General features: G+C 52.7%; 4 protein-coding genes and 1 pseudogene across 11 annotated transcripts; 3 read left to right on the plus strand and 2 right to left on the minus strand.

The window, feature by feature from the left end:
* The first annotated feature begins 14935 nt into the window (after positions 1–14935).
* CUNH1orf198 (chromosome unknown C1orf198 homolog) lies at positions 14936–43826 on the plus strand. 2 transcript variants are annotated; one of them, XM_037136751.2, is made up of 4 exons: positions 14936–15298; positions 28098–28148; positions 39067–39615; positions 41246–43826. In XM_037136751.2, the coding sequence occupies exons 1-4, from the start codon at positions 14966–14968 to the stop codon at positions 41300–41302; spliced, it is 990 nt and encodes a 329-aa protein (XP_036992646.2). In that variant the 5' UTR covers positions 14936–14965; the 3' UTR covers positions 41303–43826. The 2 variants fall into 2 exon arrangements, with proteins under 2 accessions (XP_036992646.2, XP_036992647.2); XM_037136752.2 differs by having other exon boundaries at positions 39106–39615.
* Positions 43827–53598: 9772 nt separating this feature from the next.
* Positions 53599–87248, minus strand: CAPN9 (calpain 9). 6 transcript variants are annotated; one of them, XM_053667323.1, is made up of 20 exons: positions 87036–87248; positions 80731–80800; positions 79797–79915; positions 78685–78818; positions 75881–76049; positions 74859–74942; positions 72372–72457; positions 71362–71439; positions 69135–69295; positions 68085–68242; positions 67756–67964; positions 65473–65509; positions 64397–64477; positions 62804–62861; positions 61127–61191; positions 60600–60668; positions 60229–60307; positions 59585–59627; positions 57145–57203; positions 53599–54356 (listed from the first exon to the last, which is right to left on the minus strand). In XM_053667323.1, the coding sequence occupies exons 1-19, from the start codon at positions 87246–87248 to the stop codon at positions 57146–57148; spliced, it is 1971 nt and encodes a 656-aa protein (XP_053523298.1). In that variant the 3' UTR covers positions 53599–54356; position 57145. The 6 variants fall into 6 exon arrangements, 4 of the variants coding, with proteins under 4 accessions (XP_053523298.1, XP_053523297.1, XP_053523300.1 ...); XM_053667322.1 differs by having other exon boundaries at positions 59511–59627; XR_008392066.1 differs by lacking the exons at positions 53599–54356; positions 57145–57203; positions 59585–59627 and adding an exon at positions 62151–62239 and having other exon boundaries at positions 60284–60307.
* Positions 87249–98856: 11608 nt separating this feature from the next.
* Positions 98857–106780, plus strand: AGT (angiotensinogen). Its single transcript, XM_037136755.2, has 5 exons — positions 98857–98952; positions 100821–101676; positions 104758–105025; positions 105685–105829; positions 106220–106780. The coding sequence occupies exons 2-5, from the start codon at positions 100848–100850 to the stop codon at positions 106409–106411; spliced, it is 1434 nt and encodes a 477-aa protein (XP_036992650.2). The 5' UTR covers positions 98857–98952; positions 100821–100847; the 3' UTR covers positions 106412–106780.
* A 5700-nt stretch (positions 106781–112480) lies between these two features.
* COG2 (component of oligomeric golgi complex 2) lies at positions 112481–150494 on the minus strand. Of its 2 annotated transcripts, XM_053667310.1 has the most exons (18): positions 150338–150494; positions 143185–143346; positions 141953–142018; positions 139807–139887; positions 138092–138195; positions 135539–135647; positions 134786–134965; positions 133093–133217; positions 128866–128992; positions 125405–125544; positions 122054–122115; positions 120687–120838; positions 118592–118789; positions 117705–117777; positions 117306–117448; positions 116100–116239; positions 114713–114899; positions 112481–113138 (listed from the first exon to the last, which is right to left on the minus strand). In XM_053667310.1, the coding sequence occupies exons 1-18, from the start codon at positions 150407–150409 to the stop codon at positions 113037–113039; spliced, it is 2223 nt and encodes a 740-aa protein (XP_053523285.1). In that variant the 5' UTR covers positions 150410–150494; the 3' UTR covers positions 112481–113036. The 2 variants fall into 2 exon arrangements, with proteins under 2 accessions (XP_053523285.1, XP_036992652.2); XM_037136757.2 differs by lacking the exon at positions 112481–113138 and having other exon boundaries at positions 114886–114967.
* On the plus strand, positions 119351–119451 carry LOC119042954 (uncharacterized; annotated as a pseudogene).
* Positions 150495–224924: the final 74430 nt, after the last annotated feature.

Raw genomic sequence — 224924 nt, forward strand, 5'->3', positions numbered from 1 at the left:
CAGTGCTGTACACCATTACCTCATTCAGTCCTCTCTGGAGCCCTGGTAGGTGGGCACTAGGACCCACTTCGATGGCTCCATTGGGTGGGGAGTGACTTACCCATCACAGCCTTGAACGCTGCACACGAGCTTCCACGCAGGTGTTGGCACGCAGTGGACAGCGGAGGCGGAGGGCCAGTGGGGGGTCACTCCAGCACCCAGGCCTTAACCCCAGAATCCCCCACTTGCTAGGTCAGTCTGACAGACAGTGTGTTGTCCAGTGGGCCAATGGCTTCTGGTCACCTACCAGGCGGAAAAGCCACCCCGGCATTAGAGGGTCTCCCGGTCACCATCCGTCAGGGGCCAGGAAAGTGGTTTGTTCTTCAGCGTAGCTCTGGGGGCCTCATAAGAAGGAACACATTCGTCAAGGTTTACGATAATCTCAGCTGAGACTAAGACCTGTTGCTTCTTAGGCTCAGAGTTTAAAATAGTACCTCTGTCAAAATGTAGATTCCAAATCAGCCTTCCATTTAGTAGGCTCCGTGGGTCTAGAACAATCTGGACACGACCCAACTCCTAAATCACTGCTTCGGTGTAGAAGTAACTTTTGAGGTGAACGCAGCACCTTCTGCTTCAGGTAAAGACAGCTTCTGGCACAGATAACGCCCCCTTTTTATTACAAAATCTTTTATTACAAAATCATAAGCATGTAATTCTGTAACATGAGTATCACACTCATGCACACCACAGGACACCTTAGATGAAAATGTTCAAATTAAAGCTATAAATGATCACACCCATATCATTGCCCTACCGACCACACTGAGGCAGGCCTGCCGCACCCTGTATGTTTGTGCTAACTATCCATCCCATTTCACAGGTGTGAAGTAACACATACGTGCAGCACAAGAGGCTAACATGAGTGGGGGGACCAGTTAACGTGTTTGAAATACATTCTTAAACATGTTTTTTACAAGTGCCTTTCAGTGCTTACAGCATGAGAACTTACAGCGTTCTCAGGCCACCCAGGGGAGCTCCTGCGATTTGTCCTGGGGGAACCGGGACAGGAGGAAATGAGTGGCCGCCCGAGGTCACATGGGTGGGCCTCAGTAAACAGCACAGTCGCCCGTCTTGCACAGAAACTCCTGACAACACCCCCCGCGGGCCTGCCTTTTCTTGGCTGAACAGCCCCTTCACTGCGCTCTGGCTTCCTCTTCATATCTGCCGCCTCCTACTGCTCCTCAGAATGAAGCGCCCGCACGTGGACACCGCAGTCCAGAGGTGGTCTGGCCACTGCGGGCGTATCGTACGTATGAAAATGCACACCTGGATGTGTGCACATTGTGGGTGAACTGTCACAAACCCAACACTGTTACAACTCGCACCCAGCACCCAGAAGCTCCCATAAATGTACATACGTGTGCCTGCATCAGTATTTATCCAGTGTTACGTAGAGCAGTTTTTCCCAAAAATTGGTCCAAACAATTTTTTTTTCAAAAATTCTTCTATCACAACAATGGACATCATATTTCCATTTGTGATTTGAAAAGTGTATTGTCTGTGAACACCTGCATCTTACGTGCCTTTACGTACCAGTAAAATCACGGCTTGTGCCGACAATCCTCACCCCTCTGTCCCCATGGTATTTGCCCAGCTGATTGCTCTGTGTCTCCTCCCGGGCTCCCCCGCCCCGATCCAGGTGGCTGATGCCCTCACGTGGCTAACACGTGTGTGGTAGCACGGCTGTAACACACTCCCCATCAGGCCTGAGCTTGTCGCATGATGGGACCAGGAGGTATTGGGATTATTCCCGTACCTTTCTAAAAGTGTCTGAGCAGTCACAGTGCCCCAGATGGAAGAGGACAGCCATCTTGTCGGATTCTCCCCCCGCCACAGGGTTAAGGCACAGCCTCTCTTACAGAGCAAGGTGGCTCTTCCCAGTAGCCCGAGTGTCCTTCCCATTGTGTCCCAACTCCACAGGTCCTCCTGACCGGTGGGTGTGGGTGACGGCTGCCCACGGCCACTGTTAAGATAGGTAAGTCTCTGCTTTACTTGTATTTCTGTCACATTTTGCTTTGTAGACTTTGAGATAACGTACACATAAAGTTGGAGTTATCTTACTAGTAAATTCAATGTTTTTCGATATAAAGTATCCCTGTATCTCCTAATGGTTTTTGCCTTAATGTCTGTCTATTCCATCCGACATGCCCTAGCTATACCACCTTATTTTTGTACTCTTGATTTTTTCCTGTTTATTCCAGTTTTTTTCTCTTTTTTCCCCCTCTCTATTCTTTTGGGCTAGTGGTTTCTGTAATTTTTTTTTTCTCACCAGGATTTTGGAAACTATATACGTTTTTCCTATTCTTTGAGCAGTTACCCAAGAAATTGTAACAACATACAGTTCTTCACACTGGCAACTGGATGGACATGAATGCTAGAATTGCAAACTTTCATATTTAAAAATTGAAATTATATTTTAAAAGGAAATTAAAAATTCGACTTTATTGAAAAGAGTTTTGTTTTAAGTTTGATATTTATAAATTATAATTTGTATATTGTCTTTGATTTTATTAGATAATGTCACTCAGAATAAAAAGTTTTCAGAAACCATTTAAGTTTACAGCATTTTTACATTCGCTTTATATTTTGTGAAAATATATTCAAATGTTGTATATGTTCACTATAATTACATCTTACTTTTTAATCCTTTGGATCATTAGTAGAGCACAGACGAAGTGAAAACCCCAACTATAACAACATTAGTGCTTTTAATGAAGTCAAGAAGGATAATTTTATGGAATTAACGACGTGTGAGTCATGTATTTCTTTATTACTCAGGCAGACTTCAAAGCCCATGAGAACGCCCAGATGCGTGAGAATGATTAAATCCAGTTGTCATTCCTTTTTGCCAACTTTGCAAAACATAAAACCTATGGCCTTACATGTACTTAAGCTACTTTTTTTGTTGTGAAATGTGTTAAGAAAGGAGGAAGGACAGAACATACCATGTTGGACGATGGATTTATAACTTCCCAGTGTTTGAACTTAGTGTGTCGGCTTCTCTCTGTGTCCTTGCTCCAGGCCCTCGGAATGTCGGGGCTGGGCCAGCGGGGCCTGCCTCTGTGGCTCACTTCTGCTGCTCTCACTGTGGGTGCAGGACCACCACGAGCCCTAGACCATCATGAGGCCTAAGCCTGCCTCTGGCACCGGAAGCCAGGCCACTGCTATCAGTTCTAGCCCCAGAGTCACCGGGAAAGAATGCTGATTGGGCTACCTTAGGTCAGGTGACCACTAGGCCCACCAATCGTAGCCCTAGGGGTAGAGTCACATGATAACCTGTAGCAACAACAAAATGGGGATGGGCAACCTGGACTCATGATCCCTGGCTTGCCCAGTACATTTTGATAGAATATACTTGCTTTGTTCAGCAGACCTCTCTCACTGGTTTGGCCTCATACATTTACTAAAAGAACTTTTTTTCTTCTTGAGCATAATTTTCAGAAGCAAACTAGGTTACAGGAAGGATGGACATACACCGCAGTTTGCTCAGAACAGTCTCGATTGATGCCAGCTGTCCCACTGCAATTGCTAACAGGGCCCCTTTTCATTCAAAGGTACTGAAAGATGACAGTTCACACAGTGTCCCTGACTACAAGCGGTCTTTTGTTTGGTGAGTGTGAAAGTTCATTGGCCTGCCTGTTTGGCCAACACGGTCGTGTCTTCTGGGACCCAGCTGGCCATCATTTGGGTCCAGCAACTACTAGAGGCCAAGCAGCGTTCTACATGCTGGAGGTTCCTGGACTAAGAAATCCTGTCCTGGAGTTGCTCGCAGTTCCTCAGTCCTATGGGGAGAGAGCATACAAGTTAGGTCATTGTTACAGAGCCTAAGAAATGTGGTAGGAACAGCAGACGGGGAACAGAGGAAGGGAGAGGAGCTCTCCCTGAGGAAGACCCAAAGGCGGATAAAAATCCATGTTAGACCAGGTGACAGGAACCTCAGAATCGTTGACTTCGGCATATTGGAACATACCTCTTACTTTTATTAGCTACGTAATCCGACACTCAGAAGGTCGTTATTGCAGAGATGACTGCTGAGGAGGGTGAATCAGATCCAGGGTGCTTTTCCAACGACGACCTTGGCCACCTCACCCCCAGGGTCTGTCTCGGAGTAGGTGTGTCAGGTGCACGCAGCCAGGAGAAGGAAGTGGGACGTGGTTGTGCCCCACGTGGGGACGCCACAGTGCCCTCAGGTCCCTGGCAGAGGTACCTGCGAGACTCCGCAGATGGGAAGCCTCTGAGGAAGGGCCACGGAAGGTTGTGAAGTGTCCAGTCAGGAGACCCGGGTCCCCAAAGCAGCCCTGCCACCTCCCACTGAGCAGGCCACTTAACCTCTCTGGCCTTAACTTACCTGGAGGATGGAAGTGTGAACCTGCGCAACCCTGTGTTTCTCCAGCTTCAACATTTTTATTTCTTGTGTAGTGAGCCAGCTACTAATTTTTAAATCATCTCTAATTAGCCAATTTGACTTCTCAAATTCAGGGGAAAAATGAGAATTTAAAATAGTTTCTCTTTTCTATGTGCACCTGGTGTAAGCTCAGAGACTTTTTCACTGACATACACCTTCTCAAATGGCCTCTGCGTTTTAAAGCCTGTGTAGCAGATGCGGGGGAACCAACCCCAGAAAAACTGGGTGGTAGGATAATACAGTATGGCCTGACTTCCCGCAGACCGGACTGTGTTGGGCCTGGGGCCAGAAATAATTTCACAGCCAAAACTTTGCTTCCCCCCCCACCCCCTCTCCTTCAGAGAAGATCAGAAGCACCCTTTGGAAAGCCCTTTTAATCCCCTACTCCATCTTCAGTGTCAGGAGTGAGAGGCCAAGTGTGTGGCTCTGACTCATTGCCTGCACGCTTGTCCCTCCAGAAGAGCGAGGAAAGGGCCAGCTGGCCCTGAAGAGCTGGCTCCTCGTGTTGGCGGAGCTGTTATCTGCCTGGTCCAGGGTTTCTTCCTGCTCGATCGCTCTCTCCCTCTCCCTGTCTCCATGTCCACCTCTGCCTCTGGCTCTCTCTCCCCACCCCCAACTTCAACATCTCGTCTGTGCTGATTGGCCATTTGTGTTTCTTCTCCGAACTGCCTTCATGATCTCCAGCTATCGCTTCTGATGTATTAAATATCTGAAACACAGTGAGTATAAAAATGATACACAAACCCTTAGGTGACCCCACCCGGCTTAAGAAAACATCACCGATGCAGTGGGTGCCCTCCACATACTCTCACCAGTACCCCTCGTCCTCCCCGGGAGGTAACCTTGACCCAGAGTCTTGAGGTCATATGGCCCATGCATCTCTTTATATTTTTTGTATCAGGGAAAGGAAGGAGAGAGGGAGAGAAACACATTACTTCATACCCCTCAGTAAGTGCATCTCTTTATATTTTTACTACACGTATATGTTTCTCCACTCCTTTTTGTTATGGCTGTATCTGCAGCAATTAGCACTATTAGAACACAGGTCCCGTAGAACCATGCTTTTCATGAAAGAGCATCAACCTTAGAGCAAACTACTTAGTCCGCTTTCTCGATCATAAGTGGAGACAATTTTTAGCTAGGGGAAAACGTTCATGACTGTGGCCAAAAGATGGTTCTCAGACAATCACAGAGTGGACAAGAGACATGATGTCTACCTAATAGGGATGAGGGAGACCTGGGGCTATGAGCCCTTTCTTCACCCTCCTTTCTCCGCGTTGCCCATGGCTTTGCAACGCAAGGGCCAAGGTGCTTACAGAAGCCTGTCTGTCTGTAGCTCATTCACTCGCCCCATCCACCCACCAGCAAATGTGGACAGAGCGCTCCCTACAGGTGACCAGCACTGAGCTGAGTGCTGGGGAACAAAACTGAGGTAGACTTGGGATCGACTGCCCACTCATAGCCACGTGCAGGAGACAGACGCAGAAACAATGATGACGGTTCGCTGTAGTGGGACATTTCCCTGTGCCGGCGCTGCACTGAGCACCCCGTGTTATATCATTCAGTGCTCACGGGAGACAGAGATGCGCAGAGTAGGAAAGACAATAGCACCTCTGGGCGAATGGAGGCGCAGAAACAAGAAACTGAGCTACACGATCGCACAAGCAGCAGCGCTGGGGCAGGGATTGGAGCCTCGGCTTCCCGTCCAGAGGCGGTGCCTTCACGACCTCCCACAGCTGTCCCTGGAGGAGATGGGTCAGAAATCGGTCATAACCGTCGGGGAGAGAGGGCCCGAGACAGGGTGCCAGGTGCCGGGCAGGTGCCGGCTTCTCCGAAACGGGTTCCGCTGCAAGGCTCCACGGGACGCCCCGCAGAGCACGGGGCACCTCTTCTCTCCTGTGCAGACAGACAGACAGACGTGTCAGGCCCTGCCTGATGGAAACGTCCAGTCTCAATTTCCTTTCATTAATTTGGCGTGGGAGCATTATAAATAAGCTATTTTTAACGCTTCCACCTACCTGATAATCCCAGGCAATAGAGAGCTCCCAGGTTTGTGAAATGGGGCGGCTCTGGCTCTGTGTCACTTTGCAGATTCCTGAGGGGCCGACGGCTGCAGAGGGACTTCTTCTAAAAGGGATGTGATGAGCCCTGGCCAGGTGGCTCAGTTGGTTGGAGCGTGCCCTGTGCACCAGAAGGTTTTGGGTTCCAACCCTGGCGGGGGCATGTACAGGAGGCAGCTGATCAATGTTTCTCTGTCTCTTTCTCTCTCTCCCCTGCCCCCTTCCTCTCTCTAAAATCAATTTAAAAACATATCCTCCAGTGAGGATCAAACAAAGAAAAAGGAACGTGAAGAAGCAGCCTGCATTGTACGGTCCAGCCAGACCCTTTTAAAGTCACGGGGCTCTTCCCCTCGTCTGGCTTTACTTGTGAGCAGCCAGGCACTGTGTCCATAAAAGAGCACGTCCTGGAAGGTCTGAGTGTGAGGGCCGGTGCCCAGTGGGGCAGTAACTCCGGTGGCCCCTGCTCTGGGGCAGCTGCCACACGCTCAGAAGCCCCGCAGGACCCCGTCTGGGCCTTCCGGTTTCTCTGGAGCAATCCTGGGCCAGGAAATGAGGGCTTAACATTCAGTGCTCAAGCGAGCTTAGGTGACAGCCACAGACCCCTGGGTCGTCCGCCTCTGCAAAGGGACTTGAATCACTGCAATTTACAGGAACAGCTCTGTTTTAAATTAGTCGGGAAAATTACCCTCGCCTCTGCCTGCTCACAGGAAAATTCCACTTGTACTCTGAGTCCCAGGCTACACGCAGCAACTCTGAGGACAGCACGTGCCTGGTACATGCAGGCTGAGGCTCTATTAATACCCTGCAAATGGATGTGCTTGCCTCTTCCCCTTTGGTAGCTCTTAATATTAAATGTGGGCCTGCTTCCTAGCAAGAGCTCTGCCCTGTGAAGAGCCTTCGTACCAAAATTCAAGAAACTTCCAAGGCAGATGTGATTTTTCTGGAGGAAAGCTTAATAATACGTAGCAAATCCCTTAAAACTTTCACTCCTTTATCATTAGGTAGAACCCTCTGGGTGGCAAGAAGCAGAACCCTAGACCAGTTGACTGAGGCGGAGGGGAGTTTCCCACAAAGCCACAGGCCGGTCCTGCCTCGGGCAGCCGGGCTCTGGAAAGGACCGGAAGCCAGGGGCGGCTGTGAAGAAGCTGGTACGACTGTGGTCTCTCCCTCACGGTCATGTTTTGAAAGAAGAGGAGTCTCTCTTTCAGCCCCTGCTGCTCAGAGGTTGGCTGACCCCGGTCTCAGCCAGTTTTGGATTCCTGAGCAGAGGCCTCTGAGTGGCCCAGCCCGTTGCCAGGGCGATGGTGCCCCAGGTACCAAACCAGGCCCAGCCACTGGGGCAGAGGCAGGAACAGTTCTAAGGGAAATGAGTTTTTCTGAGAACCTTATTTGTGCCATTTATAAAAGTCCCCACAGACAGACTTGGTTGAATAAACTATGAACTCCCTGGCTTTGGAATACTACTATACCACTATTAAAATCATGGTTCGGAGTGTTTCACAAAATTAGAAAAATGTTCATAAGACAGTTAAGTGAAAAGGCTCTTTTGTGGTTGCATATAAGTTTCAGGGTTAGTTCTCATTCTGAGAAGAATGCCTTTGGTGTTTTAACAGGGACCGCATTGAACCTGTATATTGCTTTAGGCAGTAAGGACGTTTGAACGTATTGATCCTTCCAGTCCATGAACGAGCTCTACCTTTCCATCCGTGAGTGATGACGCACAGAAGGCTTGGCGTTTGCTCTTTCTGACTCTAGTTCAGGGTCGTGCCGAGGTTATACAACAGTTGAGTCCATCTACCTGTTGGTTATTGATACAGGAACATAACGCATATTCCTGAAATGTAGCTTTTTTGACCCCTCTGGTCTTTTACAATGTTTCCAAATCAGCTTGATCAGAGTTCTCCGTATTTTGGGGGTTTTAGCCCAATAATGCTTCCAGGGCCAGAGGGAGGTCACCTGGGCTTTGTGGGGGGTGACAGCCTGCAGGTGACAGGCCAGCAGAGAGAGGACGAGGGTCGGGGAGGCCCCCTGGGGGAGCTCGCCTGCAGGGAGCACGTAGCCATGCTGTGACCCTATGGCCTCCGTGAAGTCACTCAGCTGTTGTTGGGGCCCCTTAACTGTTGTCCCTAGGCCACAGTCAACACCTGTGTGTGCTGGTGTCTCCACCGTGCTGGTGGCCTGGGCGCTCCAGCCACTGCAGTTTAGAGAAGAGGAGACGCAGTGAAGGTCAGCAGATGGCGTTTAAACTAACCAGGATCGGTCAAGTTCGGATAGGGGGACACACGGAAGACAGGCTTTCTAACCCAGTGGACAGACAGATGGGCACAGAGCGAGCAACGAGGACCAGCACACCTGTGTGAACCTTTGGTGATGTGTCCGTGGGAGGAGGCCGGTGAGGGCCAGAGGCAGCGCAGGCCTCCAGTGGTAGCATGAAGGGAGGGGCCCACCTGGAGGACTTGTGAAGGAGGAGGAGGCCCACAGAGGTATGGGGGGCCATTTGCAGGGAGCGGCTTGAGGCAGACAGGGGTCAAGTTCACTGACCCTAGCACACATATTTCACATTTTCATTGTTCAGTAACATCTGCCTGTTTGAAAATGGGAATGAGTCACAGTGTTTGGCAATTCTTATGTATCTGCTACACAAACAATATTTTCACAGAAATTAAAAACATGAAATAACAGTCCATGAAACTTAACAGACAACTGTTTTCATAATTTTTTTCATTCTTTATAGCATCTTGGTATTTCAATGGTTTTCAGGTAAAAAAGAATTCAAGGACATAGATCCAATCCAAGCAGGGAGAGGACGGTGAAAATACTAAGATCCCCAAAAGTCGGTCTTTATAACTGACTGCCCAGTTTTACCCAAGTCCCTGAGCTGGGCCGAGGACAGGTAATGGAGCAGGCGCGTGTCTCCTGTCAAGCACAGGGCTCCGGTGAGGCCACGGAACTCCCCAGGGGGCCGAACGACCATCTCACGGTGGGACATTCACTTGTCCGCACTGCCTAACTCAGCTGCCAGGAGCCCGTTGGACGGATGTCGGGGCGGAGGGCGGAAACCTGCACTCCACATCTGGGAGTGTTTAGAAGTCCAGAACAGATTGTGTAGAGGGGGAAGGAGAGCAATTCCCTTCACTCACTTTTCAATCAATGAATCATTGCCACGTACTTTTAGACCGTCCCCTCCCAGACACTTTTATCTCTCTGTCTCCGATTTTATATGACTTGGAAGCCACTTCTACGTTGGCTTAGTCCATTTGGGCTGCTATAGCAATAGTACCACAGACGGGGTGACTTGAAACAACAAACATTCATTTCTGACAGTTCTGGAAACCAGGAAGTTCAAGACCAAGGTGCAGGCAGACCTGGTGTGTGGGGAGGGCCCACTTCCTGGTTTGCAGGTAGACAAGTCCTTCCAGGGAGAAGAGCAAAGCGAGAGGCGAGCTGCTGGGAGTCGGGCTTCAACTATCGATTTGGGGGCACACAACACGCAGTCCCTGACACACGTACACCGTCAAAAATGCTGGCCTCGCTCTTCCCGGGACATCAGAGTCTACCTGAGACCAAACTCTAGAGGAGACAAACCGTCTCATTTGTGCCCCCCCTCCCTGCTTTCAGGTGCCCGTGACCGTGAAGCCTTCGTGGAGGGGGTCCCTGGGAGCTAGGTGTTTCTGCACTCGGGGATCGCGGGGTGGGGGTTTCAAGTGAAGGGAAAAGAGAATGAGCCATCACTTCTACAGTTTTTTTTGGTAGAAGATGCAAAGTGTCAGAGGCCTCCCTAAATGTAAACCCTCGGGCAGCAGGCAGTGAGCAGGTGTTCCCTGTCGTTTGCAAGGGGCGTTTTAGCATTTTCATAGAGCAGCTAAGGCGATTATCTGTGCTTCTTACACTCACGCCTGCCCGGACTTGGTCACATACCATCACTGTCTCAGAGTTCTCCCTGCAGCTGGAAAAATAACCCGGCTCCTCGAACTATTCAGAGCACACATTTCCTGCCAATAGTACATCTGTGAAGTGGTCCTGTCTTTCCACCCTTTCTCCTTATCTCGGTCCTGCTTCCAATCACACCGTGTGCCGGCCGGCCTCCAGCAGCCAGGTTTGCTCTCGTCCCCTGCCCATCCCCTCTGGACGGGGGAGTGAGCAGCAGCGGCGGGCAGGGCGGCATCTGGAATAACCAGTAACAGCTGTGGGAATGAATCATCCTCCTCAGGGAGGCGTCTGCCTGCATCCAAGCAGAGAGGCCTGTCAGGAAGGCGGCCCTCTGCCCTGCCAGGACACCACGAGTCGGAGCTTCCCCACGCTGCCGTCTGTTTGCCACAGTGCCTGGAATTCCACCATTAGTTTCAGCAACCGGCTGGCAAAGTGTTAGAGAGACGGCCACCGGGGTCCCAGAGGCAGGGCCGGGGCGCCTGTCCTGCGGTTCTCCGTCACCTCACAGGGTGTCTCCGTCGGGGACCGGGCTCACAAACTCTTTGGGAAGACAGATTCGTTCCGCAGACACGTGACATTCTGCCGTGTCACAGGCACTTTGGGAGGGGCAGCAGAAAGAGAAGGAGCCCTGTGCTGATCTTCAACTAAAAGCCATTCACAAACTCGGGGACTTGTGCGTAGGTAACAAACTCAGCCCCTGCAGAGCCAGGGGGGCACGAAGTTGCAAAGTCACGTCACGAAGTCCGAGGGGCTGTGCTGAGGCAGGGGCTTCCCCAGGTGCCGTCTCTCTCTCCTTCGACGCATCGCCGTAGAAGGCCGGTGCAGTCATCCCCATCTTAGAGATGGAGAAATTGAGGCTCAGACAGGTATTTGGCAGAGGCTTTGTGTGAGCCCCGTGGTCCACCTCGGGGTGAGTGGGTGCATGGTGACAGCGCCCCACTTCAGGTGCACCCCACTCCATTGCCTCTGGGCTTTTTTCCGAAGCTATTGAATCTGTCACCCCCAGGTCTGCAGAGGTGCCCCAGGGCAACCTTCTGCCATGGGGGACGGCCTTGCTGTTTGCCAAACTCTCTCAGTAGATTTTTTAAAAATGGGGCAGAGCTACGGAGAGGGCAGCAGCTGTTAGCTGAGGTGTCTGATGGGTAATGGAGGGGTTGGTCACCATCTTGGATTTTTGGGGATTATACTGAAAAAAATAGAGCCCTGTTTCACCAACGAGTGACCTGAGGCTTTAATGAACATAGCCATAAACCCAGTTTATTAATAATAATCCAGTAATTAACATTAGACACACAAATTAATGATAGAGACTTAACAAAAGGCAAACAATCTTGGTTGTCTGAATCTCAAGTCCATCTCAGACAATGGGGGCTGGTAGCGGATAATCTCAGGTGAGTTTTTTTCTTTTGATACCCAGTTTCTCTATCTGTAAAAAGGGGATAATAATGCGGGCCCTATAACATTCATTCATTCACCATTCATCCAACCAATAGCCATTGAGCCCTTACTCGAAACCAGACGTGATTGCTTCCAACGGTGAACAAGATGGGTAGGATTCTCTCTGTTGTGTTTTCATTCTGCTGGGGATGTGAGACAACTTTTGAGAAGAAGAACTGAAACGGCACTTGCAGAGGGAGAACTCCACAGCTCAGGACACTGGAGACCGTGTAATCCTTACCCCAAGCACTTATTGTGGTGTCTCTGTGATTCCTCAGAAAAGCATTTCGGGAGCCCACACCTCCTTCCAGAAGCACTGACCTGGCACGGAACGCCCATCGCCCATCACTGACATCTCTAGTGAACATAACCTCGCGTTCGTCTCACGCCTTTCTTCCTCTCCCCTATGCCTCCGTGAAATGTTGATGAAGACAGGAATGTGTTTTGGACCACTGCAAAACTCTGACACATTTGCGAGGGTCAGGGACCACGTGCCCATCTCTTTGCTTTGTGAACAGCATCCACGGATCCATCACATCCCCAAAGAAGGACAAGGAGACTGACTCCATCCAAATCCTTGCTTAAGAAGAAACTGAACCTACAACGAAAAGGCCAGAGAGGGAGGTAACGAGCATTTATTTGAGATCCAAAAGAGCAGCTATTCAGGCAGCACAGATTCAGGCAGAAATTCGGGGAAGTACCCCAAAATGGTGCTCCAATTAGGAGGCCAAGGCCAGGGGGACCCAGGAGAAATGGAAGGGAAACAGTTATATTAATAGAGGAACGGCATTTCTATTGGTGCAGATAAGCTAATATGATGGCGGTCATTCTACAGAATGTTCTTCATTTCCAGTCTGGTAATCGTGGTATTTTCTCTCTCGTTACCCTTGCAAACTGTTGTTAGGGATAAATGCTGCTCCAGGTCCAGTCTGAAGCCATTCTGCCCTGTTTTAACCTCCAAAGGCTTGAGGACTAGAGTGTGCAGGGCAGTGCTCCAGGATGGCAGCCCCAACTCCATTTTAAAGCGGATCCGTTCACATCAGTGTTGCCAGTTCTTACACTAGAACCATCCCATTGTTTTACCTCATCGCATGGACGGAATTTGTCTGTTTTTATTTCTTCCCTGGAGTGCATCAATATGTATTTTCATTTCCCCCCAATTTCAGCTGAGTTATCTGTCAGGGCCCCCAGCCTCTCATAATCTGGAAGTAATTGTCTTTTAGTTACCCCCTTATCTTCCAGATCGTGGACTTTAACATACTTTGGCTGATGTCCTTAAATTATATCATATCACATGTAATATTATAACTTCTCTGGTAATAAATTATCTTTGATCTGAAAAAACAATCGGGTTGTGCTTTTTTGGAATGCAGCATTTGTTGTGTGCAACTGTTTTGAAAAACCACATGGGACCAAGTTTCCAATAGCCCAGAATCTTTCTGCTGTGAATATCAAAGCAAGTTCAAAGATGCTAATTAAATGTCAAGAATGCATGTTTAAATACCGCTCACTACTCCACAAGCATGGGAGGCGGAAATCCATGGGACTCAGGACAGTGTACTGGACCTATATATACAGTAACTTCAGCGGGGAATCATAATACCCAGAAGCCCTTCCCACCCTGTGGCTTCATCCTCACTTACTGCGAGTCCTTCACATACTGTGCAATCCAGGCTTTTTTTATCTGGTGGCTTTTCCCACTCCTTCCCTCTAACATGCTGATAACACTGTTGATAGCAATGTCTCTTATTATAGAGCTCCTCACATTCATGACATTCCGCAAATATTTTCTTACAATCTCTGGGCCAGAAGATGATAAGACCATTCCACATTTAAAACTGAGCTTCGTGAGTTATGTCCGCAAATGAGTTCAGACTTATCCAAGTGTTATTTTGAAGGCAAAGAAACAACTGAAATGAGGTTTTTTTTCTTGTTTTAAGAGCGGATATTCAAATCTCCCCTGAGACCTGTTACAGTCTTGTTCAAATCAGCCAGATGGTAAAGCGGGCGAGGGGGTGTGCAATTTTAGCGGCCTGGGGCGCCCTTCAGAAGGACCAGCCCGGCCCCACAGTTGGGACGGCGCTCTTTTCTGCCTGTGAAAACTTGCCGCCCCTCCTCGGCTTGCTTTGCAAACATCCAGCTGCTGAGAGTTCTGATTTCTGAGATTCCGAAACAAACCTTGTCCCTTTACTTGTGTCCCCAGAGAAAGGAAAGGCCACGCGGCGTCTTGGGGACAACCTCTTCACCAGAGGTAGCAAAACGCAGCGCCGGTGCGTGGCCCTGCGCCTCGGCACCGCCTTCTCCACCGACGGCATTTGGGGCTGCCGGGCAGTTCATTTCCCTCGTGTCCCTTTAGGACCGGGGACTAATTTTCTTTTCACCCCCTGTCAGGAGTCCAGGCTCCCCGGGTCGTCCCCTCGGCCTCCTCTGTCACCTCGCGGACGCTGGCCCGGCGTCCGGGCGGCTCAGAGAAAGGACGCGGGTGGTTCCTCGGGAGAAGGGGCAGGGGGAGCACGGGGCGTCGGGCGCCTGGTCCTGGGAGGCCCGGCTCTCGAAGGCACATCAGCCGGGGAAAGAGTTTCCTTTGTCAAACCAGTGACCACGTGGCGCCATGGCGGTCACCGCCAACAATCCGGTCCGACCGCCGGGCGCGGACTTGGGGACGCGCCAGCCACCTCCCGAGCTGGCCGAGGGCAGCCTCGAGAGGTCGGGAGGGCGGATCCCGACGACCAGCTGGAGCCGCGGGGGTGTAGCCGGCGAGAGTCGGTGGGCGGGGTTCCCGGGACGCGGAAGGTGGTGGGCGGGGCAGCGAGAGGCCGGGGGAGGGGAGCAGGAGGCGGGGCTCCGGGGAAGGGGGCGGGGCGCGGGGCGGAGCTCCGGGGAAGGGGCGCACCGAGGTTGGGGCCTGCCGGGTAGGGGGCACGGGGGACGGACTTTCGGGGGTGGAGGACGCGGGGGGCGGGGCTCCCCGGACGTTCCTCGGGTGGGGTCGGGGCGGAGCGAGGGCGGGACGGCCGCGGGGCGGTGCGCGGGGCCGCGGGGGCGGGGGGCGCGGGGAGGGAGGGGCGGGCAGGGAGCGGCGGGCCGGCCGGGCATGGCGTCCATGGCGGCGGCGATCGCAGCCTCGCGCTCGGTCGTCATGAGCGGGAACCGGCCTCTGGACGAGCGGGAGCGAAAACGCTTCACCTACTTCTCGTCGCTGAGCCCCATGGCCAGGAAGATCATGCAGGACAAGGAGAAGATCCGCGAGAAGTACGGGCCCGAGTGGGCGCGGCTGCCGCCCGCGCAGCAGGACGAGATCATCGACCGGTGCCTGGTGGGGCCGAGCGCCCCGCCGCCCCGCGGCCCCGGGGACCCCGAGGAGCTCGCGCGCTTTCCCGGCCTGCGCGGGCCCACAGGCCAGAAAGTGGTGCGCTTCGGGGACGAGGTAGGCGCGGGCCGGGCCGGGTCCCTCGCCCCTCCCCGAGCCCCAGGCGCCCGTGTCCGGCGGGCACCTGCGGGCTGGGAGCCTCCCCTTCGGTCGCGGTAGTGTAGTGGGGGCTGGAGAGGAGAGGACGCGAGATGGGAGGGGGTGCCCCGGAGCCGAAGGTCGGGGTGGGGGCTTTCCGGGAGTTTGGGAGAATTCCGAGAGGAGGAGGTCCTGCTCCGCCGGGCGCCACCGGATCTGGAGACCCCCGGGAGCTGAAGGCAGCTGCGCTTAGGCGAGGCCGACCGAAGTGGAAGGAGCAGAAACTGTAAGCCAGACCAGTGGGTTCTAATCCACTCTGCCACTTAGTGTGTGGCCGCGAGTGAGTTAACCCCTTAGAGGCTGGGTTCCCCGCGGTGTAGCCCGGGGCTAATAATATCCACCCGTGCATGCACTCAGGAAATTATATATACATATCAATATTCGTGAGCTGTCTGGGGACAGTGAAATTGCCAAGCAAGATAACAAGAAGGAAGAGGTGGCTTCCAAGATAAGGAGGCGAAACCCAGAGCTCTAAGATGTTTCCTGAGTGAGCATGATGTACCAGCTTTGTTTTGAGGTAAACGTGGTGGCCCGTTTTCCCACCGAAAAACTAAGGGGTGAGTTTCAGTGAGCTCCAGCAAGACTTGGTCCAATAACTTGCTCTTTCTGTCGGAAATATGTTTAACTAAAAGCTGCTTAGTGCCATTAGATTTTGCTCTGTTCCTATTTGGCCTTTCAAACTCAACTTTTGCCGTGAGGGACAAAGTCAGAAGGAGCAAGAAGTGTAGGAGAGAAATCCCCACTCTGTTAATTGAGGCTGTGAGGTGGCAGGGAGGAGGGGCTGGGCTTGGAGCGTTTTTCCAAGGAAGTTTGGACTGTGGAAGGAATTCCCGGGGAGAATGAAGTTTGAATCTGATTTTCAGGCCTGGGTGTCCTGAGACATTTATTAATACAAAATGTTTCTGGTCATAAACCCACGTTAATGGGAGGGAGGTATGAAGGACAGAAATATGCTGCCAATATTGATTTATTCCTGCAAAATCAAAAGGAGAGTCTCCATTACACTTTCAACTCTGAAGGCTTTGCCAGGAAAAAGAAGGTGTGGTGAGCTGGAGAGATGGCAGTAGAGGTTTCAGATGTATTCCTAGAGATGAAATATTTCCAGTGTGGAAATACACATTTCTCTAAAGACCAGGCAGCCCTGGCCCGTGTGGCTTGGTTGGGGGTTGTCCCACAAAATGAAAGGTCCCCCGTGCAGTTTCTGGTTGTGGCTTTGGTCCCCACTTGGGGCATGGATGAGAGGCAACCGATTGATGTTTCTCAACCCTTTCTCCCTCCCTTCCCCTCTCTCTAAAAATAAATAAATACAATCTTTTAAAAAGAAAGATGTTTGCAGGGTTTGAGCTCAGATCGGGGGGATGGAAATGCAGGCAGCCCCTCTTTGGAAAAGTCATGAAGAGACAACTCTGAGAGGAAATAGACCTGGAAGTGCTGCGCTTACAGATGTTGGTGGGCGAGCGTCAGTTTTCCCTAGTTCCATGTCTGGCTAAGAATGCCCATAGGCCTGCTCACCACCAAAAAGCCCAGGCCATGTATGGGCCCACTGCCACTGATAACGGTGATCATTTAGTACTCTTTTTTTAAAATTGATTTTAGAGAGAGAGAGAGAGAGGAAGGGGAAGAGAGAAGGAAAGAGAGGGAAACATTGATTTGTTGTTCCACTTATTTATGCACGCATTGGTTGCTTGTATGTGCCCTGACTGTGGATCAAACCCATTACCTTGGTGTATCAGGATGATGCTCTAGCCAGCTGAGCTACTCGGCCAGGGCTCATTGAGTGCTCTTACTTTCCTTCATTAGGTGCCAGGTGCCAGACTGAGCTGTTTGTGAATTTGTATATCCAGTATGATTTAAATGCGAACTGCACTGTTCTCTGTGGTGCCTGCGTGCCTTTCCAGAGCAGACCAGCCCTGTTTTCCAGAGTTGAGGTCAGCTTTGCAAAACGAGCTGAGAGCACACTTATTAATGCCTCTGCCCACCCTCAGCACAGATGCAGAGAGACTGAGGTGCTGAATCTGAGGAGCGGTACATGGGACACTGTCCGGGTGTTTTGTCTGCACTGGCTGTGTGGTTTAATGGCACCAGGGAGTTTTTTAATGCATCCCCTGGCCCTGGCTGTTGTGGCTCAGTGGATCGAATGGCAGCCTGTGAAGGAAAGGGTTGCCGGTTCGATTCCGAATCAGAGCACATGCCTGGGTTGCAGGCCAGGTCCCCAGTAGGGGGCGCATGTGAGGCAACCACATATTGATGTTTCTCTTCCTCTTTTTCTCCCTTCCTCTCTAAAAATAAATAAATAAAATCTTAAAAAAAAATAAATAAAATGCATCCACTGGACCTGTCAAAACGTTGGTACCAAAGGGGAGTTGGTGGTCTTTGCCCAAGTTGGAGGACCATCCATGGAGGACAATTGGTCCCCGGACACAAAAGGTGATGGATAAGGACAAGGTGGGGGCGATCCCTGGGTGGGATGCTGGACAGAGTGACCCTCATAGGTGGCCCCAAGCTCATCCAAAAGGGCCCTGTGTCAGATTGACTAGGGCACTCTGTCCCTTCCCACTTGATCTGTCATCTGATGTGGTCCCCGGGGCCTCCACAGCCAACCACAGAGTGGAGAGCGCTCCCCTGGGTGCTCCGGGTGAGCCACATCTCTTGCTCTAGCCACTGTCTGGCCTTCCATGACAGTATCAGATGGAAGGCCGGACGGCATGCAGAGTTGCCGGACCTTTCCCAAAGCTGTAATAGAAAGAGCCTGGACTTGGTGGCCCCCATCGACCACCATCAAGATGCTGGTGGTACATGTCTAACTCCTCTGAGCTTCAGTTTCCTCACCTCTATAATGGGGACCATGTTGAATAGTAGAGATAATGTACATGAAAGGGCTGTGGGCTTAAAAAATGGTTGTTGCTGCTGATGGTGAGAATATTAATAGTATTAGCTAATCTCTCCCTTTCCGCTTGCAGCAAGCACGGACTGACGTGAGATAAATCAATCCCTGCCGTGGCTCGGCCTCGGAAAGGAGCTCTGCCGGGGTGGGCTCGGCTGACGTGCCTGGCGGCACATCGTTGAAGCCTCGGCGTGCTCTGTCCAGTGCGGCGTGGCCTGCCTCCCGGTCCCCAGCCACGCAGGCCTCAGCGTGTGCCCCCTGTCAGCTGCCCTGAGGACAAGGACATTGCCTGTTTCTCTGAATGTCCCCCTCCCCCATCACCAGTCACGATGTGTTTCATGTGGCAGCTTTTAAGTGAAATTGCAAATACAGCTTCTGATGGGACCATCACCTAATCATTTGTAGGTTTGGCAGGACCAATAGTATAAATTGATTGTATGTGGATGGTCATAGCCCTTGGTTGCTGTGAGTGTGGTCAGGGCGCAGTTCACACACTGAAGTTGCCTCTTCGTCGGCCAGGTGCGTCTGCGGGCTGGGGTTTGCCTGGCGGCTGTAGAGGCGGAAGATCAGGGCCCAGACCACCCTTGCTGGACCACTAGCCCAGTGCGGAGGGAGGCTGGCTGCCTTGGGGCACTGAGGCCATGAGGGGACCTGTCGATTTTTCAGTTTTCACGTCCTTGGGAATCCAGTGAGCAAATGTTTCTCGCAGCCTATTCCAGTGGAAACTAGACGTGGTCTAGCTTTCACCAGCTCCTGTAAAAATCCCCCATAGGAACGTAGGATCTCAACAGAGCTTCCGGGTGGGGCCACCAGCCCCTCTGCCCTGATCCTCTCTGCTGTGCGGAGAATCTGGCACTGCTGCCCTCAGGGGGCCCCTGGCAGCCAAAGAAGCATTGCAGCTGGAGCCCCACCCCCGGAACCCAGTCCAGGCCACGCAGACAGCCAGCGGGGCAGCAAGCACTGCCTTCGAGGGGCGTCTGTCCCCCTGAGGGATGAGCGGTTGGTTCCAAGGTTTCTCAGGCTCTCGGGGCTGCCCTGGAGTGGAAACAGACCTCGGTCAGGTGTCTGGTAGAACAGGAAGGCACGTTTGCACGCAGATGCTCACAGTGGTCTGTCCTGACCTTGGCTTCTCCTTGCCACCCTCTTCTTCCAGTGTGAAAGTGTCAGGCACGGTTTGCTCAGAGGTGGGAGGTTCACATTTTAGAAGGGTTTAGTGGTCATCCCATTCTGCTTCTGCTGCCTCGTGGGATCCCGTAGGGAGGAAGAAAACAACCCTGAATTTTTAGGAATGTGTGGCTCTCTACTCCCTGCCCTCCTCCCCCAAACTCCTTGCTACTACAGGATCTGGTGAGACTTAGTTACAGGGCTCTGAGCTCTGGCCACGTTCTTGGTGCCACACAGGCCACAAGCAGGTGACCCGGCAGTTTGGGCTGTTGGTGCAAATGCTTCTCGTGGACTGACTTGCCTCTTCCGAGCTTGCTGTCATGCAGCGGGGTCTGCGCGCCGTGATCTGGATTTTGCATGCGGGGGACACTGTGTCAAGGCTCCGGCCCGAGAGCTCTGCCCTCTCCTCTTCGGCAGCTTAGCGTGGCCTTGTTTGTTTCTTGAAATAAACTGAGTTAATATAAAATGTATAAAATGATGTTCCTGTATGTTCCTGAGGAAAGGCTCAGACAGTGCAGAAGCAGCCTGAGGAAGCAGTTGCTAGTGTCCTTCCAGAACTTTCCTTCCTCAGTAAGTCTTTGTTCCATCCGAGTTTGGTGGCTTCCTGATGTGCAGGACCTGTATTTTGGAACCTGCGAGGTCGTGCCCCCCCCCCCCCCCAGCCCGCGGCTCCACCTTTTCCTTTTTCAGCCCTTGGCAGAAACACAGAAGAGAAATTTGAGAGTTACTTTTCAGGATTCTAGAATTGTGTGGTTTTTTTTTAAAGGAAGGTGGACTGTATAATTATGGTCCCCACCTCTGTCTGGCAGATTGGTGTGTTTGTTAGAAAAGATGACAGGGTGGATGTGGCCTTTCGTGTCCCTGCAGCTGGGGTTCCGAGCCCTGGCTCTGGGCAGGAATGGAGAACTTGGCCGTGAGGCCAGATCCATCAGCACAGGCTACTCAGGGGAGGCCACTGGGCCGACCCCGTAGGTTGCCCTGGCCCCACAGGCTGCCCTTCTGACTGATGGGTCTCTGCCCAGAGTGGCACCTGGGCTCCTGGGAGAAACCTGTTGAACAGCCGAGCTCCAGGAGCGAACACAGCAGCAGGGGCCCCCTCCCTGGCTGCTGTGGCTGCTGTGGCTGCCGGGGAACAGGTTGGGCGGAGAAGTTAAAAGGACTAGTTCACTGTCAGCAGGGAGGGAGGGGACGGAGCTGAAAGCCTGTTGGCTGGTCTGGAGTCACCATTTAAAGGACAAGCGTCCCTTCGATACTCTAAGCAAGAGATTCATTCCCTCAGTACCAGAGAGAGTAAATAAAGACCAGACCTGTTGAAACTCCCTACTCGTTTTCCCGTTCCTTTCCTCGGAGCTCTCGTGTTTTGCTTCTGCCACGGCCTGTGCAGGCCTGAGTTCAGACTCTGTGTCCCTGCAGAGGCTGCCTGGCAGGCAGTTCGGCCCCAGCTGCTTCTCGGGTGCTGGAAGTGCAGTTCTGCCATCTGCTTGTGGAAGCCCTCTTATCAGCAGAGTTTAAAAAATCGCAAGTCAAAGGGAAAGCCATCGATTTCATCAATATGTAAACAGTATGAGTCCCTAAGGATGAGCAGTGGTAAAAAAAATAGCATATTTTCATGATTCTTCTTCATCGCTCACCCCCCTTTCCTCTTTGTTAATAGACTGGATTTTATAGAGCAGTTTCAGGTTCACAGCGCAACTGAGCAGAAAGCAGAGAGTCCCCACACACCCCGTCTGTGCACAGCCGCCCCCCCCCACAGGGGTGCATCAGTTACAGTCGATGAACCTCACTGAGGCCTCATCATCACCCGAGTCCCTAGTTGACATCAGGGCTCATCGTGGTGTGGTGCATTCTGTGGGTGTGGACGAGTGTCTAATGACATGTCCCCACCAGTGTGGTGTCACACAGAGCATTGCACTGCCCTGGACACCTCTGTGCTCTGCCTGCTCATCTGCCCTTCCCCCAGCTCTGAGCAGCCACTGACCTTTTTACTGTCTCCATAGTGTTGCCTTTTCCTGAACGTCGTATCATTGGAATCAGACAGTATGTAGCCTTTTCACATTGGCCTCTTTCACTTACTCATAGGCATTTAAGATTCCTTCAGCTCTTTTCCTGGCTTGATAGCCCATTTCTTTTTAGCGCTATATAGTATCCCTTTGTCTGACATATCACAGTTTCTCCGTTCACTTACCAAAGGGTGTTGATTGTTCCCACGTTATGGCAGTGGCGAGTAAAGCCACTATAAACATCGGCACGCAGGGTTTTTGTGTGGACACTGGTTTTCCCCTCATCCGACTAAATGCCAAGGAATACGATGGCCTCACCCATCCTCTGTCAGCTTTGAGGGGCAGATGGACACTGAACGGCACCTCCCCGCCAGTGTAGGTGGGCCGCATGCTGGATGTGCCAAGGGGCCCAGGCCACCTGGCAGCCCTCAAGGGTGACACCGCCAGCACACTGCGGACAGTGGGGTGGGGTGGCCCATTCCTGCAGACTGTGCTTTTTTCTCATTTCTCCGGCTTACAGCATTTTACAATCGAAATTCTTACCTTTAAGCCGAGATGCTACCATCTGTCAACCAGAAGCAGGAGCACAGTACAGTTCGTAATTCCAGGATCCTGGTGCTGTTTCCGAATCAGTCCAGAAAAAGCAAATATACTTCGTGCTCGGGATTGTGACTTTTGGAGGAAACCCAGCCTCCCTGGTAGATTTCACAGACGGAGCAGACACTGCGAGTCTAGCGAGTCTGGCACATGTGCGGGTTTTGCGGGTTTACTGTTTGTGGTTACATACTTACTGTATCGTTATTGGAAGTGCAGTTGTTGCAGTTCTTCAATCTTTGAATACCTGGGAGAGTACTCGGGACTGTTAACTGTGGTTCTCACTATGCTGGAGCCTTGAGGCCCGCTAGGAGACTGATCATTTGCAACGTTGGGCATACTCGGGGGAGGGGGGGCGCAGACAGGATCTCCCCTGCTCCAAGGCAGGGAGTGTGAGCACTACCCAGAGTGTGTGGGCCCCTCGAGAGAGCGGCCTGGACTGGGCCTGGCTGAGGAGACGTCCCTGTTTGGGGATGACGAGAGCCACACTGATGGAGGGCGCCTCTGATGGGGGGTGGCCTGGGCGCACAGAGGTGGACCCTGAGCCCTGGGGGTCTGCAAGCGCAGCCTGCCTGGCCGTGTGGCCAGGTGTTCCCAACACAAAGAGGAGTCAGCGTCCCATGAAGGACTGAGCTGGGTAAGCTGCTCAGTGGAGCGGCTGCCCAGGAATTAGTTAGTTACCTAGGGAGTTGTGCTTTCGTGAAAGTGAGTTAGGTGGGCCCCGCAGAGCCGGCCTGTTGAAATAGCACCTTGCATGGTTCTGACGTGCGGCCAGGCCTGGGGACTACCAGACTGGGGGACCTCTTCAGAGACTCTGAGTCTGCTGCGGGTGGACCGTTCCGGTGTGAGTCCAAGTCCGGATACCTGTGACAGGTGTGTCGTAGAGAGGGCAGCCACAGGAAGGTGCCGTTCGTTCAGGCTGAGGATTCAGGAGGGCCCCCGCCAGCCCTTCAGAGGGGCCCAAAGTGCAGGCTCGACTTTCTTGGGGCTGCTTCCTGTCTGCTGGCTGCGAGTGGCCTGGCCCTCTGCAGTGGGAGCCCACAGGGGACTCCAGAAAGCCCACACTCCCCCCTTTCTTCCTCAGACCAATCTGGGGGGACCTGGGGTTCCGCCACGCAGACGGAGCCTTCCACAGGTGCTGTGTGTTCCACACGGAACAGTCAGGTTCACTGGCCCTAAACCGGGAAAAAAGGTATAAAAGAAGAAGTGCCCAGTAGTCTCTGATCAAGTTCATCAAACTTGATTAGGTGAATATTCATAAAATGTCACCACATTTGAAATGAGTTTTTAGTCCAGGGTTTCTCCTTTTAGAATACTTCTGGAATAGTCCATCTTGACTTCTACAGAGAAAGCTTAGTCAATTATAGTTACTTGTAACCAAATAATTTCAAAAGCAAACGTACAAAGATCCTTTAAAAATTGAATTGCAGAAATGACAGTTAACATAGACTGTGGTGAATGGGCCTCAGCGGAGTGTGTTCCGGGACGTGGGGTGAGGCGGGGGGCAAGGGGGCCTGGCAGTGTGGCTCTTGCTGGATTGCGGGATCCAAGCCCCCAGGGGACGCGCTGAGTGAGAGCCGCCGGAGGAGCAGCCACACCGCCCTGCGGTGTCACCGATGCCCCTTCCTCCCTGCAGAAGCAGCAGCTGGCAGCAGCCTCCCCAGGGCACAGATCGTTGCAAAATGTACCGGTTTGGAAATGATGACCTTTGACTGTGTCTGACCTCTGTGGGCTTTTTTTTCCCCGGGACACACACTTTTTTTGAAACTAGATTTTATGTTTTAGAGCAGTTTTAGGTTCTCAGCAAAATCGAGTGGAAAGTAGGTGGCTAACCTTTGGGCATCTCTGGGCCACACATTAAATCCACTGTGACACGGAATCACAAGAAAAATCTCATCATGTTCTAAGTAAATTGACAGTTTTGTGTTGGGTGCATCCAGAGCCATCCTGGGCTGCATGTGGCCTGGCCGGCTGCAGGGTGGACACCCCTGGAGGAATTCCGACCAACCCCCCACTCCACACAGGCACTGCCCCCCCCCCCACGGTCGGCATCCCCGGCAGAGCAGGGCCTCTGTCGCGGTGCACGGGCCAGCACTGGCCCAGCATCACAGCCCAGAGTCTGTGGCTTGCACAGGGTTTCCTCGTGCTGGTGAACGTCCCACAGGTTTTGAGAGAGGCGTCCATGATGACAGCATGGGACAGAGTGTTCGCCGCCCTCAACGTCCAGTGCGCCGCCTGCTCCTCCCTCCCGCCCTCTAACCCCTGGCGACCCCAGAACTTTTCACTGACGCCGGAATTTTGCCTTTTTCAGAAGGCGGTGGAGTTGGATGCATACAGTATGTAGCCTTTTCAGATTTATTTTTATTGTGGTAGAATATTCACAACACAATACACCATTCTAACCATTTTTATATGTGAATTTAGCATGTGGCCAGCAACGCCACAGTCACTGCATCACTGCAGAGCGGGTGGGCCGCTCCAGTCCGCTGCGGGTTGCTGCCTCCGAATGCAGAGCTCTCTGGGCCACAGAGGTCCCCCGGCTCCCCGGCACCTGCTCTCCCAAGTGGGAAAGTAGTAAATGCTGGAGCTTCCCTGCGAACACGCATTCCAGGACCATGGGCAGGGAGTGCATATTTTTATTTAAAAAAACCGACTATTTCCGTTAGGAGGTGACATTGTGTTGGGTGAACATGTCCCCGACAAGAGCAAAAGGCCAGGCCTCTGGACCGTTAGGAAACATACTTGGTGTGTGTCCGTCCTGAGTCCTCGGGGTCACACGGGGACCCCCAGAGCCCGCCACGTGTGCACTGGCCTTGGCTGGACATCCGCAGCCGTGTGCCCCGGGGCCCCTCTGTGGCTCCCCCTCTGCCCTTTGTCCCGGGCCGTGCTCCAGAGCAGCAGCCGTTCCCAGAGATTCGGTGCCTTCTCTGGCCTGCGCATCTCTCCTGGAGCGGAATTCAACACGGAGGAGAACTCTCGGCCGAAAGGAAGGCCGCCCCGCCGTCCTGTGGTCTCCGCAGCAGCTGTTTCGGTGCTTGGTTTCAGATCTCGGGCGCCAGGGAGGCAGGTGGGGGAGCCTTCCAAGCCGCCCTGCCGGAGACGTGTGTGATTGTCCACAGGCATGTGGCCACTGGCCACGTTTGGTTTGCCTGCTGGTCATCGTGGGGTTAGAAGAAAGAGAGCTGTGTGTGCGAGTGTGTTTGTACACACGTGTGTCTGCCGCCGCTTTGCACCCCGCCGCCTGGGGAGCCTGTTCTCGCTGCCAGCGCTGTTCGGGGTGGGCTGTGCAGCTGGTGCCCGGCATCAGAGCCTCGACCGTGTTTTCGTTTGGCATGTTTTTTTTTTCTTGAGCACTTTATTATTTTTTATGAGCTCAGGATTGCAGAAATCTAAGGAATTTGCCCCTCGACTCAGTTTCTCGCTGGAGCAAACAACCACGGTTGACTTGAGACCAAACTGGGGAGAAACCACAGAGTGACCCCCCTGGGCCCTGACCCCCTTGGAACTGGAGCTCCTGTGGGCTGTGCCCCCAGGGGGCTGCTGGCCCACCACATTCCGGGCGGAGTCTGTGTGGCTTAGAGTCTTGAACTCACTCACCTTCCAAAGCTAAAACCTTATTTTCACCTTTGCAGATTCAAAGAGACTCAAGCTGCATAATTAATATTTAGAAGTGAGATCGTATCACATGATAAGGGGGGCCAGCCGCAGTGTGCCCTGCCCTTGGCCAGGGGCCCCGTCCCTTCCCTGCCTGCACACACTGCCCCCGGCCACCGAGGCGGCTGCGGGCTGCCCTTCCCCTGGACACAGAAGCACACTTGTTCATAGGAATCCCTTTACTTCCTTGTACAGAGCCAAACCTAGATGAAATGATATTTACATTCCATCGGCTGCCTTTATTCTTCCCATCTGAAAACGAAGTCCTTCTCTTATTACTTCTGAGAGGACCTTCTGGGGTCCTGAGATCATAGAACTGCAGGGACCCCCCCCCGGGGTCATTTAGCTCGGCTGCACCCCTCTGCCACCCCCTGTCACACACACACAGGATGGGCCGCAGGGGCCGTAGCAACTGCTGGGAGACTCCTGCCCCAAGGCTCCTTAACCCACATTCCTCCGGCAGTGCATTTCCTTGTTTGGAGAGACAGGGTTTGTCAATTGAAAATAACTTGGGTTTAACTGAAGTTCCAGGCGGGAGGGAGGCAGCCCAAACTCCCTCTCATTTTGAAAGTTTTTCCTGACAGCCCATGTGGTGGCCGGCACACAGCCGACGCGGGGTCGGGTCAGGCGGGGGCGCGTCTGCTGGACTGGTTTGCCTCGTCAGTGAGGAGGGGGGAGCCAGCGAACCCAGCTGGGGATCGGGGGGTGCCCCGGGGAAGAAGAAGAGGACATGATGTACCTGGGGTGACTTATGGGGGGACAGTCTCAACTTAAAAAACTTCATCCTGGAGCACCCAATATGTCCCAATTTCTGGTTTAGAACGTCTGATCCCCAGTATGAGACAGAGTAGCGAGAAGCTAGGAAAGTGCCTTGGCCAGTGGAATAGGGAAACTGAGACAGCCCGACACAGTGCTGAGCAGTCTACCCCAGGTGCACATGGGCACCAGACCTGGCAGACCTGGGAAGACAGAGGTCTCGCCCCCAGGGTCACCTCTCCGCCCCTGCCTTTCCTCCCTGGAGGTGACATCTAGGCCTCGGCCGTGTTTCCAGGCCCAGAAAAGCAGCAAAGCCAGGTGGGCGGCCCAGGACCAGCTGCAGTGACTGCAGACCCCCTGCCCTGGCACTGACCCATCAGTGGAGACCTTGACCCCCACAGGGCACACCTGGGGAACTGATGAGTATCCTGCTGAGACCCTCCTCTGACCTCCGCTATGGTTCCTGCCTGCAAGAGAGGAAAAAAAACAACACTCAAGACAAAGGGCCCAGCCCTTCGGGGACCATAGGACACCATCCCCTTTCCCTTCTTCCCCCCACCACTCCTTCCCCACCACCACTTCTTCCCCCAGACACGTGTCTCCTAAACCCTAAGGTAATGGGCAGGGCAGCTTCTCCCAGGCTAATGTCCCCTGACCCTGTCCCCAAGGCCCCTTTTCTCTGACTTCCCAGGGAGCTATGGTGGCCCAGCCTCGGCTCTCCTGTTGCTTCCTCTACACGAAGCCCTTCCTTGTTGCCCCGTCCCCGGCTTTAGTGAATGTACCCTCACCGTCCCCTGCACTCGTGCTGTGAAATCTTTCCTACACGAGGTCAAGCACCCGCACTCCTCAGCTGGCCCCGGGCAGGCCCATCCGGGACCAGATAGAAGCGGGACACAGGTGAGACTTTTGCCAGCACAGGAAGAGAGCCGTGGGTCAGAGGGTCACCAAGGAAAGGCCGTTTCCCTGTCATTGTTTAAGCCAGTGAGCAGACATAATGGGTCCAAGGCCGAATTCTCAGCGGCTGTTTGGAAGGACTCTTTCTACCATGTTCTGTGTGGTGAGGGTGAGGGGGTGATGTCGGTTCTCCTTATGTTTAGGTCCTTGCATTGAGTTGGCATTTTCTTCATTGATTTTGCCGATCGGTGCCGTTCAGATCTCTGGTAGACATGTAGGGGGCAGTGGGGACTCAGATGTCTCAGCGTTAACCAGATCATTGCCCGTGTTCTTTCCTTACGTTATCCATTTAATCCTCACGGCGTCCCTTGGAGGGAAGAATGGTTCTCCTCTGACGGATGAGGAAACTGGGGCTCAAAGGCTAAGCATCTTCCTCTGGCCACTTGGCTCATCGCTGTAGGGCTGAGCCCTGCGCCCCAGGGCCCCCCTTTCTACCCAGCACCCCCATCATCGAATCTGGCCTGGGGCCTCCCAGGGGCTCCTCAGTGTCTGTCGGGCCGGGAGGAGTGTGCTGGGCAGCCCCAGCCAGAAAGGTCGGCTGCGGCCAGACTGGGAAGGTCAGCACATTCTCTGCAGAGCATCAAAACAGCAGGCTCGTTTCAAGCCAGGCGTTGGGATTACTCTTAAATCCGATTCCCCCGTGGCTGTGGGGGATGCTTGCTCAGGGTGTTTGGGTTTGCATTTCAGATTTCTTCTTGAATTTTCGTTTCAGGACATAACTTGGCAAGATGAGCACTCTGCCCCTTTCTCCTGGGAAACGAGGGTAAGTTGGATTAAATTTAGATGTGCTTGTGCGTTTAAAAAGAATTGCATCGTTGTGTATTTTTTTTTTCAGCCTCTGGACTGGGAAGGCAGCTGCCCCACTGCTGGTGGGGCCAGAGAGGAGGCGGGAGGGGCTGGCGACGACTTAGCCCCTGGTGCAGGAGGCCTGGGGCAGCCTTGCTGGAAGCCGGGCCTCTCAGGGACCCTCCTGTGCTCCTGCCTCGCCCACCAGCACTCAGGCCTTGACAGCTGCCAGCGGAGCTTTAAAAAAAATGGTTTTGGGGGGGTGGGCCAGGGTAACAGCTGCTGTCATTCAAATGAAATCAGCAGGGCAGGAGGGACAGGAAGTAGGTATGGGTAGGTGTGGGGACAAGAGAGACAGTGGCAGACAAGTCTGTGTGTCCAACAGAATTGCCTGGAAGGGTCAGGGCTCAGGCGCAGGAGCCCTGAGGGTGAGAGAGAAGAGGGCTTTGTACTGCCTGCAGCTGAAATCTCTAGGAGGGTGTGTGTGTGTGTGTGTGTGAGCTAAGGAAGCCCGACTTGGGTCACCAGTGCTGAGTCTGGTCTCCTAGGCAGTCACTATTTACCATTTATTATTATTATTGCCAGAGTTGCTTAAGAGTATCAGGCTTAGCCGCTTTTAATTTGTTACCACACCCTCCCTAGTTGCCCCATAGAAGTGTATTAATAAGCAGCAAAATGGCCAGAAGGGAGGTGTCTCTCACCCACCTAAAAGGAGGGAAAAGCCCAGGGATGCTCTGCATTCTAGGACATTCGGTGCTGTGTGCCTGAGGGTTCTGTCCATAATGGGGGTGGTGAGGCTTAGACCTGAGGTCAGGTAGGGGCTCTCAAGTGCGTCACTTGCAGGGGATGGTTCTTGGTTTCTCTCTTGTTCCCACAGTTGCTCATCTCAGTAGAAGCAGGCCCCCAGGGGGCATTTGAGGAGGGTGGGGGTGGGTCAGTGAAAGCTCCCATGGGGGCCTTCCAGTGAAATATTGGACACGGGTTCAGCTGGATGAGGACAGCCGGCATGGTTGCATGAAGTTAACATTTGTATTACAAGAATGATCTAAGTATTATAAATCATAGTGAATGACCGACGACCGCCCCGACCAAAGGCCGCGGAGGCGCGTGAGAACGGAGGCGGTCCTCACGTCAGACTGAGGCGAGGTTTGGGCCCACGTGGTGGGCGTGTAGAAGGGCGGCGTGGTCTCCCCGAGAGCACAGATGCCTCTGCCTTCGGGGGACCACCGTGCTGGCTCCCAGACCCCGCAGAGACAGGGCTGCAGACGTCCGCATCCTGCACGTGTCGCTTCTGTTTCCACCGCAGGTCCAAACCCTGGGTCTGTGCAGCGAGCGGGATGAGGGGCAGTGGTGTGGCTGGAAGCCGGAGTCCCCCTAGGGACCCGGACACTGGTGGAAGGGGCAGCTGAGGGCAGGGTGGGAGGGAGCGAAGAAAGGTGTCCCAGAGCAGGCTGGAATGGCCACAGCTCCTCAGTCCAGCAGTAAAACCTCGTCTGGTGCCTCGGAGAGGAAGCTGTGGGCGACCCCACTGGCGTTCAGCCAGTGAACTCAATTTCTTTGTGTGTGTGTGTACATATATATATGTGTGTGTGTGTATGTATATATATGTGTGTGTGTGTGTATATATATATATCTATATATAGATATATATATATATATATATATAGGCTCCCCGACAGGGTGACCAAGAAGCACGAGTCCTGTAGGTGAGACCTAGGGGCAGCAGTCAGACGGCGCTTGGCCGGCCGTGGGAGCGACAGCCCGGGCGCGGTGACCTGGGGGCCGCAGGGATGTTCCCTGACTGGGTGGGCCCTCCTCTGATGACACTGCAGCGACGGAGACACCGAGAGGTCACAATTCCTACCGAAGGTGTCCCAAGGCCTGAGTGCATCCTGTGCCCCATGCGACTGTCTGCTCTCTCCAGAATTTACTTGTGCAGTGTTCCCAGATCAGCTCTTGGGGGAACGGGCCATTTCCTCTTTGTTAATTCCCCTGTGCAGATGGCATTCCAGGACAGGGGCGGGGCCCGGGGTGGCTGCTGACCCGGGGCTCAGCTTCCCCGGCCAGCGTGGGACACAGGTGCCCGGAGGAGGCCCGGACAGCAGGATGCTAATACGGGCTGCTGTGGATCACGCTCCTGCTGGTGGGCATTGTCCACGGACACCAGCGGGTCCCTTGGGAAGCTGGTGAATTGAGAAGGCGAGATAAAATCAAGTTAGTGTGCCACCTGTTTTCACTTGTGTCCTTGTCGCAAGAAGCACAGCCTTTGTGAGTCAGAGTTCTCATTCCATTTCCTGGTCCCCCTCAACGAGCAGCAGCTCATTTCATGGATGGGGGGCTCACGGTGTGTTCTCACCTTTTGGTTTGGTCTTCTCAAGGACAGACTTGGATTGTTCAGGGTTCGTGCCTTATGGGCAGCATTCCAAGAGAGCCGAGAAGTGTCCCCACCTCTGTCCCCAGGAGTCAACGTTGAGTTTTCCAAAGTCCCCACCCCACCCCACCTCTCTCAGCCTCAGGCCTGGAGCGCCCTGTCCCCTGCGTCCTGGACTTTGTCACTCTCTGCCCCAGGACTTGCAGACTGATCAGAACCCTGTGGAGGGCTGCAAACAGGAGGTGGCTTTAGCCAGTGTGGGGGCCCGAGCTCTGAGTGCAGGATGGAGACTCTAGCCTGTGGCTTGCTCTCCCTGAGCAGATTCCTCCTCAGTGGTCTGTTTTCATAACAGACTGGCTGCCCCAGGTTTCGGGATTCTGTGGTCCGCCACCTGAGCAGTGGGCAGGGCTCAGCGGGCTCTGAGGTCTGCTGGCCACCCCTGCCTGCCTGCTGTGTCATCTGACAGCCTGAGGGGGGCTGAGAAAGCCTCACTTCCGTGTGTGCGTCTATGGGCCTGGCTGTCAGCTGGACCCCCGGTGTGGTGGGCGAAGAGCTCATCGGGCCCCTCGACACTCGGGCGTGTTAGCCACACAGCGTCGCCTCCGCCGCCTTCTGCTGGTCAGATCGAGGGACAACCCGCCTGGATTCAGGGAGTGGGGGACAGAGCACAGCCCTTGGTGGAGAGTAGCGGGAATCCGTGGCGGTCCTCCACCTGTGGTTCTGTGGCCTGGCAGCTGCGACACCGGCTGTTTCCTTCCGCTGTTTACCCATCGTCCACTGGTTTCTTTTTCAAATTTTAGTTTTCAGCTGGGCAAGATACTTACAACATAAATGTACCATTTCGGCCACTGTCTGCGTACAGCTCAGTGGCGTTCAGTACATTCTCGAGCCTGCACAACCGTCCCCGCCATCCATCCGGAGAACTCCCTTCACCTCCCCAAACTGAAGCTCTGTCCCATCAAACTCTAACTCTCCGTCCCCTCCCCCAGCCCCTGGCAACACCCATTCTACCGTCTGTCCCTGTGACCTCACCCACTGATTTAAAAATTCAGTGGTCATTTATTGACCATCCTCCGTGTCAGCCATTGTGCTTACGACTGAGATGAGTACACCCTTCTGTTCTCAAAAAACTGCCCCGGGGAGGGAGCTCCATGTGGTGGCAGAACCTCTGCAGGACGAAGATGTTAGACTCCCCGCCACCCCGCAGCCATTTCCCCGTTCACTGGCCGAGTTTATGGCCACGCTGGAGGCGTGACCTCAGCCTTCCTCAGCTCCTCTGGCCAACAGGCTCCGTGAGCGGCAGCTTGGTGCCCCGCTCTTCCTCAGCTCTGCTTTGCAGCCCCTGACGGCTGCACCTCTGGGTGGGCTCCACCCTTTAGGCCAGACCATCGTCACATGGTTCCACCCAAGGAGCGTGGGCTGGTGCAGTGCTGGGCGGTGACCCCCAGCACCAGGGACCGGTCACCGCCCAGCACTGGGGACCAGGGTCACCGCCCAGTGGAGCACAGCCCTTGCTGGCGAGCAGGCGCACCTCGGCCTCGGCCTGACACCCGCTCCTTGGAATCCCTCTCTGCCTTCCAGCCTGCCCTCCCCGCCTGGGCCCCTCCTTCCTCCCTGGTGACCCAGCCGCTGCCTCTGCTGCTCTGACCTCTTCGTCACAGAAGGGAGGCTCAGAGAGGGCGCTGCTTGTCCCAGCTGGGGTGGGGGTGGGGGGTCGTCGTAGGCCTCTTTCCACCCACTCATCTGTCAGCTTGGCGGGCAGGCAGGGGGTGGGGAGGGTGCCCCTGGGACCCCACGCTGGATTCCTCTCTCATGCTACTGATATTTCAAGAGGAAAGAAACCCAGCCCTTGGAATGCTCCAGGGAGGGGAGGCAGGGAGCCGAGAAGATTCCTGGCATTGCCAGTCGCTCTGGGCTGGGAGTTTCGAGGAACGCCAGCAGAGGACCCCCTGCCCCCACCCGTACTTTCCTCCCCCGAGTTGTCTGGACTTTTCCCTTCCGTCTCCCCCAACTGCCCATCCTTCACCTGAGGGTCGGCTGCCTACTCGGGGTCCGTAAGGGGGCTTCATGGGCATCAGTTTCTTGGTTTCTGTGACATGCAGAGCTCTCTGAGGGCCAGTGCAGACCGTCCCCAGTGGGGCAGCTCCAGCCCCTTCCTCGGGAAGAGAAAGTGCAGGAGCACCCGGAATTGCACACAGGTCGAGCTCTTTCCCTGCTGAGACCAAGGCGGCTGTCCTGCCCCTGGCCAGGACGCCCGGGTTCAAGGAAGGCGGGGACTGGCGGGCTGAACGGACGAGGAGAGGCTGGTACCGGGTCTGTCCGTGGCTCCCCGGGGTCTCCTGCTCACTGGGGGAGGGCATTCTGCTGGGTTGTCCTGTACCCAGAGGAACCTCTGGGCCCCCGGCTCCACTCGGCCTCGGCTGTCGCTCCTCACTGCCAGCTGGACGTTTCCGAGGCTCCGTCACGTGGGGCCACGCTGCCCCCCATCACAGCTCAGCTCCTGTGCTGTGTGGGGTTCTCCAGGCCCTCTTCAGCCAGACCCCCATCTCTGCTCAGCAGTCAGGTGCCCTGCCCATCCTCAGCGGCCGGCCCTGCCCTTTCGACCTCAGAGCCCCCCCCCCCCCCCGTCTGTCACCACCATCTGAAGGTCCACCCCGCAAATCCGGCTCCTGTGATTCTGCCGAGCGTGGCAGCGGCTGCGTGGCTCACCTCCTGCCTGTTCGTGCCGGGCATCTGTGGGGCGCTTCCTCGTTCAACCCTCACAAGCACCCATTTTACAGATGAGAACACACGTAGAGTGGAGCAGATGTCTGAGCCTGGGACCCTGTGTGGCGGTCCCAAGGGCCTTGCCCTCTTCCCTGCCACCTTTGGGAAGGGCTGGGGTGGATGGGAACATGACATGAGGTGACAAGCCCCCGGAGGGCAGAGGCTATCATTTGTCCCTTAACCTCATAAGCACGGGACCGGGGCTCCTTCATCCCCACCACCTGCTGGGTCTCTGTTGCGTTTTGGGGGCTCACATTGCTGGGCGCCTGACAGATGGGCAGTGGGGTCCAGCTCTCCAGGCCCCTGTGCCCCCAAGTGAACGTGCAGGAGGGGGGTGTTCAGCCCCTGGTAGTGACCGGTGCTCGGGGTGAGGGCAGGCAGCCACCCGGACAGCCACTGCCTGCCCGCCCGGTGGTCTGACACCCCCAGTCTCCAGGGCTGGGTCGGGCCGCCTCTTCCTCATCAAGATGTCGCTTCTGGTGATTTTAAGATTCTGACGGTTTTTAGTGTTTCCCCCGCTCCGTCGTCCTCTTCCCTCCATGGACAGAGTAGACGGTTTGTGAATTTGTCTGGATTTGCTCCAGAAAACCAGTGTCTCTCCCGACAGTGGCTGCACAGCCTGTATGCCGTGATTTAGATCTGCCGGAGGCGGCCAAGCCAAACAGTTAGTTTTGGTGGCTCCAGCTCCCCCTTCACTGAAATTTTACACATTCCTCTCCAGTGAGCGGGACGTAAAAATAGATTCGGGGCTCAGCTGTGGTCTTTCTGTTTTTAGAACGGACGTGGCCAGCTGAGCCCCAGTTCCCCACACAGGGTGACCGACGCCCAGTCCTGGGGTGGCTGGACTGACTCCCCGGCACACGCTCCCCTGGCTTTTCAGCTGGTGCTGGGGCCGTGGCGGGCGGGCAGCCGACGTTGCCACAGGGGAGTGGGCTCCCTGTTTGCTCCTCCTCTCTCGTCCCCAGGCTCTAAGGCCCCCTGAAACCTGCATCCAAGTCCTGCCCGCCCTTGCGTGGGAGGTGACAGTCTGTCCCCCCATCAGTGTTCACAGGCAGTGTCCTGCTGGGGCCCCGCTCAGTGTGCCTCTGTGCCCTGGGACAGGGCTGGCGTTACTTCTTCTCTCAAGAGCTCGTTCTCCACCAACTGGTCCCCTCCTGGAGGCAGGGTCCTCCCTCTCCCATTCACTGACCTGTCCCCGTGTCAGAACGGCCCCGTCTCTCAGAACCCGCGGCCTGGCATGGCCTTCAAAGGCCTGTTGGGAGGTGAGGAGGTCACAGTGCCTGTCTATCCCAGACTTCACGGCCCGCTCCTGGGTTCCCAGAGAGGGGGACTCCAGGGTAGCATTGAACCCAGCACCAGTCACCACCTTCTCTGCCCTGGTGACCAGAGGAAGTGCACGAGGAGCCGTCGTAGCTGGGGGTCATGGAGGTGGACTTCTGCTGACCTCAGACCATGCAGAGCCAGGAGAGCAGAGTCGAGTGCATTTCCCCAGCACTTACTACGTGCTGGGCCCTGATCTGAAACCCTGAGGGGCGCCCCCCTGCTCATGGGGTCTCACAATAGTCTAATGGGGTAAAGGGTGATTGTTACTCCCTTCTTGCCAAAGAAAAAAGCCCACGTTCAGGGTCGAGTAGCTGGTGGTGGGTCTGCCATCACTGAGGAGGGGCACGTTAGAGGGGAGGAAGGGGACGGGCAAGTGAGTGGTGTCTGGAAGCCCCTTGGGTGGGGGTCGTCTGGGGCCCCAGGAGGAGCTGGGGGGCATCTCCAGGGAGAAACTGCGCTAGCAGAGGCTGCCCAGGGTAAGCCCGGTCTGGGAGAGAAGGGCGAGAGTCAGTGGCCACCAGAGAGGGGAGCCCTGCTGGAGTTGGGTCACCGAAGCGAGAAGCAATCAAGCCTCCTTTGAAACAGCAGAGGCCGACCTGGCCCGGCGGCTCAGTTGTCAGAGCGTCATCCCAACACACCAAGGTTTTGGTCTCAATCCCTGGTCAGGACTCGTGCGAGAATCAGCATAAAAACAGCAAGTAGCTCTCTCTCTCTCAAATCGGTTTTTAAAAACAAAATGGCAAAGGCTGCCCGAGGGAAAGGTGCCCCTTCCTTATGGCCTGCAAGTGTGACTGCACGGGGTTGCAGGTGAGTTTGGGCCTTTTTCCTTTGCCCTGTTGCTGTGTGTAGGCACCTTTACAGACTGGGATCCCCAGGCCGCCCTTCCAGGTTGGATGGGTGGCTCCCCCAGACGCGGCCTCGTCTGCCCCTGCAGGAGTCTGGGGCAGGGAGGACGGGGTCGACACAGGGAGACAGACGCTGGGCCCCTTCTGCCCATTCCTCCCGGCCCCGTCCCAAGGGTGTGACCTTTAAGTACAAGCAACAAACCCTTTTCGTCCAGGGCGAGCAGTGGGGAGGAAACTTTTAAAGGAGATTGTAGTCTTTTTTATTTATTTTACTTTTTAGACAAGAAGGGAGGGAGAAAGAGGGAGAGAAACATCCATGTGTGAGCAGTGCATTGATTGGTTGCCCCTCACACGCCCCCAACTGGGGACCCGGCCCACAACCCAGGCATTGGCCCTGCTGGCAATCTGGACCTTTCTGGTTCACAGGCTGGCACTCAGTCCACTGCACCACACCAGTCAGGAGAGTATAGTCTTATTTGAGAAATACAAAACAGCATATGCTCAGGAGAACAACTGGGAATCAGATATGCCGGGGTGGTTTTCTTCTGTAAGTTCTTGTTTGCCTCATTTTTGCCCTAAAGCCTCCAAGCCAGGTAACTAGTTCTGTCAGCAGAGCCTGTCCCCCAACCAGGTGACGCCCTCCTCGAGGAGCTGTGACACGTCCAAGAGCCATGGGAACAGTCTCTGTCCTTCTGCTTGAGAATGTCACATCCAGCTCAGTGCTGCCCCGGTGCCCTTTCGACATGCCTGGAGCAGTCTTGGAAGCGCTGTGAGCGCCCTCTCTCCCCAGCGTCCCTGGCTCCGCCCGTGGCTGCCTTCCTTGTAGACAAATGTCCGGCCTAGCTTTCCAGAGGCCCCTAGGCAGGCCTCCACTCCCACCCCCACCGGAGAAATTGCTGATCCTAAAAAAGCCTGGGGCTCGACAGAGGGCTCACTTCGAAGAGCCGTCTGACACTACAATTTCCAGATCAAAGTCAGCTCCGTTCTGGAGTCTTAGTCCCCACTTCCGAGCTATTTTTAATTTGCTTATTTAAAGAAACCATCATCTCGGTGCTCAACAGCATCTATTCTGTTGTGGGATTTGGAAGAATGCCGAGGGCACGGGGTTTACTCAGAAACAGACCTTTAAAAACCAAACCAGGTCCTTGACATAGTTGCACAGCAATCCTGCCAGGTACCGGGCTCTCTGCCCTGCCCGTGGGTGGCTCCCTGCTGGTCCCTGGCTTCGGATCGGTGCCCTGGTGCCCAGCATGGCTTCACGCCCTGGACGGGCCTGATCCAGGTTGAAGCCTCAGCTGCATGACTCTTAATGGACTGGCTCCAAACCTCCCGTCTCTCATCTGCAGAAAGAAAATTCGGAAAACAAAAAGCACCCCCCGCAAAGGGTGCCCGTGGCATTGGCCGCTTTCAGAAACCTACACCTGGTGAACCTGGCTGGGGCAGGAGCTCTGGTGTCTTTATTTCTTACAACGCCGAGCTTTATGGCGGCCTGTGCTTGTGACTGGATCTCGAGTTCTTCGTGGCCTCGTCATCTCCTCTGGGCCTTGACCTCTGGTCTTCGGAATGCAGGCTTTGGAGTCTCAGACGGAGGGAACGGGTGGCTTCCAGGTTCAGGGCCTGCAGTTTGCACAGGAAGACCAGCGCTTTCATTCTCTTCTTAACATTCCGCGCCCGATGGGGGGAGGGCTGTTCGTCAAAAGGAAAATACCTGCGCCGACCATTTATTAAGTGAAGGCTGGGCATTAAGGTCACAAAGGGCCATGGTTCGTGTATAAGTGAACATGGTTTTACATGATGTCACTCAGTGGTGACAAGGGAGCCGCTGACTCCAAGAAAGGGGGTGGGTCCTGGGAAACAAATGGGGTAGTTTGTATGCGTCTAGAACCATGTAGGAAACCCCTTTGTATGTCCATGTTTTGCTTCTGGAAGTCTGTCTGAAGAGATGAACTCCACATGGGGCGCAGCTGTGTGCATGAAGCCATCCGCGGTGACCTTAATCATAACCACAGATTAGAAGCAGAGAGTTGTCCCGGAGTAAGGAAGTGGCTACGTAGGTGGAGGGACAGTCACTCTATGAAACATCTTGTGCCCATTAGAATTATAAAGACCATGTGGCACCATGGAGGACGCTTTTATTAAGTGAGAAAACAATGCTCCAAATTATAGGCATTATAGGACAGCAGCCTCATAAAATACGCATATGAATGAGATTAAACAAACATCCAAAAAGGAGTAATGATTATGGGAGAGGTAAGGGTAGTCAGTTATTTTCTTCTTCTTTTTTCTAGTTCGCAAAGTGTCTCTATTGTAGTGTAATTACTTTTGTTTGCAAGCGTTTGCAAGCGTGCGGAAGAGGGGGAGCAGAAGTGGTGAGGAAGAGAGGCATCGTCCAGACCGACATTAGGAGGGTCGAGACGGCCGGTCACGTATTCTGCCGGGCGTGGGAGACGGCGTCCTCCTGCGGGTTCAGATCCAGAGAGGCTTTCGTTTTTCCGTGTCGCGATTTGTCGGTCAGAACAGCTCAGCACTATCGTTTTTAGAGATCGAGCAGCATCGGGTTGCAGAAAGCATTTCTGGGGCTCTCAGGTGTGGGGCGTGGCCGTGCTGGGTGCCAGGCCTCCAGCGTCCACGATCTCAGGTGGGGGGGGGTGGCGTCCTGGCTTACAGGACCTGCAATGGTGAGCCCAGCACAGCCGTGCCGGTGGGGCCGTCTCGGGAGGACGCCTCTGGAGTGACGTGCCACCCTGCTTGGCTCAGGCCGCTGGAACAAATGCCACAGACGGGGCGGCTTGAACTGCAGGCATTGACTTCTAGCAGTTCTGCAGGATGAAGGCAGAGCAGAGGGGGCCCGTGTGGTTGGGTCCCGGTGAGGGCCCTGTTCTGGGTTCCCAGGCGGCTGCCTTCTTGCTGTGCCCTCCCATGGTGGAGAGAAATCTCTCCAGTGTTCCTCACAAGGGTGCTAGCTCCGTCGTGGGACCCCCCCCTCTCTTGACCTCACCTAAGCCTCATCCCCTCCCACAAGCCCCACCTCCTAACACCCTCACTTTGGGCGTTAGGGCTTCAATGTGTGAATTGAGAGACACCTTTCAGTTCAGAGCAGGTGTGAGGGGCCGGAGGAGGAGGTTGGGTCCCTGCAGTGCTCTCAGGCCTGCCCTGGACATCATTGCTTTGGACCAGGAAGGCAACGTCTGGCTCTGTTGGTTTCTTTGACTCCTGCTCGCTGATGCAGGTCCCCGGGGGAAGAGGCCGGGGCAGGGGCTGGGTTTTGACCCTCGTCACCCTCCCAGGGAGGGTGGCCGCCCACCAGCAGCTCCTCCGGAAGGCCGTGGAATTGTTCCGGAGGAGGCCAGTTAGTGCTCTGCCTGCCCAGCAGAGAGGGCCCTAATAGGCAGAAGGAGTTGGGAGTCTCTGAGCTGTTTGTAGCGTGGGCTGTGGCGAGGCCTTGGCATCAGAGCAAGAAAGTTCCAGAAAACGGACCCAAGGGGCTCACACTGCTGCTGGTGGCGGGGGTGGGCTGCGTGAGCAGGCGCACCTGTTCCGGTTGGTTCCAAAGGTTACTTTCTGCTCTCTCCCCCCTGTGCCCGGCGCAGAGTCAGATGGAGTTCAGCATCTCTGCCTTATCCATCCAGGAGCCGAGCGGCGGCCCCGCCAGCGAGCCTAGGCATCCACCCAAAGCCACTCAGGGCTCGCAGGCCCTCCGGCCCCCCCAGGGCAGCAAGTCCTCCAGCCTGGATGCCCTGGGTCCTGCCCGGAAGGAGGAGGAAGCGTCCTTCTGGAAGATCAACGCGGAGCGGTCGCGCGGGGAGGGGCCCGAGGCCGAGTTCCAGTCGCTGACTCCCAGCCAGATCAAGTCCATGGAGAAAGGTGAAAAGGTCCTGCCGGCCTGTTACAGGCAGGACCCTGCCCCGAAGGACAGGGAAGCCGAGGCGGAGAGGCCCGGCCCCCTGCGCCCGGAGCCGCGTGTTCTTTCCAGTGCCGCTGTGGAGCGCGAGGGGCCACAGCCGGTGCAGGCCAGCGCCAGCCCAGTGGAGGAGGCAGTCCCCTCCGAGCCCGTGGGCAAGCAGCCCTGCTCCGTGGCTGGCCCGGGGGACAGGGACGACGTGGAGGATGAGCTGTTCTCAGAACCCGCACCTGTGCAGGTGGGTGGCCCCTTCCTCCAGGAGGGACATGGGCGTTTCCACCTCTTGGCCGTTGTGAACTACGTTGCCGTGAACACGGATGTGCGGGTAGCTGTTTGAGGTCCTGCTTCCGTCCTGCGGGGTGTACCCGAGAGGAGGAGTTGCCGGCCCCGTGGTCATTCCAGAGTGGTTGCATCAATTCCTGTGAGCAGGAGGCCCAGCGAGACAGATCGCAGCCATGCTAATACGGTCTGTCTCGCTGTGGGTTTGATTGGCACGTCTCGGATGACTGGTGATGCTGAGTGTCTTTCCCTGTTGCTCAGTGACCACTTGAATATCTCCTTTGGAGAAACGTCTCTTCAAGTCCCTTGCCCAGTTTTTATGGGTGGGTGTTCTGTGGTTGGGCCCTGGTCATCCTCTGGGTGCTTCCCAAATGCAGTGGTGGGTGCCCTGCCCACCTCCTCCCATCAGCTGCAGGTCCACCCTCCAGCTGGTGGGTTTGGGTTTGCCCTCCTTTGGGTGTACCCCGGTCTTTAGCCAGGGCTTTGGGTCCTCCCTTCCCTGCCCATCTCCTCCCTCTGTGTGTCTAGTCTTCCTGCCCTCAGCTCCTCTCAGACGGGCTCCACTTGCCTCTCTGCCCGACTGGGCATCTTTCTCTGACCCTCAGCAGTCGGCTCTTCCTCCAGAGGAAGTTCTTGCCTAGCTCAGTGGAGAGTCTCCATCGTAAGAGATGCAGGACCGCATTTGGGGAAAGGGGACTCAGGAGTCCGAGATCCTCTGAAAGGACAGCTCTCTGAGCGCAAAGCCCAGAGTGAGATGCTCCTAGGTTGAAGAAACTGCTAGGCAACCAGAAAAAGGAGAACTCGATTGAGCCCCTTAGTTTTTTCCACTTTGGCTCGCTCACTCTCCAATGCGGATGCGGCAGAACTGGGCTGGAGCCAGGCTGCCAGGGAAGTTGCGTGGCCCATTGCTGCCACGGACGCACTTTGCGTTTGCCAGCTGCGTGGAGGGTGGGTTGTCAAAGTGTCCTTGCCCAGGAAGGCTGCTGGCCACCCAGGGATATCTGCTGTGCTGGATCAGAACAAAGGGGCACCTTAGTCACAGGGCTGGCGGGAGCCTGTCGAGACGTGTCTGAATATGGCCGCAGCCTGGGACAGCCCGAACTTACCCTTGTCATTCACGTAGTAGGTCCTTGACATGAAAAATGTCCCTGGGTTAGGGAAACCACAGAACCTTCCACGTAATCTGAAAGAAGCTTTACATCCCCTCCCCATTTTTTTTAGTCCCTCAACTTTGCAAGTTGTGTGTTGTGTGTAACATTAGAAAGGCTCCATTTGTACCATGTTCTCTGATTCCACGACGACTAAATGTAAACGTGCCTGTCTTCCAGGAAGAGAAAAGATACGCTTTTGTCCTTTTCTCTGTGGGTGGGTCCGGAAGCTGCTCACAGACATGGCTAGGGATAGGAGCCTGCATTGAATTCTATTTAATTTTCTGGTTCCAGGCTCCGAGGCAAATTGAGGGCAGGGAGCTTCTGAGACAGAGGCAGTCTGTTTCATTTGGGTCATTTTAAACGAGATGCTGTTTTTAGATTACGCAAAACTAAAAAAAACCCTCCTGCCTTACTTTGATGTTTTTGTCTTCCCGGCAGGTCAGCTCAAGCAGTGCCATCTTGAAGACGGGGTTCGATTTTCTGGACAACTGGTAAACTGTGGTAGACCAGAAAAAAAAACCTCCACCAAAAAACGAGAACCCCCCAAATGTTTTCCAGAATGGTGTGGCGGAGGACGCAAAGTGTGGCATTTCCTGGGTCGTTTTCTGGTTCCTGTACGCAAATTTCTTAGTCTTTTGGAAACTGGTAGATATTGCCTTGTCCAGAGTTCCAGTGTCCCCTTTTTTGGTAAGACCAGAGATACACACTATTTTCAGTGATTTGATAACACGTTTTACATCCGGAATTTTTTAAGACTGTTGGAGTTCAGTCAACCTTGCAAATGAATCTTCCGTTCCAGCTGCACCCAGTTCCCCCCTCCTCGGAGAAAGGGTTTTCTCCACCATGTCACCAACATTGTAAAAGTGATTTCCGCCCCCTCCCCCTTTATCCCCTCCCGGTTTTTGAACGTGTGGGGTCACCTTTGATGGGTGATGGTTAGTGATGTGCCGGGGGACGGTGACATCAGCATGCTGGCTGTGACCACGGAAAGGTTTGCCCCCCCCCACACACCCTGCCCCACCCCATGCTCCCAGCTGTCCCGGGCTTCTATCCCTGAAGCCCTGTTTCTCGAATCGCGTGCCACCCTCCGCCCTGTGTCGTTTGCAGGGGACAGGCTTGACATGAGGCAGAGGGCGTCTTTAAGCGGCCCCGATACTTATTCAAACTGTCCTTGTTGAAGAGTTGCATGTTTCAAAGTTTTGTATTAACTTTGCATTATTTTGTATCTAGATTTAGCGGTTGTAGGGCTACCACTTTTAGAAGTTCTCTGCCGCTCCTGTGGCCTGTGGGTGTCCCCTGTCCTGGGCACCCGCGGGAGGAAGGGCTGATGGCAGGTGTCGCTGGCGGACAGGGCTCTCCCGACTAGTTGTGTTAGACCTCCCCGCGTGGGCGCGGCAGGGGCGCCTTCATCCCAAGGACTGGTCCGGCTGCGTCACCGCGGACCCTCCCCCAACCCTGTGCCCCCGGAAGTGGAAGAGTCCGGCTCCTGCTGGGGCCCAGCAGCGCCTCCTGGAGACCTTTGTGGTCATAGCAACGGCATCTCCCGGAGTTGGACCTCCCCCCACTGCTGCTCTGAGGGGGGCGGCGCCTGGCCCCTGAGCTGCAGGAACCTGCAGGACACGCCCAAGTGTGGTCTGCACGGCACCTCTCACTGTGTTCTCCTCACCTGACGCCTTAATCCCAGGGAGTCCTGCCAGCCTACGCCTGGTCTCAATATCAAAGTGAGTCTTTTTAAAAAATGCCTCCTTGTTTCATAGGACAAATCTGAAATGATTTCCAGAATATTTTATCTGGCTTCAAGGGGAAGCACGTGGCAACGTTCTTATTTTTTCCAGGAAAGTTTCTGCCAAAGCTGTGGCTTAGCCAACGTGTGGTTTGGTTCCTGCCAATTCTTAATGTTCCGAAACCTCATTTGGCTCCTCGGGGCACTGGAGCTGACCTTCCTCCTCTGGTGACTCTGTTATGGCAAATGCAGGTTTTTTTTCCCTGTACCACTTAAGTATAGTTGAACTATAAAAGGGAACACAGGTTTCTAGAGCGGCGGTGAGGGAAAGGAGCCTAGAAATCCCATCTGGGGCACCACAGCAGGGTGCCGGCCCCTCGGGCCAGCCGCGGAGGCTGGCGCCCGGCATACCCCGGCCTCAGTGGGGGCATTGAGCTGTCTTAGAACGCAGGTCTGAAAGCGGGGTCCCTTCAAAATGAGATGCGCAGATGTGAGTTGGTGCTCCTTCGCGTTGAGAGCAGAGAAGATCTGGGCCCTGGGATGCTTAGGCCAACGTGATCCGTCTGTTCTTCTGGGAGACACTTGTGATTTCTTTCCCACTTTCCCATTAAGCCCAGTATCCCCTTTGAACCCAGAAATCCTAGAGGGAGTCCTGAAGTCGAGTTGTTTTGCTCCATACTTTCAGAAGTATGGAGATGGGAGGGAGAGAAGTGAAGCTTGGAAGAATCCGACTCCTAGTCAGTATCCTGCCTGACCTTGGGGGGGGGGGTGCTTGTAACCATGGCAGCCTAGATACAAAGATGGTTCCTTTCCCGTTCTCCTGGGAATCTACCTTCAGTGCATCCAAATAAGGGAAAATTAAGCTCTTATGTCCACCACCTTCCCCCCCCGCCGCTGTGTATCAGGAGTTTCCATTTATTATTTTAAAAATACTTTTCAGCTGCAGCCTCTGTGTTTTTGGATTTCCCCCACCTCCACCCCCTGTACCTGGGATTCAGCTCAAGCAGTCAGTGTCTCGCTTTGGGTGATTGTATTTTGCAAAATCTCTCCCAAGAAGCCAGAAACTAGTCTCAGTTCTTTCCCCTGGGGGGTCCGTCCCCCTCCCCCAAGCCCCCGGGCCTGCTGCCAACTTTGGGAACAGTGGGGGTCGCAGCCCCTGCGTGGACGGAGCGGCCTCCCTTTCTTTGCGCTTCTCTTTCTTTGATACACGTTTTCAGAAATGAAAATTCCTACTGGCTACTTGTAACTTGGTTGTATTTTATATTAATAACCTTTAATAAAGCCATTTAAAATATCCTAGGCATGTCTGTTTGGGCCTCTGCTGGGGCAGGGATGGACGGAGAGAAGAAATGGATTCTTACTGGTTAAACCAGTGCTAAACCGCTTCAGGAGGCCCCCCCCCCCCCGGGTCTCCTGAAGGTCGGTGGGAAACAGTGTCGAGGTGCACAGGCCCCCGGGAGATATGGTGGGCTGTGTCCTAGAGGGCTCGAGAACACCCTTGGGTGACATGCTTCTCACAGCCAGTGACCGACGAGGCAGGGCAGGTGCTGTCTCCCCAGAGACCCTTCACACTGAGCCTGGCTGAGCTGGTCTTCCTCGGAAGAAACTCATCAAGCCTGGCCAGATGATCTGGTTCATCAATGTGCAGGCGAATGCACTTCTAAAACGGATACCCATCAGGAAAACGGTGACTCAGGTGGCCAGTGGGGCCTCGCCGCCTTGCGAGCAGGAATTTCTGGGTGAGCAGGTGACTGTACCTGCTGACTTGTGCTGTACAGTGACCGTGGGGAGGTGGGTGGGCCCGCAGGCCTTGCATTGGTGCGTCTGCCCATGAGGAGAGGAGGTGTGATAGCTCCCGAGCCTGTGTGTTTGGCAGCTTGGATGGTAGCTCAGCATGTGGTCCTAATATATCTTTTTTTTTTAAAGAAGTGTTTCTTTGCAAGGGGGAGCCATCCACATAAAGACAAGATATGCCCAGGCCTGTTTACACTTTGCAGCCAGGAGGGAAGACAGGGAATCTGGGGGCAAGAGAGCGCTCTGCCGGGGGTGGGGTATTTATAGGGCCCTTCCCGCCATCGGGGAGGCCTGATTCCATGCTCATATGCAGTCTTCTATCGAACTTAACAGCCTTCCGGGCGCGTCAATATGAAGATGGGGGGCCCCAGAAGGGAAACCAGTGAGGCTGAATTCCCCCAACGCAGGCAGTTCTGGATGTAAGAACAACTTAAAAATCAAGGGCGGTGGTTCCAACTGGAAACGTGAATCAAAAGGTACCAACTCCTCACAGCAGCCAGAGACGTAAAGTGTCCAGGACTCGGCTTCGACCAGTATGTGAGGACTTCTTTAAAGAAAACTACAAAAATGAAATAGAATGACTGGAGGAAGACGCGATGATCCCGGGTGGGGTAACGATATTCTAAAAACGTCATTTCCCCCAAGTCGTTTTATAAAGTCAGTGCAACCTCGGCAAAAATTGCAGTTGGCTGTTCTGAGAAATTTGACAAATTTACATGAACCTGCAGGCTCATCGTTCACCGAAGGATAGGGGTGTGGCCCTCAGTTATGGAAGCACGTCACGGAGCCGCAGAAGCACATCTGTGGGCATTGCTGCAGGGCCGCGGGTTCCACCAGAGCAGACCGAGAGCCCGAGTGCACGCCCCCGCACGTGGGAGCTTAGTTTACAATCGAGTGGCACCGCCGGAATCAAGTGGCTGGGTCCACTGCATGGAGACGGAAATACCCACCACTGGGCACTAGGGAGCTGCGCATGGAGTCCAGACCAAATGAAAGAAGGCGAAGGTGGGAAGCTCGGAGGGCCTAGCTCGTGACCAAGGGCAAGGAAGGGCTTCTTTCATGAAAGTTCAAAAGTGCAAACCACAAAGCAGCCTGCTGCATCTTGTATGTGGACATGAAGGGTTGTTGTCCGTGGAGTGAGCATGGGTAGAACTAATGAGCTGGAAGGATGGGAGAGCACATTGGCTACGTCCTCGGCAGTGAAGGACCGGCATCGGGGATTCAGAGGGCGCTCCTGCAGAGCAGCGGGAGGCCAGCAACCGCAGCAGAGAGGGAACAGTAGGGAAAACCCTTAAAAACTGGAAAGCATGTGAAAAGGTGCATCAGGTAGCCGGTTATCGGAGAGAAAAGTAGAGAGAATTGGGTGATGGCAGAAATGGGCTAGGGCAGCGGCTCTCGACCAGTGGCAGTTTCACCCCCACCCCGGCCGGACACTTGGGTGGGGAGAGCCTGGTGTCTGGTGGGCAGAGGCCAGGGACACTGCCAAACGTCCCCCAGTGCCCGGTTCAGGCCCCATGGCGAAGGGTTTGGTCCCAGACGTCGGTAGTGCTGGGGTTCAAAACCCCGGGATAGACGAACTGTGCAGACACGGTCTCGGGAGCAATGTGGCAGTGTTTCACCATGTGTCCTGCGACCCCACAGTTCCACTCTGTGACGAAAGTCTGAAAGGAAGTCTTAGCGCAGGCGCTGACAGGGTGGGCACAGGGCTGTTCACTGCGGTGCCGTTTGTGAGAACGGGGGCAAGGTGACACCCGTCCGTCACGGGAAGGTTGTTGGATGAAATGGGACGCCCTCACCAGGGGTCATTCTGTGGCACCTAAAAGCAGCATATGAGCTGTCCACGTGGCAGCCTGGGTGGGTCTGCACAAATGTATTACTCAGTGAATCAAAGCAGCAAACAAAAATGGAATACAGAACAATACGCCATCTGCATCAATTAAAAACATGCGCGTAACACAAGACAGACTCAACCGTAGAATGCCGGCCCCCATGGAGGTGGCAGAGGCGGGAATCAGGGAGGCGGGAAAGAAGAGCAGAGATCTGCATGGACCCATGGTGATGTGCCAGCGGGCGCCTGCCTGCAAAGGAAGTTGGTGTTTTTCACAACCTGCGTCTGCTACTTATCTCTCATGTCGGACAGGAGGCTCATAGGTTTCTCTAGTGTGTCGGGTTGGCGGTGGCCGGTGGCCAAGCACTGCTCGGATCTTCCGAGGCTCATCTCTGGTTGTAATCTGTGTAGATGCAATCACACCAGCTGTTTTGGGCGGGGCCAGGGAGCCGATTTCGTCAGTTGGCCAGTTCGTCAGTTACCCAGCAAACCGAAGTTTGCCCCACCTGAGAACCCGTCACGTGACAAACTCATGCACCGTAACACATGTGAAGGTCTTTCAGAGTTTTCTACAGTTTTCTAACCGTATCACCGAAGTGTGGGAAACACCGTCTACTGCTTTGACCCAATACCGGCGTTTTGAAGCATTTACTGCCAGTCTTTGGGGCGTGTGTGTGGGACAGTGTCCAGGTCCAAGTGCAGAGCGTGTGTCGCAGGGACAGTGCAGACTGGAAGTGAGACCCACAGGAAACCCTGGCAACACCTGTGCCGTGGCCGTGTGCTCGGTGCCAGGTGCCCCTTCTCGGCCCACCACCCCCTGAGCTGGTCTCTGTCCATCGATCCAGGATCGACGTGGCCTCAGGATCACAGCGCCCCATTTTTCTTCCGAGTTCTTACTGTGTCGCAGCCTGGTGCCGGGCCCGGGGATTCAGTAGCGTTTGATACACACAGATGCTGCCCTCATGGGCTCACACTGCAGAGGAGGAGGAGGCAGGCTGAGCACAGGGCCGTGCAAACAAATTTGTACTTAAAAATTGCTCAACGTGAACGAGATTGCTGGCTCTGGCCATGGCAGAGTAATTGCGAGAAGACCTACCCTCATGTCGTAAACGACCATAAAATGAGAGAAAATACAGGGAGAGGCGAAAGTCAGGTTTACAGTTGTGAGTGTGGGAAACAGTTTCTTCTTTTATTACTTACTGATTATTGTATTGTTTTTGATACAAAAAACCGTACGTGTGTTTTTGCTACACCTTGTACAGGAGCTGCAGGAGTGTATGTGCCGTAAGACTGCCCTGGCTTCCTGACATAGGCACTGTCTGGACCGTGGGGCAGGTCTTCCTGAGCTGAGAAGAATGAGTTTGGGGAGGAAAAGGGAGCTGGGGTCTGTAGGAGGGAAGTGTGCAGAGAAGGAGCTCCAGAAGTATGCACTGAATGCTCCTTGAGTCTCTCGGAGGCAGTTTCTGGACTGCAGTGCGGGAAAGGGGGGGGGGGAAGTCCAGATGGAGCCTGGCAGTCTTGCTGAGGCGAGGAGAATGCATTTGGAGTTGGAAAGGCCACAGGGGCTAGAATTGAAAGGGCAGAGCTCCAGAGAGGAAGAGCTCCAGAAATCTGCATAGAGGTTCCCTTAAGTCTTTGGCCAAAGACCAGACTGGTGCAAGTGTCAGGTGAAACCCTGATGGGCTGGGCAGGAACAGCCTCCAGGGAGAAGGCAGTAATCAGGGAGCTGTCAGATAAACACGTCCCAGAGTTCAAACAAGGCCAGGGTTCGCTCAGATCGCCCCCAGGTGGAGCGCAGATCATGTTGAACACGTGGGGCTCCCACCAGAGATCCTGGGGACCATGCGCTGGAAGTGGGGCTGTTAGCCTTAGAATAACGGGTACTTTAGATCTGTTGTAAAAGAGCTTTAAAAGAAGACATAAAGGAATCAAACCAATTCACAAGGAACTTAGCTGCCTGCCAGAATTCGTCCTGCATTCTTTATACAAACATCACAAAATTAGCAAGAAACCTAAACTTCATGATGGTCAGCAGCTAATCAAAATGACTAGACATGAGCAGGCAGGGAACTGTGATTCACAAACAGGAGAACAGTCAATCAGGAGACCAGCCCAGAAATGAGGGAGATGATGGAAATCAGATTTTAGAACAGCTCTTATTCATATGATCCATCTGCCCAAATATGTAAAGTAAAATGTTTCAAAGAAAGAAGTGGAACTTTTAAAAATAAATATCTGAAATGAGAATTTCACTGGAATATATTAAAGTTAGATGATATACTTCAGAAACAAGTAAATGTGGAGACAGCAGTAGAATTATTCAGAATGAAGCAAAAATAAGGGGGGTGGGGCAGGGGTGAACAGGGCCTCAGTGTCGTGTGGGAAAACACTAAGTGATCCAGTATGTGAGTAATCAGTCCCAGAAGGAGGAGAGAGGGAGGCTGATGCAACAAGTATTTGAAGAAATAATGACCAACCTTCCCCAAATTTGATAACAATAAATGTACAGATTCCAGAAGTTCAATGAATTTCCAGCAGGATGAACTCACACACACACACAATGCTATAAGTGGCTGAAAGTAATAAACAGAAACTTTATAAAAACAGCCGGAGATAAAAAAGACATGTTAGAAAGTAGGGTGGGTCAGGGGGGTGGAGAGAATGACCACATGACGGCAGACTTCTCATCTCAAGATATGCAAGCTTGAAGCAAATGGAATGACATCTCTCAAGTACTGGGAAAAATGAAACTGTCAACCTCAAGTTCAAAATCCAACAACAACAATCCTTAAAAACTGAAGACTAAATAAAAGCTTTGTATACATACACAAAAGCTGAGAAAATGTGTCCCCAGTTGACCTGCGTTACAAGAAATATTAAACAAAGTTCTTCAGGCAAGAGGGAAATGATACCAGACGGACGCTTGCATCTGCACAAAGGAGGGAAGAGGGCAGAAAATGGTAACTATGGGAGTAAATATAAATGCCATTTTTCAGCTTTAAAAACATTTAGGAGGATAATTGTTTAAAGCAAAAAATAATAACGCTGTGTGTGGCCCATGTCTCTTGCAGAAATAAAATGCATGACACCTGAAAAGATGGGAGGAAGAAATGGATGCATTCTCTTGTCGAGTTCCTGTGTTACACATGAAGTGATACAGTATCGAAAGGCAGACTCTGTGATGAGTCAAACATACCAATCGTGAATGGTGTAGCAACCATTAAAAATTAAAACAAAGATGTATGAATAATAATTTAACTGTGGAAATAAGATGGAATGCTAAAGATTACTCAGCAAGAAAGCAGGAAGAGAGGAAAACAGGAAAAAAAGGGATAAATAGAAAACAAAGATCAAGATGGTGGGTTCACGCACAACTAATTTGCTAGTTATGTTAAATGCAAGTGGCTTAAATGCTCCGAGTAGAAAGCATAAACTGTCAAACTAGATTTATAAAGGGCCCCTGCTGTAAGGAGTCTGTAAGAAATGCACCTTAAATATAAAATAAAGAGACGAGCCAGCTCGGGCCAGCCGCCTTCAAGCTTCCCCGAATCCACGGGGCTGGGGGACACGGTGATGTGCGAGTTTATGACGCCCAGGGTGTTCCTCTGGTCTGTGCAGCTTCCCCATCCGTCTCTACTTTCAGCAGGAGAGTCTTCAGGGACAGAATGTTCCAGCAGCTCCAGGGATGGAGCCGAGTCAGAGCGAGACCCCTGAGGAAGCAATCGCAGGTCCTTTGCAAAGTAACATTTGAATGGTTTCCAGTTGCTTCAGGCATACAGGTTCGCTCACCTTGAACCACAGCCACCAATCGGGATAGAGTTTATTCTACATTCTCAGTCCTGTCTGCAGGGTTTCCACACTGACAGGGGGGTTGTCCAACTCCAGCCCCGGGCAGTATGCCTCTGAGGGCACCTGGGGGTGGCACCTGAGGGGACCCAGGTAACAGTGACTCTGTGGCTCTGAGGGGAAGCTGGGCCTGGCGGGTTGGTTGAATCACGCTTGTATTTCTTCCCTGCATGAGCACCTCCAGGGTGCTGTGCTTTTCCCGGGTAATCGGACACAGATGCTCCCGTTAGGACTGGCTCCTGCTGTTCTCCTGGCTCTGGGGTGTCTCCTGGGGCCTCTTCCGGGGCAGACAGCAGGCCCCAGTGCCCAGCCCCGCCCTCCGGTTCTCTGGACCTGAGCCGGTGCGGCGGTGGCAGCAGATGTGGGGAGGAGGACTCCAGGGCCCCTGGCCGGAGGAAGGAAATGCTCCCTGTGGCTTCTCGCAGCCCTTGAAGTCACTCCAGCTTCCAGACACACCGAAGCTGGGTTGTCAGTTTTCTCTACAAAACGCTTTTTTTCCCCCCTGATGTCTTTAGAACAGAGAAGAAGCCTGTAAACGCAGTTTGGGGCCTGGGGGGTTTAGTGCACAAAGCAGGTGAGGGGGACCAGCAGTCTCCAAGGACATGATGCTTCTCAGGCCCCCACCCCGCACCTCCATCCCCTCCGTGGGGAGAGCCCTCGCCAAGCTCAGCACCCGGGCAGCCACCTGAACGTGGAGGCAAAAAAAGAAAGACCTGAATCTCTAGAAGCAAATGATCCGAGCTGTGATTTCCTCAGGCTACTCGGGAGAAAGAGTCCCCCTCACGGGCCTCACCACAGCCTGTTTCTGGAAATCCAGGCCTGACGGGCCCTGAGCACCGGGCTGGCTGCGGGCTGGCCCCCCGGACCTGCTGCGCTCCCTGCCGTAGTCCACGGCTTGCCTTTGGTGTGCACGCCGCCCTCACAGCCCCTCCCCTCCCTTTCTCCCCTTCCCACCCCTGCAAATTTGGAAGCAGGTTTGAAGAGTCTGCCAATTTGAACATCCTTTTGGCAGGAGAGGTGGGGATTTTTACTTTTCCACTGAAGGGCCTGCCAGCGAACACTTCGCCAGCCGGAACCTGGCTCTCAGGGAGAACAGAGGCAATATTTTCCTGGGACGGGATGAGCAAGAAGAGCTTTTCCAGTGAGGTCCCGGCTCCTGAACTCTGTGCCACCAACGCCCCGCACATCATTGACACTGACCTCTCCGTCAGCCCCACCTGGCCTGGCCATGTCCCGGGGAGTGAGGGGGACCAGCCAAGCTTCGGGGGCACAGCAGTAGCAGGACTTCTTCCCGACCACGTGGACACCGTTAGATTTGCGGGGATGGTCGCATCTCCCCCACCGCAAGACACCTCACACAGATGCTGGAGAGACACATTGCTAGTGACCCGGTGCCTCATCGCTAGTGACCCGGTGCCTCGAGTCACCCCACCAGGGGAGGTCCCCGAGGGAGTGTGCCGGGCAGTGTCTGCTGTCACCCGGGCAGGGACTGACGGTGGCCCTGTCCCCTGGCTCACACCCACTCTGCTCTGTGTGGGACCACTGGCTAAGGGTGGGACTCAGGGCTCACAGAAGCCCTCGTTCAGAGAGTTTTCCCCTTCGTATTGTCCTTCATTGAGGACTGCGGTGCTACAATGTGTCAAATGCCACCTTGGGGTATGTACAGGAGTTTCAGCTTGTCGCCCACCGTGCAGTTTGCGCCCAGGTCAGTTAGGCCACAGGGAAGCTGGGACACATGGATGCTCAATGGCCACCTTCGGGGCTAAGCTGGCCAGGTGAGCAGGCAGCAGCCGCTGGCAGCAGGAAGGGCCACACCCACAATATTTATCTGAGCTCCTCTCAGAACCTGGGATCCTACCCGGGGAACACCATCCCTCAGGTGTAAAGCTTTCCTCTCCCTTTGAAATGTGTACAGGGGTGTTTTTTTAAGCGACAGTAGTGCCCTGGCTGGTGTGGCTCGGTTAGTTGGAGCACCATCCCATAAACCGAACGGTCGCGGATTCGTTTCCGGGTCGGGGGGCATGTACCTGAGCCATGGGTTCGGTTCCAGTTACGGTAGGAGAGGCAGCCCATCAGCGTTTCTCTCTCACATCGAAGTTTCTGTCCTCCCCTCCCTTCCTTTCTCTCTAAAATCAATAAGCATATCCTTGGGTGAGGATAAAAACAGTAGGTGTCATTGGTCACACTGAGAACATTTTCCGGTCATCCTGCAGCATCTTGGACTCTCCAGTCGGGAAGGATGCAGCCGCCTCCTCCGGCGGGGGCTCAGGCGTCTCCGTGCAGCCGTTGCTTGAGCAGGAAGCACACGGCGATTTTTCCAAGTTGCTCCTCGGCTGGCTGGTGAGCCCTCTGAGCCTCAGATGAGGTTGTTTTAAGACCTGTTTTACAGGAACGAGAAAACCAACCTTCTCGGATGGTCTGATATGAAGCAAGCTCTTTGTAAAGCGTGACCGATATTTTGAACAAACACAATGAAGTCAGAAGGCGAGCTAGTGTTTGTCATCCACTGCAGTCACCGAGGAGTCCTTCCCTGGCCCTGGAGAGGTCGGGCAGACCCCCACCTGCCTGGGCTTCCCCAGGGCAAGAGGGCTGCGGGGGCTGGAGCTCCTGGAACACACTCCCCATTCAGCAATTAAAATGTCCCGTCCGAGGTCCGGGTGGGCGGTCAAGGCCAAATCCACTGAACATGGCAGCCCCACTGTGTGTCCGTGTGGCTGTTCAATGCCTGAACCTCACCCAACCAAGCCGACATCTTTACTAAAAAGTTGGAGATGAATAGACAGATGAACCAAGCCAAGGTCTCCGTGACTGAAAAGCTGGGAGTGAACAGACGAACCCCTTAGGCACGGTCCCGCGGAGCCCCGACTGCTTTGGAGAGCTGACGGCCAGCGCCCTGGGAGAGCCCCTGTCCCGCGGAAGATGGGCGACGACTGCACTTCACCTTGAAACTAGGAAACGCGGACGTGGGCATCATTTTGACCCATTTAACAAGCCTGTTGCTGAGGTCGACATTAATTTAGTACCATTTACCTACTTTCTGTCTGCTCTCTGTACGTCTGTCTTACCTCATAGATCAGTTACTTTTCATTAATGGCTTTATTAAGGGATCATTTAAATTCTCAAAACCCTCCCCCGTAAGTGTTCAAACAAACGCTTTTCATGCGTTTTCGTCACCATGAGCTACTTCTAGGACTTTTCCATCGACCCAGGAAGTTCCCTCGGCTGTTTGCCGTTAACACCCCCCTCCACTTCAGCCCAAGGGACTCCCACCTGCTTTCTGCTCCATAGATTTGCCTTGTCTAGGCGTTGGCTGTAAATGGCAGATGGAATGAGCACCTATCAGTGGCTGATCGTGTATTATTTACAATAACCGTTGTCCGTTACTGGGGAGCTCGGGGAAGCGTCGGCAAGTGACGGGGAGGCGGCTGCTCCCGCACCCTTAGCCGAGTTGGCAGACAGGATTCTGATGAAGCTCCGCTTCGAACTTGATCTTCATGCCATCCACCCTGCCTCCTTCCCTCTCTGCACGCCCCTGCAGGCCCCCTCCTCTGCCACAAGGATGCTCATAAGAACCCGAGGCCTGGAATTTAGTGAGCCAGTATCTCATCCTTTATTTCGAATTCCTCCAGCTGGGTGGGGTTTGCGGTTCGGGGTTGGGACTGGGACCCAGAGTGAGCCCCCTCCCTGCTTCTCCCCCCCCCCCAGGAGGGGAGGGATGAAGTCCAGTCTGACCTGGAACTGGACTCCCTGGGGAGAAGCAGCACTGCTCGGGCTTTTCTGTCCCAGGAGCTCTGGGGACAGACTGTCTGGAGCAGAGACTGTCCGGCTCTCAGGGGACGGGCGGAGAGTTTCACACTGTTCACTCCTGCCAGTCAGCACCAGGACCCCCTGATGTCGGCCCCGGGGAGCAAACGCCCCCATGGTGGAGAAAATGCTCACTCGGGGCCCCACGCAGACCCTTCTTGCGTCAGGCCACCCAGGGACCGAGCTGATGAAAGCCAGGGCTCTGTGCGCTGGACCTTTGGGTACTTAGTCATGGGAGGAGGTCAGAGAAGTGCAGGAGGGGCTGGCAGAGACACCCGGGCCAGGACATGGGGCACGGTGGGTGGCCTCGGCCATCTCGGGGCGGCGGCCTCAGGAACAGGCAGCACAGATTCCACACCGCGGAGTCCACTTCAGTCTTCGAGGTCAGGACGGAGAGAGGTGTCCCAGGGGAGGAAGGGGGTCGACAACGGAAGAGGGCGTGAGGGCTCTGCACCAGGAGACATACTGAAGTTCATGGCCCAAAAGTCAAATCCCAGCTGGACGGGCTGCTTCTCACCAGGCAGGCCTCAGATGTTCATTGTCAGGGTGATGAACTGGCAGCAAAAAGAAACAGAGAGAAGGGGACAGAGAAGGGGGTAAGCCTCCATCTCCCGCCCAGGTCAGAAATGGCCCTGGTTCTTCCCGCCACAGGAGTGCCTCGCTGAACACTCGGCCTGCAGACATGCACTTCGGCCTCAACGGGAAACATTTAAACAGTAGATTCTCAGCCCTTTGCATTTCCCAGAGCTTCTGAGCCCTTTCTGAGCAAGCTCAGGTCAAATGCAGACGGTGAGACGGAGAGTGAACCATGCTTTCTCCCCGTGGGTCCAGTGGCCTCCCCAAGGTGTGGAGCAGGGTCGCCTAAAGAGCGTTTTCCTCCTGGTGAGGGGTCCCCTCACCTTGAGAGAGAGGCGGCCCCCATCACAGAGGGGCTGCGGGAGAGGGGAGCTATTCTTTACCTCCTCCACCCTGAGTCCCTCATGCCCCCCTTTCTCATCACCAGGTGGTCCCTGGGGGGAACAAGTTTCCAGTAAATGTGTTTTTTCTCTCCTCTCTGCTGCCCCTCCCACCTCCGTGCTGTCCTGGGCACAGCATGAGCCAAGGCCAAGGGCATGGGAGGCAGCCACCCAGACTCTTTCAGCAGGGAAGGTGCTGGTGAGGCCGACTCAGGCAGAGTCTCTACGCCCTGGGTGGAAGGAAGAGGCATTCGGAACGGTGGCTCTCGAGCATGACCACACACGGGACTCCACGGGGAATTTAAAACACACCAGTGCTGGGGTCCCAGCACCTAAGGTCTGGATTGAACGGGTCTGGGGTGTGGCCAAGGCACAGTGGTTCGAAATCTCCCCAGGAGATGCTAACACGCAGCTGGAGTGGAGCAGGTTGAAACAGGGGAGGGAGAGGAGGAACATTTGTCTTGGAGGGTTGTTAACGCCGGGCCAGGGGCAAGAACGCACACTGAACAACTCGGGTCCCCTGAGCCAGGGGGACAGGAGAGAGCTCGTTCCAGCCCCCACACCAGGGGAGACTTGGATAAGAAATGACACCTTGAACCTGAAGCGATGGAACGCTTCCTCGGTGCTTCTGGCCCTTTGGGTCCTTGGCCACGGGGCCACTGACTACCAAGCCCACCCGCTCCCCTTGCACTGTGGACAGGCGGCAACTGTCACACTTGCTTCACGCTTATTGGTGGCAAAGCCTTGAGGTAAAGGAGAAATGAAGGTGGGCCCAGCAGTTCCTCTTGTTTCCATCGGAGACCAGTGTGGGTTTGCACACCTGTCTTGGGAATCCTGGGTGTTTTTTATAGTCATCAATCAGAGGAGTTTTGTGTATGAATGTGTTGTCCATGCGAAAGGTGAGAGAGAATAGCAGAAAAATGCCCAGTTTCTAGTCCTAGTGTACTTAAAATGTACCCAGGGGTGTGGGCTAGGCACACGGGAACATTAGTGATGAATCGACACGATAAATTGCTAAATTATACAATATGGCATTTACCAAGTTTGGGTATAAGTTTTAGGCCTAGATCTCTTTCCACAAATGGTGAGACCGAGGCACAGAGCAGGCTGATCGACCAAAATCAGAGCTCAGGGAGCGGGGAGACCCCACCCCCTGTCTTTCAGCAGGGGGTTGCTGTCTCAGAAGAGTCAGTAAGTGGTGCCCGAATCCATAGTCGCTAGTGAATTTGGAAGGGAGCCGAGCAGGGGGTGTGGGCACAGGATCTAGAGCTCGGAGATGGACAGAGAGGCACGGGCTGGCTCCACGCCATTAGGTCCCGGGAAAGCAGAGCTGGACAGAACGACACACAGACAGAGAAGGGAAAGCCTGGGACGCGGGAATCACGGGGGCCGTTGAAGGAAAGCGTCCAGTAGTCTGTCCCCGGCCTGTGGGCAGGAGAAGGATTCAGCAGAGTTCTCCAACTTCACTGTGTTGAGGAGTCCCTGGGGGCCCCGCCCAGCCAGACCTGGTTCAGCAGGCCCAGGGTGGGGCTGGTGCCCTGCTCTTGTTTTTGTTTGTTTCATTGCGATATAATGGACACATAACAATTGCAAAGATTCAAGGTGTGCATGTGTTCATATGAAACATTTATATACGGCAATATGATTGCCACTGTAGGGTAAGCTCACACTTCCATGGTGATGATACTTATCATGTCTATTTTGTACCGAAAACAATGAAGGTCAAGTCTGAGCAACTCTGAAGTTCATGACAAAGCATTGCTGCCTGTAGTCACTCTGTGTTCCTACTCGCTCCCCTAGGTGGACCCCAGGTGGCTGGTGCTGGGACTGCAGGGGCCTGGGGAGAAGGCAAGCCACACCTCGGATGCCTCTTCCCTGCTGCCTCTGAAACGCCATCAGGCTCCTCCTCCACCACTGTGGCTGTCATTAGCCCCTGTAACTGGTAGCAGCTGTATATTTCTGGGGGTTTTGAGGAGCCTGCACGTATGTATACATTCAATGAGCACACACATGTCAAGAATCCTGCAGGATTAAGGGAGCAAGGGGAGTGAACAAATCAGAACTCAGAAGGCAGGCAGGCAGAGGAGCCCATCTGGTAGAAGGAGGAGGAGGAGGAGAAAGGGTTTGCTAGCTCACTCGGCTCCAGGTGGCTAATCTCTCCATGCCTCAGTTTCCAGGTCTGCAAAATGGGGATACTACTAGTTCTTAGCTCATAGGACTATTGTAACAATTATAATGCATAATACCTTTAAAACATTAGCAATAGTTTTGTTGTTTTACCCCCAAAGTCAAATGTTCACCCACACACGCATTCAGCAAAGGTTTATGGAACATGGACTCGGGACCTGGCCCTGGCTGCACCCCTGAGCGGAAGTCTTGGTCATACCTCATTTATGTTCAGATGAATGAAGTCCTTGTTCTTCGTACTGAGTGCCTGGAACACCCCTGATGGGAAAGACACGACAAAGGCATCGTTGCAGGGACTGGTCCTTCCACACACAGGCTGTTTTTCCCCAGTACCAGGAGCCTTCCGTGAAGCCTACGGAGGAGCTGCGCCACCTGGTGGTGGTCTTCCACAGCACAGGCCCGACTCAGGCGGGCTGCGGGATTTCTCTGGGGGGTGCAGAGGAAGACCTGGCCTTGGCATTGGGTGGGATGGGTTGTCATTTACATATCCAGCTAGTGCCTGGATCCAAAACATCTCCCTGTCTTAACTTTTTTGAGGTTAAGGTCCCTTGCAGTATGTGGTCTTTGCTTCCAGAATAAAAGCCCATGTACATGAAATTTTGCGTGAGTCTTGAAAGTTTACAACAAGGGGAGCTCAGGGAGTGCTCCTACAGGTAGGAGCAGCCCCTCTGAGTCGGATGCTCTGTCTACTGTGATAACGAAGACAGTGGCTTTGCTCTCTCAGCCTCAGGCTCCTGTTTAGTCTAAGCGGTCAAGCCAGCCAACCCTGGCTTCACCTGACAGTCACCTGAGACCGTTAGACATACAACAGACTGGGGGAAGAGGCTGTCATAGAACCAAAGAGACAGAACCCAACAGCCAGACGGGGTGAGTGGATCCTGAGACAGCCAGGCAAATGTAAAAAGCAGACTGGGGGAATTTCAGCATGGACCTGGTCTTGGGTGATGCGGAGAACTTCACGGGAAGGAAAAAAAAACACTCGTCTACCAATTGCCCTAAATATCGATTGTCAAGGCTTTTAAAGGTGTGCAAATTGCATGGTGATGATGCTAAACACAAGTCTATCTGCTAGAGATAACTACAGACGAAAGGACCGCATTTCTGGGACGTTATTAATTCAGAAAAAGAAGTCCGTGTTGGGGAATGTACAGAAAAGGTTACCAGGTGGTAATGATCGAGGCTGGGTACAGGGTGCTGGGACCACCTGTAGAATTTTTACAAACACTGATGCTGTGTGCCACCGCCACCCCAGATTCTCCTAATTTAGCTGCCTACAGAGCCGCCCGGCCATCGAAATGTTGGAGCTCCCCTGGGGATTGTGACGTGTGGCAAAGTTTGAGAAGCACAGGTGGGGGGCTGGTGGGAACCAAGATTGTTCTTTATACTGAAGTGTTTGATTAAAACTTTGAAGAATAAAAAGTTAAAGTAACCCTGGGTAAAGCCCTTGCCTTGGTTCTTTTAAACATTCCTCAGGCGATGAAACTAACCAGCAGATCCCAGCAGGTGACGTGAAACCCGAAGCCCCTGATGTCTAATATTCCTCCATGATAGGAACAAGCTGAGCACCCCCAGGGGATTTAGGGAGGAAAAGTGCAGTTGAGGGAGAGAAACCATCAAGTTGCATCATCTCGAGGTCGTTTGTGACCGCCCTGTAGGTCTAATAAGTGACCTTTACAAAGACCTTTCTCAGGAAGGTCTTTGTAAAGCCGGCCTCTCACTAACTGCTGGTCTGCCCAGAGAAAGCCCCGCCTCCTGATGGATGTTCGAGGCCCACTGGCCTCTCTCAAATCAGCAACATCAGTTGCTGTACTGCCCACTATGGGCGGCCCTCCTGGACCTTACAGTCCATGAAGACAGGTCCCAACCAGTCACACGTGTGTTCCAATGACATGGAAGAACCAGAGGGAGCTCCAGCCCGTGGATGCGAGGAGCATAGAGCCTTGGCTTAGCACATGACCTGAGGGCACCAGGCAGACACACCTTAGGAAGTGCCAACAGGACCGGCCTCATCATTCGAGGCCCCCAGCCCAAACCGGAAGTACAGGCTCTTTGTGCAAACATGATGAAGAGTCAAGGTGGTGACTGCGGAGGGTTAAACCAGGCGAGGATGCCGGCTGGGGCGCGACGGGGCCCTCTGCACCTGCGCAGAAGACACCCCCTGGGGGGTGTTACCCTGGTGAGGAGTTAACCGGTCCCAGGATGCACTTCATTCAGCTTCAACTCGGTGACCACATGACAGTAAACTGCTAGCTCCAAGGAGTTCCCTCTCCTTCACTGGAGTAACACAGCCTTGCTGCAGGTACTGGGTCAGCGCAGGGGTTTCCAAAACGCAAAGGCAGGTGGAAACGGGGGGAGAGAGACTCCTCGGACTCTGTGGGCCAGGGTGGGAGGGGACCTGAAATCGTACACGCGGCAGGACCACCCCGTCACCCTCCACAAAGACACTGCACGGCCTGTCTTCACTGACTATTGGCAGGCTGTTCCCTGCCCGCTCCTGGAAGGGGGCTGAGGGGAGGTGGACTCCCCTCTCCGGGGCTGAGGACACACACTCCCCCGTGCACTCACGGCTGGCGTTCTCCAGCCGGACCAGGCAGTTGAGGAAGTCATCGAAGCCCAGCTGCAGCCCCTCGTCCGCGTACCTGAGGACGATCAGCTGCAGGAGGTGACCGCTCAGCTGAAAGCCTGTGGAGCACAGACAGGGGACAACCTGGCTGAGTCCTGTGGGTGCAGCGTTGGGGAGCGCCAAGGGTCAGCTGAGTGGTGGGCTAAGGAAAGGGAGCCCCAGGTGTGGTCTGGCTGCAGTGTGACCGCATTGTTGGGGGGGGGTCACAGCTGCACCTTCTGAGTTTGATGAGTTCAGGGTCTTGGCTTTGACGCCAACGTCGCCCATCGTGCCTTGCTGACTGTCTAGGAGGCCCCATTTGGGGGAACTGAACCCGGGGCAGCGTCTGAGCCCCGCCCCCACCCTTGCCAGCCTTCCCTCCAGTTCTGCGTCTGAGCCCACGCCCAGCTGCACGTGGGTTCCTGCTGTGACACCTGCAGTCAGTGGCAATGTCTCCAGGGAAATTTAGCTCACAGGGGTTGGGGGGGCTCTAGAAATAACATTTCTCAAAGAACGCAACAGCTCGGGTGGACCTAGGGCGCATTAGGCTCCATGAAATGAGTCAGATAGAGAAAAACAAATACCATGTGATCGCACTCATATGCGGGAACTAAGGAATGGAATATGTGGACAAACAAAATGGAACAGACTCGCGGACACAGAGCAGGGGTGTTGCTTCACCTGCAGCTCTCAGGGCGGTGCGCAGCTCGTAGGAGGACATGGTGCCGGACTTGTCCGCGTCGAACTGGAGGAAAAGGTCCTGCGGGAGCGCAGCAGAGGCAGTGAGGCCCCCCGGAGTCCCAGAAGGTGCCCCATGGTGGCTGCAGGGGTGGGGGGAGGACGGCCAGGGCAGGAGGGGAGGCAGTGGTTGGGGAGGCCCCCCGTGAGGAAGGTGGGCCCTTTGGTTTTCCTTTCACTGGGGCAGTTGCACTGAGATACTTCCGTGATAGTAGAAGCGAGTGCTGGAATCCCACCCTGGCGTCCTCCCTTTGACCCCCTCTGCTCTGGGCTTGCACAGGCCCTAGAGGCCGCGCGCTCACCAGGCTACGTACCGTCCACGTCTTCAGTTTGTCCCAGAACACCTTGAATTCATCGAAGTCTAGCTTCCCGTTGCCACTGGTCTGTGCCGAGTGCATTAAGGAAAACATGAGCGCGTTTCAGCCTGAGGCTCCTCCTGGGACCTGCGGCTGCCACTGCAGGGGGGAGGGGCAGAGGGCTGGCGAGGGGGACGAGGGGACACAGGTTGAGGGCTTTGAGGGGGTGGTTTAGTGATTACACCTCGAGTCGCTGAAGGGGGGCCCGGCAGGGGTGAGATGGCAATAGCATCAAAAGGTTCGAAAAAAACCACAAAACCCCCTTCATTCCCTTGCACGGGACCCCAAAATAACAGCAAGACCCCCAAGTCCCCTCAGACACACTCCCACCCTTGGACAGTCCGTGTCTTTGACTCTGTCCCGGGTTCTGGCCAGGGGTTTCCCCGCCTTGGTGGCTCCGGTGAAGGAGACCGCCCTGTGGGGGGAGGTGCCACCCTCTAGGACACACTCGGCAGCTACTTCTGCCCAGGCGTCGGGAAGGATACGTCCGTTAGCGAAATGATGTTTTTACAGGAAACCAGGCTGAGCTGCTCGAATCTGATGCCCTTTTCTGAAATGACACGTGAACACAAAGTGCGGATCACCCCTGAAAACGTACCTGTTTCCATCTGTGGCAAGTCCGACAGTGCAGTTAGATCTGGGGCCCTGGGGGGGGGCAGGTGCTGACATGCTCACACCCTCGGGGGTCCCTTAGGAGTGGCAGTGGACGTGGCCTTTTCGGGGGAAAATACGCAAAATATGAAAAACCCCTTATATGGGAATATCCTTCCATCCATTATTTAGTCTTAAGAATCCCAAGCAAAGAACTACCAGTTAAAATTTTCTCCTGAGATTATTTATAAAGGCAAAGACTTAGAAATGATATAAGTGACCAGTGGAAGGACAATCAGTTATGCCCACACGATACATTAGCACAGTGTCACCCAGTTCTGAAGAATCGCGTTTGTGAGGCACATTTAATGACCCGGGAAACGAGAAATTCGAACACCCATTCGCAGCTGGTGTGGAATGTGGAAGTGCCGTGGGAAATAGTCCAGCATGTCCTCGAAACATTAAGTATACAGTTGCCACGTGAGCCAGCAGTCCCCTCGGCTGTCTTATCACCCAGAGAAAGGAGAACGCACTCCCACAGGATAACCTGTTCACGGGTGTTCGCGGCAGCAACGCGGCCCCCACCTGCGCATTCATCCACGGGCGGAGGGACGCGAGAGCAGAACGCAGTCCACTCGGGGCCCTGCTCCCCGGCTGTCGTCATAAAAACAGCGCGGGCCACCCTGGCACACGTTCCGCCAGGGGTGTCAAACTCACTTTCACCGGGGGCCGCAGCAGCCTCGCACTGGCCTTCCAAGGGCCGGATGGAATTTTAGGACTGGGGACATGTAACTGCTCCTTCACTAGGGCCAAGGAGCTCGGCGCTGCCGCCGGGTAGCAACAAGGTGCCGGGACGTGCCGGGACGGATAAAACAAGGTGGAGGGCGGGATTCGGCCCGCAGGCCTTGTGTCTGCCACCTGTGTGCCATGTGGAGTGGAAGGAGCCGGTCGTAATATTTCACGTATCATGTCAGTCCTTTCGGAGCCAAAGCCCAGAAGAGGCAGATCTGTAGAAGCAGGCAGGAGACGAGTGTGTGCCAGGGGCTGGGGGTAGGGGCAGCCCGTGCGGGGTCTCTTTCTGGAGTGGGACGAAAAGTCCTAGACTGGTCGTGGTGACGGCAGCACAGCTCCGTGAGCAAGGCAGAAACCGTCGGACTGGATACTGTGAGTGGGGGAAGCTCGCAGCCTGGGATTCCCATCTGGAAGCCGACATGTTAAAATACCAACTGTGTCTGTAATCGAATACTGTGTGTGTGCATGGACACACGTACTACATATATGATGCACACACATGTTGTCATCGATGACGGGTGGCGAGATTATGGGCAATTTTATCTTTGTCATTAGGCTTTTCTGCACTTTTTAGGATTTGCTGACATAAACCCACGTCACTTTTGTAATCGAGAAATAAGCAATGGAAGCTCTTCAAAGTCTGTCCAATGTCAGCCCTGAAAAGCCGGTCAGGGCTGGGGGAGCAGGGAGCCCGGGGAGATGGGACCCAGGCGGGTGCTGTCCCAGGGCCCCTCCCAGGCGCCCGGCCCCGATGGGGGTGCGGGGTGGGGGGCACTCACTCTTCCGCAGCACGGCGTTTAAAACGTGTTCCAGCTCTTCCGCGGTCACCTCCAGGTCCTGTTGTTAAAGTGAGACAGTTGCTTTCCATGGCCCTCAGCAGTGAGTTTTTTTTAAATCCCGACCTTGATTTGGCTCAAGTGACAGACCGGCTCCCAGGAGCCTGCGGCAGGCCCGGATGAGTGTCCCCTGTGGCTGCAGCCAACTCATTTTCAGGGACCTGAGACCCAACCCAGAGAAGGCGGAGAAAACTGGGCCGGGGCCAGGCCAGGCCAGGCTGCTTCCCGGGCACCGAGGTGAAGCTCCCACGAGATTCTGACGCCAAAGGCCGTGTGGGTCTGAGCCCCCAGCTCCCTAAGTGCAGCAGCGCCCCGGGAACCCTGAACCGCCCACACTGGGGGGCCACCCCGGCCCCAGTTTGGTCGGGAGGAACTGGCAGTATGGCTCTTATTTTCAAATCCTCTAGGGTTGAACTTCAGAACCATGGACCTCGGGCGCTCCTTTAAATCCTGCTACATCTCAGCACCCACAGCCCTGAGGAGCTGGTTAGAAATGCAGAGTCCTAGGCCTGCCCCCAGGGAAGAACCTCAGATCCAGCCCAACGCCCTACCGAACTGAGGAGCCAAGCATCCCGTGTCCACCTGGCTGGTGGGAAGAGGAGAAAGGTGAGAGTTTGAATTCTCAGTCCCCCTTGCCATCCAAACCTGGATCTCTACTTATGGTACCTCTGTCCCTCCCCACAACCCCCCTCCCCTCCCGGGAGCTGGGCACTCGCTCACCAGGCCTGTCCTCCAGATGGGCCCGAGGCTGGGGCTTCCCCCACCCTGCCACCCTCACCTGCTGCCCGTCCCCCGCCCCCCTGCCTGCCTTGGTTTAGACAAAGCCCCACGGGTCCCCACATTTCTCCACCCCAGACCCTGGCCCCCAGGGCTGCCTGACTTGTCACGCCAGGCCGTGTCCCCCAGGTTTAGGTGTCTCTCTCTGACAATCCAGGTGCCCGGTCAGGGATGGGGAGCCAACGGAGTCATTAGCTTGTTGCCATGAACAGGCCCCCAGGCTACATGTATTTGTGGCCCCAATGGGGAGGCTTGACGGGGACGTGGAGGGGCAGTTGCTCGGAGGACGGAGGCCTGAGCAGGGACAGGGAAAACCCAGCAGGCCAGCTGAGTGACAGAGAGGTAGGGAATGGGGCTGAGAGCAAAGGACAGACTTTCTTCCTCCCTGGAGGCCCCTGCAGCCCTGGGGTTAAGGGACAAAACTCTGGATGCGTTTGTAATTTACCAGTGGCCAGAGCACCACCGTGAAGTGAAGCCGAGGGGAGAGAGGGCTGTGATTCCTGGGCAGAGTTCAGAGGAGCCGCCTCGGGAAGGCCCCCTGCACTGGTCCTCGTCCTGCGGGCGCCCCTGCTCCCTCCCCCGGCCGGGATGGGCGTGAGGGTGTGGCGGGAGGCTGTCTCTCGGGCTAGTCTCACCGTGTGACTAGCTCCCTCCCACACCTGGACACTCAGCCTCTGGGACGTGCTGCTGACTAACACCCCTGTCGCCAGGACCCTGGGCTGGGGGCACCGCGGCCTGGGCAGCCCCCGTGCACCTCACCTCCCCAGCGATGCGTTCGAACAGGGCCCTGAACTGCCGGTGCTCCTCGGTCTCCTGGTCCGGGGGAGTCGGCTTCGGGGGCTGCGAAGGACACAGAGGAGCTGGAGTGGAGCCACGGAACAGGCCCTGGCACCTGCGCTGTCGTAGAAAGAGACAGAAGGAAGAGGCCCGGGTGGGCGGGCAAGGAGAGGGGACCTCCCAGCCGGGTGACAAGGAGCTCGGAGTGGCCCTGTGGGCACACTAGCAGCACCCCACGATTCCTCGTGGGGGCTCCTTGGAAGGGCCTTTGGAAGGACTTGTCAGTGACTGCACAGAGGACAGCGCTGAAGGCAGCGGACACCTGACCGAGTTAGGACCCAGCCAGGGCTGTCTCTGCTCCCTGCGCTTGCTCTGTCTGCCGCCTCAACACCCTCGTCTGAATTGGCTGCCCAGTCACTGGCGCTGAGGGGCGCGTCTGAGAGGGGCAGGAGTCTGTTGCTAGCACCGGGCACGCAGCCGGGTGCATGGAAGGAGGAAAAAGCTCAGCAAGTCTTTGGGAAGTTTGTCTTGTTTTGTTTTGGGGGGCCCATGAGTAAGCCACAACCCAGAGAGGACAGCAAGGGCAGCAGGTGTCCCCCTAAGACCAGATGACTGCTACTTGGGGGGTGTCGGGCTGTTCCGGCTACACCAGCCCCTGCCCCCCAACACGCAACGCAGGGAAGGAGTAACATGTTCCCCCACATCCACAGCCATCCCATCGGCTGGCCTCTCTCATTTCCTTCTTATCAACTGCTTCTCTTTAATTGACTACATTTTAAAGTGTCCCCGTCCCCTCCGGAAACAGCAGCTGCCTCTCAGGGAGCAAGCAGCACCCAGCTCACCCCCAGCAGCTTCCTGCCGGGTGCCGCCCGGTCCTGCTGGGCAATGTGAAGGCAGGAGGGGTCTTGTTTTGCAGGAGGGGAGGATCGAGGGGCTTACCTGATCCCAGGTAACCACTCCCTGAACTTCTGAGTTTTGTGTGACGCTTTGGCTGCAAGGACAGGCTGCAGGACAGCCACCGAGCACCGCCCCCCCCAGAGTATCAAGAGAAGACTCACCTCAGGGAGCTCAAGGAGCACGTCCCCGTCCAGGTCCCTGCGGAGCAGAAAACAGGCTGACTCAGGGTGCATCAGCTTCCCCGTTAGGATCTGTGGCGCCAGAGGGTCCGGAGGTGCTGGCCGGTTCCGTCCCACCTGAGCCCCGCTTTGCAGTGTGTTGACTTTTCCCAGGGTCCGAGGAGCCCAGGCACCAGCCCTGCCCTCGGCACTCGGGGCCTTCCGCAGGAAAACAGGGCGGCGGCCTGGCCTCCCCTGCAGGAACACGCACGTTCTGGATTTCCGGGGGGAAAAGCTGAGCTGCAGCCATTCTGGTTTCCCGGGTGTGCTTTAACGGGGCATTTATGAAGAGTTATGTAGGACAGCAGCGTCCCAAAGTTCCCGGGAGCTGAGCAGTGTCACTGAGCTCCCCATACGCTCTCCGTTGCCAAAGGAGACCCGTGGTCATAGGAGACAGTCGTGGAGCCACTGAGGGTTAAACATTTGTGGGGGGATTTTAAAGATTATAGAGCAAACTGGGTGGAGATAAAACAGAGCGTGTCTGAAATGCCCCTTTCCAGGCAATAGATCCGTGACCCCACCGCGGGGTGGGCTGGGGCGTGTGTGTGGACGTGCTCTGCCTGCGGAAATTGCTGAAAACGCCTTTGTTCGCTGCTCACATGTTCAGGGGAACACAGTTATGGAAGGCAGGGATGCTGAGAGGATGAACAGGCTTCAGCCTTTGTCGATCCTGAAAACGTTTGGAGAATTCCAGTCTTGCAGAGCAAAACCTGGAGCATGCCCGGAGAAAGTCTGCTAGAAACTCGGAAGCAAGACCTGGCTGGTGCAGCTCAGTGGACTGAGTGCCGGCCTGCAAACCAAAGGGTCGCCGGCTCAATTCTCAGTCAAGGCACAGGTCTGGGTTGCAGGCCAGGTCCTGGGTGCCACGAGAGCGAGGGGGAACCACACACTGATGTTTCTCTCCCTCTCTTTCTCCCTCCCTCCCTCTCTAAAAATAAATAAATAAAATCTTAAAAAAAGAAACTCGAAGGGAGCACAAATAAGCAAACACTGGGACGGAGGTAGGGGGACCCTCCCGTGCTCCTCATCCCTTGAGCGCATGACAGCGCCAGCCAGAACGCTTTTATTGTGGGACGAGCTGATTCCGGGCTCAGTATCACAGCAGGTGAAAGTGCTTGTCCGTGAAGCGTGAGCGGGGAGTTAGCTCCGTCACGTGTCAGCTGCCTGCAGGGGCCGAGGACGGTGCGGGACCCACTGACCGGACAGGGAACACGGAGTGCAGGATTGCACAGCCTAGCGCTCTCTCTCTGGTTCTTGCCACCCACGGAAGTCGCCAATCTGCACGGACCCCCTCTGGGGTGCTTTCGTGGGCACAGATCCTGGGAAACGTGCTCAGCTTGTGCTAGTGTCTGGGAGAGGCTGGAGGACAATTTTCCAGCAGAGTTTGTAAAAATTAAAGACGCCATTGCTTCCATTTAGCTGATGAGAACATGCCACGCCTTTTGTGCTCAGCCTGGGAAACCCAACCAGACTTTGTAATCAGAAGTGTTCTGCATGCGCCGTCCATCCAGTTCCATCCCACCCAACGGAGGCTGACGCGCCCTGAGTCACCCAGGGCAGGCTGTGCAGCCACGGCCGTCTCTGTCGTGGTGGCTGAGGTTGTCCTTTGCTGGGCAGTGATCTGGCTCAAACACAGAATTAGTCGACTTCGCCATGCTCTGTGATCCCTGCAATGTCTGCCTGGGAAAAAGAAGCGGATTCTCCTATCTCGAACCATTTTGCCCCCTCCGCTACGAAGCAACCAATGGAGAATGGGCAGTAACGGGAATTCCTTTTTCCATAGAAGTACATGATACAAAGTAACTCTGTTAAGACACCCCCCAGGAGATGGAGTTGCCAGGTGTGTCCAATAGGAGGCAGAGTTGCTCCAAGTGGGGCTGCAAGAACATGTCATTCTCGAAACCTGCGACAGCTACCCCGTCACTGTGCACAGAACCCAGCCCAGCATCCCTACCTGTGGGGCCCCTTCCAGAAGCATCTGGGTAAAACGATCTGGAAAGTGAAGGGCCCAACCCGAGAGGACTTTGGTTTAATGACATTTAGGAGCTCCGAGAGCCCCCTCCTGGGAGCGGCTGGAGAGAGGAACTTTTCAATGGTTTGTTTGAAGGGAGGAGGTGTAGAACCAAGTGGAAATGGGCAGGGTGGGCTCACGGCCCCAGCGGTCTCCTCGTGGCCTCTCCAGGAATGAGCCATGGAGCGAGACGGATTCTTGCACCCGTTACTCACCGGGTGATGGCTTTCTTCTCCGAAAAGATCCTCAGGCAGAAATCGGCTTCCTGATGGGGCTCGAAGGTGCTGGGAATCAGGATGTACTCCCCAGGGGGCAGCTTGAACCTGTCCGAGACTTCTCTCAGGTTCACGAAGGTTTTGCTTCTGGCCTGGGAAGCGTGGTACCGGAAGAAGTCTTTGCTCAGGTGCTCCTCTTTGTCCGGGCACTGCAATGGGAAAGGTGCGGGCTGGGGCCGGGCCGCGGGCTCTGGGGTGTGGACCCGTGGAGGGTCTGAGAATTTCGAACCCAGAGGGCAAGCTCTGAGAGGCAGCTGGCCCCCGCCCACCTGGTAAATGGCGTAGCCGATGGTCAGCACGTCGGCGCCGAACCTCTTGAGCTTCCTTCGGTCCTTCTGCATCAGAGCCACAAGTATCGTGCACCCCTCCTGCCCCTCATCCTCCTCGGTCAGGGACAGCTTTATTTGTGGGTTGGTCCAAAAGGTATCTGCCGCGAGAAAAAGGCAGATCACTCTCCCCCCTTTTAGAGCGACGTGAAGGCCACACACACACAGACACAGACACCCCCCCCCCCCCACCAAGCAGCTCACCCCATCCTCCCAAACTGGGGCAGATAGTTTCTTCTCTCCCTGTTCCAGTCGCCCTCGTGCCCTACTTTCTGGACCCCACTGTGAGCGAGCAGCGTTTTTCTGCTCATTTCCACCTTCTTTGGAACCATGTGCCTTCTTGGGGGTCTGGTTGGTATGTTTGTGCCACCTGACTTTTCCCTTTGAGCATGTCAGGGGGGAGAGCGGGGCACCCGAAGCTGTGCCCGGTGCCTGCCCTGGGGCTTGTGCAGGTCGAGCAGAATCGGCCTCCCTCCCGGCTCCGAGGGCAAGTCCCGCTCTTGCCCCGGGAACTGGGACAAAGTGAGCCAGCCAGTCTCCAGGCAGGGTTGGTTCGAGGAATTCCCAACTAGAAGGACGTTGAGGACTTTGGTTTAATGACATTTAGGAGCTCTTGCTGTGACTATGAAGAAAGCCAGGCGCAGGAGGAAGTGAACAGAGGAAAGAGCGTGGAGCGGAGAATCACACACAGGCCGAAGGCTGCCCTGCTCCTCTGAACTTTGCGGTGACGCAGGACAACGGCCCTTTTCACGGCAGGACAAGCGTGCACTGTGTTTTCCACCACTTGTGGAAAATGACCCCAGTGGTAAAACTACGGTGTTTCCCGAGCCATTCCCACCCAGCTTGCTCCCAGGTCTCCTCAGCCCTCTGTCCGGCTCACGCCTGACATCCTACTACCCAACCCCGCCCGCAGCCAGGGTTTCTCTGGGGTCCTGGCCCTGACCCACTGCCGTCCCCAGGTTGGACAGGGAGAGTGGCGGGCAGGCTACCCACCCAGGAAGTTGCGGCAGCCCCCGGCCGTGGAGCCCCGCACCCAGCTTCCTTGGTGGACGGTGACCTCCCACCGGTGCGCAGCCCCGTCCTCCAGGGCGTTGGGCGTGAGGTTGCAGACCTCCACTTTGTCAAAATGGGCCGCGAAGTCGTCGAAAGCCATCCTGCAGGAAGCAGAGGGACTCGATGCAGCGGTGACGGCGATGGCGTGACGCCGTCACCAACACGCTCATCTGGCTACGGTGTCCGCCCCGTCCTCCCGGAGTGGAGACCGCAGGTGTGGGGAGACCAAAAATGCACCAAAAAAGTTAGGAAAAGGATTAGAAAAGTAATTTTTAAAAAGGTAAAAATGTAGGTTGATTATCTAAGTGCTACAGAGTCAGGGAAGTTCGGTGAAGCAGGAGGGTGCAGGGCGGGTGCCAACAGGGAGTCAGTGCATTAGGGGGAGGCCTCGCTGACCAGGTGTGGAGACCGAGGACGTTCGTCTGCACGGGGCCTCCCGCAGCGGGTTCCTCCTTTCGGCCAGGTTCGAGGGACACAGGTGGGCTTTCTTCTGCAAGTCTGGCTCTTTTCATGTAACTCACTCACCCAGAGCCTCTGTACCCCAAATTTAAGGTCAGTTTGTCTCTAATGTCCAATTTCACAGCTTGTCCATCTCTCAAATACTCTGCTGGGTTTCCACAATTTTTTCTACTTTCCACTCATGGTTCCTGAGGCAGAGATGGCAAAGCCTGCCCCCCAGAACAGGGCTGGGGACGGCACCCCGCCCCCTCCGCCTAAGGGGAGAGGTGAGCAGTGATGTGTCACCTCTGGGTCAAGGCTTTTAGGAAGTGGAGATGTCTTCTCCAATCTCCCCCTTTCCCCCCCTGCTGCTGGCTTCCTGTGGATGACACTGTGACCCCAGGGACAGCAGAGCCACACAGTGAGAAGAGCTTGGGTCCCTGAATCACCGCCTGGAGGCGGCTACCACAGAATAAGAGTGGCCTCCTGGACCGTGACAACCAGTGAGAGGCCAGCTGGATTGCATTTGTGTCTTCATACATTTTGAGCCTATTTGTTACAGCAGCTGGTGTTACCCTAGGTCCTTGAGGTATGGAGCCACCGTAGCAGTTCTAAATAGGTGATACCCGCTTAGCCATTGGGCAGGAGGTAGGAAGGAAATATTGGAGCTGGAGAACAGACATCCATGCTGTGGATGGTGAAATAATTGCTAAATCTGTTATCTGTAAACACATGAAGACAGAGCAGGTAAGTGCCCCCAGGGCTGTGCTCTGGGGATAGAATGGAAAAAGCTGAAATATTCAGGCTGCCGGTTTTCGCTACTTGTATTTAATATGGTGTCACAAGAAAGAGACAATCTTAGGCAGAAATAGGCTGGTGTAAGCATGTGACGGTAAAGACAGCCAGAGGTCGGAGAGTGCGGCCCGGCAGGGTCGGAAGAGCCCGCGGTTTCTGGACCCCACGGGAAGAAAGAACTAAGATTAAAAAACACCTTCTGGAACAAAGGCCCACTAACCATTTCTTGTTTAACTTGAGCAAAATAGTATCAGAGGTGTAGAAACACGGAACAGACTGACAGCTGTCGGGGGTGGGGCGAAGGTTGGGCTCGGCTGAAAGAAGGGGAAGGGGGCAGAGGAAGAACATCTCTGCACTTGACCCAGAGCTCGAAGAAGTGGGGGCCACTGGGACAACTGTAAAACAATACAGTGTAATCTTTTGGAAACAATAAATTTAAAAAATGTTCTCATTGAACGAAGAGTTTCAGTCTAGATTAGGCATAGTTCCTTCTCACTCAGGTCTCTGTTTTTGGACTGTCTCCAGGAAACCGCTCTCCAGGGTCCCTGTCCCCAAGGTGGGTGTGCAGGGAGAAGCCTGTGAACCCCGGGCCACGGGCCTTCACACTCCCCGTGCAAAGTCGGAGGGCTCAGGGAGGGGTGCTGGAGGCCCTGCCCCTCATCCTCTGGATCACTGCAGGTCCCTGAGACCCCAATAAGCCTGGAGGTGGGGTGAGCTCCCCAAAGCATAACAGATTACGTTCTCTGCCAACCTGGGTGCATAGAAGGAGTTTGAGACAGAATTGTTTGATTTACACTGGTAAATAACAGGAAGGAAGGAAGGAAGGAAGGAAGGGAGGGAGGGAGGGAGGGAAGGCTCCTTGTACCCGAGGGCCATGGGACGCACTCACTCAGGGGGGGTCAACATGGAAATGGACACAGAGGCAGCACTGTACCAGAACTCTCCGTCGTCAAGAGCGGTGTGATGCAGGCGCTGTTGCTCAGCTGGGCTGACTGCACGCCACTCGGGGGAGCTGGGAGCAAACACAGTCAGTGTCAGGGTCAAGTGCAGCAGCCAAACCTCAGCAGCTTCAGGTGGAGGAGTGGCCCCACCCTGGGAGCCACGTGTGTGTTTGGAGGGAACAGATCCGGGTCAGTGGCTACTAACTGGGCCCCAGAGATGTGCTGGGGACCCTCAGGCTGGCCGGCCGCTGATGGGGAAAGGCCCTTAAGACCACTGTCCCCCCCCCCCCCCCCCCGCATGGACCACGATCACAGGACCGTCACAGTGCAGCACAGAGAGCCCGACTGGACCTGCCCAGGGGGTTGAAAGGCGTGGCCTGGAGCACGGGTCTGACCCCTCCTCTTTGTTCATAAGCTGACCCTTTGAGAAGTGATAATAATGCCTTATGCTCACCCACACTGGGGGTTTAGTGTGCCAAGTACCCCCTTTGCCTGGCTCTCTAGGCAGCCAGCGAGGGTTCACACCCGCCCTGTGGACTAGAGGGCTCAGGCGAGCAGCCCCCAAGTCCACTGTGTCTCTGCGACCCCACGATGGCCCCCACACGGGTCAGACCGAGTCATTGGCACTGTGGTGCCGTAGCCACTGTGGCTGCCTCACCCCGCTCCCCCCAACCCGCAGATCTTGACCTGAGGTGGGGCTGCTGGGGAGGAACATCTTTCCGGGGTGTGGAAGGCCCCCACCGGGGCGAGTGCCCTCACTGACAGCAACTTCGTCACAGCAAATTAAAGGGAAGCACTAAGAATCGTCCTTGAGAACCAAGTCGGACAGCCAGGGGGACCTGAGGGCCGAGGTCAGGTGCCGGGAGGCAGGACAGGGCCCTGGATAAGAGGGCTGTGGGCAAACGAACGGCTCCTTCTTCGACCCCTACCCAGGCCAGCCTGGCCCCAGGACCCGTGAACACCCAGAGGGGCGATCCGCCAGAGGGAGGGGACGGGGACCGACCTGTCGCTCCAGGACCCACTCCACTCCACCTGGCCCCACGGGTTCCGCACTCGGATGAGCTTGGTTCTCCGGCCTCGAAAGTTTACCTGGAAGAGAAAGCACCGGACTACTGTGGAATGGAAAGTTGGTCTCCGAGCTCCAGCAGGGCCTGGCGCTGCCGAGAGCCCCGTGACTACGGCAACATGCCGGAGACATGTCCAAACTCATCACTTCTTCACGGGCCCTGGGAACTTTCTAATTCCTGTTGAACCGAATGGCTTGTGTTACCAGCGATGTTATATTGATCCCCCCGGGCTGACGATGCTGAATCCGGGAAACAAAGTAGAATTGTGGTTAGTGAGGAATTAGTCCACACGAATCTTCAAACGAATGAGTTTTCTCTCTAGACTCGTCTCTCCCTAGAGATGGGGCCAGGTCTTACTGGTCTGTGTGTCCTCAGCACCCAGCACAGTGACTGGAGAGCTTGCAGGAACTGTTAGTCACGTGCACACAATGGCATTTCAGTCACTGACGAACCGAGCACAGCAGGTGGCCCACCGGAGGGCCGAGGTGTGCAGCAGCCCGTCCCACCCAGGTTGCTGTGAGGGCGCTCGCTCTGCGCTGTTCGTCCAGCAGTGACAGTGCCGCACCGCACACCCCTCAGAACGGCTCTCGCTGAGAACGCAGCGGAGTGCTCAGAAGGTCGGCGTCTCAGGGCTGTACTGCATTTCCTCCAGCCTCAGCACCTCACTCACAGACCAGGGACCAGAACATGAACGCACACTGGGAATTCACGCAGCAATAAGCAAAAGTCACTTCCCAGCTCTCTAACTCCCATTAGGCCCCCCAATCAGGGGTGACGGGGGTCTCTGCTGTGCAGAAGGAGAACCCTTGAGCTGGAGAAAGAAGACGCGTCTGCTGTGACTTCTGCCCTGCTCTGCAGCAGCGAAGGGACGGGTGCCCTGTGCAGAGATTCTGGAGGGAGGAGGGTGGACGAAATGCACCAGCTGCCGGACACCCGACTCTCAGAATGCGTGGCCTCGTGTGCGTGGTGCCAGTTGTATTTTCACGAGAAAGCATCCTTTGTCAGTGCGCCCTCTCGGGTGCACCGTTCCGGGGGGTCACGAAGGAAGACAAGCAGGGTGGGTGACATCCTTGCAGGTGGAGAGAAAAAAAGTGCACTTGGACAGAGCGTCGCAGGAGATGGAGAGTTTCTTTGGTTACTTGGAAGAGTATTTAGGTCTAATGTTAAAAATCACAGCCTCCTCCAATGAGTGACCAGCGAGGCCTGGGGAGAAGGTGGAGGAGAGGAGCCGACGCTAAATCCTAAATGCCCCGGTGGGGGGGGGGGCATCACCCACCTCGACCGCTCTGCTCAGGGTCCCGGTGCGGTGATGAGGGTGCTTCCTGCTGCACGCTTCATTCCCACTCACGTGGAGAGTGATCGAAGCGTGGGCAGCGACAGGCAGAGGCCGCAGTGCCTGTGCCCGCCACACACTGGTCTGAGACTTGTCTGCAGACTGAGTGCACCACCACCGGCCCTGGGACTCGCTGGACTGGAGCCCGAGGGGGTGCAGCGGCGGCTTCTTGTCTTCCTCCCTGTCCTGCGCCCTGCTCGTTCCCACGTGTCCCACAAGGGGCTCCCTTCCAAACCTGAGCCCTCACCAGGTGGGCCCCACCCCAGACAATAGCTGTGGGGAAGAGTCCCCGTGATGACTGGTTGCACGTGTCCACCTGACTGGGTCGAGGGGACCCCGGTGTTTGGTCATACACGATTCCGGGTGCATCTGTGAGGGCGTTTTAGGGTGAGGTTAGCATTTGGTTCGGTGCAGCGGACGGCCGTCCCACTGTCGCTGGGGCCTGTGCCACCAGCTGAAGGTCAGAATGGAAGAAAAAAGTGGAGAAAGGAAGAATTTGTGCTCTCTACCTGAGGGCAGGCTGGGACTTTGGTGCCCTTCTACCGTTGCACTTGGCCTTACAGCGTCGCTTCTCCTGGTTCTCGGGCCTTTCTTTGCACTTGGACTAGAACTACACTACCAGCTTGCCAGCTAACAGATGGCAGGTCACAGGACTTCTCAGCCTCCATGAGCACGGGAGCCAACTCCTCATGATAAATCTCAATCTCTAGGTCCATTTCTCGGTCTCTCTGTTTCTCTGTCTGTCTGTCTCTCTCTACCTCTGTCTGTCCGTTTCTCTGTCTGTCTGTCTCTCTCTACCTCTAGCCCTGTCTCCTATTGGTCCTGACTCTTACAGGACTGGGACTGGGGAAGGACATACAAATCCAAGACCAGGCTCTCACACAGGTGAAGCGAGTCTGGCGCTGTGATGGAGGCGCACGCTTCTCTCCTGCCCGCCTCGCTGTTCTGCGCCCCGGCCTGGCTCTTTCAATGGGCCCTGCTCTGCAACACCTAGAAGTGGGCTTGAGCCGTCTGTCACTAAGTGAGCACAGGGGACAGGCATTGCTGAGTCCGTCCTTGTGCCCTGTCCACAGGGGTTCACGTCACCTACCTGGTCAATTCCCGTCACAGTGTAGGCGTGGCCCTTAATAAGACCAAAAGGCGTTCGGGCTTCTGATTCTGCGGAGTTTCTGATCTAAAACACACAAGAGCAGCGTTGGTCCCATCGGGTAAGTCAGGCCCGTGCTTCCCCACCAGATGGCGCTCCAGGCCCACCGGGCCTCTCCGGTGCCCCGAGGGGAGGGCCCTGTGCCCAGGGCATGTGCACTGGGCACACGGGACACGCCGAGGTGGTCAGCAGTGACATCCGGCAACGCCCTTCCAGGTGAGGAGACCCCCAGCAATCAGTTTCCTCTTCCGCCTCCAAACACAACGACTTGGCCGGCCCGTCACGGGGCAGCACGCGAGAGAAGCGCCATCGCACACACCAGGGGGCGGCAGGAAGCCCAGGACGGCGTTCTGTGCGGCTCCATGTCACACGCGCGCAGGGAGGAAACAAACTGTTTACCAGCAGGAACGAAGGCCCAAGAGGAAACAGAAAACTCGCGTAGGTTTCAGAAACACACGAGGTAAAATCATCCATGTGCGTGTACCTATAAAAACTCTTAAAAGGCTGTTAGGTTTCTCTCTGCCGACGTGTTTTTTCATGATAGAGGAAGCAAAATAAACAGGTTCCTAGGAAGTATACAGGAAGGTCCAGTGTAGTGACGCCAAGCCGACCCGCCCCTGTTTGTGCCTGTGTGTGCACGTGCCCATTTGTGGGAGCCAGGGGGAGGGCGAGGGCCTGGGTCAGGCCGCGTGGGGCGGGGGTGGGGGAGAGGCGGCGATGTGCCCACAGGGCAATCTCAGGGTCGTTCCCCCTGATACAGCGAGTACACCTTACCTTCGCAATGTGAAAAACGTCACAGAAAAGCTTTTGTCTTAATTAAATAAACATTTACTTAAAATGAATACCCCCTCCCCCCATTGAAAGTCATGCCCCCCCCCCCCCCCCCCGGCATGCGGCCAGGGCACCTGGCTCAGACCGCTGGCCCTGGCCGCACGCAGCCCAGTGCCCGAGCAGGAGGCACTTACATCAATGGAGCAGCCCACCAGGGAGCCCCTCTTCAAGGCCTTCTCCAGAATCTCACAGAAGTTCTCCGGAGCCTCTCTAGTTGCGAAGGTCTCTGCCACGCCCCCGGTGAAGTCCTCCATGGCCTCGATGGTGCTGCCTCCCTTCAGAGCCTCGTAGCTCCCGTTCAGCCTGCAGGGACGCGGGAGAGCGTGGGAACTGCGGCCGGGAACAGCGCGGCCACCAGGTGGCGCCCCCAGCCAGTCTTTCCCCAACTCTCCGCCGCAAAGCCCAGGCCGCGGGCTGCGGAGGGAGGGTGGGATGGGAAGTGGGGATAGGGATCGAGTTCGCTCGGAGCTCCACAGAAACAAGACGCCCCGAGCGCGCCTCGAAGACAGCAGCGCGGTGTGTTGGTGAAGAGCATGGACTCTGGCCCCCGACTGGATGCAGGTTCGAGTTCCAGCCCCACCACTTAAAAGCGCAGTAATCTTGGGCAACTCGCTTCCCTAATTTACAGAACAACCGGACGGCTGTATTCTCCCTCCCAGGGCTGCTGTGAGGTTTAAATGAGAGTCTCTCTCTCTGCTCACAGACACCAGGGCTCAACCGCGCAGACAGAATGGACGAATGTTCTCTGTACGACCTTACTAGGCCAGCACCTCTCTCCTCTCGCTTCAGTGAGCCGGCCTCATAGACTGGGAACACGGCTAGGTGCTGTCAGGCTGCGTCTCCTCCCCGTACCCCTCCTGCCCCCAGATGCCTGTTCTGTGCTGTGGGGTCCGTGGGTCTGAGAAATGCATGGTGTCGGGCGCTCCCAATTCCAGTATCTGGCAGAATAGTTTCCCTGCCCTAAAGGAATCTCCCGGGCTCCCCCTGCTCACCCCTCCCTCCCTCCCCGGAGCTCCTGGCAACCGCTGATCATGGTTTCCAGAGTTGTCTCCATGGTTTCCATTCTGTCTCCATAGTTTTCCTTTCCAGATGTCACAGAGTTGGAATCATACAGTAGGTGGCCTTCTCAGTTGGCGTCTGTCACTTAGTAAATGTGCATTTAAGATTCTTATCTGTCTTTTCATGGCTCGATAGCTCATTTCTTGGTATCACTGAATAGTATTTCGTTGTCTGGATGGGCCACGGTTTGTCTATCCCTTTGTTTACTGAAGGACCTCTTGCTGACTTCTAATTCTGGATGATGACGAATAAATCTGCTCTAAACGTCTGTGTGACGGCTGTTATGTGGACACAACTCTTAACCTGACTCATTTGCCAAGGAGTGCAGTGGCTGGATGATTTGGGAAGACTGTATTTAGCTTTCGAAGAAACCATCAAGGTGTCTGCCAAGATGGCAGAGCCATTCTGCACCCTCGGCAGCAATGAATGGGGGCTCCCATTATCCCACACCCTTGTCCACTCCGTGCTGCAGGCGTGTGTTGATGTTTGCTTTAATTTGCAGTTTCCCAATGACATCGAATACCTTTCCACGATCTCATTGGCCGTTTGTCCATCCCTTTGGGTGAGGTGTCCTCCCCGCCATGTTGACCACTTTTAATGATTGAAAAATAAACACAGATTTTTCTCTGTAGGAAAGCGGTTCTCTTCTCTCTGAGGCCTTACCCTTCACATCCCGCTGACTCCCACTAGCTGGAGTCCCTGGCCCACCTTTCCCACAACGATTTCCCAGTATTAGCCTCACTGAGAAGGAAGCTGGGCCGACCCAGCCCCGGGCACCACCAGAGCAGCCCTTGGAGAGGATCCTGTGGAAGAGAGTCCTCCCCGAGGGCAGAGCCAAAGCTGGGAGCCTCCCTCTGTGGCCGGAAGGAGTGCCCCCTTGGCCCGCCTCAAGCCTGTCCTGTGTCACTGAGGGCACCACAGAGCCAGGAGAGGCAGGGGGCAAAGGAGCCCCTCTGGGGCTTCTCCAAGGCCTCACATTCTGTCCTGTCGACTTCAGGGTGAGCAGAACCCAGCGAGCAGAACCTCATTTCATTTTAGGCACTGCGTGCCCCACCCGGAGGCAGAGGCCTGGAGCTCTTCCTCGTTCCTGTCTCTGAAGACGGGACTCCCCAGTTTGAACATCTCGGGGAGCTGAGAGGGACCCTCCCCCACCACGGGCAGGGGGAGCCCTGCTGCCGTCTGAGCACAGAACTCCGGCTGCTGTGGCTTTCCCCTGACCTCCAGCCACCGAGGGTAATGAGGCCAAGAATGGGGGGCCTTGTTTGCATTTCTGCAAGGCACCTGGGCTGTCAGATCTGTAGAGACAGAAAGTGGAAGGGCCGGCTGGGGCCGGGGGTGAGGCATGAGCGTGTAAGGGGTGCAGACTGGTAGCTCTGCCGCCTGAAACCATTGCAGAGACGGAAGGCGGTGACGGTCGCACGGCAGTGTGAATGCACCTAACAATGGTCAAAAGGGTGCATTTTAGCACAATTTTTTAATGGAAAGAAAGGAGCATTCTGAGAGGAAAATGATGTGATGCCTGTCCACGGGGTAGCAGCCCGGAGGACTGAGCCGCGGTGGCGGGGTCTGGCAGGGGGCCGGGAGGACCAGGTGTTCTCAGCCCACCCGCATTCCCCTCTGCTCGCCTCCCAGCTCTGCCCACGGCCGCATTTGTGACCCAGGAGAGGAGGGGACCGTGTGGCACCGCTGTGCAGGAGGCTGGGCACACCGATGCCTCGACAGGAAAGTCGCTCGTTCCCCACCTCCAGCCCCGAGGGAGCCACACCTGTAACCCCCAGCTCGGTCTTCCCTCCACAGAAAGCGCATGAGAGGCACAAGGGGGGGGGGTGCAGAGCGGTTCGCGCTGGCACCCGCGCTCACGGGGCGGGGCGGTACTCACTTGGCGTAGGCTTTCTCCAGCAAGGCGCTCCAGAACTCGTTGTGGTCGGCGGAGTGGAGGAAGATCAGGCGGTCCCTGAAGGTGGGCAGTCGGTCATCCACCACCACGTCCAGCCACTCACTGTGCTGCCAGAACTGGGGCGGGGGGAAATTAGGGGGAGTCACACGCAGGCCCCGCCCTATTTGCAAATGCGCATCACTTTGCTTTTCCTCCGAGGGACCAAACCGCCCTGAGGGTCCCGAGGGGACGTCACATGTGGGCTCTGTGGGCTCCGTGATGGGACCCCCTGGATGGGGTGAGGGCATCTGCCCCTGCCCCTGACATTGGCTCAAAGACTTGGTGCGGACCCCTCACAGCCAGCGGAAGCAGGACGGCGGCACGTGGACACTGCACGGCGTCCTGATGGGCCCTTTCTTTATCAAACCCGGACCGGCAGGGCTTGGTCCGGTCCCCCCGCGCACGCACACACAGGCCCCGTCTCAGCCGCCCCTGCATCTGCGTTCCCTCCTTGCTCGGAGGTGGAGCCTCCATCCTGGTGTTCTGCCCGTTCTCCTTCAGAGAGAGGCCGTGCTGAGACAGACGGGCCCTCGCGCCAGGCTCAGACTGGAGGGGAGTGTGTGCACACACGGGTGCGTGTGCATGTGTGCTGACGTGCTACACACGTGCGTTTGTACAGGGGACAGGCAGGGCTCTGCCCTCTACAGGGCCCAGCAGATGACGTCTCTGCTCCTCTGTGTTCAGTCTCTAAGCTCACTCAGGTCTCCACGTCTGCATTTCCTCCAGAAGGAGACTCTCAGTTTATGAGAAAGAATCTGGTGCCCAACAGGTAGCGGAGTTTTAGGCCACATATGCCTGAAGCACAAGGACCCCTGATCCTCCCTTAACATCGGACCTCCAGGTTTGCCAAAACGTCAGTGTCAGCTTTGCTGCCGGCTTCTGAGAGGACTGGCCTTGTCCAGCACGTGCGGAGGTCGCCCATGACAAGTGTGCCCTTTGGGATGCCGCTGTCACCCAGCCAGGGTGGCTTTCCTTCAGGGCTTCCCAGCAGCCAAGGACGTCCCTGGCGTCACGCTGGACCCCGAGAGGCACGGCCACGGCCAGGCCCCACTTACCTGGAAGTGGAATATGCCGGCATAGCCGGGGCCAAAGCTCTGATCTTGGGGGACGACTCTCGCCAGCGCTTTTTCGTTAAGTGTGAGGGAGGCGACGGCGGCCAGCAGCCAGCAGTCACCTGCAAGACACAAGTTGGAAACCGTGGTTTTGGCTGCTCACCCCTAGGGAATGGGGAAGACGGGGGCGTGCTGGGAGGGGCCGCGTCTGTAGCGCGGGAAGAGAGCGGACAGGTGCCAGCAGATACCTGGGGCCTCCCCTCTGCCCCCCTTCCTGCTCTCCTGCCCCAGTCCTCGGGCACAGCTGTCCCTGCCACGGCGGTGTCGTGGCCCATGCTGACTCGGCTGTCAGACTATGCTCCATAAGCATCGTCTGTGTGACGTTCTGTGACGCCCGGTCCAGAGGACCAAGGCTCAGACTTCAGTGTCAGCGTGGCCTGGTGGTAGGTATCGCAGCCCCCGGGCCCCTCAGAAACAGCCCCTGCGGTGCCTGGGGACACGTTTCCGGGACCGCCCCCCCGCCCAGGCTCGGTCATAGGTAATGGTAGCTCCGGGATCCACTGGCTTTCAGTGACTGTGGGGTTTCGAGACTTGTGGATTAGTCATGCACTGATTTCTTCAGTTGTCTGTTTGTGTTAGCACACAATGACAGGGCAAGGCAAACGCGAGTCAGATCTCAGACAGTATCTTGTGTGTGTCATTCCCGGCTCCCACAGGAAGGCCCGGGCCACTCCAGGGTCACTGGGCTCCAATCCTGGAGCAGCTGAGCCCCTGGTGGGGTGGGGAAGGAGGAGCTGAAGTGGTGGCCGAGCGGGTCCCCCAGCCCCACTCCCGGTGCTGCTCCCGCTGTGGCCACAGCTCAGAGGCCGGGCCCCACTGGCCCCCGCGGGGCCCTCTGCCCAGACTGTCACCAGGTGCTCCCTCTGCTCCCACTTACCGAGCTCCCCCTGGCAGATGTCCGTCCTGGTGGCCCCTCCAAGAATGAATTCTGGATTTTTCACTATTTCCTGGAAGAATGGGATTATTATTCAAGGAGGGCCCACCATGGGGAGGCGCAGGGTCCCTCTTCTTTCTCAGAGCAGAGGGCTGTTTCCTGGTATTGGGTTTTCTTGCCTGCGGGTGGGGGGCCACGAGGAGGTGAAAGGTGGCCGCAGCTCTGTACCCCACAATCCCAGGCCTTCTGCGGTAGATCACCTCCCTGGGGAGAGGTCCTGCCTTCTGAGCCCCTCAGCTCAGTCCTGCGGCCAAAGCAGGATGTCACCAGGCCCTGAGGCTTCCCTGGCCACTCAGGCCCTGGGTCAGGTGTCAGGTGCCCCGGGTTCAAATCCCAGCTCCCCATTTATGTGCCTCTGTGGGCTCCAAACGCATGTCAGAGGGAGTCACACATACAGCTTGGTGCCCGGGCTTAAACACAAGTCCCCACTCAGGCTACCCAGCTTCCTCCTTTTTCAAAATATGCATTTAACTATAGTTTTTTAAGTATAGTTTTTAAGTATATCTATACCGTAGTGACAGATATGTACATATATGCCTCATATAATTTACCAAATGCATTAGGTACATTTTATTATATATTATACACAATCAGTCATGTCTATTATGTGTATATAATAAAATCATTCGTCTACATGAATACATAGATTAGATAGAAGGATAAGTATAAAACATCAACATGAAAGCATTTAAAAGCAATTGTACAAAATTACATATTCTCTCCACCGTTCGAGACACCAGGCTCCGTCCCTGGCACAGACCATAGCGAAGAACAAGAGAGAAAGTCCCTGCCAAGTGGGACTTAGGGGATCAGGCCCTAGGCCAGCGGAGGGACACGCAGGTTCCGGAGGGGTGAGGGCCAGGTCAGAGAAGGGCGGAGTGGGCGGGGCTGGTATAGTGGGCGTGGTCAGGGGCCCGGGGAGGCGGCCTAAGGGGAGGCGGCCAGTTGTTTGGGGAGTCCCGCGAAGGTCCAGCAAGAGGCCGTCTGGCCATGGTGGGTGCCCGATCATTTCAACTGGGTCGGAATGCAGAGTGAGGAAAGGACTTTCCTACCCATTTCCAGAAACTGGGGACGGAAGCTGCACCCCCCAATCCCCCCGCCACTCCGTGTATGTGGACGAGGCCTGGGGAGGGTTCTGCCCTGAACTGCTGCTTCCCCTGTGGTCTGCGCCCAGAGAATCAGGAGTAGGGTGGTGGTGGCGAGTTCTCTGGAGGACAGGGGCTTCCCCAGGACCAGGCTCCAGTGTGCAACGACGCGCCCCCTTTGCAGGCTGCAGGGCGTTCAGCCACATGGAGGTGGGCTCCTGGGCATCTGTCTGCAAGGGGAGCACTGAGGTGGGGCTGTCGGTTCTTAACAGGTCCCAGTAGACTCAGCCAGGAGAGTTTACGGAGAACGCCAGTGCTCCGGGCACCACGGAGCCAGGTCTGGCAGAGGTCCCCCGAGATCCCAGTACGCAGCCCCTTGCCTTCCAGCCAGGGAATCTGGGGTCCTGTTACTACCTCACCCAGTCTCCAGCACTGTGGGGCGGGTGGCAGGGGGTCGGGGGGGCAGCTCTTTCTCAGGGAGCCTGTGCAGAGCTCTCCCACCAATGCAGTGCAGAAAGGGGGTGCTCTCTCCTTGCTGACCTCGGCTCCCAGGGGTGCTGCGGAGGCTTCGACCGGCCCAGGGGACGGTGCGAGGCAGGCATGTGTGAGGTCCCAGCAGCGGCCCCTGGGCGGGCAGAGGCTCTGGGTAGGTCACCCACCTCCTCCAGGTTTTGCTCTCCTCTCTCATGTGATGCACAGGCCACCCTCCTCCAACTTGGACTTCCTGGGCCCCTCCCAGAATCTGTACGGGAGCCTCTGCCCCAAAGGGCACCCAGAGGTCCCCACAGCCCCCCAGCCCACTCCAGGGCCTGAACAAGTGATACTCGCACTGCCGTGGCTACTCAGCCGGGATGTAAACCGGGCTCTGGGGCTGGTGACCACCACCCCCCACAAGCCCATGCCAGGCTCAGCCTCCCCAGCTGTGGACGAAGCAGACCCCCCTCCTTCTGCCTCACTGCCCTCCCCCCCCACCTTCTGCGGGCCTGGCTGGCCACCTGCACTGCAGTGGTCACGGCCTCCCAGCTCCCAGCTCCCAGTGGGCTGTCTTTATCCCGGAGAGTTTTATCACACAGCATCCAACGGTGGGTGGGCGGGGGAAAATGGGAAAGGAGAGGACTAGCAACTCTTGCCCGGCGAACACAGATTACCTGTCAGGTGTCCACCGGCAAGGCCCTGGACGTGTGGGGACGCCCTGTCTGCCCGGCATTTGCATGACACAGAGCATGCGTGTGCCCATCGGGCATTCTGTGCTCGTGTGTGCTGGAGGCGGCTGTGCTGTGTGCTAGGCATGTGTGACCTGTGTAGGCCTGTGGGACCCCTGTGCCCACCCGTGTGTCCCATGAGGTTGCCTGTGTGCCCAGGCCCTGCATACATGTGCAGGCCCATGAGAATGTCTGATCATGTGAAATGCTATGCTGGGGCTTGAGGTCAGGGGTCACCTGAAACGGCAGCCCCGGGACGGGAAGATCAGAGGGGTCTTGACAAACCCAACGGGAGCCCAGCCTGCAGCTGGGTACCTGGAGCGGGGCGGGCCTGGGCGCCACCAAGCGGTGCTCCTGGGGACCGAGGACCCAGCAGCGTCCAGGTCCTGGAAAGGGGGCTTTCAGGGCCTGCTCTGTTCAGGTTTCGCACCGTCCTCCAGGGCTGAGCCCAGCACAGACGTCTCTCCCAGTGATTTATTCCACAGGGGAAAAGGCGCGTTTCCAAAGCGATGGGGCAGCTGCTCCCAGCTGCTGACAGCTGTGCGCTGGTCCTGGCGGGGACTCGGGGGTGTCTCAGGGCGGCCGACAGCCTCTGGGGGCGAGCCTGCCATGCTGGGAGGTCACGGCCACGCGCTGTGGTGCACGCAGGAGGCTGGCGGGGGGCCACAGGAGCATGACTGGGTGTGTGGGGCTGAGGCTGAGAAGTGAGGGAGGGGTTGCAGGGAAGACAGCAGATGGTTTCAGGCAGACAGCACGGTTGGGAGAAAACCAAGGCCAAGGCACTGTGAGCGGAGCAAGTCAGCCTGCTGGCCCAGGAGGGCAGGCCATGGGTGGACTGCCCCTCCCCCACCTGTCTGTTGACCCTCCATCAGGCTGGGAAAGACACTGGTCCCAGACCAGCTCCACTCACTCAGACCCAAGGCCTCACTATGAGGCTTGACGGAGACCACGCCCACTGGGGGTGGACCTCACCTTTCCCAGCGAGCCGGTCACCACACCCCTGCGGCAGGTTGCCGGGCACCCACCGCAGTGACTCCTGGCCCTCCTGGCTGCCCCTTGCCCTGTGATGTGCCCCTGAGCTTTCTGGTTCCGGGTGCTCTTGCATGCCACCGCCCTGACGCCAAGCACAGCTGTGTTTGACAAGAAGGTGGTGCTGGGCGGGCACCGTGCCCGCGTCTCACTGGGCGGCCCACAGCTGCTGCGGGAACTCACCGCAGACACGTGTTGAACCGCAAAGCAGACAGCGCTCCAGCCACAGGCCTGGGGGCGGTGGGGAGGGCCCTGTGTCCCCCAGCCAGCGACCTGGAGGTCCATCCTGCAAGTGGAGCCTCAGTCCCCAGGCCCACACCTTGCTCCCAGACCCCAGCAGTCTGTGAGGTACAATGCAAAGCCCCCACATGCCCCCGACTCCCTCAACAAGAAACAGAGCTGAGTGCCTGGGAAGCAGCTGAGGCTGTCCGGCCGCGGTCTTGGAGAAACTCCAGTTTTGGCAAAGACAGGGAACTGCAGGCTGCGGGCTGGTCCTCGGAGCCAGGGACCGGCGGTGTGGAAGGCAAGGGTGGGGGCCCCTGGACCGGAGGGGGCTGGGGTTGGTTTACGGACACAGGTGGGCCTGTCGGCCCTCTGCAGAGTACTCGAGGGGCCCTCCCAGCTGCAGAGCGACTGTGTGCTCGGCTGAGCCTTCCTGGGGCCACCCCACACCCCGTGGCTCTTTCTGCCTGATCCTGGCCCTTCCCTGCCCCAGGCGTTGATCCTAAGAGCTCCCTGACAGATGAAAAGAGCATCGGGTGCCCCACAGGCTAATTTTGTCTGGGGTCGGAGAGATGCTCATCTCACTGTAAGAGGTGCTGCGTCTTGGGGGCAGAGGTGGCTTTTGTCGGCCTGGAAGAACATAAGCAGGAGGCTGGGAATGGCTGCCCAGGTGGGGCACACCCCTGCCTGCTCTGCCACAGTCACATTGTGCGTCCGGCCAACGCGGTGGCGTCCCCACTCCATCAGGAAGCTGTGTGTTAGTGACTGAGGTGACCAGCACCCCTGGGCTGCCACGTCCCAGCCCCATGTGCTCCTCCGAGTCCGGTCTGCTCTCGGGGACATAACGGTGCCCAGTTCTCAGGGTTGTTTGAATTAAGGGAGATAATCCTGGTCAACAGCAGATGTTCCCCTGGCTGTAGTGACTGTTGGCTGTTGCCTTGGTGACTGTAGGCTGTTACCAGCCTTTTGAAAGAGCTGGATGGTGCACACAGCTGAGGGCGCAGTGGGGCTCACAGAACGGGACTGAGAGGAGGAAGAGCACAGGCGGCTGCACAGACTTTCCCGCTAAAACAGCATCGGTGCTGAGACAGGGACCACAGGGCACTGGCCGTGCAGGGAGGCCACTGAGCAGGGGTCCAAGGTTCCCAGCAGAGAAAGGCCTTCCAGGCCAAGGTGGCATGCCAGCCGAACAGGACCGGCTGCCGTGAGAGCGGAGACCAGGGGGACGCGGCACCGGCCCAGGCCAGCCGGCAGCAGGGGGAGCCCCGCCTTATTGCTAGGCAACGCCAAGCCCCGTGGGCGTGCTGGGGAGGGGGCATGAGCCCCGGAGGCAGGTAGAGAAGACTGGAGGCAGGGAGACCAGGCAGCAGGGAAGAAGCTACTGGGACTTCTCAGAAGGAAGGCTTAGCCGTCCTGAGATAGCCTTGGCAGACAGGAAAGCACCAGAGAACCCGCAGCAGCTTACGTGTGGACCAGGGCGGGACGGCATGCAGGTGAGCACACGTACACAGACGCATGCGCAAAATGCATGCACACACGTGCTCACACACGCACACACAGCTGCCAACAGGAACTAGCAATAAAACGCTCATGAGGCATCGATAACTGTGTGTCCTCTGGGCCGGGCCTGAGAGCCCAGAGGTGTTTGTGTCCAATGTTGGTGGTATTTGAATGTAGGGAGACAGGGAGGAGACAGACATGACGAACCCTGGTCTCACATGTAAGATGAGACCCGGGGTTGATGACGATGAAGAAAATGATGATGATGGCGGCACCAGTGAGAGGAGTAGAGTAATAGCCATGATTTACTAAGAACACCCGTGAACTGGACTTTGGGCCCACCTTGGCCATCGCTGACCCACTCGGCAGGTGAGGAGACTGAGGCTCGGGCAGTGCAGTGACGTGACCGCAGTCACGGGCACCTCGGTGGCAGGGCGGGAGCACACGCAGCCTCACCTCTGGGTCCCGAACTCTCAGCGCTCTCCTATCCCCACGGGACGGCTCCCAGGCCGGCCCCCACCCCGAAGGAATGCGAGCCCTCGCGCCAGGCAGAGGCTGGGCCCTGACTAAGCCAGCGCGACAAAGATCGACTCCTCGTCCCGGGCACCAGCTGGTGTCCCTTGGGACCTCCAGACTGTCCGGTGGGGCGGCGTGACGATGGCTCCCTCCCAGGAAGGGGGACTCGTGGTTTGGGGAAAGAACCCCCTCCCTGGTTTTCTCCCCATCACACCTGTGCTGGGCACCTGCTGACTGAGCGTCTGCTCCACAGAGCACGCAAGTGGGGCCAGAGGCTCCGAGTACCTTGCATGGGTCACCCCAGCCTTAGCACCCATGGGGAGGTGGGGGTGGTTCTGAAATGCCCCCCCCCCCCCGCCATCTCTGCAAGTCTCCTGAGACCTGCCCTGGAGGAAGCTTTGACCCTGGCTCCCTTACCGCTCCCACAGCACCCTCTCTGACTCTGGTCCAGCTTCTGTGGGACTCAGAGAGCTGGGGGAGGGACTCAGGCAGAGGCCCTGGGTGCCATCCCCGCCCCCCTATTGCTGGTGTGTGTCCCCTGCACCTTATTCCTGCCGCAAACTGCACAGCATCTCCATAGTAGCCTCAGCAGGTGAGCTCAAATCAGGTGTGCACAGTCGCCCTCCAGCCCCTCCCCTCCTTGCTGCCCTCTCCCCAGATCCACACCCTACCCCACCCCTCACCCTGCACTCACCCCTGGTCGTTTCCACACGAAGGGGATCTGGGGCCTCTCGCTGTAGAACAGAGAGGAGCTGTTGGCTGGGAAGTCAGCATCCTCAAACAGGATGCCCTTCCGCAGGCACTCCTGCCTCAGCTGCTCGAAGGTCTGCCTGGAGGAGTGGGTGCTGCGGGCGTCCCTGGGAGCCGGGGGCTCCTGGGGCCCCGCGGCCCGGTAGAGGTAAGGCATGGCTGCTACCCGGCCAGCGAGCTCGGGTCGGCGATGAATGGGAAGGAGGGAGATGCCAGTGCCAGTCAGGGGCACCTGGGCTGAGCGGCGCTCGGCTGGACCTATTTGCCCGGGAACCTCCCTGTAGACAGAGATGGGACACGCCCTGAAGGCAAACTGTAGAGAGAGCCTGGTGCCCTCCCAGGGCGCCTGCAGACCCACAGGGGCTGGGAGGCTGGGCCGTCCCCAGCAGAGGCAGACTCAGCAGGAGAGAGGGTTGCTTCCAGGGAAAGAGGGCAAGGGCAAGGGCAAGAACCAACCCCTCCCCACACACACCCTGCACCAGGTCCGGGAGGTGGTAGCCACGACCGGCTTCGCCCTGGGGAGAGTGCACGTCTTCAGTCGAGTTTGGCAGTTTGGTAGTTGGAGGGGAGTTTATCGACGGTATACATCGTGGGGACGCAGACTTCTCCTGTAAAGAACCTGGTAGTAAATGTATTCGGCTTTTGTGGGCCCTGCAGCCCATGTTGCCACCACTCGGCTGTCTGCTGGTGGTGTCCAAGTGGCCCCGAGTGCCATGCACATGAACTCCTGTGGCTGCGTGCCCACAGGGCTGGGATTGGTCCCACTGAACTTTGGTGGCTCTGACCCCTGATGTGGGGAACTGATGGCCCCTGGGTCTGCAATGCCAGGTTGTCCCTCTGCTCCAGGAATAAGATACAGCGCTGTGCCTCAAAGCCAGTGAGGGAGGGTCCCCATCCTGGGGCGGGCAGGCAGGAGCATTCAGAGAAGTCTCTGTCACTTGTTTAAGGAGGGAGTCCTGCAGGCCAGCAGTGACATTGTCAACCTCTCCCACAGAGTGGCGGGAGGCCCCCAGGTCCGCGGGTCCCCTGCCCTCTGCAAGCAGCTCTCCAAGGGCAGGCGTTATTGATCCCCTGTCTGATCACCGACCCTCCGCCCCAGAGTGCCTCTGGCTCTGGGTTTTGTTGAGATGATAAGCACACGGCCCATTATCCAAGGGGTTTTAAGTTAAATTCTTCTCTGGAAGTCTCAGAGAGGACTTCAGGGTTTTCCATCTCGGGGACCCACAGGGTTCTGCCCAGACATAGGGATGGTTCATATTCATGAAATGTTATAAAATACACGCAGTATAAAAGTTACCACCTTGATTTTTAAGTGTGGCACTCAGTGGATCCGGGTCCGTTCAGAATGGAGCGCATCCATCACCACCCCTCTCCGGAACGCTTCGCCTTTGCAAACTGAGCTCTGTCCCCATTAAACACCAACTCCCCTGGCCGCCCCTCACCCCCGGTCCCGGCCCACCAGCCCTCCTCCAGGGACCTCCTGGAAGTGGAGTCGCGTACTGCGTGTGCCCTTTGTGACTGGCACATCTCACTCAGCACAAGGTCCTGAAGGTCCAGTCCTGTTGTAGCGTGTGTCGGAATTCCCTTCCCTTTTTTTGTAGCTGGAAGGGTGATAATAGTATATATTACAGGAACAGCGTTTCTTGTATATTTTATAAGGCTTTATTTATTTATTTTTACAGAGCAGGGAGGGAGGAAGAAAGGGAGAAAAACATCAATCACCTGCCCCGACTGGAGATCGACCCCGCAACATTTTGGCGCACAGGACGATGTTCCAGCCAACTCAGCCACCCAGTCCGGGCTGAAGTCGCTTACTTTTCATTTAAATTGGTCCGTGTGGGGCCCATAGAGAGTCGGAGACATGGCCTGTGAGCGCAGAGCAGCAGTCACAGCTGGAGACTATTTGGGTGCCATCAGGCTCCTGTGACTCAGGGAGGGAGGGAGAGAGAGGGAGGGAGAGAGAGGAGGCCAAAGGGCCTCGGGGAACCCGGGGGGGGGTGCAGCCAGTGAGGAAACTGCAGTAGGCAGAGGCCCAGGCTCCGGGTCAGGCCAGAGGGTCAGGGCGCCTTTGCATTTCTGTCACCAGGCCTTTCTGGAAGTGACCTCAGCTGGTGTCTGCATGAAGCTCACAGCACCCAAAGCTCCATTCCAAACACAGCAGGTGAAGTCACTGAACCCTCACAACAACTGGGAGAAAGGAGATTTTCTACTGGCGATGGCAGGGAATATAAAAACGCACCAGCTATGTTCCCTGACCCCGATGAAAGAGCATGTGACGGATAAATAATGCCTGTGCTGACGGTGATGCCGGGCAAACAGCGCCCGCTGCCCTCCCTCTGATGGCCTCGCACCCCGAGAGGGAGAAGGAACACAGAGCAGCAGGCACGAAGTGGTGGGAAGGTGTTGAAAGGGCTCAGTACGCAGCAGCATCTCCGAGCTGCTGCTGGTTCTGCCTTCGTGTGGGTAATTGATTGCGCCTCCAGCCGGGTGTAACGCCCCCGAAGGCTGGAGAACTGCCTGCACCGCGTGTCTCCCAGCACACCTAGGCCAGGGCCTTACACGGAGTAGGTGCTCAATAATTATCCAGAAAGATGAGAATGATGGGGGGTCCCTGAGGAGGAGCTAGACTCGTCATTTTTTCACGCAGACATCGTGCCTTTGGGGGATAGATCTTTGGACTTCAGACATTCTCCTTAGTTGTTTACTTAGGGTTTCTACTTCATCTCGAGCCTGTATTGGTTATTCACATTTTTCTAGGGAATTGCCACGTCACTTAAATTTTCACACTTCGTGGCACAGAGCTGTGTGCGGTCCACTCCCTCCGTTCTCTCATGTCCTCTGTGACTGTAGTCTGTTTACATACGCTTGATAAATATTTGTTGACAGCCGATGGACAGTTTTAGGTCACAGGCGGGGACTCACCCAGCAAATGCGGGGGACTCACCTGGCCATTTGCCTCCTGGGGAAGCATCTGGGTTCACAACCGGATGCTCGGTGTTTGAGACGGTCTCTCTGCCCTGGGCCCAGAGGCCCCCCACATGGGTTCAGGGCTGAGAAGCAGTTCCCAGCACAAAGGCTCACGGACTGGACCTTCAGATCCAGATGCTGAGTGAGGGGTGTTGCATTTTTCTCCTGCCTCGAATCTTTAGGGGGAGAGAGTCCTCTGGGATGAAAGATCACGCCTGAACACCACTGGTGGGATCTCAGGGCTCTCCAAGGCCCACTGGGGTGTTAGTTCATGGGAAAGTCCTCATGAGAAAGTCCCACAATTTGTTACCCTCAGTGTAGACAACGGAGGTAGGAATCTTGACCCGGAAGGTCACCACTGACAGGACCATTTAGGAGAGAGTGAGGAGGGAGGACCTCAGGTTGTCTACCAAAATTCCTTATTCCTTCCTCAGGTAGTCCAGGGTCTTCTGGAAAATGCTTCGAGATGCAAAGGAACGGTGTGAGTTGGACAGGTGAGGCTGGGTAGGCATGGGGCCTGGGTTCCCTCCGTGAGGCCCCGGTGAAAGGGGTGGGGTTGGGACAAACCCGAGGATGGGAGGAAGAGCGATGACTCACCCTGGGGGTCATCTGGAACTTTGTGGTCCTTTCAGTTTGAAGAACACACATGGGTGACTTTGGAGCGAATTATCACACAGGGCTGTTTGCCAAGGGTGCTGGGAGAGACTCCTTCCCCGTCAGACCCCCAGCTGCTGGCTAAGGACACAGTAAAGTAATGCACGAGGTCCATCAAGCACCGTGTCTGTGCTTTGGTTTGCTTTTGTGAAACGTTGTAAATGCAAACCAAATAGAGCCTCTCCCACCTTGGCTCGTAATGTCACGTCGAAGGTCAAGTCCTTATGTTCGGTTAATTTGACTATTTGCCATTGAACCAGTTTTAGGGCAGCTGGTCACTCCCTTCATTAAAACGAGCAAAGCCACTGTCTCAGACCCCTCTCACACGATGCTCACACAGCAGGAGGCATTTAACTGTGTACACAGAGGCTCCAGCCCCCACGGTGCGGCGGCTCTGATGGCTGGCAGGCAGCCTTTCCCGGGCTCCCCCTGCTGCCCTCCGAAATCTCCACTCCTCCTGGTTTGCAGCAGGGAGGCACTAACTAATATTTCTTTCTCTAAATTTCTTTGCAATATTTTCCACAGGAGAAGAACTGGTCATTGAACAAATATTTTTTTCTGGAACTGGGATTTTGCAAGAGCTAGCACCTCAGGTGCCCGGGGGACAGCAGTCCTATCCTCTCAGCGTCAGGGCTCCGGCGCGGAAGGCTGACGACATTTTCCATCCGGACAGCCGGCCCTTATCTGAGCTTGCTTGCTGACTGGTGAGCTGACTGCTCCCCTCTAGACTTCTCCCGGCTACACAGAGCGCCAGAGCAAACATGGAGTTTGGCCCCTTTGCTGCAGAGGTGTAAATGCAAGAAAGTCTGAATGGAGAAATAGATTTGGAAATGGTGCTTTCTGTGTATGACTTACCAACACAGAAATGGGTCGCAGGCCTGCCCACGGTCATGCCTGCACTGGGGAAGAACCACAGAACAAGCTGGGGACAGCTGGGAATGTCCTGTTTCATTTTATTTTTATTACTATTTTACAATTTACTTTATATTTATCATTTTATTATTTTTAGTCCTCACCCGAGGAGGGTGTGTTTATTGATTTTGGAGAGCGAGGAAGGGGAAAAGACAGGGGGCAACACTGAGTGAGAGAAACATCCATCAGCTGCCTCCCTTACCAGGGACAGAACCCCCAGCCCAGCCATTCGCCCTGAGCACGAACGGAAACCCCGATGCTCTGGCCTGTGGGACGCTGCCCCAACCCACCGAGCCACCCCGCCAGGGTGAGAATGTGTCACGTTAAATAAGGACACTGTATTCAGATTTACATGAGTACTGATGAATTTCCGTTGACAAAGCCTTTTCTGGAATAAAATCCCTTAAGCCAACTTAATTTCTCGATCAATTTCTATGTAGTGATGTTAAATCATTTGTATTTTTCTAAAGGTTAATTGCTGCAACATTTTCCATTTTTAGAAGCTCTTTTCATCAGGATAAATTCTCCCACTTCACGTTTATAACGAGGAGCTGATCTATCAATTAGGTTTTGTTTGTATCAAGTGTTGCTGATTGGAGCATCTGCTCCTGAGAAGTTTTTTTTTAAGTGGCGAGATCCAAAGTTTTCCTTTTTCTTTCTTTCTTATGGCCTATAGTCAAGTCCAATGTCCCCGGTTAAATTTTGCAGATCTAAATTTTGCCAAAGCATTTTTTAAAATCGAGTTTCCATCAGTGACCAAGTTTGTGATGGGCAGTTCTAGCCACTGGCTACATAGGTGGTGTGGACTATTTCAATGTGCTTTATTCATTATGGATCAGATAAAATATATCTAATTTTTAGTGTGTCATTATCTTCAGAGCTGCCTGGAAAATCTCCTCTTCATGTAGGAATAAAATAATATTATTACACTGAAATAAGTGCAAAATACAGCAGATGTTCCCAAAGCCGATTCTTACATAAAAGGACAATATACAAATGTAGCCTTATTGCCTCTCTCATTGGCCGAATAGACCCAGGGTCAGCAAGCTTTTTCTGGAAAGAGCCAGGTAAGGACTATTTGAGGCTTCTCGGGACCCGTGTGCTCTGGGGCAACCCCCAGCTCCGCTCCTGCAGCCTGGAAAGAGCTGCAGACGCAAAGCAAACTGACAAGAGCGGCCCATGCGCCGTCGTTTGCCAATCCCTGAAACAGCCAAAGGCTCATTTTGCTCTGTTTTATTAGTGTTTCCTTCACTGGCCAGGATTGGCCATGGACCCCTGCAGATACAGGGCTTCTGGGATGCACGTTATATGCTTTCTTCCACCCGTCTTTCGGATCACGGTGTCAGGAAAAGCTCTCTGCACCGGCAACGTGTCTATCATCAGGGTCACACAGTTTTCTTAGATGAACTCACCACCCTGCACACGTCAGTGAGGAACCATAAACTCTCCCAGGAATGGGGAAAGGGAGGGTGACCTATTTTCATCTCTTTGGAAACAGAGGCAGACCCATCACCCAGAGCCTCATCACAGGGTTAGTTTGGGAGGGAGCACAGCAACTAGCAGCAAGGCCGGCACTAACCTGTCCACTCACTCCAGGCTTAGAACCGTGAACTTAACTGGGAAATTGCTAAACTCCATGCTTTGACTGCTCACTTGAAAACAAAACCAACTGCAATAGATGTAAAATGGGAAACCCACTACAAAGAGGCTGCCATTTGTCAGGAAATAGACTCTACTCAAAGGAATTACATTTTTGAAGAACACTCTTCTGGCCTCTGGGTGGGAATAAAGTTGCATTATTTTGCAATGTTTTCAGGTGCATGTAATTGTCTGAAAATGTTACTAATTATGCTCAAATAGGTAAAAGTCCAGAGATATGCAATTGCTGGTCCCTTGCAATCAAAAGTCCAGTTTTTTAAAAAATCATTCTACGTTTTCATTTATTATCTCATGCTTACAAAGTGGCTGCTCTATCTCCAGATATTGCATCAACATTTAAGGGTGGAAGAACATGTAAAAGCTGAGCCACTGACTTTATAAAAGGAAAGTGAAAACACTCTGAGAACCCTCAACAGATTGCTATTTCTGTCTCATTGGCCAGAACCAGCTTACCTGACCACTAATGCTTACAGAGGAGGGTAGGAAAGTGAATATTACTTTTCTTCATTTCTATGTGGCCAAGGACAAAGGAAAAAAGTATAGGGAGAGCTGAGGGGTCAGCACCCCAACAGTGTTCAGCATAAAGTTTATTATCACTCATCATAAGAACCTGAAATTAGATTCCCTAATCCTACCATCTAATGTAGAAATCAATACAAACACACACATCACTTCTTATTTGCACAATTGTAACTGGTGACCAAGAAACTTCTTCAGTTTGACTATAACGTCTGAAACATGCTTCAATCACAACATTTCCTAGAACTTGGTTATTTCAAATCACCAACTCCCCAAGCCCACGGTTTGCTTGGTCTGAATGGGCAACCATACCTTCTTCAGGCAAAGTTCACATACAGCAGTCCGCAGGGCTCTTCCCGGGGCATCTGTGATGTTCAAAAGGGCTAAAGTCGGGGGGCAGATTCTTCCTAGGCACATGGGGCAGGTGGAGCTATTTCGTTTTATTTACCAGGAGTCTGAAGCCCAGGTGACCCAACAGAGAGTATTTTTTTTAAGATTTTATTTATTTATTTTTAGAGAGAGGGGGATGGAGGGAGAGAGGAAGAGAAACATCAGTGTGTGGTTGCCTCTTGTGCGCCCCCTACTGGGGCCCTGGACTGCAACCTAGGCATGCGCCCTGACTGGGAATGGAACCTGCAACCCTTTGGTTTGCAGGCCCGCACTCAATCTACTGAGCCACACCGGCCAGGGAGAGAGTGATTTTTATTAGAAAGAAATGGGCCCTGGCTGGGTGGCTCAGTTGGTCAGAGTGTTTTCCTGTACACCAAAAGGTGGTGGGTTTGATTCCCGATCAGGGCACAAGCTTATGCTGCTGCAGGTTCAATCTCTGGTTGGGCACATACGGAAGGCAATCAATTGATATTCCTCTCTCATTTCAATGTTTCCGTCTCTTTCCAATCAATAAGCATATCCTTAGTGAGGATTAAAATAAAGAGAGAAACTGACTTGTTTCAGGAGCCCACTTTACAATCGAGAACCCCGAGGGGCCTGTTCAGCTCTCGGATGAGCAGTGATGTGAACTCAGAGTGGTGGAAAGTGTCCTCCTCGTAAAAAGGGAAACCTGGAGGTAGGTCAGTGCGCTCCTCCTGCTCCCAGTTCCAGTAAACGATGCCTGGCAGTCACACGACCCGCACCAGGGATGTTTGGGGACTGACCCTTCCGATCCAGGCAGAAAGCCATCCCCCGTGAGATGAGTTTTGTCCTAGAAGCAAAACTGGCGACTCCGTTGCCGTGTTTCCCCCTCAGTCTTCCCTCGCCTCGCCCCAGCGGGTTCCAAGTCCGATTGCGTCAAAGACGTACACAAAGCTGCTCCTGCCTTCCCAGTTCCTCTTTGGTTTGCGTTAGGGTAAGAGTTTGTGTGGTTTTTGTCCATGATGTCCTGGCTGGTCAGGAGATGAGGAGGCAGGTTCTGGTTTAGACCAAGCCTCGTCTCAGTAACTGCAGAGCAGACTTGGCCTGCAAAGGTCGCCAGCTCGAAGGGCACCCCTGGCCGATATGTCACCAGGTCTGCCGACTGCCCATGGTTGGTTCCGGGTCAGACTCTGAGCACGGTTTATGTGATGAGCCCCTTTTTTGCCCAAATTTTTGGGGATAAATAAGGATGTGCATTATATTTGGGTATAACAATTAAATAACATGGGGTGTATTGATGGGTATAAGAATCCCATGTATAATGCACAGAAAAACATGGGTGCACACTGTAGACGGCAAAATACGGTACCCGGTTTTCCTGGCCAGCACTTATTCTTCCCTCCTCAGTCTTTATTCAGATGGCCTGTCCCCAGGTGCCCACAATGAGATGAATGCACAAGAAGTAGCACCCACTGGAATGAAAATTGTCCTACATCAGAACTAGGTCAAAGTCTGTGGACTCTTCCAGTAGATACTCCTTCTGGGAATAGTTTACATTCTTGGTAACACGCTCCAGCAATGTTCTGATTTATTCTAATGAGCTTAAAACCCTCACATAGAAAACCCGCCCAGCTGATAGCCAGCCTTGGGAGTTGAATAAGGGCTGAACATTTAAGACGACATCTTATTCCCTGGCTGGTGTAGCTCAGTGGATTGAGCGCGGGCCTGCGAACCAGGATCGAGGTTCAATTCCCAGTCAGGGCACATGCCTGGGTTGCAGGCCAGTTCCTTGCAGGCCAGCTCCCAGCAGGGAACGCACTAGAGGCAACCTTACATTGATGTTTCCCTCTCTCCTTCCCCTCTAAAGATAAAGAAATAAAATCTTTAAAAAAAAGAAGGCATCTTATTGTGTCCAACCTAACAATGGTTACGTCCTTATTTTTTTCCCTCACATCGTTATCAAGAGGGGGGCCCGGTTTGAATGAACTCTGACCTGCTCTGTAAACCCCAGAAGCTCTTTTCAAATATACTTCAGGATGTCCAAACATGTGACAGAGACTCTGAGGGCAGGAAGAGGAGGTGACTTCCTGAAGGACACAGATCACAGGGCACAGATAATGGACGGGGCAGAGGTGACCTGGGTCGGGGGTGGAGGGTCGGGGGGTGAGCATGGTGAAGGCTGGAGGGTTGGGGAGAACTTTTGATCTGAGGGCCCGAGGGTGACAGGCGGCAGCTTGCCGAGTGCAGCCAGCAGCGGTGTGGGAGTGACCCGGGCAGCCGTGAGTCCTGCGTAAGACGGACAGAAGGGGTCGGGCCCAGGGGCCCTGCGCCCAGCGAGAGCCAGGAGGACAGAGGAAGGAACCGGGCATCCCGGTGTTGAGTCCCCTTCAGTCAACGGGGGAGAAGAGGCTGGGAGCCCAAACACCCACCCAGGTCAGCCGCCCGGGGAGGGGCGACTGCCACGTAGCAGCTGCTCCCTGAAAGGGGATCTTTCTTCCTCTGTCTTAGAGCTGAGAACCCAGAGTCTCCTAGTCCCTCCTCCTTTTGTTACAACATTTCCTAAAGTGGAGCTCTCGCAAGTCCGTCTGCCCCTCCCCCTCCCCCTGGCTTCTCAGGCTGGCTCAGCCTGGCCCTCCCTCATCCCTCCCAGCATGCTCTCCACCTCCACCTCCACCTCCACCTACTTCTGCTCCGACTTTGATGACCAGCAAAGAGCTGGTGAATGACTGCCCAAGAACACTTTGCTGGAATGGAGACATCTCGGCACCAAGGCCTTTCCGCCTTTGCGACCTCTGCCCCAAAGGCCTCTTCCAGCTCCCACCTTCTCACTTCTCCAAACTCTGCCCCCGCCCCCTGGCTTCTGGAGGGCTGCCTCCCGATCCTCGCACTGCCCTTCAGGGGCCCCCTGCCCAGACTGCTTCCCCGCCCCCAGCTCTCTGGGTTCACCTCATATCTTCTCTCCTCGTTTTTGTTTAGTTATTATTTATTTTCAGAAGGAAGGGAAGGGAAGGAGAGAGAGAGAGGGAGGGAACATCAATGTGAGAGAGAAACAATGATCTGTTGCCTCCTTATCGCACCACTGACCTTGAACTGAACCTGCAACCCAGGCACATGCCCTGATCAGGAACCAGAGACCTTTACTTCTGTGGCACGGTGCCCACCCCACTGAGCCACACCGGTCAGGGCCTCCCTCCTCATTTTTAACCCTTGCTGGGAGAACCGTCTCCACCCACAGGCCGTGAGTTACACACATGTGATGTATTTGCCTGTCACGTCTTTGTGTCTGGCCCAGACCTGCCTCCTGACCATCGGGACTATCACCCAAGTCTTCGGCACTGGGAGTCAATAGAACTTCAAAAGAAACAGTCCATGCCCTGGCTGCTGTAGCTCAGTGGATTGAGTGCGGGCCTGTGAACCCAGGGGGGACTGGTTTGATTCCCTATCAGGGCACATGCCTGGGTTGTGGGCCAGGTCCCCAGCAGGGGGTGCACAAGAGGCAACCACACATAGATGTTTCTCTTCCTCTCTTTCTCCCTCCCTTCCCCCCTCTCTAAAAATAAATAAATAAAATGTAAAAAAAAAAAAGAAAAAGAACCAGTCCAAAATCCAACTGTGCATTCTTCCCCGAAGCTCCGTGCTTTCCGGGTCCCTCCCCCAGTTAGTGGTTCACCACCCTCTCAGCATCTGATCTGAGAAGTTCTCTCCACCTTTCCGTCACACTGTCCCCACCACCACCAGAGTAGAACTTTAAAATCGGGAGGCAAGCATTATGCCGCCGTCCCACCCAGGCATCTGCAATCCCTCCCTCGTGCGGCCCGACTTTGACCTCCGAGCGTGGCCAGGCTCCAGCCAGCGTCTTTCCTTTCTGCATCGCTCACTCCAGCTGCCCCGACTGGGAGCGGCAAGCAGGTTTCAACTTGTGCTGGCCCCGGGCGCAGCAGCAGCCTTGCTGCCCTGACTGCCCCCCAATTCCCGTACCTGGGCCTGCTGGCGTCCCCCAAACAAGCCCCCTCTGCCACACCTCTTTGTTACTCTCGTACAAGCCTCTCTCTCTGCAGACCCCTTCTTCAACAGCCGCCTTCTTTTTCCTTCCAGGTTTGGCTCCAATGACATCCCCCGCCCCCCAAGAGCTTCCCCAGCTTTCACAGAGTGTTTTACACGCCCACCCCCATCTGGAAGGCTTTGGTTGGTGCCTTGCTGTCTGGCTGCACCACTGCTGAGTTGCAAGCCTCTAGAAGATTGTTTGGGTGTTTCTCTCCCCAGGCTGTCAGGGGTCCGCACACGAATGGCTCTGCAGGCAACCCCTGAGCCACTTGCTAGAGGCTGCAGGGTAAGCAGCCAGCCCAGACCGCCTGCGTGTGCACGCGCCCAGGACCTCTCAGAAGCACACACACCGTGAGGGAGCTTCATCTGAAGGCTCAGTGGCTGCCCTTGCCCGGCACATCACAGCGGGTCAGACACACCTCGAGCACCCACACAGGACGCTGCTGTGTCTGGTGACCGCGGCCCCGGCTCCGATGAACCCAGTAAATGTGTAACTGACCGAGTACCAGCTCACTCTGTTTAGCAGCAGAGCGCGCATCGATCTGCCTGACTTCCTGGAAGCCGGCCCAGCGTGAGTCCCTCTGGCCTTCCTCCCTTGGCTGCCTGAGGTCCCCACCCCCACTGTGATGTAACCCCCCCTCCCCAGCCTGGGTACAGGACAGTCTGGGAACGGCTCCATCCCCACCCCTCAGATATAAATAGGCCTCCGTGGCCCGGCCAGAGGAAGAGCCGCCCTTGTTTTGGGACTGAACAAGGTAAGCCGGGAGCCCCTCTTCGCACACCCATCCCAAGCCCCAGCCCCTCCTGACTCTCCTAGGACAGCTGAGCTGCCTGCTGGGCCCCTGTGGGGAGGGGGCAGAGCAAACCAGCATCCAGGAACCAGAAGCCAGGGGACAGCGGTGACCTGCGCAACTGGGGACATTACCCCTGAAGACTCAGAAGATGTTGCTCCCCTCCAGTCAAGCCAGACATCCAGAGCTGGGCTGTTCCCCCTCAGCCCCACCCTGGGTTCCACCAGAAGGCCGGTCCTTCTCACAGTTGGCTGGTGGTCGGTCCCCCTGCTCCCTCGGAGCAGGGCTGCGTCCTCTGGGGCTGGCACAGGACTGGATCATGGTGGACAAGCGTCCACCAGGTCCTCTTCCGGCCAGAAGGAACAGCAAGGTTTGTGCAGGCAGCGGGGCTGAGGCAGGGCCAGGCTCAGGGAGCCTAGGGTGGTGTCCACACAGGGCGCAGGTGAGGGGCGGCCCCCATCTCTCTGCAGCCGCCTTGAGCAGAGCTGTCTCTGGCTCTGGGCTCAAGGCCTGGGTCGGTGCAGTCAGGCTCATCCTGTCTCCCCGAGCCTCTGCTTGCTAATCTGTAAATGGGACAAATAGCAATGCCCGGGACTCCCTTGTTCCTGGACTAGGACAGCAGTAGACTATGAAATGCTTTCTAAACTTCCGCATAAACTACGAAGGCAGATGCTTACTGTTTTGTTCAAGAGGCAATGCAGATTGGTTGCTTGGGTGTGCAGGCTGTGGCTTCAAGGGTCTGGGTTTGAATCCTACTTCTGTGTCTTACTAGCCACGTGACCTTGAACCTCTCTGCTCCTCCACAAAGCAACATTAATGAACTTATTTAACGACGACTTTATAAGTAGCTACTATGTCTCAGGCACTGTGTGGGGGTGGGGTGGGCGGAGAATGTGGTATATGTCAGCAAAAGAAAACAGAGCAAGAACCCTGTTCTCAGGGGGGTCTGCATTCACATAGGAGGAGGTGGGCAATCAACAGACAAACAGTACACAGGGCCACCAGGTGAGCAGGGCCACGACACAAGGAAGACAGGGCAGGGTGAGCTCAGAGTGGTCGGCGTAGCAGGGACAGCTGCAGTGTGGGACACTGTGGGGTTGAGGAAGCCCCAGTGGTCAGGGGTGGGCTGTTGTGATCGATGAAAAGCCCCCACCAGCACCTGGCAAGGGGAAGCAGGATTCTGTGTGACCTGCCACCCTCACCATTTCCACCTGGGGACATTGAGAAGGAGGGGCTGGTGGAGAAGGAGACCAAGAAGGGGTGAGGAGGAGAGACCCGTGGTGGGGGGGCGTCAGGACCACCACGCTGCCGGGAGCACCCACAAGGCCCTGCCCCCCTGTTGAGGGCTGGCTGCTGACTGAGGACCCTCGGGGCGGGAGGGCTGATCACAACTGAGGGCGAACAACCGCCGCTGCCCTGGAAATGACCTGTGAGGTGGCTTCACCAGAAAGGGGGTCTGTGCCATTCAGAACGCAAAGCGGGTCGGGCCGGTTCCCGCAGGCTTTCCCCAGCACTCAGTCTGCAGGTTGCCCCTGGCGACAACCTTCACTATGGGGCGGGGCCGTGTAAACAGGAAGGGAGAGGCCCTCTGCAACAGAAATGCAACAAAACGAACCCCCGAACAGAACCCTGCAAAAGCACACCTCAGCCGCAAGGAGGCGCTCTGCACCTGGTCACTGAGACGTTTTCTGAGGGCCTTGGAGTCCCTTTCTTCCCGTGGGTGTGTGCAGACGTGGGTGGGTTTCTCCAGGTGAAGGGCTGCGGGGGTGTGGGAACGCGCCTGGCAATGGCGCGCACTCCTAACCGCATTTCACCGTCCCCGCACGTTTCAGGGTAGCAGCAGCGAGCGCCCCGCAGAGATGGCTCCTGCCGGTGTGAGCCTGGGGGCCACTGTGCTTTGTCTCCTGGCCTGGGCCGGCCTGTCTGCCGCCGACCGGGTGTACATACACCCCTTCCACCTCCTCGTCTACAGCAAGAGCAGCTGCGAGCAGCTGGAGAAGCCCAGCGCCGAGACGCCCAGCGAGCCGACCTTCACGCCCGTCCCCATTCAGGCCAAGACGCCCCCAGTGGCCGAGGAGGCGCTGCGGGAGCAGCTGGTGCTGGCGGCTGGGAAGCTGGAGGGCGAAGACAGGGTGAGGGCGGCCACGGTGGGGATGCTGCTCAACTTCATGGGCTTCCGCATGTACAAGACGCTGAGCGACACGTGGACGGCCACCAGCGGGGCCCTCCTGTCCCCGACGGCTCTCTTCGGCACGCTGACCTCCTTCTACCTGGGGTCCTTGGACCCCACGGCCCACAGACTGCAGGCCTTCCTGGGCGTCCCCGGGGAGGGTCAGAGCTGCACCTCCCGGCTGGACGGACACAAGGTCCTCGCTACCCTGCAGGCCATCCAGGGCCTCCTGGTTCTGCAGGGCGGGGCAGGCAGCCAGGCTAGACTGCTGCTGTCCACCGTGGTGGGCCTGTTCACGGCCCCCGGCCTGCGCCTGAAGCGGTCTTTTGTGCAAGGCCTGGCCCCCTTCGCCCCCATCACCCTCACACGCTCTCTAGACCTATCCACGGACCCAGAGCTCGCGGCTGAGAAGATCAACAGGTTCGTGCAGGCCGTAACCGGCTGGAACATGGGCAGTGCCCCGACAGGAGTCGGCCCAGACGGCACCCTGGTCTTCAACACCTACGTCCACTTTCGAGGTAAGGCAAAGCCCCCCGGAGGACTCCGCCACAGGCCGGTGCCCAAGGGCGGCAGTTCTCTGTCTCTACAGCTCTGATGTCCAAGATTCCAGCTGAGCAGGGCCCAGCCTTGGAGGTGGGCAGGGTGGTAGACATGACGGGTGCGGGAGGACGGGAGTGGCTGTCCCCCTGGGCTCCGCGGGTGAGCGCAGCTCGGGCATCTGCCTACCTACGCGCACTGCCCTGTCTCTGCAGCGACTCTCTTGCCTCCTTTCACTGTCATCATCTGGTCCTCTGTGATGTGGTGAAGAGGTGTCACTGCCTCTGTCCCCGGTAAAGAAATAGGGACTCAGAGAAACCACACGACTTGCCCAAGACGGTCCAGCCACAAGCAGTGGGCCTGGGATCCAAACCTGAATCTCCTGACCCGCAATGGCCCAGGTCCCTGTTCAGAGGGCCCAGTTTCTGTCTCTTGTGAAGGTCACTGTCTCGTGCAAAAATAACCACTTTGTTTGCTTAAATTGCTCTCACGTTGGGGGGTGATTACTAAGCAATCCCTACTACACAGGTTGCTCAATCATTCGACAAATAATTGTTGAGAAGCTGCAATAGGCTAAGCTGGGCGTCTCAGGGGCGCCGAGTAGGAGGGATGCACAAGCCCTGACCCCAGGTTGTTGAAGTTCGCTGGGGGGACAGACCCTGAGGGCAGGTGCCCTGGCCAAGGAGCTGCAGGCAGAAGTCCCCCACGGAGATACTCTGGGAGCTCGGCGCACTCAGAGTAGGGGGTCACTGGGGAGTGGGCGGGAGACCTGGGAGTGATGCGGGGAGCAGGGTTTCAGTGAAGAGAAACCTGCCAGCAAAGGCAGCCAAGTTCAAGGTGAGGGACGAGATTGGGAAATTAGGATAAGAGAGGGGGACCAGTGGAAGGCGGGGCTGGGAAGATGGGTGGGGGCCAGGCATTGGGACTCGGACTGTGCTGCCCAGGAAGGTTAGAGTCCTTCGGGGTCAGGTGTCCACGTGGACAGGTGCTCTGCCCAGAGGTCGTGCCCTTGGCCGTGCCGCCTGCACTGCAGGTCGGTGGGTCCTCGGAAGGGTCTGCAGCGGTGCAGACGAAGTCTCTGGGGACTCGCTCTAAGCCAGTGGCTCTGCAATGGCGGGGTGGGCTCGGGAGCCCTGCGTCTCAGGGACACCGAGGAGGTTGGGTCAACCTGAGCGGTGTCATGCAGACAGGGAGCCAAGAAAGTCCACAGTTAAAGACAGGGCCGTGGAGAGAGAGGCTGAAGAGCGCCAGGTCACTTCCCGCCACATGCAGGAAGTTCATGAGACCGCACCAGGAAAGGACCTCCAGCCGCCCTTGGGGGGCAGAGGAAGAAGACAGGCCCGACTGCTCAGGCCCCAGGTCGGACAGGCCACGGGGGCAGAGTCCAGCCAGGCTGTGCCGGGGGCGGAGGCCAGAGGATGGCGTACAGTCCCTAAGAGCAGCGCCGGGAAGAGCTCACTGAGAAAATCGCGCCCCCAGAAGGCAAAGCCAGAGAGCCACTGGGTCAGAAATGGGCCTCGCTTCAGAGAAGTGCCGTCCACGTGCTTCTGCAAGACACAGCTGGGCGGGAAGGCGAGAGAGGAAGAAGGGGAGATACAGAAAAAGGCAAACCACACTCAGGGTGGCGGGGTCCTGGGGGCCCTCCCAGCCCCGTCCTGGCACAGCCCTCCGATCACGGGCCCCGAGCTCTCCTTGCCTCAGTTTCCATCCAATGGAGATGCAGACCCCCCTCCGGCCCACCAGTGTGTCCGTTCATGAAACGAGCGGACTGCGTCGGGGGCTCGAAGTCCCGCATGGCAATAACGTCTTGTCACGGTGACCTCAGTGCACGCCCGGGAGTTTCTAACCAGCAAGGGCCGGGGGCTTGGGAGCCCGTGAGCGCCAGGCACCATTTGCCCAGCACTGACCGTCACCTCCAGCCCAGGCGCTGGCCCTGGCAGGTCCAGTGACAGCTGTTGACTTAACCTTGAGGGATTTTACTGAACCTCTGGAGAAGATGGTGCTGTTCACATGAGCAGAAGGAAGAGGGCCGCCGCTCAGTTCACATTTCGGCATCTGTCTGTGTTCAGTTTGTTGGTGGAATAATTGTCTTTTTCCCCCTCTAAACTAAAAAGCCTCCTGCCAGGCCTGGTGGGCCAGTGCCGAGGTCCCCAAGGGGCAGTGGGTGAGGAAGGTCACCGAAGTTTCTTTCTTTTTCACTGAATTTACTGGGGTGACACTGGGCAGTAAAACTGTATCGGTTTCAGGTGCATGGGGTGTTCAGCACCCCAAGTCGTCTCCCTCCATCACCACTGAGCCCCCTACCTCTTTCCCACCTCCCCTCCACCTCCCTTCTCTCTCTCTCCCGCCCACCTCCTCCCAACCCCTTCCCTCTGGGGATCACGGAGCATGTGGGGGCAGTGAGACCCTCCTGTAGGAAACTGCAGGGGTGGACTCACATTGTCACACGCTCGTGCAGACCACAGACGTGCCACACCCGGAGGGAGCCTGAGTGGGAAGGGGGCTGTGGGCGGCGGCGCCGTGGCCCCAGGTTCATCAGCTTGGGGGGGGGGTTGGTGCTGATGGTGAGGGGGGCTGCGTGGCTGGGGGTGGGGAGCAGGTACGTGGGAAATCTCTGGTCCTGTCTCCTAATTATTCTGTGAGCCTTAAACTGCTCTAAAAAGTAAATGCTTTTTAAAAAACCAAAAACCAAGGAAGCATGCTGGACCAGTGGCCACAGGCCCTGACAGACCCCCTGGGGTCTGTTTGCCCCATCCGCACCTGGGGTGGTAGGGTCCTTAAGCTCCTTGATGTCCTTGAGTGAGGGGACAGTGTACAGTCTCAGGCTGGAGCCTGGCTGTACCGTGTCTTCAGCATTGGCTGGTAGCGTCACCTTAGTGAACTCGAAATGGCTGATTTGGCAGGAGGAGGACTTGACCGGCCCCCGGGGACACGCAGTGGCCCCGAGAGCGCTGGGGTCACCCGCCTAGGCCCGCTCTCAGCGCGGTCCCGGCCCCACGCCCGCCTGCCTCTGCCGCCTGGCTGACCCTCCTCTTCTGTCTTGTCTCCATCTGGGTCTCCAGGGCAGATGAAGGGCTTCTCCCTGCTGGCCGGCCCCCAGGAGTTCTGGGTGGACAACACCACCTCCGTGTCAGTCCCCATGCTCTCGGCCGCCGGCACCTTCCAGCACTGGAGCGACGCCCACAACCACCTCTCTATGACCAGGGTGCCCCTCAGCCAGAACGCGGGCCTGCTGCTGATTCAGCCCCACTGTGCCTCCACCCTGTGGGAGGTTGAGGCCCTCACCTTCCAGCATGACTTCCTGACATGGACCAAGAACCTGGCTCCCCGGTATGGCCGCTGGGAACCCCTGGGGACCTCCGGGCTGCTCCCCCTGGAAGTGGGGAGCGGTGCTGGCCCTTCTGCTTAGGGTGAGAGGGGACATGGGCGTCGTTGTCGGCCAAGCCCTGGGCACGGAGCAGGGACAGGGCCTCTGTTCTGGGAGCAGAAGGCTGGCGCCCACCTCATCTCTCCACCAGCTGTTGACCCAGCACTCGGTTTATTAATCACCGTCTCTCTGGGGGCAGGACAGGTGATCACCCGGCTCTTCCCCGTGTGGGGGTCAGAGTGCCTTTCAGTGTTGCCCAGGGAGCAGGGCCCCTGGGGCACCCGCCCAGACCCGCACTGTCTGTGTGTTCTAAGTGCTCCTGGGGGGCTGACTTCCCAGGGGGCACGGCCCCCTCCAAGAAGCCTGTGGGGGCCTTTCCCCAGGAGACTCCCTTGACCCCAGATGCCCCCTTGGTTTGCTGCCCTGGTCGTTTGCTCCTCTTCCCGATGGCGACAAGGCAATTTCTCCTCCCACCCCCGGTGACCGCTCCCTCCAGTGGTGACACATACCTGTCAGCCACCAGCTGGCTGCCCGGGTCTCCCGAGGGCCCCCTCTGCGTGCCCAAGCCTCGCCCCGGGAGCCACCTGGCGCCTTCCTGACTGACTGTGGGTCGTCTCCGCAGGGCCATGCGCCTGACCATGCCGCAGCTGGTGCTGCGAGGGTCCTACGACCTGCAGGACCTGCTCGCCCAGGCCAAGCTGCCCACCCTGCTGGGCGCCGAGGCAAACCTGGGCAAAATCAGCGACTCCAGCCTCCGTGTCGGACAGGTACTGCATGGCCTGTTGCTGAGCTGGGCCTGTGCATTCCCAGGGTGGGACACGTACACGAAAGGGACACGCAGGAAGCTTCTGGAAGGGGCGGTTGGGCAGGAGGGAGAAGAGGGCCTGGCCAGGTGGGTGTCCTACCCTAGAGTCAACTCTAGCGCCCTCTGTGCTGAGTGTGAGGACTCACGGCCTGGTGGGCCACGGTGGGCGGGGCCTGGGGTTCTGCCTGGGACGGGCCGTCTTGCTGTGCTGAGTGAGAGCTGTGGAGGGCCCGCGGGCACTGTGCATCGGCTGGAGCAGGCCAGGCCCAGGTCCCACAGCGGGCAGCTCCGCACAGCCGTCCCTGGGCCCTGCAGAGCGTCTGGAGCAGCCCCAACCCTTGCTGCTTTGCAGGTGCTGAACAATGTACTGTTCGAACTCAAAGCAGATGAGGGGGAGCAGCCCACAGAGCCCACCCAGCAGCCGGCTGGGCCTGAGGTCCTGGAGGTGACCCTGAACCGCCCGTTCCTGTTTGCCGTTTACGATCAAGACTCCACTGCCCTGCACTTCCTGGGCCGTGTGGTCAACCCGCTGAGCGAGGTGTGAGGCCACCCGGCTGCCTCCATGGGCGAGGGCAGCTTCGGGCAGCATCACTCAGCAACACCCATTTGTCACCACCGTCTTCTGCTTTTTCTTCCAATGAGTCAGCCTCAAGCTGGAAGGAAGCTGCTTCTCCTTGGTCAGTGCGGCGCTGTGCGTGGGAGCAGCAAGCCCTGGGAGCGAAGCAGGCCCCCGGGTCCTTAGGTTTATCTCAGGAGCTTGGGGGCAGCCAAGGGCCAGCGCTCAGCACAGGACAAAATGTCCTTGTCCCAGAAAGAGTTCGCACAGACCAACGTGTTTGTGAAGCCAGTAATTGTTTCTTTTCTAACTGGAAACAGAAATTGGGTTTTAAAATTAAAACGAATGTTTTTCGCTGGCCTGGGTGGACATGCGGCTTAGTGAATGGGGGTTCTGACCCGCACGCCGGCTCCACGAGGCCCGCGTTTCTCTTCGCCGTGATGCTGGTGGTTTCTGGAAGCACAGGGATCTGATGTGTGTTAGACTGCACCACCGTGGCTGACCCTGCGTGGTTAATAAATGTCTTACCACAGGAAGCAAAAGGGAGAAACAATTCTTTCACTTCCCAGAGCAAATACAGGGTCTGGCACATGCAGCGCCCTTTTTATTACAAAATCACAAGCATGTCATTCTGTGACATCACAGTATCACACACGCAGGCACGCTGTATGGCGTTTTAGGTGAAATGTTCAAATGAAAACTATAAATTATTGCACCCATATCATGACCCTGCCAACCACACCCGGGCAGGCGTTACGTCTGCTGGGCCCCACGTAGGCTGTTCAGCAGACAAACCGCACAAACGGAAGTGCTTTCCAGGACTCTGAAGAAGCTGAAGGCGATGTTTTTCTGGATGCTTCCTCCCTCGGTGGCGGTGACTGTCCGTGGGACAGGCAGGCGGGCGGGCCTGGGGGGCCCTGCACCCCATGCAGCTGGGGAGGGGCCAGACGACGGGCACTTCTTCACTCCCGGACGCAGGGCCCGCTGTCATGCGTGGTGCCCAGGGAGCAGGAGACAGAGAGGTCTCTACACTGCACATTCCTTTCTGCCCTTTCATTCTTAAGTGTCCCCGCCCGTCCTCCTCGGTGGGACGAGGCCCCTGTCTGCTAACTCTCGGGCAGAGCCTGAGAGGGGTGGGTGCCCGGCAGGCCCAGGCTGCACGCTGATTAGTGTGGATGCTGCAGGGAGACAGGATGCAGGTTTTCTTCCCATCTGTAGATACTGAGACTCAGCAGCGAGGTGAGAGAGCGGCTGCCCGTGAGCTGAGGGGCTTGTGGCCACAGGCCTGGGGCTGGGGAGCACCCGGGCTGGGAGTGGGGACGGCCGGTGTCAAAGCTGACCCAGGGCTTTCCTGTCCTGCTTGTGCAGTGCCCGCCCTTCGCCCAGGCCTCACCACCCCTCCCACTCGCTGGAACATGGAGCCACACTCCGACTGGAGCAGGCGTGGGCCCACTCCTCTGACTGCGGCCCAGGCCCACACAGAACAGCAATGGCACCCTTCCAGCCTCAGTGTGCCCCCTCACGTTCCCAAGCACCCCTCTCACCTGCAACGTAACTCCCTATCTTGGCAACAAGGGGACGCCTGGTCCTTCCCACCTCTGTGGGTGTAACGGGGTCTGTGTGCCAGGCCCCCAGGGGCGGAGTGGCGGGGGCTCGGAGGAGGGCCGACAGGGGGCCCCTGTGTGACTCGGAGCAAGTGGCTCCGTACATCCGCCCCCGTCTCCTCGTTTACGGAATGGCAAACACTTGAATGAATGAGTAGTAACCTCCATACGCACTTGGTCCCTAACAGGACCGTGACCTCTGCCCCTCATGGCAGTCCCGTTCCAAAGGGCACAGCAGGAACAGAGGTGTGCACCTGGGGCCACAGCGGGAGGCTGGATGACAGTCCCCAAAGACGCTCAGGCCCTGGTCCCCTGGGCCTGTGGCCGAGACCTCACACAGCACAGGGGGCTTTGCAGATGGGACTAAACGAGAGACCCTGAGGGAGGACAGGACCCTGGGTCACCTGGGTGCCGTCAGTCATGTGTCCCTTGTAAGACGGAGTCAGAGGGAGAATGGGAGGCTGAGGGCCACGGGCTGATGTGATGCAGGACACGGGGAGAGGAGGTCAGAGCTCCAGTTTCTGCAGTAATTCCCACGACGGCCACGGAGGAACAACGGCCCAACATGCGTGACTATGGGGTTCGGAGCTGCTGGTCCAACCACATCTCCCCCGACCCCCACCAGCAAGTACACTCCATTCAACATGTGCTCGGGTGCCGGGTGGTGACAACGTGGCAGCGCAGGTCCATCTGTTGCAACAAGTGTCCCACCATGTTGAGGGACATTAGTAATGGGGAGGATGGCATGTTGTCATCACCCAGAGTCCATCCTTTACATGGGTGCTGCCCAGCTTCGTGTTGGCCGTGGGGACACAGCAGGGAGCCTGAGTTCCCGGCTGCGACACCATCCTGAGGCCGCTCACAGGGCAGTTGGCCGGAGAGAAAACTGTTTTTAACTAACAAACAGGCTTCTCTGCTTAGCAGGCTGCCAGGGCTTGGGCAGTTGCTAGGAGTAAGCTGTTGCCAACCGGCCACTGGTCTCCATGCCTCAGCACGTCCGTCACCGGGAATTGGGTCAGGACATACAAAGACACAAAACACCAACATTTTGCAGATCCCTTAACACAAAAGTATTAATTCTATGGGCTGGTTTTCCTTAGACATTTCTTCACTGCGTTCTACGTCTCCCTGGGTTGCAAAGTGTGCATTCATTAATGAGGCAATTCATTATTCTGCCACGACAAACACCTCCAGTCCAAGATTCCGGGCTCCAGACCAAGTCAGCAGACCCCCCGTCCATCCCTGAGCTTAGAAACCCAGGACGTTTCTGTTTGTCCCTCATCTGCAGCAGGCTCTCCACCGCCTCTGCACCGCCACAGCTCACAGCGGGCGCAGTTCTGAATCCGGGCGCCAGGACATGCGCGTTGGGTCGGCAGGTGCTGTTCCGGAGACTGGGGGTGTTGCAGGACATGCAGGACAGACACCGCGTCACCTTTCCCAAATCTGAGATGGTGCAGGCACCTGGGCACCGGCGGACACCAGCATACCAGCTCCGGCGCTTGCAACCCCTTTTTGAGTTTATGTTAAAAAGCTGTAAAAATTAGTTTTACAAAAAGTATTACTTCATCTTTAAACAGTATTTGATCGCAGTTCTCTGAAGCACAGCTTAGTAATCACACACATGAAACAGAGGAGGCATCTGCGGAAGCCAGGGAGGCATGTCCGGGCCTTCTGCTTTTTAACCAAGTCTTGCTCCTTAAGCCCAGAAATGGACATCATGGCTTTAAGGGTGTTGCTGTTGTCCAACATGCTGGAAACTGGTGTCATGGGAGGAGCCTCGAGGCGGAGCCTGTGGCCTCATGGGAGGCAAAGCAGCCCCCAGCCTGGGCCCTGACCAGTGTGGCTCCATGGTCTGGGGGTCATCCTGCAAAGCGGAAGGTTGCCGGTTCAAGTCCCCGTCAGAGCACGTGTCTTGGCTGTGGGCCTGGTCCCTGGATGGGGCGTGTATAACAGGCAACCAAGGGATGTTTCTCTCCCTCTCTTTCTCCTCCCTTCCCCTCTAGGACTAAGTAAAATCTTTGAGAGAAACAGGAACCTGGGTCCAGTCCGCGGGTGTCAGCTCCTCTGTTCCAACGCTCAAGTCTGGGGGGCAGCGTTCCCTCGTGGTGAGCAAACCGGGCTCCGGGACAACCCCTGGGTTCACATCCCACTGACTAGTTACCTCAATGCCCGTTCCCGTCTGTTTCCTCCTCTGTAAAACGGGACTAACAGTGGACGGGAAAGGACTAATAAGTCCTACCGCCCTCCTCCGAGTCTGGAGCAAAGGAGGGGGGCAGAGGCGTCAGGGGATTCAGGGGACAGGACGACAGTGAGTCTGTCCCCAGCTGGGGTTGGGCTGCAGGGGCCGGGTCAGCTGTGTGGCCACCGGGGTAGGTCTGTCCCGGGTCCCCCAGTGCGGCGGGGACTGCGCTCCCCGGACTCCCTTCGGGCTCCCTTGGGGCTCCTGTTGGTTGGAGTCTGTGGGATTTGGCAGGTGGAGCGACACGGTGCACTCACGCCGGACAGGCGGGCGCAGGTCTCAGGTCACGCTGGGCTGCAGGGCACCTGTCGGCGAGGGGCAGTAGGCCCCACTGGACGGACCTCTTCCTTCACCTTCCTCTAGTCCTGGGCCAGGCGTGAGCACAGCCTTGGGAACACCTGTCACTGAACCTGGGACACCTGGAGGCAGCAAGACACCGGTGCGGGTTCCACTCCGTCCCCGCTTCCCGGCCCCTACATCCCCCCGCCTTTCCCCCCCTCACCACCGTCTGCTGCACTGACAAAGAGGCGCCGTGCGCAGTCCAGCGAACCGCCCCCACGGCTGAGTCAGGTCAAACCCTGTGATGCACCCCTCCTGCCCTCCCACCTCCCTAACCCTAACTGCCGAGTCCTGCACTGGCCCGTCCAGGGGCAGGGCCTGGCCCTGGTCTTTGGCTAAGCTCAGAGCACATGCCATGCACCGGGACAGGGCGGTAGCTGCTCTGGCTGTGTGAGCGCCAGGCCCAGGGAGCTCCTGGTGCCCACACCGCTGCTCTGCGGTGCTCCTGGGGCTCGTCCTTCAGGACTCCGTCCCTCCTCTGGCCGGGCCTCATCAATGCTCTGAAACAGTTGTCCCTGCAAGCTCCAATCCGAGACCTGCTTATTTCCTGTCACTCACTCCTTTCCTTGGTCTCCCTACAACCAACCTTTGAACAGAGGGAGGCTAAGGGGCAAACAAAGGCGAAGCTAGAGGAACGCGCCACCTGCTTTCCTGACGTCCCTACGCTGCAAGGTCAGCACCCCCCCCACCAAGCCCGAGGGTGCAGGGGCGTGTCAGTGTGCAGGGCTGTCGGGAGCCAACCGGCACTTGTCCCTTGACACTGTGGGGACAGATGAGACGCATCTGCACAGCAGAGGCAACTGGGGCTGGATTTCCTGTCTATCCTTGCATGTTTGTTTTGGTGATTATTTGGTGGGATTTTCAGACCCGTGTATCAGGCCCAATGATTTGCATAATTCCAATGAAGTTGTACAAAATGATTTCTTGGCCAGGGAACAAAGTCCCCCCTAATGAGATAGCCCCTGAATGTTCACAAGTTGATGACTAACAAGTTGATGACTCCTCTGCCTTGGACAGGAAGATATACTAATTAGAATTAGACAAAGAAACGAAGCTGGTTAGCTATTACAAACTAAGCACGAAGAAACCATTAGCAGAGTCAGAGCCCATAGTACATAAAGAAACATGGTAGACAGAAAGACAGTCAAGTTAGACAGTATAGAGGCCTCGTAGTGAGTTTCCCATAACCACCGTCCAGTCTAGTGTAGCCTTGTGACCCACGCCAAATTCTAAACAAACATCTACTCATCAACGAGACATCTGAAGCTTTGTACAAACAGCTACTTCTAATTATCTGACTGATGGCTTTCCTGGTCAAAATGACTTTTGCGTAACACGACTGAGTCTGTGGAATTTCTTGTATTTTCCCTAGTTACCTCTGTACTGATTTTTCCACTTAACTGATCATGCCACGCAGCTGTTTCCTTAATGACATGTGACAATCCCTATAAAAATAAAGCTTAAGTCAGACCCTCAGAGGCTGGCTGTTCTCCGGCATCCAACTGGATGTCTGACTCGTCACTCGTTGCCTACGCCGTCCATCCTTCGGGGACTCTGAACCCCGCCGAGGCTGGACCCCGGCGCAGGGCAGCGAGCTGACCACGGGCCCGAGCACCTCTTCCCGATATTCCCGACTCTTCTGTCCACCTGACTGCCAAACCCCGTGTGCAGGATTAGCTCGTCAGGAGGGCCAGCGGCTGCTGGCTTCCGGGGACAGGCGTGTGCTGCCCTCCCGTGGGTGGGCTCCAGCACGTCCAGAGGGTGCTTCTCTGGGGACAGGATGCCCAAGAGGTGCGAGGGGAGGCACCAGCCCAGATGGATACCGGTCATTACGGGCCTGAGTGAGGAGATGCAACTCGTACTGTGTTCAGAAAGAAAAGGTGTGCATGCTCTGGGCAGGTACTTCATTTATTCAGAAAATAAACCCCCCTGACTGGCTCCAGCTCCTGACAGAGGGCTGGGTGGACCGCATGCCAGAGCACTGCCTGACACACCCAGTGGGAGGGTGGGGAGCCGGCATTTTCTAGCCGCGCTCAGGGGTCCATCGACACGTGTCTTGGAGAGGGCGCTGCTTCTGCCGCGGGCCAGGGAGAACCCGTTCTGCGTTTGCGTATATACATTTACTTTAATCCTATTTTACAAATCAGCTTTTCCTCACTAAGGTTTACAATAAAAATAAAATAATTTGCTCTGTAAACTCTAGTAGAAAGTTTCAAATGTCTTAAAAACTATCTTCCATACAACGGAAAAAGGCTTGTTTGTTCTTTTTGGGTGAAAGAAAACCCAAACGTGCGGGCTGAGCTGGGCCTGCGAGTCGCTCGGGACCCGGCGGGGACACTGCGTCCACTCCGAGGCTCGGGCTGCAGAGAACAGAGCCGCTTTCTTCCTGCGGGCGCCTGGCCTGGTGCCCGGCTCTCCGCGGCCCCGATGCCTACGGCCGCTCCGCTGCGGCCTGGTCCTTGGCGGCAGCAACGAGCTGCGCGAGCGCTGGGAAGCCTTTTATGTCCTTCGTCTGCAGGCCCAACTTCTGTATCTGCAACGGCCAGAGAACGAGGTGAGTTACTGCGGTTTACGTCGAATGTGAAAAAGACCCTCATACAAAATAGAGGAAAATATTCACCCCCAGCATCTACTAAATAAGAAAGAGGCAGCTGCTTAGAGAAGGGCAGAATATTTTTTCCTTTTAGAGCAAAAGGGTTTACTTATGGTGAAACTTTACTTTCTGGGGCCAAACCCTCGGCCTTCTAAGAAGTCAGTGTGTTTCACTGACCTTGGTCCATCAAATCAGCCTCTAACAGGACAAGAGCCTCTATTGTGGACTGGCAGAGAGAATTCACACCGAATGAAATAATCAAGTGAACTGTTTTTCAAAATGGGGAATGCTCAACAAAGAATTGGGCTGTCTTAATTTCTTAACATAGCGACCACCTTTTCTTAGAATCTGATCATTGAAACTACTCAGGCACAGCAGCTACTGTGAACTATGCTGGGAACCGAGAGATGGTGACTGGTGTCCCCACTTTCCTGGGACAACAGCAGCAGCAGCAGCGACAACACATGCACACAAGCGTGCACCGTGAGCTCTGGAAAAACCGTGGAGCGGTTTGTTAGTGCTGCGGTCCGCCCTGGGGGCTGGGAGGGGGACGGCCCCCCATCTTCCCTCCCGCCCCCCTTTCTTCCCTCTGCTTATCTGTTCCCTGTGCTTTCACAACAAACTGCTGCTTATAAGAGGACTACGCTCCTCTAGTGAAGTAGGGAAACACGGCACTGGACTTTTGCCAGGACAGGTGTCTAAATCTGCTTCAGAGCAGAACTTGGACTTTCGGTGACGACCCTGCTGTGCAGGAGAAGGCCCTGGTGAGCCAGAAAACCGCGCGTCTCTGGATGGAAACGTTCCGGTCTCACTTTCTCTGGAGCAAAGGGGCCGTCCCAGAGGATGCGCCTTGAGGGCCGTTCTCCACCCAGGAAACCGGAGCAGCGGACAAAGCCACTTCCCGAGCCCCTGAAAGTTCTGACACTCGGGGAAGGCGCCTCTGCCTCACGGGGGAGGCCTGCGTGTGGTCCTCACCCGCCCCTGCACGGTAACGTACACGTTAGTGCTCGTCCGTGCGCTACGACGCTCAGATCTGCCTTTTAGGGAGACACGGTGCTCAGGTGGCCTCTCACGTTCCACACTGCGAGGCCAACGGGCTGGTGCCTTGCTGGCTGTCCGACGCTGTTCTAACCTCGCTAATATCTCCAAAAACTGGGATGTGGCACTGACCACGTGTCAGGCAGGGGACCAGGAGGACGCGGCCCCCATGGGTGCCTCTCCAGTGGGCTTTGCCAGTGTGCACGCCGAAGACCAAGCAGACGAAACCGCGAGAAGGAGCCGATCGATGGGTTTCAGAAGGTCGGCTTTCAGTGTTGGTCTATCTTTTCTTTCTCTAAATTCCTAGGTGCAAATATCTGGACTTCAAGCACCTTGGGGCCCTGACCCCCCCCACTTTCTAGCATGGGCAACCAGCCTCCCAGGCCCCTCGGCGGCACCTCTGGGCTCACGTGAAATGCCAGGTGCCCCCAGAACTCGGTTTCAGAGTCCCTGGACTGATGCCAGATGGCGCTTACCTGTTCCCCTAGGTACTCAACGTCCAAGGCCAGCTGCAGCCGGATTTTGTCATCGTCACTCATGCCACCGCCGCTGCTGGGCCCACTGGGGTTGGCAGGGTTGGTTTTCCGGGCTTGTTTTAGCCTTTTCAGGCTCTCCTCCATCTTCTTCACAGAATGCAGCACGTCGGACACGGTCTCGTAGTACCTGGGGCACAAGGCACATGTACAGGTGAGACGGACGTGTGCGTGTAACACTGAGCACGCTAACGGGCACTGCGGACCAAAAACAAGAGAGAGGGAGGCTTTTAATACAAAAATTGACTTCCAACAAAAATACCAGCCGTGGTAAATATTTAACGTTTCTTAAGACTGAAAGAAAAATAGGGCCCCGACTCCCCAGCACTGCATTTCCCGAGAACCTAAGAACATGTACATGGATTCTGGGCACAGTTTCAGTCCTGGACACTCAGGGAAAGTCATGGGCCAGACTGCCTTTCTCATGTCAAGAGTGAATATCTGTAGCTCATTCTCCAATGCCAAGCCACGAGTTCATTTACAATCAGTTCCAGGAACAGTTCTTCTTTTAAAGAGTAAAAGCATTTCAAAATTAAATAAAACTGGTTGCCTTGAAAATATTCTCAATATACTGTCCAGATTATATATGAATTATATTTAAAAACTCTGTTTACAAGCTGATTACTGGCTGGGAGTTTTCGTAGAAACAATATGGTAATTCATTTTGTTCTAAACTAACCCACAAATGCCACTTAACTCATAAGTAACTGAAATAAATAAATACCATGGCAAAATTAGCAATTGAGCAGAATTCAATGACAAAACTGAGTCACAGACTCTGATGTAACTCAATGCTGGCATTTGGGGAAAAGGAGACTGAGTTAGAAATGAAGAGACACTCAATCGGTGATCTGAAGACTCCCATATTCTCAAGGGCTATGGGGCTTTAGACACCGATCCTTGATCAGCTGTAACGATTTTCCCCTCCCGGTAACGCCGAATGACGGAGGCCATTCAGAACTGAAAGAACTGAGCAGAGAAAGCGTCTTCAAGGAAATCACGAGAAGGCACGAGAAGGTGCCCACACGAGAGGGTGTAGAGAACGGTAAAAGGCAGGTGCACGCGGGGAGCAGGTAGGGGTGCCTGGACCCCTGAGAGGTGTGTGACCTGGGAGATGCCAGACAGTGGGAGCCCAGCCGGGCTGGCTGCAGTCCAGGTAGAGCCTGGGTGGTGGGGGCGGAGTGTGGCGAGCACAGCCCAACCGTCCACACAGGGGGACCTCCCGTGAGTTGCCCCAACGAAGCCATCTGACGTTCCTCCCACCTCATCTACCCGCCACCCTTGGATAATCTCCTGATGCCTGACTCAGGGCTTTTCTGAGGCCACTTACTTGTGAGTGCTCTCCGAGAGGGCGCCTTCTAACCACTGCTGAACAACTGCGGGCTTCAGCCTGTCCCGGTGCCCGCTCTGAAGCTGGTGAAAGGGCTTCAGGGCGCTGTCCACGTACGAGGAAGCCGTCGTTGGCACCTCCTGGAGTGCCGTTGGGGGTGAAAGAGGTACAGAAAGCAAAGACCGTGAGCTATTCAAACGCCTAGTTCGAAAGGATGCTACTCGTACAACCCCCGTCCTTTCTGAAAAGTGACACGGGACTGGCTGCAGAGAGCCGTCTGGAGGACGAGAGGGGCTCGGAGAGCGGCAGCAGGGAGGCGGCGTCTGGAGCCCGAACAGATCCAGGGGCTGCGCCAGCCGCCCACGGCTTCGTTCCCGAGGGCACTGCTTCCCATCACTTCCCATCCACACCCCACACCCAGCGATCTTGTTCCATTTCGGGCCCATTCCTCGTGCGCGCACGTGTGTGTGTGTGTGTGTGGACAGGGGGCGGGGCCTGAGCTAATGCTACTCATCAACCGGCCGCGGTTCTAGAAGCAAGACCCAAGGTGAGTAATTCGACTTTTCTAATGTGGTTTCTTCGTCTGTAAAGAAGGGCGCTAGCACCACTTGGCAGGACCAGCGAGAGTGCACAGTGTTTAGCGCGTCTGACCCCAGTGCAGCACTCGGTAAGGACGAGAGCCCACTGAGCAGGAGGGAACAGTCGGTTGATCACTGACGGAAAGAGGTATCTGGTGGCACAAATGAAGTCTGTCCCACCTCTAAGTGGGAGCTTCGAGTCAGACCAGAAAATCCGGCGACATGGTTCTTTCTCTACAAGCGGTAATTCAACTGCACGTTGCGGGTTTAAAAGGACAAGGAGACCAGCCACAGAGGAGGTCAGTCCAGTCTCAGCTCAGCAGTGAAGAGCCCCCCCCCAGGACCCTGTGTCAGGTGGGCGGAGAGACAGCCGCACCCCACAACGGAGCGGCGGGCCCGCCCCACGGAGGTCTGCGGGAGGCCCAGGGGTTTTCCCACACTGCACGATGTGCCAGCAGACTTTCACAACTCCTGAGAACAACTGCAGCTGTAAACTGCCTAGCACCCAACCCTGCAACTGGGGAACCCACGTCTGCCCCCTGCTCGACGACTCCCTCCCCGTGGCTTTCCTGCCGGTACTTCCCACCCCACTTCCCACTCCACGCTGTTCTCAGTGAACGGCGCTGACCTTGTTGGTCCTCCGGTAGAGCCGGGGGACCTCCAGGGCGCCCCTCAGGTCACTGAAGCAGGACTCGCTCAAGTCCTGGACGATCCGGCCGCCGAGGGCGGGCACGCAGGCCGACAAGGCCTGCCGGGAGTCCTCCAGGGCTGCTGCTGGGACACAGAACGGGCTTAGTCACTGTCCCGCTGTCAGTGTTCGGAGCGTGCACAACGGAGCAGATTAAATCATCAGAACTAAACAAACCTTCTCACTTAGTGAAGTTATCATCACAGAACAGAATACAGGAACAACTAAGGGTTTATAGCTAAAGAGAATAGCAGCTGAAATATATCCCCCAGACTCTACAATTTTATTTTAAATTCTTTCTTATTTAAAGATTTGCTAAGTATAAAGAATTGTTTTTACCTGAGATAGAAGAAAAATTCTTAATGCCAATCATTTCTAGTTTTGGCTTGATTGTTTCCAAGAGTTCTGGAAGCTGAAATAAACATATACTTTATACATTCAGTTACTTTTTAAGCCAAAGGGAGAGGCGATTCTATTTGCATCTACAATCTCTAAGGTGCTGCTAATGAACATGAACGATGAAACTGAGCTCGGGACTTCCGGTAACTGTCACCAGAAGGAAGCAGAATTCTTAACGAAAACTTCACGAGAAAAGCGTCCACCTCGGGAAACAGCAGCTGTGCGGCTGGGAAGGGGCCCGGAGAACACACGCCACTTTGTAATCTGCGGCTCCCCCAGGACCGAACACTTCACTGGAAGACCACATCTTCACTCGGAAGGAACAATCTTGCTTAAGCAGCACGAACTATTACAACTTGAGGAGAGCACAGTTACGCGACACAGCACTTCAGCACCCATTTATCCCATGTTCTCTTGGTGGTAAACGCAAAGACACGGGAAACGCCCAGGAACAGATGAAAAATTGAACAGTGCAAATGCTGCTGAGAACTGTCTAGGTATGTGAATGAGCAATGATCACACTCCGACCTGGGGAGGACCGTGCCTGCGCCGTAAGCTGAGCTCCTGCAGAACGGCTCACGCCGAGCTTGGACCATCGCTGCTGGGGGAGCGGCGTGGCCCCAGGTTAGCGCGGCGCGAGACCGAACCGGCACGAGGGGCGAGAGCACGTCTGTCAGGGAAACGGCTCAGGGGAGACGAAGGAGGTGCTCTCTGGAGCTGCCCTGGGGCCCCCCGGGCCTCAGCCCACGGGCGACGGTGTGCTGTCCTCACAGAGACTTCCTGAGAAAACCCCGCACTGAGCACGTGGGGCCTGGGGCACGGCCTACCTGCCCCTGAAGCCTGTCCAGGTCGGCGACGACATACACAAGCTGGGAGCTGGAGATGGAAGCGACAGGCTTCGCTTCGGGAGGGCCGCTTCCTTGGTCCTCACCGCTTCCCTGGGCGGCGGAAGGGTCTTTGCCAACCGTTACCACGGGTTTTTTAATATCCTTGGCACTTTCGTTAGAGATGGGCCTGAGTAAAAGCTGAAAAAGGATTTCGGTGACTAAATACTTCTCCACTAGCAAGACAAGAAAGATGCACAGGCACTTAATATATGTGGGTTGACAAGTCACCATAAAAATCTAGTCGCCTGAGAAGTCTCAGTAAAGGTCTCTATTTTCTTTTAAAGATTTTATTTATTTATTTTTAGAGAGATGAGAAGGGAGGAAGAAGGAGAGGAAGAGAAATGTCAGTGTGTGGTTGCCTCTCACGTGGCCCCCACTGGGGACCTGGCCTGCAACCCAGGCATGTGCCCTGACTGGGAATTGAACTGGCGACCCTTTGTGTTGCAGCGCACGCTCAACCCACTGCGCTGTACAAGCCAGGGCTAAAGGGCCCTTGGTGACAGTGCACTGTGCTGTCTCTCTCAATGGGTGTGAAGGGCTCAGGGAAAAACAAGCACAAACCTCAAGCCCGAGGATGTTCTCCTCCCTGAACCTGAGTCTAATTTCTGGAGCCAAAGAGTAATAGGCAAACGTGAAATAACAGTCCCTACACCAAAGGCAAATTAATTTCTGGAACATTACAGGTTTTTAAATTATCTCATCGCTTCTCAGCCTTTTGGCTAAGATCAAGTGTAGTATCTGTTCTTAGTTTAAAAATTATCTCTATTAGGTAAATATATGAAATTTGCTTATCAATATTAATATTAAAAATCAAAATCCAAACCTCATGATGCTTCAAATAATATAAAGTGTTTGCAATATGTATTGTCTCGCAGGGGAAAACCGAAGAGAAGTCCCAGCAGCAGGAAAAGAATGAAATGATGAATGTTCCAGGCAAGTTAATTTATTAGAAATACAAGAAGAATACTGCTGGCCAGCAGGAAAGAAGGCGGGCTGGGCAGGCCCAGGCCTATGTCAAGACCCGCAGGAGCCCGCTGGGTCCGGGCCGCCGTGCGGGGCCCTTCAGGAGGAAGGAGGAAATGAGCTTTGACGGAGACCCCTCATGTGCCACTCACCTCAGTCCGCAGGTGCTATTCAACAAGCACCTCCTGTCCCCGCACGGCAGCGTGTGAGAGCTGTTCCCTAGTTTACAGGGCAGAACCTGAGACTGCCCTGATTCCCTCCCCCGGGCCACAAGGTGAGGAGGCGGCAGAGCCCATTTGGCCTTTGTTGGACTCAAAAGCCCGTGCTCGCTGCACGAAAACCCCTCTGCGAGGGGACAACTGGGCCCCGTGACGCCAGTCTCTATGCTCTGCCCTTAAAATGTGCACTCATGCCTGTTTTCGTGTTCATCGCGTGGCAAGGACCAGGACACATGCCTGCCTGTCCCGAGCCTGCCCTGGAGACAGGCGTCTCCAAGACCACGACGCTGGTGCTGGGCCTGGCGAGGCAGGTGCTCAGCAACGGACGGACTGTGGGAACGGTCTCGGGGCCTCATGCCTGATACCCAGTGGATCCCCACGGGTGCGTGCGCGGGCCTTTAATACAGTCACCCACCCGGGAGGGAAAATGCTGGGCACTCTGAAGTGAGTGGAAGGCTCATTTTACTGCCTTTTAATCTCAACGACTATGTAATTCTTAAACTTCCAAATATTAACTATTACAATATGTACATTTTTATTTGCAAACATTTTCATTAAAAGAAGCATCTTTGTTTTAATGTGGAGGCACCTCACCGGCTCTGGCTTTGGGAAGAGAAAAGGAGCTTGTGGGCACGGCAGCCCCCGGGGCACTGGGGACGGGGTAGGACAGGGGACAGGGTAGGACAGGGGAAGGGAGCAGGGCAGGTGCAGGCCTGAGGAGCAAGCCTCCTGCTGTCCCGCAAACTAATAAGCTCTCATGGCACCGTGGCCTTTTAGGGTCTTGGTGCTTTCAGCCTGATGTGTCTTTGACCCCCACCAGCCTTGACTGTGGCTGAGCCAGGGCGGAGCCTCACCTCGCTGACGAACACGGAGAACCGCGCCAACACCTGCAGCGTGAGTCTCCACAGGCGGTGCGCCAGCGCCGGCAGGAACAGCTGCGCCGACCAGCACCGCTGCAGGCTGCTCCACGTGCAGTGCGAAGCCGCCAGGCAGTAGGGGCTCCCGGCTGGAGAGAGAACACACCTCGGTCAGTCAAGGGCTCTCACCTACAGTGACAGCCTCGGTTCTTGACTTCGTTCATTCCGGTAACTGTTAGAGAAGCAGTTTGTTGGAAACCAAATAATACAGGTGGGCGGCTGATTGTACAGGTATCAGCACAAAAGGGTTGTCCAAAGTTTTGTTTGACAACCAAAACATTTCTTCTGTGAACAACCTGGTCAAGAACCGAGTTTTTTGAGATGGGAGACATTCAAGGACTGAGGTTTGGCTGTATTTTCCATGCGTAGTTCAAGAGGGAAGCCAGCAGCACTCTCCGGGGCTCTGTGTGGTCAGCGAGGCCGTCAGTGGGAGCTGTCAGCAGACACTGTTAGCAACGAGAACGCCCGGGTGGCCATGATCAAGGTCACTGCTATGCCTCTCACAACAACGCATTTCTCATTTGACACCACTCCACCTCCCAGGTGTTTGATGAGTGTTAAAAACACACAACACCCAGAAATAATTTGCTACTATTCACTTCAGAGCAAGTCGACAAACATGAGCTGAAGTGGCAGCCACTTGCAAGGGTTTCCACTTCAGTTTTGAATTTGTCCTGTTTCATTTCTCTGCTCTTCTCTTCCCCACCTGAGTGCGCTGCTGATCTACAGGAAGTTCACTCCACGTGAGCATTTTTGGCTAAGACAGATGAAAACCAACTTTCGGACTCCGGAGTGCAGACGGACCCAGCTGCACAGAAAGCGGCAGGAACCTAAGCACAGTGGCCTAGAGACCCAGGAATGGCCACAGTGTGCCGAGACCAATGAGGCTGGAAAGGCTCAAACATGCCTGGGACGTGCACACCGACCACTGCCACCTGTCCTGTGCCCCAGGGCGGGTGCCCAGGGCTCCAGAGGCCTTTGCTATAAAAAGGGCTGGTCGCTTCAGGGACCATATGACGTGATATTCAGGAACAAAAATGAGGTCTGCTTCCTACAGTCTTAAAGCATCCGCTTATCATCGCTACAATGCGAGAAGCTGTAGAAACCCCAAATCCCATTTCTTTCTTTCCCTCCACAGGAAGCCTCCAAGGTCTGCCACACTGCATGACAGACGGGGAGGGGAGGCATGCCCGGGGTTGGGCACTGACTAGGGTCTAGACGACGCGGTGAGCTTGATGAGCTCATTCAGGGATGTCCTGTCGTTTCTCACGTTAAGGGAATCACTGGGAAATAAAGGAAATTACCTGGAGCGTCTTCCAGTCCCTCCGTAAGCGCTGCTTCCAAGGCTCCCGCTATTTCTCTAAATCTGGGATAGAAACAAGAGCACAAAGCAGGGATTTCGCTGCTGACAGATGCCTTCCCCCAGCTCTTCTCCCTTCCTCCCAAGTACCAGGAACATCCTCCTCCTGGGGCCACGGCGGGAGGCTGGATGATGGCCTCAGAAGACACCCAGGCCCTGGTCCCCGGGGCCTGTGGCCGCGACCTTACACGGCACAGGGGGCTTTGCAGATGGGACTAAATGAGAGACTCAGGTGAGGACAGGACCCTGGGTCACCTGGGTGCCATCAGTCACGTGTCCCTTGTAAGACGGAGTCAGAGGGAGAATGGGAGGCCGAGGGCCACGAGGTGATGTGATGCAGGACACGGGAGAGGAGGTCAGAGCTCCAGTGTCTGCAGTAATTCCCACGACCGCCACGAAGGAACGACGGCCCAACATGCGTGACTACGGGGTTTGAGCTGCTGGTCCAACCACGTCTGGCAGATACCCTCCATTCAGCACATGTCGGCTGCGGGGTGGTGACGGTGAGGCGGTGTGGGACCACTGACTGTCTGAGGTGTCCTGCCAGTACGAGGAGGCTGTGCGTGTGGCAGGCCGGGGGCTCTGGCTGGCCCCACGCCACACAGGAAGCTCCTGCTAAAAGGACGGGCCCTCCAACCCTTGTTAGGTGCCTCCTTGGACCCGCGTCCCTGTACAGGGCAGGGCCCCGACAGAGGATTCAGGGCCGTGCCCTCTGAAGACCACTGGCAGGCCTGCCGCCCTCTGAGCCTGCAGCCAGGGCGGGGCGGAGGCAGGCACCTCTGGGCTGCAGCAGGAATGTCACCAGGGCCCTCGGCGTGGGGGCGCAGTGACACAGTCCTTGTTCCTGTCGAGTGTGAGACATCCCTCCTGAACCACATCTCACGGGACATCCAGCTTCCCTGTCACACTGTGGGGTGTCCGTCACACGATGTGACGGTCCCCACGGTGCACGCTGGCCGTGCGGCCCGGGATGCCGTTCTGTGGTGCGTGACTGCACGTTTAGTTTTTTAACGAGCTGCTTATGGAGCACAGCTTCCCAAGCGCGTGACTCTCCCATCTTCGCACCCTCTGTCACCTGCTGGTTACTTCCCCAGGTGGCAGTGAGTTCTGATACAGGCTTACAATGAACTTACCTAACCGATAATTTGGTTTCTTTGCTGGTACCCATGTGCTTTTAAAAAACAGTTCAGAGACCAAGTTCAAGGAAACTGAGCAGCAAAGGAAACAGCGTTCCAGACCAAAAGGAACGGCCCCGCCCTCAGAGGGTGCAGAGCAGTGGCCGAGCGGGGCAGCCTCCCAGCCCAGCCGGACCCTGGGGCGGGTCTCCCGCAGCATCTGGTGCTGCAGGGAAGGGAAGCTCTCCCGCTGCCCACTGAGGCTCACGAAGGGCTCGTCTCCCCAGCCAGCACCGTCCGGAACCCCCTTCCCAACCCTGCTGAAGGCGCAGCGGAAGTGCCGGCACAGGGAGGGGTATGTGAGCAGTCGGACCCGCAGGCGCACCTGTCAGTGACAGGACAACAGCAGGCCCCTCCTCAGGGACGCTTCCGAGCGCTCCCGCCCCTGGCTTTTGGGCTCCTTTCGGTGACCCTACAGTGACTCAGACGACAGCGCACTCTGACCCCAGCCCTGTTTGCGGAACTTCTTGTCACCGTCCAGGGCAAACACCTGATAGCAATCAGTAGGCGGGCCTACCAAGTACTACTTGGGTGTACTTTTTAGATGGAAAAACAAATACAGCGAGAACAACTCCCACATCTGAAACCTAATTTCTGAGAATTTCATGAATGTTAAATACAACAGTTCATGAAGAGAGGCTGAGCCACCCCTTCAATGCTTAAGGCTGAAGTGTGACGAAGGCAGAGGAGTCGGGAAACGGGCCGAGCGTCCACAGGCCTCACGGCTCAGTCACCAGCTCCGAGAGGACCCAGGGCCTGGCCTGCGGAGCCCAGAGTGCGGGGCTGGGGCAGCTGGGGGAGCCCCAGGAGTGGGTGGGGGTCAGGGCAGGGTCACTAGGCATGGGCCTGGGGGGCTGGGGAGCACGACTAGGAAAGAGGAGTCTGCAGGCAGCGGAGGGGAGGACGTGCCGGGCGGCAGAGAAAGCAACCCAACTCCAAACCTGGGCCGCAGAGAGACGGCCAAGCCCGCACACTGTGTCTCGACCACGGTCTGCTCCTCTCAAAGGACGCTCGGCACTTTTGATTCTGCACCCGGATCACAGGGGCTCCTTTCCCCGGCTCAATCCTGACTACCGTACATTTCCAATGCAGTCCACAAACGTCTTAGATGAGCAAACCCTTAATTTCCTACCGAAACAAGCTACATGACAACGTAACCCAGAAAAATCAAGCATATAACATAGTAGGCATTGTAAGTATGTAAAAGGGCACCATACCAACATTCTGAAAACTATGATTTCATTATCGAAGATGATCACATACGTCTGCAATCATGGTGAGGAATTATGATCAAGGGACCTCACCCTTAATACTTTTCCCTCTCTGTAATTTTTCTTCAGAACTCTGGGGTAAAGGGCTGTGTCATAATTAACAAAAGCATCCAAAAACTTAAAAGAGCACTCCAACTCAGATGGTCTGGTCAATGCCATTCTACAAGGAACTTACATGACCTCATTCAAGAGAATCTGCAAAGAAAGAAAAAAGAACCTGCAAAAATGGCTATTACCCCATTTTTCCCAGTGGAACACACGTTGTTATGGGCTCATAAAGTCCCTCAGTAGTTCAGGGAGCCATGCCCCCACGTCAGCAACATCTGGGGGGCGAGTGGCACCACTGCCCGGAGTGAGGACCGCGGTGCCACGAGCACTACGTGGAAAGCCACGGCATTGGGGAGTCTCGTACGCCGGGTCACAGAACCGGCTGCAAGAAATGCTTAAGGCTAGGTTTTCGCCACCTCCCGGAGGGAAAAAACGTCACACAGGAGCAAGCACAGCGGATGTGGGGCAGGGAACGTGGCAAGAAAGCGCGGCCATCTGACCCGCACTCTCTCCCTCCCCAACACAGGAGACAACGTGGGGAGCCAGGCTGGGCTCGGAGTCGGCGCACTGTGAGTCTGGTGTTCTCAGCTCTCCCGGTTCTAGAAGACAGATCCTAGCTTTTCGTCATGCAAGCCATCGTTTCGGCAATCATGGTATTTCCTGTAAATTCCTACTTTAAATTTTGTTTCCCAAGGAACTGTTGGTGATCACAAAGAAAAGGCTGTTAATCAGAGACAATATCCTTACCTGGTATTCAGATTCCATTCTGGGAAGGAGGTGGGAGGTGAATAAATGACTGACCTGATTTGAAAATACACGGGCAGGCTCCACTTGTTGTTGAAGCTGTGGTAGGCGGGATGGGCTCTCAACCTTCTGACACTGGCCTGGGATCCACACTGCCGTTCGAATGTTCTCACGAAATCCATGCTTACGCTGTATTTCTAAAATGGGAGCAACAGGTGGCCTTTTCAGTGCAGGCAAACCGACCAGAATTGGGAGCACGTACTCAGACTGTTATTGAGGCACAGAAGGTCAACACACAAAACCGCAGTTGCCAGAGCCGACAGGGGCCTTAAAGGCTCGTCCTTCGAGGTGTCCACTCCAAGGCCAGGCAGCGCCCCAGGCAGCTGCACGGCACACTCCAGGTCGTACGTGGCAAGTCCATTCGGAAGCCCAGGGACTCTACACCCAGTGCTCTGTGAGGGACAGCGCTCATGTCCTAGGGCACCCCTCGCCGAGTCCCCTGCACCCGAACAGGGTGGCAGATCGAGCAGTGTAACTTCCATTGTCTCTCCAGGAGGAGAAGTGGAAAATTCCCGAAACACAGTATCAGACGGTGTGAATAATCACAGAGGAGACGGCGCACGACTGCGGCGGATGGATGTGACAGCACCGCTCGGAGCAGCGGCAACACTCCGTACCATTCACCACCGCACACCGTGCTCGAAGTTGGACAAACTGATTCAACCCACAAAACTACCCCGTGAGGTAACTGCTGTTTTCATCGCCCCCCACTTTACAGATGACGTTTCCTCTCCTGTTCAGGCTCAGAGAATTTTCCCAAAGACAAAGCAAGAAGACAGAGGGAACAGAGCCCCGGTCAGCAGAGAAATCCGGGGCTGTGGCCAAGGGTGCACTAGTCCCCAGGGTCCGGGCTCTGGGGGGAGCCCTGCGGACTCCACACGCTTCTCAGTTCGAGGGGCTCGATCCTGAGCTGCCACACCGCTCACCTGGGGGCGCTGAGGTCTGCGCCTCCACGGGCGTTATAGCGCGGTACCACCGCAGGGTTCCAATTCCTGTCTGCTGCTTTTGAGCGACACTTATGGAGTCTCCTGAGTACGGCCAGGTGTGCGGAGCGGAGGCAAAGGAAGGTATCAGGCATCGCTTTTGGGGTGACACTGTGCCTCAGCCCGTGATGGGTGCTAAGAGATGACAATAACATTTCCCTCTTCACAGGAAGCACGTCCTATTAAGGCTGGAAGCATTTGTTGAAAGAAACAGATAGATGCTTGCTGGAAACTGTGCCCCCGGACATTAAGTCCTGCTTCAGAATTCCGAAGTCCAAGTTCTACCAGGAAGCCTCACCTAGGAGCTGGGACAGCTCCTGGCCCAATGCGACGAGTGTGATTCTCAAGGAGAGCAGGAAATGCAACGGGTCTTAAATCGCAAACGCTGGCGGCCACCATCTCACTCCACTTACAGTACCTGTTTTTAAAAACCCTACATTCAAAATCACAAAATCATTGTCAACGTACTATAACACAGGGCACTCAGCCACGAGAACAGATGACTATTTCTGGGCCAGTAAAGCTCCGAGTATGTTGCCTGATTTGTTTTGAAGTCTCCTAGGCTCCAGGCTCACAGCACACTCACCCTGTGCCTCTCTACACTTTCAAAACAACCAAATTCACCAGGCAGATTGGAAAAAGAAGCAAACAGAACTTCCAGAAATGAGCATTAGAATAATTACGGTCGGAAATAGCGTACAGATGAAAAAAACAGGTCACACACGACTGAAGAGGGAATCAGTAAACTACAGGACCGGTCCTGAGAAGTTATTCAGAATACAGCACAGAGACAAAGATGAAGAATATAAGAGTATTGATACATTTAGAAAGCACAAAAGATCCAGTGAGGAGGCCTGATCAAGAATTCTGGAAGGAAATAACAGAAGAATGGGAGAGAGGCACAACTGAAGAGCTGATAGCTTAAAAACGTCCCAGAATTTAGAAAAGCTACCGATCCTCAGGCTCAGGAAACCAAATGAATCCCATGTAGAGTATGTTTCAAAAAGCTCATATGAGACGTAGTATAATGAAACAGCAGACCACAGTCACAGAGGTTTTACGTGTAGCCAGAGGGAAAAAGGCATTAACTACAAAGAAGCAAGAATTAGGTTAACAGCTAATTTCATAATGGAAGTCAAACGACAAAAGTGCAGAGACTTCTATTACCAGCAAAACTACTTTTCAAACACAAAAGCAATAAGGTTATTTGCAAACACAAACTAAGGGTTTATTATAAAAAATGAAGTTTATCACCAACAGATCCTTGCCTAAAGGTCTTCTAACGGGAATTGCAGGAAGAAGGGAAAGGATCCAAGGAGGCGGGTCTCCCACGCAAGAGGGAGCAGCACACAGAGGACACGACAGCCCTGTGGGGGTAAGAAGCGACCCCTCTGAGGGGACCATGACCGTGTGACAACGACACGACGAGGAGGTCAGACGAGAAAGAAGCCCCTGGGAACGACAGCGTGCGCTGTAACACGGGGCAATTGCGTTACAGTGCCCTGCGCTGCCGTGCCGTTCGGGGGGCTGGGGAGCACGGGTCCACTTTCGAGCCTGTAACTGCCAAGGCTGCTCAGTGCACACGTAACGGGCAGAACCTCCGAACTAGCAGAGGGAGACAGAAGAGAGGAGGGGAACAAATCCCCGAAAGTCCAAGACTCAGAGAAGGTGGAAATGGAAGATAGGAACGAAGAAAAAGGCACAAAAGTGGGACAAACAGAGTCCGAGGACTCAACTGTATCAGCAACTACGGGCATTACAAATGCCGTAAATTACCCAATGGAAAGACAAAGGCTGTCGCACTGAATGAAGAAGCACGGCCCAGGGACGGAGAAGGCGGAGAGGCACCGAGAGGCCGGAGCAGGAGAGCTGGGCCGCGGGCACTGGGGCCGCCGGCCCGCCTCTTTCCTCCTCGCTGTGTCCTACGTGTTGCCCTTGAAACACGACGTAACAAAAAGTGAGCACGTGGAATCACTTTTGAAGCCTAAACCATGAAATCCTTAAATGGCAACGTGATTAAAAAAAATCACTACATCTAGGGCCTCCTCATCTTTTAAACTATATAGGACAAATATATACTACATTTCAAAATCCAATCAATAGTTTTCACTTTCCTTCAAAATTATACAGTAGAAATATACAAACTTAAGTTTTCGTGGAAAACAACTGCAAAGAGATGAGCTTTTAATGATTCTAGAATCTTTTTAAAAAATTGATAAAATACTGTACATATCTAGTCCCAACTATTTACACCGACTTTTACTTTACATTCTAAAATAAAAAAGTCTCGTGCCCTAAAGTACTGGGGACTGTCACATGGATAAACCGATGGGTGTATTTCAAGATGAACGCTCGCTCAGCAACCACAACTTCGATTTTTAACCAATCACCAAACCAGGACTGTGCAGAATGGAACACGATTATTCTAAAGCCTCTGATGAACGTCTTCCAGGGCCAAGAAGGAGGGAAAGGTACCTCGTGAAATGCGTCAGGGTCTCCAGGGTTGAAAAGTGAGGGCAAGTTCTCTTCTAGTCCTCGCACTATTTCTGGCCAGACAGAATTCACCAAAAAGTCATATCCAGGAACAGTATTGCCTTTTTCACTGTAAGGTAAGAACAAAATTGCAGTCAAATACACCGTGGTCTCCTACTTACACACAGCAAAATTCCACTGTGGTGCTTTTACTAAAAGTTCCTAAGCCTTAAATCTTATATTTCAACCCTTAAAAAAAAACAAAACAAAAAAACCCCTGTCAATTAGTTCATTTTGGTCTCCAAATTTCTATTTCACTGCTTGAACTGAGTCTCACCTTGAACCTGACACAGCCCCTGAATCTATCACACAGCAGAGTGAGCTGGTGTCAGGCAGGGGGCAGAACTGCCACATCAAACTGCGGAGGCACAACGTCCTCCCCTGCAACAGGACATCACACCCACCCTCCACCTTAGCAAAGAAGTCTAACAGCACACAGAGCAGTCCCTGCACTCGACCTGAACGCCGCCGAGCCCCACAGCACCGGAAACACGCTCACTTACCAACTACCGACAGCTCTGTCGTCACTAGACTGTCTATCTAAGTTCACCTCCAGTTGTCAAATTCTATGACTAGTTCACGTAAAATCTCCATATAATGTATTTGTATGCATGCACGCTTCACTCTGCATCTTTAGCAAACAGCGAGGCTGTGGGTTCTAACTCACAAGCCAAGGAGAGGCCGCAGTGAGATAAAAGCAGGTCCTCAGGGGCCGGGCACCTGAGTTCAAAGCACCTGAGTTCAAAGCTTGGGTCATCCCGTTGCTCTGTGTTTTGGTTTCTTCAACTTGAAAAGGCAGATGGCCACGATTTCCACCCCACAGGACCATCGCGTGGGTGAATCGTCGCACTCAGAAGGCATTTAGGATGACACCAGCGTACGGTCAGTGCCGTGTTAGTGATGATCAAATACTTAAGTAATTAAATAAAGGCAGATGCCTTAAGTTTCTCTTGAACTTAAAGACCCATAACTATCTCCCTGGCAAACAGTCTCGCTGATCTACCCGCTTTGATTGTGGTATGTTGAGTAACATGCTTTAACATAACTTTCTTTTAAAATGTTCGGCAAGTCAACATGGGGTCTTATTTTAGCAAAACTGGGAGTTTTGTGGCTAAGCTGTCAAATTATCAAGATCACCCTGGGGCTTCACATTCTGATATGCATTAAAAACAAACAGAAAAGAGTTTTCATAATTTTCAGACAAAACAAATCATCAGGAAGGTGCGCTTTACTGCCCAGGAAGCTCTGGACCAGTCTGCCTGCAGTCAAGTGCTGACAGGGGTCGCTGGCGGGGCTGCAGAGGAGCCAAGGACGGCAAGGATGGTCCCACTGCCAGCTGCACACACCCTGTGACATATTTTTAATCGCGAAAGAACCAGATCTACTCAGGTATCTGGTCAAGGGAAGAGTAAAATAGAGGATTTCAAAACTACAGACGCACATAATATAAACACTACTAAATGACAAGGTCTCATACCCAAGGTCAACACCTAATTGAAGCCCCAAAGAGAAAACTGAAACCTGCAAGATCAACAATGGAAACAGATGGTAGTTAGAAAAGCCAATCCACTCTGTTTGCAAGATAAAGTCGGAATGTCGCTGGCATCGAGGACGATGCAGGAAAAAGGGAAACATGAAGCATTCGAAACTTAAAGGCAGGCGGTGAGCAAAGGAAGGTCAAGGGCAGCACGGTGATGGGGCCTGAAGCAAAGGAAGATGACCTACCAAAGGACCAAATGATTCTTCACATTTCTGAGGCTTCCCTGTGACTTCTACCACACTGACAACTGTGGATAAGAACTTACAAGTTTTAGAACTTGACATTTCAGGAACAAGACCAGCCTCATCCAATCTAAGGAGTGGCTGTCTCATAACTGCAGTTTTCATTTTACATCATAACTTCTCCTACGTTCTTACCCCCACATCCAAGTGATCACTAAACAAAAGTGGCAAAATCAGGTTTCACCAGAAATCATGCCACGAAAACAGAGAGAGTGCTTCAAAGACCAAGCAGTGTATTTATTATCCCAGCTTCTTTTCTTTCCAAAGAACAAAAATTCGAGACCAAATATACTGCTTACTCCATGAAGATGAAGAACTTTTTTGCCTTTCTAATGCTGAAAATAAATGAACTGGGTTCTTTGCAAATGCCGTACACTGCAGGAGATGAGCACATGCAGAGATGGAAACTAGTCCCCAACAGCAGTGAAAGGGACAGGAAACCAGTCCCCAACAGCAGTGAAAGGGACAGGAAACCAGTCCCCAACAGCAGTGAAAGGGACAGGAAACCAGTCCCCAACAGCAGTGAAAGGGACAGGAAACCAGTCCCCAACAGCAGTGAAAGGGACAGGAAACCAGTCCTCAACAGCAGTGAAAGGGACAGCAAACTAGTCCCCAACAGCAGTGAAAGGGACAGGAAACCAGTCCCCAACAGCAGTGAAAGGGACAGCAAACCAGTCCCCAACAGCAGTGAAAGGGACAGAAAACCAGTCCCCAACAGCAGTGAAAGGGACAGGAAACCAGTCCCCAACAGCAGTGAAAGGGACAGGAAACCAGTCCCCAACAGCAGTGAAAGGGACAGGAAACCAGTCCCCAACAACAGTGAAAGGGACAGGAAACCAGTCCCCAACAGCAGTGAAAGGGACAGGAAACCAGTCCCCAACAGCAGTGAAAGGGACAGGAAACCAGTCCCCAACAGCAGTGAAAGGGACAGGAAACCAGTCCCCAACAGCAGTGAAAGGGACAGAAAACCAGTCCCCAACAGCAGTGAAAGGGACAGGAAACCAGTCCCCAACAGCAGTGAAAGGGACAGGAAACCAGTCCCCAACAGCAGTGAAAGGGACAGGAAACCAGTCCCCAACAGCAGTGAAAGGGACAGGAAACCAGTCCCCAACAGCAGTGAAAGGGACAGGAAACCAGTCCTCAACAGCAGTGAAAGGGACAGGAAACCAGTCCCCAACAGCAGTGAAAGGGACAGGAAACCAGTCCCCAACAGCAGTGAAAGGGACAGGAAACAGAATCCAGAGGATGCAGTTAATGCTGGAGATCAGGACAAAAGATGGTCTCTCGAAGGAAGTGGTATCTGAGCTGGAGCTCACTGTGGCAAGGGACAGGAGGAAAACCACAGAGGTACAGGACACAGGGAGTGTCAGGGAAGGGCAATGCCACCGTGTGGACATAGACCAGGTGGAGCGGGGAGAGTCCCGCCACAGAGGGCTCTCCAGCGGAGAAGCCTGGGGCCAGAGTGGAGAGGACCCTCGGTGCTGCCTCAATAAGCAACGGGAAGCCAATAATGACTTAGGAAGAGGGCAGAGCATGTGACTCCCAGAAATCTGGGTGGATGTGACAGACAAAGGCTGGACTGGGTGGAAGAGTGTGGAGCCAGGGAGGCCAACGGGGAGACCCTTTACTCTGGAGACAGGAGGGCAGAGAGGCCTAGCCTGGGGCAGCGGCAGCGACAAAAGGGGAAGAGCTATTTATGACCCAGAACTGGAAAGTCATGGACATTAAATAAAAGGAGGAGGGAAAGCTGAAAATGACTTCAGCCACAATCAGTATAAAACTTGTTGAATTTGACTGATTAGTACTGTCAGACAGATCATGGCATTAGAAAGAAACCAATACCGACTTCGAACTGACGCAGGAGAGGGGGCAGAGAAGGAAAGGGTCTGGGCTCTGCACCCGGGGAGGTGGGCGACCTCAATCTTAGCTTCGTCACTCCAGTTTCTTATCTGTGGGACGAGGCTGGTGACTCCCGCCTCACGGCACCCGGTAACAGTGAACTGGAAACAAGGTGTACCTCGATCACAGGTATTTTACTGTAGTTCACTTTGTTTCGTGTTTTTTTACAAATTGAAGGCAAGACCATTCACCGGCCAAAAGATTAAGACTCGCTGAAGGCTCAGATGGTGCTAACTTTTTTTAGCAATAAAGTATTTTTCAATTAAGGTAGACACATTGTTTTATTTTAGAAATAAGGCCACTGCACACTTAACAAACTACAGGATAGTGTGACATAGCTTTTACATGCACCGGGAAAGGAAAAAATGAATGTGACTCGCTTGACTACGGTGCCCCGGACCCTGCAGGCCCATGGCCCACGGCAGCCACGCACTGCAGCACAGGTGCCACCACGAAAGTCAGGTGCGCTCGGGCACGACAGCCAAGTACCTTGAGATGGCTCCGCCCGTGACTTCTCGCAGAAGGCGGCAGTGGTGAGGGACAAAGTCCAGGAGTTTGTTATACATGATCTGAAGGCCATTGGGATGAGACTCCACGGTCTGCTCCGTAACCACCTGTTAAAGGGACAGTGTTTGAAGGGAAAGCATCTGAAGGGGAGGTATGAACTCTACACTTCAGAGAATGAAGACAACCCCCCTCCTCCACAGCTGACATGCTTTCTAACCAGCAGGTAAATGACAGCTGCGCTCAAAACTAGGTCCCAGATGAGGGTGCAGGATTCTGACCCTGTGGAGACAGATGCCGGGTGACAGAGCCCAGCCCAAGGCTGAAACACCAGGCATGTCCACCTGCTTTCCTGCTGAGCCGGGACGTAAGTGACAACCACTGCTCACTGCCCTGACCTTGGCCTCCTCTTCCACCATCACTCAGCTTAGGGGAAGCGGGGAGACAGAGAAGGATGGAAGATAATTCATTTTATTTTACTCTGTACTTTTATTTGGGGGGTAAGGTTGAGAGTCGAGAGGTGAACAAAATGATAAGCCTACTAATTTAAATAAAATAAAAAATGTGGCCGTGCTTTTATTCAATATGCCACTGAAACTTCACATTTCTGCCATTTGGCACATTAGATTCAGTTCAATGAAAAACAAAGGCAAAAATCGGTACCAAATGTTCTCACTCACTGACGAGCTGTGTCACTGTCTTTTCCACCCCCATTGGAGTAACTGTGAAATACAACGTAACACAACTGACGGGTCACAGCTTTCAGTGACCCCAAAGGTCACTGAAATGAATTCTTGAACTTCATTATCAACGGGATGCAACATTCCCGGTTTAAAAGTGGGAAACTTTCATCCCCAAGTCACGGTGACAGAAGCTCTGTAGTCGGTGGACAGACAGAACTCCCACCAGACGGGGGACCGGAGGGCAGTCTGCACTCGCTGGGGATGGGCTTTGTGACTTCTATCAGTTTGTACCAGATGAAGCTGCCATTTTGGTATGTCGGAGCGCTGCTGAGTGCTGGCAATTTCATGTGGTACAATCTATATCTGGCTGCTCAAAGGCAGAATACTCCTACTTGCGACATCTTCACCGTATCCTAACGGGAGGAACACTGCACGGCCAAGGTCTTACTCAGCAATTTGCCCATAACAGCCCTTTATCTCCGAATATTCCCTCCCTTCCACCTTTGTGGCCCAGCCAACTCCTCCATAGTTTCGAAGACTTGGGCCCGAACCCAGTTTCCATGCTCACAGACTTCTCAGTGCCCGCCTCCACCACGCATGCGCATGGTAGCACTGCCATCTGCTGCGTGTTCTACTCCTTCCATAAGAGCAGTAGTCACAAAGGCTTTTTAACAACTTCATCGAAGTGTGGTTCACAAACCATAAAGCTGACCCCAAAATGTTTTCGAACACACCTCCTTCCCAGGCCAGACCCCGCCCTCTAAGTGAAGACGGTCCCTGGGCTGCGGCGTCATTCAAAAATACAGGAGCGAGCCCGACCGCCGGCACGCTGGCGGTAACCGAGCGGGCCCTCCCTCTTACGGCTGACCCTGCAGTGGACGCGGGCCTCTTTACAGGAAGGGCTCTGGTCAGCCCCCCACACCCAGCGCGGTGCTGGAGACAGACCGACAAACGCTCCAGGGGCGTCTGTGGGCCGGAGTCTGACAGGCACAGACCTGCTCTATGTATGGTTTCACCAGCACTTGGCCGACCAGCGCCTCCGCGTCCCGGGTCTTGTCGATGGTGGCGTAGGTCCGTAAGCAGTGCCGTATAATGTCCACGTCGGAGGTCCGCAGGCCCTCCAGCAGGAGGCCCTCCAGGGACTGCTGCAGCATGGCCGTGATGCCGGCGATGCGCTGCGTGGGAACAGACAAGGAAAAGCTCCGATTGGACCGACTCCTAAAGGCTCAGATACGTACACAACAGATCCTTTATTCTAATAGAAGAAAATACATGTAAAACGAAAATATTGACATTTCTTGAAGAATAACAATGAAGTTCTCCTTCTCCCCACAATCTCTTAATAAGTAAACCTTTGCATCCTCAAAGAGAATTTAGACAGAATTACAGAACTAAAAAAGACGTTATTTACTTCTTAAGCTACAGAGTAAATCTGATGAACATACAACTTTAAAGCCGAGTTAAGAGTTGGGGAGAAAGTAACTCTGACTCCATCACATAATGTGTCAAGTTACCTGAAATTCAGAGTTAATTTTACTCTTATAATTCAGAGAATATGCCCGTGTCTTTACACAAAATCTGTGAAGTATGACACGTAGAAAGGGTCAAAACCACAAAAACTAAATGCAAACGTTCAAAGCTAGCTTCAAAATCTTGCAGACCAACAGTTACCTGGGGCATTACTGGGTTAAACCAAAATTATTTAGCAAATTCCTAAATACCCGATTGTGAAAATCTGAAACACTTACTGGTCTTACTTTGTCCAGAAGAGGCATGCCTTTGCTTTGAACAGCGTGAAACTGTAACTGGTTAAATTCTGTAGCAATTCTCTCCAAAATCTGTCCTGTCAAAAGTGGGCTAGCAGAGACAGTGACAGAAATTTAATTCCTGAAGTGTATTAATTTCCAGGAGAACACCCCACACGATGAGCGACGGCGTTGTGTGCACACCCACTGTTACAACTTTCTCCAGAGTGTTGCCACGCCCTGCCTGACACCCGGGGAGAGCCGAGGCACCCTCCGTGCCATCAACTCTCACTCTGAGCTGTCCCCACAGCCCGGTGTGAATGCAGCGGGGACATCCCCCACACCACCGACGCTGCCTGGCTGCTGGCCCAGGGGCCCGGACGGGGAGCAGGAGCAGGCCAGGGAGGTCAGTGAGGGTGCGACCACCCACTCCCACCGCCTTCTCCAGACTCTCCCGTTCATGGCCTGCTTACCCATCACCCCCTTCTCTCCTCCTGGCCTGCCCCATTATTCACACCTTTTCTCAAATGTCTCGGATACCTCTCAAATACCAAATACTGTCGTCTCCTCCAGAAAACACAGCTGGCCCTCTGGCAGCACTAAATGAAGTATCTCAAAGCAGCTGCCTTCAGATCGACCTTTACCAAATGGCTGACAGCAGTTCATATGCCATGTCCTAGCAAGGACACACTCACTGTGCATCTCCCACGAAGTTTAATGAATGCCCTTCTTTCTGCTAAACACATTATAAAGCCTCACTACCCCTCAAAGGGAAGTGAAATAGCAAAAGACGAAAAACAGAAAGGCACTGAAGCCCCCGCTGGGCTTTTTGGAGGCTTCCTGTACCTGCCCACGACCGATGGGCCAGCGGGGGAAGATGCACGTAGAGTAAGGAAACTTGAAATGCCACGTGAGCCCGGCCAAGCCCAAACCGGTTTGGAGGGACAGGAACTGCTCAGCAGGACCAACGCTAAAGGTCGATTCCTAACTCGTTCCCGAACAACCCGACATGGATTTATTAGTTTTAAATGATCTGAACATTCATGGCCTACCAGGCCCGATGTATTTACTATTCACTCGCACTGACCCGGAGTTCCCTCTCTGCAGCTCCGAGCTGTGGACCAGAATCAAAGCGAAGGCCCTCAAAGCGGTTCCGAGCCAGAAACAGCGCAATGTCTGCTGTGCCTGAGATGGAACACTGGGAAGTCCCTAGGACAGGGACGGGGTAGGAAGGCAGAGACGGGCTGACGACGGGGAGGCAGGCCCCGCGGTGCCGAGGGAGGACTCCGCTGGAGGAGCTGTCAGTACCACGGGAGGTGGCGCAGCAAGGCCTGCAGACTCCCTGGGCTGGTTGGAACAGCGGTGACCGACAAGTGCAGACCAGGGGACAGGAGGGCAGGGGCACACGCAGGGGTCAAGGCACAAGTGTGGCAAGTACTGACCACTCCGGTATACAGCTTGGTAATGAAGGGAAGCAGAGACCCAGGACGTGAGACTCGCTTCCCTTTTGGATGCCTCGTTTCTAAATCCACGGAACAAGGGGTATGGAGCGTGTTGTCCCTGAGGCCCTTCCAAGTCTCAAATTTGGAGAAGAAACCCGACACGCCTTTATCGCATGACCAAGACTTTGACCTATAGTATTCAACTCGGGTGCGGCTGGTTCTGCAGCAGACAACCCAATGTCACTTAAGCTAATATAATTAACACAAAGAGCTGTCACTGCGACCTTCAGAAAAGCTCATGTTCGACCCGACTGAGACACGTGTTAAGGCTACTGCTCAGTGTATGCCAGGGGCTGGCTGACAGAATCTCAGTGACCGTCAGACAAGCCTGCGTGTGGAGTCGCCATGAGCCTTAGTCACAGGTGAGATGGGGAAGGACCCCGACTCGGCTGCCCGGCTGGCAGGACAGCAGAAGCCCGTGCTCCGCCCACGGGGCCACGGCCCGTCCCACTGCGGCCACCATGAGCCACTCAGCTCACTTCCAGTTACTCACCTACCAGGTGGACTCAAAACTCAGGCCAGGGAGGTGGTAAGTCAGTCAGTCACACTGCGACCACAGAAATGGTCGCCTTTTTCTCATTTCATAAGCTTTTTCTTTCCGGATTACAAATTTCAACTAAGTGCGTCCCATACCGCTTCTTAATGACAGAGTGCTGGTCCAGGGACACCAACGGTAATACTCTGGGCATGTCTAAAGAAGCATCAGAGAAAGTCGAAAGCTACTCCACACCTTGAAGATCAACGAGGATGCTGCCAGACCTTGGGTAGGACAATGCCAAGGACAAGAGTCGGCCTCCGACAGCTCCCTGCTCCTGCCTCCCTGAGAGGTCGGACCTGCGGCCTAGAACCACAAAGGTTCGCAACGACGTGCTCTAGCTTCACCACTGAGCGCACTCAGCTTTTCCTGAGCAACACTCAAAGACACTTAAGCCAATGACTTGGACTGTCATCTTTTCCAGAAATGAGTTCTAACTTTAAAAAGAAGAAAGAAAATAGCCTAAGTGTAAGGTATTAATCTATGTGCTATTTAGTAAAAACAAAAAAAAAACCTTACCTGCGTTCTTCCAGTGCAGATGTTTCTTTGGAACTTTGAGAATTTAAGATCTTTTCAATTTTCTCAACTGATCGAATAACTTGTATAAGTCTCAACACACACATCTATAAATATTAAAATTAAGCAAAAAAATGTTATGATGTTTAATCTTAATTATCTGATTTCCCCAAGCTAAATGCAGGAAAACACAAACCCAAAAGTCAACTTAGAACATCTGGAGCATCCTACGTGTTGAATATCTATGTAACACTGGACTCCCAAGGACGTAAATCTTAGTTCTGGCTTTCTACAACAAGTGCATTTGATATTCTATTGCGAGTTTATAAAAATAAACTGGACCTTTTGCTTTCTCAAATTCTGTACTTATTCCTTCTTCTTCTTCCTATCTTAAATGAACCTCTCTACATTTATCATGTCTCAATGTGTCAATTCATTAAATACATTATTACACTACAAATACAATCAAAGAGGTTGAGGAACATTACAAAAACTCTCATCCTCAAAAGGACAGAAAGATACAAAGTCATTCATATAACAAACAGTCGCTGACCACCTATTTTGAACAGAAATTCTTCTCAAAAGTGGGGACCTGAGTGAACGAAACAGTAAGAATTCACTGCTGTCATGAAGCTGATAACCTTTCCCAGAATGCACTTCCTTCTGAAATCTTCCAACCAAAGCTCAGAGGATGCTGTTAAGAGGACACCTAAAGATACTTAAACAGAAGGTCTCTATAACAGGCTTCTCTCCTTGACTAATAATTTTAAAAAACGTTAACCAGTAAAATTAGAAAACACCAACAGCACCAGGCTAGAGTTTGAAGTCTTGAATCCTAATTCCAACTCCGCCACTGTATCATTATGATGATACATAAATCAGAAACTACAATAAAAACGCAGGCCACTAGAGAGGAAAGGCAGTGCACGGAGAGGGTTTTTACAGGAAGGAAACCGAAGGGTTCCCTCGGTTTCGAACGAGGGCTGACCCCCGAAGTTCGGGCTCTCGTCGGGGCCGAACGAGAGCCGACACGCGGCTTGCTGACGCGCGAACCGGCGGTACCACACTGAAAGGCGCGCTCCGAGAGCCCATCCCCAACCCCCGAAGTGCGGGAGCCTTCTGTACAGGAGCGATGGGAACACGTGTGCCTCCGCAACGGCAAACTGCCTCGCTGATGTCGGTCCCTACACCTTCTCGTTAGGGGAAAAATGAGGTGTTTTCATTGACGCCCCTGGGTACCTCTGAGATTCTGCTTTAGCATTTTAAATACATACCACGACATTATAATGCAATGCAATGCAATGCAATGCAATACAACTGTCAAAGAACTTCAGGGAAAAATTTCATAGTAATGAAAAATATGCACAGGCACGCAGCCTGTGAAACCTACAGTTTTCTTTAAAATTGTTAATGCTACCACAAATGAGCTACGGCGTGAGAATACTATAGGATCTGTTGTCCTTGAAAGAATTCATTACTTTAGCACACCTCTGTGTAAGCTTCCCAGGAGTGAGGAGACCTGGGCCGAGGCCCTGGCCCTGGCCCTGACTAGCCTGGCTCGGCTACAACCCCTCAGGACGAGCGAGACCGTCATCTCCTGTTCCGTCTCCTCTCGGCAAAGGGACCGGAGGGGCGAACCAGGTCACACGCGCGGAAGGGCCTTAACTCCGAGGGGCCACCACGGGTGCTTGCTTCAACGGCACGACACTTCGCTGTACCTTTTTCTCCCGAATGTCCTCTTGTTTAGACACCTGTTCATCTACTGCTCGGATACCTTCACTGATAGACGACCGGAGACTCTAAAAAACAGAGAAAGTGTGAAAATGTTTGGTAACATTGTGAAATTCACACAGTCAGTTCAGTTCTTCAGAAATGCATTCACGTATTTAATTCAATTCCAGTATCTGCAGGCCAGTATTACACAGAGACTGATATAAATACGAAGGCTCAGGCACAACTGTTGTTGCTTTTGGGGCGTAATGACACATAAAGCCGAGGTCAAACAGGGTAATGACTGAAAGAACAACAGTGCACACACACTGGGAGCCTCAGAGGGTCAGGGCAGAGGAAGGGGGTTCTGGGTCTGAGTCCGGGAGAGCGCGGCCGTGGGGATGGGGCTCGAGTTCGATTCTAACGCGTGTGCAGGCTGACTCGGCGGGGAGGATGACCCTGGGTGCGCTGTCGGCCCCCCTGTGGGGAGCAGTAGAAATAAGAAGGGGTTGTTTAGGAGGACTTCACTTAGACAAGGTGAGGTCTCTAGACAGACTCTATACATTTTCGGAGAACTAACGAATTTTTAAGTGCTAACGGATCATGACGTAATGTCGTTTGGGGAATACTGGGAAGAGGGAAGAGACTGGCCAGGAAAAGGGACAGGTCGTAGGTGGAGAAACACGCCCAGGAGCTAACGAATTTAGCCAAGTATGAGATGTCTAGGAATGAGGTCCAAGATACAGGTAAGAAGAACAATGACAATGAACTGGACAAATCACAAAAATTCTGTCGAAAGGTGGTTCATTCACTCGCTGAACATTCTGAAATACCCACTAACTGCTGGCTGTTGTGGCAGCTGGAGAGGACACGACGACAAACGGGACGGAAACGAACCCCTCAGTGACCACAGGACCTCCAGCCGGTTCGGGAGCTGAGCTTGAAGGGGGAGAGGGGTTGGTGGCTGGCCCTGCCCGGGAGTGGCTGACTCGGAGACAGGCAGCAGGCTATGAACAGGGAGGGCGGGGCGGGGCCTGTGCCTGTGAGAGCCCAGGCCCGCCAGGTCTGAGCGGGTGTACCACGGGGACGGCGCTCAGTGAAGAGTCCGAGGTTGGCAGAGGCTGCACAGCCAGGAGGCCAGGGGCAGAGGGGCACCATGAAGACGGCAGCAGAGCCAGGCAGGGGCAGACGTGGAATCCAGTAACTCCACGTCCATTCTAAGGAAGAGTATGTAAGGAGCTTTTGCAAAATTCAAGCAAGATCTAAACATTCCAGAATAGCTGCTGCTTCCAGGCGCAGCTCCGGAAACATCCCTTATGTGAGTTCTTTCCTGCCTGCCCCTCCTGGGAACTTCGCACCATGACGCTGTCACTGTGCGCTTCTTCAGCTCTGTCTGAGGGGCTCGGTGCACAGGGCCACTCAGCTGGCCTGCTCTGGGGTGGTGTCACACCCAGGCGGTGACGGTGGATGCAGCAGATGTGAGGGAGTGTTTCAGAGCCATGGAGCGGGAAGGCTGGGAGTCTGATTCGGACTGGGGCGGGGTGGGAGGAGGGTCGGGACGGGACAAGGCGGCACAGCTTTCTGCTGGAAGGGACGCCCAAAGTCCCCTCCACACTTCCTGCTGACGCAGTCCCTGCGCCCAGGGACTTAAAGGCCAGGGGGCGGGAGGTCCTATTCCCCCGGCAGAGACTTTCTCAGAGGAGCGATAAACTGTGCGGTGTACTGAGTACGCACTGCACTGACGTTACCCTTCAGTTAGATTAAGTGGTGAACAGCTTCCAGGGACCAGTGTGGAGGCATCTCCACATGTAACACTGACTGGAGGAGTACTTGTGAAAGTACTGCAAACTTTAAAAACATAAGCCCCTCGTAAGTTGGAGATTACTTACACACGAGAGAGGTAGCGCTCACAGGCTGGATTCTGAAAGAGCCTGCTTGCTCTACCCGACACTTCAAAGCTGTCTACTCTGAGAAGCTGTCATCGTCAAAACCAACAGGTTTTTCGGTTGTGACATCACAAGCAAAAAGCGAGAATCACCTCCACCTTCTCTGAAGGCGTGTGCTAGTCTCGAACTGCTGAGCCACGCCCGCCTATCAGACATGGGGGTTCCTGGAGAAGGCACACGGGCAGGACACGCAGGATGGGAGACTTACCAGAACTTCTTCCCGCAGCTGTCCCAGAGGCACGGAGAGCTGGTTGAGGGCTTTGTCCATGCCAACCTGCGGGCAAAACCACGTTGGCACAAACACGTCAGAACCAGCAGTGACAGCGACGCGTCTGTTCAGTGATCAGAACAGTACTGTAGGTTCTTATTATGCGAAACCACATACTGGCAAGCACCTGGCTAGATAACACACGCTACTTTGCCGTCAATATTGCTCCTAGAATACGAAAAAACCTGTTGCTATACATGAAACAATGAAAGAAGGGAAGTCATAATAAGTGAAAGCTTCCTTAGGCACGGTTTGCCTTTGGATGAAATTTTGAATGATTTGAAAAGTTTTAACAGGAAGTGCGTACCAGCTGACGTGCGAGTCTGACAGATGGGCTCCATTTCCTCTAAACATGATTACAACCTTTGAGAAAAATCCAAATTAAATAAATGGGACATAAAATATTTTGAGTTTCTAATTCACATCTACCACATTTACCTTAGTGGTAGATTTCCCAAAGCAAATATGGCTCATTAAGTTTAATGCTTCCTGAAATTCCCATGGAGATGAGTACTTTCTGTACTTCTTCAAACAAACAAATTTAAAAACAAGATAAAATATGAACAAGACAACTGTTTTGCAAGTACTAAAACGTAAGCGTTTCTGAGCCAACCTTTATAAACGCCTCGCAGGTTCATTACAAACCACTCTCGGATCTTTGTAAAACCAAGCCCCCTACACAGCAACGGCAGCCAAGGGCCCCCACCCGGGCTCCAGCCAGCAGCTGCCAGAGCAAACGACAGACTTCCTTTAGAACAGCTGAGCCTTACTCTTGCACATCAGGCTCAGCCAGTGAGATGTCACGGCAATCACTTGGCAACTAGCAGAAACAAGTATTTTGATAGTATTATTGTCCTTTATTTACATATTTATTTATAAATATGTATGTATATAACTTACGTGTAACTACATATACATATATATAGCTTTCCTTAATAACTAGTTTAAAAATAACCTAGAAGAGTCTTAAATGAGGAAAACCAAAAATGTATACCGAGAGACTTTAGTTCTTTTGTTAATTAATGAACTGAGCCATCTCTTTAGGTTTCTGAGGGAAGAGTCATCTGGAAGGTTCTGAAAAGACCCAGCACTCTGGAGGACAACCCTGAGTCCAGGAGCAAAGTGTGGGCGCACGTGTACCGACTGGCGGGAAGTGCAGATGTGAGGGTTACCAAGTTTGTGGAGAGGTTGACAAAATCCGCATAGTCCTTGTTGATGAGTTCCACCATGGCCGTCTTAAGAAGCTTGTAGTAGAGCTCCAGGTCATCTCTCAGCTCCTCCAGCTGCACACGCTTCCGGCAGTCAGAAACGAAGTGATCGACGTCGAAGTCGTCCTGAAAATAAGACCGGGAAAGCAAAAACCGCTGCAATGATCCACTTGGTGCGTAAAAGCAAAGTGTGAGGAAGCGCTGGTGGGGAAGGCCGCCCGCCTACCCCACACTCTGCACACGCCGCACACGCCACACACACTGCCCGCGCACGCTGCGCACACCGCAGGGCTACGGGACGTTCTCAGCGAGCACAGCGTGGCACGGGGTCCTGCGGACTTTCCGAAGGTGCCGGGGGGCCCTGACCCAAAGCGTTCTCCCCAATGCCTAAATCTCACGTGGGATTTTATTTCACTTTTTTAATTAGACAGTTCAAATGGGCTCTTCTCAGAATAGAAACAATTGTCCCCCTTAATTTTAAAAGTAACAAATGTCCAGCCTAAAACTTTCAAAGAAGTAACTGTGTACAGATTTAAAAACTCACCCACACTCTGATACTCTGCAGTTAAATGCTATTTTATTTTTCACTATTTAACATTGTGATTCACACCCTGCCAGATTTCTTTTCTGGTCTCTTCTCTCTTTAAAATATGAACTACCTTTTAAAATCGAGATACAACTGACACACATCATCACACTGGCGCAGGTGCACAGCACAGTGATTCAGTGTCCGTGTATGCTGGCTAAGTCGTGAACATTCACGCCACGCAGAAATCCTTTCTTGTGACGAGATCTTAATTTGCTCCCAGAAACCTTCGACCACACAACACAGCAGTACTGTCACGGGGCTGTCCCCACGGCCCCTGGACTTATCTACCTTATGAAGACTCGAACCCCTGCACGCATTTCTCCCCACCTGCCACCACCTGTTCTCTGCACCGACGTGCCTGGTTCTGGTGGCACTTTTTAGACCCATGTACGACCGAGGTCACAGGCGTCCGTCCATCTCTGAGTTGTTACACTGAGCTTGACGGCCTCAAGGGCCACCCCTGTTGTCACAAATGCTGAGATCCGGACTTTTCAACGAAGTATCTGCACGCAAAGGGACGAGTCTGGACACCAACCTCCCACGACACGCGGAAATCTAACTCAACACGGACTGTGACTCACACGTAAGAGATGAACTGTAAAGCTTTCGGATGAAAACAGGTGGGAATCTGTGTGACCTCGGGTCAGGCAATGATTTCTGAGAAAGGACACCAAAAAGCATGGAAAACAATACGTAAGTTGAATGTGATCAAGATAAAAATGTTTGTGCATCAAGAATACGTGAAGAAAGTGAAAAACAACCATAGAACGGGAGAAAAATATTTGTACATCGTGTATCTGACGAGGATCTGGTATCCAGAGTACGCAAAGAACTCTTATGACTCAACCACAAAGAGACAAAACACCCAATTAAAACATGAGCCAAGGATCGGAACAGACAATTCTCCAAGGACACCGCGCCCTCGGCCGACAGCCCTGTGTGCAGAGATGCTGAGCATCGCTGACCAGCAGGGAAGTGAGAATGGAACCGCAGTGAAACACCACTTCACACCCACCAACACGGCCACCGTACGGTGAGGAAAAAGAACAAAAAGTACGTGTTGGTGAAGAGACACTGGAACCGTCATCTGCATGGTACAGCTGCGTGGAAACCAGTTTGGCAGTTCCTTAAAAATCAATCATAAAATTGCCCAGCAATGCCACCCCTGAGAGAACCAAAAACTGGTGTTCACACACAAGCGTGTATATGAATGTTCTAACAGCAATTATGCATAACAGGAAGAAAACCCCAAAGCCCCTGAAATATGCATCCACTGATGAATGGGTAAACAAAGTGTGGTAGGCCCACACACGGTGGAATACCATTCAGCCATAACAAGGAATAAAGCACTGCTACAAGCTGGAGGAACCGTGCAAACACTACGCCAAGTGAGGAAAGCCAGACACACGGCCACACACTGAACGATCCCACTGATACGAGACGTCCCAGAAGAGGCAAGTCTGTAAGGACAGAAAGCGCGTTAGTCGCCGGGGACAAAGAGGGGGAAGAGCTGGAACGGGCAGGTGCCAGGCTTCTCTCTGGGCAGATGAAATGTTCTGGAACCAGACAGTGGTGACGGGTGCACAGCACCGGAACTACACTGAAAACCGATGATGTATAACAGGGAATTTTACATTATGTGAATCACATCTCAATTACAAACAAATAAGGAGGCACATACAGCTACACTGAGTAAGAATGGAACAGTGCTGGCAAAGAGAGACATGTCACAGGACAGAAGACAGCCGCACAAACACACAACGACATCGAATAGTCTTCAACACATGGAGCTGAGCGAGGGGCCATTCGCACGCAAAAAATGAACAAAGGCACCAACAATCTAAAAATTAACTCAAAATAGACTTATATGTAGAACGGAAAACTTCTACAAGAGGAGAATCTAGATGCCCTTGGACTTGGCAATGACCATTTAGATACAACACCAAAAGTATGAGCTATGAAAGAAAAAAATCGATGACTTGGATTTCACTAAAATTAAAAACCTCTCTGCAAAACACACAGTTAAGAGAATGAAAAGACAAGTCACAGAGTAAACATCTGTAGAACACGTACATGATAAAGGACTTGGATCCAAAATGTACAAAGGATTCTTAACAATAAAAAATCAAACCCACTTTTAAAATGGGCCATCTTGTGGGCTATTTTTGATGCTATTTTAATTATCCCATCTCCCAGAGCTCCCCGCTGAGGCCTCTGGAAAGCCCAGTGTTACCCGATTTTCCCGGGACTGAGGCCTGGGAGCCAGGAGATAAGGGCCACGATTTGTCCCAACCAGTTGTGTGACAGTGGGGGAAGCCACCACACCGCTGGGCCTCAGGTTCCTTGTCTGCAAACCAGACACACTGCCCAGTGTCATTTATCACAGAAACATAAAATGGCAGGAGCTGCAAAAGACTACAAACATTATCTGGACCCGTGCCACCCTGTTACGCCAACGAGGAAACTGGAGCCCGCAGGGAGCAAAAGTCGCACCTGGCGAGCAGCACAGCTGACACCGGGGCCCACAGCTCCAGGCCACTGCTATCCCACCCGCACGGCACGATCCGAGTGGCTGCTCCTTCTTCCCTTTTCATTTGTCCATTAAAAAACACGCTCTGCGGGCACAGGGGCACCACAGGACACACTTCCTGCTTCAATATTCATGGTTCAGCCAATTTGAAGGGGGAGGAGCTCAGTGACTCGCTGGGCTTCTACGAGTTCTTTAACATAGTGTAGATGCTTATCGTCACCGCAGGGAGGGTTTCCGATTCCTCTTTCCATCACAGGCACACGTGCCTACGCTGCTGCCACCCAAGCCGCTAAGCGAGGGAGGTTTAGGACGGGAACCAACGAGCAGAAGTTCAGTGGAGGCTGGTCTGGGCTCAGCACAGAAGCAGACCGTTCACCGAGGAGAACTACCCTGGACGGAATGCACTGCGTTTCGGAAAGTCTCCCGTGACCAGGGGGACTGAGGGGCCCCGTCGCTGCTCTGGACGTGCATTCCGAAATGAGCGCACTGCCGCGATGTAGGCCGTGGACTGAAAAACGGCACCCAGACGCCAGGAGGGTAGTCAAGAAGCCGCGACAGGACAGCAGGAAAAGGGGAGATGGAGGGAAGCAGATGGACCGGCGGTGCTCAGCAAGTGAAATCCGCAGGGCTTGGTAGCAGACTGGATTTGACTCACAGCTGGATGGACGGGGGAGCAGCCACTGAAGTGGGGAAGCCCAGAGAACGAGTCTGGGTGCTGGGTGCTGGGTGGGGAGTGCTCACGGGTTCAGTTCTGGACAGGAGTCTGAACGTGAGTGGCAGAGAGCTTTCCAAGAAGAGACGTTAAGGAGAAGTTGAGTATACGGGTCGGCGCTCAGGAGACCTTTGGGCCGGGGACACCTACCTATAGGTGGTCACTGAAGCTGCAGGAATCACCAGGGAAAGGAGAGGACATGTGACTGAGCCTGTAACAGGCCAGCTGATGGCTTCGAGGAGGAGAGCGGCTATGCACACTTGACGGAGACCAGAGCGGTGAGGAGAGGATCAGAGGGCTCTGTGGCGAGCGTCTGGTCTGCTGCGAGGTCACGCGGGGGGAGAGAGAAAGGACTGGGCTGGTAGCAGCTTTGGTGAGAACTGCTTACTGGAATGGTGGGGCCAGAAGACAGAATGGAATGAGTTTACAAGTGACGGGTGAGCGGGCAGGGAGAGCTCTGAGCCTTTGGCAGTGACACTGAAGAGACAGCAACAGGGCAGCAATGAGAGGCAGGAGGACCGAGCGGAGGAGACTAAAACAGGAGTGTGTTGGAGAGCCAGTGGCAGTGAGCACAGAGCAGTGAGCTCCAGCCCCAGTGGAAGAGTTGCCCGGGAGAGGGAGGAGGGGCCCTGCCCACAAGCTGAGGAGGAGGAAGAAGATGAGCATAAACACGAGAATGGCGCTGGTGTCCGCAAGGTGAAGGAGTTCCCGTCTGATGCCTCTGCTTTTTTCTGTAAAACGGGAGACGAAGTCACACGCCGAGACGGAAGGGGAAGGCTATGATTTCAATAGCTCATTTGGGCAAATGGGTCTAGTTGAGCTCAGCTTGCCACTTTCTCTCTCCTACTGCCAGTATCTTGTGTCCAATTTCATCTACTAGTTCGCTGTCAACCCTCTGCGGAGTTTTGTACCCTCTTAAAGCTGAGGGAGCTAACAACGTGATGTCACCACCACTGTGGCCCCAAGAGGTTCTTCCACTTGCCGCTCCTGCCTCCGATCGCCTGCATCACTCACAAACACCTCCCCTCCCCTGTGCTTCTTGTCACATCTCACAGGACCACGGAGATAACTTTTTAAGTAGCCTCCTGCCTCCAGTCAGCTCCAATGCAACAAATGTGGCCAATTTTCTGCTTTAAACTGGACTGCAACTCCACAGTGAGGCATGCACAAACCCCTCACGGTTGTATCAAGGCTCAAGCATCAGCAATCCCCCTGCCCCAAGTACCTCACCGGTCTCATTCCTGGCCACGCTGCACACTCCAGCCATACTGTGCAATTTCTCGCCACACGCGGTTCTCCTAGCACCGTACTCAAGAGCCGAAACCACACGGTGCCTATCCCTGTACCACCGTGTCTAGACTGCTGGCTGGCACACAGCGGGTGACTGACGATGCCTGTTTTGTTAAATGAGCAACTGCAATCATGTCCCCACAGGGTCCCTGTCAGGCTTGACAGGCGAATGACAACAGTTTCCAATCAAATGACTGGATTTCAAGTAATCTCAGCATTCCTGATGCAAACCTGACATTCCCTAACTTCCCCACAGGCATAAAACCTACAAAACTACATAATGTGTCGAATGAGACACAAGTCTGGAAGTATAACCCCAAAAGCAACCTCTCCACTCAGCCTTTCTGCCATGGAATTACAACTTACAAACATCTCTTCAGAGGAAACACAAATCGCAATTAACCTTTACCTCCGGGCCCCACCCAGAAAGTCAATACCGTTTCACACAGAAGAGCTGTTCTTTATTTTTACACCCACACAGCAAGGGGGCACACTTACTGGCACTACAAATTGATCGTATGGCACAGTCAGAGGTTGAACAGCCACGGAATGTGAGATGACTGGCACTCCAGCCCCTTCCCCAGTCCGCCCTCTCCCTACGCATGTCCTGAGATTTCTGCTTTCTGAATCCGCTTTTAGCAAAGGCATTGCATCAGCTTAGGCTGAGAAGGACAGTGAGTCAGAACGAGGACTGCCGCCGGGCCCGGAGGAAGCCTGAAGAAGACCAGGGATGGCCAAGTGTTGCTGTGCTCCAAGATCCCTGAAGTCAGAACAAGGGCCCGACCTCCACGGGCTCCTTTTCTTCTTCCAGCAGGTATCCTCTCCCACCAGGTATCCTGAGTTTCTCCCTGGCTTCAGGGCAGCTCCCAGCCAGAGGGCGGGATGAGGGATTTCTGGATCAGTGAGTTGCCCCTGCACTCTCTTTCAGATACCCCATTTCAGTTCCTCCTTTAAGTCTAGTGGCTGGGCAGAAACACCACTGCACAAGGCCCAGAGGACATTACTCCTGGGCTTGGAGAGCCCTGCACACTAAAAATGATACGGCCACACCGGAGAGACCCAGACATAAATCCTTGTTTAAAACCAGTTTTGGAGATGTGATCAGAAAGCAAGTATCAAAATGAGATAGGTTATTAACCTAGAGAAAGAGAGATCATTATGACTGGAATGCATCAAAAAACACAGAGCAAGAGATTTAAACTCACGTGTTCAAAACTTTAGGTGTCTAAGAACTTTAACTGTTTAACACTGAACCCAGCTACTAAGTGGTGTCAAAAATCGCAAGCCTTAGAAATGAAACATACATACATACACACTTTTGTTTCAGTGCAGACCCAGAGGGATACATACACCAGGTAGCCAGACAAAGTTCCTCCCAGCTCTGATTCAAATCTTGGACATTTCCAAGGCTGGACCTGACTCATCTTCATGATCAATAACATGTATTCAGTTTATATTTCTAGTCTGTGAGTTCATGTCCTATAGTTACCAACTTCCAATTCATCTGTTCAAGTGGGGCAGCATTAGAAAATGAGAATGCTTCGCTTCGTCCTAATGCACCAAAATCAGTAAGAACATTCGACTCCTTTAACTATCTCATTCCAGAAGCTTTAAGTTAACGTTAGGCAAAAACTTTGGACTAAGTGCCTTTTTGTTCAGTCATAGTTCCTGAGCCACACGTGCCAGACACTCGTCACCAAGCTCCTGCCTGGCAAGGGGACAGACAATCTGAGCGCACGGCACAGTAACAGGGTCGGGGAACGACAGGGGGCTTTTACACTGAACTCAAAACTCCTTGCCCAGAACCGTCAGGCCTTTTAACTCAATAAGCACGTTGTCCCTGAAGTGCTCTCTCCAGAGAGCACTGAGGCCAAGACACTCCCTACGAACTGCAGCGAGGTCCCCGCCGAGGGCACCAGGGCAGGAGAAGCCCGACGAGAGTCCCCAAACGGCAAGGGACCGCAGGCCACCCACGGCCCGGCTCCGCGGAGCGCACCTTCATGAACTCGTCCTTGTCGAAGCAGAGCGTGTCCGGCCCCTTGGGCAGGTTCATCCTGCTTTTCTCCATCCCGCCGGCCGCCGCTTGTCAGCGCCGAGACACCAGCGAGGTGAAGAAGCAGGGAACGGCGCCCACCGACGCCTCACCGATCCACCACCGACGCCTCACCGATCCACCACCGATTTCCACGGCACAGGAGCCACCGCTTCCGCCAACATGGCTGCGCCCGAGCCGCGGCCAATGAGCGAGGGCGCCGCGGACGGCCTCCGCTCACGCGGCCAAGAGGGGAACGAGGGCCGCCCTCGTGGTGCTGCAGGTGGCGCTGCCCCCGTGCGGCGGAGGGCGGCACTGCACCCAGGGCTGAATGTCGGCCCTTGGGTTCTCAGGCCGGTCTTCCAGCCTTGGGCCCATCACCGGCTCATTCCCCTGGTCCGTCCCCGTCCGCTGCCCAGCGGCGCCCGCCCTGGTGCTGAGGCCTCTGCGGGAGACTCGGGCCTCCGCCCTCAGCCTCGGCGCCCACAGGCGAGCGTAGCACCCCCTCCCATGAGCCCAGTTCTAAGGGAAGAAAAGGTGGTCAGCTGGGCAGCCCCCTGCTCAACTCTGGGCTCATTTTCTAAGGCAGGCAGCTTCAAAGGCACAACTTTGACCCTTCCAGGCTTTTAAAGGAGTGCCTCACCACCTGCGTCATCAAAACACAGCAGATAAATAGGTGTGCATACGTAGTTGTTCTTAATCAAGACCAGAAATAGACAAATTTTGTGTCCGGTGCCTGGCAATTTCTCACACTTTCTTCCGCCCCCCCTCCTCCCCCATCCCAATTTTATTCCTGGATTTTCTTCTCTTCCTTGCTCTGACTCCCATAGTTCCTTCCTCTAGCTGCGAATGCCGTAATGAGTGGTGAGCATTCATTTCTCTTTATCTGCTCGAGACTCTGACAATCAAACTGCCAACCTCACTTTACACTCTTCACCCTCTATGTCTTTCCTTCCCGCGAGGCCTTGCTCCTCCGGATGGGGCTAGGCTGTTGCCCCCAATGCTGTTTTTCCTTCGGAGAACACATTAACCCTAACAGCCCTCAGAAGAAGTGGGACAGAGAAAGACAATACCTTCAAGTGAGACTCCTGTATTCAAGTTACTTCAAAGAGGAGACTGGTCACTTTCAAAATGTGGGTGTAGGATCCAGAACAATAGCCTCCCCACCCGTGGGCCTGGCAAGCCTCATTGAGGAGACTATTCCCCGCCAGAGTCTGGAGAAGATGATGGATGAGAGCTGGAACCAGCCCAGAGGGGTGGAAAACTGTCAGGGGAACAATTATGAAAAGTCCCGGTGATGTCTGTTTCAGTATGGGAATCAAAAGCCTCATTGTTTGGCCCTGGCTGGTGGGGCTGAGTGGATTGAGCACTGGCTGGTGAACCCAAAAGGTTGCAGGTTTGATTCCCAGTCAGGGCATTTGCCTGGGATGCAGGTCAGGTCCCCAGTAGGGGACGTGTGAGAGGCAACCACATACTGATGTTTTTCTCTCTCTCTCCCTCCCTTCCTCTCTGTCTAAAAATAAACTAGATAAAATCTTTTTTTAAAGCCTCATTGTTTGGTTTTTGTTTATTCACTGTCATTATAAAAATTTCCCATTAACACGAATGTCTCCTCAGAGAGCACAGGGGTCACCCCCGCTGCAGACTCATCACCCTGCTTCCACCGTCGCCAGCCCTGTGCTGTGCCTGTGTCCTGGGTCCTCCTCCTGCCACGCCACTGCCACTTTCTTTTCTGGCTGGAATATATTGTAAAGCGGATCCCAAACATCCCATCATTTCCTGCTCCCGGAATGCCCCGGTTTCCACGTCGAAGAAGAGGAGGAAGGGGAAGAAAGGACATTTGGTTACACACCCAAGGTGCCAGCATCTGACCTGACAAAACCAACGGTTCTGATAACCAACCCCTCTCAGCTCTCGGAGGTGCAGCTTTCAGCCCAAAGCCTCTGTCAATGAGTGACGGGCGTGAACCCAGGGGGCACACATTCAAAGCCCATTCAAAGCTCTTTACATGACCCGGCAATTCCACTTCTGGGTGTTTACCCAAAGAAAACAAAATGAGTTTGAAAAGATATATGTACCTGTGCATGTTTATTGCAGCCTTATTTATAACAGCCAAAATATGGATGGAAGCCAGGTGTCTATCAACAGATGAATGGATAAAGAAAATGTGATATATATATGGGATATTATTCAGAAATTAAGAGAAGGAAATCTCGTCATTTGTAACAACATGGATGAATCTTGAGAGCATTATGCTAAGTGATAGAAGTCAGACAGAGAAAGGCATGATATCATTTACATCTGGACTCTAAAAATGAAAAACCAGAAATGAGCTCATAGACACAGAGAACTGATCACAGGTCACCAGAGGGGTAGGGGTGGGCATCAGGGGTGAGGGGCTGAAAAGGTACAAACTTCCAGTAATAATTAAGTCCCAGGGATGTAGTATACAGTAAGGTGACCGGAGTTAATAATATGTATTGTAGAGTTGAAAGTTGCTAAAGAGAGTAAATCTTGTAAGTTCTGATCATAAAGAAAAAAATGGCGACCATGTATGGTGATAGATGTTAACTAGACTTACTGTGGTGATCGTTCTGCAGAATACACAAATATTGAAACATTATGTTGTATGCCTGAAACTTGCATGTCCATTACACCCAAATGAAATAAAAATACGCACAGACAAAAACCTTCATCACCGTATTATTATGGCACCTCAAAAAGTCAGCAACACTTTCTTTATATCGTAAACTACCCATCAAATTCAAATCCCTCCGACTGCCAGACTTCTAAATCACTGATCTGAACTATCGTGTCGATAGGACCTCCATGCCCTGCCCCCACCGCATTGCATTTGGTGGTTATAACTCTTAATTCATGGGTTGCTCTTCTTTTCGTCTGCCTTGCAATCCTCTAAAATACTTTCTTACTTTTCAGTGACAGTTGGCATGCGATACTATGTTAGTTTCAGGTGCACAACGTAGTGATGAGACATTTGTATAACTTAGGAACCACACACAGTTATTAGAATGTCATTGACCCTGTTCCATGTGAGGCACATCTCTGACTAATTTGATAACTGGCCCTTTCTTAATGACTTCTTAATCCTTTCCCCTTTTTAACCCATCTCCCCAACCCCCCTCCCATCTGGCCATCACCAGTTAGTTTTCTGTATCTAAAAGTTTGTTTCTGTTTGTTTGCTCACGTGTGTTTTAGGTCCCACATATAAGCGAATTATGTGGTACTTGTCTTTCTCTGACTTACGTCACTTAGCTAATCCCTCAAGGTCCGTCCATCCATGCTGTTGCAAATGGCCGGATTTGTGGCTGAGTAATATTCCATTGTAAACATGCTCACTCTTTTTCTCTCTCTCTCTCTTTCTTTCTGGAAATTAGACTTTTGATGGCAGCATTTGAACAATTTACATTGACAGAAATCACTGACAGATGCAAGCTGGGTAGGGGGGAGTCAACGAGAAAGCAGTGGCTTCTGTCCTCACATAGGTCTGGGGTCACAGTGGCTCCCCCAGCCTTTGCTCTGAAGCCGAACAGTGCAGTTCCTCCTCGGAGGATTCTGGCACTTTCCAAGCTCCTGCCCCAGCGCTGGAGTTCCGAGCAAGTGGGTATGCCAGTGAGTAACTCCCTGCACCGGCCCCTAAGGGGAACCTGGGACTCCCATGAGCACCAGTCCCTGCCAGAGTTCACATCCAGACTCATGGGGGTCGTCCTTCCTGCCTTGAAACCCTGGGCTGAGGAGCACCTGGGGGGGGACCCCCTGCTGTTTGCTGCTCCTCCAGACGGGACCCCTGCAGCCTGCGTATCCCCCCCCCCCCGCCCCCACCACATTGTTTCTTACCCGCCACACTGTGAGTGTGGGGCCCGCCCCTCCCGCATCGCCAGCCCTCCTACCTGTGTCCTTGGGGCTGCTTCCGAGTGTCCTCAATGCCGCAGGACTTCTGTTCAGCAGCTCTTAGCCGTTCCCAAGGGGCGTGTCCTGCAGTCGGGCTGTGGTCCTGCTGTGGTGCCGGGAGGTGAGCACAGCATCCGCCCGCTCTGCCGTCTTCCCTGGAATTTATTTGTGGAAAAACTCACCTCCTTTGTTCCGTAGTTTTGTCTGGAATGTGGAGACTGCACCCCACGGTGTCATCCCCCACCTTCCTCTGCCCCTCGTATTCCCTATGATCGGGGAGATGGGGGGCCTTGGAAAGTGCACATGTCGAGACCCCACCCTAAGGTGCAGTCAGGAGGGCCGGGGTGGGTGCTGGGAGTCTCCACTTTTCCTGAAGCCCCCAGGAGAGTCTCAGTCTGTTTGCCTCGAGTCTGGGAATTGCCAGCCCATCTGACTCTGCTGTGGCCACAAGTCAGCCTCAGTCACCGCGAGGACCAGAGATAGACAGGAAGGTCCCACTCTCCAGGGGTGGGCAGTGGGGGCGGGGTTGGGGGGTCACGGCTGGGAAGAGGCATTCGCTGTCTTTCATGGGTTAGCTGGAACTTTCGGGGAGCCCCAGCGCGTGTGCCCCCCCCTCTGATCCAGGTTAGGGCAACTTCTTAGTGATCAGGACCTTCCCTGGGTGTGTGTCGGGGGAGGAGCAGTGGTCACGCTGCCCTGGTTCCTGAGGACAAGCGCACTGTCCACTGGGTGGTGATTTCAGCCTGGTCTGAGGGCCACAGGGCGCTGATGGTGCCCCCTCTGCTCTGGGCAGCTGAGGCGGGAGGGCCTGGGACACAGGCCCAAAGCCATTGCTCTTTCTCGTCTGCAGACACTGCCTTCCCCCCCCCCCCAGGACCAACTGCCCCTCACCTGCGGAGATGTCCACTGCTAACAGCCAGCACCTCCCTGCCCTGCCTCGGCCCCCAGTGGTCAGGGTGGTCTTTGAATCCCCTCACGTCACATCTCCACCCTGTTCTAAGCCCACCCAGGACTCCCGTCCCATTGAAGACAAGACTCCTCACCACGGGTGACAGGCCCACTGTGGTCTCCGCTGCCTCTCCCATCCTGTCTTCACTCTCTTCTCCCTTCTCCCCCCCACCCAGGCCTTTCTGTGGGTCCCTGCCTCAGGGTCTTCGCATTTGCCCCGCTGCCTCCAGGGATGCTCCGCCTCCAGCTCCTCACGTGACCCACCCCTCACATCTCCACAGAAAGACACCTCCTCGGAGAAGCCTCCCCTGTTCTGCTCCCGAGACCCCAGAATGGAGGCTCCCTGGGTTCCCACAGATGGCCTCTTTCAGTTTCAAGAAGCCTCCCAGCTCGTGCTGGTGGCCGCCGGCAGTGACTCGGGGCAGGAGCCCACCTGGTAGACTGGGTGAGCCCACCACACCCTCGCTTGGCTCCTGGAACCTACTTGGCTCACAGAGTGCAGCCTTCTCGTTCTTCTGCCCAAGAAGGGGCTCTCGAGGATGGAGCAGAGGGACTCTGGGTTCTCTGTCCACCAGCTCCAGCCCCGGGGTGTCCAGAGCAGCCCCCCACTGGAACTCGGTGTCCGTGGCTCCTTGCTCCTGGCTGTTTAGGGCGGAGGGAGGCTCAGGCAGAACAGCTCAGGCTGTAACCGCCAGTGGATGGTACTGGGGGTCCCCGAGGGAAGAGGCATTGGCGGTCTTGGGCCATTAAACCTCTGTCCCCTCTGCCGAGTGCCTCAGCCAGCGAGCTTCTGTGGGCTCAGACCTTTGCCCCCAGGCTCCAGTCGCGGGATTTTGGGCCTGGAGCAGCCGGGGTCTTCCTCCGACTCCTCCCTGGGGTGACGTCTCTTGCGAGCCCGACTGGGGCCTGGCTTCTTTGTCACCAGTGTCACTGGGATGAGCTTCTGTGGGCTCAGACCTTTGCCCCCAGGCTCCAGTCGCCGGATTTTGGGCCTGGAGCAGCCGGGGTCTTCCTCCGACTCCTCCCCGGGGTGACGTCTCTTGCGAGCCCGACTGGGGCCTGGCTTCTTTGTCACCAGTGTCACTGGGATGAGCTTCTGAGGGCTCAGCTTCTTGTCACCAGGCTCCAGAGGCCGGATTTGGAGGCTGGAGCAGCCGAGGTCTACAACTGACTTGTCCCTGGGCTGAGGTGTCTTCGGTGCTTGTCTGGGGCCTGGCTTCTTTGCTTCCACCTTCTTTGGGGTGGCCAAAGGAGCGTCCCCGAAGCAGCGGTAGCCCCCGACCAGGCAGTACGTCTCTCCGTGCCAGCCCACCTGGGCGGCTCCATTTCTTCCGTAGGGCACATGGTAGCGGCCAGGCGTCGAAGGGTAGACGCGAGGCACACCTGCTGGAAAGAAAATCAGACCTGATCGGTCATTTGCTGCCAGGACGTCCCCTCTCTCACGTGTCTCCCAGGTTCTGGCTGAAGCCTCCTAATCTGCGTGGCAGCCCAGACGCAGCCTTGGCCCCTCACTTCTGTGTGTCCCCTGAGGGGAGGGGGGGTGGGTACAAAAACAATTCTGCGGGGCCTCGGGCAGCAGCAGGAGACCAGAATATCCTCCTGTTCCTGGAGAAAACCGAACCTGACAGTAATCACAATCGGGACCCTCCCCCCGCCCCACCGACACCACCTCTCCCACAACAGAGAAACGATTTCTTACAGCCTGTCACTTCTGAGGCTTTAAGGAAATGCCTTCCAAATTTGGGGGAAAAATAATTTAATACACATCAGTCTCAGATGCCCCTCCCACCAGCCCCTCTCAGGCCCTATTCACGCTGGTTTTTCAACCCCACTGAACTCTAGTTCTCTGAGACTTCCATTGAGATCCCCCCAAGTGCTGGGGCAGAGCGACCAGGAGGTTCAGGGCCAGATTCCGGACCCCAAGTCTGGGCTTCCATCGCCCAGCACCCCTCCGGGTGCCCTGTCCTCGGTCTTCAGCCTCAGAACCACGTCATCGCTGCCCTTGGCTGTTTTGTTCTTCCCGTGCGTGGAGCCCCAGCCCTGCCCAGGGCTCAGCAGCTCAGTCTGGGGCGTGTCTGAGGGGACCCCAGTGGATGTCCACGTGACAGCGCAGGGCAGGTGACTGGGTGTGAAGGAGACTGGGTTCATGAACCGTGCTCAGCTGCTCGTCCTCAGACGTCTCCATCTGTCATTTGCCAACAAAAACGCACTTGACTTTTGGTAAGAGGCCAACCAGTAAAGGTCTGAATGGGACATCTCGTAGCCTGAAGGACAAAGCTACATCGGCAAAGATGGGAACCTTTGTGGACACTGGCCCAGGAACGACACGCCCTCGTCCTCAGCAGTGAGCAGGGCACTGTACCACGTAGAGCTGGGCAGTCCTCAGGGGGGTGGACAAGCCCGAAGGGCGAGGCTGCGTGTGCCGACGCCCAGCTCAGGCCTACCTGCGGGGCCGGTCTCCCAGGGCACCGGGGCCAGGTCACACTGGATGCAAATGATCTCGTCAATCATCATATCTCCCTCCCTCTCTCTCTCTCAGGCAGCCAAACAGGTTGGTGTCCGTTAGAGAAATGGTAGGGAAGGTTCCACGTTTCCGTAGTTACCCTGCCATGGAAACCGTGAGGTCATCACTACCTGGTGAGGTCACCTGCGGAATCTGTGACTTGAGGCTCTCGAGGTTTTGCGGGGAGCAGGCCGGGGGCCCAGGGGCACCCTGCCTGTGCCCTCACTCCTGGCCCTCGCCACCCAAGCCCTAGTCACATAGCCGCTCCCTGTGGAGCCCACGTGTGGACGGGAACGGCCCCGGGGACCACAGGAAGCCTGGAGAAAGTCCATACTGAGATCGGCATGAGAAGCAAGACTGGCCTGAGACGGCCAGGTTTATGGCGCAGACCCCAAGTAGCCAACAGTCGGAGAGGCAGAGATCTGTGCGGCCTGGGGAACCAAGGAGGGCTCCTTGGGCTGGGCCTGACGGACCAGTGAGATTCGGACCGTGGAGAGGAGAGGGAAGACATTTCAGTTGGGAAGAGTGAAAGCCAAGACGAGCTCTTCTCCACCTTGTCTGGCCTCCCACGCCAATTCATAGAACCCTCCCGTTTTTAGAACCGCGGACTCAAAACCCCACGAGGCCTGGCGGCCTCCCCACAGTCACCGGGTGGTGGAGAGGCCTGCACACGGCGGGGCTCCGCACTGGGGCTCTGGGTCCATCGTGGCAGAAACGTAAGGACGAGCTCGTGACATTTCCCAGTGACACAGGGAGGGACGGTAAAGCCACTCAAAGGCCAAGTGAGAGTCATGAACGACTTCACAGAGTGGGAATGACGGGCCCATTTTAATGTGAAATTGAAAACAAATTCGCAGCAAAATGACGTAATACAAGTGACAACCTGATCAGCACACTTGTGTCCCCTGCCCCAAGGAAAAGGATGGCAAGGCCACCGCCAGAACGGAGAAGACCTGGGCGCAGGAGGGGCCCAGGTGAGAAACGTGGTCAACGGTGTGAAGCAGTGACATTGAAAGACACTGGGTGCGACTCAGAGGAGGACCGGAGGAGGCTGCCCTCGGCACGACCCGGCCCGTGGGCGGAAACCATCTCTGGGACCCCCTTCGGTGTCGTGCCGCCAAGAACGCCCCAGCACGAGAGGTGACCTTCCTGAGGAGGGGTCCCTGTTGCCGATTTTAGTGAGCCGAGATGAGACCGCTGCTTGCTGGCGCTGCTGTGGAGGGCTCTGTCCAGGGGGTGGGCTGTCTACGCTGCCATGGTAGAAGGTGGGCGACCCTGGGTGGGAACCACAGCACCTGCTTTCACTCCTAAGTTGCCTGAATTTGCATGGTGCGTGTCAGGCCAAAGTCGGGACTAGCGGGGATGGCTACCTGCAGAGTGGCAGGAGGTAGAAGGTGGAGGGGAGGGCTCTGGAGGAGGCTTGTCCTGGCAGGTGGGCCAGCACGAAGCCACTCAGATCCTCCAAGATCCCAGAGAGATGCCTTGCCTGGGAGCAACCCTCTGAACTGGTGGGGCCACCAGGACCTCCTCAGGACCTGGCGGATCTCTGGGGAAGGCAGAATAGGGAGGGCTGGGGACTCACCTGGGGATCTCATGGAATGATGTGAAAACACTGAGTCGTAGGGCCAGCCCCCAGAAGGCATCCCGGGGCGGGGCTCGGGCCCTTGCACTTCTAACGAGCTTCCTGGGCTATTCCGACACAGGGGTCCATGCGTAGTGACCAAATTATTATCTCAGCTGGGTGGCTTTTGCGAGCCAAGCGGACAATGTTATAAACCGCAGCAGGCAGTGATGTGAACAAGGCCCATCCAAGGAAGGCCGAGGTGTAGAGTCGGTCTACACGTGAGTCATGTTAGACGAAAGCTAGCGTGGTGGTGAAGAAGACAACCCCGGGTGCAGGCAGACCGGATTCTGACCTACTTACCACGCGATTCTGAGCGAGTTCTTGTATTACTCTGTGCCTCACTTTCTCCCCATGTAAAAGGGAGTTGGTCTCTGCATTTAGTACAATATTCTCTTTTGGAAAGATTGCCTTGGGCCCATTTCTCTTCTCGACAACCCGACCCTTTTCCCTGTGCAAGTATTTTTAACTTGTTTCATGGAGTATGATCTCCAACTTCAAGCCCGTCATTACTTCAGGCAAAGGTTATATGACGTTGCGGAGCCTGGAAGCTAGGAGACGGGGAGAGGGTGCTGCATGACCGGTGCGGGGAACCGCTGCAACCCCTCCTCCTCCTCTGCCGTCCCTAAGACGTGGGGGAGCGGGCAGGGAGCGGAAACGCACCCCCAACCACGCTTCTGTGTCCGTTCGCCTTTTAGTCATTGGCCGGGACTGTGCAGGCTGATGCCAGTAAGAGTGAGTGCACAGCTTTCCGGGGCAGCGCCGCAGAAGAAAACGTCTCTCTGCAGCTAGTCACACCCTTTTCCCTTCTCATGGGGGCTTCAAGGATATCTGGGGGGCAGGAGACAACATCCAAGTGTTTATGAACTAAAACTTCAGCCGGAAGAGCCCTTGCCCTCCGTGCGACGGTTTGGAGTGTGAGTTTTCTCAGCGCAGGAAATGCTGCCAGCAAAGCCACAATGCGGTGTCACCGCACGTCTTAGAATGTTAGCTGCCGCCTCGCACGTACTATGAAAAGTTGAAAAAAAATAACGAGTGTCGGGAAGGCTCTGAAACAGGAACACTTGGTACTGTTGGTCAGAACAGTGTGGAAGGGCCTTGGGAACTTCGAACTAGAACCACCGTACGATCCCACCATCCCACTTCCGAGTATTTATGGAAGAAAGCAAAACACTAACTCAAGAAGATATATATGCGCCCCCCACCCCCCTTTCAGTGTGGCATTATTGATAATTGCTAAGATACGGAAGCATCTTAGATATCCGTGAATAGATAATTGAACAAAAAGAAGTCGTGCATATATACAATGGAATATGGCTCAGCAGTTAAAAAATGGAAATCTTGTCATTTGCAACAACATGGATGGAAGCAGAGGATATTATGCTAAGGGAAAAAAGTCAGAGGAAGACAAAAACCTTGTGACTTCACGTTTATGTGAAAACAAGTGAATAAGAAAAGCAAAACAGAGACAGATCCACAGATACAGAAAAGAAGCCGGTTGTCGCCCAGGGGTAGGAATTGGGGGGCCGGGGGCGGGGTGGGGGGAAACATGCCCACGCTCTCCGCCAGGGGGCCAGGGGGGCCAAGGGGAGCAGGCAGGCCAAGCACCATGTGTGGTAAACCCTGTCTTCCTCAGAAGTGTAGGTGAGTTTGAACTTGAACTCTTTTCATTATAACTCCCTTCTGAAATTGTTCCAGGCCTTTAATAAAAATAAATAAAATAATAAATTTGCACAGCCTGGTGTGCTCATCTTGGGGACATTAGAAGGGTTAGGTGGCAAAAGAGGAAGGTCCCTGTTGCCTGCCTTCCACCCAAGCACCAGTAGGGGGCAGCCAAGGCCCCATGGAACCAGCCGCCACGTGAAGCCGCAGGCCCTGGGGCTGCGCAGCAAACCAGGAGCAGCAGGAAGACCCACATGCCAGTGGAGCGGCGCCCTGGGGAGGCCGAGGGCAAGAGGGAGAGAAAGCCTGCGCCTTCCCCGGGGGCCACGGCCCGGGTTTCCCCTCTGAGCTGCTCTTCAGTGGGTCTGCACTGGGTCAGCCCCCCGAAGGCTGGGGAACTGCCTCTGTTCAGAGCCTGCTGTGTGTCATCAGCTACTGCCCGGGCCCTTCCCACATCCCTGCCATTGCCTCGGGATCTTGTGCCGTTGGAGCGTGGGTCCCCCTGGCAGCTTCTGGTTGGTTAGCTGTCGGTGGTGGGGAGTATTTGTCTACTGCTAAACTTTTGAATATCATTGGCAATCACTATTTCACAGGGAATGGCACCTGGAATCTGGGCAACAGGAGCTGGAAGATGAAGTTAAAAAGTAAATATAAAGTTCTCAGTATAAGACAGTAAGTGGTCACTATAACCTAATTTTCTCTCTTCGTTCTCCAATCTGTACATGCCTTAAGAACGTGACTTTAAGTTGAAACGTTTTTTCTACCTTCTAGCCTCTGTTGTATTCCTTAATCCACATTTTCCTGCTTTCATTTCATTATCAAGCACATGCCCACTGCTTCATTTCTTAGTAAATATTAATCCCCCTTTAACTTTGAATCTCTGAAACAGTCTCAGTTCCTTTTTTCTCAGTGTCATTGTGACAGGTCCCCATTTTTTCTTCCCACTTTTCCCTATTTATAGGTTTCCCTTTTGGGGGGGCAGGTTTCCTACAGAACACTCAAAGATGGCAGAGAGAACTCTGGTGCTCAGGGAACTCACACAGGCATTTTGTGTGGCCATCGTCATCCGTCTGTGCTGCTTCCGACCTGTCCTGAGCCGTCGGACTAGAGCAGCCAAACCCGCCGACGGCAGCGTGCTCACTATCAGGAGAGGCCGTTCCCACTTTTAAACTGATCACAGGCTCACACTGAGGGGTGAGTTTAGGGTCCGACAGTCCTTTCTTCCGAGAGGAAGGCCACCCTGGCAGTGGGGGAGGCACAGGGAGGACAGGCGTGGTGGTCCAGGCCTCCATTCGGAGCCACAGGGAGCCGGCTGGGCCATTGCGCCCCTTTTGCATTTGATGTTCACCCTCCTTCCATCCAGAGTGGCTCTGAGTGGATCGGTCTGATTCTGAGATGTCTCCCCTTCCAGGTGGACGGCAGAGTAATCCTCAGGGCTCCCGAAGTTCTGCCTCATCTCCCTAATCAAACAGTTCTCGAATTCATGTTTGGCAGTACAGGACCGTAATTCCAGGTATGTGTTCTAACAACCTGACGGAGAGAAATGGTGGGGATCACTTTGATTTCAGCATAACAAGAAAAATTGTGAAATGCTGCGAAATAACATAAAGATGAAAGTGTCTTCGAAGGTAAAAAAGTGTTGTTTAGTGTGCCTTTCTGGGCTGATTCGAGGGAGTATTCTGTGCCTTTCTTGTCTTTGAGCTATTTTACGGTTCTATAAATGGTAGATCATATCAGTGCAAATAACTTGTCTATAGACATGCAAATGAACTTCATCCACTGAAAGTACAATTGGCCCCCCCTTTCCTTGGGAAGGAGGCAGTTTTACATCTACTTTGCATACTATATGCATATCTATTTGCATCATAAAAGCACATTCATTTGAGCCTTACCAAATATATCTGTCTGCTCTTTGGCTTCTCCCTTGAGGTGGTGGTAATACCTTCCTCCCTTGTAACTGATGAATTAAATAAATCTCATATATTTGTATGAAGTCATGATTTTACATTTAAAAAATTTACCTCCAGCAGCATTTTAATAATAAGCTATGTCAGGATTCTATTCCATGAAAGGACAGAGAAGTCCAGTCAGAGTGGATTTTAGAATTACCTTCTGCTTGGCCCTGGCGAGTGACAATCTGCGGCTAACTTGACTCCTCTGTCTTGCCCCTGTCACCACATCGCTGATGCTGCGGGTCCCAGTGCCGAGCCCTGTGCTCACACCTCTCACTGCATCTCCACCATCTGCTTCCCTCCTTCCCAACTGTAACCAGCTCCCCACTGCACTATTTCACTTCGGTTCCAAGGGGAGGGCCCCCAGAAGATAGGTGGAAGCCGTATCGCTGTCTGGGACGCAGACTTGCCCGTCCCAGGTCTGCCCAGATTCGAGGGGAGGGACCACAGACGCAGAGTGTCAAGGTCTCGTGCCAAGGAGAGCACGGGGGGCTGGGATCCTGTTGGTGCAGCCCCTTTGGAAAATGCAACGGGCTTGAGAGGGCTCTGCACAGCTCACTCTGTTATAGAAAAACGAAGCAACCAGACACCGAGGGATTCTGGAGTACGAGGTTTATTAATGTGCATGGGTCCAGAGGAGTCAGTCTCCAAATTCTGAGCCCCAAACAAAATATTCTTGGGGTTTATATAGTCTACGGGGTCTTCCTGTCTAAGTAGCAAAGCGAGATACAGAAGCGGAATGCGGTAATTAGTTCTATCTACGGGGCAGAAGCAGAGTACAAAGGCCAAATGTGAAAATTAGTTCTACCAGCGGGGGTGCTAGTCCCAGTCCTTGTGGCTATCCTGCTGTTTGCTTTTCCCAGACGGCCTTATTGCTTTCCCAGGGTGCCTGGGGTTTTGGGTGAGCAAAGGTTTTCCAAAGCTTCCCACATCCACTCCATGTAAGTTCCGGGGGTTTGTGAGCTGGTGGTTCATGTCTTACCTGCACTCTCATATGAGAGAGAGAGAGACAGAGACAGCTGCCGGGGAAGCAAGCATTCATTCGTCAGGCATAGGTCAGTAGGGACACAGGGGGTGAGTGGCCAGGGGGAGCGAGGCCCGGCACCCAGTGCAGCTCATCATCCAGGCCCAAGTCTGCCCTCTGGAGAACCGCTGGAGAGTTCTGTCTAATTAGCAGGGATGACTCAGTAAGATCTTCCGAGCCCTTTGAAAGGAAGGAATTTGCCCGTACTTGCCAGAGTTAGCATCAACGGTGAGGAGTGGGCAGAGGTGGGAAGACGTGGGAATGGGCCTTCAGCTGAGGCCACGAGAGAGCAATAGCTGTGAGGAAGCAAGGCCATGAGGAGGAGAGAATTCTGGAGCTCAGAGTGAGGGTAATTCCAAGTAGCGGGCAGAGGAAGAAGTGACACCCTGCCGAAGCACAGCTGTGACAGAGCCAGACACGTCAGCGCTGAGGGTGGCCCCCAGATAACTCAGCTCAGAAGCCAACTCACCCCCTGAGAGCCCATCTGAGGGGCAGCCATCATGGAGAACGGCTTCCCAGCCTCCCCAGGTCATCCTGCTCTGGGCTCTGCTCTGAGACAACGGGGGACCTCCTTTGACCCGAGACAGCCTGCCTGGTGCAGAATCCCAAAATTAATTTTGGGAAATGTCTTAGGGTGCCAAAGACAGACCTGTCGCAAGTCATCGATATGCATCCACAAAGTGAAGTTAGCACGGTTTGGCAAAAGACGAAACAACAGTTGCATAGACAGGTTGCACGTGGCCCAATCCACCTGTTCAGAGCCTAGTGTTGGTGCAAAGATGCAGCTGGTCTGGGGACCCTGTCTCACGATGTCACCTGTGTCGCGCTCCTGGCCGGTGGAAGAGGCTGCGACTGGCGAGTTGGTTCGTGGAAGGGCTCACTCAGGCCATGGTGCACACCCTGCGGGCAGTCCTATTCTACTAAACTGAAGCCTTCTGCGGCCCCCAGGGGCTGTCCACCACTTTGGTGTGTTCTGCTGTCTGCCCTTGTAAAGGACAAGTGTCCAATGTCAGAGTACAGGGGACAAGAGTAGTCCCTACCCTGTCTGGCCTTGGAAGTTCCTGGAAACCCACCTCTTTACCCTGGGCCGGACTTCCTGCCACGTGGCTAAAATAGAACATCTATGACGTTTATCCCGTGACTCAGGCGTTACTTTGTGGGATGCCAAACATTTGCAAGCTAGTGAGGGGTCTCTTTAGTCGCCGGCTTGGGCTGATGCCTCTGTTTTTCTGAGAGCCAAGCGCCGTAATAGTTCTCAAAGCCTGGCAAAGCTTTTTATAGTTCTAAAATCACGTACGGGTCCTTTCCTGTTAGCTTCTGAAGAAGCGAGGTATATCAGCCAACATGTAACTAGTTGGAACAGAAAAGACTATATTAAAGACTAGAAGGGGCCTGGAAGAATCCCCAGGAGGGCCAGGGCCAGGTTCAGGGCTGTGCCACCAAGAGAACTGGGCTCGCCATGTCACATCGCAGGGGCGAGGCTGCAGCCACGTCCCAGCTGTGGGCCCAGAGACAGCCATGGCCACGCTGGGGAGACCGCTCCAGGCCTCTGCCTCCACCTTCTTAGAAGCAGACCCCACTCGGTGCCAGCGGCTTCTCCCATCAAAGCCCCGTGTGAGTGCGTCTGACCTTGGTCACGCCCTGGGGTGAGCTGCAAGGGAGGGTGGGAAAGTGTATTTTTGGCTTCTACTCCAGGGAGGGAAGGCAGAGTGGGGGAAATTTCTCAGATGCAGGAACAGTGTCCAAAAGGTGCTGGCAGTCACAAATGCTGACAGTCGTGACACATGTCACAAGACCACCGGAGGTCAGGGGTTAAGGTCTTCCGACGGCTGTTGTTGGGCTCTGCTGGCTGCATCGCTGTAGTCACAGGAGACCTGACGCCAGAGCACCTTTTCGACTCCGCTGACCAGGAGCGTGAGTGCACTTGCCCCAGGAAATGGTTTCTGAAACTGCTCTCCACGTGGCTGCAGGTCCGTTCTCAGCTGATTATTTCCCATCCCTTCTGAAGTCCCGCCCACCAGCTCTGTGCTCAGTGGGTGGCTGCATAATTGTTTTGGTTCGTTTGTTAAACATAATTGCTCTTCCTCCCTCCTGCCTCCTCCTTTGATACGTGCTCTGCAGCTGGGTCCCTGATGGGTCCTGTGAGTGCCGCCCACGCCCATGGTGGGCAAGGGATGGGCCGCTACATCGCTAAGGTGGGGACGCATCTCTGTGCCATGTTGCAGGGACTTAGGCCGTTTATTCTGACACCCTGGGGGTTAAGTGAACAGAGAGTTCTTTGATAGCTTTATGCCAGGGAATTCTGCTTGTCACATGCTAAAGGGGAGGTGGAGACCAGGGAGGGGAACAGGGGGCACAGAAGGGTGTCAAATGACCCTTGTGTTCCATGACCGTTTGCCTACCCCCGCCCACCAAGCCAGTAATTCCCTGTGTAGGTTCAAACACAGACACCCAAGATGAACCAAAGTCGGAATGTATATTTGGGAAGAGTAGCTATGCTAGTGGCCCCTTGTGAGTCTAGGCATCCTTCTAGAACTCTCAGAGTGTTTTATGGACACCCTCTCATCCCCCTTTGCAATGCCCGCTGTAAGAGAGTTATTACCAAGTCCAGGAAAACTGCAGAACACGGGACGCATGTGCTCCTAGGGAGCAGGGGAGGGGCCCAGAAAGCATCTTTCTTCTGGGTTCCAACCTAGACCGATAATAGACGCAAGCCCAGCTCGGATACAGGGGACAGGTGTGGAGAGCTAGCTGGGTCAACATGACTTAGAGCCAAGCCCAAAACAGGACTCCCTACTTCCTGCCCCCTCCAGATTTAAACATGGAGCCCAGGGCAGTCCACCTGCCCCCACCCAGCTTTGCTTAGCCCAAGCCTATGAAGATGCTGTTCTGTGCTATTTTTAGAAGTTTTATGGTTTTAGCTTTTCTGTTTAAGTCTATGGTCCGTGTCTAGTTAATTGTTCAGTGTGGTCTGAGTGGGGGTGATGATTCATTTTCCTAACGTGTATCCAGAGATAGAAATGCCCTCCTCCCAGACCCAGCAGGGAACCACCCTGGGTCCTCGCTGAGGTTGCAAGCGGTAAATGATCCAAGTAACTGAAAGAAAATCCTCAAATTCAGCAATATTCCCTATCGCATTTCTAATCAGTCTTAATTGCAGTTCGGGCATTTCCCCCCTCCTTTTTAATTGCCTCCTGTAGATCAAATCAATGAACTTGCTTAAATTAAACCTAAACCTGAAAAAAAATACAAGACAACAAATGAAGCCACTTACAAAAGTTCCATTAAGTACTGGTCTTTTATTCCTCACCCCGTGGCCCAACTAAGCTCTTGTTTTGGGGAGTCAAAACAGACAAGGCACCCCCGCGTGAAGTGCACAAAAGTCATGTTCAGAGAGACCTTAGAGCTGATGTGTCCTGGAGAGCAGAGTCGTGAGTTTGATGGACTGTCGGAACTTTGCGTGTTTAATTTACAACAGGTGGCCTGTGCATTCTTGCACAGTGCCGCATTTAATGTATATTAGATTTTTGCATATCAGATTAATTCTATGATTTCATCTGGGAAGCAGAGATTTATTGGTGTTTTATAAAGGGTCCAAAAATTCTGCAATACAAAAAAATAAAGCAGGCTTCTGGCTACAAATTTATTCTAGTCCTAAGATTGTAATAACCCAAAAAGTATTCTTAAGAATTGCTATAAATCTAGATACACTACACCTGCTCTCTATGAGTCTGCATTGACACTCCCAAATGGTATCCCACTGATTCATAAAAAAATGGCTTTAGTAGTTAAATTAGTTACCCAGTTAAAGATGAAAAGAATTAAACTTTTATGTTAAAATTTGCACACAAATTTCAGTCTTTTTAAAAAAATTTTATTTAGTTATTTTTCAAGTACATTTTTTTGTCTATTTCTCCCATCCCAGCCCCCCCCGCCCCATCTCCCCCCTCCCTCCCATTCCCCCCCCCCCAGTCCTCGTCCCTATGTCCTTCCTATTTGTTCCTCAAAATCCCTCCCCCTTTTCCCCCTTAACTTCCCTTCCTTCTCCCCTCTGGTCGCTGCCCACTTGTTCTCTATTTCAGTGTCTTTGTTTTTATTCTGCTTGCTTGTTTGTTTTATTGTTTAGCTTCCTGTCAAAGGTGAGATCATATGGTATTTGTCCTTCAATGCCTGGCCTATTTCACTCAGCATAATGCTTTCCAGTTCCATCCATGTTGTTGCAAAGGGTAGTAGCTCCTTCTTTCTCTCTGCTGCATAGAATTCCATTGTGTATATGTACCACAATTTTTTGATCCATTCATTTACTGATGGGCACCTAGGTTGCTTCCAACTCTTGGCTATTATAAATTGTGCTGCTATGAACATTGTGGTGCATAGGTTCTTTGATATTGATGTTTTAGGATTCTTGGGGTATAATCCTAGCAGTGGAATTGCTGGGTCAAAAGGCAGGTCGATTTTTATTTTTCTGAGAAAATTCCATACTGTTTTCCATAATGGTTGTACCAGTCTGCAACACAAATTTTAGTCTTTAACTGCTAAAGTAGATTAAAACATTTTAATTATTTCCTGTGTCTGTCCCTCCCTCCCCCTCCCTCCCTCCCCCTTCCTTTTTTCCTCCCTTCCTGCCTTCCACCCCTCTGCTGTTTTGCTTTTTTCTCCCCACAGATTTCCTTCTTTATACTCCCTCCTTCTTAGGTTATTTAGGCAAGTCCTCAGCTTTACCCCACACCTCTCTGAAGAACATATCAGAGAGGGGCCACCCTATCTCGTTGGTACCTGGTCCCTCTGAGCAAAGCCCTGTCCAGGTGGGCCATCCCGTCGCCTACAGCATGCTGGGACCCACAGCTCCGGCCCCCTCTGGCCCCCCTTCCCACCGCATATTGAGTCACAGGAGCCACCTCCTTCTGCACCTGCCCAGGAGGGCGGCCAGTGGCGCCCCCTCTTAGGTCCCCTCCGTTACAGCCCCCCTCTGCCTCCAGCTGCGGGCCATTCCTGCACCCCTCCCACCAGCACATTAAAATTCACAGTGCATGTAGTCAACACTCAAATGTACGCTTGCGCCGTGCGTTTATGCAAAGACAAAAATAACCCTGAGGCAGTTTAGACCTTCCCCCGCCTCAGGAGCAGGTAGAGAGATTAGAAAGAGGTAATCACGTCAGACTCAAGTGGTGCATAACAATGTCATGTGTGAGGATGGTTTACAGAAGCAAGACTGGGACGTTCTGAGCCAAATCTAAGGGCCTTCAAACCTGAGACAGCTGTCTGCCTCTGTTGTGGAACATTCTATCTTCTTCCTGCAAGTAGGAGCCAACCCCAGAGTAAAGCCTCTTTATATTTCGTGGAAAGAATCAAGTGGAGTACTTTTAAAAAGTGAGAAGCTCAGGGGTGGGTGTGGAGGCAGACATTTCTAGGACACTAGAATTTGGGGAGGTTATAACCAGTGAGAAGTCGGGGAGGAACGGGCCAGCCAGGGGAGGGCTTTCTGACCTGATGGTGCCAGCAGCAGGTGGCGATAATGAGCTGGACCCTGAGCCTTCCATGATATCAGGGGAGCTTGGGGAGATTAAACTGACCGTGGCTTGTAATCCGAGTGGGAGTGGGAGACACTACGAAAGCTGTGGCTTATTTGCAGCAGGAGGATGTCAGTTTGGACTCAGCAGAATCCTGGTATTCTTGTCCCTCTGGCCACCGGCCCGGCTCAGCATCAGAGGTGAGCCTCACTTCTCTGTTCCCAGCGCCCGGCTCTAACCTCAGCCCAAATAGAAAACACTCTTCCCATGAAATGCAGCCAGTGGCTGAAATCCATCTGGGCTTTACTGCCGCAGGCCAGCTGGGACCCGGCCACCGCGCGTGCCAGGCTGTGGGAGAGGTTAGGGAGTGTGCAAAGTCCTGGCAGGCAGCCTCCCCCCCCCCCCCGGGGTATGGAAGGAGCCTCAAAAAGAAGCATCAGACAGCTGACGGGGAGGGGCTCCTGGGGGTGGGAGGATTGAGCTAAAAGGCAAAAGGACTCATGGACACAGACAACAGTGTGGTGATTGTGGGGGGGGGAGGGGAGAAAGGGGGTGGGTGAAGGTGGAAAATGGTACCAGGGAGTAAATGGTAATGGAAAAAATATAATAAAAAATAAACTGTTAAAAAAAGAGCAAACAGCTGATTCTAGGTGAGAGCCTGCCTAATGAACAAAGGTTCCCCGTGGATACACTATCTGTTTAATGCACTGGAGGGACGATCCAATGCAGTTCATAGTTTTGCTAAGGGGGTGCTGAGCCGCGCTCCACACCAGTCTGTGGAAGGGTCTAGGCTCCTGGTCTCTAGCTCCCCAGCCCCAGGCCGGTCCAGCAGCACCTGAGCCTTTTATAAAGGGAGAGAGCTCAGCATCCACCTGCATTGAAGGGGAATGTCCGTGGGGTGGGGGGAGTGACTTAGCATGCTGTTCCTTGGAAAGGAGGTGTCCACCGGGGTGTTTTTGAGCCTCCTTTGACAAATTACAGTAGCAGAACTTGTTCTGGTGCCTCCCCCTCTCAGCTACACAAAAGCCGTTTTCATGTGTGGGTGATAAAGAAAAGAATTCACGCCTCTGTACGTGGCAGAAAGTTAGCAGGTAAATGCCCCACATTTTTATCAGGCGGATTTAAGAGTGAAAGGGGAGCCCTGTTAGTTATTCAGGATCAGCTGTTCATACTCCTCAAATTATTCTGAACTGGAATAGGCTCAGTCGCCTTTACCTGGAAACATCAGGGTGTGTGTGTGTGCACGGACACGAACACACACACCAGCTTCCCCACGTCCACAAGCAATTCTCAGACACCAGCAGGGTGCCCGAAAATTCAACCCCATTTTGACACTGTCCACAGTACCACCTTCCACAGGTTCCTAAAAGACTGGCCCCCACCCCAACCCACTTCAGAGGCAAGTCCTGCTCATCACCTGTACCAACTATACATTGGAGGTTCCCTTGACCCTCTCTCTTTCGTTCAATTAATTTGCTAGAGCGGCTCACAGAACTCAGAGAGACATGTTCCTTACTAGGTCCCTGGTTTATTACAAGAAGATGTGACTCAGGAACAGCAGATGGAAGCAATGTGCAGGGTGAGGTGCAGGGTAGCCCTGTGCTCGCTGGGTGCTCCGCTCTCCCCAAATCTCCACATGTTCACCAACCCGAAACCTCTCCAATCTCTGTCTTTTCAGGGTTTTGTGGAGGCTTCATTCCACAGGCACGATCGATTAAATCATTGGCATTGGCAGGGGATTCAAACTCCAGGACCTCTCCCCTCCCTGGAAGTTGGGGGTGGGACTGAAAATTCTCACCCTCTATCAACAGGGTCGGTTCTATTGGCCACCAGCCCCATCCTCAGGGAGATGTACGCCCAGGCTGACTGATGCCCGAGGCCATGCTGAGAGCCGTGGGCTGAGCAGGTTGAGGATGGGGACAGCAGGGCCTGGCTCTCTCCAGTGGTTTTCTTCAGAGGAGCAGGAGGTGAAAAACCTTTCTGTCCAGCCCCTCGGTAGCTTTTGCCTGCAGGTGCAAAGCAGGGAGGGCGGGGCCCCGTACCCAAGCCAATCCCGTGTAAAACCAGTGTATCAAGGGCCTGGTATCGCCCCAGGCTCTGGGCTCTCTGCCAGTTCTGGGACCGGCCTACTCAGGAACAGATGGCGGGATTCTTAGATGCTTCCACTTGAACAAACTGTGACAGGCACGCCAACACCACGGCCAGACGCAGACCCTGAGTCGGGCTAATCTGTTTCCAAGACATCGAGCTAATTGGCACCAGATGGTCAGGTGTGGCTCCGAGAAGGGACGATGTCCCCTGCCTGGTCGCTGTCCTTTAGGTAGGGCAGGTGTACGGGAACAAGGCAGGATGTGCTGGATTTTAGCCTGGCAAGTCTGTGGGAACCTGAGGGCATTATTATGACCTTGAAGTTGTGGCTGGGCTTCTAGTCTTATGGCCAGGACAGACGATTGAATCATTTTTAGCCACCCGTTAACGACGACAGACCAGGGGGTACTTGTGATGAGGCGGAAAGAAAGAGTTATAGAAGGATGGAGACCTTGAAGGCTAGGCTCAGCCTGAGAAGCTGGGGGACAGCAGAGTGGCTTGCCTCCCATTTCTGCCAGGACTTCCTGCGACCCCTGGGCTGCTGGGAAGCCCCGTGAAACTGAAGCCCCGCAGGAGAGGTGAGAGGGTGGAGAGAGCAAAGCCATGGTTGCTGTGGTGGGGAATCTCGGCCAGTCTCTTGAATTCCTGACTTGACCTGTAAATGTTTTCTTTAAAACTGTTTTGTTTCACTCTCTTTAACATTAAAGTTTTGTAGCTAAGCTGTTTATTTGTATACTTACCTTCCCATTTTCAGCCCCATATGTTTTAAAATAAAATCAGTCCACAGGAGACTATAATTTTGAATCCCTGGAAGCTACTGACCAGCTGGGTAAACCCTGGGTGTCACCAATGCTGCGTCCAGCCCAGTCCTTCCCGCGGTCTCCCTCTTCCTCCTAGAAATAACATGGAGTAACGAATACTTTCAAAATGGAATGATCTTTGGAAGATTATACTGCTACATTTGAAAAACTATGAAACTTAGGAGGGCCATAGAACATGCCCCAAACTGTTAATTTCATAGAGAGATCTGCAAGTTAGAACTAAAAAAAAAAAGCATGTCTACCAGTACAAGGCTGGCTTTTTCATCACGCACACTTAAAAAAGTGAGGAATGCACCTAAATGTCTTAGCTTTCCATCCGACCCACACATTTTCGGTTCACAGAAAGGCCTGCACCAGAGGCCATTTGAAATGCCAAGTTCTGGCCTTACTGCCAAAGGTCGGCGCGTCACACAGATCAGGGGGGGGTCGAGATGTCCTTAAAGAATTAGATGTGTGACCCTGAGGCACGGTTTACGACAGCTGGGCGTGCACAAAGCTAGGAGTCCTCTCACATCCTCTCCACAGAGTCAGTGACCTTCAGTAGCGCTGACCTGCTTTTACGGGTCAGACTGGAAGCATCTGTGGTTCTGTGTAAGTGCAGTTCTCAAAGCTCTTGCATATTCTTCAGTGAAAGACTTCCCAGAAATGATGTTACTGCATGGGTAAGTTATGCAATTTGCACAATATTTAAATGACACTGGTGGGTGGGTGGTTTGTAATGAGAAGCATTGTTGTGCAGGACTGCACCTGGGGATATAAAAATAATAAGCCAATACACCCTCTTTTGGCATAAGCCTGTTGGAGTGGGACTTTCTGTTACTGACAGGAGACCCCTTCTGTACCTCAGGTCCCATCCCAGTCACAAGTAACACTGTTGAGCTAGAAAGTGCTACCAGGCCCTGGAGACCTTAAAAGATTAAGTTGACATCAGTCAATTAATCAATACACTTTGGTATGGTTATTAAGGCAATGACTACTTAATTGTAAACAGCATGCAATCCATATTTCTTTACACAGTCCGTAAGCCTGTCAGGAGACTTTGTCAAATTCCTGGTGCGCTCTCCAGAGCCAGCTGTCTAGCCATGCCCTCGAGGTAGCAGAGCTGCTCCTTGGTGACTCCGTGTGTAGTCTCCCCAGGCCCTCCTTCCTTGACGTGAGGGAGTTAGTAAAGACCCTCGGTGGTGTTTCTCCCCTCCCTCACCTATTCGGCCTGTGCAGAAGCCGTGTGGATTCTCGGCAATGACTGTGGACTGTCCTCAACCGAGTCAAGTGGTGACACTACAATTGCGGCCGCTGTGCCTAGTGTAGTGTCTCCTGGAGCAGATCGGCCTAGCTCCTGGCACACGGGGCCGACGGGGTGTCTCCTTCCATCACTGCCCTCTCTGCAAGCGTCCTGATCACCCTCACACACCGAAAAGCACCGCGCTGACCCACCGCGTGGATGCCAGTGTGATGACTGCCCAGGTGGCCGGGCCCTGACGACCCGGCTACATTGGGCTGTGGCTGCACGGCGAGGCAAGGAGGGCTGTGTCTGGGCCCCGAGGGAATTCACTGAGTCCCCTCTGGGGACTCCCAGGTCTAGTCCTAAAGACTAATGCAAAACCATTGAGCAACTAAAAATAAATAAATGAATAAAAAGCAGGACAACCGGGGACTCGGGCCACTTGGGAGTGAAGATTTGGGTCACTTGAGCAGGAAAATGGTCCGGAGCAGCTAAGGTTCTGGCTGAGATACGGATCGGGCCGTGGAGGAAGACTTCCAGAGACACCCACCACGGCCCCGTAACCAGTCACAGAAATGAGGGCTGTCGAAGCTTTGCCAATTTTTTTCTTTGCTTGTTATGTGCCCATGCTTATTGGCGTATAGTCACCATTTTATTCTCTTATTTCCTATTTATTTTTATGACTTTTTGGAGGCTCGCAATACAATGAAGTCTTTAGGTAACAAAATACTCCATGGGACCATGACTAAATTGGAAGATTAATTAGCACAGCCAGCAATGGGTACAGTAACTATTGGGACTGCGTGTCTTCCTGGTGTGGAAAAGGTGAGTAGCTGTACCTGGTTAGGCAGAACCGCTGGGCTGCTTTGCTTTTGTCTGAGAGTCGAAGGCGTGTAGACGGGTGTCTGTGGGAGCTGAGTAGCCAAACGGGTGGCTGCCAGGCATCCACTTACTGCCTCTCAGCTCCAGACTCGCCCCTCAGCACCTGCTCTGCAATAATGGACTGAACTGTAAGCTTCCCTTTCACAGTGAAGAAGATGTAAGCTCTGTCGGCGGGGAGGTAGCGGGAGGTAAAGACAGTGAGAGTGAGCTCTTTGTCCCGGGGCCCCAGACGTTGCCATCCCTGGGGAGGGCTCCTCTAGTTCAATACCAGCGTCGTACAGCTCAGTTTTACGTCCCCTTTTTCTTCCCACTCCCATGCGGACGTCTATCCATTTTCCATTCTGGGAGCTGCTGTTAGTGCCTCTGCGATGACCGACTACTCCCTTGTCTGAAATATGCAAAACCTCTGTGCCTTGAGTCTCAGGCCAAACTGGCGAGCAGACCCTGACCCGAGAGGGGGGCTCAGTTAGATGGGCATTGTCCCGCACGATGAAAGGACGCTGGTTTGTTTCCTGGTCAGGGCGCGTGCCTGGGTTGCAGGTTAGGTCCCCAGTTGGGGTGCATAGGAGAGGCAACTGATTGACTTTTCTCTCTCACATCAATGTTTCTCTCCCTCTATTTCTCCCTCTTCCCCCCACCTCTTTTTTTTTTAAAGGCAAGCAGACCTGCTGTTGCAGCCTCAAGCCAGTGGCCAGAGAGTATTTGGCACGGTATTGCAATGCTTCAGGATTCAGGGAACGGGGTTAATGTGAGACAGTTACAGTACATGTGGATGAGGATGTAAAAGAAGCCATAAGAAGGCTTCCTGAGAACCTGTATAAGGATGGGGTGTTTCGCAGTGAGAGGGCCCCGAACCTGTCCGTGAGGGAGCAGGTCTTGCCTTGAGGACGGAGCAGCAGACAGACTATAAGGAGGATGAATTCTACCTTGAACCACATCTGAGCGAGATCATTCAGGACAGAAAGGAAGAGAAGAATGAGCAGAGAAATAGTCACGTAATCAAAATCTGTGGATGCCTCTGTGAATAACCAATATTTTAATGATGTTGGTTAGATCTGAAATGTACAATTTAGAACCATCTGGGCTGCCACTATAATAATTTAAGTAAATGTATATTATAACTTAAAAAAACATTTGTGCCTTAAATGTTTATCTGCAAGAGAAAAAACTGTCTTCTATGTAATCTGTGTAAATCCTGTCTTCCCAAACAGAAGCAGAGGGAATGCCCAGGATTGAAGTTGCCTTGGTTCTTGCTCTGGGGGAGAAGAGGTAGGAATTGTTCCTGCAGATGCAGGCCTCCGCCTAAGGCGGGTCATGGATCCCGTGGGTGAACCCCACGGCCATCTGGGGTGGTGGTTCTCAACCTCTTCTGCCCATTTGAATTTACCTGGAGAAGCTTAAAACATTTCCAGTGTTCCGCCAGTCACATCTGGACCTCTGGGGTTGAGGCCCAAGCATCAGTATTTCTGATGTTCCCCCAATTTCAGTGTGCAGCCCAGACTGAGCCCCAGTTACTCCCCAGTGTGCCTGCAATTCCCCCGGAAGTCTTTGCTGTCGTAGGTCTGGGGCGGGTTTTTCCAGGTGCAGTCAGAGCTGCTGTTCAGCGGCCCACACTGCACAGCGAGACCCTTGAGGATGGATCGACAGTTCTGCCTACAGATTCCAAAGGTATTTGGGGGACAAGAGACAAACCTGCACCCAAGAGAGCTGGTATGGATCAGTTATCAGGTCTATCAGTGCTCATCAGAAGCACCTTTAGAGAGAGAAAAAAAAATGATTGCTGGAAATTCTAATGTATTGTTTTAGGGTGAGACTCTCTACCTACATTATTAGAAAAATAGTCCTTGAGTGATTGCAATACACAGTATGGTCGTGAACCACTGACCAAGACAGCTAATAGTGAGTGGATTCATCCTTTGAGAAGATTATGGGGCGATGAGTATAAGCCGTAATCGGGGTTGCCCCACTCGTGGCCCACGGGCCACATGCGGCCCAGGCTGGCGATGACTGCGGCCCAACACAATATCATAAATTTACTTAAAATCTTTTTCTTTTTGCTCATCAGTTTTCATTAGTGTTTGTGTATTTAGCGTGTGGCCCAAGACAACTCTTCTTCTTCCAGCGCGGCCCAGAGACACCAAAAGGTTGGACACCCCCTGTGCCTTTGCAAAATCAAAATTTTTAGGGTTTCAGCTTAGGACACAGGGACTGTCTGCCTGAAATTGACACTTGTCCTTGGGTAAAGCACGAAGCAGGTTTAGAGGGTGGAAGTGATGGGCGCTCTCAGCACCTGTTCAGGAAACAACCTTATTTCCCATCTGAAATGGTCAGGTGGTGGTAGAGAGAATCTGAGTTTAGCCAGCAGACTAGCTACACACACAAACACACTCACCTTGGGACAGTATTCATTCCCTTTCAGCCGATGGATGTTTTCCAATGTGGCACCAATAATGTTCATATGAGAGATTAGCTTGAATTTCTCCAAAGGACCCCAAATGACAGATGGGAACAAAAACAACACGCCCAGAGACACAGAGTCTCTGGAAGCAGGACAAGGATGGGTTTCCATCATAGCCACGTGGGGGGCAGAGTCACTGTCCACACAGTGACTTATCTACACCCCAGTTCTAGTATCATCTCTCAAAGGGGCTGGGTCTGCATCTTAAGTGCACGAAGTTAACCAACTGTATCTTTATGCATTTGATAAGATTTTGAACTTGCAAGTTAAAAAAGAATCACCATTTCTCAGGAAAACTATAATTAAATAAGAAGCTCTTGTTCATTTTTAGAATTTTGGTATTTTGGAATTTGTGGTCTTTTCTTTTTCTTTTAACAAACAGTAATCCAAAATAGCTACTCACACCCTAACAGAGCTGGTGTTCACAGATGCCTGTTTGCAAGCTGATTGAAGTCATGCCCCTGGGGCTCCAGGGGAAGTGCAGGCAACTTCCTTGGGACCCAGGAGAGGCACCTGGGGCCTTGAGAGAACAGAGAAGAATCGTACTTGGTCCAGTATCCTGTCCATAGGCACTGCCACCCTCCAAAGTCAGGTGGCCGGAAATTGGAATATTTGGTGAATGCTCCCTGGTTCTCCTCTGTTCACACCACACACTGACTCGTTGCGGTCAGTTGATTCTACCGTCGAACGCTGCTCCAGTGCCGCTCCCGTGATGTCTCTGCCCCCACTACTTTATGCCTGGCTCTTTCCTCTCTCTTGAAGACAAGGGCAGGAAATATTCTGAAGTATGGTCTATGTATCAAGCACTGCACTGGGTGCAGGGTATCCTAAGAGAGACAGGACATGGTCTTATGCCTTCAAAGATTTATTCTACAGGGAGAAGCAATAAGTACCCAAACCATTGCCCAAGTACTTGGTATATACTAGGTGCTCTGTTAGATGCCGGGGTAGGGCTGCAGAATAGGGGACAAATAATCCTCCTTCCAAAGGCAACAAAACGAACCTACAAAAACCGACTTCGACTCACTTAGGCTCACAGATTCCAAGGAAAAGCTCAGCCAGCAAACCACAGGAAGGGCGGGGAGCATCTGAGCCCCAAGAGTTCAAGCATCCCCAGGATTATTTTCTGTCTCCTTTCTCTCCGTGATGCTGTCATTTCCTCCACTTGGTGGCCAAATTCTCTCGACCACAGGTGGCAAACACAAGGCCCACGGGATGAACCCGGCCCTCCACCTTGTTTTATCTGGCCCAGCGCCTTGTTTCTACCCTGCAGCAGCGCCCAGCTCCTTGCCCCTAGGTAAGGAGTAGTTACATGTACACAGTCCTACAATTCCATCCAGCCCTTTGAAGGCAACTGCAAGGCTGACGTGGCCCCTGGTGAAAGTGAGTTCGACACCCCTGATCTAGAGCCTCATACTTCCCTCCACCAGAAATCACCTCTCTTTCTGTGACCCAATTTGGATCACAGAGCAGGTCTCCGATGGCCCAGCTTGCCTTGTGTGCCCATCCTGGGCAAACAGACTGGCCCGGGGGAGCGCACAGGGGAATGGCAGTTTCTGAGCAGTCACGGTTGTGCCTGGATGGGCAAGGTCCTAGCAGAAGAGAAGGGGGATGTAGTGAACCCAGAGGCCCACCACTCTGGGGAATCAAAGGGCTAGAATGCTGTGTGGTGGATGCACGGAGATGGGTGTTACCCAGTGCCAGGGAGCTGGGGAGAAAGTAGCCCAGGGTGGAGGGGCTGAACCAAGGCAGTAGAAGAGATGGCGGCAGAGTCCCAAAGCACATGTGCAGGTAATTAAACACGCCTGGTGGCTAATTCACCGGGTGGGTGGAGGGGACCTCAGACCAGCGGAGGGCTTTGGAGGGCAGAGAAGCGATGGGGCCGTTGGGACTCGCTGAGCTGACTTTTCTGCCCGACATCCACGTGGAGGTCAGAGGGGTCTCACTTGAAGATAAGGAGTCATCACAGCGTCCTCTTCTGATAACAGCTGGCTCCAACGAGAGGATGAAATTACCCCGAGGGAGCAGTGAAGGCGGGCAGAGTTACCAGCAGTGCGGACGGGTTGGGAGAGCCCAGGGCCAGGGTCGGTGTGAAACCCTACAAACCCACGGCTCCTCTCACAGAAGGCAGAGCTTCGACATTTTCACGGAATTCCCAGATTCCTTCTGGAATCCCTTTATTTAATAAAGTAGGCAATCCAATGGAAAAATATGCATTTTTCTAAGGCTTGGTAAACTTATTTTTATTTTGAATGAAAAAACATTTTGACCTTAAACCAGAGACTGACTCTAGATTAAAGGAGCCCAGGAACTGGGGGCCGGGGCCTGGAGAGCGAAGAGGTTCTCTCAGTGGCGCACAGAGTCTCCTGAGATCCAGCTGGAACCTTCCCAGAGCCCCAGGGAAGGTCTGTGGGGAAGCTAATCCAAGGAGGCTTTAAAAACCATCAGGTAGCACCACAGGAGGGTCAGGGTGTGTTGGTGACATTTCTTTTGTGCCCCCGTAAGACTGTGTGACACTGTCTGCCTACCTTCCCCCTCTCTAAAATCAAAAGCAGAATGAAATTTAGAAGCACCTACTGAAACCAGCCGAGGAAATGTTGTGATGGGACAACGTGCAGGAGAACCAGGCTCGAGTTTTCAGGCGTCCCCTCACTGGAACTGCAGAGACAGGACTGACTCTTCCCATCAGTGATGTGTGACAACATGTGGGGACATCCAGGGTTGCTGCTGGGGCCTGGCCATAGGAGCAGAGAATGCCCAGGGGCTGACCTCAGTTCTCCGTCTCCAGCTGCTGCAGGGGTCAGACTGGGAAGGCTTGGCCCACGGCCCCCACCATGAATCACACAGTCGGCACAGACTGTGGGGTGGAGCCCCGAGCTCCAGATACACAAAAAACCACTCTTATCAGGTAGCGTATTGCAGGAGCCAGTCAAAGCCTACTGAGTTAACCCTTCACTGCACACGTGCGGACGGCCAGTGTCAAAAGTTTAATGAGGAACAGCCCTTGGAAAAGGAAGAAATATGCCTCGGGTGATTATAATCACTTCCAAAAGTTTGCTTTGTCTCGCCTTTGAATATTGGTGTCTATGCGCCTCCAAAACACCAACCCTGGCTGCCCTATGACTTTGGCCAGGTCGCCTCACCTTGCCTGGAGCTGGGCCACGTTGGGGGGGAACAGGGAGGCATCAAATCAGCTGTAATCAGATACTTTACCCTCCAACTTTGAAGTCACCGTGAAAGCAGGCTGGTTCTGCAACGATGAGTATGGAGATCTGTGGGTTGCTTGCAGGGTTTATTCCAGCCTGTGTTGTACGCAGCAGACAGATGGCGTGTGCGGGCTATTTCGTCCTGCACTTTGTAGTCAGCGCAGAACTATGCTGCTCCCTGTCTCACCCCCTCTCCCGGCAAGCCCTCCAATCTCCTCTCCATCGCCACCAAATAATGCTTATTTTAGCACCACGGAAGGTTTCTGTGTTAAGTTACGGGCCTCGGCATTTTGCTAAATGGCTTCTATTTGCAAGTTCTTACAGGCAACTAACCAAAGCAACCAATTGTTTTTCTTGTGAATCTTGTAAATATATTTGAACAAACAGAATGAATTTTAAACAGAACGAAAAGTGATTTTTCACCAACTCTTTACTCCTACTTTCAACAAATGTTCCCACCATATATCTTGTTATTAGAGAAAGGCATTTTGGGGTGCAATAACAAAAATGCCTATGAGTTTGCCATTGACTTCATCCTTTCTCTTAGGGAAAGCTTTCTAGAGATGCAATGTCATCATTCACACAGAACGCTGCAGTCACAGCCGTGTCTGGGTTAAGGCCTTTCGGTATCTACCAAATCACTTTACCTTTTCAGTCTTAAAGTGGGACCGCAGGTTAGTACCAGGCAAAGGTGTTATTCAGCTGGTGTGTAATGGTATGGCGTGCGGGTCAGTGTGTGTACGCTTGGTTACTGCCCGTGCCTGCTGATCGTTAAATACTTTGCATGTCACGCTGAGCTCCGTGTGGGAAGTGTGAGCATTGGAAAGCTCTGAGTTATACCCTGTTTAGTGGGGAATATTATAAGTGGATAACAAGATTCTCTTAACCAGAAGTTAGCAGAACAAAAGGTTCATTCACTTTGGGTGTGATCTGCAGGTCCCAGAAGAGTAACAGTTGCAGAGTGCTTCAAGAAATTAACCTCAGAACGGATGATGACCTACTTATCTCTGAGTTTTGTTTTAAGAACTTTGTTCGCCACTCACAAAAATGCATTTATCCACAGCATATGTTGCATAATGAGGAGGAAAGTATCCTCCAAGGCACACTGCTAATTGGGGCTCTAAGTTACAAAGAACAAAAAGATTATGGCTATCTCTTCGTCTCTGAAGGGAATAATTTCCTATACCAGCATTTCTAAAACGTATGCCCTGCAGAATGACAGAATGACAGGTAGACCAAAAAGAGAATTCACACTCAGAAGTGTTTGGAAGACAGACCCTGGCACCACTGCCAGTTTGCACAGTCCCATGCCCTAGACCTTGACTCAATGGCTGCTCTGTGCATACTCTTTTCCCAGACCCCAGCATCAGAAGGGATACCCTTGGCTGTGACTACTCTTTGCAGAGGAAAATGTGAGCAGGGGAATCCCAGCAGTCTTCACCACTGAGGACCCCAGACACCCATAGCCTTGATCACCAAGGACCACTGCGGTCTTCACTAATGCATCCTCAGCTGATGGAGCTACTCAGAGGCTAAGCTGCTGCACTAGCTGAAGCTGGAGCCCGCACAGTTCTCTAAGCAGAAGCTGCTGCACTCCGCCAGCTTGTGCCCTCTCACCCGCCTACAGATGAGTCTTTTCCCTGTTGAAGTCAGTCCATAAACCCTGTAAGAGGTCACTCCTCCTTCAAATACACAATCATCATGCAAGACTATGAGATAGATAAAAAAAATCAAAGACACACAGCACCACAAGAAGAACGCAATGATTTCCCAGTAAACAACTCAGAGAAATAGAGATCTATAAATGACCCAACAAAGAATTCAAAATACTCAGTCCAAGAGAACACAGAAAGACAATTAAACAAAACCAGCAGAAACAGTACATGGACAAAATGAAAAGTTCAACCAAGAGATAGAAATTATTTTAAAAAAACAGAAATTTTAGAATTAGAAAATACAGTAAATAAAATTATAAGTACCATAGCATTAATGATAGGATCAATCAAGCAGAAGAAAGAATCTCTACACTCATAGAGAAGTTATGTGAAATTATCCAGTCAGGAGAGAAAAAGTGAAAAACAACAAAAAGGGTTAAGAAAACTGACAGGATTTGTGGGACACCGTAAAAAGAACCAATATAAGCATTGTGGGAGTCCCGGGAAGAGAAGAAAAAGAGCAGAAAGCTTATTTAAACCTTAGAGATGGCAGGACTTCCTCCAGGGTTGCAGGAGGGCAGTCCTCAGTGATCCCTCTTCAGATGAGGATTGTAGGACCTTCCTCCGAACCCCTGGTAGGAGGAGACCGGGAAGGGGGAGCAACTTTAAGCTTTAACCGGAGCCTGGCCTCTGCTGGCCAGCCCTGGCTGGACCTGGAGTTGGAAAATGCAGCCACCCCTTAGACCCTTCACCTATGTCCCTCTGACCCTGGACCTGACCCATCAAATCCCGCTGGAACGATCCATGTGCTGCCAAGCCAGCAAGCCCTGTCATTTCTCCAGGGGCATCTTCACCCCGGGCAGTCCTTCCCATTGCAACTGAATGGTGCTCACCCCCATCACAGAGATCGCACTCCCCACCAATCCGAATGCACAGCATTCCCAGACCCCGCTGACAGTGGCCACCAGGAAGACTTCAACCAGAAATAGGATGGCACACGAAATAGGACAACCTGTTAAAACACAGAGACCGTGGTTTCTCTTCTCCCTGACTTGTTCGTAAGTGGCCTAGCTCACAAGCACCCATTGCCGGTGTGGGTCCATGTGGACGAGGGTGTGGGGTTAGGGGACAGATGCAGCAGATTCCTTCCTAACTGTCCCCATGGATGCTCCCAAAGTTTCGCTTTGGAATCTACATCAGGACGCAGGGTACGCACGTCATACCAGCAATGGGAAATTGAATGCTGAGCTTGCTCCTGCAGGCACGCATGTTGGTCTGACTTTAGACAGGGCGGGACCTGGATAGAACAGGTGTTGCTCTGTTGACCAGCGCAGAACAGAGGGTTTCACGAGTCCACATCTTCAGAGAATCAGATGTCTTTTTCCGGGTGGCTGGGAGAACATCCAGGACAGGGATTCTGCGGAAGTAGAATTAAAAATACTGGTAGGCCTTGGAGGCACTGTGGGTAGCACAACGTCTGTTGACTTTCTTTCATAGGCTTGGGGAGAGACAGCCTGTGCCTCTCCTCTGCCCACCAGGGAAGGCCGGGTCTGGGCTTGCCTGGAGGAGTGGGCAGAAGGGGGTATTTGAGCGTGACTTCCCTTCAGGGCTGGGCCCAACCCAGTCCTCAGGCACACTGATGCTCTCCTGGGATGGGATCCCCTCCGGCTGGAGGCTCGACTTTCCAAAGCAAGTTGTTGGCGCCTTAAATCATGAAGTTGTGTCCTGAGGGAAATAGGAGCAGAGGTCCAGTAATGTGGGAGGGTGAAGGGACTGCTGAGCAGTTGCCTCATTCCAAGTCAGGATCTCTGATCCCTGAGCCTCAGACCCTTCCGTGCCCGAGGGAGACAATTTCTCACAGTCTGTTCATCGTTGCCACGAAGGGACTCGTCCGCTGCGGCTCAGTGCTCAGAAACATGCACAGTGTGAGCCACTTGGAGAAAGGCACCCAGCAAAGCAGGCCAGGGTGAACATGCGGCCCCAGGGGAGAACGCGGAGCCGGCCCACCCAGTGGGCACCCCTTGCTCAGATTGGAGCTTCCTGCCAGCAGCCAAGGCAGCTGCTCCAGGGACAGCTCCACGCCCAGGCTTGGTGCGGCTCCAGTGCCATCCCTCCTGTGCGAGGCGCTGCTCAGTCCGGCAGGGAGGCTGCTGAAGCACCAGGGTCCTGGGCTCGGGTTTGAAGAGCCCTGGGAAGCATCGCTGCAGCCCCTCCTGTGTCCCTTGGCTCTCAGGAGCTGGCCTCGGGTGCCTTCCTCTCTCCCACACACTGCTGATGCTGCGGGCCAGGGCAGCTGCCCCCCAGTCCTTCCCGCACACACCTGGCCCCCCTCCCTCCCTGGGCCACATTATTTATTCAAACTGGCTAGGATTATTTATAGCTCCTCTGTAAGGCAGCAGCCCTGGATTCCTGGGGAAGTGGAACATTGAGACATTAAACAGTATTTTCAAAAGAAAAACATCCTTTCACAGACTCATGAGGTTGCTGTCCCTATGCATCTTCCAAAAATAGGCTTCCCGCCCCCGCCTGTGGATCTGCCAGGCTGAAAGGGAGAAAGCTCTGAGTCACTTCGCTGCTTTTCCAAATGGTCAGCTCCAGCTCTGCAGCAGTTGCAAGCCCAGGAGGGCCCCGATCGCCCTCCCCGGGCAGACCGGCTCTTCCCGTCTGATTGAAACGAGGGAGTCAAGAGAAATAACGAGGTGACTGATGAAGGTCCCCGCTCATGCCAGGAACCAATGATTCTAGACACTCCATAGCTCTGTTCTCTGTAAGAACACCAAAATCCATTTTATTTTATTTATTATTTTTTCAAGCAGGTGGCAGTTTATAACCATCTTAATTCCATGTGTTTTTTTTAAATCCTCACCTGAGGGAGTGTTTATTGATTTGAGAGAGAGAGAGAGGAAGGGAGAGAGGAAGAGAGAGAAACATCGATGAGAGAACATTGATTGGTTGCCTCCCATCTACTCCCCGACTGGGGATTGAACCTGCAAACTTTTGATGCATGGGATGATGCTCCAACCGACTGAGCCATCTGGCCAGGGCTCCATGTGTTTTAACACCTCTCCACGTGCATCACCAAATGGCTAGCACATCCACCTCCTGGAATAACACTGTTCTCAACATAGCGGGCAAGGAGCAAACCCATTTTTAAATGCCACCTCCCTCGTGCTTTAAGCCTTCTGGGAAGGAGCCCAGACATGGGGAGTGATTTGCCCAAAGTCTCCCAAATGTGTCAGAATGCCATGAGTCCAAACATGTCAGGCAAGACCCAGGGAGCACAGCCAGCCTGGGGTTCGGCAGCTGTCCTCCGGGCAGTGGAAAGAGGGTGCGGGACTTCAGAGAGTGTGGGCGCTACGGCTGGTTGCAGCTCCGGGGGCGGGCCGTCTGCCATCTCTCCCTGTCTTCCTACCAATTTACATGTGACCTCAGGCATCACGCACATGTTCTGTAAGCCCAAGGGTCCTTGTCACGCATGCATGGCATTCCCGTGCTATGTGAGACACTCCAGGAATGCTGCCTGACTCATGGGAAGCACTAATCACAGTATCATGGGTAATGAGATTGAGGTGTTGAGGGGCTTGCCCAAGGTCACACAACCCTAGGACTGGAAGCAGGACTCTCCATTCCTAGCCTGGGCTTTAGTTTTTACTACTGATTGATTGACTGACTGGCCACCTGACCTTGGGACTTTGGAGTCTACAGAATCCAGTTTAGGACGGCCACGTGGTCGGATGTTCCCTGTACCAAGGCCCACGCTGTTTTATCACACGGTGTAGCATCCTCTGCCACAGGTGGCATGGCCTTGCTCCAGAATCCCAGAGGTCTGCCCTGTGATTCTCCTACCATGGCTACCACACTCCGCAAAGTACTGTTGCCACCAGAGATAGCTCTCGTACCTGGGCCTCCACAACCGCACGGCCCGAGAGGCAGAGCGGGTGCATTGCCGCCTGTTTCAGCTGCAGAGCCCTGCTCTGCTTCAGGCCCCACCCAAGACTTTGCAGCCTTCCACGCCGCCCAGTAGATGGGTCAGAGTGTGGAATCTTCCCAAGTGTGGGGCATGCAGCCTCCAGAACCCCAAGAGGCCTTCCCGGCACCATACCGAGCCCTCCAATGCTAATATTCGCTCATCCGCCTTAGTTAACATTATGCCATCGGTATGTTCCAGGGGACTGAAGTGATATTCGGTGGAATATCCACACATCGCAGGTCTCTTTGCACTGTATTCTGACAGAGACGCGAAGGTCAGTTAACGTGACCCCGCGGCCAGACCACAGACGTGGGCTGTTGTCTGTTCCGTGTGGGTATGAACTGTTGCCAGTCCTCCTCCCCAGTGAGGTTGACGAGCACACACTCAGCAGGGCAATGCCCACACCCCACATGCTGCAGGTCGGTCCAGCAAATGTGCCGCACTGGACGCGGCGGTTGCACTTGGGGCTGCCACTTGGTTAGGTTTGTGGCTCTGCAGTATCCTCAGCCACGGCCCACCGATGTCCGCAGAGGCCAGCCCGGCGGATTCCACTGGGCTGTCACAGAGCCATCACTTCTGGATTCGTTACATTTTTGAGGTCAGCACTAATCTCTGGAATTCTCCGTGGAAGGTGGCGTTGTTTTTCACTTACCATCTTGGCACGGGGGCGGGGAGTGGTTCTGAGGTTCTTTACTTTTCCTACATCGATACCTGTTACCCTGCAGGTCAGAGGACCAAGCTGAGGGTCCCCCACCCACCAATTACCCATTTAAGAACCAGGGAAGTGACCACGGGGCCCCCAGCATGGTGAGTTAGGGCGCCAGATATCAATGTGGACCCAAACCCTGTGTCCAGTGTCCACGAAAGGGTCCCTTTTCTCCTGAACATGCAGTTACCTGAGTGAATGGCCATACGCCCCTCTGGCCTCTTCCTTCCTTGGCATCTCCCATGGTGGGTAATGTGCCTTTGCCATCTTTTCTCCCGTCACTTTCTCTAGTGGAAAAGCTGCTTAGGCCCTCTTTCTCATTTTCCTCACACACAAATCGAAGGAATGGAAATAATAATAGCTCATAGAGATGTACATTTCTCACCCTTTGATGCCTCTGTAGCTGAGATGTGCCTTACAGTTGGTGGCATCTCATAAACAATGCCAGCTAGTGCGACACAGTGGGCGTGACCTGTGCCTGTGCACACTCGGTCACAGCTGCACATCTTCCTCACGTTAGTGGGGCCACGTACCTTGTTGGCACTGCCGTTACTGAATTTCATGGCCATGTAAAACATCTTCAGAGAGATTACGCTTTTTTTTTTGTTTTGTTTTGCATTGAAACCAGAAGTCATCAGGGATGGAGAAGGACCCAGGAAAGAGTAGCGGAGTGGACATTTGATAGTGTGCCCAGTGGTTGGCAGTATCAACTTAAGCTGGAAGTATGTTTCTGACATTCTCTAACCCTGCGAGGCTTCGGCTTAGGAACGCCCCAAAGCGGAGGCACCTGCGTGAAGGGTGGAGATGAAGGAGTTGCCCTCACGGTCCTGTGGCCGGTCGTGTGGTCAGGTGTGGTGAGAGGCCAATGCGGAGGCCCCGCAGATTCCGGCTCTTTCTTGGTTTTCCCAGCTCTGCTCTCATCTTATTTCCCTGCCCCTGACCTTGCTGACCAACAGCGGCCGTAGTAGAACTACCCGGAATTTAGTGGCAGCCCTGCGGAAGCCGCGACTCTGCGGTGGTGGTAGTTTTCTGCAGACTTCCGAACCAGATCCCATCTGGGGTCGCCCAAAAGCTGTGACTCGTCCCCCTGCACTAGTGTTTCAAGTGCAGAGGGTGGTGCATCTTGGCTGGTTCCAGCTCTCCCCTCCGGCCTCTTCCTGCCTCGGCGTCTCCCAGAACCGTGCACGGCCGAGTCCACACCACTCGGTGGCCCCGCCTTCCCGAGCAAGCCTGACTGGTTCCGGGCAGCCCCCGCCCCGCTCCGCAGGAGTGTTCACAGTCCCACGTTGTCTCGAAAAGTAACAACCAAGCGCTTTAGAGGTCCTGAAAGTAATGCCTGCAAAGGATACTTTGAGACAAAACAGAAAAAAGGGATAAAGAAGGTATAAACCACTGATAATCTCAGTCTTCAAAATAACTTTTTAAACAGATATATCCAGTACACCCTTCCAGGGTTTTCTAGTTTTTAATAGCCATTGTAAGGACAATGGCATTTTTGAAAGTAAATTTTAAATAAGTTCTAATGTTGCTAAAAATAAATAAATAAATGCATATATGTGTGTGTATACATGTACACACACATTTATATACATACACAATATGTACTGATGTATTTTTCAAACAAAAACTATTATTATTCTATACGTGCTACTTTGTGGCTGTGGGACTTTGTGTTTTGTCCCTTGTGCCATAGGCCGGGCCCTCCCTGAAGATGCCCGGGGACCCCCGAGACTCCTAATGGGAGATGTCCCAGCCAGGGGTCTCTGTGTCAGGCCCTGCGTGTGGAGGGCCCGGGGCCGAGGCCAGGAAGGAAAGGCGTCAGAGGCACTGAGTCCCCTTCCACCTGGGACCACGTCGACCTCAGAGAGCAAGCTCTCTCAGCCCAGCTACTCCCTAAGACGGACCCAGCTGCCCAGGGGCCCAGCTGAGGTGGGACGCGGGCTCCCCACTGGAGAAGCAGGTCGTGTAAGCTGCTGTCACGAGGTCACAGCTGAGCACCTGGCTGTGAGCAGGTGTAACCATACCCCTCATCCAAGGGCAAAGCCTGGGGCTGGGAGAAAAGCAGGGGGCCTGCTTTGGCTTCCATAATGGGGACCCGGAGCCCCGCTTTCCTACTGAGGCACCACAGCAAGGGGGTCCCCCCAAACAAGGGCTTCTGAATGCTGGGTAGCAAAAAAAGGCTCAACTTTCTATTTTAGGGGCTCAAATCTCTCTCTCTCTCTCTCTCTCTCTCTCTCTCTCTCTCTCTCCTCTCTCTCTCTCCCTTCTACCCGTGGGTAGAAGATGGGCTCTGTATCACTCTTTGCTTGGATGAATGAGGCAACCTCTGCTCTTGGCTGCTTCCATCTGTTTCCTGGCCTGGCAGAGCCCACGGGTGGGGTCGGCAGCTGCCCACGTCGCAAGCCCTTCAAGTAGCCAGGAGGACTGAAGATTCAACCTGCCAGGCCAGGAAACAGATGCGCCAGTTCCCCTCACAGAAACACAGAGCCCAGGCACAGATCCTGGCAGCGTGGCCACCCAGCCTCGGAGGACGTGCTGTGCATGTGGATGGCCGGAGGCAGTCACACCCTCCCGAGTCGTACGTCGGCCTCCGTGCAGACTTGGGTAACGCACACCGCCTCCAAAGTAACTTTCTCCGCTTCCTGGGGGTCTGAGCACCGGGCCCCTAAAGTTCCACCTTAGTGTCTACAGCCCTTTGCAGTCTGCGGAATTCTCCTGTCTCATCTCATCTGAGGAAACAACTGGAAGATGGTTGGGCAGCAACACGAAGCGATGGTAGATTGTTCTACTATAAGAGAGTTTTCCAGATGAGCTGGCAAAAAATGAGGAAGACACAGTCTTTAAATACCAGTTAATTCATAATATGAAGGTGGTTTTCCTCACCTGCACTCCAGAGTGTTTCTGCAGATCAAAAGAGTAGCGAGTTCTTTATATAACAGTGATCACTGTTCCTTTGTATTTGCATCACGATTATAGGTAACAAAGTATTCTGAATGCATTCTCTTATTTAATCCTCACAAAACTAAGGCAAGATTTGTGCTTTATCCCTATTTTATGAATGAGCAAGTTGAGGCTCAGAGAATGAGAGTGGTTATCATTCTCAGCTGAGCGTTCATTTTCAGATTAATTAAAGTCGCCATCCCCTTAAAAAGTGTTGAAATGAGTTCTGATCAGGCGGCTCACTTGGTTGGAGCATACACCAAAAGGTTGCAGGTTCGATTCCCAGTCAGGGCCCATGCCTAGGTTGTGGGTTTGATTCCTGGTTGGAACATGTATAAGAGGCAACCAGTCAATGTTTGTCTCTTTCTCTCTCAATCTCTCCCTCTCTAAAATCAATGATCATGTCCTCAAGTAAAGATAAAAAAATAATAACTAATTAAAAATAAAATAAAGTGCAAAACTGCCATTTGAAAAGGAAAACAATGTTGAAATGAAAAACAAGCTCATTTATGGCTTTGGAACAAAGGTCCATGCTGGCTTCCTTTCTTCACTACCCGGTGACTCTGGCAAATTCTGTCCCCAGGACCGTTGCCCTACCACAGTGGACCGCACACAACGTGGGCGCTGGGTCAGAAGACGGAGAGCAGCCCACGAGGAGGGGCAGGACAAGTGGGGAGCAGAGAACCGGTGCCTCAGGGCCAGGTGGGGACGAGGCTCAGGCCGCCGGGGCGCCATCTACAGTGACTGATCATTGAAACCCAGAACTTTGGGGAAACCCTCCTGGCAAATACACAAAACGAATCCTGCTTAGCGGCAAAGTTGGGTGAGAAAATAAGCCTAGTCCCACTCCGTGTGGGTATTTCGAGAGTATTACCTTGTTACTCTGGGTGAAGCGTGCACACAGAGTGACTGCACCATTTGCTCACTCAGTTCACTCGCTCGGTGAACACAGCGTCATGCTCAGGGTACACAGTGAATATCTCCCCTCGCCCAAGGTCACAGTGACCCCCGGGAGGGAAAATCCCCACAGGTGGAGCGAGCCTCATAAGTGCTGAAAGGGATGGCCCACCAGGACAGGGGCCAAGGGGAGGGGTCCGGGCTGCAGCCACTTCCTAGGGACCCATTGCCTTTTCTTCCTAGAACTGCTCCATGTTCAGTTTTGGGAAAGAGATGGGTTTTGGCTTCTTTTAGTGGGCAACCCATTAACATGTTGCATCCATTCCACAGGGAGGTGGGCATTTATATTTGCTCTGTCCACACCGCGGGGCATGTCCATTTCCTCTGCTCCCATGGCCACACAGGACCCAGGGTGCAGAGAGGGATTGAGCCCAGGCTGAAGAAGAGGGTAAAAATTCTCATTTCCCCCCGGAGAAGGGGACTTTACAAGGCTGAGTTCCTGCACCACACGCAGCAGCAGGCGGCATGGTGGGCAGGGCTGGGTGACTTTGCTCCCCCTCCTGCCCTCCGCCCTCTGCACCAGCCAAAGGAGAGCAGCGGAGCCTTGGGAAGTAGCAATGCCATAAATAGAGATGGAATTTCACACATATGCTCTGCAGACTTTCAAAAGAAGAAACAATAAACTGCTTGTGATAACAAGTAGCCTCCTTCATATTATTTTTCAACGCCTGCTGGATTTAACTCCCGGTGCTTCTGGGCTGCTCAAGCATGAGCAGTAACAGGATGTTAATTGCCTTAAGAGGCTATTGACCACCCTTGGCAGCAAAGCTGGGGACGAGGCTCTTCACTCACGTTGAGGCCTCTAGCAATTTGTGGTCCAAGTTAAATGCAGACCATCATATTGGTGGTACCAGGTCGGGCTGCCACAGCACGGCGCCCTGGCCTGGGGGGCTTCAACAAGAGAATTTTATTGTCTCACAATTCTGGAGGCCAGAAGTCCAAGATCAACGGGCTGGTTCCTCCTGAGGCTTTTGTCCCTGGTGTGCCGCTGGCCATTTCTCCCTGTGTCTTTACATGGTTGTCCCTCTGCACGTGTGTGTCCTAATCTGTCCTTGTAAAGAACATGTTGGATTAAAGCCCACCCCAACGGCCCCATTTTAACTTAATCACCTCTTTAAAGGCCTTATGCCCTGATATGGTCACATTCTGAAGTGCGGGGGCTTAGGACTTCAATGAATGTATTTCGGGGGCTTCACACAATCCAGGCCATTCCAACCACACGTATGGAGGCCCGCTGCAGTCCCGCCTCATATGTCCTCAGTGCTCTTTGGCATTCTTTTTTCAAAGGCAACACCTTCCAATTTATCCTTCACAGTTTAGTTGCATTTCTTCTAATTTTTAAAAAGTTGTTTATAGATTTGAGAGAGAGAGAGAGGAAGGGAGAGAGAAAGAACCATCCGTGTGAAAGAAACATTGATTGGTTGCTTCCCACCACCTAGATATGCGCTCGGCCTGGGACTCGAACCCCCAGCCTTTTGGTGGACGGGACGTTGCTCCAAACACTGACCCACACCAGTTAGGCTGCCTGCATTTTTTAAATCGAAGAGATGTACTGTAATGTACTCTTGGGCTTTGGGGTTGGTTCCAGTTCCTCAAATATAAACACAAAGTTTGTATTTGCTCAAACATAAGTGCAAGACTTGGTTTTTTGCCTGACTAGCTGAACTGGAGCAGTGTGATGGGGACCGGCCACTCCCACTCCCTCTGGTGGCTGACAATCCTCGGGATGCCCTGCACCCAGTGGTCTGCACTGCAGTTGGCCCCCTGACCTCTGCCCCCTCCAGCCGATCAGTCCTAGACCTCAGGGTCTGCTCCCAGGGGCTTCTCAGAGTCCTGCCTCCAACAGCCGGGACCAGCCATGGAAGCATCTGCAGAGCTTTCTTTTTTTTTAAAAAATATTTTATTTATTTATTTTTAGAGAGAGGGGAAGGGAAGGAGAAAGAGTGGGAGAGAAACATCAATGTGTGGTTGCCTCTCTTGAGTCCCCTGCTGGGAACTGGCCTGCAACCCAGGCATGTGCCCTGACTGGGAATCGAACCGCGATACTCTGGTTCGCAGGCCCGCGCTCAATCCACTGAGCTACGCCAGCCAGGGCTTGCAGAGCGTTCTTGACAAAAGTGTGCAGAGGGGCGCGGAAACACACCTTCCATCCCCCTCCCCCAGCAGGTGAGCCCCCCGGGGTCACCAGGACCCTGCCCCACCCTGCCTGCTTCTGGGAGGGCTGAGCAGCAGGTGCCACGCCCAGGAGAAGTGTTTGAAACCACCTGGGAAAATACACTTTCTTTTATTGCGTAGGTGCCACATGGAATGCATGCTAACAACACAGCACATTTAACACTTGATGTGAACACTGTATGTCATCCGTTTGCATCATACCGTCAGGCCCAGGATTCTTAAACGCCATTCTGGCTGACTTTTTCCGAGACAGGAACCCCAGGAAGTTGTTGTGGCGTGTTTCCTGCCTGAGGTAGCGCTGCTCGGGGGCTCTCACTGTCCACACCACACCATCGTGGCCAGTATAGAGACGGTGAGGGTCCTGGTGCATCAGCCAGTTCTCCCCATAGCAGCTTTGGGTGGGGGTCAAGCACTCTGACTTTATGGCTTTTCACTCCCCTCTCTGTCCACAAGTCCAGCTACCCTCTCACCCTACCGTTAGCATCTTCTTTATAAAGGAGCTAGACTCCCGTGGGCAGGGTGACGCAGTGGGCTTCTCCCTTCTCTGGTGGCCTGTCTTCCTGGCCACTCTACTCCGCCTTCCTGCCTTGAGGCTTTTGCAGCCCAGCCTCCTCCTGCTGTCCTGGGTCTCCAGATGCAAAGGCTGGCGACCCAGTGCAGGACCCAGGCTCTCCCCAGCTGTGTGGAGAGGTGGGGAAGTGTGTTTATCCCCGGACTCAGGGCTTCCCTCGCTCCACCGGCCACTTCTGCTCTCATAGGATGACACAGTCAAGAATCTTTTTTGGCACAGTCCCAACACAGTCACCATAATTCCTCCAGCCCCCAATATGGATCAACATAGCTTGATTAAACATATCCATTTAAAGTAAAAGCCTCATTAATATCCGGGGCTGTAAGCCCATTTCTTATGGTTAACTGCTTGCCTTATTATTTTATTTGATTTATTCCTCTGCCCGGTTCCCATCACAAGATCTCCTTTCCACTTAATTTAGCGTCCCAACTAAATGTGTCTGTCTCATCGGAGGTACACAGACTTGAAGAGCAGCACGTCTGGGGAGCCCCCTGCCACACTCTTTCCACCTGGGACATTGTGACCCTGGGGAAAGAACACAAATGAACATATAAACCTTGTTTTCTGTATGGGCCTCGAGGGAAAATGTCCTAAATGCATCAAACTCAGGTCAAATGTTCAATTCTACCCCGGGCTCAGCCCTCTTCCAGGGACCTTCGATGACATGCTCACGGCAACCTTGGGACAATTTTCCCCCAGAGCAAGGGTGACAGTGATGGCGAGAGTGGGGGACAATTGAGGGGGACAATGATGGCGATGATGATCCTCGTATTCTAGTCTGATGCATACTGTTGAAATCATCTCTACACGGTGACAAATGACATGTGTCCTCTTGGTCAGGGCACAGTGCTCTACCTCCCCCCTGGATGCCGAGTGGTCTTGAACTTCTTTGGGAAACAGCCCTGACCTGGGCACTGTCCTGGTTCCAGATTTCAGAGTTTTCCATATATAGGAACCCAGCTCACGAAAAATGTCACTTCTGTGCTGTTCCCCTGTTAGTCACTAGAGCAGTGACTCTGAAAATTATGGGTTGGTGGCACAGAGTGCTGTCTCCAATTAAACGTGAAGCCCTGACCCCCTCCGTCCTGCTGGAAGGTTCAGATTCTCTTCCCCTGGGAGCATCTCCCTTCCCTCCAATCTAAAAATGACGTCCGTGGGGGCACTGTTGCAGGGATGACCTCCAGGTGTGCTGGCTGCACTTGGGAGGGCTCTGCAGGGGTGAGGGGGCCTGGCACACCTGTGGGACTGGCCTGTCTTTGCCCTTGCCCTTGCCCTTGCCCTCTCTGAAACACATTGGGGAAAATGCACAGGAAATCAACGTTCGCACAGCTCAGCTCTTCCAATGCAGATGTTGAGACGGGCACCCACAGCCAACATTCTCCGGGAAGCTAGGGGCATGGACCGAACCTCTTTCCCCACAACTCAATGCTGCACAGATCTAGGTAAACTGGGTGCCTCTTCTCCATGTCATGGAGCTGTGGCAAGCTGACGTGGTGTGGCCTGGGGACAGAGTAGCAAACTGGGTGACTCGAAAGGAGCTGGGCTGGCAAGTGGGCTGCAGTGGGGGATGGAAGCCACTAAAAATGCCTGGATTGTCATTCTGGCAGTAGGATTTGCGGATGGCTGACTGTTGCAAAATGAGTTGACGAGATTACTGCAAGATAGATTCATACTAACTTACCTGCATTTAAAATACATCATAAGTGGGAGGGACAGGGTGGAGTGGCAGAGGGCAGCCTGCAGCCCCCACCCCATGCCGAGGTGACAGTCCCTCCTGGCGGTGGCCAAGGCCCTGCTGATCAGTGTGCACTGTTGCAGACCTTATTTCCTCACACAGGTTTTTTTTTTTTTGCTGTCCCATCAACATCGAAGCACACGCATTGAATCCTCTCACAGGTGCGGGTTTCATCCATCACATGTGATGTGGCAGGAAAAATGGCGAGACTCGCTGTTGTGGAGAATTTCCAAAGGCTCCTTCTGGCCTGCAGTGGGGGAGGGGCTCAGAGCTGTGTCTCCGCAGCGCTTTACAAGGGATTTAGGCGGATGGTCCCCGCTACTAAATGGAGAGGGGCAATGATGGAGATTCGGGGGGCACTAGGGCCCCAAAGCTGCCCTTGTTGCTCCGCTAGCTGAAGGTGTCCGAAGCCAGAGGGTGCCATGAATTGTCTGCCATCTGACGCAAGTGGACTGTAAGTGTCCTCTGCCCAAGAAACCACACCAAGCCGAGGAGGGCAGGATTCCGCCCAAGAGTGACTTGACCCTGATGAAGTGGCACAAACCCTACATTCCCATCTCATTATCCTCTGACCACAACCTCTCCATCCCATGCCCTGGCACCTCCGGTGGCTACTGTGTATCCACCTCTTCCAACACCTGCCTGCAGTCCTGAGAGACCCCCATTAGTGACCCAGTGTTGTCGTTGCTATGGTGACAGTCACCCATGAACACATTAAGTGAAAAATAGCCACATCTTAGCAAGGGATTAGCACTTCGGGTAACACCCTTTTTGAGGACAGAACTAGGGATGTTCTTCACATCCTGTCTAGTTCACAGCATTTATGAACAGTCAATCCCAGGTTCTAAGAAAACACCAGCTGTGGAGGCTTGTAAAAAGTTACATGGCTCTGCACCTTCCACCAGCTTCGTTCTGTCATTCAAACCCTGCCAGAGATGTTACTGCCAATTTCTTGGGCCCTGCACAAGGCTAAGGCTGCCAAGCCTTCATCATTTCTGACAGCAAAACATGGGGAGAAGAGTGAAGGATGGAGGAGACCTATGGTACAGAAGTACTGAGAGTGGGAAGGGTAGAGGGGGGAAGAAACTTGAGAATAGGTAAAGCACTCTCGCTGGAAATTGGACATGGGACCTGTTCCCATGTCATGTTCTTGGTTTACTGATTTGTAGATCTGGGGTCCAAACACTTGGGTAAAATGGCCAGTGAGTCAACCTTCATCAAGCCCTGAAAGGCGAACTGTGCCTTACTGATTTTGGAACACCACCATGGCACCCAGTATAGCGTAGGGGCTCAACCAAAGCATCAAATTTAGGTTTGCTCTCTGAGGCTCAGCAGAGCCCTAGCCTGACATGCCAGTGCTGGTTTACGAAGTTTTCTAGTTTTCCCTAAGACTTTTAAAATTAGGAACCCATATGTAGCCGCTAAGAACACAATTTCCCTAGCAACCAGAGAATGGCTATTTCCTCTGGTTGGGGAGGCTAAAAATAATACTGCATGTGCTACTGTAAACCAACTAGAACTTTTAAGTTGGCTTCTGTAACATCTGTCTGGTTACTGAAGATGCCTAACTCCCTAGATCTCATATAGGGGTAACCTTTTTTTTAAAGGATATTTATTTATTTATTTTTAGAGAAAGGGGAAGGGAGGGAGAAAGAGAGGGAGAGAAACGTTAATGTTTGGCTGCCTCTCACGTGCCCCTACTGGGGACCTGGTCTGCAAACCCAAGCAGGTGCCCCGACTAGGAATTAAACCAGCAACCCTTTGCTTCATAGGCTGGCGCTCAGTCAGTCCACTGAGCCACACCAGCCAGAGCTAGAGGTAAGATTTCTAAGGCACAAATGTAATTTGCTTCCATAGAATCATTCAGACCACCCCTTTGACTGCACAGGGAAATTCATAGCCAGCTTGGTCCTTATGAGCCTGGGCAGGAATCCCTTCCTACCCTTTTCCTCCACAATACCGATGTTCTAGACATAGGCAATTACCCAAGATTCTCTGACCAAACCAGGTGCCTGCCTGCCTCTCTCCCTCTCTCCCTCCCTTTCTTCCTTTTCATGTAATTAACATACAATAAAATAAAAAGATCTTAAGTGATCGGTTCAATTAGTTTTGACAATTGTATATGCAGGGCAAAATATAGAACATTTTCCTCCCTCTAGAAAGTTCTCTCGTGCACCTTTGCAATCAATCTACCACCCCTCAGCCCATTTCCTGCCACCTGTTGATTAGTTTGTCTATTCTGGAGCTTCATAAATGGAATCATAGAATGTCTTTGTGCATTTCATTGTGTGACTATGTCACAAGTTTTACATCTATTTTTCTGTTGATAGACATTTGCACTGCTTCCAGTTTGAGTTATCACGAATAAGGCTCTTAAATACGTCTGTGTGAGTCTTTCTGTGAACGACTGTTTTTTATTCTTCTTGGGCGAGTACCTAGGAGTAGAAGTGTTTGGTCCCGGGGCGGCCATATGTCTGACTTGACTAGAAACTGTCAGACAGTGTTTTAAACTGGGGTGCACCTTTTCGACTCGACCATCATCATGTATGAGAGCTCTAGTTATTCCACATCCTCACTAGCATTTCGTATTGTCTGTTTTTTTCTTTCTTATTTTTCTATTCTAGTGGGTATATAATAGTATCTCATCATGGTTTTAATTTGCATTTCTCTGACAACTAATAGTATGAGCATATTTTCAGATACTTAATGGTCATGGGCATGTCATTCTTTGTGAAGTGCCCGTCAGTTTGTGCCTATTTAAAAATTGGCTCCGTTGGTTGGAGCATCATCCTATAAACTAAAAGGTCATGGACTCAAGTCCCAGTCAAGGCACACAATGAGGTTGCAGGTTCAGTCCCAGGTAGGCGCACACACAAAAGACAGCCCGTCAGTTGTTCTTTCTCTCACATTGACGCTTCTCTTCCTCTCTCTCATTGACATTTCTCCTCCTCTCATGGAGCATGTCCTCGAGTGAAGATTAAAATGTGGGGTTATTTATCTTTTTATTAAGTAATTGATTAATAACACATTCTGAATATAACTACTTCATCAGATACATGTTCTTCAAATACTTTTTCCTCCCTGTGATTTGCCTGTTCACTTTCTTTTTTTAATTGTCAAAAAGTCCAATTTATCAGTACTTTTTCTTTTACGGCTAGTCCTCTTTGTGTCTTGTCTGGAAAAATCTATACCTAACTGAGGGTTGAAAAGAATTTCTCTTATACTTTCTTCTAGAAGATTTATGATTCTGTTTCTTTATGTTGACTTTTGATTCATCTCAAGTTATTTTTTATGTACAGAGCTGAGGTATTTCCAGCCCTATTTGCTAAAAAGATCTTCCTTTCGCCAGTGAGTTATTCTGGTGCCCTTGCTGGAAGCAAGCTGGCCGTGGCAGCGTGGCGGTGTGGGTGCACTTTTCCCTCTGTTCCATTGGTCTCCGTGTCCACCCTCATGCAACACCGCCTCACTGTGTTCATTACCGCGCTTTTTCAACGTAGTTTTGGCACTTGTAAGTCCTCCGAATTTCCATAAGAACTTTAGAATTAGCCTTTCTCTTTCTTCCCAGAAAGCCCGCTGGAATTTTGGTTGGCATTTTATTGGAACTAGAGCTCAATTTAGAGCAAATGGACATCTTAACCTATTGAGCCTTCTGATCCATGAATATGGTATATCTCTCTACTTGTTTGTGTCTTCTTGAATTCTTCTCAATAATGCTTATGGTTTTCAGGGTAAAAATCTTGCACATCTTAGCCCTGGCTGGTGTAGCTCAGTGAATTGAGCATGGCCTGTGAAGCAAAGGGTCGCTGGTTTGATTCCCAGTCAGGGCCCAGGCCTGGGTTGTAGGCCAGTTCCATACTAGGGGACACATGAGAGGCAACCACACACTGATGTTTCTCTCCCACTCTTTCTCCTTCCCTTCCCCTCTCTCTAAAATAAGTAAAGTATTTTTTTAAATCTTGCACATCTTTAATTAGATTTACTCCTAAATATTTGATTAAAAATGCTATTATAAAGAGTACCATTTTGTTTTTTTAATAGAAGAAAGTTATTTCTTACCTCACCTGTGTACTTTTGCATGTGCCGCTCCTGATGCAGGGAATGCCTTTCTCAACCCATTGAGCTCCACCAGCCAGGGCTAGGGGACGCCTTTTTCTTTGCCTGCCTGCCTGCTGCCCCTCCTTCCAAGTACCACCCTCTGCAGGAAACTCCTCTCTGTTTGTCTAGCCCGAGGGAGTTATCTCATCTCCGTATCGCAGTGAAGGTGTGTTTGTGTCAGTTCAAAGATCTTGCCATATGTAACTATTTGTTTATTGTCTGTCTCTTAACTAGACCTTGAGTTCTTTGAGGGCAGTGTCTATATCTTCAATTTCTGTTCACAATAACTCTTAAATGAAAGGGTCAGGATATAAACCTACAAGCCAAACAGGGACATCTTGGAGTCATAAGGAATCTCAGGCGCCATCATGTCCAATTCTCTGCATGCAACTCTACTGTATGGTTGCATGTCCAGAATGCCATGGACATGTTTTGCCTATGGCTTGTCTGTTGCTGCTTGTGTCCCTTAGCCCTGACTGGGACAAAGAGGCTTCCCGTGGAGTCGAGAAACCGTCCACCTTCCCTATTCAAGTTGTAAGAACTAGAGTCAAATCTATTTGGCTGATATTTCCCTTCTTTGTTCTTCAGTTTTAGGTACATGTCCGACTGGCACCATCTCAGGTTTTAGAATATTTCATCTTTACATGTCCCTAATTCACAGGTAAGATTTACGTTGTTTTTGATATTCATACCAGCTCTAGGCAGTGTGTAATAACACATTGATAAATTGTAGCTGCGTGAAACTTCTCATCCTGCCACCTATCAGGTGTCTACTTTTGTCTCTTCATTCACAAGGAGACATGTACGGGCACACTTATTGTGCAAATCCCACATTTTCAGCAATTTGCATTTTAATATCATATACCCTATATGCTCAAATCTTCAATCTTTCCCAGTAACAAAGTGATGAGCAAAACCAGACACCATGACCAAGGGGTTAAACAATGCACACGCAGTCTGAGAGCCAAGGAAGAGCCAAGCTCAAGGAGCAGTTTTCTTGAAGAAACAATCCTAAGAGAAACAACATGGGGATAGAGGTAATTCTAGAAGTTCAAGGTTGATGCACCCTTCTGGACCTGCAGTGGCTTTTGCAGCCTGCCAGCAGCCCTGGGGACACAGCAGGCTCCCATTGTCCCCTTCCTCTCCTTTTCCAAGTTGTGAGCCTCCTCCTCCCTGTCATTGTTTCTGCGGCTCTTGCCTCAGGTGGCCTTTTCTGGGGCCTGTCACATTCCGAAGCCCTGGGAGAAGATGGGATTGGCTTAGTAAAATACTATCATCCAACGTGGGTTGAAGTGTCTTAGACAGCTGACCTCCGGTCGCAGGTGAGCCTATTAATTAACTGGCTTTTGGAACAGCACCTACCAGGGTCCAATTACTTGTGACCAAGTACTGGGGTCACATGTACCAGACACTGAGGCATAAAAGCTGGAGGTCCCCGACTCTCAGAGGGGGTGTAGTGATTAAACAGGCTAGTTCAGACTTTTCCTGGGCAAAGTTGGTCATAAGTTTTCCCCACTGGCAAACTCTCCCCATCATTGCTTCTGCTAACAAATAGCCCCTCTCCCAACACACTAACATTTATTTTTTAATCCTCGCCTGAGGATGTGCTTGTTGATTTGAAAGAGAGGGGAAGGCAGGGAGAAAGAGAGGGAGAAAAATATCATCTGGTTGCCTTTTGTACATGCCCCAACTGGGGATGGAACCTAAACCTAGGCATGTGCCCTGACCAGGAATTGAACAGGTGACCCTTTGGTTTGCAGGATGACGCCCAACCAACTGAGCCACGCTGGCCAGGACTAATACACTAAGGCTTAAACAGGACAGCCCCTGCTGGAGAGGGTCATCTGAATCTAAGTGAGTTTCGGGTGTGGGGGCCTGTCCCCAGCCTTAAAGGACACAGTCCCTCCCAGGATGCAATATTCCAGCAGAACTAAGACAGTTATGCTGCTCTCCTCCCGCTCTTTGTCACAATGGAGTGTAGACATTGTAACAAAAGGGCTCGTCATCAGGGTCTAGAGAAGACGAGGCGGAGGCGTGCATTCGGGTCCACTCATTGTGGGCGTGGGACTTTCGCTGGTCTGCATTCTGCACACCCTTTCAAACATCCACATAGCCGTGATTCTACAGATAATCACCTGGTGATGATCCCAGTGAGCATTGAGTACAGCCTCTATTTTCACACGGCTTCATTCTTAGGACACCACGTGATGTAGCTATCAGTATGCCCGTTGTGTGAACCAAACCAACAAGAACAATTGAATGATTTGTCCGAGCTGTCACAGCTGGTGAGTGAAACCAAAATGTAAACCACCAGGCCGTGGGAGGTCCCAGGGTAAAGTGGTGTCCATCGTGGTCTCCTCAAGATATTTCTAACAGATGGTGGGTTTTATTTGCGTTTTTTCTTTTTTGGTGGGGCTTCCTTTTTTAGTGAGTTTGCAAGGCTGTGAAATGATCTCGAACGAGTGTGCAATGAGAGATGCAGTCTGTATGTGGATGTGACTCTGGGGGTGAGAGAGGATGCAATCACATCTTTGGTATCTCATTTAAATAGATCTTGTGCTTGTCCTGACTGGCGTGGTTCAGTTGGCTGGGCGTCGTCCCACAGAGCAAAGAGTTGTTGGTTCGATTCCTAGTCAGGACACATGCCTGGGTTCGGGGGGTTTGGTCTCTTTCTGGTTGGGACACATACAGGAGGCAACCAATTGATGTCTCTCTCTCTCTCCCTTTCTCTCTCCTTTCCCCCTCTCTAAAATAGAAATACATAAAATCTTTAAAATAAATACATACATAAATAAATACATAAATAAAGCGTGTTCTTTGTAATGCATGTGATTGTTCAACCACTATGATCTACACCTGAAACTAATCCAAAATAATGTTGAACGTCAACTGAAACTGAAAAGTAAAATCTAATAAATAAGTAAATAAATAAATAGATCATGTTCCCCACAAAGAGCTGTGGCACAGTCACGAGAGCAGATGCCATTCTCCACACACTGAAGCTAGTTTTGGGCCCCTTGGAGTCCTTCAGAAATACCCACCAGCTTTCTCTGTCTCTTGGATGAGACTCTGTCTGCAGGACAATGGACACAGCCCGGTCTCCACCTGTGGTCGAGAGGAACTGCAGCCTCCTGGGGTCTGAAGCGGAATGTTTATCTAAGGGGAGAAAACATGCTACATTAGCCAAGTTTGTTCCTGGCACCGTCTCCCCATTTTTGTATGTGTGTGTGTGTGTATATTGAAAACTCTTGGGCCAAAACATTTTGTGGCTATCTTAGCCCAGATCTTTCTAATTTCCATCTGATGGCTTGTGCTCCATAGAAAAAAAAATCGCGGGCAGTTGTAATTAGAGTGCAGCTTCATCTGCACTGCAGATGAGCCCCATCCATTTTGGTTCGCATACTGTTGGGTGATGGATAAATCGTGCTCTCCAAGTTGTGAATGGCTGTGATGCTGAGTCCTGGGAAAAAAGGGTGACTATGGGACTCCAGTGCCCTGAGCTATTTTGGGGGGGGGGCTGAGGTGTTGCTTTATAGGCTCATTATACACTTGGAATTGTCATCTGTGGAAAATTCCCAAATGGTCCCCAAAGGTTCACTGTGAGCTGAAGGAGCTGCGTCTCACCCCTCATCCAAGAGTGACCCTCCTTTTCCTCAGGAAAAGCTCTTAGAAAAACATACCCTGTACTTGCGACAAGCAACACACCAGAAACGCCACCACTTGTAATTTATTACTAATTGGTAATTATTGCTTTGGTTGTCACCTCAGAGACCCGTCGGGGAGGAGAGGTGGAGCATGAGCGCTTTCCTCTGAGTCACTGCAGGGTTTCCGTCAAGACCAAAGCCAAACTCCTGCCTCTGGCGGGAAGGCAGTGTGGGCGCCCGGCCCAACCCTTCTGAGACACACGTGACTTCATCACTGAATGATCGTTTCCTTTGAAATGCCTTCTTGGATGGCACGGAAGTAAGAACCCCACAGAGTCGCAAAGCACAGCAAAATCTTGGACCTTAGGAGTTACGCAAGGGCAAAGCTAGCTTTCCTTTTGAGGGTTTCTGCTGAAAATGGAGCACTTGAGCTTCTGAGGTGATGAGGACTCAGGTGTGAGAGGCCGAGTTAAAATCCCAGGGGCCACTGCCAGTCGAGGAATCTGACACAAACTACCTGCAGGAGACGGGGACCGCAAGGGGTGTGAGAGTGAACTGGAAATGAACCCTAATGTGCAGAAGGTAAAGCGAGGAAACTTACCTGTCTAGGTTTAGTGTTGGGGAGGAAAAGAAACATTTCCTTAAGAATGCTTTGTGGTGTGGTCACAGGTTGGTAGTAGCTCCAGGCTACCGAGAAAAAAGCAAACATAAACCCTCTCTGAAGGAACTCAATGTTAGCCCAGGATTCAAAGAATTTCCAGACCTAATGGTCCAAGGAAATAAGCTCTTCGTAGCACAAGTCACAAAACCCACAGGGAAGCAAGTACCACGTGTGAGAACCAGCAGAATCAACAGACAGAAGAAACAAACCCTCAAAAACACCTGAAAACATGAGTAAAGAGCAACAGATCACATACAATGACTATGAAGATATTTTTAAAAGAACAATTAAAATTAAACAGCAATAAATAAAATGAGAACTCAGTGGATGGATGAACCAGCGGATAAGATACGGCTAAAAATAAATTTAGAACACTTGGAGACAGGTCAGAAATACTTTCCAGAACGCAGCTTGGACAGACAAAGAGAAACGATGTGAAAGGGGAGGCCGGGGGCAGGCAGGCGACAGTGACAGGACCACATGTCTTCACAAGCATCACCATGAGACACGGGGAAGAAGCCATGTTTTAAAACATGGATGGATGAAAAATTTTCCACCATTGTGGAAGGACACCAATTTCAGATCCATGGAACCTGGTGAAATGCACAATGATAGCAGATGGAAGACCCGTTAAAAAAGAAAAAAGTACTAAGCAAAGAAACGGATGAATGTGTAGGTAAACTAATATATATTTGCAAAATTGTACAAATGGTTTGATTTGTAGCTCAAAACAGTGCAATGTTAAAATTCTGGACAATGTAAAGTGTAAATTGGAAGGGTATTGGTTAATGCTAAAGTTTTTGGAAGCCTTTGTACTGTGCAAGAGGTTAAAGACACTGTTTAATTTTAATCTGTATAAGCTACTTACATGTATTTGAAGATCTAGGGCAGCTGTCATAAGACCGGAAACCACTCTAAAAAGTAGAAATGGTAAATTGCTATTTCTTGCAGTACTATGTATAACAGCAAAAGACTAAAACAACTGTATGCTAATCAGCAAGTGACAGGTTGAATAAGCGGTGATACATCTTTGCAGTGAAGTTCTAGAAAAAAGAAAGAAAATATAATTCTGGAAACCAAGTGGCCAGAAAAAAATCAAATGAGGGGGTAGGAAACCATTAATCAGCCCAAAATAAGGCAAAAAAAAGGAGGAGGAAGATATAAGCATACTATAAATTTATATTAATGCATCCAAATCCAGCAGAGCAGTAACTATGATAAACGTGAGTAACAACCCTACAGTTAGGAGGAGAGAGTATGAGACCGAGCTAATAGAATCTGTGTATGTGCTGATTACAAGAGGTACACCTAAAACATGATTCTTAGATGGTTGAAAATTAATGAATGGGAAAGTATATACCAGGTGAATAGCAACCCCCCTAAAGTTGATAAATAAGCTCTAAAGAAAATAAGTTTTGCTATGGATTTGCTAGAGATAAAGATAATGATGGAGGTCCTTTCTACATTTTTTGGTTTAGAGTTTTTAAATTTATTTTTAGAGAGAAGGAGGGAGGGAGAAGAGAGAGAAAGAAACGTCAATGTGTGGTTGCCTCTCACCTGACCTCTACTGGGAACCTGGTCCACAACTCAGGCATGTGCTCTGACAGGGAATCGAACTGATGACCCTTTGGTTTGCAGGCCGGCGCTCAATCCACTGAACCACACCAGCCAGGAAAAATGATGGAAGTCTTAATGGATAAGAATGAACTTGTAAGAAATTATTGTACCTTTTAACTTCAAAGTACCTAAATCAAAAATTGACTTATCTGAAAGAAGAAATACGAACATTCATTTTATGGTGGGAGATTTAAATGCTCTCTTTGTAGGTAACTGCAGTCCACAAAAATGGAATTGGTAAATCAGGCAACTCAAATATTAATAAGTACATAGATGACGTCTATAGCATTGCAGATTAAAATGAGAGAGAATACATCCTTTTCTAGCACGTGATGGAATCTGTCCATCTTCTGGGGTATAAAAGCCACCTGCATCCAACTCGCCGGGTTGCCATTATATTGGAAATGACCACGATGCAGTTCTGCTAGAGAACATTCAAAACATCAACAACAAAAATATGGAGAAAATTGCACATTTCAACATTAAAAATAAACTTTGAAACTGCTCATCAGTCCCAGAAGAATTATAATGAGGATGGGAAAATATTTAGACTTAAAAGGAATAACAGTATTGTGTCTCAAACTTGCAGGCAACCAAAACAGCAATCTACTGGCTTAGGTACTAACCTTGGAAAAAATGAACGTCTGAGAAGGAAGGAGGTAAGTATCCAATTTAACGTGAAGAACACGGTGGAATTAATCCAGAGACAGTTGACAGAATGACAAAGCAGGTGGTTAGAGTAAAGTTACTCACCCACCCTGCACTCACCTTCTGCTGCATGGCCCGGTCCCCAACAGGCCCCGAGACCACTACCGGTCTGTGGCCCCAGGGCCTGGGGACCCTTGTGCTAGAAGGAGCAGTAGGCGAGAAAAAAAAACATATAAATACATGAAAGGAGAAGTAAAACTGTCATTATTTGCTGATGGCGTGATTGTATAAGCAGAAAATTTCAAAGAAGCCACTGATAAGTTATTTTAATTAGTAAGAGAATTGAACAAGATTGCTGTATGAAAATCCATACACAAAATTCCTCTGTGGAGGGAGATTTTACAAAACATAACAAAAGCATGCCCTTACCCTTCGATAATGCAATCCTGTTTCTATGGATATACCTCAAAGATAACATAATGAAAAGAAGTATGGGCAAGTGTGTTCACTGAGGCTGTCTTTGTAGTAGCAAAAGGATGGAAATAGTTCAATCACCCATGAGCAAGAAGCTCATGGGGGGTTGAATGAACTGGCTGTGTATGATATTGTGCATATTTGACTACCCTGCAGTTAAAAAAGGGATGAGGGTTGCCTCTGTATTCTGTTATGGAATATGTCTCCATCCTCTGCTGAAAGGGAGATGGAGTAAAGTGTGTATATTATGTTAACACTAGGTATATATGAATATACAGATTTGTCAGTTTATATAAAAAATAGAACAAGAAAGGATAACTTAAAACAATAAAGTAGAATGGTTATTTCTAAGGGGAAGAAAGGGAGAGTGTAAAAAAGTGGAAAGATAAAAACTCAACCTCTCGGAATACAAGCGGATTTGTAGAGTTAAATTAAAAAATACAGAGATGTTTTACATAGTTATGAAGCAAAATTACATATTAATCCCTAAACATCGAAAGCAAAATAAAACTGTATATTGAGTTGCTGGCACCACCCCATAGAGAAAATTATTCTAATTAACTTTAAAACATAGTAATTTGAGGATGCATTTCCAGGGAAATATATTCTAAGAGCTGTGAGATATGCAGTCACGTTGTTAGTGATAACATTTCTATCAGTATCCTGGAACTAATATAGATAGGAGGGAGTATGGAGAAGAAGCAAACAAATAATTATGTCAGCGTAGTGAGGAACTAAGATTTCAATGCCAAGTATAAAATCAAAGAAGTTTATACACTCATAATATACTTAATAGTTCATATTTTTAAATCCATCTTTCTTAGCTTTGTCTCCTGATGAGCCTTGAACCAATGACAAACCAACTAGTACCAGATTAAGGGCCTTAAATGCCATTTCCTATGACCAGGAACCAGGGCTTCCTGGAGAAATGACTGAATCCAGGAAGTATACAGGATGTGACCACACCAGACGGCCAGGAAGCTGCCAGACGGCTGGGTTGCGTAAAGTGGACTCAGAAGCCTGTCGATGAGATGCCCAGGGGCCAGAGGAGGGGCAATTACTAAAAATAGTAACAGCTATGGATTTGTACACATCACATATCTGTAAGTCCAGGAGTGACAGATGATGAAAACAAACAAACATTAAAAAAATCTTTTCATTGGTCACTTTTCAGGGAACTAGGAAGCTAACCCAATATTTAAAAAAATGACTAAATAAAAAGAATCGAGAGTTTATATTACTTTTTGTATGAACTGTTCCTCAAAGCAAACAAATGATGAGAAAAAAATTTTCTCTTTATTACTGCTTTGAAACGAAGGTATAATAAAATTAGAATATCATCCATTTTGGGCCCCTCGTGATCATCCGTGGTTGCTAACCTCACATAAAGACAGAGGACCAGATGTTATGTGTCTCACGATGGAAGAAGGGTACTGCTCCCTGCGTCGTTATTCCTCCCTCCCTCTCCAAGAACCAAACTGGAGTCAGAGCAGACCTCAGAGCCCTCAATTCAGAGGTTACAGGCGGAGAGAAGCGTACTGATAGCACAGATGCAATTAGCAAAATCCAAACCGAGGTCAATCATGAAGGGCACATGACCTAGTTTCTTCAACAGATAAAACTGCAGGAGAAAGAGAGGGTGGGGGAGCAGTGGCTCCACCACGTCATCAACGTTCTAGATTCCTTCCATCTCTCTAGTCCGTTCTCCTCGGTACGAGGCTGATGCAGTGATGGACAAGCGACAGCTGCTGAGGCTCCAGATGCTGACTGTGTCCACATCCAGGAAGGGAGAGGGGGAAAGAGCCAAAGCCTCAAGAGTAGTCCTTTGATTTAGGAAGGACAGCCCTGTTCGGGGTCTCCCAACCATGACTCAAGCAGAATTAGGTCTCCTGGAACCCCCAGCTACAAAGGACTTAGAAGAGATGCCTGTGTTTAACTGGGCACATTGTCTCCAACAAACGTGGGGTTAGAAGAGGGGCGTGGACATTGAGGGGCAGGCAGCCGCTGATCTCTGGCACAGACGGATGTCTAATGTCCTAGAGACACCACTCTAGCTGATGGAACAGAGAGGGCTGGGGCCCAGATCCCAGCTCCCAGCTTGGAACAGTGGGACATTTCTGACTTGTCGGGAAATCTGTGGCCATGTTCTCCTTAGTACAGTATCCAGCCAAAGTAGCTAACCAGCTGGTTTACCACGTGACAATGTACGCAGTCACAAACTGGGTTCTTCTCTTTTCTGCATCCCCACTTCTTTGCCCTAATGCCATTAACCTCAAGAAATTGTCTTAAAAACTCTACAAATTCAGTTTGCTGCTTTCTAGACATTAACATTTATATATAAAGGCCTTTTCATTTTTTACAGATGTCATATAAGAGAAGTATGAGATCCCTTTTCTTACGACTTATTTCCTTTCTACTTTAATAGAAGACTTAGAATCTATAGCCATGACTAGTCAAATATCTATATTAGAAAATGGAACCAAAGTCAAGAAAGTTATTCATGTTTCTCCTTATCTTCCTTCTATCCATAAAGGGAAAGAGGATTTTTAAAAATGAACACATTTTGGGGAGCATATTATGATCTGAATTGTGTCCCTGAAAAAGACGTATGGAAGTCCCTGGTACCTGTGAGTGTGACTGTGTTTGGATAAGGTGATTCTCTTTGTGGACAATCAAGTTACAACGAGAGCATTAGGGTGGACCCTAATCCAATACGACCAGTGTTCTTATAAAAAAGGGGGAATTTGAACCCAGATCCCAATATGCACAGAAAGGAGATAATGGGAAAAGGGTCACGTGGTCATGGAGGCAGAGACTGGACCGACGCAGCTGTACACCAAGAACGCCACGGGCCGCCAGCCACCCCCAGAAACTGAGAAGAAGCAAGGAAGGACTCTACCCAGTCTCACAGGCTGGGTGGCCCTGCCGATACCTGCCTTTCAAACTTCTAGCCTCCAGAACCGTGAGACAATATAGTTTTCTTGTTTTAAGCCACCCAGTCTGTGGTACTCGGTGAGAAACTTAAGCGCTAGAAAATATATAGACCAATTTTAGGCTCATAGAAAGACTGACCAGAAAGTAGAGGGTTCCCCTATATTACCTCATCTACGGGGCCCCCCAACAATTTCCCATATTATTAACATCTTGCCTTAGTGTGGTATGTTTGTACAACTGGTGAGCTAATGTTAATACGTTATTAACTAAAGTCCATGAATTATACATTAGGGTACACTCCTTGTGTAGTGCATTCTATAGTTTTTGTGTGGACATAAGTTTCCAAATTATTGGGTAAATACCAAGGAGGCAATTGCTGGATCACATGGTAAGTGTCTTTAGTTGTGTAAGAAACTGCCAAACTGTCTTCCAAGTGGCTGCACCATTCCCACCAGCAACGAATGAGAGACTATGAGTTGGTCCATAGTCCTGACAGCATCTGGTTGTGGAGGTGTGGAGTCTCACTGTTGTTTTAATTTGCATTTTTCCTAATGACATAGAATATTGAGCATCATTCATAAGCTTAGTCGCCATCATTTGATCATCTTTGGTGAAATGTCTGTTCAGCCCATTTGCTTATTTTTAGGTTTTGATGTTTGCTTTCTTATGTCCTAGTGTGTATATTTTGGATGCCGTTCCTCGTCGGATATGTTTTGTACATATTTTTGCCCACTCTGTAGCTTGTCTTCCATTTGCTTAACTGTCTTTCACAGAACAGAAGTTTTTAATTTTGATAAAGTACAATTTACTAATTTTTTCTGTCATTGGGCTTTTGGTCTAAAACACTACTGCCAAGGCCGAGGCCCATTAGATTTTACCCTGTTACCTTCTGGGAGTTCTATAGTTTTGTGTCTATGCTGAGTTAATTTTGTGAGAGGTGTAAGATCTGTGTCTAAATTCGCTTATTTGCACATGCATGTTCAGTTGCACCAGCACTGTTAGTTAAAAAGATCATGCTTTCTCTATTGAATTGCCTGTGCTCCTTTGTCAAAGGTCAGCTGGCTATCATCGTATAGGTCCATTTCTGTACCCTTTATTCTGTTCCATTGATCTATTCATGTATTCTTTTTCCAGTAGCACCCCGTCTTGATTAGTGTAGCTAATAGTAAGTCTCGAAGTCAAATAGCATCGCTCCTCCAACTTTGTTGAAATTGTGTTGGCGATTCTAGGTCTCTGCTTTTCTTATAAACATTATACTTTAAAATCAGTTTGTTGATATCCACAGAATAACTTGTTGGGATTTTGAGATTGCCTTGAACCCACAGGTTTTTTCAATTTGAAAAAACAAACAAACCCTGACATCTTGACATTTGAGACTTTCCATCCATCCACATTCATGGAATCTCTCTCCGTTTATTTAGTTATTTAATTTCTTTCACCAGAACTCTGTAGTTTTTCTCTTATATATCATGTACATATTTTGTTAGAGTTATGCCTAGGTGGGTTTTTTTTTGTTTGTTTTGGTGCTAAGGAAAAAGGATTCTTTAAAGTATTTTAAAAAATAAAATTAGAAAGCTTGGCAATGACAGAGAAGTAACAGAGAAATGCTCCAGCTGCAATTCGAGGCACAATTCCAAATGCAAAACACTGAAAGAACAGAACGTACTTCACTAAGGACATAAAGAAAACCCCAAAGTCTTCCTTAGTGAGTCAAACAGGAGGAAACAAGCTGAGATTCACAAGGAGAGCCCAAAACACAGTTCAGGGTGGAGCTGGCTTCCTGCAGAGCTGAGTGCACCTGGCCAGCAGGCCTTCCTCTGTCCACACTCCATCCCTGCCCCACCGCACCCCCTGCCCTAGCCAGGCAAGGAGAAGAGGGAGTCAGAGAAAGGCATCAGCAGGGCCCCCCAAGCCCCAACTCTCTCTTCCTCTGATCGGAAAGCCAAGTAGAGATCTGAAACCTCGCCTCCTCTGAGAAAGTGCAGGCTCTCAGACGGACCCTGAGGAAATGCGGAATCCTCCAAAGTTAGGCATCTCATCTCACACCCCAGGACAACTAGAACAAGAGGTATTGTTTGCCAAATGCCCTTTATCAAGTCCTAGTGCTGGGACACTTCCCCCGAAGAGGAAAGAGTCTTTATGGGTGAGCGGAGCTGCTCGTAGAGATCAGATCCTGAGATCAAGAGCTTAAAGACAACAAGGGAGCAAATAAGACAAGCTGCTTGGGGGAGAAATAAACAGGAATTTGGGGGTGAGACGAATGCTGAGAGCAGATTGAGGAGGGAGAGATAGAGAGAGAAGCCAGAGGATGACTGAGCAGTACGAGGTGGTCAGAAGGACTAGTTTCTGATGCGGAGTGTCCGATTTCATGGTGTTTGGGGGCCATGGCTGGCCTTTTGGATGATAGCACACAAGTCGCCTGCTTCCTCGTCTTCCCAGCTCACCAGTTATGCCTGCTGTACCTGGCTGCTTTGTGTGAAATCAAGGCTTGGGATGGAAATCAAAGTAAGGGGCTGAATTCCACGCTGGGGTCAGCACAGATGAGACAGGAAAGATCCAACCACGGACCTCAAACGGGTCCTGAGGAAGCAGCCAGCCACCGGCCGATGGGACCAGGAATCACAGGGACTGTGAAGATGTTGTGAAGAAAATGTAGGCTGTGAAGATCAAGTGCTGAATTAGGTCACATAAGACACTAAAAAAGTCTCCTTTTAAAAAAGGAGCGTTATCTCCTTTGACCCTATAATTCTACAAGGTTAGGACTGGTTCCACTATCTTCACTTGCAGATAGGAAAATTAAGACCCAGAGCAGGTTAGAACCTGCACAAGGACACTCAGCAAGCCAGGCTCTGAGGCCAGACTGCCCGGCTCCAGAGCCCAAACCTTCCTCACAGTGGTTTTCAGTCCCATTCTCTTTTCATCCACTGGCAAGAATGACTCACAGCTAATGAAGAGATCTTACGAGTCCCTGAAACTCTTTTTGTTGAAATCACCAAACCATCTCCCCTTTGCAAAATCCAATGAGCTGACTTCTGGGTCTCAAAACAAGCAAAACCCAGTGTCTTAAAAAACAAACAAACAAACAAACAAACAAACCCAATAGCTAATGTTAATGGTGCACGAGCCAAATGTTTGATCTCCCCTCCTTGGAACTTCCCTTTTCTCCCTAGTACTTATCCCCATGTGACAATTTACATGTAACTTGTTTATTTGTCTGTTGTGTTGTCATCCATGACAGAGGTTCCCGGTCCATGTTATTTACCGCTCTCTCTCCATTACTCAGAATAGTATCTTGGAAAATAATGGTGCAGACAACTATTTGGGGAATGAGCCTTAATATTAACCGAGAGTACAACAATCTGGAGACATGTTGGTAGTTCTTTGCAAAGTTAAACAGGCATTGCCTTTATGGGCCGGCAGTTCCAGGTCTAGGGATTTACCTAAAAGAAGTGAACACCTATGTCTAAAAATAAATGAGTCCTGTACAAGAGTGTTTATAACAACCTTACTCCTAATAGCTCAAAACTGGAAACGACCCAAATGTCCATCAACGGGAATGTGGACAAATAAATCGTAGTATATCCCTTAAATGGAATAGTACTCAGCAGTGAAAAGGAACAAAGTACAGCTGATACAAAAAGCAGTATACACGAATCTAAAAAGCTTCTGTGTGTGAAAGAAGCCAGACACAAAAAGAAAGGTAACAGAATGTGTGAATTCATTTTACATGACTTTGCAGAATAGGCGAAGTGATTCTACGTTGACAGAACAGGGCAGTGCTTACCCAGGGTACATTGGCCTTGGCTGGTGGTAAGTGGAAGGAGCAGGGGCTTCCTTGGGCTATGGAAGTGTGCTGTCTGTCTGGTTTTGGGTGGTGGTTACAGAACTGTAAAGCCAGTGCCAAAACTCATCAAGTACATCACTTAAAATGTACATCTCGTAGCATATAGATTATATCTCAATTTTTAAAATATTGTTTTTTAAAAATATTAGCTAAAAAGATCCTGGAGAATTGTTTTTTTTCTTGTTTTTTTAAATATTACCTAAAAAGATTCTGGAGAATTTTTTTTTCTTGTTGGAAGCAGTGGTATCTATGAGACAGAATGCCATTTACCAGCTGGGAGGACCCAGGTGCTAGGAGAAATGCTTGCCTGATAGAATTTTTGTCAGGATTTAGTGAAATAAGGAATATAATATGCTCAGCAACTTAGTATCTGGCACAAAATAGCGTTTTAGAAAATGCTAATTGTCTGCATTGCTATTGAAAATAAAAGACAATTCTCTGCCCTGACCACATTTATCTAGTTCATTCGAGGTTTGGGCTATTCCTCCTGCCCACTGGCATTTTTCTGAGCACGCTTCTGTTCTTTAGAAATAGAAAAAGTCAGTCCCTAAGACTGCAAGTGCTTTTGACCTTGACACCAAGCGAAACTGGGTCAAGCTGAATCAGTTTAGATAATGGCAAGGCTGAAGGTCACTTCTGAAGTCTGTTTCCTAAACTTCAAAGGCGTCTTTTTTGATTTTTAAAGAGTGAGTGATAGAACTGCTCACTGACAAAAGCCTTTAGCAGCTGTCACTGTGATTCTCAAAGTAAACACCTACTGAGGGTTGTGAATCTGGTTAGTGCCGTCATTTCAACACCATAAAAAATGAGGGTGATTATTGGTTAATTTGCACTATTGACCCGCACAATGACATAGTTCTGAAGTTGGAGCTGAGTTTACTCCACGGACCAATTCTGTGGGATCATAAATCTTTGACGGGGCTCCTTTAACCCATTTCCCTGAAGTCAGGCTGTGAGAACCTGCCCTCCCCTCCTGCGGGAACTGCAAAGAGGGCGCGGAGCCCTAGACATCTGTGGGAGGCAGGCACAGGTCTGCCAGCAGTGGGGGGACCAGTGTCAATTCCGAATCTGATCACCCAGGCTGACCAGAGGCATCCTAATCACTTGGCTCCCCAGGGCACGTGGTGACAGACAGACACAGCTCCACCCTCAGAGACTCTGACCATTTATCTCTGCAAAGTCCCTGCTCATCTCCCTGAGGCTGGCCATCCACCTGAGACAGCTTAATGTCTCCTTTACTTCGGGTGACCAGGCTGGGAGCAGACTTTGTGCTTCCGGAAACAACAAGAAGTAGCTAACAGTAAACTTCACCCCTACCCTCATTTTGATGGCTGGTGTCCCCTTCCACATACATCCGCAGGCCCAGGGAACTTGGCCAGCCACATCCCCAAGGTCTGCTCTACCTTTAGGTCTGCTTTGTGTCCTGGCATGGTGGGATCTCACTGGAATTAGAGAAACAGCAGGGTGGGACCCTGCTCCGTCTCCAACCCGTCAGTGTTACACGGGGGATTTTAAGTTTCCTCTTCTGTGTAATGGGGGTGGTAACACTGACCTCACAGGGCTATCCTGGGGACTGAATGAAGGAACGGATCTAGTTCCTGGCACCTGGGCTTCAGAGTAAGTCCTCAATAAATGGTAACTGTTGTTGTGAGCAACTGTTTTTCGAACAGCCTCACGCAACCGAACTCTCTCGTACTGAGGGTCCCAGCCGGCACTTTGTCCAGGCTTCATTATGTTGTTGAGTGTCTCAGTCACGTTGGTCCCCCTGGACATTGTGCCCAGGTTCTTCTGCACCCACCACATCAGAGACGCTCACCTTCTCTCAGGTCTCATTTCCCTTCAAAAGAGTTGAAAGAAGGGGCATGAATAAAATAGGATGCTTAGAGAGTTCCTCCGAGATCCTGAAAAGGCCCGCTCCTATGACTCAGTTATGGAAACTTACAGGCTAACGCTAGTGAAATCTTTGGATGTCATCTGGCAAAAATGTTCCAAGGCAGTCCATACAAGGCATTTCATGCTTTTCTACTTTTGCAGATTGGTTTAATATTCCTTATGCAGGACAAAAGCCACAGAATGATGACCTCTTAGTGCCGGAAGGGTCCATGGAGGTTGTGTGGTCTCTAGTGCCCACACTGAGGTCCAAAAAAGACATGCAAGCAGAGGCTGGGACCCTCTGAAACGGTGCCTGACCATTTATGTACATGCATGTTTTTGGAGAGAGGTGCACCGCTGTCATAGATATGGTATCCTGACCCCCTGATTTTACACCTGTGTAGGCTAAGACCTAAAGACAACCATGGCTTTTCCAAACCAGTGTGAACCTGGTCCTGTCTAAAGGATACTGTTGAAAGAAGTTGGAGGACAGCTGCTTCTCTGTGTCCTTGTCCCTGCTCATCCCCTCTTTCAGGCAGGCCTCTCAGAATCCAGCGGGCTGGCCAAGAATTTCCCCAGCCTGCCTTCTGCCCATACATTGCACTCCGATTTGGAGCTAGGGTTGCTAGACTTACAAACAACAACAGCAACAGACAGATCAGAAAACCACAACAACCACAGTATGCTCAGTTAAATTGAACAGAAACACAGATAATTCTTCAGTGCATAAATATGTCCTGTACCTGAAATCTACATTTCACCGGGCAGTTCTCTATGGAGATAAAAAAGCCAGGAGGCCATGGCCTTGGCCTGTAGAACATTTAAGGAATGTTCTTGTGTAATTACTACCTAAGAATAGAGCCTTCTGGGGACAGAGACCAGGGCCCCCAGCTTGGCCTATGGATCATGGGGAGCCCCAAGAGAAGCACCTAAATCCATGCTCCAAGGGTTGAGTAGTAATTTTCTAGTTTATGGGGGGCCAGCAAAACCTCTTCAATCTGAGGAAAACTGAAACTAGGGGTCAGAATACAGTCTCCTCTGGCCCTAGAGGCAGGAAGCAGTGCAGTGAGGGCACTCCTGTTCTGCGAAGGTCACAGTGTCTAAGCAGCTGGCAGTGGTCACCCAGGACACAAGGCCTCTCTGGGCCCCCATGACACCTCACAGGGAATTGGAAGTGACTCTTGCAAGTTGACACCTGGAAGTACTGAACTATTTGTTTCTCAATAATTACCAAAACAAAGTCAATCTGTATAGATTTTGCAAATTCAATTGGTATTGAATATAAAATTATAGAAGATGAAAAATTTATAAATAATTAGAAGCTCAAGGTCACCAGACTACAAAATAATGTCACTCAACACCTTGCTTTCATCCGACATTGCCACGCTGATTTCATTGCTTCTTTGTGCCAATATCTTGTCTTCTGCTGAAATCATTGCTAGATTTGACTACCTTTCTTATGACACTGTAGGTCTTAAGTCTTTAAAAATACGTAATGAAACCATGAAAGTAAGGTGGTGAGTGTAATCATTTTATAGCCTGAGAACCTTGACTTTCTAATTATTGTATTTTTAATAACTATTCAATTGTCCCGATAGCTCATGATGGGCAGCATGTATCTGCTGGCCTCTTGGTCTCTTTTTTAAAAAAAATTTTTAGAGAGAGGACGGGAGGGAGAGAAGGAGAGAAACATCAACCTATGGTTGCCTCTCCCATGCCCCCCACTAGGGATAGGGGACCTGGGCCGCAACTCAGGCATTTGTCCCAGACTGGGAATTGAATCGGCAACCCTTCGGTTTGCAGGCTGGCATTCAATCCACTGTGCCACACCAGCCGGGGTGGACTCCTACTCTCTTAAGTGGGGTCTGAGGAAGAAATGGTAGACTGCTTCTACGCAGATGTCCTGATTTTGATGCTTATGTTGTGCTAATGTCGGGGGATCTTGTCATTTGTAAGAAATACATACTGAAGTATTCAGGAGTGATGATCATCCAGGTTATGAATGAACCTCAAAGGGTTTAGGAAAAAGCTTCCTCATTAGCTGAGCTTTTGATTTTTTCAACATAAAAATTAATATTGTACAGAAGAAGGAATGTAGAAGATCACAGAGTAGGCTTTAATGATCTTCCTTTAATCCACTGTGTTTTCTATGTACGTTTGCCGCAGAGTTGTATTCCCAGCTTGTTATTTTTTTACTAGATTCAATCTTCGTGTTTTGTAGTACTTTAACTTAGGATTTGCAAAATGTTAATGTAACATTGCCAACAAAATTTCCATTCATTAATGAGTGGACCATTTTGTAGTAATTTCTAACACAGTGTTATGCAATACTTTGTGTCTCTTTAATGATAAATTAATATTAGGTATTAAAATGATTTATGTTACAACAAAAGTAATTACAGATTTAAATTGGAAATTTAAGATACCATTGTTTTTAGCAAACAAATCTGAGAAGACAGAAGCAACAAATCAGCCTCAAAAGACATGAGAGAAAGACATCGGTGGGTCACCTCTACTATGGGCCCTGACTGGGGAACCAGGCCCGCAACCCAGGCATGTGCCTGACTTGGAATTGAACCGGTGACCCTTTCATTTAGTGGGACAATGCCCAACCAACAGAGCTACACTGGTCAGGGCTCAATGGTGTACTGCTTTAATTTTAAAATGCAGTCAGTCCATGAGTTAGAAAAGCAGCTCTTTATCTACGCGCAGTTTATTTTAGAAGTTGGGCAAAATAGTCTTTATCCAACGTGTTTTTATTCCATAATCAATGTAGAACAATACACAGACATCTCCCACTTAACATGAGGTGATCCATTCTTGAATCTCAGATGTTCTGAACAACAGAGAGTAGTCTTTTCCCTATTATTTTCGATGGGAAAATTTATTATACATTATATGTCAATGGAAAATCCCTAACCAACTTACTAAGACATTACAACAGAGTGAAAAGCCTATGTTTAAGTAACAAATTCACAAAGAGATAGAAAATGCTTAAAATGTGGCTTCTTGCTCACCCAGCAATTAATATGCTGTTAAGCAACACTTATTCTGTATTCTACGACAGGTAGGGTTTTAATATTGCATTTACAATATAACACAGCAAATAACACAGCAATAAATGGATCTACTGGAGAAAATGCAGACAGACGTTTTCAATAAATTAAGGCAATTTTCTGCAATTATACTCATTGAAAGAGGTAGACATGTGGAGCTGAGAAAACTTGAAAATCTGCTGCTGTAGACGCTTCTGGCTCCTGATTAATCTTCAGAGGAGGTGGGCGAAATCCCCGGATGGAGGGGCTGCCAAGGGGAGCTCTGCTTATGCTCTTGGTGTTTACGTGTGTCGATTCCTTTGTAGGAGGCTATGGGACTATTTTTAAACAAGGCTTTCTGCCCTGGCCATGTGGTTCAGTTGGTTGGAGCATTGTCCCGTACACCAAAGATTGCCGGTTCGATCCCCCGTCAGGGCTCACACCTAGGTGGTAGACTTGATCCCCTGGTGCCCCAATCAGGGCGCATTCAACTGGTCAGTGTTTCTCTCTCACATCAATGTTTCTCCTTCCCTAAAATCAATAAACATATTCTTGGGTAAGAATTTTTTAAAAAGTAAGACTTTCATTTAAGTTAAGAACAGGACAGCGCTGCTTCTGTAATTTTAAACAAGGGATGATCTGATGTTCTCCCGTCTTCACCATCGTCTTGCTCAAGTGCAGTGGTCCATGATCCCTTTTAGCGGCTCCCCGACACTTCGTCCCTCAACTCTTCCAAGCCAGCTGCCTCTGTGCGCGTCACCACTTGGCCTGCAGAGCCTTGAAACCAGCTCCGCATTGCCGGGTTAATTTAACATCCACCACAACCACGCGCTGGTTGTAAGAAAACTCTTCGTTGTGCCTTGTCGGTGACAGCGAAGGCTCTGTTGCAGCCTGGATCGGGATGGGAGCGGTTTCCCTGTGAGCACTGGCGGGGTCTTTGTATTGGGAAATACGTCTGTCCTAGAAATGTTGGTCCCTATCACACAACCAATACATAGGGCATGATAGGGATCGGTGCTGCTGAGAGAGGCATATTACTTTCATGCTTTAGAAAATCATTTTAACATGCCCTGGCTGGGAGGCTTAGTTGGTTGGAGCATGGTCCTGCACACCAGAAGTTTGTGAGTTCAATTCCCAGTTAGGGCGTGTACAGGCGGCAACTGATGGAAGTCTCTCTCTCTCTGCCTCTGCATTCCTCTCTCTCAAATCAATAAACATAGCCTCGGGTGAGAATTAAAAATAAGGAAGAAAATTGTTATATCATACTCATTTCGGTAAAAGACATTTTATGCCAACTACCCAACATTGTCATAATAAGCAACAACTTGTCTATCCTTGGAGTCAACGAATTAACAATAATACATACATATTTCTAATGTTGGAAGTCACACAGACGGCTGTAATGTAAGGCCATCCCGTTGACCGTGGGATGTGTGTTCTGGACCTGGCAGCGGGCAGTCAGATCCGCTCGTTAGCGCACCTGCCCGCCGTCAGCAGAGAGCCTCGCACTGAGATGCTGACAGGATGGCAGGAGGGTGACTGGGAAGCCCCCTCCCTGCCTTCCTGAGGTGCCCAGACATCTACCCTGCCTACGTCATGGACTCATTGCCAGGCTTGCAGCAGAGCGGGGGCATTTTCTCTTCCTCTCTGCGGGAGAGTGGGAGCGCAGGTGCCCACGCGTCCTGTTGCCGGCCCACTCCCGCGCCATCCCGGCTTCGCGCAAGGCGCTCCTCTCCACCGGGAGCTGCCGGGTCAAGTTCTCAACCTCGGCCAGTTTCGGGTCCGGACATCTGTTTCTTTTCCTCTCTGCCCGAAGCCCTCTGTGTGACCAACAGCTCTCTAAAATGCATCTTGCTCTCCTGAACTGGGACTCTGCTCCCTCCCCAGGAGGGCAAGTCACGTGGTTCCCCCAAGGGCCGGTTGATCCGCTTTGTTTTGTTAACCTGGAAGGAGCCCGAAAACATCTGGTTTGATTTTTTTGAGCTCTAATGGCTCAGAGCATTTTGTGAGGGTATTGATTGAAATGAAATCTGATTTTGAAGTCTGGGGCTGGCGAGTCTGAGCCGAGAGATCTGGGTGGAGAGATCTGGGTGGCGAGCTGCGGCTTCAGGCCCCGAAGGTTACTGCACCGGGTCGCAGACCAGGAACTGACTGGCTCTGTCTTCTCAAACCGCTAGTGTTTTCCTCCAAGAACCGGCTCCATTTTCCCACATTGCAAATTAACCGGGGAGTTAATGGTTAGAAATCAGAGTGCCATACCCCTCTTGTCAAAGACAACATTACAGGTTTTATTTTTATTTGATTTTCATGTCATCTTTTTAAATGTTTTTTGGATGTCATTCATAGTGAACATAATACTGTTATCTTGCCGTCAATAATGAGCACCCATGTTTCTGGGCTCATACTTCCAGGAAAAAAAATACCCTTTCTTTCGTTTTAATTTTTTAATTCAATGTCTGATTTATTCACATTTAGATACTTGTTTTTTGTATTGGGAAGGAATTTTAGCATTTATTTTTGAACATATTATGGTACAAGACATTTTATGTAACAAATAGTTACAAAATATGGGAACAGATACCAGGTATTTAAGGTACTACCCATGTATATATAATATGCATCCTTATTCGTCCCCCAGAAATTTGGGCAAAAAATGTACCCATTGTACATGGCAAAATAAAGCGACTTAGTGCAGGGTACAAATCTGTATTTATAAATAAATATGCATGCATGAACGAACATGCTCACATGGTAGTATGTTCTCGAAACTATTTTTCCTTTGGACAGACGGGTACAAATGACCAATGTTTGGAGGTCACTCTTCAAAGGGCCCAGCGATTTCCCCAGGTCCCACTTCCCTCTGTCCGTTCTGTGAGCATCAGACCCCTTTTACGCCACATCTGCTCCCTGAAATGCGCCCTACACAGAGGATCCCGGACCCACCCCTGGCCCCGGCCGTTGCTGCAGGCTCTGCTGTAGTTGCCTTAGGGGAGAAGGGGGGCTACCATGGCCCATGTTTGCAAACACAGGCTCTGGAATCAAAGTGGGCGGAGACACCAGCTGGCCCCTCAGTAGCAATGTGGCCTTGGGAGAGTTGTGTGACTTCATAGCAAGACTTACTGGGTGTCTGTCACAGTAGTGTGACCCACTGAGGGTGGGTGTCCGTCACGAAATAGTGTGACCCTCAGTGGGCTGTAGTGTGGATCATGAGATAATGAGGCTCAGGTGCTCAGCAGTACCCAGCACACAGTAGGTCCTCTATAAATAAAGGTGTTCTGTTGATATAATAGTATTATTACTCATAAAAACAAAATTCATAGCTTGAGATGACTTGAAAGCCAAGTCCCTTTGCCTGGATATCCAAGATTAGCCTGTTTTAGGATGAAATCTGCTTTACTATGAAGAACGATTCAGCCAGCTGCCAGTGGGTTTCTTCTGAATCCTTTCCGACCTTTTAGGATCCTTCCTGGAGGAAAGTTCTCAAGGAGGACACAGTAGAGAAATCCTTCTTTCCAAAGAATGTGGGGAAATGGTTAATTGTGCCAATAACTAGTGCCTTGGACATAGAAGGTGCTCAGTGAAACCTGCTACTGGCTGTATCCTCCCAAAATTTTTATGTTGAAACCTAGTGCCCTAGGTGACGGTATGAGGAGGTGGAGCCTTTGAAAAGTGATTAGCTCTCAAGGGCGGAGCCCTCATGAATGGGATTAGTGCCCTTATAAGAGACCCCAGAGGACTCCTTCATTTCTTCAGCCACTTAAGGATGAAGATGGCCAGTTTGTGAACCAGGAAGCAGGCTGACAAACAGACACAGTATCTCCCAGGACCCTGATCTTAGATTTCTCAGCTTCCAGAACTGTGGGAAATAGATGCTTGCTGTTTATGCCATACACTGTCTATGGAATTTCTGACTTAGCAGCCTGAGCTGACTATGACAAAGCTTGTCTGTCATATCAAAAAAACCCCACAAGTAGTAATAATAATTAGAAAGGCACATTGGGCCCCATGACATGTAATTAACATCATCTCTCCTTGATGAAGAGCTTCATTAGGTTTGGACAACTGAGTAGAGTTGATTAAAAACAAACACCAGCAAGATGTCTAAATGTTCAATTTCTCTTCCTCTAATTTTTTCTAGAACAAAAGAACAGCCCTAGGCAGGTTTTTGGATGGCCAGATCCCAAGTTAGGAAGCCCTGGGGTTTGTTTTGACGGTGATGTGTGGAATCATGTACAAGCTCTGCTTGTTCCTTCCGAAGGACGCTTCACTATCAGGCTGCAAATACCTCTCAGTCCATCAACTAAGGTGCACAAAAGTGTGATTTGAGTAATTTGAGTTTTGTTAAATGTGCCAACATTTGTTTCAAATTTAATTTTGCCTATTGTTATGGGCTCAGTTGTATACCCCCAAGTCCTGCCCCCCAGTGATTGTTGAAGTCCTTTCCCCCCTGGTGATTGAGAACATGACTGTGTTTGGAGATCTGGCCTGTAAAGAGATAAAGTAAAATGGAGTCTTCAGTGTGGCCCTAATTCCATATGACTGGTGTCTTTACAAGAAAAAGAGATTAGGACACAGACAATGTAAACTGAAGGACATCCACGGGCACACACAGGGAGAACACGCCATCTGTGAGCCAAGGAGAGAGGCCTCCGTAGGAACCACCCCTGCTGACACCTTGACCTTGGGCTCAGGCTCCAGACTGAGAAATGAATGTCTGCTGCCTCAGCCAGCCGTCTGTGTCCTTTGTTACGCAGCCCCAGCAGACACGCATGCCTACGTTTCAGACACGGTCTCTTCAGCTGGAGGGTCTTCCCCTTACCTAAAGTTTCGTTTCAGTGTGGGGTGGCTTCTGTGATGCTACTGTGTCAAGGCAGAAGGTTCATGACATTTGACCCCAGGACACTGCACGATTGTTCTCAGGGCCGGCAACATAATTTTCAGGGTCAGTGCAAAACGAAAATACGGGTCCCTTTGTTCAAAAAGCATGGAAAAGGCATTGTTAAAGGTCCTAAACTAGAAAGCTCATTCCTTTCTCCCAGGTCTCTCCCTTGACCTGTCATGGATGGTGTTTTTTATTTGCTGTTTAATGTCATTCTATGTGGAAAAAAACATGTAAGTTTAAGTATTAGCATGAATTTTACTATTCATCTTCATGTTGTGCAATGCTACTTTATACTAATCTGTATGTAGATGCACCAAAGTCAGACAGTAGTTCATATGTCACCGCCGGTACCTGCGTATGTATTTTGTTCTCACCAGAACAGCGACCACCCTGCACAGAACTAGCTCGACTGTTTTTGTTCTACTCTTTGATATATACATATTCTACCAACCCTCTAACGTGCGGCTTACTGATTAACCAGGACTAACTCAAAGAGTTGCCCCTCTCTTTCTGTCTCCTTCCACATCGCCGTTTTCAGCGTAAGTGGTTGGCTAACTCAGGGAGGCGGCACGAGTTGTTGACAAAAGACTATTGTCTTCTCTTGGTGTTCAAGGCAAGTTCTGGGTTGCAGGGAAAACGTGCTCTCGTTCACTCCATCACGGATGTAAAATGCTTCCCTTGAGTCTCGCTGAATCCCACACGCAGTGTGTCCGCTTTAACGCTGTGCTCACCAGGCAGAGTGAATGCTGTATAACAATAGGAGGCCAGGAGTGGTGCCCGTGCCCATGGGACTGTCCCCTCTGCTCAGACACACGCTCCACAGTCCCATCCACTTCCCTCACAAAACAGAAGTTCAAAAATAAAATTGCTCTGGACTTCCAGACAGTGACAGCAGAGCGTTACATTTAGCCATGGGACCTTCTGGGGGCGGGGCCTCTAGAGGGTGGGGCCTTCTGGGGGTGGGGCCTTCTGGGGTGGGGCCTTCTGGGGTGAGACCCCTGAGCACTTGCAAGGGCTGCCGTCTTGAGGCCCACGTTGCCTGTCCCTCCATTCCCTCTCCCCAAGGACCTTCATGCTTTGGGGACTAGAGTCAAAACCTAAGGAATACGTCCAATTGCTTTAGAGCAGGGGCGGAATGGTGTTTCTTCCATATCGATTGTTTTTTCTCCTTTTTTTTTCAACCCCTTTCTAATCCCAGGCTTTCCCTTATAATTCAGTACATGGCTGGCCTTTCCAGTGGGTTGGACGGCTTGGTGAGTCTCTAGAAAAACTCACCGCTCAGGAGGTGGGTGCTGCGCTCAAGATAAAAACAAATCTGTATCAACTGCATTCACATGTTATATTTACATCTATCCATTCATCTCTATATTTACATGTAGCAATAAAATATAAGTATCATTTGAAATATGATTTGCATGCAAGAGGTTTTGCATGGTGACAATTAAACATTCCCTTAATGAACACTCACAACATTCACACCTTTCAGATGTTACAAATGAGGATCAATGACACCCCATTACTTACCTAAGGTCGTATACCCAGTATGTGACCTCTTGCCTGAGGCTAGCAGCCCACATGTGGGGATGGGCTGAGTCTCTTTGGCCAGAGAGACAAAAGCAGAAGTTGAGAGAATGAGAAGTCTGGACTGGTCTGTCAAACAAAGGGCTCTAGAGAGAGTCCTGTGGCTCAAAGGAGGAGGCAGCCAGTTGGTGTGGCTGGGCAAGGTTCTAGGAGCAGCAGTCTCCAAACTGTGGGGGGGGGGGGTCGGCACTCCCAGGAAATCCTCGGTCTACTGCGGGCACTGGCTTCTCCTTTCTACCAGTGTGCCAGCTCCCTGCCACTGACACCTTCCTGCCCACTGGTCACTCCTCCTCTTACAATGACGTTCTCAGGCAAGAGTCTGATAAATTACATTCAAACTGCAGAATTACAGCAAATGGGGTAACGTGCAGACCCATCCTGGGAGCTTCTGATTATTATGAGGGCCGAGTAATCTTTCCAGAACCTATGACATGATTGTAAGGCTGATGGTCATTACTGGTTCGGAAATATTTTGGGGAGTTCCTCTTAGCATACCCTTTTCATTCTTCCTTGTCTCCAAGTGAATGCTCTTCGGGTTTTCTGAAAGAAATACAGATGACTTAGTAGACTGCACGCAACCCCAGAGGCTTACGCCTCTGCACTTCAGGACACTGGTGGTCTGAAGGATGGACACTTCGCTGCACAGGGGAAAGAGCTGAAGGAGGGCAGACGAGGCGGTGCTTCTACCCTGGAAATACAGCGTTACAGCCAGCAGTCACCCCTCAACACAGCCACTGTGGTTTAGGCAT

This window comes from Artibeus jamaicensis, unplaced genomic scaffold (genome assembly GCF_021234435.1).
Source record: "Artibeus jamaicensis isolate MK-2021 breed Jamaican fruit bat unplaced genomic scaffold, CSHL_Jam_final contig_467, whole genome shotgun sequence".
Taxonomy (NCBI): domain Eukaryota; kingdom Metazoa; phylum Chordata; class Mammalia; order Chiroptera; family Phyllostomidae; genus Artibeus; species Artibeus jamaicensis.

Bases quoted from the DNA above. Each gene is read 5' to 3' on its own strand.
- CUNH1orf198 (XM_037136751.2), top strand. From the start codon at position 14,966: ATGGCGTCCATGGCGGCGGCGATCGCAGCCTCGCGCTCGGTCGTCATG. The intron at 15,299-28,097 runs GTAGGCGCGGGC...TTTTCGTTTCAG, and splicing joins TGGTGCGCTTCGGGGACGAG to GACATAACTTGGCAAGATGA. The intron at 28,149-39,066 runs GTAAGTTGGATT...TGCCCGGCGCAG, and splicing joins CTTTCTCCTGGGAAACGAGG to AGTCAGATGGAGTTCAGCAT.
- CAPN9 (XM_053667322.1), bottom strand. From the start codon at position 87,248: ATGCCTTACCTCTACCGGGCCGCGGGGCCCCAGGAGCCCCCGGCTCCC. The intron at 80,801-87,035 runs GTGAGTGCAGGG...CCATTCTTCCAG, and splicing joins TCGTGTGGAAACGACCAGGG to GAAATAGTGAAAAATCCAGA. The intron at 71,440-72,371 runs GTCGGTCCCCGT...GTTTGCTCCCAG, and splicing joins AGTGGGTCCTGGAGCGACAG to CTCCCCCGAGTGGCGTGCAG.
- AGT (XM_037136755.2), top strand. From the start codon at position 100,848: ATGGCTCCTGCCGGTGTGAGCCTGGGGGCCACTGTGCTTTGTCTCCTG. The intron at 105,026-105,684 runs GTATGGCCGCTG...TCGTCTCCGCAG, and splicing joins ACCAAGAACCTGGCTCCCCG to GGCCATGCGCCTGACCATGC. The intron at 105,830-106,219 runs GTACTGCATGGC...GCTGCTTTGCAG, and splicing joins CCAGCCTCCGTGTCGGACAG to GTGCTGAACAATGTACTGTT.
- COG2 (XM_053667310.1), bottom strand. From the start codon at position 150,409: ATGGAGAAAAGCAGGATGAACCTGCCCAAGGGGCCGGACACGCTCTGC. The intron at 139,888-141,952 runs GTAAGTCTCCCA...TCTGTTTTTTAG, and splicing joins AGCTGCGGGAAGAAGTTCTG to AGTCTCCGGTCGTCTATCAG. The intron at 134,966-135,538 runs GTAAGTGTTTCA...GTTCCCACGCAG, and splicing joins TTCTGGACAAAGTAAGACCA to CGCATCGCCGGCATCACGGC.